This window comes from Erythrolamprus reginae, chromosome 2 (genome assembly GCF_031021105.1).
Source record: "Erythrolamprus reginae isolate rEryReg1 chromosome 2, rEryReg1.hap1, whole genome shotgun sequence".
Lineage (NCBI taxonomy): Eukaryota > Metazoa > Chordata > Lepidosauria > Squamata > Dipsadidae > Erythrolamprus > Erythrolamprus reginae.
In genome coordinates, this window is record NC_091951.1 from 35,560,822 (window position 1) to 35,816,177 (window position 255,356).

The 255,356-nt window shown below is 40.1% G+C and overlaps 8 protein-coding genes and 1 pseudogene across 8 annotated transcripts; all 9 read right to left on the reverse strand.

Annotated features, from left to right (window-relative positions):
• Nucleotides 1–32,777: 32,777 nt before the first annotated feature.
• Nucleotides 32,778–49,554, reverse strand: LOC139159343 (vomeronasal type-2 receptor 26-like). Its single transcript, XM_070736664.1, has 9 exons — nt 49,439–49,554; nt 45,696–45,854; nt 44,302–44,587; nt 42,686–42,821; nt 39,828–40,006; nt 37,239–38,075; nt 36,706–36,933; nt 34,124–34,250; nt 32,778–33,679 (listed from the first exon to the last, which is right to left on the reverse strand). The coding sequence occupies exons 1-9, from the start codon at nt 49,552–49,554 to the stop codon at nt 32,778–32,780; spliced, it is 2,970 nt and encodes a 989-aa protein (XP_070592765.1).
• Nucleotides 49,555–50,596: 1,042 nt separating this feature from the next.
• Nucleotides 50,597–62,555, reverse strand: LOC139159345 (vomeronasal type-2 receptor 26-like). The gene is made up of 6 exons (XM_070736665.1): nt 62,382–62,555; nt 60,105–60,555; nt 59,720–59,850; nt 54,748–54,975; nt 51,916–52,042; nt 50,597–51,558 (listed from the first exon to the last, which is right to left on the reverse strand). Exons 1-6 carry the CDS (start codon nt 62,553–62,555, stop codon nt 50,597–50,599), a joined length of 2,073 nt encoding a protein of 690 aa, XP_070592766.1.
• A 20,063-nt stretch (nt 62,556–82,618) lies between these two features.
• Nucleotides 82,619–94,137, reverse strand: LOC139159346 (vomeronasal type-2 receptor 26-like; annotated as a pseudogene).
• Nucleotides 94,138–99,998: 5,861 nt separating this feature from the next.
• On the reverse strand, nt 99,999–126,990 carry LOC139159347 (vomeronasal type-2 receptor 26-like). Its single transcript, XM_070736666.1, has 5 exons — nt 126,574–126,990; nt 119,046–119,861; nt 102,582–102,809; nt 101,341–101,467; nt 99,999–100,900 (listed from the first exon to the last, which is right to left on the reverse strand). Exons 1-5 carry the CDS (start codon nt 126,988–126,990, stop codon nt 99,999–100,001), a joined length of 2,490 nt encoding a protein of 829 aa, XP_070592767.1.
• Nucleotides 126,991–129,856: 2,866 nt separating this feature from the next.
• Nucleotides 129,857–149,974, reverse strand: LOC139159348 (vomeronasal type-2 receptor 26-like). The gene is made up of 5 exons (XM_070736668.1): nt 149,597–149,974; nt 148,842–149,069; nt 147,746–147,872; nt 145,683–146,586; nt 129,857–130,148 (listed from the first exon to the last, which is right to left on the reverse strand). Exons 1-5 carry the CDS (start codon nt 149,972–149,974, stop codon nt 129,857–129,859), a joined length of 1,929 nt encoding a protein of 642 aa, XP_070592769.1.
• Nucleotides 149,975–161,482: 11,508 nt separating this feature from the next.
• On the reverse strand, nt 161,483–171,508 carry LOC139159349 (vomeronasal type-2 receptor 26-like). The gene is made up of 4 exons (XM_070736669.1): nt 171,351–171,508; nt 169,402–169,687; nt 162,811–162,937; nt 161,483–162,384 (listed from the first exon to the last, which is right to left on the reverse strand). Exons 1-4 carry the CDS (start codon nt 171,506–171,508, stop codon nt 161,483–161,485), a joined length of 1,473 nt encoding a protein of 490 aa, XP_070592770.1.
• An 8,676-nt stretch (nt 171,509–180,184) lies between these two features.
• LOC139159350 (vomeronasal type-2 receptor 26-like) lies at nt 180,185–183,830 on the reverse strand. The gene is made up of 4 exons (XM_070736670.1): nt 183,387–183,830; nt 182,872–183,099; nt 181,521–181,647; nt 180,185–181,086 (listed from the first exon to the last, which is right to left on the reverse strand). The coding sequence occupies exons 1-4, from the start codon at nt 183,828–183,830 to the stop codon at nt 180,185–180,187; spliced, it is 1,701 nt and encodes a 566-aa protein (XP_070592771.1).
• Nucleotides 183,831–200,031: 16,201 nt separating this feature from the next.
• Nucleotides 200,032–221,249, reverse strand: LOC139159351 (vomeronasal type-2 receptor 26-like). The gene is made up of 9 exons (XM_070736671.1): nt 221,237–221,249; nt 220,300–221,100; nt 219,709–219,813; nt 219,517–219,643; nt 211,602–211,887; nt 203,658–204,491; nt 203,150–203,377; nt 201,373–201,499; nt 200,032–200,933 (listed from the first exon to the last, which is right to left on the reverse strand). The coding sequence occupies exons 1-9, from the start codon at nt 221,247–221,249 to the stop codon at nt 200,032–200,034; spliced, it is 3,423 nt and encodes a 1,140-aa protein (XP_070592772.1).
• Nucleotides 221,250–235,072: 13,823 nt separating this feature from the next.
• LOC139159352 (vomeronasal type-2 receptor 26-like) lies at nt 235,073–242,443 on the reverse strand. The gene is made up of 6 exons (XM_070736672.1): nt 242,241–242,443; nt 240,152–240,269; nt 238,354–239,187; nt 237,920–238,147; nt 236,417–236,543; nt 235,073–235,974 (listed from the first exon to the last, which is right to left on the reverse strand). Exons 1-6 carry the CDS (start codon nt 242,441–242,443, stop codon nt 235,073–235,075), a joined length of 2,412 nt encoding a protein of 803 aa, XP_070592773.1.
• Nucleotides 242,444–255,356: the final 12,913 nt, after the last annotated feature.

Sequence of the window (255,356 nt, forward strand, 5' to 3'; positions counted from 1 at the left end):
TCTGTATTAGTTAGACTTTTACGATAAGCGGAGCAATGGTAGCTCCTTAAATCTTCAATGTTGTATGTCTTTGTCTGTCCTTTTTGAAAATAATAAAAATATTTTTTTAAAAAAAAGAAATAAGAAATAAGACTTGATATATGTAAGATGAATTATTATACAACTTATTATATGACCATAAAATCAAGAATTACTGTTAAAAGAATAGCAGAATATGGGAAAGGGCAAGATGACCACAACTGTTATATGACCATATAGCCAAGAATGTACTGTTAAAAGATAGTTTTCAGAGTGACCGTATAAGCAGGATGTTATAAGATTTATTTGTTTGTGGAGAGGGTGTGTTTATGCCATCAGAATAGCAGAATATGGGAAAGATGACCTGACAGTAAATTATAAAAATTAGCTGTCATCAGGGTGAGGAAAGTTTGGGTTCATTCCAAGTTGGAAAGTATCATCTAAGGGAGCCAAAAGTACTGTAAGGGAGCCAGAATGATTATATAAAATATTGTGTAAGTGGGGAGTGGTCAAGGAAGTAATAGGACTGAGTTAAAAAATGGATTTTATAAATATGTGGCATCTGTTTCAAGTTTCAAGTTTTATTGGATTTATATGCCACCCCTCTCCGAAAACTCAGGGCGGCTAACAACAATCATAGACAATATACAATAATAATCCAATACTAAAAGCAAATTAAAACCCCTTAATATAGAAAACCAAACACACATACAAACATACCATGCATACCATTGTAACGGCCTAGGGGGAGAAGAAATCTTAATTCCCCCATGCCTGGCGGCAGAGGTGGGTTTTAAGTAGTTTACGAAAGGCAAGGAGGGTGGGGGCAATTCTAATCTCTAGGGGGAGTTGGTTCCAGAGGGCTGGGGCCACCACAGAGAAGGCTCTTCCCCTGGGTCCCGCCAAGCGACATTGTTTAGTTGACGGGACACGGAGAAGGCCCACTCTGTGAGACCTAACTGGTCGCTGGCATTCGTGCGGCAGAAGGCGGTCCCTGAGGTAATCTGGTCCGGTGCCATGAAGGGCTTTATTGGTCATAACCAACACTTTGAATTGTGTCCAGAAACTGATCGGCAACCAATGCAGACTGCGGAGTGTTGGTGTGACATGGGCATATTTAGAGAAGCCCATGATTGCTCTCACAGCTGCATTCTGCACGATCTGAAGTTTCCGAACACTTTTCAAGGGTAGCCCCATGTAGAGAGCATTACAGTAGTCGAGCCTTGAGGTGATGAGGGCATGAGTAACTGTGAGCAGTGACTCCCGGTCCAAATAGGGTCGCAACTGATGCACCAGGCGAACCTGGGCGAACGCCCCCCCTTGCCACAGCTGAAAGATGTTTCCCTAATGTGAGCTGTGGATCAAGGAGGATGCCCAAGTTGCGGACCCTCTCTGAGGGGGTCAATGATTCTCCCCCTAGGGTAATGGACGGACAGATGGAATTGTCCTTGGGAGGCAAGACCCACAGCCATTCCGTCTTGTCTGGGTTGAGTTTGAGTTTGTTGACACCCATCCAGGCCCCAACACCCTCCAGGCACTGGCACATCACTTCCACTGCTTCGCTGACTGGACATGGGGTAGAGATGTATAACTGGGTATCATCGGCATATTGATGATACCTCACCCCATGCCCTTGGATGATCTCACCCAGCAGTTTCATGTAGATATTAAATAGCAGGGGGGAGAGGACCAACCCCTGAGGTACCCCACAAGGGAGAAACCTAGAGGTCGACCTCTGACCCCCCCCCCACTAACACCGACTGCGACCGGCCAGAGAGGTAGGAGGAAAACCACTGAAGAACAGTACTTCCCACTCCCAACCCCTCCAGCCGGCACAGAAGGATACCATGGCCGATGGTATCGAAAGCCACTGAGAGGTCAAGAAGCACCAGGACAGAGGACAAGCCCCTGTCCCGGGCCCGCCAGAGATCATCCATCAACGCGACCAAAGCAGTTTCCGTGCTGTAGCCGGGGCTGAATCCAGACTGCTGAGGACCTAGATAATCGGCTTCTTCCAAGGACCGCTGGAGTTGGAGTGCCACCACCTTCTCAACAACCTTCCCCATAAAGGGAAGGTTGGAGACTGGACGGTAGTTATTGAGCACGGCTGGGTCCAGGGAAGGCTTCTTGAGGAGGGGCGCACAAGTGCCTCCTCATAAAGGACCCACTCCCCAAGGAGGCATTGACGATCTCCTGGGCCCAGCTCCGTGTCACCTCTCGACTGGCCGAAACCAACCAAGAGGGACACGGATCCAGTAAACAGGTAGCGGAACTCACAGCTCCAATGGCCTTGTCCACTTCATCAGGTGTCACCAAGTCAAACTCCCCCCAGACAGATGGACAAAGACGTTTAGCCCCAGTCATCTCGACTGACTCGTTGTCAGTCGACTCTGTTTTACAGTTGGAGTCGAGGTGTGCTTGGATCCGAGCGATTTTATCAGTGAAAAATGTGTTAAAATCCTCGGCACTACTCTGCAAGGGCTCCCCAACTCCCCCCTTATTAAGAAGGGAGTGGGTTGCCCTAAACAGAGCAGCCAGGCGGGATTCCGCTGATGCAATCAAGGCGGCATGATACGTGCATCTTGCCGTCTTGAGCACCACTTTGTAAGTCTTAATATGAGCTCTTACAAGTGTTCGATCGGATTCGGACTTACTCTTCCTCCATCACTTCTCTAGACGTCTCTTCTGGCGTTTCAACTCCCGGAGCTCCTCGTTGAACCATGGAGCTCTATGGGGTCTAGTGCCATGGAGAGGTCTGTATCTGAAAGTTATTTCTGTAACAAGGATTGTTGATCATATCCTTAGGTCTGCCTTTGGCAAGTATGTAATGAATAAAAGTTTTTTCCTTTATTCTTCTTCTGGACTCCTGTTGTTTTATCACACAATCATACATTACAATGGGGTAAACCATAGCCTAGACTATATGCACTTTTGTTAGCAGGGTGATGCCTGTGCTTTTTAGTATGATGTCAAGATTTGCCATAGCTTTCCACAACAGGAGCAAGCATCTTTTAATTTCTTAGCTGCAGTCCCCATCTGTGTTGATCTTGGAGCCCAGGAAAATATAATCTGTCACTACCTCCATTTCTTCCTCATCTATTTGCCGGGAATTGAGAGGGCCGGATGCCAGGATCTTAGTTTTCTTAATGATGAGTTTCAAGCCAACCTTTGCATTCTCCTTCTCCATCCATAGCAAGTGGCTCTTTGGTTCCTCTTTGCTTTTTGCCATTAGAGTGGTATCATCTGCATATCTGAAGTTATTGATATTACTCCCAGCAATCTTAATTCCAACTTGTGATTCATCTAGCCCCGCCTTTCTCAAAATATGATCTGTATATATATGTTAAATTGGCAGGGCGACACTGAACCAATCAGTGTTTCCGTGTCCAATTCTCACTGTTGCTTCTTGACCCGCACATAGGTTTCTCAAGAGACAACTTAGATGGTCTGGTACTCCCATCTTTTTAAGAACTTGCCACAATTTGTTGTGATCTACATAATCAAAGGCTTTAGCATAGTCAATGAAGGAGAAGTAGATTTTTTTTGGAACTATAGTTCCTCTGCTTCTTGGCATTGCCCTTCCTTGGAATTGGAATGGAAACTGGTCTTTTTCAATCCTGTGGCCACTGATGAGTTTACCAAATTTTCCGGCAAATTGAATGAAGCCCTTTTACTGCAGCGTCTTTTAAGATTTTGAAAAGCTCAACTGGAATACTATCTCCTCCACTAGCTTTGTTGACTTTTTAAGACTCATTTGACTTCATATTCCTTGTTGTCTGGCTCGAGATCAGTTATTTATTTGTTTATTGGACTTATATGCTGCCCCATAATGGCTATAAGGGATGTTAACCCTGTTCTTGTATAGTTCTTCTATGTAATTTTGCCACCTCTTCTTAATCTTTTCTCTCTCTGTTAGATCGCTGCCATTTTGGTCCTTTATCATGCCCATCCTTGCATGAAACATTCTCTTCATATCTCCAATTTTCTTGAAGAGAACTCTGGTCCTCCCTATTTTATTGTTTTCTACTATTTCTTTGCACGGTTCATTTAAGAAGGCATTCTTATCTCTTCTAGCTATTTTCTGGAATTCTGCATTTAATTGGGTATATCTTTCTCTTTCTCTCTTGCCTTCTTGCCGTTCTTTCCTCAGATATTTATAAACCTTCCTCAGACATCCATTTTGCTTTCTTGCATTTCTTTTTCTGTCCATAACTCTTCAGGTACTCTGTCTATCAGACCTAATTCCTTGTATCTATTTGTCACCTCTACTAGTGCTAGCTCTCTGCTCTTCCCCAGTAGCATATTGGACATTCTGACCTGAGGTGCTTTTGCCTTTTGGTATTGGCCACAGGGTTTTCATGGCAAAGATACTGGATTAGGTTATTGGATCCTTTTCTGTGGATCAAGTTTGGTCAGACCTCTCTGCTATGACCTGTCCATCTTGGGTGGCCTTGATGGCATAGCTCATAGCTTCATTAAGTTAGGCAAGCCTCTTTGACCTGACAAGGCAGTTATCTATGAAAGGGTATAAGAATATACACACAAATATACAATGCATATGCATTTGTGTATGTGTGTGTACAGTGGTAGGCTGCAAATGGTTTATCAGTTATCAGTTCTGTGAGAGAGTGCTTTGCGCCTCTGCCCAGCATTAACAATACACCAATTTCAAGCTCTACAGCTTACCTTCTAGGGCAGCCCCAATAAGTAAAACAACCGAGGTGTGGAAATCCACTGTGCCACATGAATTGGCTGAGCTGAAGAACACAGTAATATAGAGCAATATAGGGCAGGAATAGGTAGGTGTGGCCAACCAATCACTGGAACTACCAGTTCATTAGAACTGGTCAAAACTGGCAACAGCCCACCACTTTATGTGCACCCGCATACTTGGTGAATTAAAAATTCTTTCAACACTTCTAATATTTATTCTCTGACTTTCAATTTATTTGGAGAAATATATACATGTGCTGCCTTCTAGGCAAATCAGAACAATTAACAACACAGAATTAATTTTATTTGACTTTATACCTGGGGAATTTTATAGATGCTCAAGACATTAGATATATGATCAAAGAGTTCAGAATCCATCTCTTCAAGAACAGCCAGCAGATTCCTTTGTCTTCCACATCTGTAGTTTGGAACATTTTCTTGTCCTGTAGACATCACATCCAGCATGGCCTCAGATGTCATTCTTGCACTGAAAAAGTTCTCATAGATGTTGTAGCCCAGGGTGATGTTGCGTAAGAGCCTTGAATTTTGGTTGACCTCATGAATAGCCAACAAGTATGGCAGAATGTGGTAGAAGGTGTTCTCACTACAACATAAGAAATTTCATCTTTTTTTTTGCTGTATATCAATGACGTATGTGATCAACTTTGTTCTGTCCAGCCAGATCAATTATCAGGAAATAAAGATCCACTCATGTTGCATACAAAAGTCTCAATAAGCAAAATCTATTGGTAAAACAATTTTTACAGTAAAAATAATGAACCCAAGGAATGTCATGATGGCAGAAGTTCTCCAATTAGCAGAGATAACAGAGTCTGGGACGCTCACCAGCTAGAGTCATAAATCAAGTGTCTCTGATAGTTTAACCACACTTACATCCCAGCCTTCCGCAACCCATACCAAAGGCCAGATCCAAAGTCCATGGAACCAGAAAAGTTCTCTCAGGTCCAGGGCACCGTCTTCCACGATAGAAATATGGCTTGCCACACATCTTCTCCCATCGGCCTGCCCTTTATATACTGACAAGGTGTGGCTAAATGTCCCATAGATCTAATCAACATCTAGAACTCCTTCTTGAGAGATATTCATGTCTGTATCTCATCCTTCTGACCTTCGCATCTAACATGGGGTCTTCAAAGTCCCCATCGTCCTCTGACTTACACTACCATAAATGGGGGTGCTACAGCCTCTGCTGGTTCCTCAGTCCCGAACTCTTTCTCACTCTCAGACTCAGACTCAGGTAACAAGAACACTGGCATGAAATGCCAGTACTCCTACATCTCCACATCCACAAAAATCTGTGACCAGCTGTGTTGGATATGGATCGTTCACAACAGTAATCAATTGTGTTCTTTTTCCTGATGATGTAAAATTATTTGATTCTACAGATAATTCTGTTGTTTTGCACAGTGATCACAACTATCCCTGAATGGTCACCTATTTGGCAGTTCAAATTTCGATTAATAAATGCTCTGTCTTACATATTGGTAAACGCAATCAGAGTTTCAAGTATAAGTTAGATGGCATAGATCTAGCAGATGACCCTCATCTTGTTAAGATCCTAGGTGTACTTTTCTCTGGCAATTTATGCTCCAAAGCTCACTAGCATCATTGGCTAAAAGAACATTAAAGTTGCAAACTTAATATTGTGAAGTTTTTTTTCTGAGCATATAAAACTTACGTTAGATCAATTTTAGAATATTGTTCAACTGTTTGGAATCCCCATCACATATCTGACATCAGTACAATCAAGCAGGTTCAGAAGAAATAGGTTCATGAGAAAAGTTTAGCACTCTTCAGTACAAAATGAAATTCCTCATGCTAATAGGCTCAAAATTCTTGGGTTGGATAACTTAGAACTGCATCATTTGAGGTCAAGCCTATGTATTGCATACAAAATTAAACATAATGTAAACATAATGTTTTATCTGTAAATATTTTTTTCTGTTTTAATCGCAATCATATGCATGGTGATTGACAGTCTACGGAGAGTGGCGGCATACAAATCTAATAAATAAATAAATAAATAAATAAATAAATAAATAAATAAATAAATAAATAAATGTGAACAACCTCTTTAAACTCCATGTAACTCATTCTAAACTTTAGTGTAATCAGATATGATTTGTTAATAGAGTTATCAAAGCAGAATAGGACTTTTCGCTTCCTCCTGTTGGCCGTGCCTGATTGGCCTCCAGACTTCTGCCTCTGACTATTTGGCTCTGCCTTTTCTCTTTCCCTGAAAGGGCCCTGCTCTTCAGCCCAGTTCTTCCATCACACGAGAGTGAGATTTTGGTAATTTTGGTGATTTGGGCAATTTTTTTGCTTCCACACATGTGCTGAAACAAAAAAATCACTGAAAACTCTCTCTCTCTCTCTCTCTCTCTCTCTCTCTCACACACACACACACACACACACACACAAACACACACACACACACACACATGCACACACACACGTCCCCTCTCTCACATATACTTGAGATTTTGCTTCCTGTGCATACATAGAAGTAAAATCTTGCTGGGATGCACATGCGTGCACGCCGGAGACGCAAAGTTGCATGCGAAGTTCAACTTTTACTACCAGTGCAGCATCCTCATCCGTACCAGTAGGAATTCGCTACTGATCCTAGCCCATTCCTTGGGAGAAGATCTGTATCTTCACATGCCTCCAGAATGTTAAGAAGTGATGTTACCAAGTGTATATGGTGTACATAGTAATTATATTATATGGTTTCTTTCTGTTTTACCAATCTGGAGATGATTAACAGCTGGATTCAAGTGTTGGATTAACACTATTACCTATCTGAAAATGGATATCTCTCCAACTAGCTTTCTTTAGACCTAGATATTTGTTGCATAATATGCATGGCTTTAGAGTTATTGTCCTATATTCTAAACTTAACTACAGTTAACGTGATTCCTCTGTAATTAAAGATTAACTTATCACATAAAGTCTCTCCCCTCCTTGAATGTTATCCCTTTTATTTTGTAACCCTTTTATTTAAACCAAAAGGAACAGAAAAGCCACAAAAGTGGCAAAAGTGTTAAAGGGTGGAAAGAAAGAGTGGAGAGAGTAGTAATTATAGAGTAAATGTAAGGAAGGGGAAGAAACAGTGGTGAGAAAATTCATGAGATCTTACTCTGATCTAATCACTTTATTAGGAGTTACTGTTTATTGTTGATAAATAAATAAAATAAATATGAGTAAATAAATTGCTGACTCTCCACAGTCCAATGGTAATCATTTTGAAAGCAGGCAGAATCCATTCCAGCAGGAGCCTTTCCTCTAGAGCAAATTGGGAGAAGCAACAAAGACTGGTGAGGAATAGGGGAAATGAAATCATTCATAGAAAAGACATTGGAGCAGGTAAAATCAATCACCAGAATCATTGGACATGCTAACAATTACCTTTTCAGTTGGTGGGTTGGAGGCTTGGAGAATGAAAATTGGTACAATAGAGCTAAGATTCCAGACATTATTCCAGTAATCCAGTAGTCTCCTGGCTTGTAGTAATGGAACCACTCCTTTTCTTCTATTATCACTTTTAATGGACATTTCATCAGCATACTGGCACAGGGAATTTGAGACAGAAGAAGAAGTAGAAAGAGCTGTATATGCAGCAGCAGCAACATTTGACGTATACAGTATTCTGCAGAAGATCCTTCCAATAATTATTTTTTTCAGGACAGAATTAAATTTCAGAGATCACAGAAGACCACAATTGCAGTGAAGAAAGTCCAGTCTGCTCCCAGATTTGGAAGAGCTGTCTGCAATATCCGACTGCTATAATATTTTCCCAGCTTTACATCAAACTCTGCTTTCATCACAGGAGGCTGTTACAAATTAGATTATCACATGCTGTGTATCCCCTTTGTTGTCACATTGATTGGCAACTAATTGTGGTGGTGAAAATCCCATGAACTTTGTTCAAAGGAGAAGAAATAATCATGATTATTTTAATAATGAGAAGGAGAATTGGGAACGATCATTGCTATAAATGTGTGCCTTTGGAGAAAAGAGTTTTCTTTGACTCAGGAGAATAATCCTAATTTGACAGTGGAGAAAGGAACAATTCAGGGAAGCTTTATTGTTTTAGTGTCCAAACTTATTCTTAGAGATTCTAAAGATTATAATGTGGAAAAACAGTTTAACACTCTTGAACTAGGCAGTAGGCTATTATAATTCCTTCTTATTTTGCCAGTGTGGATGAGGTCATCTTCCTCAATGAATTTTATATATGTTAGAATGGTTAACACCAGATCATGTCATGTTGAACAATTTATCAAAGCCACATGTTAAATGTCTTGTGTCTTTCAAAATGTAGAAGACTATCAGTCTTCATGGTTACAAAGAAGATCTAGTCAAAATTTCCTGGGGAAACAATGCCCATTACTGACATCTTCACAATAGCAACAGCAGATTTATATATCACTTTACAGGGCTTGTTTAGCCCTCTCTAAGTGGTTTACAAAGTCCAAATATTTTCTCCGACAATCTGGGTCCTCATTTTACAGAGCTTGAAAGGATGAAGGCTGAGTCAACCTTGAGCCGATGAGAATCAAACTGTCAAATTGCAGGAACCCGGCAAGCAGCAGAAATAGCCTGCAAAACTGCATTGTAGTCACTGTGCCTCCTCCTCCTCCTGATGTGATGACATTTGCAGTCTCTTACATAAGGTATCTAGTAAGGAACCAAGAGATGATGCTATATGGTGCTATGATACCACAATGCTGAAGGTGAGGGCTAAATAAAATTTAAGGACTTGAGCTAATGCTATGGGATGTACAAGTATGCAATTTTCTGCTAAGTGTACACTTAAGACCTCTCTCCATTGCATCCTCCAAAACCATTTGATGAAGTGTAAATAAATAAATAAATAAATAAATAAATAAATAAATAAATAAATTATATATATATATATATATATATATATAATGTTTTTAGCTGGAATTTTAAAATTAAGGGAGACTAGGATGGTCCCATTTCGGCCTATATATATATATTGCCTGGAAAATCAGTCCAGTGGTAAGTTTCAATTTATTTTTTATTTTATTTTTTTACTATCAGTACTGTGGATATGATTCCTGCAAAGATCTGATTGCCACACTCAGTAATGGCTATATATGACTAATTTTAAATTTAAATGGAATCTATTATAGGGAAACTATATTGGAAAAGAGAATGAATAAAGATTGGGGGATAGGAATGGAAAATATGGGGGGGGTCATTTAGCAAGATGTAAAAGTATTAATTGAGTTGTATATGTAACAATGCTTAATTAATTAAGATATGTTATGATTTTCAAAATTATTTTGGGGGGGGTAAATAATGAAAAATGGAATAGCAGAATAATGAAAGTAGAAAATGGATAATTTGGATGATTAATATTCCTCTTACTGTTAATATTAGGAGATAGGTGGGAAAAATTGAGAAGGAATTTCATAGCTAAAAAGGTTTAATTATAAGATAAGCAAAGATTATGAGAATTATGAATGTGAATGAATTATGGTATAATGGAATAATAGAACTATGAAAATAGAAAATAAGGATGATTATATTGGATTACTTTTATTTTTTAAAGAAAAATTATTAATGATAGTGTGAAATATTGATTTTAGAATTTACAGAATTATAGAATTTAATCAAGATATGTGGATTATAATTTATAAATTATAACTTTTTATAAATTTACAAAAAATATAAACTATCCTGATATAAATAGAGAGGGCATGATGTCTCTACTGGGGTTTCAGTGACTTACATTAGATTAGGGTACGAGGTTTTCACTGGGTTTATTGCCCCACAAAATGTATGTATGTATGTATGTATGTATGTATGTATGTATGTATGTATGTATTTATGTATTTACGTATTTACGTATTTACGTATTTACGTATTTACGTATTTATTTATTTACTTACTTACTTACTTACTTACTTACTTATTTATTTATTTATTTATTTATTTAATTTGTATGCCACCCCTCTCTGAGGACTCAGGGCGGCTCACAGCATATATAAAAAATAGAACAATAATATGAATCCAATTAATGCTACATTAAAAAAAACAACCATTTGAATTCAATTAAAAAAGAAAAACCTATCAACCAATCATTCAAATGGAGTGGATTTATCAATCATTCCACTGAGTTTAGAGTTAGTTTTATAGAATAGGGTATGAGGATTCCACTGGGTTTACAGTGGGTTTTTTTTTAGAATAAGGCTCAATGATTCCACTGGGTTTACAGTGATTTTTTTTAGAATAGGGCACTATGATTCCACTGGGTTTGCAATGATACAACTAGAGTAGGGCATAAGGATTCTGTTGGTTTATTTCCAATAAATGGGGTATGATAATTCAACGGGGTTTACAGTGAAATAATTAGATTAGGGCATGATGATTCCACTGTGTTTACAGATATGAAATAGAATAGGGTTTGAGGATTTTACTGGGTTTTTTTTGAACAATAAAATTGTGTAGGGTATGATGACTATATTGGATTCTATAAGGGATATATGAAAAAAAGGGGGGAAAGGTGATTTTTTTCCCCCATTTTCTTTCCTTTTTTCCTTTTTTTCCTTCTTTCTCTTTTTTCTCTTCCTCTCCTTTTTAATTTTTTTATTTTCAATTTACCTACTAAAAGTAATTATTATTAATTGGTTTATTGGGACATATGTGACAAAGTATTTAAACCCCCCTCCCTCGAATTGATATACACTTGATCACTGTAACAGTTAGATAAAATTTAGGATTTAGTTGATATGTTTGGGAATTTTTGTTTCTTTCTTTTCTTTGTTAAAGGGCAATTACCATAAAAGTAATGATAAGAAATATACATGAAATCAATATTAAGGATATATGGAGAAGATTAAAGAATTACATGATTAGATTTTACTAAAGCCTACATGATTAGATGTTATTAGAAAAGAAGCAGCTTAAAAACTGTATGAGCCAATAATTATATTTTTAAATACATATAAGAAACTTGAGTAACTATTCTTGTCCAGATGTCAAATGTAAAGGAGGCAGCATTGGATGGATTATGAATACTGAATTTTTAAAAATTGTTTATTATTGTGATGTATTTCAAGATTGATGGTATGTAATTTTGCATATGTGATTGGAGTGAATTTTTTAAAAAAATGTTTGCTAGCTAGGAATGGTTATATACATTTCCAAAACAAATGTCTGGCTTCTAGGGCACTTTGTGGGAGAAAAAACTGGCAAATTAATAGCAAAGTAGGTTCCCCAGAACCTGGAAATCTATGACAGTCTGAGAGGTTAAACAGGATCAGACCTGATATGGGCTTGAATAGTATCTTTTCAATGCTCCTTAGCCACCTACCTTCCTGAGTGGAGATTGTTCCTTCCATAGATGGACAACAGTCATTAGCTAAGGTCAACATAATAATGAGATAAGGTCAATATAGGCTATTTGGCTGTTATCTGTTTCATGGTGGCTCTTCTATGTTTCTATGTTTCTTGACCTGAAAACTGTGAGGGACTTTTAATTAAACCAAATAGGTCACCTTCAGCATTCTGCTCTTCTGTAGTGTTTGGATCTCCTTTGATGGATTCTAAATCCCATCAGTACTAGTTCATTTGTGTGCATGACTCTTTCGCACAGAAGCATCCAGGGTAGGTGGGCAAAGACTCCCACTGCCACCACTATTGGATAGTAGAACTGGGTAGTAGCAACCCACCACTGTTCCCGACTTACCTTAGCATCAAAGAGAAATACATGGTGGCTGTGCAGATCTCCATCCTGATCTCTAGCCTGGGATTACTGGTCTGCATCTTTATCCCCACATACTACATAGAAACATAGAAACATAGAAGACTGACGGCAGAAAAAGACCCCATGGTCCATCTAGTCTGCCCTTTTACTATTTCCTGTATTTTATCTTACAATGGATATATGTTTATCCCAGGCATGTTTAAATTCGGTTACTGTGGATTTACCAACCACGTCTGCTGGAAGTTTGTTCCAAGGATCTACTACTCTTTCAGTAAAATAATACTTTCTCATGTTGCCTTTGATCTTTCCCCCAACTAACTTCAGATTGTGTCCCCTTGTTCTTGTGTTCACTTTCCTGTTAAAAACACTTCCCTCCTGAACCCTATTTAACCCTTTAACATATTTAAATGTTTCGATCATGTCCCCCCTTTTCCTTCTGTCTTCCAGACTATACAGATTGAGTTCATTAAGTCTTTCCTGATACGTTTTATACTTCAGACCTTCCACCATTCTTGTAGCCCGTCTTTGGACCCGTTCAATTTTGTCAATATCTTTTTGTAGGTGAGGTCTCCAGAACTGAACACAGTACACAGTACATCATTTTTCTAAGATCTGAATTGAACAATAAGGAGCATCTATTACAAAAGTATGGAGGTTTCTGATTTTAGAAAAAAATATTTTTGTATATCTTAGTTTTATTGCTTACTTGTATTATAACAACAGGGGGAAAAATCACCAGCAAAGGTAATATGTCTGTTTTATGGAGTTTTATGTGATGATTCCAAAAATATGCTTAGTTTGGCTCTATCACATAAAGTTTCTGGTATAGAAGCATTTTTTTATTATGTTATTCCTACCATTTACAATGTATGTGGTTTTTCTATGTTTATTATTTATTTATTTATTTATTATTTAGATTTGTATGCTGCCCCTCTCCGCAGACTCGGGGCGGCTCACAACAAATTGAAAACAATTTACAACAAATCTAAATTACTGTTTAAAAATATTTTTAAAAACCCATTTTCTAAACACACATACATACAAACATACCATTCATAAATTGGATATGCCCGGGGGAGATGTCTCAGTTCCCCCATGCCTGACTCAAAGGTGGGTCTTAAGGAGCTTACAAAAGGCAAGGAGAGTAGGGGCAGTTCTAATCTCCTGGGGGAGTTGGTTCCAGAGGGCCGGGGCCGCCATAGAGAAGGCTCTTCCCCTGGGGCCCGCCAACCGACATTGTTTAGTTGACGGGACCCGGAGAAGGCCCACTCTGTGGGACCTAATCGGTCGCTGGGATTCGTGCGGCAGCAGGTGGTCTCGGAGATATTCTGGTCCAGTGCCATGAAGGGCTTTAAAGGTCATAACCAACACTTTGAATTGTGATCGGAAGTTGATCAGCAACCAATGCAGACTGCGGAGTGTTGGTGAAACATGGGCATACCTAGGTAAGCCCATGACTGCTCTCACAGTTGCATTCTGCACGATCTGAAGTTTCCGAACACTTTTCAAAGGTAGCCCCATGTAGAGAGCATTACAGTAGTCGAACCTCAAGGTGATGAGGGCATGAGTGACTGTGAGCAGTGAGTCCCGGTCCAAATAGGGCTGCAACTGGTGCACCACGCGAACCTGGGCAAATGCCCACCTCGCCACAGCTGAAAGATGGTTCTCTAATGTGAGCTGTGGATCGAGGAGGACACCCAAGTTGCGGACCCTCTCCGAGGGCGTCAATAATTTCCCCCCCCCAGGGTAATGAAAGGACAGATGGAATTGTCCTTGGGAGGCAAAACCCACAGCCACTCCGTCTTATCCGGGTTGAGTATGAGTCTGTTGACACCCATCCAGGCCCCAACAGCCTCCAGACACCGACACATCACTTCCACTGCTTTGTTGACTGGACATGGGGTGGAGATGTAAAGCTGGGTATCATCAGCGCACTGATGATACCTCACCCCATGCCCTTGGATGATCTCACCCAGCAGTTTCATGTAGATATTAAATAGCGGGGGGAGAGGACCAACCCCTGAGGCACCCCACAAGGGAGAGACCTCGGAGTCAACCTCTGGCCCCCCACTAACACCGACTGCGACCGACCGGAGAGGTAGGAGGAGAACCACTGGAGAACAGTGCCTCCCACCCCCAACCCCTCCAGCCGGTGCGGAAGGATACCATGGTCGATGGTATCGAAAGCTGCTGAGAGGTCAAGGAGCACCAGGACAGAGGATAAACCCCTGTCCCGGGCCCGCCTGAGATCATCCATCAACGCGACCAAAGCAGTTTCCGTGCTGTAACCGGGCCTGAAACCCGACTGCTGGGGACCTAGATAATCGGCTTTTTCCAAGGACCGTTGGAGCTGGAGTGCCACCACCTTCTCAACAACCTTCCCCATAAAGGGATGGTTGGAGACTGGCCGGTAGTTATTAAGTACGGCTGGGTCCAGGGAAGACTTCTTGAGGAGGGGGCGCACAAGCGCCTCTTTATAGGATGATGGAAAAGATCCCCTCCCCAAGGAAGCATTGATAATCTCCTGGACCCAGCTCCATGTCACCTCCCTGCTGGCTGAAACCAGCCAGGAGGGACACGGATCCAGTAAACAGGTGGCGGAACTCACAGCTCCAATGGCCTTGTCCACTTCATCAGGTGTCACCAGATCAAACTCTTCCCAGACAGGTGGACAAGTACGGGCCCCAGTCACCTCGACTGACTCGTTGTCAGCCGACTCTGTTTTCCAATTGGAGTCGAGGTCCGCCCGGATCTGAGCGATTTTATCGGCGAAAAACATGTTGAAATCCTCAGCACTACTCTGTAAGGGCTCCCCAACTCCCCCCTGGTTAAGAAGGGAGCGGGTCACCCTAAACAGAGCGGCCGGGTGGGATTCCGCTGATGCAATCAAGGCGGCATGATACGCGCATCTTGCCGCCTTGAGTGCCACTTTGTAAGTCTTAATAAAAGCTCTTACAAGTGTTTGATCAGATTCAGACTTAGTCTTCCTCCATATCTTTGCTCGTCAAACCCAAAAATCATATTGACGACTGCTAACTTTGTTTTGTCAAACTGAAGGGCTTTTCTACAAAGAACAAGCATAAGATTAATTACCCTGAACCTGAATCTGTGATTAGGCCAGTTCCACATGATGATACCTTGCCAGTTCCTGTACGACTATTGTCTGGATTGGATGAAATTGAAGTAGAATATGGAGCTGAAGCTACTATAGAAGACATGGAGACCTCAAGTCACGATGAGTATGTACCTGATGGAGCAGCCGAGCAGCCAGAATGCTTTATTCAACATGAATTAAATGATTTCACCAGAGATCTGCCATTTTCAAAATATAAAACTGAACCTCTTGCATCTAGGTTGAAACAAAAGAATCTTCTTCATGAGGATGTCAAAGTGTGTTATTACCAAAACAGAAATAACGGTGTAACACAATTTTTCACAGTTGATGTACCAATGGCGTACTGTAACAATATGAATGGCCTGTTTGAAGAGCTGAATCAAGAGTATTTTGTTGCAGATTGGTGATTGTTTATTGACTCATCCCACAGCAGTTTGAAAGCAGTGTTGCTTCACAATGAAAATATATAACCATCACTCCCTATTACTCACTCATGCCATCTAAAGGAAAGTTATGAAAATCTGTCACTTATTTTGGATGCTATACAGTAGAAGACTCATTAATAGAACATGAAAGTGATTGGTCCCCTGATGGGAATGCAAGAAGGTTTCACAATATATTGTTTTGGAATATTGGAAGTAATCTTCAGAATTTATCTTATTTGAAACAAATGTATTAAAAAATCATGGTGAACTTAAATAAGTTGTCTGAAACTACTGCAGAGAGTTACTGAGAAATTTTCATAGTGCATGTAAACAAAAATAGATACCAACATAAAGAACCTTAATGTTGTTTTGGCATCAGATGTTCTTTTGTGTTCATGGCAGGTCTCAGGATAATAATGTAGCATTTGGGGATAAAGATGCAGCCCAGTAAACCCAGGCAGGAGGCCAGGATGGAGAAGATTTGCAAAGCCACCATATACTTCCCCTTGGTACTCAGATATGTGGGAACAAAGGAGATCCAAACACTACAAAAAACCAACATGCTGAAGGTGATCAGTTTGGTTTCATTGAAGGCCCCTGGCAGATTTCGAGCCAGAAAGGCCACCAAGAAACAGATGGCAGCCAAAAAACCCATGTAGCTAACAGCAGAGTAGAACATGGTGACAGAGCCTTCATTGCACTGCAGCAGGATATGTTCTGGTTGGGAATGAAAATCAGAATCTGGGAATGGGGGAAAGATTCCCAGCCATATAATGCAGATGCCTACTTGAATACCAGAGCAGGATAAAACAATAGAATTGGCCAGACTCTTCCCCAGCCATTTCTTCATGCTGCTGTCTGGTTTTGTGGCCAGAAATGCCACCACCACCATTACAGTCTTGGCCAGCAAGGAAGACACAGCAACTGAGAAAACAATGCTGAAAATGGTTTGTCGAAGGAGACAGGTCAATTTCACAGGACGACCGATGAATAGAAGGGAGGTCAAGAAAGAAAGCAGGATTGAAACCAGGAGGATGTAAGTGAGTTCACAGTTGTTGGCTTTGACTATGGGAGTGTCTTGGTATTTCATGAAGATTCCGAGAATAAAGGCAGTGGTTAGGGACAAAGCAATGGCAAAGAAAGCCAGGATGAGTCCCAACAATTCTTCATAGGATAAGTACCTTATACTTTTGGAGATGCACTGATCTCGCTTCTTACTGGAATATTGATGATTTGGACACTTTTCACAATGGACAGCATCTGAAAAAAATGTTTGGCATGTATCTGTTTCTGCAGCTGTAGGAGCATAAAAACAGCATCAGAGATCAATTTCTTCATTTTTAAGAAATAATACAATATTTCTGCCCAGAGATATCCATATCACATGGCATTAGTTAAAACAATCAACACTCTTTTAAAGGCTGAAGATGAATGTGATTATCTACTCTCTAAATTTGTCCTCTTTCCCAAAACCAAGCAAGTATGTGTCAACTCAATAGAAAGAAGCAATTTTTCATTATTTATTTTAATGCTCACATCATCATACAAAATTTGATGATAGTGCCCAATCTTTGAAAGGTTTGTGGATGCCTTAAAGAAACGTCATGCTTTTCTTGCTTCTTGATCAAATACCACCAAAATCAATATAGAATAGTGATTGTACCCTGACTTTTTGATGTTTTTGGAGCCACCTACTATACCTTCTTGCCCAGAGAATGTTCCTTCCACACAGAGAGAGCAGTCGTAGCAGCAAACTGGGGCTTCGTCTCTTACAAGCTTGGTATAACCTGATGTTCCCAGCTCTTACTGGCTTGGAAGCTCTTTCATTGTTACTGTCTCAGAATAAAGGTTTTTTTTAAGCCCTTAACCAGGGGAGAAAATAATGTGCTGAAGCTGACCAGACTAAGGATGCTAGCCAGCTGAATACTTGGCAAGCAGATTCTTTTCCCTATTTTGCTCCTCAAAAACTATCTCTATCTCTATCAATCTCCATTGTAGATGCCAAAACAGATTCATTGCCTTATTCTTTTTTCCAAAGAAAAGCAAAAGGCGCTTCTCCTTAAGGCATATATGAGAATACTATAACTTATATATTTTTTCTCCATCTTTGCTTTCTGAGGAAACCTCCAACATCTTGCGTTTTTTATAGTCCCTGTCTTTCTCTCCTATAACTTATCATTGTATCATCATATGCAATTTACTTTTTTAGCTTCCCTCATTTCGCTTCCCACATCCCTCTTTCTAAACTTTTCATATTCTGGATTTTCTTCCAAAGGTGCTTTTTCAAAAGACAACTGATCTTTGTCTTCCCTTGAAGTCATTTTGTTTCTTATTCTAGAAGCTTCTTCCATTCTGACTGAATGGTGAAGTATGGCAGGATTTATATTTCCTACAGTCATCTGGTCATTTTTGAAAGTTGTTGAGGTCACTTGGAATTTATGTGTGCCCTCAAGGACACCTGAATAGTGCAAATGGGTTTGAGACCTTCCTGCAATTGCTAAATCTATATCATGTTTACAATATAGTATATTCAGCAGTTCCAAATCTTTCCAACCTCTACCATTCAGTAGGAAATGAGGAAGCTTCTTGGATGAGAAAGGAAACATCTTCAAGGGTAAACAAAGTCCAGGTACACTTTTGGCACAACCATGACCTGGATGACTGAGAATCTACACAGATATTCTCATTTTATCCTTAGTGAAAACAAGATAATTTGATGAACTATAAATTATGGCAACACATTCCATTTTAATAATGTAGATTGCAAATCCCACATTACAAGGCAGCAGGTTTCAGTGTGTGATATATTATTGTAAAACCTCTAAGGTAAAATGATATCTAATCGATTTATGGAGCCCTCAGTCCTCTTATTTGAAAACTATCTCAATTTGCCTCCATAAGAATTATTTATTATTGTCCGTCAGGAGATGGGTGGCTGATAAATTTGAAATATAAAATAAAGAAATAAATAAATTTCTGAGCAGCAAAATTCCACATATGGAGACAAATAGAAAAGCAAATTCCAAGCAGTCTCAAGTACTTTGTTAAATAAAGTTGGCCATTGGATGGCACTTTGATTGACAAAAATCTTGACTTCTGAGAAGCCTTGTCTTTCTACACTCCTAATTTTCACCCCCGCATATGATTTGTTGCAAACTGTTGTCCAGTGCATGATATCAAAGTCAGCAACAGGAATTCCATTTTCACCCCCGCATATGATTTGTTGCAAACTGTTGTCCAGTGCATGATATCAAAGTCAGCAACAGGAATTCCATTTTCATCAAAAGAAATCCCATCTCTTGAAATATTGTGATGTTGGAAGTTTTTCAGGAACTTACGAAGCTGCATAGAAAAAACATAATTTGAGCCTTTGTTCAATGTTTTTCTTACTATTATTCTGGATTGGAGGTACTCTGAATAATTCAACCTCTTCAAGTCACCACGAGATTGATTCAGCATTTCATGGGAAGCAACTTTCAGTCTTTCTCCTGGAATTTACTGCTCTTTTTCAAATCTTTATCTCACATTCTTGAAGACATGGAATAGATAACATATGGATAGCATACAAATCTAATAAATAATAATAATAATAAAACCATCAGGGGAAGGGGAGAATCAATGCAACCTCAAACAATACAGCTTACCTGCCATGGCCATACAATCTGGGCTGGTTGATGGTCTCCAATCTGAATTTCCTGCTTACTCCGTTGGGAGGAAGAGGCAGCACTGAGGGCCAAGGACACAATTTGAATTATTTATAAAATACTGGAGGAATCCTGAGAGAGGATTCTTGCAATCACATCATGGGGTGGAAATTCCCAGTTCTCTTTTTCCCTGCATTTTTTCCAAACTTTTTTAGATAACACAGGATTTGAATAAAAACATTGGAATGCTTCCTTTCCATACAATAGGATCATACATATACAGTGGAACCCCGACATAAGAGCTGCTCTACTTAAGAGCAACTCGAGATAAGAGCTGGGAGGGGAGAGATATTTTTGTTCTACTTACAAGCCCAAATTCGAGATACAAGCGCCAAGGAGCTGTCTCCTGAAGCCAAACGCTAACTTCCGCGTTCGGAGCGGCGCGCGTGTTTTAAAAGGTTGCAGCCGGCCTGGGGGGTTCGGGGGGGTGCTTGCAGCTTTCTTTCTTGCTCTTTTTCTTTCTCTCTTTTACCTTCCCTTCCTCTATTTCTTCTTTTCTTTCTCCTTCCCACCTTCTTCCCTCCCTCCCTCCCTTCACTCATTCCTCTCTTACTCTCCCCTTTCATAAGTTTCCTTGCTTCCTTCCTCTGTTCCTGTCCCTTCCCCCTTTCTTTCTTTCTTTCTTGCTTTCTTTCTTGCTCTTTTTCTTTCTCTCTTTTACCTTCCCTTCCTCTATTTCTTCTTTTCTTTCTCCTTCCCACCTTCTTCCCTCCCTCCCTCCCTTCACTCATTCCTCTCTTACTCTCCCCTTTCATAAGTTTCCTTGCTTCCTTCCTCTGTTCCTGTCCCTTCCCTCTTTCCTTCCTTCCTTCCCACCCTCCGTCCATTCATTCACCCATTCCTCTCTTGATCGCTTAAAGCCGGTCCCTGCTGCAAAAAGGGTTGGGGACCTCTGTCCTACAGGATTGGGTGGCAGAGAAGTTGAACATATGTAAATTTAAAAGTTTAAGAAAGTTTACAAGTTAAGTGAAAGAAACTTCATTATTCATTTATATGTACATGTACATTTCTTCATTAAAAACATGTCTTTCTGCATAATTTAGACTAACTTTGTGAGTTTTTTGAGGGCTGGAACCAATTAAAATAATTTACATTAATTCCTATGGGGAAAAGTCGTTCGAGATAAGAGCTGCTCGACTTAAGAGCCCAGGTCCGGAACGAATTAAACTCGTATCTCGAGGTACCACTGTATAAGAATTAAAGTCATAATACTGAGTCCTTCTCTTTGTCTGGATCAGGAAGGAAAACAAAGCATATTTATTTTGGAGATCAACCAATTGGTTAAAAATGCTTATACTTAAAGCTGTCAAAGTTGTTGAAATCCACACTCTTCCCACAATGGGTTAATTAGTCATATCAATTATTTGTATTATTACTGCTAATATTCCTAAGGCCTGAGAATCTAGTTGACATACTATAATTTTTATTTGACTCTTGATAAGAGAAATGTACATTTCTTTTTTTCTTGCATGGGAGTTTCTCCAGCATTTGACTTCATATTTGCTTCTGGATCTAAGATAAAAGAGAAGGTATTGGGAGTTTGTGTCAGTTTTGATGCTAAAAGTCATATGGTAAATCTGAGGGCATTCCCCCCGTGAGAGTAGTTTCAAATGATAACTGCATCAATTTTTCTAGTTCCTTTGATGTTCTGTCCTGTTCTCTTATATGCTCCCTTTAAAATCAGGGAGCTCTGAATTGATGGTAATGGGGATAGTCATGAGTGGTCTTCATAGAGCACACCATTCTGTAACATTATAAATCTCAGGAGCCTGTTTGCACTCGCAGAACATTCCGGCCAACACAGGGGCACCTGACACAAGTGATACCATGTTGGCCATGCCCACATTGGTCACGCCTCCCCTGAGATCAAACACAACCTCAATGAAATCAAGTGGCATCCATGCCCTAGTCCATCCCCCTGCTCAAGCAGGAGACCCAATATCTTTTCAGACAAGAGACTGTCTCCATTCTCTTCTTTAAAAAATCCAGTGATGAAGCGTTCACAATGTCTGAAGGAAAGCTGTCCCTATAGTTAATTGACCTCAAAGCCTTAATTCTAGTTTGTTTCCTTCCTTTATTAGTTTTCACCCATTGTTTCTTGTCCTATTATCTGGTGCTTTGGAAAATAAATTTCTTTTATTCAACTTCTATGCTGGTCAATCCCAAAGGACTCGGGGGGGGGGGGCTTACAACAATATAAAATTACAAATACATAAAAAGAAATCAAATATACAGTCTAAAACTATAAAACCGTAATTAAAGCCCATACTTAAACTATACATGCATACCATTCATACAATTTGGCCATGATAGATGCCAATTATGTACACTGAGAGCATATGCACCAAGACAAATTCCTTGTGTGTCCAATCACACTTGGCCAATAAAGGATTCTATATTTGCTGCTAGTCCTGCCAGCAAAGCCAGGTTTTTGTGGCCTTACAGAAGGCCAGTAGGATGGGAACAGTACTGATGTCGGGGGAGAGTTGGTTCCATGGAACGGGGGCGACAACAGAGAAGGACCTCGCCCACGACCCCACCTGCCTGTATTGCTTAGTTGACAAGACCTAGAGAGGCAAAATTTGTGTGCTGTTATTGGTCTCTGGGAGGTATGCGGCAGGAGATGCTCCCTCAAATAGTCTGGCCTTGAGCCATGTAAGGCTTAACCTCCTCCTGTATATGAGTCAAAAAGAGGGCTTTGAAAATTTTTACATACCATGGACATAAATTGTTTCAACTTCTACCCTTAAAACAATGCTATATAGAGCACTGCACACCAGAACAGCTAGATACTAGAACATGTCATCACTCTGCTAAACTAATAATTCCCTCAACATCAACAAACTATTTACGGTACTACTATTGATCTTCTCATTGTTCCAATCACCCATATCCTCCCACTAATAACTGTATGACTGTAACTTTGTTGCTTGTATCCTTATGATTTTTCTTAATTGGTTCCTAAAATGATTTGATTGATTATTTGTACTCAGACTATCATTAAGAGTTGTAACGTATTATTTTTGATGAATGTATCTTTTTCTTTAAGTACACTGTGAGCATAAGTTCCAAGACAAATTCCTTGTGTCAATAAAAAAATTCTATTCCATCCTAATCTAGAATCATCTCTTGGATTGTTGGAAAAGAGTGTTTGCTATCACCATTGCATTATCTTGACAAAATTGTACCAGCCCATGTCCTGCTTCATTTTGTATTAAATGGCAAAACTTACCTGCTATTCATGTTACCTTTTGGCTTCCTACTTTAGCATTCCTATCCCTCATGATGATAAGGAGATCATTGATTATGTTAATTCTAGAAAGCATTGTAAGACTTCATAGTGTCCTATCGACTTTGGCCCTGTCAATTCATTCTTTCTGGCACTACTAGAACTAACTCTCTTCTATTCCCCAGTAGCATATTGGACACCTTCAGACCTGAGGGGCTCATCTTCCAGCATCATATCTTTTTGCCTTTTGTTACTGTCCATGGGGTTTTCATGAAAAGATACTGAAGTGGATCGCCATTTCCTTCTCCAGTAGATCATGTTTTGTCAGATCTCTCTGCTCTGATTGGTCCATTTTGTGTGGCCCTGCTTTCAATAGACTAGTCAAGCCCCTACACCATGACAAGGCAGTGACCCATGAAACGGATCTATGTATATACACTCACATACACAATTCATATGCATATCCATGTGTGTTTGTGTGTGTGTCTGGTGGTGGGCTTCATCAGATTTAACAAGTTCTGTGAACAGGCGTACACACATACTTTATGAATTAAAATTTCTTTCAACTCTTCTAACATTTACACTCTGACTTTCAATTTATTTGGAGAAATATATACAAATGCTGCTTTCTAGTCAAATCAAAACAATTTACAGCACAGAATTGATTTTACTTGACTTTATACCTTTGCAATTTTATAGATGCTCAAGACATTAGATATATGATCAAAGAGTTCAGAATCCATCTCTTCAAGAATCACCAGCAGGTTCTTTTGTCTTCCACATCTGTAGTTTTTGACATTCTCCTGTCCTATAGACAGCACATCCAGCATGGCCTCATATGTCATTCTTGCACTGAAAAAGTTCTCATAATGCTGTACCCCAGGGTGATGTTGGGCAAGAGCCCAGAATTCTGGTTGACTTCATGAACAGCCAACAAAAAGGGCAGAGTGTGGTTGAAGGTGATCTTACTGCAACATAAGGAATTTCATCATCTTTTTTCTCTCTATATCAATGATTTATATGATCAATTAAAAAGCAATTGCATTCTTTTTGCCAATGATGTAAAATTATTCAATTCTACATATAATTCTGTTGTTTTGCAAAGTGATCATGACTGTCTCTGAATGGTCATCTATTTGGCAATTCAAATTTCGATTAATAAATGCTTTGTCTTACATAATGGTAAACGTAGTATAAACTAGATTGCATTGATCTAGTAGACGACCATCACTTTATTAAGGACCTAGACAATTTATGTTCCATGGCTCATTGTGGAATTGCTGTAATAGTTTTAAGAGTTGTAAATATAACTTTACAAAGCTTTTTTCCTGGAAACATTGCATTGCTAATTAGATCTTATAAAACCTATGTTAGATCAATTTTAGAGTATTGTTCAAGTGTTTGGAATCCCCACCATATATCTGACATCAATACAATTGAGCAGGTTCAGGGGTACTTCATGAGAAATGTGTTGCATTCTTCTATAGTCAATAGAAATCCTTATGCTGCTAGGCTCAAAATTCTCCATTTGAATAAATTAGAACTGCATCACTTGAGGTCAGACCTGGTTTTACATATAAAATTATACATACCCTGTTTTTCCGAAAATTAGACATACCCCGAAAGTAAGGCATGTCAGAGGTTTTGCAGAATTTGCTAATATAAGGCACCCCCCAAAAATAAGGCGTAGTCAAGTTTACATATTTACATACGATACGGTGGAAAAACATACGGTACCTTTCAAAGCTGTTCATAGCAGTACTGTAATAATGTGGCGTCCCCTGCTGGCCCCTTCCATCGCTTTGTACCGTCCAGTACATGCAGACACAGTCTGCTGCTGTCTCACCACCATTACAGTTTCCACTACAGTGTGTAGACTGTAGTTCCTCTGGTGGCCGGAAATTGCAATAGTGGGAGTACACTGTTGTACCACATAAGTGCCATCGTTTGTGTGTGGGGGTGCCATACTGACAGCTACTGTACCGTAATCAGTATACCGTACGGTACACTTTCTTTGTGGGTGTCAGCTTTTATACGTGTGAATTTGTCTTATTTGAGAAATATACGGCACCTCCCTAAAATAAGACGTAGCACAACTTTTGGAGCAAAAATTAATATAAGATAGTGTCTTATTTTCAGGGAAACATGGTAAAGTTTTACTTACAAATTTTTCTGTTTCAATTGCAATAATATACATCCAAACCATTGCTTTAAAAGGCATGTAAATTATTCTAAACGTGATTGTGAAAAATATTATTTCTGTAATAGAGTTACCAAATGCTGAAATGCTCTACCTGATTCAGTTGCCTCCACTACAAATTTTCACAGTTTCAATCACAAATTGACTTCCATGGTCGTTATTTCATACTTAAGGGGTCAGTAGAGGGAGCCTGCATGCCCTAAGCAAATTGGGAGAAGCCATAATGATTTGCCTTTCTCAAAGTGAGGAATAGGAGAAACAAAATCATTCCTAGAAAAGATATTGGAGCAGGTAAAATCAATCACCAGAATCCTTGGACGTACTGACAATTACCTTTTCAGTTCGTGGGTTGGAGGCTTGGAGAATGAAAATTGGTACAATACAGATCCATGTCTAGACATTATTCCAGTAATCCAGTAGTCTCCTGGCTTGTAGTAATGGAACCACTCCTTTTTTTCTATTATCACCTTTAATGGACATTTCCTCAACATACTGCACAGGGAATTTGAGACAGAAGCAGAAGTAGAAGCAGAAAGAGCTGTATGTGCAGCAGCAGCAACATTTGACTTATACAGTATTCTGCCGCAGATCCTTCCTATAGTTCTTTTTTCAGCACAAAATTAGATCTTAGAGATCACAGAAGACCACAATTGCAGTGGAGAAAGTTCGGTTTGCCTCAGATCTGGAAGAGCTATCTTCAATTTCAGACTGCAACAGTATTTGCCCACCTTTACCCCAAAACACTAATCCCACCACAGAAGGCTTTTACAAAGCAGATTATCACATGCTGTCTATCCCTTTTGTTTTCACATTGATAGACCACTAATTGTTGTGATAGAAATCCCATAAACCTTTTTCAAAGGAGAATAAATAATAATAATTATTTCAATAATTAGAAGGGAAATTGGGAAGCAACATAGCCATAAAATGTGCCTTTGGAAAAGAGTTTTGTTTGACTCGGGAGAATAATCCTAATTAGAGATTCGAGAAAGAAACAATTCAGGAAAGTTTGATTGTTTTTGGTTTCCAAACTTATTCTTGAGAATGTAAAGATTACAATGTTGAAAAACAGTTCAACACTCTTGAACTAGGCAGTGGGCCATCATAATTCCTCCTTATTTTGCCTGGTGTGGATGAGACCATCTTCCTCAATGAAGGTTAGATACTTCAGAATGGTTAACTCCATTGGAGAAATTTACAACTTTCATTAGTAGGAAGAATCAATTCAATAAAAATGAGTGTCCTACCCAAGCTCCTCTTCCTATTTCAAACAATCCCTATAAATCCAGGCAAAAATTTCTTTAAAGAACTCGATAAAATAGTATTAAATTATATATGGTTAGGTAAAAAATCAAGAATTAAATTAAAGTTACTACAAGATGTGAAAAAGAGGAGGTTTAGGATTATCAAATTTGAAATTATATTATTATGCAACGTCATTAGCATGGATCAAAGAATGGATTATGTTAGAGAATAAACATATATTGACCATAGAAGGTCACGATTTATTATTAGGCTGGCATACCTATCTCTGGTACAAAAGAGATAAAACACATAAATATTTTAAAAATGCTTAAGAAGTTCTCTTATCCAAACATGGAAGAAAATTAAAAAACAACAATATAGCAAGATACCAGAGTGGGTTTCGCCAATAGAACTAACATACCATCCTAGTTTAATCAGACACCAAAATACAATTAGACACAAAGAACAACTAGACCAACAAACAAATATAAAAACAAAAGAAGAAGTAGAACAAAATGGCAAAATTATAGATTGGGGGACATATTTACAATTAAAAGACACATACCAAAAAGATAAAAGGGAATATGGTTTCCAATTGAGGAGAGGCGATTTGGATAGGACACTCCTAAAAGACGATGTGGCAAAATATATAAATATCTGATTCGGTATGAAACAGAAGTGGAAATCGTAAAAGAAAATATGATAAGTTGGGGGGTGAATTTTGGTTACACAATTGAATTAGAAAAATGGGGAAAATATGGATTAATAATTGGCAGATGACAAAATCGACAGCATTCAAGGAAAATCAACTAAAAATGTTTAACAGGTGGCATTTATCACCGGAAAGACTTTAGAAAATGTTTCCAAAAGTTTCACCATTATGCTGGAAGTGCAAAAAAGAAGAAGGCACATTCTACTATCAATGGAGGACCTGCTTACTGGCAAAAAAAACTACTGGAATAAGATAACAGATTGGCTAAAAGAAATAACTAAGGAAGAATTTGAAAAAAACCCCAGAATTATATTTATTAGGCATTTTTAATTAAAAAAATGAAAAAATAAGTAAGATACTTATCCATTCACATACTAACAGCAGCTGGGATAACATATGCCCAGCATTGGAAAACAGATAAAACACCAGAAAAAAGTACAATAATAATAAAAAAATACTATACTGTGCAAAGATGGACAGGATGTCAAAGAAATTAGAGGGAAAAGAAGACTCAGATTACTATAACATATGGGGAAATTTTTACGATTGGTTAAAGAAAAGAACAATGGAGAAATAATTAAAATTCAAGCAAAGCAACTCGTCAAATAAAAGAAATATTCAATGACAAGGGAAAATTCTCTGATCGAACATTCAAAAAAGAAGTGGGGAAACCTTTGAATAAAATAGAATAGAATAGAATTTTATTGGCCAAGTGTGATTGGACACACAAGGAATTTGTTTTGGTGCATATGCTCTCAACGTACATAACATAAAATATACATTTGTCAAGAATCATGTGGTACAACACTTAATGATTGTCATAGGGGTCAAATAAGCAATGAAGAAGCAATATTAATAAAAATCTTAGGATATACGCAACAAGTTATAGTCATACAGTAAACATGGGAGGAAATGGGTGATAGGAATGATGAGAAAAACTAGTAGAATAGAAGTGCAGATTTAGTAGAAAGTCTGACAGTGTTGAGGGAATTATTTGTTTAGTAGAGTAATGGCGTTCGGGAAAAAACTGTTCTTGTGTCTAGTTGTCTTGGTGTGCAGTGCTCTGTAGCGACGTTTTGAGGGTAGGAGTTGAAACAATTTGTGTCCAGGATGTGAGGGGTCAGTAAATATTTTACCCGCCCTCTTTTTGACTCGTGCAGTATACAGGTCCTCAATGGAAGGCAGATTGGCAGCAATTGTTTTTTCTGCAATTCTGATTATCCTCTGAAGTCTGTGTCGGTCCTGTTGGGTTGCAGCACCAAACCAGACAGTTATAGAGGTGCAGATGACAGACTCAATGATTCCTCTATAGAACTGAATCAGCAGCTCCTTGGGCAGTTTGAGCTTCCTGAGCTGGCGCAGAAAGAACATTCTTTGTTGTGCTTTTTTGATGATGTTTTTGATGTTAGGTGACCATTTTAGGTCTTGAGATATGATAGAACCTAGAAATTTGAAGGTCTCTACTGTTGATACTGTGTTGTCTAGTATTGTGAGAGGTGGAAGGGTGGAAGGGTTTCTCTTAAAGTCTACCACCATTTCTACGGTTTTGAGTGTGTTCAGTTCTAGATTGTTCTGGTCACACCACAAGGATAGTTGTTCAACTTCCCGTCTGTATGCAGATTCATCATTGTCTCGAATGAGTCCGATCACTGTTGTATCATCTGCAAACTTCAGTAGTTTAACAGATGGATCGTATGAGATGCAGTCATTAGTGTATAGAGAGAAGAGAAGTGGTGAGAGTACACAGCCTTGGGGGGCACCTGTGCTAATTGTACATATATCTGATGTGATTTTTCCTAGCTTCACCTGCTGCTTCCTGTCTGTTAGGAAGCTTGTGATCCACTTACAAGTGTGTTCAGGTACCGCTAGCTGATTTAGTTTGGTTAAGAGAATGTCCGGTATGATGGTATTGAATGCTGAACTGAAGTCCACAAAGAGGACCCTGGCGTAGGTCATTGGAGATTCAAGATGTTGAAGGATGTAGTGTAGAGCCATATTAACAGCATCATCTGTTGATCTATTTGCTCGGTATGCAAATTGCAGGGGGTCTAACAGTGGATCCGTGATGGCTTTCAAATGGAACATCACTAGCCTTTCAAAGGTTTTCATAACTACAGATGTTAGAGCAACTGGTCTGTAGTCATTCAGTTCCTTGATGGAGGGCTTCTTTGGCACTGGGATGATAGTCGAGCATTTGAAGCAGGAAGGAACATAGCACAACTCTAGTGATTTGTTGAAGATTTGGGTGAAGATGGGGGCCAATTGATCAGCACAGACTTTTAAGCAAGAAGGAGTTATCTTGTCTGGGCCTGGTGCTTTTCCAGGCTTCTGTCTGAGAAATAGATCTTTCACTTCCTTTTCTGTGATCACTAGGGGTTGTAAACACAATGGGATGGGTTCAATTGTAGAAGATTTAGCTGTTGTTGGTGTGTCTGGGATGGAGGTTGTGCACATAAGTGGTTGAGGTTTCTTTTCAAACCTGCAGTAGAACACATTCAGGTCATCTGCCAATTGCTGATCTCCTTCAGCTTGGGAAGGTGGTTTGCTGTAACAGGTGATGTTTTTGAGAGTTTTCCACATGTTTGCTGGTTCATTTGTTGAGAATTGTTGAGAATTTGTTTCCCTAATGTTGCATTTATATGTTTCAGTTTACCTTTTTTTTAATTTCATCATTATTATATGTGATACCTTTTGTATTGTTCCACTTCTTCGTTGTTGTTGTTGTTGTTACTGTGGTTTTTTGTTTTGTACACCTGTTATTTGCTTTATGTCAAAAAAAACAATTAATTCTTTTTTTTAAAAAAAAGAAAAACAGTTCAACACTCTTGAACTAGGCAGTGGGTCATTATAATTCCTCCTTATTTTGTGGATGAGGTCAATTTAGCAGAGTTGATCAGAGCCGAGCAGAGGGAAGACTGGAGAGAGGACTACAGACTACAGACCTGCCTGGTTGCCCAGCAAGAGATTGCCCAGCAAGAGATTGCCCAACAAGACATCCATCTGAAAGTTAGACGCTAGCGGGTGAGAGGAGCTAACATAAGATGGAACAGACAGAGGGCACTCTGACTTCACCCGCCTCCATCAATATCACCCGCTTGACATTTAGAGACAGCTATTGAAATCCCGATGTAGAAGTCCATCAAAAAATCGGGCACTGGCAGATGAGAGCTGATAGTGAGACAGAGAGCAGATGGAGGGCATCTAACAAGAGACAGAGCGGGTAGATAACAGTTTGATGCCACCCTCCCCACATCAACGCCATCTGCCCTGAATTTGGGGGACACCTGCCAAAGTTCTAATGGTGAGGGACATGAGCCAGTAACCCTGGACTCTGCTGTAAGGACCATGAATCCAAAGTTACCTAGCCGATCAGTGGGAGGGGTCGACAGAGGCTCTGCCCAAGGTCACGTGAAAAAGGGGACAACAGTTGACTTGTGGGAGAAGTTGGCAGACATCCCTTTGGAATGGAATATAGTGGGTGAGAGAACTGAGGAGACTTGGCCGAGTTGTTAGGGAGAGCTAACAGTGAGCTTGGGGTCACCTTCCACTACCATAAGGTTATGCACCCTGAAGAACCAGCATCGTTTATAATATTTTTAAACAGATGTGGATTGCACTTGACTGTGACCATGTAAAGCCATCTACCTATCTTTTTTGAGCAAGGTCGTTGAGGTTTGTTAAACATTTCAACATGGCAACGGCCTGCTATGTCTGACTCTCTAATCTTTGTACTCTTAGCACTTTATCTTTTAAATATCATCACTTGAACTTCACCAGCATTGGACTATTATTCACTTTCTACTCTACTACTTTGTCATTCCTCCTTGTTAAGGGACAGAGGATGCCTTTGGTAGAAGAAGGGAAAGGGGCAATATATATAAGTTTTAAGTTAATACCTTTGGGGAATAGTAATTGCATTAATTAACTTATAGGAGTTTTTAACTTAGTTTAATTAAGGATGAAAGGTGTATGAATGAGATGGATGGATAGGGTAGGTGTTAGCATAATATTAAATATATATATTTATTATTGTGTTTTTAAGTAAATCAATTAATTTAAATTTAATAATTAAGGAGACCGGTTTTAACTTAGATAAATGAATATGATTGGAAGCATGAATATTTCAACTGTATGAGATGAGTGAAATGTATAAGATGAATGGAAGGGCCAGTTTACCTGGCGGCCTGAGGGTAGGAGGAGTGGGGGAGCCCATCTCTAGGGTGGTAGAACTTCAGAATATTCCTGTCTTGCTGGGGACAGGCAGATATGGCGGGAGACATGGGGTAGGCCACTCTCAGAGGACTGCTGCTTGAAAGCGGTCCCTTGTTCTGGCCCCATGGCTCGACCCAGAGAAATTGTGAAAAGCTAAATCCAGACCCTGGGCTCAGGCTGTTGCTGCTCAATGCCAGGTCTGCTATAAATAAAGTTCCCCTCATCCAAGATTTACTCCTGGAGGAGGAGGCAGACCTGGTGGGTGTGACTGAGACCTGGCAGGGCCCAGAGGGAGGAGTTCCTCTCTCAGAAATGTGCCAAGCCGGGTTTCAAGTATGGCACTAGCCATGACCCCAGGGAAGGGGGGGAGAATGGCAATTATAGCCAAGAAGACCATAAAGCTGTGTAGGCTAAATCTTCTGTTGCTCGGTGAATCCTCTGGTTTGGTGCAGGAGTTCATGGCCACCATGTCAACCATGGACCTGACCCAAGAAGTTCAGGGCCCGACCCATGAGAGGGGGCACACTCTTGACATGGTTTTGCTCTTAGAGCAGTTCAGTAATGATCTGATACTAAGGGGCTTAGAAATGTTGCCTTTGTCATGGTCCCGATCCTTCCCCGCAGGGAGGCAGAACCAATTAGGAGGTTCCACCCCAGATGCCTGATGGATCCAGAATGCTTTCAAAGGGTGCTTGGGGTTTTACTGGATTCACTTGTACACAGTTCGGCAGAGTTCCTTACTGCAGCCTGGAATAGTGTTTCTCTGTTTCTCTTTCTCTTTCTCTCTTCCATCTATCTTATTTATCTATCTATAAGTATTATTACATTATCTAGCCCAAAGAGATAATTCAAATATATACAGTATTTGAAAGTAAATATTTTTTTAAAAAAAATCACATCAAGCCAGAAAATAAAATATAACACCAACCTATATAGTAAAAACCCCCACACATCATCATTATCCATAATCTTTAATTTAATATCAAAGCATTTCTGAACACCCCTGGTAAACGTTTATCTAGCTCGGTTTCAGAAATTTTATTAATGTCATTGATGATGGTTAAGATTTAACATGAATTCAAATTATGACAATTCAAGGATATGATTAATTCAAATAGTTTGAGTTCTTTTAGAAAGTTTACTATTCCATAATTATAATTCAAAATCCACATATAATGAAAAAAGATAAGCTACAATAGATATTTATTTATTTATTTATTATTTATTTATTTATTTATTTATTAGATTTGTATACCGCCCCTTTCCGTGGACTCGGAGCGGCTCACAACACAATAAAACAATTCATAACAAATCTAATAATATACAATTTAAAATTTAAAATAGTTAAAAAAACCCATTTTTAAGCAGACATAACACATTACTTCAAAGTATGTGATTTTATACCGCATGTAAAGTGTACAAAATAGATATCAACATAAAGAACCTTAATGTTGTTTTGGCATCAGATGTTCTTTTGTGTTCAAGACAGGTCTCAGGATAATAATGTAGCACTTGGGGATAAAGATGCAGCCCAGTAAACCCAGGCCAGAGGCCAGAATGGAGAAGATCTGCACGGCTACCATATATTTCCCCTTGGTACTCAGGTATGAGGGAACAAAGGAGATCCAAACACTACAAAAAACCAACATGCTGAAGGTGATCAGTTTGGCTTCATTAAAGGCCCCTGGCAGATTTCGAGCCACAAATGCTACCAAGAAACAGATGGCAGCCAAAAAACCCATGTAGCCAAGAGCAGAGTAGAACATGGTGACAGAGCCTTCATTGCACTGCAGCAGGATATGTTCTGGTTGGGAATGAAAGTCAGAATCTGGGAATGGGGGAAAGATTCCCAGCCATATCATGCAGATGCCTACTTGAATACCAGAGCAAGATAAAACAATAGAGTTGGCTAGACTTTTCCCCAGCCATTTCCTCATGCTGCTACCTGGTTTTGTGGCCATAAAGGCCACCACCACCATTACTGTCTTAGCCAGCAAGGAAGACACAGCAACTGAGAAAACAATACTGAAAATGGTTTGTCGAAGGAGACAGGTCATTTTCACAGGGTGACCGATGAATAGAAGGGAGGTCAAGAAAGAAAACAGGAGTGAAACCAGGAGGATGTAGGTGAGTTCACAGTTGTTGGCTTTGACTATGGGAGTGTCTTGATATTTCATGAAGATTCCCAGAATAAAAACAGTGGTTAGGGACAAAGCAATGGCAAAGAAAGCCAGGATGAGTCCCAACAATTCTTCATAGGATAAGTACCGTATATTTTTGGAGACACAATGATCTCGCTTCTTATTGGAATATTGATGATTGGGACACTTTTCGCAATGGACAGCATCTGGAAAAAATGGTTAGCATGTATCTGTTTCTGCAGCTGTTAGAGCATAAAAACAGCATCAGAAATCAATTTCTTCACTTTCAAGAAATAATATAATATTTCTTTCCAGGGATATCCATATGACACGGCATTAGTTAAAACAATCAACACTCTTTTAAAGGCTGAAGATGAATGTGATTATCAGCTCTCAAAACTTGTTCTCTTTCCCAAAATCAAGCAAGAAAGTAACAACTCAATATAAAGCAGCAACCTTTAATTATTTATTTTAAAGTTCACATCACCATACAAAATTTGATGATAGTGTACAATTTTTGAAAAATTTAAGGATGCCTCCCAGAAATGTCATATTTTTATTCCTTCTTGATCAAATACCCCCCCCCCCAAAAAAAAGATAATAAACATTGTATCCTGATTTTGTGTTGTTTTTGGAGCCACCTACTCTACCTTCCTGTTTAGAAAATGTTCCTTCCACACACAGAGAACAGTCATAGCAGCAAACTGGGGCTCCCTCTCTCACAAGCTTGACATAACCTGCGGAGCAACTTTCTGTACATCTTGAATAAGGCACCATCTAAGTATAAACATAAAGATTAACAGGGCAAGATATTAATAAGAAGGATTTAATGAAATCAACTTGCATCCAGAAGCTCAAGAACACATTGAGAAAAATGAGTCAAGTAGTAGTGGCATGAACTTTATTTACTCTGCTTTCAAGGAACGAATGAAAGATCATTCCCTGTCTCTATCAATCTCCATTGTAGATCCCAAAACAGATTCATTGCCTTATTTTCTTTTCCAAAGAAAAGTGGTTTCATTGTTCCTCCTTAGGGCATATATGAGAATACTATAACTTATATATTTTTTCTCCTTCTTTGCTTTCTGAGGAAACCTCCAACATCTTGCTTTCTTTAGAGTCCCTTTCTTTCTCTCCTATGATCATTGTATCATCATATGCAAATTACTTTTTTAGCTACACTCATTTCTCTTCCCACATTCTTGGTGATATTTTTCTCTTAAAAAGTGGGCAAAACACTTCATATTCTGGATATTCTTCCAAAGGTGCTTTTTCAAAAGACAACTGATCTTTGTTTTCCCTTGAAGTTGTTTTGCTTCTTCAGTACTGACTGAATGGCAAAGTGTGGAAAGATTTATATTGCTTGAAGTTATCTCGTCATTAGCAGTCTTTCTGAAAGTTGTTGAGGTCACTTGGAATTTATCTGTGCCCTCAGAGTCACCTAAATAGTGCAAATGAATTTGAGACCTTCTTGCAATTTCTAAATCAATATCATATTTACAATACAGTCCTGTTTTGCAGTTCCAAATCTTTCCATCCTCCACAATTCAGTCAGAATTGAAGAAGCTTCTTGGATGAGAAATGAAATATCTTCAAGGGTAAACAAAGTCCAAGTACTTTAGAAAAAACACTTTTGACACAACCATCACCTGGATGATTGAGAATCTCCATAAACATTCTGGATTTTCTCTTACTGAAAACCAGATCATTTGATTAACTATTAATTATGGCAATATATTCCAATTTAACCCTGGTATTCTCCTTGGGTCTAAAAGGACCAGAAATGAAGTTTGAGAACCTGTAAAAAAAATTCCCTGCATGTCTGAAACTTGAAATTCCATGACTTTTTCTCATTTGAGGAGTTCTTTCTAAGGGTGGTGGGGTTTCTTTTGGCGGGTGTGTGTGTATAGCTTTTGCTGGGCAAAAAAAGTTACCAATATTACCCTCCGGGTCCTTTTAGAGCCAGAGTATAAAAGGGTTGGTTGTAGCTACTGGAATGGTCTTTTTGAATACCTTTTTCACTAGTGTACTAATTTGAACATTTCTGAACACAATGATATGAAAATTGAAATGAAAAAATTAATGCTTATTTGTTTATTTTGCTCAGAAAAGCCCACACAAAATGGCCTCCCCCCCCCCACGTCAGTGTGCACTTTTTTCAATTTATAGATAGAATAGCCTGCCAGATCAGAATTTTTGGACCATCTTTGGCATTGGCATACTAATCTGAACATTTCTGAACATAAGGAAATTTTTTTAAAAATGTTTTGAACATTTGGAGTCCTCCGGGTCATATGTGACCCGGAGTAAAGCAAGGTTGGTTCTAGCTACTGGAATGGTTTTTTTGAAAAGCCTGCCCACTAGCTGTGTGCAATTATTTCAATTTATAGATAGATTAGCCTGCAAAATCAATTTTTTTCATTGCATTTTTCATTTGTTTGTGATCAGGGATGTTCAAATTAGGGTACTAGTGAAAAAAGTATTCAAACAAAACAATTCCAGTAGCTAGAACCAACCTTTTAATACTTCGGGTCTAAAAGAACCCGGAGGAGCACAAGTGTACAATCTTTGCGAACATCATTTTTTCTCATTTCAATTTTCATTTCATTATGTTTAGAATGTTCAAATTAGTATGCCAATGCCTAAGATGGTCTAAAAATTCTGATTTGCAGGTTAATTAAGATAAAAATGAACAAAATTGCACAAAAATGGAGGGGTGAGCATTTATGAGCAAAATAAACAAATAAGCATTAATTTTTTTACTTCAATTTTCATATCATTGTGTCCAGAAATGTTCAAATTAGTTTTCCAATGCCAAATATGGTCAAAAAAGTGAGATTTTGCTGCCTACTCGAGATGAAAATGAACAAAATTTCACAAAAATGGGTGTGTATGTCAGGGTTTGATGAGCAAAATAAACAAATATGCATTAATTTTTTCACTTCAATTTTCCTTTCATTGCAAATCCCACAATACAAGGCAGCGGGTTTCAGTGTGTGATATATTATTATAAAACCTCTACGGTAAAATGATATCTCATTGATTAATGAGGTCTTAATTGTTTAATTTGGAAATTATCTCAATTTGCCTCCAAAAGAATTATTTATTATTGTCCGTCAGGAGACGGGTGGCTGATAAATTTGAAATATAAAATAAAGAAAGACATTTCTGAGCAGCAAAATTCCACATATGGAGACAAATAGAAAAGCAAATTCCAAGCAGTCTCAAGTACATTCTTAAATAAAGTTGGCCATTGGATGGCACTTTGATTGACAAAAATCTTGACTTCTGAGGAGCCTTGTCTTTCTACACTCCCAATTTTCACCCCCGCATATGATTTGTTGCAAACTGTTGTCCAATGCATGATATCAAAGTCAGCAACAGGAACTGCATTTTCATCAAAAGAAATCCCATCTCTTGACATATTGTGATGTCGGAGGTTTTTCAGGAACTTATGAAGCTGCATAAAAAACATAGAAAAAACATAATTTGAACCTTTGTTCAAGGTTTTTCTTGCTATTATTCTGGATTGGAGGTACTCTAAATAATTCAACCTCTTCAAATCACCACCAGATTGATTCAGCATTTCATGGGAAGCAGCTTTTAGTCTTTCTCCTGGAATTTACTACTCTTTTTCATATCTTTATCTTACATTCTTGAAGACATGGAATAGATAAAATACAGACAGTATACAAATCTAATAAATAATAATAACACCATCAGATCAAGGGGAGAATCAATGCAACCTCAAACAATACAGCTTACCTGCCATGGCCGTACAATCTGGGCTGGTTGATGGTCTCCAATCTGAATTTCCTGCTTACTCCGTTGGGAGGAAGAGGCAGCACTGAGGACCCAGGCCACAATTTGAATTATTTGGAAAATACTGGAGGAATCCTGAGAGAGGATTCTTGCAATCACATCATGGGGTGGAAATTCCCAGTTCTCTTTTTCCCTGCATTTTTTCCAAACTTTCTTAGATAACACAGGACTTGAATAAGAACATTGGAATGCTTCCTTTCCATACAATAGGATCATAGATACATAAGAATTAAAGTCATAATACTGAGTCCTTCTCTTTGTCTGGATCAGGAAGGAAAACAAAGCATATTTATTTTGGAGATCAACCAACTGGTTAAAAATGCTTATACTTAAAGCTGTCAAAGTTGTTGCAATCCACACTCTTCCCACAATGGGTTTATTAGTCATATCAAACATTTGTATTATTACTGCTAATATTCCTAAGGCGTGAGAATCTAGTTGACATACTATAATTTTTATTTGACTCTTGATAAGAGAAATGAACATTTCTCTTTTTTCTTGCATGAGAGTTTCTCCAGCATTTGACTTTATATTTGCTTCTGGAAAAGTTCCTGAGAGGACAATGCAAATCCCATTTTTAAGGGCAAGAACTTCCAAGCACCTTTTGAATTTTTCTCCTCTTTCATTGTCCTGAGAAAGGAGGCCGATCCACGTCCATTGGAAGTGCAGGAGCAGCTTGATAATTGCTGAGTAAGAAGGTTCTTGGTTTGGAGTCATCTGATATGAAAAAGGGAAATGATGATTTTGCTCAGCCATCTGGTTGATGACACTATAGTTGATCTAAGATAAAAGAGAAGGTATTGGAAGTTTGTGTCAATTTTGATGCTAAAAGTCATGTGGTAAATCTGATGGCCTTCCCCCCTGTGAGAGGTTTCAAATGATAACTGCATGGATTTTTCTAGTTCCTTTGATGTTCTGTCCTATCTCTTATATGCTCCCTTTAAAACCAGGGAGCTCTGAATTGATGGTAATGGTGATAGTCATGGGTGGTCCTCATAGAGCACACTATTCTGTCACATTATAACTCTCAGGAGCCTGTTTGCACTTGCAGAACATTCCGGCTAACACAGGGGCACCTGACACAAATGATATCATGTTGGCCATGCCCACATTGACCACGCCTCCCCTGAGATCAAACACAACCTCATTGAAATCAAGTGGCATCCATGCCCTAGTCCAACCCCCTGCTCAAGCAGGAGACCCAATATCTTTTCAGACAAGAGACTGTCTCCATTCTCTTCTTTAAAAAATCCAGTGATGAAATGCTCACAATGTCTGAAAGAAAGCTGTCCCTATAGTTAATTGACCTCAAAGCCTTAATTCTAGTTTGTTTCCTTCCTTTATTAGTTTTTACCCATTGTTTCTTGTCCTATTATCTGGTGCTTTGGAAAATAAATTTCTTTTATTCAACTTCTATGCTGGTCAATCCCGAAGGACTCGGGGGGGGGGGGGGGCTTACAACAATATAAAATTACAAATACATAAACAGAAATCAAATATACAGTCTAAAACTATAAAACCGTAATTAAAGCCCATACTTAAACTATACATGCATACAATTCATACAATTTGGCCATGATAGATGCCAATTATGTACACTGAGAGCATATGCACCAAGACAAATTGCTTGTGTGTCCAATCACACTTGGCCAATAAAGAATTCTATATTCTTCTATAAAAAATTAATGGCCCCCAGGCCTGCCAGCAAAACCAGGTTTTTATGGCCTTACAAAAGGCCAGTAGGATGGCCTGATGTCGGGGGAGAGTTGGTTCCATAGAACGGGGGCGACAACAGAGAAGGACCTCGCCCACGGCCCCACCCGCCTGTATTGCTTAGTTGACAAGACCTAGAGAGGCGAACTTTGTGTACTGTTATTGATCTCTGGGAGGTATGCGGCAGGAGATGCTCCCTCAAATAATCTGGCCTTGAGCCATGTAAGGCTTAACCTCCTCCACCTTGGCCACACCTCCCCTGAGATCAAACACAACCTCCATGAAAAATCAAGTGATAACCCTGTCTTAGTGCAACCACCTGCTCAAGCAGGAGACACAATATCATTTCAGACAAGTGACGGTCTCCATTTAAAAATCCCTGTGTTGAAGAACCCACAATCTTTGAAGGCAAGTTGTTCCAATAGTTATTGACCTCAAAGCTTTAATTCTAGGTTGCTTCCTTCCTTTATTAGTTTTCACCCATTGTTTCTTATCTTACCATCTACCACCCCGTAATAGATATCAGGGATGTTAAGCCTCTTCTTCTACAGTTCTTCTATGTAATTTTGCCACCTCTTCTTTATCTCTTCTCTCTCTGTTAGGTCCCTGCCATTTTAGTCCTTTATCATGCACATCCTTGCATGAAACATTCTCTTCTTATCTCTAATTTTCTTGAAGAGATTTCTGGTCCCCCCATTCTATTGTTTTCTTCTATTTTTTGCACTCTTTGTTTAAGAATGCATTCTTATCTCTTCTACCCATTCTCTGAAATTCAGCATTCAATTAGGTATATATTTCTCTTTCTTCCTTGCATTTCACTTCCCTTCTTTTCACAGCTATTTGTAAAGCTTCCTCAGACAGCCATTTTGCTTTCTTGCATTTCTTTTTCTTTGGGATGATTTTAGTTTCTTCCTCTTGTACAATATTGTGAACCTCCATCCATAATTCTTCAGGTATTCTATCAATAGGATCTAATTGTTTTCCTCTATGTTTTTGTACTGTTCATTTAAGAAGGCATTCTTATATCTTCTAATTATTCTCTGGATTTCTGCATTCAATTCGGTGTATATTTCTCTTTCTCTTCAGGCTATTATAGCTAACACTAGCTGTAGTTTAACAGTTCAAATCACCATTCTTCCAAGGTGGGTAAAATCAGGACCCAGATTGTTGGGGGCAATATGCTGATTCTGTAAATCATTTAACCCTGCTGTTCTATTCGAAAAAAGTTCCTAATGTTATGTTCCCGGGTCACCCTGACCCGGACCGAAAACTCTTCATTTGCAGTGCTTATGTTTGGTCTTTTTGAAAGCTTTTTTCACCTGGAAACATGTTTGAACATTTCTGCACACAATGGAATGAAAATTGAACTGAAAAAATTAATCCTTATTGGTTTATTTTGCACATAAATGTGCCTCCCCCCCGTTTTTGTGAAAGTTTTTTCAATTTATGGATAGTTTTGCTTGCAAAATCCATTCTATTTTACTAAAGTTGGTGTGGGATTGGTAGCTTGAACATTTCTGCACACAATGATATGAAAATTGAACTGAGAAAATTAATCCTTATTGGTTTATTTTGCACATAAATGTGCCTCCCCCCACGTTTCTGTGACATAGTCTTCACTTTATGGATAGTTTTGCTAGCAGAATACATTCAATTTTGCTAAAGTTGGTGTGGGATTTGTAGCTTGAACATTTCTGAACATAATGATATGAAAATTGAAGTGGAAAAATTGATGCATATTGGTTTATTTTGCATATAAAGTTATTTCAATTTATATAAAATTTATGCTGTTAATTTCAAATTTACATACTTTTTTTTAGTAAAATGGATTTCTTTCATAAAATTAGTTATCTGGCTACAATGTGGTTGATTTTCAAAAGGATATTCCAAATATTTCTAGACAAATATGTATGAACAGTGACAATAATGGCACACAGCAAGGCCGGGGGGGGGGTGTCCCTTTTGTGGCAAAAATAAACCAATAAGAACCATTTTTTTCAGTTCATTTATATTTTTCTTATATTCAGAAATGTTCAATTTAGTATATCAAACCTTTTGGGGGGAAATTCCTTAGGGATTTGTAGCCTTAAAAAATAGAAATTGACACGAAATTCAGAAAGAATGGGGGGAGGGGCTTTTTGATCAAAATAAAAATATAAGTCTCAATTTTTCCAGTTCAATTTTCATATCATTATGTTCATAAATGTTCAAACTAGTTTTCCAGTTGAAAAAGTTTTCAAAAATACCAAATTCAAGTACCTAAAAAAAATCATTTTGGTCCGGGTCTATATGACCCGAACAGACTAAACGTGACTTTTTTTTTGCCCAGAAAAAAAAATTTTTCCCCACCCCCACAAATATTTTTTTGATGATCAGCATTGTTAAATTGAGTAAATGAATGCCTAAGATATTAAAAATATTTTGGATTTGAAGCCTGCGTAAATATAAAGTGAAAATGGTTGCAAGCAGCCGAGGGGGGGAGGGAGGCCTTATTTCTGATGTTAAAAAACCAGTAAGAATCATTTTTTTCAGTTCCTTTATATTTTTCTTATATTCAGAAATGTTCAAGGTACCATTCCCACACCAACTCCAGTAAAATAGACTGCATTTTGCAAGCAAAACTATCCATAAATTGAAAAAACTTTCACAAAAACGGGGGGGAGGCACATTTATGGGCAAAATAAACCAATAAGGATTAATTTTTTCAGTTCAATTTTCATTCCATTGTGTGAAGAAATGTTCAGACTACTTTCCAAGTGAAAAAAGCTTTCAAAAAGACCAAACATAAGCACTGCAAATGAAGAGTTTTCGGTCCGGGTCAGGGTGACCCGGGAACATAACATTAGGGAGGGGTTTTTTTTTCAGCAAGAAAGAAACCTCCCACCCACCCCAAAAAAATTCTCATAGAGAGAACCCCTGAAATGATGAAAAGTCATGAAATTTCAAGTTTCAGATATGCAGGGAAAATTTTTTACAGGGTCTCAAACCTTGATTTCGGGTCTCACAGACCCGAACAGAACAGCAGGGTTTTAAAGAAGACCATAAAAGCACTACGAAGAGGTATATAAGTCTAAATGATGAGCCGAGGTGGCGCAGTGGGTAGAGTGCAGTACTAAAAGCCACTAAAGCTGACTGCAAGATCTGCAGGACAGCAATTCAGATCTCATCATCGGCTCAAGGTTAACTCAGCCTTCCATCTTTCCAAAGTGGGTAAAATGAGGACCCGGATTGTGGGGAAATATGCCGGCTCTGTTAAAAAGTGCTATTGCTAACATGTTGTAAGCCGCCCTGAGTCTAAGGAGAAGGGCGGCATTAAAAAAAAAATCAAATAAATAAATAAATAAAATAATGCTATTGTTATTTCCTCAGCTATTTTTAAAGCTCCCTCAGACTGTCATTTTGCTTTCTTTCATTTATTTTTCTTTGGGATGGTTTTAGTTGTTACCTCTTGCACAATGTTGTGAACTTCCATCCATAATTCCTCAGGTATTCTGTCTATCAGATCTAATTCCTTAAATCCATTTGTCACCTCTACTGCATATTTTCAAGGGGTATGATTTAGTTCCTATTTGACTGGCCTAGTGTTTTTCTCTACTTTCTTCAATTTAAGCCTAAATTTTGCAACAAGAAGCTCATGACCTGAGCCATAGTAAGCTCCTGGCCTTGTTACTACTGACTGTATAGAGCTTCCCCATCTTTGGCTGTAGAGCACATAGTTAATCCAATTTCTCCGTGGCTCATCTGGTGATGTCCATAGGTAGAGTTTCTACATATTTCTAGGTTATACCATATCGAAAGATCTAAAATGGACACCTAACATGAAACATTTCATCAAAAAAGAAGGTTTTTTCTCTGCTAACTCGTAAAGCTCAAACTTCCCAAAAAGCTGATGATACAGTTCTACAGAGGAATTATTGAGTACATCATCTCTATAACTGTCTAGTTTGATTCTGCAACCCAACAAGACAGACACAGACGAACAATTGCTACCAACCTGTCTTCCATTGTGGACCTGTATATGAGTCAAAAAGAGGGCTTTGAAAATTTTTACAGACCATGGACATAAATTGTTTCAACTTCTACCCTCAAAACAATGCTATAGAGCACTGCACACAGAACAGCTAGATACTAGAACAATTTTCCCAAATGCCATCACTCTGCTAAACTAATAATTCCCTCAACATCAACAAACTATTTACTGCACTACTATTGATCTTCTCATTGTTCCAATCACCCATATCCTCCCATTAATAACTGTATGACTGTAACTTTGTTGCTTGTATCCTTATGATTTTCCTTAATTGGTTCCTAAAATGATTTGATTGATTATTTGTACTCGGACTATCATTAAGAGTTATAACTTATGATTTTTGATGAATGTGTCTTTTTCTTTATGTACACTGACAGCATAAGTACCAAGAAAAATTCCTTGTATGTCCAATCACACTTGGCCAATAAAAAAAATATATTCCATCCTAATCTAGTATCATCTCTTGGATTGTTGGAAAAGAGTGTTTGCTATAACCATCGCATTCTCTTGACAAAATTGTACCAGCCCATGTCCTGCTTCATTTTGTATTCAATGGCAAAACTTACCTGCAATTCATGTTATCTTTTGGCTTCCTACTTTAGCACTCCTATCCCTCATGATGATAAGGAGATCATTGATTATGTTAATTCTAGAAAGCATTGTAAGGCTTCATAGTGTCCTATCGGCGATGGCCCTGTCAATTCATTCTTTCTGGCACTGCTAGTACTAACCCTCTTCTATTCCCCAGTGGCATATTGGACACCTTCAGACCTGAAGGGCTCATCTTCCAGCATCATATCTTTTTGCCTTTTGTTACTGTCCATGGGGTTTTCATGAAAAGATACTGAAGTGGATTGCCATTTCCTTCTCCAGTAGATCATGTTTTGTCAGATATCTCTGCTATGATTGGTCCATTTTATGTGGCCCTACAAGCATAGCTCATAGTTTCAATAGACTAGACAAGCCCCTACACCACGACAAGGCAGTGATCCACGAAATGGATCTATGTATATACACTCACATAAACAATTCATATGCATATGCATGTGTGTTCGTGTATGTGTGTCTGGTGGTGGGCTTCATTAGATTTAACAAATTCTGTGAACAGGCATACACACATACTTTATGAATTAAAATTTCTTTCAACTCTTCTAACATTTACACTCTGACTTTCAATTTATTTGGAGAAATATATACAAATGCTGCCTTCTAGTCAAATCAAAACAATTTACAGCACATAATTGATTTTACTTGACTTTATACCTGTGCAATTTTATAGATGCTCAAGACATTAGATATATGATCGAAGAGTTCAGAATCCATCTCTTCAAGAATCACCAGCAGGTTCTTTTGTCTTCCACAACTGTAGTTTGGGACATTCTCCTCTCCTGTAGACAGCATATCCAGCATGGCCTCATATGTCATTCTTGCACTGAAAAAGTTCTCATAGATGCTGTAGCCCAGGGTGATGTTGGGTAAGAGCCCTGAATTCTGGTTGACTTCACGAACAGCCAACAAGAAGGGCAGAGTGTGGTTGAAGGTGATCTTACTGCAACGTAAGGAATTTCATCATCTTTTTTCTCTATATATCAATGATTTATATGATCAATTAAAAAGCAATTGCATTCTTTTTGCCAATGATGTAAAATTATTCAATTCTACATATAATTCTGTTGTTTTGCAAAGTAATCATGACTGTCTCTGACAGTCTATCTATTTGGCAATTCAAATTTCGATTAATAAATGCTTTGTCTTACATAATGGTAAACGTAGTATAAACTAGATGGCATTGATCTAGTAGATGACCATCACTTTGTTAAGGACCTAGGTGTACTTCTCTCTGACAATTTATGTTCCATGGCTCATTGTGGAATTGCTGTAATAGTTTTAAGAGTTGTAAATATAACTTTGGAAAGCTTTTTCCTGGAAACATTGTATTGTTAATTAGATTTTATAAAACCTGTTAGATCAATTTTAGAGTATTGTTCAAGTGTTTGGAATCCCCACCATATATCTGACATCAATACAATTGAGCAGGTTCAGGGGTAATTCATGAGAAATTTTAGAGTATTGTTCAAGTGCTTGGAATCCCCACCATATATCTGACATCAGTACAATTGAGCAGGTTCAGAGGTACTTTGTGAGAAATGTGTTGCATTCTTCTATACTCAATAAAAATCCTTATGCTGCTAGGCTAAAAATTCTCCATTTGAATAAATTAGAACTGCATCACTTGAGGTCAGACCTAGTTTTACATATAAAAGTATACGTAGTAATGTTTTACTTGTAAATCTTTTTGTTTTAATTGCAATAATCTACATGCAAACCATTGCTTTAAAAGGCATGTAAATCATTCTAAACGTGATTGTAAAACATATTATTTCTGTAATAGAGTTACCAAATGCTGGAATGCTCTACCTAATTCAGTTGTCTCAATTACAAATTTCCACAGTTTCAATCACAAATTGACTTCCATGGTCCTTATTTCATACTTAAGGGGTCAGTAGAGGGAGTGTGTGTGCACTAAGCAAATTGGGAGAAGCAATAATGATTTGCCTTTCTCAAAGTGAGGAATAGGAGAAACAAAATCATTCCTAGAAAAGATATTGGAGCAGGTAAAATCAATCACCAGAATCCTTGGACGCGCTGACAATTACCTTTTCAGATCGTGGGTTGGAGGTTTGGAGAATGAAAATTGGTACAATACAGATCCATGTCTAGACATTATTCCAGTAATCCAGTAGTCTCCTGGCTTGTAGTAATGGAACCACTCCTTTTCTTCTATTATCACCTTTAAGGGACATTTCATCAGCATACTGGCACAGGGAATTTGAGACAGAAGCAGAAGTAGAAGCAGAAAGAGCTGTATGTGCAGCAGCGGCAGCAACATTTGACTTATACAGTATTCTGCAGCAGATCTTTCCTATAGTTCTTTTTTCAGCACAAAATTAGATCTTAGAGATCACAGAAGACCACAATTGCAGTGAACAAAATTCAGATGGCCTCAGATCTGGAAGAGCTATCTGCAATTTCAGATTGCAACAGTATTTGCCCATCTTTACCCCAAACACTGATCCCACCACAGAAAGCTTTTACAAAGCAGATTATCACGTGCTGTCTATCCTTTTTTGTTCTCAAATTGATTGACCATTAATTGTTGTGATAGAAATTCCATAAAACTTATTCAAAGGAGAATAAATAATTATGATTATTTTAATAATTAGAAAGGGAATTGGGAACGAGCATAGCCATAAAAGTGTGCCATTGGAAAAGGGTTTTGTTTGACTCAGGAGAATAATCCTAATTTGGGAGTTGAGAAAGAAACAATTCAGGAAAGTTTGATTGTTTTTGGTTTCCAAATTTATTCTTGAGAATCTAAAGATTACAATGTTGAAAAACAGTTCAACAACCTACCCAAGCTCCTCTTCCTTGTTCAAACAATCCGTATAAATCCAGGCAAAAATTTCTTTAAGGAACTCGATAAAATAGTATTATATTATATATGGTTAGGTAAAAAATCGAGAATTAAATTAAAGGTACTACAAGATGTGAAAGAAAGAGGAGGCTTAGGATTACCAAATTTCAAATTATATTATTATGCAACATCATTAGCGTGGATCAAAGAATGGATTATGTTAGAGAATAAACGTATATTGGTCATAGAAGGTCACGGTTTATTATTAGGCTGGCATGCCTATCTCTGATACGAATGAGATAAAACATATAAATATTTTAAAAAGCATATCTTAAGAAATTCTCTTATCCAAACATGGAAGAAAATTAAAAAACAACAATATAGCAAGATACCAGAGTGGGTTTTGCCAATAGAACTAACATACAATCCTAGTTTAATCAGACCCCAAAATACTATTAGATACAAAATACAAAGAACTACTAGACCAACCAACAAATATAAAAACAAAAGAAGAATTAGAACAAAATGGCAAAATTATAGATTGGTGGACATATTTACAATTAAAAGACGCATACCAAAAGATAAAAGGGAATATGGTTTCCAATTGGGGAGAGGCGATTTGGATAGGACACTCCTAAAATACGATGAAAAATTAATTGGCAAAATATATAAATATCTGATTCGGTATGAAAGAGAAGTGGAAATCGTAAAAGAAAATATGATAAGTTGGGGGGTGAATTTTGGTTACACAATTGAATTAGAAAAATTGGGGGAAAATATGGATTGATAATTGGCAGATGACAAAATCGACAGCATTCAAGGAAAATCAGCTACAAATGTTTTACAGGTGGCATTTATCACCGGAAAGACTTTAGAAAATGTTTCCAAAAGTTTCACCATTATGCTGGAAGTGCAAAAAAGAAAAAGACACGTTCTACCATCAATGGTGGACCTGCTTACTGGGAAAAAAAACACTACTGGAATAAGATAACAGATTGGCTAAAAGAAATAACTAAGGAAGAATTTGAAAAAAACCCAGAATTATATTTATTAGGCATTTTTAATAAAAAAATGAAAAAAGAAGTAAGATACTTAGCCATTCACATACTAACAGCAGCTAGGATAACATATGCCCAGCATAGGAAAACAGATAAAACACCAGAAGAAAGTACAATAATAAAAAAAAATACTAGACTGTGCAGACATGGACAGGATGTCAAAAAGATTAGAGGGAAAAGAAGACTCAGATTACTATAACATATGGGGAAATTTTTACGATTGGTTAAAGAAAAGAACAATGGAGAAATAATTAAAATTCAAGCAAAGCAACTCGTCAAATAAATGAAATATTCAATGACAAAGAAGTGGGGAAACCTTTGCTTCCCAAATGTTGTATTTATATGTTTCGGATTTTCTTTTTTTTCTTTTATCATTATTATATATGATACCTATTGTACTGTTCCCCTTCTTTGTTGTTGTTGTTGTTACTGTGGCTTCTTGTTTTGTACACATGTTATTTGCTTTATGTCAAAAAAATAATTAATTTTTTTAAAAAAAAGAAAAACAGGTCAACACTCTTGAACTAGGCAGTGGGTCATTATAATTCTTCCTTATTTTGTGGATGAGGTCAATTTAGCAGAGTTGATCAGAGCCGAGCAGAGGGAAGACTGGAGAGAGGACTACAGACCTGCCTGGTTGCCCAGCAAGAGATTGTCCAACAAGACATCCATCTGAAAGTTAGACGCTAGCGGGTGAGAGGAGCTAACAAAAGACGGAACAGACAGAGGGCACTCTGACTTCACCCGCCCCCATCAATATAACCCACTTGACATTTAGAGACCGCTATTGAAATCCTGATGCAGAAGTCCATCTAAAAATTGGACACTGGCAGGTGAGAGCTGATAGTGAGAGAGAGCAGCTGGAGGGCAGCTAACAAGAGACAGAGCGGGCAGATAACACTTCGATGCCACCCTCTCCACATCAACGCCATCTGCCCTGAATTTGGGTGACATCTGCCAAAGTTCTAATGCTGAGGGACATGAGCCAGTGACCCTGGACTCTGCTGTAAGGACCATGAATCCGAAGTTACCTAGCCGACCAGTGGGAGGGGTCGACAGAGGTGCTGCCCAAGATCACAGGAAAAAGGGGACAACAGTTGACTTGTGGGAGAAGTTTGCAGACGTCCCTTTGGAATGGAATGTAGTGGGTGAGAGAACTGAGGAGACTCGGCCGAGTTGTTAGGGAGAGCTAACAGTGAAGTAATGCTTGGGGTCTCCTTCCACTACCATAAGGTTATGAACCCTGAAGAACCAGCATCGTTTATAACATTTTTAATCAGATGTGGATTGCACTTGACTGTGACTGTGACCATTTAAAGCTATCTAGCTTATATTTTTTGATCAATGTCATTGGGAAACCGAGTCTATGGAGAGGGGCGGCATAGAAATCTAAATAATAATAATAATAATAATAATAATAATAATAATAATAATAATAATAATAATAATAATAATAATAATAATAATAATAATTTCAAGATGGTAACGGCCTGCTATGTCTGACTCTCTAATCTTCGCACTCTTAGCACTTTATTCTTCATCATCACTTGAATTGCATCAGCGTTGGACTATTATGCACTTTCTACTCTAGAACTTTGTCATTCCTCCTTGTTAAAGGACAGAGGATGCCTTTGGTAGGAGAAGGGAGAGGGGCATAGTAATTGGGGAATAGTAATTTTATTAATTAATTTATAGGAATTTTTAACTTAGTTTAATTAAGGATGAAAGGTGTATGAATGAGATGGATGGATAGGGTAGGTGTTAGCATAATATTAAATATATATATATTTATTATTGTATTTTTAAGTAAATCAATTAATTTAAATTTAATAATTAAGGAGACTGGTTTTAACTTAAATAAATGGATATGATTGGAAGCGTGAATGTTTGAACTGTACTTATAAGATGAATGGAAGGGCCAGTTTACCTGGTGGCCTGAGGACAGGAGGAGTGGGGGAGCCCATCTCTAGGGTGGTAGAGGGTCGGAATATTCTGGTCTTGCTGCATAGAGGCAGATATGATAGGAGACATGGGGTAGACCATTCTCGCGGAAAAAGAGGCCACTGCTTGAAAGCAGTCCCTTGTTCTGGGCCCATGGACTCGACCCGGAGAAATGGTGACAAGAAAAATCTGGACCCTGGGCTCAGGCTGTTGCTGTTCAATGCCAAGTCTGCTATAAATAAAGTTCCCCTCATCCAGGATTTACTCCTGGACAAGAAGGCAGACCTGGTGGGTGTGACTGAGACCTGGCTGGGCCCAGAGGGAGGAGTTCCTCTCTCAGAAATGTGCCAAGCCGGGTTTCAGGTATGGCACCAGCCATGACCCCAGGAAAGTGGGGAGAGTGGCAATTATAGCCAAGAAGACCATAAAGCTGTGTAGGCTCAATCTTCTGTCACTCGGTGAATCCTCTGGTTTGGCTTGATTTTAAGGCTCCAATCCTTCCCCACAGGGAGGCAGAAACAATTAGGAGGTTCTGCCCAGATGCTTGATGGATCCAGAACACTTACAAAAGGTGCTTGGGGTTTTACCGGATTCACTTGTACACAGTTCGGCAGAGTTCCTTACTGCAGCCTGGAATACTGTTTCTCTTTCTCTCTTCCATCTATCTTATTTATCTATCTATAAGCATTCTTACATTAACTAGCTAAAAGAGATAATTCAAATATATACAGTATTTGAAAGTAACTATTTTTTTAAAAAATCACAACATCAAGCCAGAAAATAAAATATAACACCAACCTACATTGTAAAAAAACCCCACACATCATCATTAGTCATAATCTTTAATTTAATATAAAAGCATTTCTGAACACCCCTGGTAAAAGTTTATCTAGCTTGGTTTCAGAAATTTTATTAATGTCATTGATGATGGTTAAGATTTAACATGAATTCAAATTATGACAATTAAAGGATATGATTAATTCAAATAGTTTGAGTTCTTTTAGAAACTTTACTATTCCATTATTATAATTCAAAATACACACAGAATGAAAAAAGATATGCTACAACACATAACACATTACTGCAAAGTATGTGATTTTATACTGCATGTAAGGTGTACAAAAAGATACCCACATAAAGAACCTTAATATTGTTTTGGCATCAGATGTTCTTTTGTGTTCAAGGCAGGTGTCAGGATAATAATGTAGCACTTGGGGATAAAGATGCAGCCCACTAAACCCAGGCCAGAGGCCAGAATGGAGAAGATCTGCACGGCTACCATATATTTCCCCTTGGTACTCAGATATGTGGGAACAAAGGAGATCCAAACACTACAAAAAACCAACATGCTGAAGGTGATCAGTTTGGCTTCATTAAAGGCCCCTGGCAGATTTCGAGCCAGAAATGCTACCAAGAAACAGATGGCAGCCAAAAAACCCATGTAGCCAAGAGCAGAGTAGAACATGGTGACAGAGCCTTCATTGCACTGCAGCAGGATATGTTCTGGTTGGGAATGAAAGTCGGAATCTGGAAATGGGGGAAAGATTCCCAGCCATATCATGCAGATGCCAACTTGAATTCCAGAGCAAGATAAAACAATAGAGTTGGCTAGACTTTTCCCCAGCCATTTCCTCATGCTGCTACCTGGTTTTGTGGCCATAAAGGCCACCACCACTATTACAGTCTTAGCCAGCAAGGAAGACACAGCAACTGAGAAAACAATACTGAAAATGGTTTGTCGAAGGAGACAGGTCATTTTCACAGGGTGACCGATGAATAGAAGGGAGGTCAAGAAAGAAAGCAGGAGTGAAACCAGGAGGATGTAGGTGAGTTCACAGTTGTTGGCTTTGACTATGGGAGTGTCTCTATATTTCATGAAGATTCCCAGAATTAAACCAGTGGTTAGGGACAAAGCAATGGCAAAGAAAGCCAGGATGAGTCCCAACAATTCTTCATAGGATAAGTACCGTATATTTTTTGAGACACAGTGATCTCGCTTCTTATTGGAATATTGATGATTGGGACACTTTTCGCAAAGGACAGCATCTGAAAAAAATGGTTGGCATGTATCTGTTTCTGCAGCTATAGGAGCAATCAATTTCTTCACTTTCAAGAAATAATATAATATTTATGCCCATATGACATGGCATTCATGGCATTCATGGCAACACTCTTTTTAAAGGCTGAAGATGAATGTGATTATCAGCTCTCAAAACATGTTCTCTTTCCCAAAATCAAGCAAGAAAGTAACAACTCAATAGAAAGCAGCAATCTTTTATTATTTATTTTAAAGTTCACATCACCATTCAAAATTTGGTGATAGTGTCCAATCTTTGAAAATTTAGGGATGCCTCCTAGACATGTCATATCTTTCTTCCTTCTTGATCAAATACCACCCAAAAAATAAAAGATAATAAACATTGTATCCTGATTTTTTGTTGTTTTTGGAGCCACGTACTGTACCTTCCTGTTTAGAAAATGTTTCTTCCACACACAGAGAACAGTCATAGCAGCAAACTGGGGCTCCCTCTCTCACAAGCTTGACATAACCTGCGGAGCAACTTTCTGTACATCTTGAATAAGGCACCATCTAAGCATAAACATAAAGATTAACAGGGCAAGATGTTAATAAGAAGGATTTAATGAAATCAACTTGCATCCAGAAGCTCAAGAACACATTGAGAAAAATCAGTCAAGGAGTAGTGGCATGAACTTTCTTTACTCTGCTTTCAAGGAACGAATGAAAGATCATTCCCTGTCTCTATCAATCTCCATTGTAGATCCCAAAACAGATTCATTGCCTTATTCTTTTTTCCAAAGAGAAGTGGTTTCATTGTTCCTCCTTAGGGCATATATGAGAATACTATAACTTATATATTTTTTCTCCTTCTTTGCGTTCTGAGGAAACCTCCAACATCTTGCTTTCTTTAGAGTCCCTTTCTTTCTCTCATATGATCATTGTATCATCATATGCAAATTAGTTTTTTAGCTACACTCATTTCTCTTCCCACATTCTTGGTGATATTTTTCTCTTAAAAAGTGGGCTAAACACTTCATATTCTGGATATTCTTCCAAAGGGGCTTTTTCAAAAGACAACTGATCTTTGTTTTCCCTTGAAGTTGTTTTGCTTCTTCAGTACTGACTGAATGGCAAAGTGTGGAAAGATTTATATTGCTTGCAGTTATCTGGTCATTAGCAGTCTTTCTGAAAGTTGTTGAGGTCATTTGGAATTTATCTGTGCCCTCAGAGTCACCTAAATAGTGCAAATGAATTTGAGACCTTCTTGCAATTTCTAAATCTATATCCTACTTACAATACAGTCCTTTTTGCAGTTCCAAATCTTTGCATCCTCCACGATTCAGTCAGAATTGAAGAAGCTTCTTGGATGAGAAATGAAATATCTTCAAGGGTAAACAAAGTCCAAGTACTTTAGAAATAACACTTTTGACACAACCATCGCCTGGATGATTGAGAATCTCCATAAACATTCTGGATTTTCTCTTACTGAAAACAAAATAATTTGATGAACTCTTAATGATGGCAACACATTCCAGTTTAACCCTGGTATTCTCCTCGGGTCTATAAGGACCCGAAATGAAGTTTGAGACCCTGTAAAAAAAATTTCCTGCATGTCTGAAACTTGAAATTCCATGACTTTTTCTCATTTGAGGAGTTCTTTCTAAGGGTGGTGGGGTTTCTTTTTTTGGGGGGGGGTGTATAGTTTTTGCTGGGCAGAAAAAGTTAGCAATATTACCCTTCGGGTCCTTTTAGAGCCGGAGTATAAAAGGGTTGGTTGTAGCTACTGGAATGGTCTTTTTGAATACTTTTTTCACTATTATACTAATTTGAACATTTCTGAACACAATTGAAATGAAAAAATTAATGCTTATTTGTTTATTTTGCTCAGAAAAGCCCCCCCACACACAATTTTTGTGAAATTTTGTTCATTTTAATCTAGATTAAGCTGCAAAATCTTACGTTTTTAAGCATCATTGACATTGAAACACTAATTTGAACATTTCTGAACATAAGGAAATGAAAAAAAAATGTTTTGAATATTTGGAGTCCTCTGGGTTATATGTGACCTGGAGTAAAACAAGGTTGGTTCTAGCTACTGGAATGGTTTTTTTGAAAAGCCTGCCACCTAACTGTGTGCAATTATTTCAATTTATAGATAGATTAGCCTGCAAAATCAATTTTTTTTCATTTCATTTTTCATTTGTTTGTGGTCAGGGATGTTCAAATTAGGGTACTAGTGAAAAAAGTATTCAAACAAAACTATTCCAGTAGCTAGAACCAACCTTTTAATACTTCGGGTCTAAAAGGACCTGGAAGAGCACAAGTGTATAATCTTTGCGAAAATCATTTTTTCTCATTTCAGTTTTCATTTCATTATGTTTAGAATGTTCAAATTAGTATGCCAATGCCAAAGATGATCAAGCTTTTATGAGCAAAATAAACAAATAAGCATCAAATTTTTGTCATTTCAATTTTAATTTCATTATGTTCAGAAATGTTCAAATTAGTATTCCAGTGCCTAAGATGGTCTAAAAATGCTGATTTTGCAGGTTAATTGAGATAAAAAGTAACAAAATTGCACAAAAATGGGGGGATGAGCATTTATGAGGAAAATAAACAAATAAGCATTAATTTTTTCACTTCAATTTCCATATCATTGTGTCCAGAAATGTTCAAATTTGTTTTCCAATACAAAATATGGGGAAAAAAAAAAGGTCAGATTTTGCTGCCTACTCGAGATGAAAATGAACAAAACTTCACAAAATGGGTGTGTATGTCAGGGTTTGATGAACAAAATAAACAAATATGCATTAATTTTTTCACTTCAATTTTCCTTTCATTGTGTTCAGAAATGTTCAAATTAGTATACTAGTGAAAAAAGTATTCAAAAAGAGCATTGCAGTAGCTAGAACCAACCTTTTTATACTCTGGTTCTAAAAGGACCTGGAGGGTAACAAGTGTATAGTAAATGCGAGGAGCGTACCAGGGTTAATAATGTAGATTGCAAATCCCACAATACAAGGCAGCAGGTTTCAATGTGTGATATATTATTATAAAACCTCTATGGTAAAATGATATCTCATCGATTAATGAAGCCTTAATTGTTTAATTTGGAAATTATCTCAATTTGCTTCCATAAGAATTATTTCTTATTGTTTGTCAGGAGAGGGGTGGCTGATAAATTTGAACAATTAAATAAATAAATAAATTTCTGAGCAGCAAAATTCCACATATGGAGACAAATAGAAGAGCAAATTCCAAGTAGTCTCAACTACTTTGTTAAATAAAGTTGGCCATTGGATGGCACTTTGATTGACAGAAATCTTTTCTTCTCGGAAAGTTTGTCTTTCTACGCTCCCAATTTTCACCCCCACATATGATTGGTTCCAAATTGATGTCCAGTGCAAGATATCAAAGTCACCAACAGGAACTCCATTTTCATCAAAAGAAATCCCATCTCTTGAAATATTGTGATGCTGGAAGTTTCTCAGGAACCTATGAAGCTGCATTAAAAAACATAGAAAAAACATTACAATTGGAGCCTTTATTCAATGCTTTTCTTGCTACTATTCTGGACTGGAGATACTCTGAATAATTCAACCTCTTCAAATCACCACTACAGCCTAAAACAGATTGATTCAGCCTTTCATGGGAGGCTTCTTTCAGTTTTTCTCCAAGAATTGGTCATAATATCTAGAGATAATTTGGATCTGGTTGCCATAACTGAGACATGGTTTAAGGATTCTAATGAATGGGAAATAACCATACCAGGATATACAGATGGTCTTTGTGCATACTTCCTAAGAAAACTCTCATCTGCCATAGCTGAACCTCTAAGCATTATCTTCCAAAATTCCTTCATGACCAGCACTCTCCCCAAACTGTGGTCAAAAGCAGTAGTCATCCCCATCTTCAAAAAAGGAGACCCATCACTAGTTGACAACTACAGACCCATATCACTATGCTGTGTACCTTGTAAAATCATGGAATCAATTATAAATCGTTCAATCACTCTCTACTTAGAATCTAACAACCTACTATCAAAAAAACAATTTGGATTCCGTAAGAAACTATCCTGCAACCTACAACTACTCCACTGCAAAAACATCTGGACTACCCACCTTGATCAAGGAAAATTCATCGATGCAATTTATATCGACTTCTGCAAAGCCTTTGACTCAGTGGTTCACGACAAACTTCTCCTAAAACTCAAATCCTACGGCATCTCAGGACTCCTCCACAACTGGATTACCGCATTCTTGTCAAACAGACAACAAGTTGTCAAAATCGGAAGCGCCATTTCCTCCCCTGTCCCTGTCAAAAGCGGCGTTCCCCAAGGCAGCGTACTAGGTCCTACTCTTTTCATCCTATACATCAATGACCTCTGCGATAATATCGTAAGCAACTGTGTACTTTTTGCCGACGATGTGAAACTCTTCAACACCACCGACAACACACTCACTCTTCAAAAAGACCTTGACTTCATTTCAGATTGGTTCAACACCTGGCAACTTCAAATATCAACCAACAAATGCTCTACCCTCCACATCGGCAAAAAGAATCCAAACCACATATATGAACTGAATAAACAAATCCTCACTACCAACCAACACTCAGTAAAAGACCTCGGAATACTCATTTCAAATGACCTAAGTGCTAAAGCCCACTGCAACAATATCGCCAAAAAAGCCTCCAGATTTGTTAACCTGATCCTACGCAGCTTTTGCTCCGGCAATCTCACACTACTCACAAGAGCCTACAAAACCTATGCCAGACCCATTCTCGAATACAGCTCATCTGCCTGGAACCCACACCGCATCTCAGACATCAACACTCTCGAAAACGTCCAAAGATACTTCACCAGAAGAGCCCTCCACTCCTCCACTCGAAACAGAATACCCTACGAAAATAGACTAACCATCCTGGGCCTTGAAAGCCTAGAACTACGGCGTCTAAAACACGATCTAAGTATTGCCCACAAGATCATACGCTGCAACGTCCTTCCGGTCAACGACTACTTCAGCTTCAACAGCAACAACACAAGAGCACACAACAGATTCAAACTTAATATCAATCGCTCCAAACTTGACTGCAAAAAATACGACTTTAACAATCGAGTTGTCGAAGCGTGGAACTCATTACCGGACTCAATAGTGTCAACCCCCAATCCCCTACACTTCTCCATTAAACTCTCCACGATTGACCTCTCCCGATTCCTCAGAGGCCAGTAAGGGGCGTATATAAGTGCACTGATGTGCCTATCGTCCCCTGTCCAATTCTCTTTTCTTACCCCTTTTATCTTATATATTCTCTCCTCTATACATATTCTCTTCCTATCCACTTCCCTTCTTTTTACTTCCTATCTTTATATATATATTCCTAATGTATATTCTCTCTCATATGTATTGTATATTGGACAAAGAATAAATAAATAAATAAATAATAAATAAAAAATACACTGTAGAGGAAGGATAGAATAGAGAGAAGGGGAGGTGGAGTAGCCATTTATGTTAAAGAAAGTCTAAAAACAACACTAATTCAAAATACATGTAAAGATCTGGAGACTCTCTGGATTTGCATGCAAAATAAAGATGGTTCTGTCATTAGAATTGGGGTGATCTATAGGCCTCCAGGGCAATCTGAGGAATATGACAACAAGATGGTGGATGAAATTACCTAAATGGCAGCAAAGGGAGATATTGTGGTTATGGGTGATTTCAACATGCCTGATGTTGACTGGAATATCCCCAGTGCCCTTACATGCAAAAGTAAGAATATAGTAGAGGCCATTACAGGAGCAGCTCTGGCACAGCTGGTTAAGACACCAACTAGAGGGGAGAATATTCTAGATTTAGTTTTTACGAATGGGAATTGGGTTTCAGAGGTCAAGGTGGGAGAAAATTTAGGTTGCAGTGACCATCTATGTTTGTGGTTTGATATAAAAACTGATTGTGAGCAATCCTATACTGCAACCAAAGTATTGGATTTCAGAAAAACAAATTTTAATGCAATAGGGGAATATTTAAATAATGAATTAAAGGGGAGGGATAAAATGGCAGGAGCGAGCACCCAGTGGACTGTATTAAAAAAGGCCATCTTAAAAGCCACAGGACTGTATGTGAGGCAAATAACTAAAGGTAAAAGGAAGAAGAAACCACTATGGTTTAGCAATGATGTCAGGGCTATAGTCAATGAAAAAAGGCTGCCTATAGGAGGTATAAAGAGACTGGAAGTATAGTTGATAGAGAAGTGTATAAAATGAGACAGAAGGAGACGAAACAGATAATATATGCTGCTAAAGCCTCAAAAGAGGAAGAAATTGCCAAATCTGTAAAGAAGGGGGATAAAACCTTCTTCAGATATATTAGTGATAGGAAGAAGAAAAAGTGTAACATCACGAAGCTTAGTACCGGGAATAATACATGCATTGATGGGAATAAGGAGATCGCTGACCATTTCAATAGCTACTTCTGTTCAGTTTTCTCAAAAGACACCTTACAAAATAATACTATAGAGGGATATAGCATTGCTTCCAGCTGTATGGATTCAGCTCCAGTGATCTTAGAAGCCGATGTCTTAGAAGAACTTGAATGATTAAAGATAAATAAGTCAATGGGTCCAGATGGCATCCACCCCAGAGTTCTTAAAGAACTCAGATCTGTCATTGTTACCCCCCTGACTGATTTGTTTAACCAATCCTTGTTAACAGGAGAGGTTGCTGAGGATTGGAGAATGGCCAGTGTTGTGCCTATCCACAAGAAGGGCAGTAGAGAAGAAGCTGGTAACTACAGGCCAGTTAGCTTGACATCAGTTATAGTTAAAATGATGGAGACTCTACTCAAAAAGAGGATAAATCAGCACCTAAAAACAATAACTTATTGGACCCAAATCAGCATGGCTTTACTGAAGGCAAATCATGTCAGACTAAACTCATTGATTTCTTTGACTATGTCACAAAGGTGTTGGATCAAGGTGGTGCCATGGATATTGCCTATCTGGAATTCAGCAAAAACTTTGATACGGTTCCACATAAAGAGCTGATAGATAAATTAGTGAAGATTGGACTTAATCCCTGGATAGCTCAGTGGATTTCAAGCTGGCTGAAGCATAGACATCAGAGAGTTATTGTTAATGGCAAGTATTCAGAGCAGAGACAGGTTATAAGCGGTGTGCCACAAGGGTATGTTCTGGGTCCTATTCTTTTTAATATGTTTGTGAGTGACATAGGGGAAGGTTTGGTAGGGAAGGTTTGTCTATTTGCCGATGACTCTAAAGTGTGCAATAGGGTTGATATTCCTGGAGGGGTCTGTAATATGGTAAATGATTTAGCTTTACTAGATAAATGGCCAAAGCGATGGAAACTGCAGTTTAATGTTTCCAAATGTAAAATAATGCACTTGGGGAAAATGAATCCTCAATCTGAGTATTGCATTGGCAGTTCTGTCTTATCAAAAACTTCAGAAGAGAAGGATTTAGGGGTAGTGATTTCTTACAGTCTCAAAATGGGTGAGCAGTGTGGTCGGGCAGTAGGAAAAGCAAGTAGGATGCTTGGCTGCATAGCTAGAGGTATAACAAGCAGGAAGAGGGAGATTGTGATCTCCTTATATAGAGCTCTGGTGAGACCACATTTGGAATACTGTGTTCAGTTCTGGAGACCTCACCTACAAAAAGATATTGACAAAATTAAACGAGTCCAAAGACGGGCTACAAGAATGGTGGAAGGTCTTAAGCATAAAACGTATCAGGAAAGACTTAATGAATTCAATCTGTATAGTCTGGAGGACAGAAGGAAAAGGGGGTACATGATCGAAACATTTAAATATGTTAAACGGTTAAATAAGGTTCAGGAGGGAAGTGTTTTTAATAGGAAAGTGAACACAAGAACAAGGGGACACAATCTGAAGTTAGTTGGGGGAAAGATCAAAAGCAACGTGAGAAAATATTATTTCACTGAAAGAGTAGTAGATCCTTGGAACAAACTTCCAGCAGACGTGGTTGGTAAATCCACAGTAACTGAATTTAAACATGCCTGGGATAAACATACATCCATTGTAAGATAAAATACAAGAAATAGTGTAAGGGCAGACTAGATGGACCATGAGGTCTTTTTCTGCCAACAGTCTTCTATGTTTCTAATTTACAGCTCTTTTTCATATTTTTATCTCACATTCTTGAAGACATGGAGTAGATATCACCATCACCATTAGGAAAGGGAGAATCAATGCAATCTCAAAGAATACAGCTTACCTGCCATGGCTGTACAATCTGAGGTGGTTGATGTTCTCCAACCTGAATTTTCCGCTTAATCCATTGGGAGGATGAGGCAGCACTGAGGATCCAGGCCACAATTTGAATTATTTGGAAAATACTGGAGGAATCTTGAGAGAGGATTCTTACAATCACATCATGGGGTGGAAATTCCCAGTTCTCTTTTTCCCTGCATTTTTTCCAAACTTTCTTAGATAACACAGGACTTGAATGAGAACATTGGAATGCATCCTTTCCATACAATAGGATCATAGATGCATAAGAATTAAAGTCATAATACTGATTCCTTCTCTTTTTCTGGATCAGGAAGGAAAACAAACATATTTATTTTGAAGATCAACCAACTCATTAAAAATGCTTATACTTGCAGCTGTCAAAGTTGTTGCAATCCACACTCTTCCCACAATGGGTTTATAATTCATATCAATTATTTGTATTATTACTGCTAACATTGCTAAGGCCTGAGAATCTAGTTGGCATACTATAATTGTTATTTGACTATTGATAAGAGAATAGAACATTTTTGTTTTTTCTTGCATGAGAGTTTCTCCAGCATTTGACTTCATATTTTTTTCTGGAACAGTTCCTGAGAGGACAATGCAAATCTCATTTTTTAGGGCAAGAACTTCCAAGCGCCTTTTGAATTTTTCTCCTCTTTCATTGTCCTGAGAAAGGAGACCGATCCACCTCCATTGGAACTGCAGGAGCAGCTTGATAATTGCTGAGTAAGGAGGTTCTTGTTTTGGAGTCATCCGATATGAGAAATGGAAATGATGATTTTGCTTAGCCATCTGGTTAATGACACTGTAGTTGATCTAAGATAAAAGTGAAGGTATTGGTAGTTTGTGTCAGTTTTTATGCTAAAAGTCATGTGGTAAATCTGAGGGCCCTTCCCCCAGTGAGAGAAGTTTCAAATGATAACTGGAGCCCAGGAAACTAAATCTGTTATTACCTCCATTTCCCCCCATATATTTGCCAGGAATTGAGAGGGCAGGATGCCATGATCTCAGTTATTTTAATGATGAATTTCAAGCCAACGTTTGCATTCTCCATTACATCAAGAGGCTCCTTAGTTCCTCGTTGTTTTTTGCTATTAGAGTGGTATCATCTCCATATCTGAAGTTGTTGAAATTTCTCCTGGCAATCTTTATTCCAACTTATGATTCATCTAGCCCCTCCTTTCTCAAAATATGTTCTGCATATACGTTAAATTTGAAGGGTGAGATTATACAGCCTTGCCAAACTCCTTTCCCTAATTCTTCTAATTCTCACTATCAATTCCTGATCCGCATATAGGTTTTTCAAGAGATGATGAAGATGATCTGGTATTCCCATTTTTAAAGAATTTGTCACAATTTGTTGTGATCTACACAATCAAAGGCTTTAGTATAGTCAATGAAACAGAAATAGATGTTTTTCTGAAACTCACTATCTAGTTCTTCTGCCTCTTTCAAATCCTGTTAGCTCTTGGTCCACATAGTGCTAGAGACTAGCTTGCAGGGTTTTGAGCATAACTTTGCTAGCATGTGAAATGAGTGCAATAGTGTGGTAGTTTGATCTTTCTTTGTCATTGGCCTTCCTTGGAATTGGAATGGAAACTGACCTTTTCCAATCCGGTGGCCACTGTTGAGTTTATCATATTTGATAGCAAATTGAGTATAGCACTTTTACTGCATCATCTATTAAGATTTTGAATAGTTCAGATGAATAGTGTCACTTCCACTAGCTTTGTTGACTTCCTAAAGCCCATTTGACTTCATATTTCTATATGTCTGGCAATTTCCACCCCATCATAACTATCAGGGATGTTAAGCCTCTTCCTCTATAGTTCTTCTGTGTAATTTTGCCACCTCTTCTTAATCTCTTCTGTCTGTGTTAGGTCCCTGCCATTTTAGTCCTTTATCATGCCCATCCTTGCATGAAACATTCCCTTCTTATCTCCAATTTTCTTGAAGAGATTTATGGTCCTTCCTTTCTATTGTTCTCTTCTATTTTTTGCACTGTTCATTTAAGAAGGCATTCTTTTTTAAAAAAAATAATTTTTATTAGTTTACAAAAAAAATATATGTACAAAGGGAGGAAGAGTGGATATATCTTATTTGACATCATTATGATAACATATAATCCCAAGTAGAATATGATTATTCTATTCAATTAAACTTTATCCAGTCAGTATACATATCAAAACCAAAACCAGTTATGGATTAATTTTTGTTTAAAAGTACTGTATCTCTGTAATTCATTACCATTTGGTTCTTCTGACTCTTTCTTCCCTCCCCCCCCCAACGAACTGTTAACAGTTCTAAAGGCTTTAGATTAGTAATTGGGCGGCATATGGTTGCCGCGGTTTTGTTTTTATTTTTTTTTATTTTTTTTCCCAGTATATTTTTGATCTACACTTGAGGTAAAGTCATATTGGATTGATCAAGATGTTCATAATAATCCAATGAAACCATTCAGAGTTTTGTATTTTGTCGCTATAAAGGCTTCTCCACTATCCGTTGGCGTATTTTTGATCTACAATTTATGTTGTTTCCTTGTCTTTCTTTTTTAAGAAGGCATTCTTATCTCTTCTAGCAATTCTCTGGAATTGTGCATTCAATTGGGTATATATTTCTCTTTCTCTCTTGTATTTCACTACCCATTTTTCCTCAGCTATTTGTAAAGCTTCCTCAGACAGCCATTTTGCTTTCTTGCATTTTGTTTTCTTTGTGATTGTTTTAGTTGATACCTCTTGTACAATATTGTTAACCTCCATCCATAATCCTTCAGGTATTCTGTCTATCAGATCTAATTCCTTAAATCTGTTTGTCATCTCTGCTGCATATTCTCAAGGGATATGATTTAGTTCATATCTATCTGGCCTAGTGTTTTTCCCTACTTTATTCAATTTAAGCTTAAATTTTGGAATGAGAAGCTCATGGTCTGAGCCACAGTAAGCCCCTTGTTTTGTTTTTACTGACTGTATAGAGCTTCTCCATCTTTGGCTGCAGAGCACAAAGTTAATCCAATTTCTCCGTGGCTCTTCTGATGCTGTCCAATATCTAAAAGGGACACCTAACATGAAAAATTTAATCAAAAAAGCAAAACAAAGAATATTTTTTCTTTGCCAGCTCATAAAGCACAAACTTCCCAAAAAGCTGCTCATACATTTCTGTAGAGGAATTATTGAGTCTGTCATCTGCACCTCTATAACTGTCTTATAGCTATCCACAAGACAGAAACAAACAAACAATTGCTACCAACCTGCCTTCGATTGAGGACCAGATCATTTACTAATTTTTTCAACTTCTACCCTCAAAACAATGCTATAGAGCACAGAACATCTAGATGCTAGAAGAATTTTTCCCAAATGCCATCACTCTGCTGTACTAATAATTTCCTCAATACTGACAAGTTTGAATAAGTTTGAATAAAAAGGGGACTTTGAATAAAAAGAGGAGGAGAAAGGAGGGAAATTGCCATCCTCCAATCAGTTTGAATTTACAGAGGCTGGGGAAAGAGCAACTGCCAGTGGACTATGAGTTTGAATAAGAAGAGGAGGAGAAAGGTAGTGGCCCCCCGCGCTTAATAGTGCGCAAATCATATAACTGAACACTCAACCATACCCAACCAGGATACAGCTCTCCCATCACACTCACACACTCATCTTTCAAAATGCCTACAAACACCCTACAAAAGAACCTAACAAACTACAAGCACAACTTCCCTTATTCTATTCTCCCTCACCCACCTTGCAACCAACCACACGCATGGAAGACAAACTAACCACACACCCAGAAGAAGTACCAACCACACACATAAAAGACAGACCCACTACACAGAAGACTGAGGAAGGAACTGATTCCATGGTGATTTGCAGATTGTGCTCCATGTACACACTTTTGCCCTGAAACCTAAACTTTACATGCAACAAATGTAAATTAATCAAACTACTTGAGGAAAAAATAGAAAACCTAGAGAAAAACCTAAAAACTCTGAAACTGAAACATCAAAACAAGAAAGAACAACAATCTCCCAGCAGAACCAACACCTCAAAGGTGCAAAACAGAATCAACCGTCCAGAGGATGAAAATGGCTGGACACATGTCACCCAAAGAAGGAAATACAAACCAAATACAAAACCACTATCAATTCCAACCCACTCCCTCCAACCCACTGCCTATAAGCAACAAGTACCTAGGATTCCTAACAGAAGAGAATGCACAGAGGATTCCTAACAGAAGAGAAAGACTCACCAGAAAGAAAGCACAATAAAACAGCACCAACTGCCAGCACCGCAACAGAGAAAAAGACCCCACACACCAACCCAATCAAAAGGAAAAGGAGAGTGCTGCTGATTGGTGACTCAATTCTCAGGGGAACTGAACCTATCATCTGCCTCCCTGGAGCCAAAATCTCTGACATAACACAAAACCTTACCAAAATATTAAAGCACACTGACTACTACCCCCTACTGGTGATCCATGTGGGAACAAATGACACAGGGAAAGATATCAATCAAATAATGAAAAACTATGACCTCATGGGCAACATAGTCAAAAAGATAGGTGCACAGGTTGTTTTTTCTTCCATTCGACCCACGAGAGGATGACATCCTGTCAGATAAAATCCCATACAGAAACTACTGGCTAAGGAGATGGTGTCCCCAAAAGAACTTTGGTTTCCTCGAATATGGCCTACAATATCTCCAAGAAGGGCTTCTAGCAAGAGACGAGCTACACCTCACCAGAGCTGGGAAGAACCTCCTAGGAAAACGACTAGTCCATCTTATCAGGAGGGCTTTAAACTAGATCCAAAAGGGGTGGATGACTTGCAAGGTTCCTTTCAACACAAACAAAAGAACAAACAAACAAATAAACAAACAAATAAATAAATAAATAAAATTATTTACTGTTCTGTCTGGGTTCCCCCAGACCTCAACACCAACTGGAAAAAACAGCCAGACACTCTGGTAAAAGCCAAAAGTATTTTATAACTGGAAAAAATAAGCACAGAGGAAAACCTGTTCTTCCCAACAGACAGGATATAATACGGTACAGCAGGGTCCTGATGTCCAGTCAATACAGCAAGCTTCTTGCTGGCACCCCCCCCCCCCCAAGGTTTCAATAGTCAAAGGCACAAACCAGGATTCCAAGACGCCAAAGTTCACAGTCAGGTCCCACGACTCTCAAAGATAAAACTCCACAAGCCAGGAAGGGTGGGTCTGCCTTTTAGCCTTTCCCAAGAGCACCACACCCAAACCCAGCTGTTGCCACTTTAATGCTGAAAGTATTTAGCCAATTGATTCCGTCTCTGAGTAGCTCTTCGTTGTCGCAGATCAATTATGGCTTGTGCACTTTCCTCTAAGGAATCCAGGCTGCTTGCTGGGGAGAGCTCCCCCTGGTGGGACTCTGGCTGTCCTCCCTCTTCTTCAGCCTGGGATTCCTCCTCCTCGTCTGTCTGCACCTCCTGTTCCTCAGCCTCTCCCTCTGAGCTGGAAACCGACAGAAGGTCAGCCGTTCCCGGAGGGGCCTCAGACGGAACCACAACAATTTACTGTTTACTACTATTAATTTTCTCATTGTTCCCACTAATGACTGTATCTGTAACTGTGTTGCTTGTATCCTTACGATTTTTCTTGACTGTTTCCTAAAATGATTTCATTGATTTGTACTTGGACTATCATTAAGTGTTTTACCTCATGATCCTTGATGAATGTATCTTTTCCTTTATGAACACTGAGAGCATAAGTACCAAGACAAATTCCTTGTGTGTCTAATCACACTTGGCCAATAAAAAATTCTATTCTATCCTAATCTAAAATCGTCTCTTGGATTGTTGGAAAAGAGTGTTTGCTATAACCATCGCATTCTCTTGACAAAATTGTACCAGCCGATGTCCTGCTTCATTTTATATTCAATGGCAAAACTTACCTGCTATTCATGTTACCTTTTGGCTTCCTACTTTAGCATTCCTATCCCTCATGATGATAAGGAGATCATTGATTATGTTAATTCTTGAAAGCATTGTAAGGCTTCATAGTATCCTATCAACTTTGGCCCTTTCAATTCATTCTTTCTGGCACTGCTAGTACTAACTCTCTTCTATTCCCCAGTAGCATATTGGACACCTTCAGACCTGGGGGGCTCATCTTCCAGCATCATATCTTTTTGCCTTTTGTTCATGGGGTTTTCATGGCAAAGATACTAGAATGGATCGCCATTTCTTTCTCCAGTAGATCATGTTTTGTCAGATGATTGGTCTATTTTGCTATGATTGGTCGATTTTGTGTGGCCCTGCAAGCATAGCTCATAGTTTCAATAGACTAGGCAGGCCCCTGCACCACGAAAAAGCAGTAATCCATGAAATGTATCTATGTATATACACTCACATACACAATTCACATGCATATGCATGTGTGTTTGTGTGTGTCTGGTGGTGGGCTTCATCAGATTTAACAAGTTCTGTCAACAGGCATACACACATACTTTATGAATTAAGATTTCTTTCAACTCTTCTAACATTTACACTCTGACTTTCAATTTATTTGGAGAAATATATACAAATGCTGCCTTCTAGTCAAATCAAAACAATTTACAGCACTGAATTGATTTTACTTGGCTTTTACTTGGCTTTACCTGTGGAATTTTATAGATACTCAAGACATTAGATATATGATCAAAGAGTTCAGAATCCATCTCTTCAAGAATCGCCAGCAGATTCTTTTGTCTTCCACATCTGTAGTTTGGGACATTCTCCTGTCCTACAGACAGCACATCCAGTATGGCCTCATATGTCATTCTTGCACTGAAAAAGTTCTCATAGATGTTGTATCCCAGGGTGATGTTGGGTAAGAGCCCTGAATTCTGGTTGACTTCATGAACAGCCAGCAAGAAGGGCAGAGTGTGGTTGAAGGTGATCTTACTGCAACATAAGGAATTTCATCATCTTGTTTCCCTCTATATCAATGATTTATATGATCAACTGAAAAGCAATTGCATTCTTTTTGCCAATGATGTAAAAATATTCAATTCAACATATAATTCTGTTGTTTTGCAAAGTGATCATGACTGTCTCTGAATGGTCATCTATCTGGCAATTCAAATTTCAATTAATAAATGCTCTGTGTTACATAATGGTAAACATAGTATAAACTAGATGGCATTGATCTAGTAGATGACCATCACTTTGTTAAGGACCTAGGTGTACTTCTCTCTGACAATTTATGTTCCATGGCTCATTGTGGAATTGCTGTAATAGTTTTAAGAGTTGTAAATATAACTTTGCAAAGCTTTTTCCTGGAAACATTGTATTGCTAATTAGATCCTATAAAACCTATGTTAGATCAATTTTAGAGTATTATTCAAGTGTTTGGAATCCCCACCATATATCTGACATAAGTACAATCAGAGGTACTTCATGAGGAATGTGATGCATTCTTCTATATTCAATAGAAATCCTTATGCTGCTAAGCTCAAAATTCTCAATTTGAATAAATTAGAACTGCATCACTTGAGGTCAGACCTAGTTTTACATATAAAATTATACATAGTAATGTTTTACTTGTAAATTTTTCTGTTTTAATTGCAATAATATACATGCAAACCATTGCTCTAAAAGGCATGTAAATCATTCTAAACGGGGTTTAAAAAAATATTATTTCTGTAATAGAGTTATCAAATGCTGGAATGCTCTACCTGATTCAGTTGCCTCCACTACAAATTTTCACATTTCCAATCACAAATTGACTTCCATGGTCCTTATTTCATACTTAAGGGGTCAGTAGAGGGAGCATGTGTGCACTAAGCAAATTGGGAGAAGCAATAATGATTTCCCTTTCTCAAAGTGCGGAATAGGAGAAACAAAATCATTCCTAGAAAAGATATTGGAGCAGGTAAAATCAATCACCAGAATCCTTGGACGTGCTGACAATTACCTTTTCAGTTCATGGGTTGGAGGCTTGGAGAATGAAAATTGGTACAATAAAGCTCCATGTCACATTTTCTTGTGGGTGATTCGACCGTTAGAGGTGTTGATTTGGGACAGAGCAAGGATGTGGTTAAGGTGCTGAGGTGTCTCCCAGGGGCCACTGCCAGCAGGGACAGGTAATAACGTTGATGTGGTGGTGCATCTTGGCACAAATGATTTGTCCCAGAGAAATGTTAATGTAGTAAAAAGAGATTTTCAATGTCTAAGTGTGGAGCTGGGTAAAATAACTGATTCAGTGACTTTCTCAGAGGTGTTACCGGTTTGTGGCCAAGAGGATAAAACAACGTGTATCAGAGAGTTTAATGTGTGGTTAAGGCAGTGGTGTAAAGCTGAAGGTTTTGGCTATGTAAGTCATGATGTCAGTAGGTGGTCTAATAGGGAGTTGTTTAAGAGGGATGGTTTGCATCCATCATACAGAGGTACCCAGGTGCTCGGTGAGGAATTCAGAACTTTTTTGGACAGGCATTTAAACTAGGTAAAGGGGACAGAGATGTAACTGATGTGGGTGATTTCTGTCCCCGACCAATGAGGATAAAGCAGTTTTTGGAAGCTTATGAAAAGGGAGCTGCAAATAATATAGATGTAGTTGTTGATGATAAGGGGCAAACTAATAACGAAAATAATGTTCTTCGGGTAATGTGCACAAATGCTCGAAGCTTGAGCAACAAGCTCTGTGAATTAATGGCCATAATAACTAGAGATAATTTGGACCTGGTTGCCATAACTGAGACATGGTTTAAGGATTCTAATGAATGGGAAATATCCATACCAGGATATACACTGTATAGGAAGGATAGAATAGAGAGAAGGGGAGGTGGAGTAGCCATTTATATTAAAGAAAGTCTAAAAACAACACTAATTCAAAACACGTGTCAAGATCTAGAGACTCTCTGGATTTGCATGCAAAATAAAGAAGGTTCTGTCATTAGAATTGGGGTGATCTATAGGCCTCCAGGGCAATCCGAGGAATATGACAACAAGATGGTGGATGAAATTACCCAAATGGCAGTAAAGGGAGATATTGTGGTTATGGGTGATTTCAACATGCCTGATGTTGACTGGAATATCCCCAGTGCCCTTACATGCAAAAGTAAGAATATAGTAGAGGCCTTTACAGGAGCAGCTCTGGCACAGCTGGTTAAGACACCAACTAGAGGGGAGAATATTCTAGATTTAGTTTTTACGAATGGGAATTGGGTTTCAGATGTCAAGGTGGGAGAAAATTTAGGTTGCAGTGACCATCTATGTTTGTGGTTTGATGTAAAAACTCATTGTGAGCAATCCTATAATGCAACCAAAGTATTGGATTTCAGAAAAACAAATTTTAATGCAATGGGAGAATATTTAGATAATGAATTAAAGGGGAGGGATAAAATGGCAGGAGCGAGCATCCAGTGGACTGTATTAAAAAAGGCCATCTTAAAAGCCACTGGACTGTATGTAAGACAAATAACTAAAGGTAAAAGGAAGAAGAAACCGCTATGGTTTAGCAATGATGTAAGGGCTATAGTCAATGAAAAAAAGGCTGCCTATAGGAGGTATAAAGATTCTGGAAGTATAGCTGATAGGGAGGTATATAAAATGAGACAGAAGGAGGCGAAACAGATTATATATGCTGCTAAAGCCTCAAAAGAGGAAGAAATTGCCAAATCTGTAAAGAAGGGGGATAAAACCTTCTTCAGATATATTAATGATAAGAAGAAGAAAAACTGCGGCATCACGAAGCTTAGTACCGGGAATAATACATGCATTAATGGGAATAAGGAGATCGCTGACCATTTCAATAGCTACTTCTGTTCAGTTTTCTCAAAAGACACCTTACAAAATAATACTATAGAGGGATATAGCATTGCTTCCAGCTGTACGGATTCAGCTCCAGTGATCTTAGAAGCCGATGTCTTAGAAGAACTTGAACGATTAAAGATAAATAAGGCAATGGGTCCAGATGGCATCCACCCCAGAGTTCTTAAAGAACTCAGATCTGTCATTGCTACCCCCCTGACTGATTTGTTTAAGCAATCCTTGTTAACAGGAGAAGTTCCTGAGGATTGGAGAATGGCCAGTGTTGTGCCTATTCACAAGAAGGGCAGTAGAGAAGAAGCTGGTAACTACAGGCCAGTTAGCTTGACATCAGTTGTAGTTAAAATGATGGAGACTCTACTCAAAAAGAGGATAAATCAGCATATAAAAAACAATAACTTATTAGACCCAAATCAGCATGGCTTTACTGAAGGCAAATCATGTCAGACTAATCTCATTGATTTCTTTGACTATGTCACAAAGGTGTTGGATGAAGGTGGTGCCGTGGATATTGCCTACCTAGACTTCAGCAAAGCCTTTGATACGGTTCCACATAAAGAGCTGATAGATAAATTAGTGAAGATTGGACTTAATCCCTGGATAGTTCAATGGATTTGCAGCTGGCTGAAGCGTAGACATCAGAGAGTTATTGTTAATGGCGAGTATTCTGAGCAGAGTCAGGTTACAAGCGGTGTGCCACAAGGATCTGTTCTGGGTCCTATTCTTTTTAATATATTTGTGAGTGACATAGGGGAAGGTTTGGTAGGGAAGGTTTGCCTATTTGCCGATGACTCTAAAGTGTGCAATAGGGTTGATATTCCTGGAGGCGTCTGTAATATGGTAAATGATTTAGCTTTACTAGATAAATGGTCTAAGCAATGGAAACTGCAGTTTAATGTTTCCAAATGTAAAATAATGCACTTGGGGAAAAGGAATCCTCAATCTGAATATTGTATTGGCAGTTCAGTGTTGGCAAATACTGAAAAAGAAAAGGATTTAGGGGTAGTGATTTCTGACAGTCTCAAAATGGGTGAACAGTGCAGTCAGGCGGTAGGGAAAGCAAGTAGGATGCTTGGCTGCATAGCTAGAGGTATAACAAGCAGGAAGAGGGAGATTATGATCCCACTATATAGAATGCTGGTGAGACCACATTTGGAATACTGTGTTCAGTTCTGGAGACCTCACCTACAAAAAGATATTGACAAAATTGAACGGGTCCAAAGACGGGCTACAAGAATGGTGGAAGGTCTTAAGCATAAAACGTATCAGGAAAGACTTAATGAACTCAATCTGTATAGTCTGGAGGACAGAAGGAAAAGGGGGGACATGATCGAAACATTTAAATATATTAAAGGGTTAAATAAGGTCCAGGAGGGAAGTGTTTTTAATAGGAAAGTGAACACAAGAACAAGGGGACACAATCTGAAGTTAGTTGGGGGAAAGATCAAAAGCAACATGAGAAAATATTATTTTACTGAAAGAGTAGTAGATCCTTGGAACAAACTTCCAGCAGATGTGGTAGATAAATCCACAGTAACTGAATTTAAACATGCCTGGGATAAACATATATCCATCCTAAGATAAAATACAGAAAATAGTATAAGGGCAGACTAGATGGACCATGAGGTCTTTTTCTGCCGTCAGACTTCTATGTTTCTATGTTTCTATGTCTAGACATTATTCCAGTAATCCAGTAGTCTCCTGGCTTGTAGTAATGGAACCACTCCTTTTCTTCTATTATCACCTTTAATGGACATTTCATCAGCACACTGGCACAGGGAATTTGAGACAGAAGCAGAAGTAGAAGCAGAAAGAGCTGTATGTGCAGCAGCAGCAACATTTGACTTATACAGTATTCTGCAGCAGATCCTTCCTATAGTTCTTTTTTCAGCACAAAATTAGATCTTAGAGATCACAGAAGATCACAATTGCAGTGAAGAAAATTCAGATGGCCTCAGATCTGGAAGAGCTATCTGCAATTTCAGACTGCAACAGTATTTGCCCATCTTTACCCCCAAAACACTGAGCTCACCACAGAAGGCTTTTACAAAGCAGATTATCACATGATGTCTATCCCTTTTGTTTTCACATTGATTGACCACTAATTGTTCTGATAGAAATGCCATAAACCTCGTTCAAAGGAGAATAAATAATAATAATAATTTCAATAATTAGAAGGGGAATTGGGAAGGAACATAGCCATAAAATGTGCCTTTGGAAAGAGTTTTGTTTGACTCAGGAGAATAATCCTAATTTGAGAGTTGAGAAAGAAACAATTCAGGAAATTGAGCCATCCTGAGTCTACGGAGAGGGGCAGCATACAAATCTAATAAATAGATAGATAGATAGATAGATAGATAGATAGATAGATAGATAGATAAAAAATTTTTGATTGTTTTTGGTTTCCAAACTTATTCCTGAGAATCTAAAGATTACAATGTTGAAAAACAGTTCAACACTCTTGAACTAGGCAATGGGCCATCATAATTCCTCCTTATTTTGCCTGGTATGGATGAGACCATCTTCCTCAATGAAGGTTAGATACTTCAGAATGGTTAACTCCATTGGAGAAATTTACAAATTTCATTACTAGGAAGAATCAATTCAATAAAAATGAGTGTCCTACCTAAGCTCCTCTTCCTATTTCAAACAATCCCTATAAATCCAGGCAAAATTTTCTTTAAAGAACTTGATAAAATAGCATTAAATTATATATGGTTAGGTAAAAAATCGAGAATTAATTAAAGGTACTACAAGATGTGAAAGAAAGAGGAAGCTTAGGATTACCAAATTTCAAATTATGTTATTATGCAACATTATTAGCGTGGATCAAAGAATGAATTATGTTAGAGAATAAATGTATATTGACCATAGAAGTTCACAATTTATTATTAGGCTGGCATGCCTATCTCTGGTATGAATGAGATAAAACACATACATATTTTAAAAAGCATATCTTAAGAAATTCTCTTATCCAAATATGGAAGAAAATTAAAAATCAATAATATACCAAGATAGCAGAGTGGGTTTCGCCAATAGAACTAACATACCATCCTAGTTTAATCAGACCCCAAAATACAATTAGATACAAAGAACTACTAGACCAACAAACAAATATAAAAACAAAAAAAATTAAAACAAAATGGCAAAATTATAGATTGGTGGACATATTTACAATTAAAAGACAAAAGGGAATAAGGTTTCCAATTGGGGAGAGGCGATTTGGATAGGACACTCCTAAAAGACGATGAAAAATTAATTGGCAAAATATATAAATATCTGATTCAGTACGAAACAGAAGTGGAAATCGTAAAAGGAAATATGATAAGTTGGGGGATGAATTTTGGTTACACAATTGAATTAGAAAAATGGGAAAAATTATGGATTAATAACAGGCAGATGACAAAATTGACAGCATTCAAGGAAAATCAGCTAAAAATGTTTTACAGGTGGCATTTATCACCGGAAAAACTTTAGAAAATGTTTCCAAAAGTTTTACCATTACGCTGGAAGTGCAAAAAGAAAAAGACTCATTCTACCATCAATGGTGGACCTGCTTACTGGCAAAAAAAACCTACTGGAATAAGATAACAGATTGGCTAAAAGAAATAACTAAAGAAGAATTTGAAAAAGAACCAGAATGATATTTATTAGGCATTTTTAATTTAAAAAAATGAAAAAAGAAGTAAGATACTTAGCAATTCACATACTAACAGCACCTAGGATAACATATGCCCAGCATTTGATAACAGATAAAACACCAGAATAAAGTACAATAATAAAAAAAATACTAGACTGTGCAGAGATGGACAGGATGTCAAAAAAATTAGAGGGAAAAGACTCAGATTACTATAACATATGGGGAAATTTTTAAGATTGGTTAAAGAAAAGAACAATGGAGAAATGATTAAAATTCAAGCAAAGCAACTCTTCAAATAAAAGAAATATTCAATGACAAAGAAGTGGGGAAAGCTTTGTTACCCAAATGTTGTATTTATATATTTTGGTTTTTCTTTTTTTTATTTTATCATTATTATTGTACGTGATACCTATTGTATTGTTCCCCTTCTTTGTTGTTGTTGTTGTTGTTACTGTGGTTTCTTGTTTTGTACACATATTATTTGCTTTATGTCAAAAAAATAATTAATTAATTTTTTAAAAAAAAGAAAAACAGTTCAACACTCTTGAACTAGGCAGTGGGTCATTATAATTCCTCCTTATTTTGTGGATGAGGTCAATTTAGCAGAGTTGATCAGAGCCGAGCAGAGGAAAGACTGGAGAGAGGACTACAGACCTGCCTGGTTGCCCAACAAGAGATTGCCCAACAAGACATCCATCTGAAAGTTAGACGCTAGCGGGTGAGAGGAGCTAACAAAAGATGGAACAGACAGAGGGCACTCTAACTTCACCCGCCCCCATCAATATCACCCGCTTGACATTTAGAGACAGCTATTGAAATCCCGATGCGGAAGTCCATCTAAAAATCAGACACTGGCAGGTGAGAGCTAATAGTGAGAGAGAGCGCAGGTGGAGGGCAGCTAACAAGAGATAGAGTGGGTAGATAACAGTTTGATGCCACCCTCCCCACATCAACGCCATCTGCCCTGAATTTGGGTGACACCTGCCAAAGTTCTAATGCTGAGGGACATGAGCCAGTAACTCTGGACTCTGCTGTAAGGACCATGAATCCGAAGTTACCTAGCCGACCAGTGAGAGGGGTCGACAGAGGTGCTGCCCGAGATCACAGGGAAAAGGGGACAACAGTTGACTTGTGGGAGAAGTTTGCAGACGTCCCTTTGGAATGGAATGTAGTGGGTGAGAGAACTGAGAAGATTGGCCGAGTTGTTAGGGAGAGATAACAGTGAAGTAATGCTTGGGGTCTCCTTCCACTACCATAAGGTTATGTACCCTGAAGAACCAGCAACGTTTAGAACATTTTTAAACAGATGTGGATTGCACTTGACTGTGACCATTTAAAGCCATCTAGCTATCTTTTTTGATCAAGGTCATTGGGAAACCGAGTCTAGGGAGAGGGGCGGCATACAAATCTAAATTTAAATAAAAATAAAATAAAAATAAAATAAAAATAAAAATAAAAATAAAAATAAAAAAATAAATAAAAATAAAATAAAAATAAAAATAAAAATAAAAATAAAAATAAAAATAAAAATAAAAATAAAAATAAAAATAAAAATAAAAATAAAAATAAAAATAAAAATAAAAATAAAAATAAAAATAAAAATAAAAATAAAAATAAAAATAAAAATAAAAATAAAAATAAAAATAAAAATAAAAATAAAAATAAAAATAAAAATAAAAATAAAAATAAAAATAAAAATAAAAATAAAAATAAAAATAAAAATAAAAATAAAAATAAAAATAAAAATAAAAATAAAAATAAAAATAAAAATAAAAATAAAAATAAAAATAAAAATAAAAATAAAAATAAAAATAAAAATAAAAATAAAAATAAAAATAAAAATAAAAATAAAAATAAAAATAAAAATAAAAATAAAAATAAAAATAAAAATAAAAATAAAAATAAAAATAAAAATAAAAATAAAAATAAAAATAAAAATAAAAATAAAAATAAAAATAAAAATAAAAATAAAAATAAAAATAAAAATAAAAATAAAAATAAAAATAAAAATAAAAATAAAAATAAAAATAAAAATAAAAATAAAAATAAAAATAAAAATAAAAATAAAAATAAAAATAAAAATAAAAATAAAAATAAAAATAAAAATAAAAATAAAAATAAAAATAAAAATAAAAATAAAAATAAAAATAAAAATAAAAATAAAAATAAAAATAAAAATAAAAATAAAAATAAAAATAAAAATAAAAATAAAAATAAAAATAAAAATAAAAATAAAAATAAAAATAAAAATAAAAATAAAAATAAAAATAAAAATAAAAATAAAAATAAAAATAAAAATAAAAATAAAAATAAAAATAAAAATAAAAATAAAAATAAAAATAAAAATAAAAATAAAAATAAAAATAAAAATAAAAATAAAAATAAAAATAAAAATAAAAATAAAAATAAAAATAAAAATAAAAATAAAAATAAAAATAAAAATAAAAATAAAAATAAAAATAAAAATAAAAATAAAAATAAAAATAAAAATAAAAATAAAAATAAAAATAAAAATAAAAATAAAAATAAAAATAAAAATAAAAATTTCAAGATGGTGACGGGCTGCTATATCTGAATCTCTAATCTTCGCACTCTTAGCACTTTATTCTTTAAATATCATCACTTGAGCTGCACCAGCGTTGGACTATTATGCACTTTCTACTCTAGAACTTTGTCATTCCTCCTTGTTAAAGGACAGAGGATGCCTTTGGTAGGAGAAGGGAGAGGGGCAATATATATAAGTTTTAAGTTAATTACTTTGGGGAATAGTAATTTTATTAATTAATTTATAGGAATTTTTAACTTAGTTTAATTAAGGATGAAAAGTGTATGAATGAGATGGATGGAAAAGGTAGGTGTTAGCATAATATTAAATATATATATTTATTATTGTGTTTTTAAATCAATTAATTTAAATTTAATAATTAAGGAGACTGGTTTTAACTTAAATAAATGGATATGATTGGAAGGGTGAATGTTTGAACTGTATGGGAAGAGTGAAATGTATAAGATGAATGGAAGGGCCAGTTTACCTGGTGGCCTGAGGACAGGAGGAGTGGGGGAACCCATCTCTAGGGTGGTAGATGGTCGGAATATTCTGGTCTTGCTGCAGAGCGGCAGATATGATAGGAGACATGGGGTAGACCGCTTTTTTGGGGGAAAGAGACCATTGCTTGAAAGCAGTCCCTTGTTCTGGGCCCATGGACTCGACCTGGAGAAATGGTGACAAGAAAAATCTGGACCCTGGGCTCAGGCTGTTGCTGCTCAATGCCAGGTCTGCTATAAATAAAGTTCCCGTTATCCAGGATTTACTCCTGGAGGAGGAGGCAGACCTGGTGGGTGTGACTGAGACCTGGCTGGGCCCATAGGGAGGAGTTCCTCTCTCAGAAATGTGCCATGCCGGGTTTCAGGTATGGCGCCAGCCATGACCCCAGGGAAGGGGAGAGAGTGGCAATTATAGCCAAGAAGACCATAAAGCTGTGTAGGCTCAATCTTCTGTCGCTCGGTGAATCCTCTGGTTTGGTGCAGGAGTTCATGGCCACCATGGCAACCATGGACCTGACCCAAGAGGTTCAGGGCCCGACCCATGAGAGGGGGCACACTCTCGATATGGTTTTGCTCTTAGAGAAGTTGAGCAATGATCTGATACTAAGGGGCTTAGAAACATTGCCTTTGTCATGGTCAGATCATTTTCTATTGTGGCTTGATTTTAAGGCTCCAATCCTTCCCCGCATGGAGGCAGAACCAATTATGAGGTTCTGCCCCAGATGCCTGATGGATCCAGAATGGTTTCAAAAGGTGCTTGGGGTTTTACCGGATTCATTTGTACATAGTTCGGCAGAGTTCCTTACTGCAGCCTGGAATACTGTTTCTCTTTCTCTCTTCCATCTATCTTATTTATCTATCTATAAGTATTGTTACATTATCTAGCCAAAAAGAGGTAATTCAAATATATTCTGTATTTGAAAGTAACTATTTTTTAAAAAAATCACAACATCAAGCCAGAAAATAAAATATAACACCAACCTACATTGTAAAAAACCCCACACATCATCATTAGCCATAATGTTTAATTTAATATAAAAGCATTTCTGAACACCCCTGGTAAAAGTTTATCTAGCTTGGTTTCAGAAATTTTATTAATGTCATTGATGATGGTTAAGATTTAACAAGAACTCAAATTATGACAATTCAAGGATATGATTAATTCAAATAGTTTGAGTTCTTTTAGAAATGTTACTATTCCATTATTATAATTCAAAATCCACATAGAATGGAAAAAGATAAGTTACAACACATAACACATTACTTCAAATTATGTGATTTTATTCTGCATGTAAAGTGTACAAAATAGATACCAACATAAAGAACCTTAATGTTGTTTTGGCATCAGATGTTCTTTTGTGTTCAAGGCAGGTCTCAGGATAATATTGTAGCACTTGGGGATAAAGATGCAGCCCACTAAACCCAGGCCAGAGGCCAGAATGGAGAAGATCTGCACGGCTACCATATATTTCCCCTTGGTGCTCAGATATGTGGGAACAAAGGAGATCCAAACACTACAAAAAACCAACATGCTGAAGGTGATCAGTTTGGCTTCATTAAAGGCCCCTGGCAGATTTCGAGCCAGAAATGCTACCAAGAAACAGATGGCAGCCAAAAAACCCATGTAGCCAAGAGCAGAGTAGAACATGGTGACAGAGCCTTCATTGCATTGCAGCAGGGTATGTTCTGGTTGGGAATGAAAGTCAGAATCTGGAAATGGGGGAAAGATTCCCAGCCATATCATGCAGATGCCTACTTGAATACCAGAGCAAGATAAAACAATAGAGTTGGCTAGACTTTTCCCCAGCCATTTCCTCATGCTGCTACCTGGTTTTGTTGCCATAAAGGCCACCACCACCACCATTACAGTCTTAGCCAGCAAGGAAGACACAGCAACTGAGAAAACAATACTGAAAATGGTTTGTCGAAGGAGACAGGTCATTTTCACAGGGTGACCGATGAATAGAAGGGAGGTCAAGAAAGAAAGCAGGAGTGAAACCAGGAGGATGTAGGTGAGTTCACAGTTGTTGGCTTTGACTATGGGAGTGTCTCGATATTTCATGAAGATTCCCAGAATGAAAGCAGTGGTTAGGGACAAAGCAATGGCAAAGAAAGCCAGGATGAGTCCCAACAATTCTTCATAGGATAATTACTGTATATTTTTGGAGACACACTGATCTCGCTTCTTATTGGAATATTGATGATTGGGACATTTTTCACAATGGACAGCATCTGAAAAAAATGGTTGACATGTATCTGTTTCTGCAGTTGTAGGAGCATAAAAACAGCATCAGAAATCAATTTCTTCACTTTCAAGAAATAATATAATATTTCTGACACGGCATTAGTTAAAACAATCAACACTCTTTAAAGGCTGAAGATGAATGTGATTATCAGCTCTCAAAACTTGTTCTCTTTCCCAAAACCAAGCAAGAAAATAACAACTCAATAGAAAGCAGCAATATTTTATTATTTATTTTAAAGTTCACATCACCATACAAAATTTGGTGATAGTGTCCAATCTTTGAAAAATTTAGGGATGCCTCCCAGAAATGTCATATTTTTCTTCCTTCTTGATCAAATACCACCCAAAAAATAAAAGATAATAAACATTGTATCCTGATTTTTATTGTTTTTGGAGCCACCGACTCTACCTTCGTGTTTAGAAAATGTTCCTTCCACACACAGAGAACAGTCATAGCAGCAAACTGGGGCTCCCTCTTTCACAAGCTTGACATAACCTGCGGAGCAACTTTCTGTACATCTTGAATAAGGCACCATCTAAGCATAAACATAAAGATTAACCAGGCAAGATGTGAATAAGAAGGATTTAATGAAATCAACTTGCCTCCAGAAGCTCAAGAATACATTGAGAAAAATGAATCAAGGAGTAGTGGCATGAACTTTATTTACTCTGCTTTCAAGGGACGAATGAAAGATCATTCCCTGTCTCTATCAATCTCCATTGTAGATCCCAAAACAGATTCATTGCCTTATTCTATTTTCCAAAGAAAAGTGGTTTCATTGTTCCTCCTTAGGGCATATATGAGAATACTATAACTTATATATTTTTTCTCCTTCTTTGCTTTCTGAGGAAACCTCCAACATCTGTTTGTTTGTTTGTTTGTTTGTTTGTTTGTTCGTTCATTCATTCATTCATTTATTTATTTATTTATTTATTTATTTATTTATTGGATTTGTATGCTGCCCCTCTCCGCAGACTCAGAGCAGCTAACAACAGTAATAAAAACAGCATGTAAATCCAATACTAAAACAGCTAAAAAAAACCTTATTTGTAAAACTAAACATACATACAAACTAACATACCATGCATAAATTGTAAAGGCCTAGGGGGAAAGAATATTTCAGTTCCCCCATGCCTGACAGCAGAGGTGGATTTTTAGGAGCTTACGAAAGGCGAGGAGGGTGGGGGCAATTCTAATCTCCAGGGGGAGTTGGTTCCAGAGGGCTGGGGCTGCCACAGAGAAGGCTCTTCCTCTGGGCCCCACCAAACGACATTGTTTTGTTGACGGGACCCAGAGAAGGCCCACTCTGTGGGACCTAACCAGTCGCTGGGATTCATGCGGCAGAAGGCGGTCTCATAGGTACCCTGGTCCGGTGCCATGAAGGGCTTTATAGGTGATGACCAACACTTTGAATTGTGACCGGAAATTTATGGGCAACCAATGCAGACTGCAGAGTGTTGGTGTTACATGGGCATTTTTGGGAAAGCCCATGATTGCTCTCGCAGCTGCATTCTGCATGATCTGAAGTTTCCAAACACTTTTCAAAGGTAGCCCCATGTAGAGAGAATTACAGTAGTTGAGCCTTGAGGTGATGAGGGCATGAGTGACTGTGAGCAGTGACTCCCGGTCCAAATAGAGCTGCAACTGGTGCACCAGGTGAACCTGGGCAAACGCCCCCCTCGCCACAGCTGAAAGATGGTTCTCTAATGTGAGCTGTGGATCGAGGAGGACGCCCAAGTTGTGGACCCTCTCCTTGGGGGTCAATAATCCCCCCCCCAGGGTGATGGACGGACAGATGGAATTGTCCTTGGGAGGTAAAACTCACAGCCGCTTCGTCTTATCAGGGTTGAGTTTGAGTCTGTTGACACCCATCCAGGCCCCAACAGCCTCCAGACACCGGCACATCACTTCCACTGCTTCGTTAAAAATAAAAATAAAAATAAAAATAAAAATAAAAATAAAAATAAAAATAAAAATAAAAATAAAAATAAAAATAAAAATAAAAATAAAAATAAAAATAAAAATAAAAATAAAAATAAAAATAAAAATAAAAATAAAAATAAAAATAAAAATAAAAATAAAAATAAAAATAAAAATAAAAATAAAAATAAAAATAAAAATAAAAATAAAAATAAAAATAAAAATAAAAATAAAAATAAAAATAAAAATAAAAATAAAAATAAAAATAAAAATAAAAATAAAAATAAAAATAAAAATAAAAATAAAAATAAAAATAAAAATAAAAATAAAAATAAAAATAAAAATAAAAATAAAAATAAAAATAAAAATAAAAATAAAAATAAAAATAAAAATAAAAATAAAAATAAAAATAAAAATAAAAATAAAAATTTCAAGATGGTGACGGGCTGCTATATCTGAATCTCTAATCTTCGCACTCTTAGCACTTTATTCTTTAAATATCATCACTTGAGCTGCACCAGCGTTGGACTATTATGCACTTTCTACTCTAGAACTTTGTCATTCCTCCTTGTTAAAGGACAGAGGATGCCTTTGGTAGGAGAAGGGAGAGGGGCAATATATATAAGTTTTAAGTTAATTACTTTGGGGAATAGTAATTTTATTAATTAATTTATAGGAATTTTTAACTTAGTTTAATTAAGGATGAAAAGTGTATGAATGAGATGGATGGAAAAGGTAGGTGTTAGCATAATATTAAATATATATATTTATTATTGTGTTTTTAAATCAATTAATTTAAATTTAATAATTAAGGAGACTGGTTTTAACTTAAATAAATGGATATGATTGGAAGGGTGAATGTTTGAACTGTATGGGAAGAGTGAAATGTATAAGATGAATGGAAGGGCCAGTTTACCTGGTGGCCTGAGGACAGGAGGAGTGGGGGAACCCATCTCTAGGGTGGTAGATGGTCGGAATATTCTGGTCTTGCTGCAGAGCGGCAGATATGATAGGAGACATGGGGTAGACCGCTTTTTTGGGGGAAAGAGACCATTGCTTGAAAGCAGTCCCTTGTTCTGGGCCCATGGACTCGACCTGGAGAAATGGTGACAAGAAAAATCTGGACCCTGGGCTCAGGCTGTTGCTGCTCAATGCCAGGTCTGCTATAAATAAAGTTCCCGTTATCCAGGATTTACTCCTGGAGGAGGAGGCAGACCTGGTGGGTGTGACTGAGACCTGGCTGGGCCCATAGGGAGGAGTTCCTCTCTCAGAAATGTGCCATGCCGGGTTTCAGGTATGGCGCCAGCCATGACCCCAGGGAAGGGGAGAGAGTGGCAATTATAGCCAAGAAGACCATAAAGCTGTGTAGGCTCAATCTTCTGTCGCTCGGTGAATCCTCTGGTTTGGTGCAGGAGTTCATGGCCACCATGGCAACCATGGACCTGACCCAAGAGGTTCAGGGCCCGACCCATGAGAGGGGGCACACTCTCGATATGGTTTTGCTCTTAGAGAAGTTGAGCAATGATCTGATACTAAGGGGCTTAGAAACATTGCCTTTGTCATGGTCAGATCATTTTCTATTGTGGCTTGATTTTAAGGCTCCAATCCTTCCCCGCATGGAGGCAGAACCAATTATGAGGTTCTGCCCCAGATGCCTGATGGATCCAGAATGGTTTCAAAAGGTGCTTGGGGTTTTACCGGATTCATTTGTACATAGTTCGGCAGAGTTCCTTACTGCAGCCTGGAATACTGTTTCTCTTTCTCTCTTCCATCTATCTTATTTATCTATCTATAAGTATTGTTACATTATCTAGCCAAAAAGAGGTAATTCAAATATATTCTGTATTTGAAAGTAACTATTTTTTAAAAAAATCACAACATCAAGCCAGAAAATAAAATATAACACCAACCTACATTGTAAAAAACCCCACACATCATCATTAGCCATAATGTTTAATTTAATATAAAAGCATTTCTGAACACCCCTGGTAAAAGTTTATCTAGCTTGGTTTCAGAAATTTTATTAATGTCATTGATGATGGTTAAGATTTAACAAGAACTCAAATTATGACAATTCAAGGATATGATTAATTCAAATAGTTTGAGTTCTTTTAGAAATGTTACTATTCCATTATTATAATTCAAAATCCACATAGAATGGAAAAAGATAAGTTACAACACATAACACATTACTTCAAATTATGTGATTTTATTCTGCATGTAAAGTGTACAAAATAGATACCAACATAAAGAACCTTAATGTTGTTTTGGCATCAGATGTTCTTTTGTGTTCAAGGCAGGTCTCAGGATAATATTGTAGCACTTGGGGATAAAGATGCAGCCCACTAAACCCAGGCCAGAGGCCAGAATGGAGAAGATCTGCACGGCTACCATATATTTCCCCTTGGTGCTCAGATATGTGGGAACAAAGGAGATCCAAACACTACAAAAAACCAACATGCTGAAGGTGATCAGTTTGGCTTCATTAAAGGCCCCTGGCAGATTTCGAGCCAGAAATGCTACCAAGAAACAGATGGCAGCCAAAAAACCCATGTAGCCAAGAGCAGAGTAGAACATGGTGACAGAGCCTTCATTGCATTGCAGCAGGGTATGTTCTGGTTGGGAATGAAAGTCAGAATCTGGAAATGGGGGAAAGATTCCCAGCCATATCATGCAGATGCCTACTTGAATACCAGAGCAAGATAAAACAATAGAGTTGGCTAGACTTTTCCCCAGCCATTTCCTCATGCTGCTACCTGGTTTTGTTGCCATAAAGGCCACCACCACCACCATTACAGTCTTAGCCAGCAAGGAAGACACAGCAACTGAGAAAACAATACTGAAAATGGTTTGTCGAAGGAGACAGGTCATTTTCACAGGGTGACCGATGAATAGAAGGGAGGTCAAGAAAGAAAGCAGGAGTGAAACCAGGAGGATGTAGGTGAGTTCACAGTTGTTGGCTTTGACTATGGGAGTGTCTCGATATTTCATGAAGATTCCCAGAATGAAAGCAGTGGTTAGGGACAAAGCAATGGCAAAGAAAGCCAGGATGAGTCCCAACAATTCTTCATAGGATAATTACTGTATATTTTTGGAGACACACTGATCTCGCTTCTTATTGGAATATTGATGATTGGGACATTTTTCACAATGGACAGCATCTGAAAAAAATGGTTGACATGTATCTGTTTCTGCAGTTGTAGGAGCATAAAAACAGCATCAGAAATCAATTTCTTCACTTTCAAGAAATAATATAATATTTCTGACACGGCATTAGTTAAAACAATCAACACTCTTTAAAGGCTGAAGATGAATGTGATTATCAGCTCTCAAAACTTGTTCTCTTTCCCAAAACCAAGCAAGAAAATAACAACTCAATAGAAAGCAGCAATATTTTATTATTTATTTTAAAGTTCACATCACCATACAAAATTTGGTGATAGTGTCCAATCTTTGAAAAATTTAGGGATGCCTCCCAGAAATGTCATATTTTTCTTCCTTCTTGATCAAATACCACCCAAAAAATAAAAGATAATAAACATTGTATCCTGATTTTTATTGTTTTTGGAGCCACCGACTCTACCTTCGTGTTTAGAAAATGTTCCTTCCACACACAGAGAACAGTCATAGCAGCAAACTGGGGCTCCCTCTTTCACAAGCTTGACATAACCTGCGGAGCAACTTTCTGTACATCTTGAATAAGGCACCATCTAAGCATAAACATAAAGATTAACCAGGCAAGATGTGAATAAGAAGGATTTAATGAAATCAACTTGCCTCCAGAAGCTCAAGAATACATTGAGAAAAATGAATCAAGGAGTAGTGGCATGAACTTTATTTACTCTGCTTTCAAGGGACGAATGAAAGATCATTCCCTGTCTCTATCAATCTCCATTGTAGATCCCAAAACAGATTCATTGCCTTATTCTATTTTCCAAAGAAAAGTGGTTTCATTGTTCCTCCTTAGGGCATATATGAGAATACTATAACTTATATATTTTTTCTCCTTCTTTGCTTTCTGAGGAAACCTCCAACATCTGTTTGTTTGTTTGTTTGTTTGTTTGTTTGTTTGTTTGTTCGTTCATTCATTCATTTATTTATTTATTTATTTATTTATTTATTTATTGGATTTGTATGCTGCCCCTCTCCGCAGACTCAGAGCAGCTAACAACAGTAATAAAAACAGCATGTAAATCCAATACTAAAACAGCTAAAAAAAACCTTATTTGTAAAACTAAACATACATACAAACTAACATACCATGCATAAATTGTAAAGGCCTAGGGGGAAAGAATATTTCAGTTCCCCCATGCCTGACAGCAGAGGTGGATTTTTAGGAGCTTACGAAAGGCGAGGAGGGTGGGGGCAATTCTAATCTCCAGGGGGAGTTGGTTCCAGAGGGCTGGGGCTGCCACAGAGAAGGCTCTTCCTCTGGGCCCCACCAAACGACATTGTTTTGTTGACGGGACCCAGAGAAGGCCCACTCTGTGGGACCTAACCAGTCGCTGGGATTCATGCGGCAGAAGGCGGTCTCATAGGTACCCTGGTCCGGTGCCATGAAGGGCTTTATAGGTGATGACCAACACTTTGAATTGTGACCGGAAATTTATGGGCAACCAATGCAGACTGCAGAGTGTTGGTGTTACATGGGCATTTTTGGGAAAGCCCATGATTGCTCTCGCAGCTGCATTCTGCATGATCTGAAGTTTCCAAACACTTTTCAAAGGTAGCCCCATGTAGAGAGAATTACAGTAGTTGAGCCTTGAGGTGATGAGGGCATGAGTGACTGTGAGCAGTGACTCCCGGTCCAAATAGAGCTGCAACTGGTGCACCAGGTGAACCTGGGCAAACGCCCCCCTCGCCACAGCTGAAAGATGGTTCTCTAATGTGAGCTGTGGATCGAGGAGGACGCCCAAGTTGTGGACCCTCTCCTTGGGGGTCAATAATCCCCCCCCCAGGGTGATGGACGGACAGATGGAATTGTCCTTGGGAGGTAAAACTCACAGCCGCTTCGTCTTATCAGGGTTGAGTTTGAGTCTGTTGACACCCATCCAGGCCCCAACAGCCTCCAGACACCGGCACATCACTTCCACTGCTTCGTTGACTGGATATGGCATGGAGATGTAAAGATAGGTATCAACAGTGTACTGATGATACCTCACCCCATGCCCTTGGATGATCTCACCCAGCGGTTTCATGTAGATATTAAACATCTTGCTTTCTTTAGAGTCCCTTTCTTTCTCTCCTATGATAATTGTATCATCATATGCAAATTACTTTTTCAGCTACACTCATTTCCCTTCCCACATTCTTCGTGACATTTTTCTCTTAAAAAGTGGGCTAAACACTTCATATTCTAAATATTCTTCCAAAGGTGCTTTTTCAAAAGACAACTGATCTTTGTTTTCCCTTGAAGTTGTTTTGCTTCTTCAGTACTGACTGAATGGCAAAGTGTGGAAAGATTTATATTGCTTGCAGTTATCTAGTCATTAGCAGTCTTTCTGAAAGTTGTTGAGGTCATGTGGAATTTATCTGTGCCCTCAGAGTCACCTAAATAGTGCAAATGAATTTGAGACCTTCTTGCAATTTCTAAATCTATATCCTATTTACAATACAGTCCTTTTTGCAGTTCCACATCTTTCTATCCTCCACGATTCAGTCAGAATTGAAGAAGCTTCTTCAATCTAACCCTGGTATTCTCCTCGGGTCTAAAAGGATCCGAAATGAAGTTTGAGACCCTGTAAAAAAATTCCCTGCATATCTGATACTTGAAATTCCATGACTTTTTCTCATTTGAGGGGTTCTTTCCAAGGGTGGTGGGTTTTTTTGGGGGGGGGATGTGTATAGTTTTTGCTGGGCAAAAAAGTTACCAATATCACCCTCCGGGTCCTTTTAGACCTGGAGTATAAAAGGGTTGGTTCTAGCTACTGGAATGGTCTTTTTGAATACTTTTTTCCCAGTAGTATACTAACTTGAACATTTCTGAATACAATGATATGAAAATTGAAATGAAAAAATTTGTTTATTTTGTTCAGAAAAGCACGCACCCACCCATTTTTGTGAAATTTTGTTTATTTTCATCTAAATTAGGCTGCAAAATCTTACGTTTTTAACCATCTTTGGCATTGAAATACTGATTTGAACATTTCTGAACATATTGATATGAAAATTGAAATGAAAAAAGTGATGCTTATTTGTTTATTTTGCTCAAAATTGCCTCCCCCCCCAGTCTGTGTGTACTTTTTTCAATTTATAGATAGAATAGCCTGCCAAATCAGAATTTTTGGACCATCTTTGGCATTGGCATACTAATCTGAATATTTCTGAACATAAGGAAATGAAAAAAAAATGTTTTGAACATTTGGAGTCCTCCCGGTTATATGTGACTCGGAGTAAAAAAGGTTAGTTCTAGCTACTGGAATGTGGGGTTTTTTTAATGCTTTTTTGCTAGTATACTAACCTGAACATTTCTGAACACAATGAAATGAAAATTGAAATGAAAAATTAATGCTTATTTGTTTATTTTGCTGAGAAATGCCTGCCCCCTAGCTGTGTGCAATTATTTCAATTTATAGATAGATTAGCCTGCAAAATCTTTTTTTTTTCCATTTCATTTTTCATTTGTTTGTGATCAGGGATGTTTTAATTAGTGTACTAGTGAAAAAAGTATTCAAACAAAACCATTCCAGTAGCTAGAACCAACCTTTTTATACTTTGGGTCTAAAAGGACCTGGAAGAGCACAAGTGTATAATCTTTGCGAACATCATTTTTTCTCATTTCAGTTTTCATTTCATTATGTTTAGAATGTTCAAATTAGTATGCCAATGCCAAAGATGATCAAGCTTTTATGAGCAAAATAAACAAATAAGCATCAAATTTTTTTCATTTCAATTTTAATTTCATTATGTTCAGAAATGTTCAAATTAGTTTCCCAATACCAAAGATGGTCAAAAAAGTCAGATTTTGCAGCCTAATCTAGATGGAAATGAACAAAATTTCACCAAAATGGGGGGGGGGGTTGATGAGCAAAATAAACAAATAAGATTCGTCTTTTCACTTCAGAAATGTTCAAATTAGTATACTAGTGAAAAAAGTATTCAAAAAGACCATTCCAGTAGCTAGAACCAACCTTTTTATACTCGGGGTCTAAAAGGACCTGGAGGGTAACAAGTGTATAGTAAATGTGAGGAGGTACCAGGGTTAATTATGTAGATTGCAAATCCCACAATACAAGGCAGTAGGTTTCAGTGTGTGATATATTATTATAAAACCTCTATGGTAAAATGATACCTCTGTGAGGAGAGGGGTGGATGATAAATTTGAAAAATTAAATAAATAAATAAATTTCTGAGCAGCAAAATTCCACATATGGAGACAAATAGAAGAGCAAATTCCAAGTAGTCTCAACTACTTTGTTAAATAAAGTTGGCCATTGGATGGCACTTTGATTGGCAGAAATCTTGTCTTCTCGGGAAGTTTGTCTTTCTACGCTCCCAATTTTCACCCCCACATATGACTCATTCCAAATTGATGTCCCCTGCAAGATATCAAAGTCACCAACAGGAACTCCATTTTCATCAAAAGAAATCCCATCTCTTGAAATATTGTGATGTTGGAAGTTCCTCAGGAACCTATGAAGCTGCATTAAAAAACAGAAAAAACATTACAATTGGAGCCTTTATTCAATGCTTTTCTTGCTATTATTCTGGAATGGAGATAATTTGAATAATTCAACCTCTTCAAATTACCACCACAGCCTGAAACAGATTGATTCAGTCTTTCATGGGAGGCTTCTTTCAGTTTTTCTCCAAGAATTTACAGCTCTTTTTCATATCTTTATCTCACATTTTTGAAGACATGGAGTAGATAACACCATCACCATTAGGAAAGGGAGAATCAATGCAATCTCAAAGAATACAGCTTATCTGCCATGGCCGTACAATCTGGGATGGTTGATGGTCTCCAACCTGAATTTTCCGCTTACTCCGTTGGGAGGAAGATGCAGCACTGAGGACCCAGGCCACAATTTGAATTATTTCAAAAATACTGGAGGAATCCTGAGAGAGGATTCTTGCAATCACATCATGGGGTGGAAATTCCCAGTTCTCTTGTTCCCTGCATTTTTTCCAAACTTTCTTAGATGACACAGGACTTGAATAAGAACATTGGAATGCATCCTTTCCATACAATAGGATCATAGATGAGTAAGAATTAAAGTCATAATACTGATCCCTTCTCTTTGACTGGATCAGGAAGGAAAACAAAGCATATTTATTTTGGAGATCAACCAACTGGTTAAAAATGCTTGTACTTGCAGCTGTCAAAGTTGTTGTAATCCACACTCTTCCCACAATGGGTTTATAAGTCATATCAATTATTTGTATTATTACTGCTAACATTCCTAAGGCCAGAGAATCTAGTTGGTATACTATAATTTTTATTTGACACTTGATAAGAGAATAGAACATTTTCGTTTTTTCTTGCATGAGAGTTTCTCCAGCATTTGACTTCATATTTGCTTCTGGAACAGTTCCTGAGAGGACAATGCAAATCTCATTTTTTAGGGCAAGAACTTCCAAGCGCCTTTTGAATTTTTCTCCTCTTTCATTGTCCTGAGAAAGGAGGCCGATCCATGTCCATTGGAACTTCAGGAGCAGCTTGACAATTGCTGAGTAAGGAGGTTCTTGGTTTGGGGTCATCCGATATGAAAAATAAAAACGATGATTTTGCTCAGCCATCTGGTTGATGACACTGTAGTTGATCTAAGATAAAAGTGAATATATTGGTAGTTTGTGTCAGTTTTGATGCTAAAAGTCATGTGGTAAATCTGAGGGCCTTTCCCCCAGTGAGAAAAGTTTCAAATGATAACTGCATGAATTTTGCTAGTTCCTATGATGTTCTGCCCTGTTCTCGTATATGTTCCCTTTAAAATCAGGGAGCTCTGAATTATCTGTGGGTGATGTTCATAGATGGTCCTCATAGAGTAAACCCTTCTGTCACATTGTAACTCTCAGGAGCCCAATTTTGCTGGCAGAACATTCCGGTCACCACAGGGGCCCCTGACAAAAGTGATATCATGCTGTCCATGCCCACATTGGCCACGCCTCCCCTGAGATCAAACACAACATCAATGAAATCAAGTAACACCCCCTGCCCTAGTCCAAACCCCTGCTTAAGCAGGAGGCCCAATATAATTTCAGACAAGTGACTGTCTCCTCTCTCTTCTTTAAAAAATCCAGTGATGAAGCATCCACAATCTCTGAAGGCAAGCTGTTCCAATAGTTCATTGACATCAAAGCCTTAATTCTATGTTGCTTCCTTCCTTTATTAGTTTCCATCCATTGTTTTTTGTCCTACTATCTGGTGCCTTGAAAAATAAATTTGTTTACTTTGACTTCATTGCCACCCAATCCCAAAGAACTCAGGGGGGGGGGGGCTTACAAACATATAAAATTTAAAATACATAAAAAGAAGTCAAATATACAGTCTAAACCAATAGTATAGCAACAGTATTAATGTCAGGGGAGAGTTGGTTCCAGAGAACCGGGGTGGCAACAGGGAAAGCCCTCCCCCACAGCCCCGCCAGCCTGTTTTGCTTAGTCGACAGGACCTAGAAGAGGCCAACTCTGTGTGCCATTATTGGTTTCTGGGAGGTATGCGGCAGGAGATGCTCCCGCAAATAGTCTGGCCTTGAGCCCTCTATGGCTTGACCTCCTCCTCTTTGACCTCCTCCTCTTTGTGAAATTACCTCCTCCTCTTTGTGGCAGCCTCTCAAATACTGGAATACAGCTACACACCAGTGAAATATCTTTTAAAAGTGACAAACATGTTAATTTCTGGGAAAACCATAGCCATATGCACTTTTTAAAGCAGGTTGATGCCTGTGCCACACACCAACCCAATCAAAAGGAAAAGGAGAGTGCTGGTGATTGGTGACTCAATTCTCAGGGGAACTGAACCTACCATCTGCCTTCCTGGAGCCAAAATCTCTGACATAACACAAAACCTTACCAAAATATTAAAGCCCACTGACTACTACCCACTACTGGTGATCCATGTGGGAACAAATGACACAGGGAAAGATGTGAATCAAATAATGAAAGACTATGACCTCCTGGGCAACACAGTCAAAAAGATAGGTGCACAGGTTGTTTTTTCTTCCATTCAACCTATAAAGAGGATGACATCCAGTCAGAGAAAATCTCACACATAAACTACTGGCTAAGGAGATGGTGTCCCCAAAAGAACTTTGGTTTCCTTGAATATGGCCTACAATATCTCCAAGAAGGGCTTCTAGCGAGAGACGAGCTACACCTCACCAGAGCTGGGAAGAACCTCCTAGGAAAATGACTAGCCCATCTTATCAGGAGGGCTTTAAACTAGATCCGAAAGGGGTGGGTGACCAAACTAAGAGACTGTACAATGAACAAAATAAGGAAGGGGAACAAGTCAAGCTTACAAATCAATCAGAGGATAAAAAATGTCTACCCAGAATCAGACACAAACAAATAAAGTGCCTATACACAAATGCAAAAAGCTTGGGGAACAAACAGGATGAACTGGAATTACTAATGCATGAGGGTGAATACGATCTAATTGGAATAACAGAAACCTGGTGGGATGAAACGCATGACTGGAACATGCAGATAAAGGGTTACAATCTCTTCAAGAAAAATAGGTCAAACAAGAAAGGAGGTGGAGTTGCACTATAGCTAAAAGAGCACTACACTGTCACAGAGCTATATCCAACCAAAGAGGATAACCCCTTAAAAAGCATATGGGTTAATATAAAAGAAAGAAGGACAACCTCTTTACAAGCCAACTAACATAAATATGCAATAATCTCCTAATCCACAAATTAGAAAAAGACAGGGTAGACTACAACACATACAGATGGATAAACAGTTGGCTGCCCAACCACACTCAATGAATTGTCCTCAATGACTCCAAATCCACATGGAAAAAGGAAGGCAGTGGGGTACCACAGGGTTATGTCCTGGGCCCTATGCTCTTCAACATTTTCATCAATGACCTAGATGAGGGAATAGAGAGGGAACTAATCAAATTTTCAGATGACACAAAAATGGTGGGGATAGCCAACACCCTAGAGGATAGGCTCAAAACACAGAAAGAGCTAGATAGATTAACGCTGTGTGCCCAAAATAACAAAATGATGTTCAATGTTGAGAAGAGTAAAGTCCTTTACCTAGGTAACAAAAACCTAGACACACATACAGTCTGAGAGGAACCCTACTTAGCAGTAGTGATTGTGAAAGGGATCTCGGAATCTTAGTGGATAATCAATTAAATATGAGTCAGCAATGTGCTGCTTTGGCTAAAAAGGCCAACACAATTGTAAACTGTAGCAACAGGGGGATACACTCCAAGACCAGAGAGGTATTAATACCACTCTATAACGCCCTGGTCAGACCACATCTGGAGTACTGCATTCAATTCTGGTCACCACACTTCAAAAGAGACATAGAAACTCTGGAGAAGGTGCAGAAAAGAGCAACCAAAATGATTAAAGGACTAGAAACCAGGACTTATGAAGAGAGATTGCTGAAACTGGACATGGATAGCCTAGAAAAAAGGAGGGCCATGAGGGCCATGATAGCAGTCTACAGGTACTTGAGGGTTGTCACAGAGAGAGGGTCAAGCTGTTTTCCAGGGCACCAGAGGGCCAGACAAGGAACAACGGTTGGAACGTGACCAAGGAGAGATTCAACCTAGAAATAAGGAAAAACTTCCTGATGGTCAGACTGATCAACCAGTGGAACGGCCTGCCAGCAAAGGTTGTGAACTCCCCAATTTTGGACATTTTCAAGAGGAGATTGACTGTCATTTGGCTGGGGTGCTGTAGGTTTTCCTGCTTAAGCAGGGGGTTGAACTTGATGACCTGCAAAGTCCCTTTCAATACAAACAAACAAGGAAACAAAGAAATAAAGTATGCCCATGTTACTCCAAAACTCCGCAGTCTGCATTGGTTGCCGATCAGTTTCCGGTCACAATTCAAAGTGTTGGTTATGACCTATAAATCCCTTCATGGCACCGGACTAAGATATCTGCGAGACCGCCTTCTGCCGCATGAATCCCAGCGGCCGGTTAGGTCCCACAGAGTTGGTCTTCTCCAGGTCCCGGCGACTAAACAATGTCGTCTGGTGGGACCCAGGTGAAGAGCCTTCTCTGTGGTGGTTCCGACCCTCTGGAATCAACTCCCCCTAGAGATTAGGACTGCCCGCACCCTCCTTGCCTTTTGCAAACTCCTTAAAATCCAACTCTGTCATCAGGCTTGGGGGAACAGAGACATCCCCCCCTTGCCTATGTAGTTTTGTACATGATATGACTGTGTGCATGTATTTTATCTATTGGGGTTTTTTCTTTTTAGACTTTTTAATGTAAAATTGTTATTTTAGGTTTTTGATTATTAGATTTGTTACCATGTATTGTTTTTATCACTGTTGTGAGCTGCTCCGAGTCTACGGAGAGGGGCGGCATACAAATCTAATAAATAATAATAATAATAATAATAATAATAATAATAATAATAATAATAATAATAATAATAATAATAAATAAAATTATTTACTGTTTACTACTATTAATTTTCTCATTGTTCCCACTAATGACTGTATGACTGTAACTTTGTTGCTTGTATCCTTACGATTTTTCTTGACTGTTTCCTAAAATGATTTGATTGATTTGTACTCGGACTATCATTAAGTGTTTTACCTTATGATCCTTGATGAATGTATCTTTTCCTTTATGAACACTGAGAGCATAAGTACCAAGACAAATTCCTTGTGTGTCCAATCACACTTGGCCAATAAAAAATTCTATTCTATCCTAATCTAGAATCATCTCTTGGATTGTTGGAAAAGAGTGTTTGCTATAACCATCGCATTCTCTTGACAAAATTCTACCTGCCCATGTCCTGCTTCATTTTGTATTCCAAGGAAAAACCTAAGGACATCATTAATTATGTTAATTCTAAAAAGCATTGTAAGGTTTCATAGTGTCCTATTGACGTTGGCCATGTCAATTCATTTTTTCCTGGCACTACTAGTACTAACTCTCTTCTCTTCCCCAGTAGCATATTGGACACCTTCAGACCTGAGGGGCTCATCTTCCTGCATCATATCTTTTTGCCTTTTGTTACTGTCCATGGGGTTTTCATGAAAAGATACTGAAGTGGATTGCCATTTCCTTCTCCAGTAGATCACGTTTTGTCAGATCTCTCTGCTATGATGTGTCCATCCTGTGTGGCCCTGCAAGCATAGCTCATAGTTTCAATAGACAAGGCAAGCCCCTGCACCATGACAAGGCAGTGATCCATGAAATGGATCTATGTATATACACTCACATACATAATTCATATGCATATGCATGTGTTTTTGTTTGTGTGTGTGTGTATGGTGGTGGGCTTCATCAGATTTAACAACAAGTTCTGTGAGCAGGCATACAGACATGCTTTATGAGTTAAAATTTCTTTCAACTCTTCTAATATTTACACTCTGACTTTCAATTTATTTGGAGAAGTATATACAAATGCTGCCTTCTAGTCAAATCAAAACAATTTACAGCACAGAATTGATTTTACTTGACTTTATACCTGTGCAATTTTATAGATGCTCAAGACATTAGATATATGATCAAAGAGTTCAGAATCCATCTCTTCAAGAATCACCAGCAGGTTCTTTTGTCTTCCACATCTGTAGTTTGGGACATTCTCCTGTCCTGTAGACAGCACATCCAGCATGGCCTCATATGTCATTCTTGCACTGAAAAAGTTCTCATAGATGTTGTAGCCCAGGGTGATGTTGGGTAAGAGCCCTGAATTCTGGTTGACTTCATGAACAGCCAACAAGAAGGACAGAGTGTGGTTGAAGATGATCTTACTGCAACATAAGGAATTTCATCATCTTTCCCCCCTCTATATCAATGATTTATATCATCAACTTAAAAGCAATTGCATTCTTTTTGCCAATGATGTAAAATTATTCAGTGCTACATATAATTCTGTTGTTTTGCAAAGTGATCATGACTGTCTCTGAATGGTCATCTATTTGGCAGTTCAAATTTCGATTAATAAATGCTCTGTCTTACATAATGTTAAATGTAGTATAAACTAGATGGCATTGATCTAGTAGATGACCATCACTTTGTTAAGGACCTAGGTGTTCTTCTCTCTGACAATTTATGTTCCATGGCTCATTGTGGAATAATTTTAAGAGTTGTATACATAACTTTGCAAAGCTTTTTTCCAGGAAACATTGTATTGCTAATTAGATTTTATAAAAACTATGTTAGATCAATTTTAGAGTATTGTTCAACTGTTTGGAATCCCCACCATATATCTGACATCAGTACAATTGAGACCTAGTTTTACATATAAAATTATACATAGTAATAAACCTGATTGTAATAGAGTTGTCAAATGCTGGAATGCTCTACCTGATTCAGTTGTCTCAATTACAAATTTCCACAGTTTCAGTCACAAATTGACTTCCATGGACCTTACTTCATACTTAAGGGGTCAGTAGAGGGAGTGTGTGTGCACCAAGCAAATTGGGAGAAGCAATAATGATTTGCCTTTCTCAAAGTGAGGAATAGGAGAAACAAAATCATTCCTAGAAAAGATATTGGAAAAGGTAAAACCAATAGAATCCTTGGACGTGCTGACAATGACCTTTTCAGTTTGTGGGTTGGAGGTTTGGAGAATGAAAATTGGTACAATATAGCTCCATGTTTAGACATTATTCCAGTAATCCAGTAGTCTCCTGGCTTGTAGTAATGGAACCACTCCTTTTCTTCTATTATCACCTTTAATGGACATTTCATCAGCATACTGGCACAGGGAATTTGAGACAGAAGCAGAAGTAGAAGCAGAAAGAGCTGTATGTGCAGCAGCAGCAACATTTGACTTATACAGTATTCTGCCGCAGATCCTTCCTATAGTTCTTTTTTCAGCACAAAATTAGATCTCAGAGATCACAGAAGACCACAATTGCAGTGAAGAAAATTCAGATGGCCTCAGATCTGGAAGAGCTATCTGCAATTTCAGACTGCAACAGTATTCACCCATCTTTACCCCAAACATCGATCCCACCACAGAAGGCTTTTACAAAGCAGATTATCACGTGCTATCTATCCTTTTTTGTTCTCAGATTGATTGACTATTAATTGTTGTGATAGAAATTCCATAAACCTTGTTCAAAGGAGAATAAATAATTATGATTATTTTAATAATTAGAAGGGGAATTGGGAACGAGCATAGCCATAAAAGTGTGCCATTGGAAAAGAGTTTTGTTTGACTCAGGAGAATAATCCTAATTTGGGAGTTGAGAAAGAAACAATTCAGGAAAGTTTGATTGTTTTTGGTTTCGAAATTTATTCTTGAGAATCTAAAGATTACAGTGTTGAATAATATACTAGGCAGTGGGCCATTATAATTCCTCCTTATTTTGCCTCTTGTGGATGAGGTCAATTTAGCAGAACTGAGCAGAACTGAGCAGATGGAAGACTGAAGAGAGGACTACAGACTACAGATGATAGCCTGGTTGCCCAGCAAGAGATTGCCCATCAAGAGGTTGTCCAACAAGATATCCATCTGAAAGTTGGATGCTAATGGGTGAGAACGGCTAATGAGAGAGGGAACAGACGGAGGGCACTCTGATGTCACCCGCCCTCATCGATATCACCCACTTGACATTTAGAGACAGCTATTGAAATCCCAATGTGGGAGTCCATCTAAAAATTGGACGCTAGCAGGTGAGAGCTGCTAGCGAGAGAGAGAGCAGGTGGAGGGTGGCTAACAAGAGACAGAGTGGGCAGATAACGCTTTGACGCCCTGCGCCCTGCACTAATGCCGTCTGCCCTGAATTCGAGGGACAGCTGCCAAAGTTTTAACACAGGGACATGAGCCAATAACCCTGGACCCTGCTGTAAGGACCATGAATCTGGAGTGGCCTAGCCAACCAGTGGGAGTGGTCAACAGAGGCGCTACTCGAGGACATGGGAAAAACGGGACAACAGTTGACTTATGGGAGAAGTTGGCAGATGTCCCTTTGGAATGGCTTGTAGTGGGTGAGAGAACTGAGGAGACTCGGCCGAGTTCTTAGGGAGAACTAACAGTGAAGCAATGCTTGGGGTCTCCTTCCACTACCATAAGGTTATGCACCCTGAAGAACCAGCATCGTTTAGAACATTTTTAAACATATGGGGATTGCCCTTGACTGTGACTATGACCATTTAAAGCCATCTAGCTATCTTTTTTCATCAAGATCATTGAGGTTTGTTAACATTTCAACATGGTAATGGCTTGCTATGTCAGACTCTTTAGCTTTGCACTCTTAGCACTTTATTTTTTAAATATCATCAGTTGAACTGCACCAGCGTTGGACTATTATGCACTTTCTACTCTAGTACTTTGTCATTTCTCTGTGAGAGAGGATGCCTTTGGTATCGACCATGGTATCCTTCTGCGCTGGCTGGAGGGGTTGGGAGTGGGAGGCACTGTTCTCCAGTGGTTCTCCTCCTACCTCTTCAGTTGGTCACAGTCGGTGTTAGTGGGGGGTCAGAGGTCAACCTCAAGGTTACTCCCTTTTGGGGTGCCTCAGGGGTCGGTCCTCTCCCCCCTGCTATTCAATATCTACATGAAACCTCTGGGTGAGATCATCCAGGGGCATTGGGTGAGGTATCATCAGTATGCGGATGATACCCAGTTATACATCTCCCCCCCCCCCCATGTCCAGTCAATGAAGCAGTGGAAGCAATGATCCGGTCCCTGGAGGCTGTTGGGGTCTGGATGGGTGTCAACAGACTCAAACTCAACCCGGATAAGACTGAGTGGCTGTGGGTTCTGCCTCCCACGGACAATTCCGTCCATAACCCTGTGGGGGGGAATTATTGACCCCCTCAGAGAGGGTCCGCAACTTGGGTATCCTCCCCGATCCACAGCTCACATTAGAGAAATATGTTTCAGTTGTGACAAGGGGGGCGTTTGCCCAGGTTCGCCTGGTGCACTAGTTGCGGCCCTATCTGGACCGGGACTCACTGCTCACAGTCACTCATGCCCTCATCACCTCGAGGTTCGACTACTGTAATGCTCTCTACATGGGGCTACCTTTGAAGTGTTCGGAAACTTCAGATTGTGCAGAATGCACCTGCAAGAGCAATCATGGGCTTCCCAAGGTATGCCCATGTTACACCAACACTCCGCAGTATGCATTGGTTCCCGATCAATTTCCGGTCACAATTCAAATTGTTGGTTATGACCTATAAAGCCCTTCATGGCATTGGACCAGAATATCTCCGGGACTGCCTTCTGTCGCACAAATCCCAGCAACCAGTTAGGTCCCACAGAGTTGGCCTTCTCCGTGTCCCATCAACTAAACAATGTCGTTTGGCGGGACCCAGGAGAAGAGCCTTCTCTGTGGTGGCTCCGACCCTCTGGAACCAGCTCCCCCAGAGATCAGAACTCCCCCACCCTACTTGCCTTTCGTAAAGTTCTTAAGACCCATCTCTGCCATCAGGCATGGGGGAACTGAGACATCTCCCCCGGGCCTATACAGTTTATACATGGTATGTTTGTGTGTATGCTTGCTTTTAATAATGGGGTTTTTTTTTTTAATTATTAGATTTGTTCTTACATTGTCTTTGTTATTGTTGTGAGCCACCCCAAGTCTACGGAGAGGGGAGGCATACAAATCTAATAAATAAATAAATAAATAAATGAATGAATGAATGAATGAATGAATAAATAAATAAATAAATAAATAAATAAATAAATAAGAGAGAGGGGCAATATATATAAGTTTTAAGTTAATACCTTTGGGGAATAGTAATTGTATTAATTAATACATAGTAGTTTTTAACTTCATTTAATTAAGGAAGAAAGGTGTATGAATGAGATGGATGGATAGGGTAGATGTTAGCATAATATTAAATATATATATATATATTGTATTTTTAAGTAAATCAATTAATTTAAATTTAATAATTAAGGAGACTGGTTTTAACTTAGATAAATGGATATGATTGGAAGCATGAATGTTTGAACTGTATGGGATGAGTGACATGTATAATATGAATGGAAGAGCCAGTTTACCTGGCGGCCTGAGGGTAGGAGGAGTGGGGGAGCCCATCTCTAGGGTGGTAGAACATCAGAATATTCCAGTCTTGCTTGGGAGAGGCAGATATGGTGGGAGACATGGGGTAGGCCACTCTTGGAGGACAGCTGCTTGAAAGTGGTCCCTTGTTCTGGCCCCATTGACTCGACCCAGAGAACTTGTGACGAGCTAAATCCAGACCCTGGGCTCAGGCTGTTGCTGCTCAATGCCAGGTCTGCTATAAATAAAGCTCCCCTCATCCAGGATTTACTCCTGGTGGAGGGGGCATACCTAGTGTGTGTGACTGGGACCTGGCTGGGCCCAGAGGGAGGAGTTCTTCTCTTGGTAATGTGCCCAGCTGGGTTTCAGGTGTGACACCAGCCTTGACCCCGGGGAAGGGGGGGAGGAGTGGCAATTATATCCATGAAGACCATCAAGATACGTAGGCTCACTACCCCTGAGATTGCGGGTTATGAGTCCCTTCTTATGAAGCTGGATCTAGGGGTACAGGTGGACCTTTTGCTCACATACCTGCCTCCCAGTTACGTGTCAACATCCCTGTCTGTGCTACTCGAGGAGGTAGCTGGGCTGGTGGTGGAGTCTCTCAGACTTATCATTTTTGGGGATTTTAATCTGCCGTCACTCGGTGAATCCCCTAGGTTGGTGCAGGAGTTCATGGCCACCATGGCAACCATGGATCTGACCCATGTAGTTCAGAGCCCGACCCATGAAAGGGGGCACACTCTCAACATGGTTTTCCTCTCAGAGCAGTTGAATAATGACCTAATACTAAGGGGCTTAGAAACGTTGCTTTTGTCATGGTCAGATCATTTTCTATTGTGGCTTCATTTTAAGGCTCCAATCCTTCCCCCAGGGAGGTGCAACCAATTAGGAGGTTCCGCCACAGATGCCTGATGGATCCAGAACCCTTTCAAAGGGCGCTTGGAGTTTTGTACACAGTTCAGCAGAGTCCCTTGCTGCAGCCATGAATACTGTTTCTCTTTTTCTCTTCCATCTACCTTATGTATCTATCTATATGTGTTCTTACATTATCTAGCCAGAAGAGATCGTTCAAATATATACAGTATTTGAAAGTAACTCTTTAAAAAAAAATAAAAAAAATCACAATATCAAGCCAGAAAATAAAATATAACACCAACCTACATTGTAAAAAAACCTATATAGTAACAAAAACACACATCATCATTAGCCACAATTTTTAATTTAATATAAAACTATTTCTGAACACCCCTGGTAAAAGTTTATCTAGCCTGGTTTCAGAAATTTTATTAATGTCATTGATGATGGTGGAGATTTAACATCAATTCAAATTTTGACAATTAAAGGATATGATTAATTCAAATAGTTTGAGTTTTTTTTAAAGAAATGTTACTATTCAATTATTATAATTCAAAATCCACATGGAATGAAAGAAGATAAGCTACAACACATTAGACATTACTTCAAAGTATGTGGTTTTATACTGCATGTAAAGTGTATAAAATAGACACCAACATGAAGAACCTTAATGTTGTTTTGGCATCAGATGTTCTTTTGTGTTCATGGCAGGTCTCAGGATAATAATGTAGCACTTGGGGATAAAGATGCAGCCCCCTAATCCCAGGCCAGAGGCCAGAATGGAGAAGATCTGCACAGCTACCATATATTTCCCTTTGGTACTCAGATATGTGGGAACAAAGGAGATCCAAACACTACAAAAAACCAACATGCTGAAGGTGATCAGTTTGGCTTCATTAAAGGCCCCTGGCAGATTTCGAGCAAGAAATGCTACTAAGAAACAGATGGCAGCCAAAAAACCCATGTAGCCAAGAGCAGAGTAGAACATGGTGACAGAGCCTTCATTGCACTGCAGCAGGATATGTTCTGGTTGGGAATGAAAGTCAGAATCTGGAAATGGGGGAAAGATTCCTAGCCATAATATGCAGATGCCTAACTGAATACCAGAACAGGATAAAACAATAGAATTGGCCAGACTTTTCCCCAGCCATTTCCTCAGGCTGCTTCCTGGCTTTGTGGCCAGAAATGCCACCACCACCATTACAGTCTTGGCCAGCAAGGAAGACACAGCAACTGAGAAAACAATGCTGAAAATGGTTTGTCGAAGCAGACAGGTCAATTTCACAGGGCGACCGATGAATAGAAGGGAGGTTAAGAAAGAAAGCAGGATTGAAACCAGGAGGATGTAGGTGAGTTCACAGTTGTTGGCTTTAACAATGGGAGTGTCTCGGTATTTCATGAAGATTCCCAGAATAAAGGCAGCTGTTAGGGACAAAACAATGGCAAAGAAAGCCAGGATGAATCCCAACAATTCTTCATAGGATAAGAAGCTTATATTTTTGGGGACACACTGATTTCGATTCTTATTGGAATACTGATGATTTGGACACTTTTCACAATGGACTGCATCTGAAAAAAAATGGTTAGCATATATCTGTTTTTGCACCTGTAGGAGCATGAAAACTTCATCAGAAATTAATTACTTCATTTTCAAGGAATAATATCATTTTTCTGCCCAGGGATATCCATATGACACAACATTATTTAAAATAATAAACACTCATTTTAAAGGCTAAAGTTGAATGTGATTATCTGCTCTTAAATTTTCTCCTCTTTCCCAAAACCAAGCAAGAAAGTAACAACTCAATAGGAATCAAGAACCTTTGGTTATTTCAATGCTCACATCATCATACAAAATTTGGTGATAGTGCCCAATCATTGAAAATAAATTGTGGATGGCTTCAAGAAATGTTATGTTTTTCTTGTTTGTTGAGCAAATACCCCCCCAAAAAGCAATAGAGAATGATTGTATCCTGATTTTCTTTTGTTTTTGGAGCCACCTACTTTACCTTCTTGCCAAGAGAATGTTCCTTCCACACACAGAGAACAGTCGTAGCAGCAAACTGGGGCTCCCTCTCTCACAAGCTTGGCATAACCTGGGGAACAACTTTCTGTACATCTTGAATAAGGCACCATCTAAACATAAACAGAAAGAATAGTCAGAGCAATATATAAATTTGAAGGATTTACTGAAAGCAACTGGCTTTTGGAAGCTCAGTACCACATTGAGCAAAATGAGTCAAGGAGTACCAGCATGAACTTTAATTATTCTGCTTGCAAGGAGCAAATGAAAGATCATTCTCTTTGTTTATCAGTCTCCATTATAGATCCTGAAACAGACTGAAAGAGTCCCCGTCTTTCTCTCCTATAACTGATCATTGTATCATCATATGCAAATGACTTTTTTAGCTGCCCTCATACCCCTCACCACACTCTTAGTGATATTTTTCACTTATGCAATACAGTAGGCTAAACTCTTTGTACTCTGGATTTTCTCCCAAAGGTGCTTTTCAAAAGATAACTGATCCTTATTTTCCCTTGAATATGTTTTGGTTCTCATTCCAGAAGTTCTTTAATTCTTACTGAATGGAGGAATTTGAGAGGATTTATATTCCTTGCAGTCATCTAGTGGTTAGCAGTCTTTCTGAAAGTTGTTGAGGCCATTTGGAAGTTTATCTGTGTCAGTCACATGAATAGTGCAAATCGGTATGGAACCTTTTTTCAACGGCTGAATTGATATCCTGTTTAGAATACAAACTTTTCAGCAGTTCCAAATCCTTCCATTCTCCACCATTCAGTGTGACCCAAAAAAGCTTCTTGGATGAGAAGTGATATATGTAGAAGTGGAAGCAAAGTCCAGGTGCCTTTTTTAAAAAGGTGACTTAGAATCTACATAGACATTCTGAATTTTTTCATACTGAAAACAAGATAATTTGATGTATTATAAATTATGGAAACAAATTTCCATTTAATAATGTAGATTGCAAATCCCACAATACAATGCAGCAGATTCCAGTGTGTAATATATTATTGTAAAATCTTTACAGTAAAATAATATCTAATAAATCAATGAGACTTTAAGTTCTCTTATTTTGAAGTTATCTCAATTGGCTTCAATTTGTGTGCAGAAAAATTTTCACATAAGGAGATGAATAGAGCAAAATTCAAGGAGCCTCAACTCTGAGTCCTTGGAGAGGGGAGGCATACAAATCCAATAGTAAATAAATAAATAAATAAACAAACAAACTACATTGTTAAATATAGTTGGCCATTGGATGGCACCTTGATTGACAGAAATCTTGACTTCCAAGGAGGCTTGTCTTTCTACACTCCCAATTTTCACCCCTGCATCTGATTTGTTCAACACTGATGTCCACTGCATGATATCAAAGTCACCAACAGGAACTCCATTTTCATCAAAGGAAATCCCATCTCTGGAAATATTATGATGTTGGAGATTTTTCAGGAACTTATGAAGCTGCATAAAAACATAGAAAAAAACATTACTATTTGAGCCTTTATTCAGTGTTTTTCTTGCTACTATTCTGGATTGGAGGTGCTCTGAATAATTAAACCTCTTCAAATCACCACCACAATCTGAATGATATTGATTTAGCCAGGGTTGGAATCCAAAAAAAATAGCAAAGGTTTCTCTGCCTGTTTGTTGGGTGGGTGTGGCCTAGTCAGCCTCCTGTAACCTGATGGGGTGGGGTGTTTTTGCCCTACTCAGGCTCTAGATCAATGATGGCGAACCTACACCATGAGTGCCACAGGTGGCACGTGGAACCATATCTGCTGCCATGTGAGCTGTGTCCTACCTCAGCTCCAATGTGTATGTGTGTGCTGGCCAGATGATTTTTGGCTCACACAGAGACTCTGGGAGGGCATTTGTGGCTTCCAGGGAGCCTCCAGGGGGATGGGAGAGGGCGTTTTTACCCTCCCCTGGCTCCAGGGAAGCCTTTGGAGCCTGGGGAGGGCAAAACACGAGCCTACTGGGCCCACCATAGGTTGGGAAACAGGTCATTTCCAGCCTTCAAAAGTCTTCCAGGGGGCAGGGGAAGCTGTTTTCACCCTCCCCATTATTGGTGTGGGCACTCGTGTATGTCTGATAGTGCACACGCATGCTCTTTTGGCACCCGAGGGAAAAAAGATTAACCATCACTGCTCTAGAGGCGCTCTGGGGGCCAGAAATGGGCCCATTTCCAGCATTTCAGAGCGTCTGGGCGCCCTTGTTTTCCACCCTCCCTGAGTCTCCACACTGACCCTGCACTTATCTGGCATCCAAAGCAGCTGCGTGGAGACTCCTGGAAGAGGCTGGTCGGGATTGGATTGGTAGGAGGGGTGTGGTGGGAGGGGCAGGGTTGGGTGGGGTGCATGGGGTAGTGGCATTTGTGGAGTTTGCTGAACCCCAGAGAATCTTTGCTAGAGAGTCACCCAAACTCATATGAATCTGGAGCAATACATCTGAGACAAGATGAGATGAGACATTTGCAGATACATATTACTATCAATCCAGTGAAGAAGTTAGTGAAGTTTAACTTTGGGCTAGGAATGTAACAAAAATTGCAAAGGAGATGTATAGATGAACCTTTATATCTTGTTGCTACATTAGGAACTTTTAACAGCAATGTAAGAAAAATCTATAGAGTTTAGGCCTAGATATACTATTTACCATGTATCCTTAATAGCGTACTGAACTTTCAAACCTTAGCAGGCCTTGCAAGTAGGGAATTGCAAAAGAGAAGGAAAACAGGTTTATTAGGAAGCAGGAATGATGAAATCCTATGTTCCAAGCCAAGGAACTTTCATAGGAAAGAGGAATAACAACATGATGGATAGTTCTGAAAAAATCTGAAGAAATAGGAAGCAGGGCTAGAAAAACAAGACCATATTTGGAAAAGGAGAATGGAGGGAGGTGATATCATATCAAATACTATAAATATATCATTGTATTTATTCACAAGGTATCACAGTAGCAGCTTGTCTGTACTGTGATCCCGCTTATGCATAACCGGTAAATAGACAAACCAATTGTCTATTGTTTTTTTGTATCAATAAACAGTTTGATTTTCATACAGAGTTCTGTGTCTGTTGGGTTTTTTTCTATCAATTTTGGCAAGCCAGCCAGGAGTCTAGTGACTTTTTCTTTTACAGGCAGAGAAGGGGGGGGATAGGAGGAGGGTTTTTTCCCCTCCTCTATTGGGGAATTTTTTCCCCCTTTTATCCCTTCTCTGTCTGGGGAAAGCCCCATGGATCTAGGTGGTCCCGGAATGAAGTAGAGTATTGGCAGCTGCTGGCACACATTAGGAGGTGGTGAGTATAAGCCATCTGGAGTGAAATGATATGTGTGTGAATGAGGCACTATAGGAATGAACGTATTTCTTTTTTGGGTTCTTTCCTTGTGTCTGTATTACTTTGATGCATCAAAGTGTTGTTTAAGTGTTGCATATGCTGTGCAGGGACCATATGTTGTAAATTACAGAATGGGTTCAAGGCTTACAGCTATGTGTCAAAGGTTTGGGGGAGCGGCAGAGGTTCCTACTGTTCCTTCAATATCCCCTTTGGGAGAATTGTTGGCACAGTGGGATGAGATCTGGTTGTCCCCCTATACCAGGGATTTGGATAAGGTCCTTATGGTAACATATTGTACTAGAGAAGGGCCCAAACTCATATAGATCAAACCTAATTATAAGTGGAATAAATATGGGGATTCTGATCCATATTGGATTACAGCATTAAGAAAAATGCTTGAAGCAAAAGGGCTAATTGATCAAATAAGGTACTTAATCCCCTGGAATTTTGTAGTTTGGGAATAACCATTGGGGATGGTAAGGAAAAGTGTAAAAGTCCTTTATGAAAAGGAAGAAGATAGGAAAGGATGGGACCCTTTAAGATACCCCCTTTGTCCATCACACCCCCCCCCCAGATTATTGACAGGCTGCTGGTTTTGATGTGCAGGCTGGAGTGGCTGGGTATCCTGAAAAGGCAGATTTCAACCCGAGTATCACATTATCCTCTCCTTCTCAGCGGGTCACTAGGTCAAAAGCTAGGGTTCTACCTTTAATACAGGTACCGAGTGGTTTGAATGCTGCAGGTGAGGCCATTATGACCTTTGTCAATGTTCCTTTGATTTCCTCTGATTTTTTTTTTTTTGAAAAATAATTTTTATTAATTTACAAAGAAAATTATATACAAAGGGAGAAAGATACATCTTGATTAACAACATTATGATAACATATACCTGCGGTTATGCTATGGTTACTCCATTCAATTATTTTGATAAACCAATCCATATCATGACCTATTGTGGTTAACGTAGTACATCTCTGTAGTTCGTTATCCTTTGAGTCTTTTGAATCTTCCTCCCAACCCCTTCCCCCCACTGAACTATAATAGTTCTAAAAGGTCTAGATTATTCGTTTGGGCGGCATATGGTTGCCGCGATTTTGTTGTTGTAGTATTTATATCAATATATATTTACAGTTGAGAAGAAATCGTGTTGGATTGATCAAGGTATTCGTAGTAATCCGATATTATCCTTCAGAATTCTAAAAAAATTTTACAGTCATTTCTACGCTGTCCAATAATATTTTAGTATTTTAGTATTTTAATATATCCACATTTTGTAATATTTCCTTATATTTTCCCCCTTTCTTCATTTATTTTTTTAATTTTTACCCAGTTGTAAAAATTTTCCCAATTTTTGTAGAATTTCGAGTCTTCTTTATTTTTGAGTTTTTGAGTAAGCCTGTCCATTTCTGCACAGTCATAGATTTTTTTGATGATTTCTCTTTCAGTTGGTATATTATCTCTTTCCCAGTTTTGTGCTATTGTTATTCTGGTAGCTGTGATTATATGGTGTATTAGGTACATGTCTTCTTTTTTGTTTTTCAAATCAATTATGCTCAGAAGGAATATTTCTGGTGTAAGTTTTAAGGAGATTGTTGTGATTTGTTGTATCCATATTTGGATTTTTTTCCATAGTTTTTTGATAAGGGGGCATGTCCACCATAAATGAAAAAATGTTCCGATTTTGCTATTGCACCTCCAACAGTTTGGTTTTATGGTAGGGTAGATCTTGGCCAGTCTCGTTGGTGATAGATGCCATCTATAAAACATTTTTTGTAGGTTTTCTTTATACGGAACTGATTTAGTAATTTTCAGGTTTCTCCACAATTGTTCCCATTGTTCAATGTAAATGCTATGCCCTATGTTTTTGGCCCAGATAATCATATTTTCTTTTACTAATTCAGTTTCCATAGTGTACCCCATTATATAATCATACATTTTGGTTATAATTTTTTTCGGTTATCCTAATAGTATTTTATCGATTATACTTTCTTTTTCTTGGATCCCTTCTTTCTTTTTATCTCTATTCCATTTCGTCGAAATTTGAGCGTAGGACCACCAGTCAATATCGATATTTTGATTTCGTAGTTGCTATCTGGATTTTATATCTCCTTTCTCGTCTAATATGTGGTTATAATTCAATATTTTTTGTGTTTGAAATAAGTTAGGGTGTCTAAGCGCTTCAAGACTGGAGTACCATTTTGGGATTTTGTAATAATGTTCTTTTTTAGTTTTTAACCACACGTTTATTAAGGAGTCCCTGATCATGTGACATCTGAAGTATACTGGCGTTTTCCCTTTTTCGCTCCATAGGAAACTATGCCATCCTTGGAGAATGTTATGACCTTCCAAGGCCAAAAGTCTTTGATCTTGGAGGGTTATCCATTCTTTTACCCATAAAAGGACCGATGCTTCGTAGTAGACTTGGAAGTTTGGTAGTCCAAATCCGCCTTGTGTTACTCTGTCTTGTAAGGCTTTAAATCTCACCCTTGGTTTTTTCCCCGCCCAGATAAATTTTGAAATGGTTGTATTTATTTTGCTGAAAAAATTTTGGTTTAATTTTATTGGGATCGTCTGGAATAAATATAAAAATTTCAGTAGTATAGACATTTTAATTGTGGCTATCCTCCCAGATAATGAGATGTGAATTTTATTCCACCTAATTAACTGTTGTTCTGTTTTTTTAATGAGGGAATCGTAATTATCTTTTTGTATTGTACCACATCTGTTCGTTAGTGTTATGCCCAGGTATTTAACTTTTTTGACGGTTTGGATTCCTAATAATGTTTCTAATTCATGTTCTTGTTTAGTGTCCATATTTTTAGTTATAATTTTAGTTTTTTGTTTATTGATTTTTAGGCCGGCCACTTCTCCATATCGTTGTATCTCTCTCAGCAGGTGTTCCCCTGCTTCTATTGGATCCTCCAAAATGAATGCTAGGTCATCTGCATAGGCCTGAACTTTAAATTCGTGTTTTTTTGTTCTAAGACCTGTAATTTTCGTGTTGGATCTTATTTGATTAAGAAGTGTTTCTACTGCCAAAATATATAGAAGTGGAGATAAAGGACATCCTTGTCTAACACCTTTTGCAATTTGAAAAGATCTTGTTAATTCCCTATTGAATATAATTTGAGCCAATTGTGTATTGTATATAGTTTGCATCATGTTTATCATTTTTGGGCCGAATTGCATTTTTTAAATTAGTTCAAGAATGAACTCCCATCTTAAATTGTCGAAAGCTTTTTGGGCGTCCAAGAATATTAATGCTAGTTGTTTTTCGGAGTGTGTCTCATAGTATTCTAAAGTATTAAGGATTATTCTTGTATTATTCCTTATGTATCTGCCTGGGAGAAAACCATTTTGATCTTCCTTTATTGTTTAGTTTAAAATTGGTTTAAATCTTTCAGCTATTATTGTCATGAAGATTTTATAATCGACATTGAGGAGGGATATGGGCCGATAGTTTTGTATATGTTTTTCCCCCCCCCCCCGGGTCTTTCGGGATTAGACTTATCAAGGCTTGTGTCCAGGATGTTGGTAGCAAGCCTTTTTCTAATACTTCATTAAATATTATTACTAGGATTTCTAATAAGTAGTCTTTTAATTCTTTATAGAATTCGGCCGGTATCCCATCTGTACCTGGGGTTTTACTATTCTTTTGTTTGGTTATTGCGTATTCCACTTCTAGTTTAGTTATTTCTTTATTTAGTATGGTTTCATCTGATTCTGATATCTTCTGTATTTTCGCTTCCTCAAGATATTTATTTAATTGGGATTGATTTGTTTCTTCCTTTTGATATAAATGAGCATAATATTCAGTTGCTATGTTCTTTTTTCCCCCCAGTGTATGTTGTAGTTCCCCATTTTTATCTTCTAAAGTTTGTATATATCGTTCTTCTTCTTGCTTTTTTAATTTGTAAGCAAGCCATCTGCCTATTTTATTCGCATTTTCAAATTGGTATTGGTTGGTCTTCCTTAATTTTGTGACAATTTCGTCTTGTATTATTAGATTGATATTGTGTTTTATTGCATCTATCTCCTCTCTTATTTTTTCATTTTGGAGATCTTTTTGGGCTTCTAATTCTACGTGTTTTAGTTTGCTCTTGAGTTCGTTTAGTTTCCTATCTTTCTGTTTCTTTTTTTTTTGCTAGATAAGCTATCGTTATGCCTCTCATAAATGCTTTTGTTGTGTCCCAAATATTCTGGATAGTGGTGTCAGTGTTCCAATTGTCTCTTAAAAATAAGTTCTTGTTTGATATGTTTGATATAATCCTGATCTTGAAATAACAGTTGGTTTATGGACCACCGGTGTTGACCTGAGGTCGGTATTTTAATTTTCATCAATATTGGTTGGTGGTCTGTCCAAATATTTGGACCTATTTCAATTTCATAGATTAATTTCCCAAAATTTTGGTCTGTCCAAATCATATCTATTCGGGACCATGACTTTTGTGGTGGTGAGTAAAAGGTATATTCCCGTGCAGATGGGTGTCTTTCTCTCCAGATATCTACCAATCTATATTCCCTTGCTATTTCCTGGAATTCTGATGGTAGTGTTTTCCTGTCTTTCAGTTTTTTCTTTGCAGATTTAAAGTCTTTTTTGGGGTCACTCACTGCATTATAGTCTCCAATGATACAGATGTCCCCTTTTTGTATCTGTGCTAGTTGTTCAGCTAATTTTTGATAGAATTGTTTCTGTTTTGTGTTTGTGGCGTAAATCGCCACTATCGCTATTTCTCTATAACCTATTTTAATTTTTACAATTAGAATTCTGCCATCTTCATCTGAGTAGATTTTTTCCGGTTGGTAAGTGTCCCTAATGTACAAAGCAATCCCTCTCTTTTTTGAATCTGATAAGGCTGTAAATAATTTACCTAGTTTTTTATTTTCTAAAAGTTTACAATCTTGCTTTCTAATGTGTACTTCCTGAAGACATGATATATCTGAATTTTGTTTTAATAATTTTGTCATTATCTGTTTTCTTTTTATCGGAGAATTCAATCCGTTGATGTTTACAGAGATCAACTCAAGTGTCTTTCGCGTCATTTTCCTCCCTCTCCTCTCCGGTTACCTTCCCTTCCTTTATTGACGTTTAGCCGCCGCTCTTGTTGTTACCCTTTGTTCTTTTTGTTGTCCTTCCCTGCCTTGTTCTTCCTCTCCTCTATCCTCCGTCCGTCTCTCCTCCTGTGATAATTCCTCTATGGTTTGACGAATCTCTGTATCTTGCTCTAAATTTTTTTGAATAAAGTAATCTGCTTTCTCGAACGAATCTATTTTAATTTTTTTTCCATTCCATGTTACCAGGAGACCATCCGGAATTAGCCATCGGAATGGGATTCCCCTTCTCAGTAGTTTTGCTGTAAAGAAGTGGAATTCTCTTCTTTTCTCCCTTATTCTTTTCGGAATTTGTTTGAGTATTATAATTTCTTTTTCTTGGTACATGATTTTCCCACTTCTTGTTAATTTGTATATTTCATCCCTAATGGATTTTTTAGTAAATTTTACGTGGACCTCTCTGGGTAATCTGTGGTTCTTAGCATAGTTTGTTTGTATTCTATAAATTTCGTCAATGTGGTCTTTGACCTCCTCTAATTCGATCTGTGTGTTGTCGGTGATCAGCTGGGCTAATTTGTTAAATAGATCTTCGTCTGTATTTTCCGGGATGTTTTGGAAGCGAAGAAAATAAGCTGCTTTCTCCATCTCCAGGATTGCGATTGAATTTCCGAGCTCATTATTGGCCGCAATTAATCTTCTTTCTGATTCAATTCTTCTTTCATCGATTCTTTTTGTGTCTGTTTCAATACTTTGTATCCTCTGCTCATGGTTAATTATGATTTCTTGTATACCTTCGAGTTGATTTTCCAGGCCTTCAATCTTTCCAGACATCTTTTCAAAGTTTTGTTTTGTTTCCTCGTGGTTTTGCCTTATGGTTTCTTGAGTAACTGTAGCTGCCTCTTGGCTGCGAACCATAAACTCTTGAATCAAATTTAACGAGGCCTGAATCGATTGCAAAGAAGTTTTGTCAGTGGTTGCCATTTCTGTATTTGGTTTTGCAGTTTGCATCGTCGGAGTTCCTGGTGTAGCTTTTTTTTGATATTTAGAAAAATTAGTTGTCATACTCCCTAACCAGACAAAGGTAGTTGACAAATTGTCCAAATTATCCAAATTATCCAAAAATAATGACCTTTCCACGTGTTCAATTAGCTCGTAAAGATAGGGATGTTATTTAAGTCACAGTTCAAGAATAGTCTTGTTTGGGAAATTAGAATAGTTAAGTTCGTTCTAACGCAGCTGAATTCTCCAATATTAGTAGAGAGGGAAGTCAAATACAGAATACAGAATTTCTGATTTCTACTCTCTAATTAATTATGTCTATATCTATCACTTAATTGTTCACTTATTGCCAGTTAGTCAATTACAACAGTGTTCGATCAGAATATAAATAGAGTATAGATAGAAATAAAATTTAAATACAGTTTAAGATAAATAGTTAATCATTCATAGACTATACTCTAATATTAATATTAATAATAATTGAGATTGTGTAAGTTAATTAAGTCTTGGTTAACAATTAATAAGAGATAATAAATAGTATAAATATTATAAATATTATAAGTAGTATAAGTCTACCTTAAGTTAATTCAAGCTTAGTCTTAAAAATCCTTGCAACGTTCTATAAGTACTGTTATAAACACTATATGTAATACAGTGAACCCTCGATCATCGCGAGGGTTCCGTTCCAGGACCCCACGCGATGATCGATTTTTAGAGAAGTAGCGGTGCGGAAGTAAAAACACCATCTGCGCGTGCACAGATGGTGTTTTTTGCTTCCACTGCCACCCGCCCTTCGCCCGCCCACCCCGTTGCTCGCGCCTGGGGTGCGCGCGTGCTTGGGGACTCCCTAGCTCTGCTTCCCAGCTGGGGAGCGGAGCTGGGATGTCCCCAAGCGCGCGCGCTTTCCCCAGCAACGCGCGCGCGGTGGGGACTCCCTAGATCCGCTTCCCAGCTGGGGAGCGGAGCTGGGATGTCCCCAAGTGCGCGCGCTTTCCCCAGCAACGCGCGCGCGGTGGGGACTCCCTAGATCCGCTTCCCAGCTGGGGAGCGGAGCTGGGATGTCCCCAAGCGCGCGCGCTTTCCCCAGCAACGCGCGCGGGGTGGGGACTCCCTAGATCCGCTTCCCAGCTGGGGAGCGGAGCTGGGATGTCCCCAAGCACGCGGGCACCGCCCGCCCGCCCACGCTGTTGCTGGGGCCGCTTCCCAGCTGGGGAGCGGAGCTGGGGTGTCCCAGGGAAGCCTCTGGGGGAAGGGGGAAGACCCAGGGAAGCCTCTGCCCGGCGGGGAAACTCCACCATCTACGCATGCGTGGAAGGGCACGCATGCGCAGATGGTGGAGTTTACTTCCGGGTTGAAAACTCGCAAAATAGCCCTTTCGCGATACTTGAGGACGCGAAACTCGAGGGTTCACTGTAATTATTAATTAATCCTTAATAGTATTGTTTAATATCAACTGTCAAATACCAATTAATTTAAGGTTCTTGGTATAACCACTAAGCAAATAATCAATTAATCACAATTAATCACAATTAATCACTTTTGATTGTTAAACCGAGGGAAATCAAGAAAGGGATAAGGTTTCTTAATATTAGTTAGAGGAGGAGGGGAGGAGAGAGAGAGGAAAGAAAGAGATTAAATTAGGGAGAGCACGCGGACATAAGGAAGTATAAAAAAAGAATGTGAAAAGAGAAGGAAAACAGACAGAAATAAATAAAAAAAACGAAAGAAAGAAAGAGTGGGGAAAAAAACCCAAAACTAATAGTTACAATGATTAATATTAATAATAGTAATAATAATAATGTTAATAAGATGCACTAAGAAAATAAATAACTAACATAAGTAACATAAGTGATTATAAATACAACATGTTTCAGTCGGCTCCAAATTTGCAGCGTTGGTTTCAATTAGGCATCAGCAGTTCAGTCAGTAACTTTCACCAGCGCACGAGGTATCTTAAATGTCGACAACGATTCTCCCACTAGGCATACAGAAGAGAGGGACGTCTTCTCTTCTCTCTGTTCTTCTCCTTCTTTCAGACAGCTTAAATTTTACAACCCCCCACAGACCATACCGAAGCAACAAGCTTTTAGCTTTTAGCCCTCCTTCACCCTCTTTCGCCTCTTCTCTGTCGTCTCTGTCGTCTCCCAGCCGAGTTTCTTTAATGGTGGCTGGTTCTCTGAGCTCGCTGGAGGGGAGGAGGGGCAAATAACGCAAGCGGCGGTTGTCTCAGCTCTCAAACCTCTCGCAACTCTCAAAACTCCTCTCGCCGTTCTTGCTTGTCTCTTACTTGTCTCCTTCGAGGTGATAGACGGCTGTAGAGGAATCTTCTCAATCCGGCAGTACTGCATCCCCAATGTTCCAAGCCTCCTGTCTCATTAACCGTTCCCTGATCTCCGCTCCAACTCGTTGCAACACTTGCACACTTTTCCACCACGCCGACCCTGCAACTCCGGCCCTTCTAGGCCCTCTGTCCCGGCCCTTCAATCTATAAACTCTCCAGCCAGCTGCAACCACTTCCGCCCACCATCAGCGACTTACTTTTCCCTCAAACAATAAAGCGCTCTGCTCTCTTCAATCGCCACTTCTTGATTACAGGAGACTATATCATTGCTTTTCCACCTCTAAATCTTCCTGGGTGAGTATTATTAATGTTATTGTAGATATATATATAAAAAGAAGAAGTTTTTCCCCCCCCCCAAACTGCTGCTGCCGCCGCCGCTCTATTTTTTTGCTTCCTTGATGACAGTTTAGCAAGCCAGGCCTTCGGGCTGGGGACAAGACTCCGGCTTTTTTCCTCGCCAAAACACGGGGTTTTCCCACCCGCTAGGGGGGGGAGTTGCGAACCCCCCGATAGCTGGGTGCTTCCCCTAACTGTAACTCTTCCCACCAAGAAGAATTAACACCACTAATTGGTTTTTTAACGGGAAATCTCGAGTACAAACCAGGAGCTTCTGACTTGCACGTCGCTTCAGCCTGGCTCCACCCCTCTGATTTATGTACCTATAAATTGGTTATGCCAAATTTGAATAGTGACCCTATTGGGACAGCAGATTCCTTGAATTTGTTTCTGGAGCCTAATGTGTACACATTTGCGGAATTGCAGTATGTTTTGAGTTATTTATTCACAACAGAGGAAAGGACTCAGATTCGTACTGCTGCCATGAGTTATTGGACAAAATCACAGACAGGAATAATAAATCCGGTGGCTGTAGAAGTCAAATTTCTGTTGGTGGATACTGAGTGGGGTGTGAACACTCAGGAGGGTAGAAGGCAATTAGAAGATTTGAAAAAGATTATAATAGAGGGTGTGCGAACTGCAGTGCCACAAGGGACTAATTTGAAGAGAGCTTTTGACGTGGGTCAGTATAAGAATGAGACTCCTCATGATTTCTTGGATAGGATAAAGAATAGTCTGAATAAATATTCTGGGCTGGCTCCAGGAAGTGCTGAGTATGAGGCTTTACTTAAGATGCAGTTTGTAACAAATTCATGGCCGGATATACAAAAAAAGATTCAGAAATTGGATGATTGGGCAAGTGCAGATATTACAAAATTATTAAAAGCAGCACAAAAGGTTTATGTGAATAGGGAGGAGGCCAAGAGTAGGCAGAAGGCACAATTAATGGCATCAGTTTTGAAGGCTGATAAATCACAGGAGAAGAAAGAGATTGGAAAAGGGAGGTTAAATATAACATCAGGCCTGAGTGGTAGAGTGAGGCCTTGGTGGAGGAGGCCTCTGGGTATAGAAAGTAAACAATGTTTTGCCTGTGGACGGGAAGGTCATTTTGTATGAAATTGCCCTCAGAAGAGTAGAAATCAGAGAAGGAACCAGAGGTTGTACTCTTTAATGGGGGATGATTGACAAACTCAGGGGTTTGAAATAACGTCCCACACTGAACCCTTGATAAATCTTTTAGTGGGACCAGAGGAGGAAGAACATATTTTTTAAATTGATACTGGGGCTGTGAGAACATCACTTTGTGAGGTGCCTAAGGGAATGATAGGGGGCATGGATATTATGAAAATTAGGGGTGTGTGCAGGGTGTTACATTTGAAGTGCCATTGGTAAAACATGTGAGGATAAGGTATGGGAAAAGATTTTATTTTTGGATGTGGTTATAGTTCCGGAAGCTGGGTCAAATTTATTGGGTAGAGATGCCTTATATCTATTGGTTTGTGAAATGACATTTACCAAAAAGACCTATGAGATAAAGGTGTTAACGGTGGACCAGGAAGAGAATATAGACCCACTGGTTTGGGAGGCTGCTGGAAATAGAGGTATATTGCAAATTCCTCCTTTGACAGTAAAACTGAAGGAGGGAGTACAACCAGTACAGGCAAAGCAGTATAAAATTCCTATAGAGGGTATAAGAGGATTGAAACTAGTGATAGAAACTTTGTTACGGGATGGCTTAATTGAACCTGCAATGTCCCAATTTAATTCACCTATTTTACAGGTTCTTAAACCTGATGGTTCCTATTGCCTAGTCGAAGATCTAAGAATGATTAATAGATGAATTGCTAGTCGGCATATTATAGTCCCCAATCCCTATACCCTTTTAAGTCGTATTCTGAATAATCATAAATACTTCAGTGTTGTTGATTTGAAAGATGCATTTTGGACATGTCCATTGGCTGAGGAATTGAGGGATATTTTTACTTTTGAGTGGACAGATCTGGATACACATAGGATGCAACGGTTTAGATGGTGTGTTTTGCCTCAGGGGTTTTCTGAAAGTCCTAATTTATTTGGGCAAATGTTGGAACAAGTATTAGCTAATTTTCAGGTACCTAAGGGATTAAGACTTCTCCAATATGTGGATGATTTATTGCTATCTGGAGAGAAGAAAGGGGATATGGAAAATGGAACAAATGCCTTATTGAATTTTTTAGGCAGGCAGGGTTTGAGAGTGTCCAAGAAAAAATTACAATATGTAGAGCTGGAAGTGAGATATTTAGGTCATATAATTAGTCAGGGTAGTAAGAAGATAAATCCGGAGAGGATAGAAGGTATAATGAGGCAGGCTTTACCGAAGGATAAGAAGGAGGTTCGAAGGTTATTAGGTTTGGTGGGTTATTGCAGGTTATGGTTAGATGGATATGCAGATAAGGTGAAATTTCTGTATGAGAAATTATTGGAGGAGGAACCATGGGAAGTAAGATGGAAAAAGGGTGATGAGGATCGGTTGGAAGAATTAAAGAAAGCATTAATACAAGCACCAGTGCTAAGTCTGCCAGACTTAGAGAAACCATTTCATTTGTTTGTAGCAGTTGAGGATGGGATAGCTAAAGGGGTGTTGGCACAGGTATGGGTCGGGAAAAAGAAGCCCATTGCATTCTTATCGAAATTGATGGATGTGGTGATAAGAGGCTGGCCCAGGTGTATCCAGGCTGTAGCTGCTACTGCCCTGCTAGTGGAAGAAAGTAGGAAACTGACTTTTGGGGGGGGGGCATTGGTGTTGATTAGTCGTCACCAGGTAAGAAATGTTTTGATGCAAAAAGCTCATAGATGGCTCACAAATTCCCATTTATTGCAGTATGAAGTGATTCTATTAACACAAGATAATTTAGTGCTTACTACAGATAAGAATCTTAACCCAGCTGAATTCTTATCTGGAATAAGACAAGAGTGGGATGATATAGAACATGACTATGTGGAAGTGATTGATTTGCAGACAAAAGTATATGCAGATTTGAAAGACAGTGCAATGGAAGGTGGAGTGAATCTATTCATTGATGGATCACCCCACATGGAAGATGGAAAACGGAAGAATGGATATGCTGTAGTGAATGGTGATACAAATGAAGTATTGGAATCTGGGAAACTACCTACAGAATGGTCAGCTCAAACATGTGAGGTATTTACTTTATTTCAAGCTTTAAAATTGTTAAGGAATACAGTGGGAAATGTATATACCGACTCGAAGTATGCATGTGGTATATTGCATACTTTTGGTTGGATTTGGATGGAAAGAGGCTTAATAACGAGCAAAGGAAAAGAATTGAAATGAGTGGAACTTATAAAAGCTGTGTTGCATGAAACTGAAGGCCCTAAACAATTAGCCATAATACATGTTGAGGCCCATAGGAAGGGAACTTCAAAGTTAATACAGGGAAACAAATTAGCTGATGAAGCAGCTAAGAAGGCAGCAAGAGGGGATAGGGAAGTAACAGTAATGGTTCTAATTCTGACTTTGGAGTGGGATGTTACTCCGATATTTACGAAGGATGGGGAGAATGAAATGAAAAAAGATGGGGCAATGGAAATAAATGGGAAATGGTATACAAGTATTGGTTTGCAATTAGTGAACAAACCAGTTATGAGGAATATATTAGAAAGGGTACATGAAGGATCGCATTGGGGAACATAAGCATTGGTAGATTTTATAAAATGTGAATATGTTTGCTGAGGAATATATGTTATCACTATGCAAAATGTGCACAAATGTATACATTGTATAAGAATTAACAGAAAAATAATATGGCAACAGGAGAGGGGAGGTCGAGCTTTAGCTACATGGCCTTTCCAAAGAATTCAATTGGATTATACTGAGCTGCCTCCAGTGGGAACATTAAAATATCTACTTGTAATTATAGATCATTTGACTGGTTGGGTGGAGGCTTTCCCCTGTGCCCAGGCCAATGTGCAAATGACAGTAAAGATACTTTTGGAACAGATAATCCCACATTATGGATTGATAGTGATAGAGGCACACATTTCACGGCCCAGGTAGTGAGACAGGTAATGCAGTACCTGGGCATTACTTGGGAATATCATTTGGCCCATTGCCCAATTTCCTTGGGAAAAGTTGAAAGAAAGAACCAAACAATAAAAACCACATTGAAAAAATTAATGCTGGAGTTAAAATTGCCGTGGACAAAATGTTTGCCTTTAGCACTATTACGTATGCGTACAAGCCCAAGGAAATATGTCGGTATATCTCCATATGAAATGATGTTTGGATTACCTTATATAGGGAGTGTGGGGATGCCTAGAATAGAATTAAAGGATGTGTTTCTAAGACAATATATACAAGGAATGTCGCAGTGTTTTTATCATTTAAGATCCAAAGGATTGTTGGCGCAAACTCCCCCACTTGATTTCCAAGTGCATGATATAAGAAGTGGTGATCGGGTCCTGGTTAAAGCCTTGAAGGAACAAAAACTGCAATCTGTTTGGGAAGGACCTTTTGAAGTTTTGCTTACAACAGAAACAGCAATCCGAACTAAAGAGAGAGGAACAAGTCAGCTGAACCCCTTAACTTGGAGACTAGATCAGTTTGTGATCAAAATTAAGAGTTGAGTATTGCTGGAATATTCTCATGCTTGTTTAATTTTGAAAATTACTTTGTCATCATAGAGCTATTTCTGTCATAAAAGAATCTCAAACTAGCATAGTTTGTTTAATTAAGTTTGGAAGATTTTTCTCTATCCTCTCTCTCACACTCACTGTCAGGGCTTCAAGTAATACTCCCAAAGCAAGCAGTATGAGGCAAGCATGTTCCTCAAATATCAGTTTTATTGGACATACTGTATCATATAGGCATAGGCTGGTGAAAACTGATTCTAAATGTTCCCATGGTTTTCTAGCATTTTTTTTTTGCCTCCTAATGTTTTTCTCCTTTGCACCACTATTGATTTTGGAGCTGACCGATCTACTGGCCTGATCTGGGAGTCTATCATTGGCTTTTACAAGTTACTGTGAAAAACCAGATGATCTTTCCCTTAAAAGTGAGGGAGTTTGTAGTACTGTAACATGGTTGATCACTCACACTATGGGGAAAGGCCCTAAGAACTTCGGTCCTATAAACATTTTGAGTCAGTTTAATATATAGCAAACAGAACTGAGGCAAACAGGATCCTTAAATATCAGTTTTATTCAACATATAGTATAAGCATACGCTGGTTAAAACTGACTAAATGTTCCCACAATTTTCACCTAATTAAAACTAAAAGTTTTCCTCCCCTTTCCAAACAGTCACATAGTCCAATCAAGACAACATCTGGTTACCTGGTAACTTCACCCATCCTCCCTCTTTCCATCGGTGGAAATGTCCTTGGTTCCCAGGAGAAAATATTTTGTTTTGGCTACAGAACCTCAGCTATCTCTATTCCCCCCTCCCTATCCCTCAGTTCCAGTGTGGCAACACTGAAGCATCAAAATGGCCTCAGTCATGACAGCTTTAGGGTTGACACTCACTCTCAAATACCACAAAGTGGGCAACTGCTCTTGGAATATCTCACTCCTTTCTACATATAATATTCAGGAATTGGAAGGGGAGAATAAAGGAACCTCAAAGAAAAGACTTACCTTCCATGGTTGTACAACCTGGGTTTTTCTCTTCTTAATTGGTTGGGAGGAAGAGGCAGCACTAAGAACCCAGGCCACAATTTGAATTATTTGGGAAATACTGGAGAAATCCTGAGACAAAATTCCTGCAATCATATCATGGGGTGGGAATTCCCAGTTCTCTTTTTCTCTGCATTTTTTCCAAACTTTCTTAGATAATACAGGACTTGAATAAGAACATTGGAAAGCTTCCCTTCCATACAATTGGACCATAGATGCATAAGATTTTAAGTCATAATATTGAGTCCTTCTCTTTGTCTGGATGAGGAAAGAAAACAAAGCATATTTATTTTTGAGATCAATCCAGAAGTCAAAAATACCTACACTTACAGTTGTTAAAGTTGTTGCAATCCACACTCTTCCTACAATGGATTTATTAGTCATATCATTCTTCTGTATTATTGCTGCTAACATTCCAGAGGCCTGAAAATCTATTTGGCATACTATAATTTTTATTTGACTCTTGATAAGAGAGAAGAACATTTCATTTTTTTCTTGCATGAGAGTTTCTCCAGCACTTGACTTCATATTTGCTTCTGGGACGGTTCCTGAGAGGACAATGCAAATCCCATTTTTTAGGGCAAGAATTTCAAAGTGTCTTCTGAATTTTTGTCCTTTTTCATTGTTTTGAGAAAGGAGACCGATCCATGTCCATTGGAACTGCTGGAGCAGCTTGACAATTACTGAGTAAGGAGGTTCTTGATTTGGGGTCATCCGATATGAAAAAGGAAAACGATGATTTTGCTCAGCCAAATGGTTGATGATACTATAGTTGATCTAAGATAAAAAAAGAAGGTATTGGTAGTTTGTGCCAGTCTTAATGCTAAAGTCAGGTGGTAAATCTAAGGGTTTTACCACACCGCTGAGAGAAATTTCAAATGATAATTGCATGAATTTTGCTAGTTTCCTTGATGTTCTGCCCTGTAACTTTTATGGTCCCTTTGAAACCGGGGAGCTCTGAATTATCTGTGGGTGATGTTCATGGGTGGTCTTCATAGAGCACATCATTGTAGTCACATTATAACTCCATGTATCACCCATCTACTCAGTCAATTAGTCAATCAAAATAGAGCTGGGAAATCTTCTAGTCCAACCACCTGCTCAAGCAGGAGACCCTAGTCCAGAAGTGTCAAGCTCAAGATAGATAAAGCCTGCAGGTCCACTCTGGAAATAATAAAGGACTGGCCCGAAGGGCCTCTGCCAGTTAAAATGGAGCTAGAGAGGGCAGCACATGGTTCTCCCGAGCTCTGTTTTGACTGGCAGAGGGTTGCAGGAGGCTATACCAGCCGAAAATGGAGCTCAGGAACCTGTTTTGGCTGGCAGAGCATTTGGGCTACCACAGGTGCCCCTGACACAAGTGATGTCATGCTGTCCACACTCACATTGGCCATGCTTCCCCCAAGGTCAAACACAACCCTGATGCGGCCTGCAACAAAATCAAGTGACACCCATGCTGTAGTCCAACACTCTGCTTAAGTAGGAGACAAGTGACTGTCCATTCTCTTCTTAAAAATGAAGTACCCACAGGCAAGCTGTTCCAATGGTTAATTGTCCTCAAAGCCTTAAATATAGGTTGCTTCCTTTGCTTTATTAGTTTCCACCCATTGTTTCTTGCCCTACCATCTGGTGCTTTGGAAAATAAATTGACCTCCTCCTCTTTGTGGCAGCCTCTTAGATACTGGAATACAGCTATACAATTGTGGAATATCTTTTTAAACTGGCAAACATATTAATTTATCATTTTTTATACTGCTTACTTGATCATTTCATATGTTGGGCTTGAAATATTGTTTGCTATATTCCCCCAGCAATTGTTTAATATTGGTATATTATTTCATTGTCTTCATTCATATAATTGTTTTCAAATATTTCTATATAAACTCATTATTGTTGTTGTTGTTAGTTGTGTCCGACCCATCACGACCACATGGACAACATTTCTCTAGGCCTTCCTGTGTTCTACCATTCCCAGAATCTATTTAAGTTCATGCCAACTACTTCTGTGACTCCATCCAACCACCTCACTCTCTGCCGTCCCCTCTTTCTTTTGCCGTCAATCATTCCCAGCATTATGCTCTTCTCCAGTGAGTCCTTCCTTCTCATTAGGTGGCCAAAGTATTTGAGCTTCATCTTAAGAATGAAGGGACCTGGAGAAGGCCGACTCTGTGGGACCTGACCAGACACTGGGATTCACACGTGTGATATTTCTGTATTGATCTGACAACAGTTAGGGTTTTACATTTTTGTATTAGTTAGACTTCTACGACAAGCAGAGCAATGGTAGCTCCTTAAATGTTTAATGTTGTTTGTCTTTGTTTGTCTTTTTGAAAAATAATAAAAATATTTTTTTTAAAAAAGGATCCGGTTTTCTAAAGAGCAGTCAGGGTTGACCTCCTCTAGGACTAACCAATTTGATTGCCTTGTAGTCAAAGGGACTTGCAGAAGTTCAAAGGCCTCAATTATTTGGTGCTCAGCCGTACATTGCAACTGGGAAAACCATAGCCTTCACTATATGTACTTCTGTTAGCATTACATATGCTTTTTAGAATGCTGTCTAGATTTTATTTTTTATAGAATGCTGTCTAGATTTGCCATAGCTTTTCTCCCCAGGTGCAAGTGTCCTTTAATTTCTTGGCTGCAGTCCCCATCTGTGCTGATCTTGGAGCCCAGGAAAATAAAATCTGTCACTACCTCCATTTCTTCCACATATATTTGCCAGGAATTGAAAGGGCCATGATCTTAGTTTTCTTAATGATGCACTTCAAGCCAACGTTTGCACTCTACTCGTTCACCCACATCAAGTGGCTCCTTAGTTCCTATTTGCTTTTTGCCCTTAGAGTGATATCATCTGCATACCTGAGGTTGTTGATATTTCTCCCAACAATCTTTTTTTTTGGAGGGGGGTTTTTATAATTTTTTTAAATTTTACTCCAACATAAAAAACATCGATATACATGAAAACACATATATCATCAATGCCAATATGCTCATAAAATCTTCTTATATAAATGGTTAATAAAACATCCTGAATCTATTTTCATCTCATCCATATTTACTCCATCTGTCTAACATTCAAGCTAATAAGAATAAAAATTATATATAAAAAGAATTAAAATTTTACTTAATGACTAATTTTAATCTAACAAGAAAATTAAAAAAAACCCCTACAGATTATACAAATTTCCTTCATTTTTAATTCTGGCATTCATATTATTAAATATTAAATTCCTTTAAATCTGTGTTACATAATTATCTTATGCTGTCTCCCTTTCTCTTTTTTGTGACCCGGGTTTCTACAATCATATTTCTCATTCTTTTTCATTAGTTTCATAATAATTATTTATTTTATCTATTTTTATTTTGAATCCATTCATAAATTTTTCCCCACATTTAATAAAATTATTTAATTTTCATTGTAAGTCTATTCATTTAAACACAATCCATAATCTTCCTTAATACTTCTCTTTCTGTAGATATTCTATTCAACTTCCAATTTTGTGCATATACAATTCTAGCAGCAGTCAACATATGAACAATTAAATATGTTTCTTCTTTATTGGGTTTTTTCTGGCAAAATACCTAACAAAAATATTTCAGGTTTTAACTTAATATTCTGTTTCAATATCTTTTCAATCCATATTTGAACTTCTGTCAATATTTTTTGGCTTCCGTGCAAATCCACCGTACTTCATTGATTTATTCTTAAACATAGTCTCTCTGATGACATATGCCACCTATAAAACTTCTTATACATATTCTCTTTAAATGCAGTTGACATCATCATTTTATAATTCCTTTCCCAAAATTGCTGACATATATTCATATGTATAGTGTGACCTATATGCCTCATCCATTTTATCATAGTCTCTTTCACTTGTTTGAATTCTATTTCAATGGACAGCAAATAATTATACAATTTTTCATCAACTTTTCATCTTGTCCAAATAAAATGTCATCTAGTTTTGGTTTTTTCCAGCTTAATTCCTTCTGCTTTAATGCCTTTTTCATATTTTGCTTGTAGCTGTATATTCATTCATTCATTTTGTCAAAAAAGTATAGGATTGTAGTTTGTATAAGCATAACATAAGTAGTAAATAATGATAAAAGAAGACAGTAGGACAGGGACAGTAGGCACAATGGTGCACTTATGCACGCCCCTTACATGTTCATGTACCAGTCTATTTTTATATCTTGTATTTTTAATTCAGTTGCTGATTTTAACTTATTTGTCTGCAATATAATATCCCTATATCTCGGAATATTATTCCAATCCATTCTACTTGGGTGTGCCAGAGTCTCTATTGTTGATATCCAGTATTTTGGTATTTTTGAATAATGTTTATTTTCCACCTTTTCCCAAATTGCAAATCATGAATTCCTTATAGTATGTCTCTGAAAGTAGCTATGTATTTTATGTCCTCCATACCAGACAAATCTGTGCCATCCAATTTATAAATCATGCCCTTCTAATGTCAAAAGCCTTTCATTTCAAAGCATAATCAATTCCTTAATCCATGTCATTATTGTTGTTTGGTAATACAGCTCTCAATCAGGAAGTCCAAAATCTCCTCTTATTCTTGCATCTTGTAACATTTTTAAACTAGTCCTTGATCTTTTCTCTTGCCAAATAAATTTTGTCATTATTTTATTAACCTCATTTAAAAAGGTTTTATCAATTTTAATTGGTATCATTGAAAATAGAAACAAGAAACATGGTAATATATTCATTTTAATTAATGCTATTCTGCCCATTAATGAAAATAGAAGAGTCTTCCATTTCCCCAAAAGTTTCTCAATTTGTTTGATATAATTATCTTTCTTAAGTGTTGAACATATTGCTGAAATTTGAATCCCCAAATTTTTACATTATTTGTATATGCAAAAGCTCTATTAGTTCCAATTTTTGCATTTCTGTCATATTCTTTACTGTCATTTTTGTCTTGTCTTTACTCATTTTAAGTCCAGCAAACTCTCCGTAACACTCTAATTGATGTAAAGGTTTTGGTCCTGATATAAGTGGATCCTCCAATATAAAAGCCAAATCATCTGCAAATGCATATAATTTATATTCTTCATTTCTACGTCATATAATCTCCTGATCCACTCTTACATTTCTGTTTAGCATAAGGTGACCAGATTATAACTTCAGTAAAGCAGGAAACCATTGAAGGGGTGGGGGGAAAGATGCCTCCCACCCCTTCAATGGTGTCCCGCTTTAGCGATGGATGGCCCAGAGTGAGCAAAGCATTTCAGGTTGGCTCTGGATGGCTCAGAGCAAATAAAGCATTTTTCAGTCCTCCGTCCATTTCCCCCCCACCGCTATGGTGTCCCAATGGATGGCTTAGAGCGAATAAAGTGTTTCAGGATGGCTCTGGATGGCTCAGAGTGAATACATTAAAGTCTTTCTTTTCTCTGGGCACTGGTGGGAGAAGCTTCCTCCCAGAGCAAATAATGGTTTTTCAGTCATCCGTCTATCCCCCCCAATGGTGTCCTACTTTACTGATGGATGGCTCAGAGTGAATAAAATGTTTCAGGATGACTCTGGATGGCTCAGAGCAAATAAAATCTTTCCTTTCTCTGGTGCCAGTGGGAGGAAGCTTCCTCCCACTGCTTCCCAGAGAAAGGAAACACTATTCACCCTGGGCAGTCCAGAGAAAGGAAAATCAGGACTTTTTAAAAACCTCACTTCATTAGGCTAGGCAAGCCACTCTGCTATGATAAGGCAGTGATCCATGAAGGGGATATTTTATTTTGTTTTATTTATTTATTGGATTTGTATGCCACTCCTCTCCGAGGACTTGGGGCAGCTCACAACATATCAGAAACAATATAACAAATACATCTAAAAATCCAATTAATGTGGCTGAAAAGACTTTAAAAAGCTCTAATATGATTTAAAAACATTCATCAGCATTCACTCAACAAAACAGACTAATACGCTCATTGGTCAAGGGGCTAGGATCTAATGGCCACAAGCCTGGTGGCATAAATAGGTCTTTAAGCTTTTACAGAAGGGTTTTAGGAGGGTGGGGGCAGTGCAAGTTTCTGGGGTGAGCTGATTCCAGAGGGCCAGGCCCACCACAGAAAAGGCTCTTCCCCTAGGCCCTGCCAAATGACATTGTATGGTTGACAGGACCTGGAGAAGGCCGACTCTATGGGACCTGACCAGTCGCTGGGATTTATGCGGCAGAAGGCGGTCTCAGAGGTAATCTGGCCCAATGCCATGTAGGGCTTTATAGGTCATGACCCACACTTTGAATTGTGTCCAGAAACTAATCGGCAACCAATGCAGTCCACGGAATGAAAAATATGGGTATGTCTTGGAAGGCCCATAACTGCTCCTGTGGCTGCATTTTGGATGATTTGAGGTATCCAAACATTCTTCAAAGGTAGCCCCATGTGGAGAGAATTGCAGTAGTTGAACCCCAAGGTGATAAGGGCATTAGTGACCATGAGCAAAGACTGCCTGTCCAGATAGAGCCACAACTGATTCACCAGGTGAACCTGAAAAAATGCCCCTCTCGCCACAGCCAAAATATGATCAGCCAAAATAAAATCAGGAGGATGCCCAAATTGTGAACCCTCTCTGAGGGGTTCAACAATTCCTCCCCTCCCCAGGGTAATGGATGGACAGATGGACATGTCAGTGGGAGACAATACCCATAGCCACTCCGTGTTGTTGGGATTGAGTTTGAGCCTGTTGGCACCCATCCAGACCCTGACAGCCTCCAGACATTACTTCCACTGCTTCACTGAGTGGACATAGGGTGGAGATGTATAGCTGATGTATAGCATACTGATGGTAACTCACACTGTGCCCTTGGATGATCTCATCCAATGGTTTCATGTAGATATTAAACAGCAAAGGGGAGAGGACCAACCCCTGAGGAACTCCACAAGGGAGGTACCTAGGAGTCAACCTCTGATCCCCACTAACACCCCTACCTCTCTGGTCAATCGACTGTGATTGACCAGAGAGGTTGGAGGAGAACTACCATAGGACAGTGCCTCCCACTCCCAACCCCTCCAGTCGGACCAGAAGGATACCATGGTCGATGGTATCAAAAGCCACTGAGAGGTCAAGGAGCACCAGGATAGAGGATAAACCCCAATCCTGGGCCCACCAAAGATCATCCATAAGTGTGACCAAAGCAATTTCCATGCTGTAGCCAGGTCTGAATCTTGACTGTTGAGGGCCTAGATAATCTGCTTCTTCCAAGGACCATTGGAGCTGGAGCAATACCACCTTTTAAACAACCTTACCCATAAAGGGAAGGTTGGAGACCAGACAATAGTTGTTAAATACAGCTGGGTACAGGGAAGGCTTCTTGAGGAGGGAGTGCACAAGTGCCTCCTTGTAGAGAGCTGAGAAGGACCCCTCCCTCAATGAAGCATTGGTAATCTCCTGGACCCAGCTCCGTGTCACCTCCCTTCTGGCCAAAACCAGCCAGGAGTGACATGGGTCCAATAAGCAGGTGGCAGAACTCACAGCTCCAATGGCCTTGTCCACTTCATCAGGTGTCACTAGGTCAAACTCTCTCCAAACAGATAGACTAGGATGAGCTCCTGTCACCTTGACTAACTCATTGTCAGCTGACACTGCATTCCAATTGGAGTCAAGGTCAGTCTGGATCTGAGCGATTTTATTGGCAAAAAGCTTGTTAAAATCCTCAGCACTACCCTGCAAAGGTTCGTCAACTCCTCCCTGGTTAAGGCAGGAGCGAGTCATCCTAAACAGGGCAGCTGGGTGGGATTCCACACATACAATCAGGCTGACATTGTATGCATGTCTTGTTGACCTGATCGCCACTTTGTAAATCTCCACACGAGCTTTTACAAGTGTTTGGTTAGATTCGGATCTCCTTTTCCTCCAATGCTTCTCTAGACATCTCTTCTGACGTTTCATCCTCGGAGTTCCTCAGTGAACCAAGAAGATCTCCAGGGTCTACTACAAAAGAGAGGTCGCAAAGATGCAATTTGGTCTAGAGCCTCTGTCGCAGCCATATTTATTTATTTAATTGTTTGTTTGTTTGTTTGTTTAATTTGACTTCTATGCCGCCCAATCCCAAAGGACCCAGGGCAGCTCACAACAATATAAAATTACAATGACAATAATAATAATAATAATAATAATAATAATAATAATAATAATAACAACAACAATAACAACAACAACAACAACAATAATAATAAATGTATCTAGTGTGATAGTATGTGTGTGACTTTTTGATTTTAAATGTTTAGTTTTTAAGCAATGTTTTAGTTATTATCCTATTAATTGGCCTAGAATGTTTTATCTATTGTATTTTTTATTAAAATGTAAGCCACCCCGAGTCCAAGGAGATGGGCGGCATATAAGCCAAATAAATAAATAAGTAAGTAAGTAAGTAAGTAAGTAAGTAAGTAAGTAAGTAAGTAAGTAAGTAAGTAAGTAAGTAAATAAATACTAATTAAAATTTAAAAAACAATTCAACAACACGTACTGATCATTCATACCAAATTCATATATATGGTAGGTATTCCAGGCTGCAGCAAGAGAGTCTGCCAAACTGTGTACTGTGTACTGCCCTGAGAGGAATGTTGAGAGTGTGCCCCCCTCATGAGTTGGACCCTGAATTACTTGAGGCAGGTCCATGGTTGCCATGGTGGCCATGAACCCCTGCGCCAACCCAGAGGATTTGTCGAGTGATGGCAGGTTAAAATCTCCCAAGACAGTAAGTCTGGGGGGACTCCACCACCAGCTGGGCTACCTCTTTGAGTAGCGCAGGCAGGGCTGTTGACAGGCAGCTAGGAGGCAGGTACATGAGCAACAAGTCCACCTGTACCCCTAGGTCCAACTTCACAAGGAGAGACTCATAACCCGCAATCTCAGGGTCAGCAAGCCTACGCAGACTATGATAGCCACTCTATGCCTAGCTATGATAGCCACTCCACCCCCTCTTCCCTGGGGTCCCAGCTGGTGCCACACCTGAAACCCAGCTGAGCACATTTCCAAGAGAGGAACTCCACCCTCTGGGCCCAGCCAGGTCTCAGTCACACATGCCATGTCAGCCTCTTCCTCCAGGAGTAAATCCTGGATGAGGGGAGCTTTATTTACAGCTGACCTGGCATTAAGTAGCAACAGCCTGAGCCCAGAGCCCGGGTTTTGCTTATCACCAGTACCCCGAGCTGAGTTCACGGGGCCAGAACAAGGGATCACTTTCAAGCATCTCTAATTCCCCACCCCGTGAGCAGCCCACCCCATGTCTCCCGACATATCTGCCTCTCCCCAGCAAGACCAGAATTTTCTGGCCCTCTGCCACCCCAAAGATTGGCTCCCCCAATCCTCCTGACTCCAGTCCACCAGGCAAACTGGCCCTTCCATTTATATCATTCATCTCAAACCATCCTCTCCATTCAGTCATATTCATTCACCCAGTACAAAATTAATCTCCCTTAAGTTAGTTAAAAATAGCAATAAAATAGCAATAAAATACATATTCAATCTACTGAAATACATCCACCCATTCATTCATATGTCATACACCATATATCATAAAATCCTGCCCCAATTAAAACTAGATAAAAACTATCCAAAAAAATAGTATATATCATTAAACTAATCCCCAAACCATCCCCCAATTAAATATGTTAAAAAGTATTGTCCCCACCAGTAGAAAGCCTCTCTCCTTAAACAAGGAGGAGATAATAGCTTTTAAAACGTCTTTATAATGTAGTCTGTAAAAAGAGGAAAGGACTTTCTTGAATGGATACATAGTAGTGTAAGTCTGACATAGATCATAATTTCTTCATTAATTGTTGTTTCAATAGTTTCTGAATTCATTTGAACAGCAAGAGTAAAGAAACTAGAATCATTAACACAGAAATACTCTGAGGTGTTGTTAAAAGTGTGCATGATCAGTGTTTGTTAAAATGGATAATGATGGTCAAACAATGCTCTCCAGTCAACTGCAGCAACAATGATAGCCAGTGCAAATCCGGGGGGAGGGGGGCAGCCTTTCCAGGGTAACATAAAATTTCTCAGGGGTCTTTTTCTTCACAGGCAGCTCTCACCTGCCCTCTCCATTTCTCTCCCTTTGATACAGTTGTAGTTTGGGGTTCCAGTTCGAGCTTTTCTTCTCCTGCTCCAATCTGTTCCATTCCATTCCAGTCCATGTCTTTGGCACTACCCTTCCCACCAGCCATTCTCACTGGCCAGTTCAGTTGTAGCCTGGGGCTCCAGTCTCAAACGCCGAACCTCCGCTGCCAAACCACTACCCGCTGCTCTCACCCGCCGGCGTTGGAGAATATATGTATATACACACACATATACAATGCATATGCATGTGTGTGTGTGTGTTTGTGTGTGGGTTGCAACCAGTATAACAACAGGTTTAGTGAGAAAGTGCTTTGTGCCCATGCGCAGCATTCAAAATACACCAATTTCAAGCTGTACGGCTTACCTTCTAGGGCAGCCCCAGTAAGTAAAACAGCTGAGGCATGGAAGCCCACTGTGCTGCATAAACCAGCTGGGCTGAAAAACATGGAAATATAGGACAGGGTGGGGGGGTGAGTAAGGCCAACTGATCACCAGAACTACCAGTTCACTAGAACCGGTCCAAATGGGCAGCAATCCACCATTTTATGTAAACACACATACTTTGTGAATTAAAATTTCTTTCAGCTCTTCTAATATTTACAATGACTTTCAATTTATTTGGAGAAATATATAAAAATGCTGCCTTCTAGTCAAATCAAAACAATTTACAACACAGAATTAATTTTACTTGACTTTATACCTGTGGAATTTTATAGATGCTCAAGACATTAAATATATGATCAAAGAGTTCAGAATCCATGTCTTCAATAATTGCCAGCAGGTTCTTTTGTCTTCCACATCTGTAGTTTGGGATGTTCTCCTGACCTGTAGACAGCACATCCAGCATAGCCTCATATGTCAGTCTTACACTGAAAAAGTTCTCATAGATGTTGTAGCCCAGGGTGATGTTGGGCAAGAGCCTTGAATTCTGATTGACTTCATGAACAGCCAACAGGAAGGGCAGAACGTAGTAGAAAGTGTTCTCACTGCAACATAAGAAATCTCATCAATTATTTATGTGATCAACTTAAAAGCAATTGTGTTCTTTCTGCCCATCATGTAAAATTATTCAATTCTACACACAATTCTGTTGTTTTGCAAAGTGATCTTGAGTATGTGTCTAAATTGTCATCTATTTGGGAACTTCAAATTTTGATTAATAAATGCTCTGTCTTACATGTTGGTAAACATAGTCAGAATGTCAAATTTAAGCTAGGTGGCACTAATGTAGCAGATGACCCTCACCTTGTTAAGGACCTAGGTGTATTTATCTCTGATGATTTATGCTCCAAAGCTTACTATAACCGCATTGCTAAAAAAGCATTAAGATTTGTAAGAGATTTATTTATTTATTTATTTATTTGGATTTATATGCCGCCCCTCTCCGAGGACTCCGAGATTGTTAAGAGCTAAACTTAATATTGCGAAGCTTTTTTTCTGGAAACATTGTACTACTAATTAGAGCTTATGAAACTTATGCTAGACCAAATTTAGAGTATTGTTCAACTGTTTGGAATCCCCACTATATGTCTGACATCAGTAGAATTGAGCAGGTTCAGAAGTACTTCCTGAGAAAAGTCTTCTATACACAATAGAATTCCTTATGCTAGTAGGCTCAAAATTCTCAATTTGGATAACTTAGAAGTGTGTCACATGCAGTCAGACCTAGATATTGCATACAAAATTATACATAGTAATGTGTACCAACCAGGAACTTGAAAATATACAGTAACAATAAACCTTGGTTCACAGCCAAACTCAAGCAGTTACGTCATTCCAAAGAGGAAGCCTACAGAAAAGGTGATAGAATGCTGTACAATCAGACCAGAAATATATTAACAAGGGAGATCAGAGCAGCAAAAAGGAACTACTCTGAAAAGCTAAAGAATCAATTCTCAACAAATGAACCAGCAAACATGTGGAAAACTCTCAAAAACATCACCTGTTACAGCAAACCACCTTCCCAAGCTGAAGGAGATCAGCAATTGGCAGATGACCTGAATGTGTTCTACTGCAGGTTTGAAAAGAAACCTCAACCACTTATGTGCACAACTTCCATCCCAGACACACCAACAACAGCTAAATCTTCTACAATTGAACCCATCCCATTGTGTTTACAACCCCTAGTGATCACAGAAAAGGAAGTGAAAGATCTATTTCTCAGACAGAAGCCTGGAAAAGCACCAGGCCCAGACAAGATAACTCCTTCTTGCTTAAAAGTCTGTGCTGACCAATTGGCCCCCATCTTCACCCAAATCTTCAACAAATCACTAGAGTTGTGCTATGTTCCTTCCTGCTTCAAACGCTCGACTATCATCCCAGTGCCAAAGAAGCCCTCCATCAAGGAACTGAATGACTACAGACCAGTTGCTCTAACATCTGTAGTTATGAAAACCTTTGAAAGGCTAGTGATGTTCCATTTGAAAGCCATCACGGATCCACTGTTAGACCCCCTGCAATTTGCATACCGAGCAAATAGATCAACAGATGATGCTGTTAATATGGCTCTACACTACATCCTTCAACATCTTGAATCTCCAATGACCTACGCCAGGGTCCTCTTTGTGGACTTCAGTTCAGCATTCAATACCATCGTACCGGACATTCTCTTAACCAAACTAAATCAGCTAGCGGTACCTGAACACACTTGTAAGTGGATCACAAGCTTCCTAACAGACAGGAAGCAGCAGGTGAAGCTAGGAAAAATCACATCAGATATATGTACAATTAGCACAGGTGCCCCCCAAGGCTGTGTACTCTCACCACTTCTCTTCTCTCTATACACTAATGACTGCATCTCATACGATCCATCTGTTAAACTACTGAAGTTTGCAGATGATACAACAGTGATCGGACTCATTCGAGACAATGATGAATCTGCATACAGACGGGAAGTTGAACAACTATCCTTGTGGTGTGACCAGAACAATCTAGAACTGAACACACTCAAAACCGTAGAAATGGTGGTAGACTTTAAGAGAAATCCTTCCACCCTTCCACCTCTCACAATACTAGACAACACAGTATCAACAGTAGAGACCTTCAAATTTCTAGGTTCTATCATATCTCAAGACCTAAAATGGTCACCTAACATCAAAAACATCATAAAAAAAGCACAACAAAGAATGTTCTTTCTGCGCCAGCTCAGGAAGCTCAAACTGCCCAAGGAGCTGCTGATTCAGTTCTATAGAGGAATCATTGAGTCTGTCATCTGCACCTCTATAACTGTCTGGTTTGGTGCTGCAACCCAACAGGACCGACACAGACTTCAGAGGATAATCAGAATTGCAGAAAAAACAATTGCTGCCAATCTGCCTTCCATTGAGGACCTGTATACTGCACAAGTCAAAAAGAGGGCGGGTAAAATATTTACTGACCCCTCACATCCTGGACACAAATTGTTTCAACTCCTACCCTCAAAACGTCGCTACAGAGCACTGCACACCAAGACAACTAGACACAAGAACAGTTTTTTCCCGAACGCCATTACTCTACTAAACAAATAATTCCCTCAACACTGTCAGACTTTCTACTAAATCTGCACTTCTATTCTACTAGTTTTTCTCATCATTCCTATCACCCATTTCCTCCCATGTTGACTGTATGACTATAACTTGTTGCGTATATCCTAAGATTTTTATTAATATTGCTTCTTCATTGCTTATTTGACCCCTATGACAATCATTAAGTGTTGTACCACATGATTCTTGACAAATGTATATTTTATGTTATGTACGTTGAGAGCATATGCACCAAGACAAATTCCTTGTGTGTCCAATCACACTTGGCCAATAAAATTCTATTCTATTCTATTCTATTCTATTTATCTGTAAATGACTTTTGCTGTTTGAATTGCAATAGTATGCACATGAACAACCTCTATGTAAATCGTTCTAAACTTGAGTGTAAAAAGTAATTGTTTCTGTCAAAGTATGGAATGCTCTATCTGATAGTTGTCTCAGCAAATTTTCACAGCTTCACTCATAAATTGACTTCTATAGACCCACTTATGCCACCAGGAGTGGGGGTGTGTGTAACTCTCTTCCGCACTTAGCATCTGAGAGTTGTGTGATCGTGTAGAATTGATTTATTTTTTTATTGGAAATGGGTTTTAATTTAGTTTTCTTTTAATATTGGGTTTGTATTACATTGTATTATTGTTTTTGTTGTGAGCCACTTCGAGTCCTCGGAGAGGGGCGGCATACAAATCTAATAAATAAAAATAATGAAAAAAATACTTCATACTTAAATGGTCAGTAGAGGGAGTGTGCATAAATGCACTGATGTGCCTATCATTTCTGTCATTGTATTTGTATTCTCTTATTCTTGTTCTTGTTTGACAAATTCCAATAAACAAACAAATAAATACATACATAAATAATTTTTTAGTTTGGATTTTCATGAAAGCATATTTACTGTAGCTATATAGTGCAATGCCAAAAAGATAACCAAATACTCCTTATTCAATTACATTATTCAATTTATTTGGACTTTGCAGGTGATAGACATTTTGGAAATTTCTACAAGAAGAGCAGTCCCATTGACACCATTAGGAGCTTCTTGCCAAAAGAAATGTCAGAGGGAGATAGCAAGCTTGTTATATCAGGATCAAAGGAATCCTATCAAAATCACCAGAACTGATTCTGCCTATCATTTTCTACACATTATGACTTGGGAGGGAAAATGAGGTAAATTATTCTTATAGTTCAATAACCAGAGAAGAAAAATAGTAAGAAACTGTCACACCTTCTTTTACTCCCCCCCAAAAAGTGTGGAGGATTCTTATTATTGTAAGTGTTTCAATCTGAATAAACCTTTTCCCGAGTTTGCGGAGAGGGGCGGCATATAAATCCAATAAACCTAAACCTAAACCTTTGCAAAACCAAAGCATGTATTTTATTTACTTACCTATTTGCAAAGCAAATATTTCACTCATATCAGTTCAAATAATCCATAAAATGTAACTAAAATTATACTCTTACCCCCAAGCACCAGATTAGACAAGCTTATTGCTCACCACCCCCATCCTACCCAATGCTTGGGAAAAGATTTATATCTTCACACACCACCAGAATGTTAATAAGGGATGCTATCAAGTATATATTATGTATAAGTATATATACTTCTCTGGAGATGACCAACAGCTGGATTCATATGCTAGATCAGCAAGAGATATTACCTATCTGAGGATGGATATCTCTTCAACAAGACCTTTTTAGCCCTAGACATTTGCTGCAGAATATTCATGGCTTTAGAGTTATTGTCCTAAATTCTAAAGTTAATTACAGTTAATATGATTCCTCTATGACTAAACATTAACTTGTCACATAAAGTCTCTCCCCTCCTTGAATTTCATCCTTTTCATTTTGCATTCTTCTTTTAAAAAACCAAACCAAAAGTAACAGGAAAGGCAGAGTGGTAATTATAGAGTAAATGTAAGGAAGGGGAAGAAACAGTAGGGAGAAAATACAAGAAATCTCACTCTTATCTAAGGTATTCATCCAATCACTTTATTGGGAGTTACTGCTTAACTATTTTAAATAAAATAAATATGAATAAATAAGTTGCTGACTCTCCACAGTCCTAAGGTAATCATTTTGAAATCAGGAAGAACTCCATCCAGCAAGATTCATTGTGGGGCAGTGTTGGCAGTGCCCAGGGTTGCCCAGGGTTGTGGCTGACATTTGTGGAAGAACTTAAAAGGAACTTTGCAAACTCAGTTTTTACAAAATCATCAGGTTCCCCAGCAGCTGTTCCCCTAAAGCAAATTGGGGGAAGCAATAATGACTTGTCTTTCTAAAGAGAAATCATTCCTAGAAAAGATACTGGAGCAGGTAAGATCAATCACCAGAATCTTTGGACGTGCTGACAATTACCTTTTCAGTTGGTGGGTTGGAGGCTTGGAGAATGAAAATTGGTGCAATCGAGCTAAGATTCTAGACATTATTCCAGTAATCCAGTAGTTTCCTGGCTTGTAGTAATGGAACCACTCTTTTTCTTCTATTATCACCTTAAATGGACATTTCATCAGCGTACTGGCACAGGGAATTTGAGACAGAAGCAGAACCAGAAGCAGAAAGAGCTGTATATGCAGCAGCACCAACATTTTACATATAGTTTATTGCAAGAGATCCTTTCTATGGTTCTTTCTTTGGCACCGAGCTAAATCTAAGAGATCACAAAAGACCACAAATACAGTGAAGAAGGCTCCAGATTTGGAAGAGCTATCTGCAATTTCAGATTGCTACAGTATTTTCCCAGCTTTACCCCAAACACTCATCTCATTACAGGAGGCTGTTACAAAATAGATTATCACATGTTATCTATCTCCTTGTTTGTCATATTGATTGGCAACAAATTGTGGTGTTGGAAATTCCATAAAACTTGTTCAAAGGAGAAGAAGTAATTATGATTATTTTAAGATTTAGCAGGGGAATTAGGAATGAGCATTGCCACAAAAGTGTGCCATTGGAGAAAAGGGTTTTATTTGATTCAGGAGAATAATCCTATTTTGAGAGTCAAAAAAGGAACAATTCAGGGAAGTTTGATTGTCTCCAAACTTATTTTTAGAGATTCTAAAGATTATAATGTGGAAAAACAGTTCAACACTTTTGAAATAGGCAGTGGGCCATTATAATTCCTTCTTATTGTGCCCAGTGTGGATGAGGCCATCTTCCTCAATGAAGGTTAAATATGTTAGAATGGTTAACTCCAGATCATGTCATATTGAACAACCTATTGGAGCCTCACGTTAAATGTCTTAAATGTAGAAGACTATCAGTCTTCATGGTTACAAAGAATATCTAGTCAAAATTCCCTGGGGCATTAATCTGAAACAATGGCCCATTACTGAAATCTTCACAATAGCAATAGCAGATTTATATATCACTTCATAGTACTTGTACAGCCCTCTCTAGGTGGTTTACAGAGTCCACATATTTCCTCCAACAATCTGGGTCCTCATTTTACAGACTTTGGAAGGATCAAGGCTGAGTCAACCTTGAGCCGATGAGAATCAAACTGCCAAATTGCAGGCATCAATGAGAATCAAACTGCCAAATTGCAGGCACTCGGCACACAGCAGAAATAGCCTGCAATACTGCATTCTACTGCATTCTGTGCCTCCTCCTCCTCCTGATGTGATGACATTTGCTGCCTTTTACATAACGTATCCAGTAGGGAACCAAGAGATGATGCTATAATACCACAATGCTGAAGGTAAAAGGCTAAATAAAATTTGAGAACTTGCGCCCATGGCTAATGCTATATGATGTACAGGTATGCAATTTTCTGCTAAATGTGCACCTGAGACCTCTCTCCATTGCATCCTCCAAAGCCATTTGATGAAGCGTAAATTAATAAATACATTAGTTATATATATTGCCTGAAAAATCAGTACAGTGGTAGGTTTCTTTTTTTTTATTTTAGTATTGGTAATGTGGATATGATTTCTGCAAAGATCTGGAATGGCTATATACATTTCCACAACAAATGTATGGCTTCTAGGGTACTTTGTGTGTGTGTGTGGGGGAGAAACCTGACAAATTAATAGCAAAGTAGGTCCCACAAAACCTAGAAGTCTATGACAGCCTGGGAGGTTAAACAGGATCGAACCTGATATGGGGCGGCATACAAATCTAATCAATAATAATAATAATAATAATAATAATAATAATAATAATAATAACAACAACAACAACAATAACAACAACAACAACAACAACAATAATAATAATGAGCTTGAATAGCATCTTTTCAATGTCCTTAGCCACCTACCTTCCTAGTCCTTCCATAGATGGACAACAGTCATTAGATAAGGTCAACATAATAATTAGATAAGGTCAATATAGGCTTTTTGGCTGCTATCTGTTTCATGGTGGCTTTCTTCACCTGAAAACTGCCAGGGAATTTTAATGAAATCAAGTGGATCACATTCAGCATGCTGGTCACCTGCAGTGTTTGAATTTCCTTTGTTCCCATCAGTGATGAATTCTAAATCCCATCAGTAATGGTTCATGTGTACATGTGACGCTTCTGCTCATGCACAGAAGCATCCAGGATAGGTGGGTGTAGACTCCCACTGCCACCACTACTGGATAGTAGAACCGGACTGGACCAGTAGCAGTCCACGATTGGTCCCCACTTACCTTAGTATCAAAGGGAAATACATCATGGCTGTGCAGATCTTCATCCTGATCTCTAGCCCGGAATTACTCATCTGCATATTTATCCCCAAATACTGAATCATTATTCTAAGATGTGAATTTAACAATATTTATTTATTTATTTATTTATTATTTGGATTTGTATGCCGCCCCTCTCCGAAGACTCGGGGCGGCTCACAACAAGTGTAAAACAAATCATAAATAATTCAATTAATTAAAATATTTAAAGATTTAAAAAACCCCATATACTAACAGACACACACACAGGCATACCATGTATAAATTAAATGTGCCCAGGGGGAGATGTTTAGTTCCCCCATACCTGACGGCAAAGGTGGGTTTTGAGGAGTTTACGGAAGGCAGGAAGAGTAGGGGCAGTTCTGATCTCCGGGGGGAGTTGGTTCCAGAGAGTCGGTGCCGCCACAGAGAAGGCTCTCCCCCTGGGGCCCGCCAACCGACATTGTTTAGTTGACGGGACTCGGAGGAGGCCCACTCTGTGGGACCTAATCGGTCGCTGGGATTCGTGCGGCAGAAGGCGGTCTCGGAGATATTCTGGTCCGATGCCATGAAGGGCTTTAAAGGTCATAACCAACACTTTGAATTGTGACCGGAAACTGATCGGCAGCCAATGCAAACTGCGGAGTGATGGTGAAACATGGGCATACCTGGGTAAGCCCATGACTGCTCTCGCAGCTGCATTCTGCACGATCTGAAGTTTCCGAACACTTTTCAAAGGTAGCCCCATGTAGAGAGCATTACAGTAGTCGAACCTCGAGGTGATGAGGGCATGAGTGACTGTGAGCAATGAGTCCCGGTCCAGATAGGGCCGCAACTGGTGCACCAGGCGAACCTGGGCAAACGCCCCCCTCGCCACAGCTGAGAGATGGTTTTCTAATGTGAGCTGTGGATCGAGGAGGACGCCCAAGTTGCGGACCCTCTCTGAGGGGGTCAGTAATTCCCCCCCCAGGGTAATGGATGGACAGATGGGATTGTCCTTGGGAGGCAGAACCCACAGCCACTCTGTCTTATCCGGGTTGAGTTTGAGTCTGTTGACACCCATCCAGGCCCCAACAGCCTCCAGGCACCGGCACATCACTTCCACCACTTTGTTGACTGGGCATGGGGTGGAGATGTAAAGCTGGGTATCATCGGCATATTGATGATACCTCACCCCATGTCCTTGGATGATCTCACCCAGCGGTTTCATGTAGATGTTAAATAGCAAGGGGGAGAGGACCGACCCCTGAGGCACTCCACAAGGGAGAGACCTCGGAGCCGACCTCTGACCCCCCACTAACACCGACTGCGACCGGCCAGAGAGGTAGGAGGAGAACCACTGAAGCACAGTGCCTCCCACCCCCAACCCCTCCAACCGGTGCAGAAGGATACCATGGTCGATGGTATCGAAAGCCGCTGAGAGATCGAGGAGCACCAGGACAGAGGATAAACCCCTGTCCCGGGCCCGCCAGAGATCATCCATCAACACGACCAAAGCGGTTTCCGTGCTGTAACCGGGCCTGAAACCCGACTGCTGGGGACCTAGATAATCGGCTTCTTCCAAGGACCGCTGGAGCTGGAGTGCCACCACCTTCTCAACAACCTTCCCCATAAAGGGAAGGTTGGAGACTGGACGATAGTTGTTAAGTATGGCTGGGTCCAGGGAAGGCTTCTTGAGGAGGGGGCGCACAAGCGCTTCTTTATAGAGTGTTGGAAAAACTCCCCTCCCCAAGGAAGCGTTGGTGATCTCCTGGGCCCAGCTCCGTGTCACCTCCCTGCTGGCCGAGACCAACCAGGAGGGACACGGATCCAGTAGACAGGTGGCGGAACTCACAGCTCCAATGACCTTGTCCACTTCATCAGGTGTCACCAGATCAAACTCTTCCCAGACAGGTGGACAAGTACATGCCCCAGTCACCTCGACTGACTCATTGTCAGTCGACTCTGTTTTACAATTGGAGTCGAGGTCGGCCCAGATCTGAGCGACTTTATCAGCGAAAAACGTGTTAAACTCCTCGGCGCTACTCTGCAAGGGCTCCCCAACTCCCTCCTGATTAAGAAGGGAGCGGGTCACCCTAAACAGAGCGGCCGGGCGGGATTCCGCTGATGCAATCAAGGCGGCATGGTACGCGCATCTTGCCGCCTTGAGCGCCACTTTGTAAGTCTTAATAAAAGCTCTTACAAGTGTTCGATCAGATTCAGACCTACTCTTCCTCCATCGCTTCTCTAGACGTCTCTTTTGGCGTTTCAACTCCCGGAGCTCCTCGTTGAACCATGGAGCTCTACGGGGTCTAGCGCCACGGAGAGGTCGCAAAGGCGCAATCCGGTCGAGAGCCTCCGCAGCAGCCGTATTCCAGGCCTCCGCAAGAGACTCCGCCGAACTGTGGATGAGTGCCTCTGGAATAACCCCAAGCGCCGTCTGAAAGCCCTCTGGGTCCATCAGGCGTCTGGGGCGGAACATCTTCATTGGTTCCGCCTCCCTCCCTTCCCCAGGAAGTCAAGCCGTAGTAGAAAATGGTCTGACCATGACAAAGGCAATGCTTCTAAGCCCCTTAGTCTCAGACCATTTCTCAATTGCTCGGAAAGGAATACCATGTCAGGCGCGTGCCCTCCCTCGTGAGTCGGACCCTGTACTACTTGAGTCAGGTCCATGGCTGTCATGGTGGCCATGAACTCCTGTGCCAACCCAGAGGTTTCGCCGAGTGACGGCAGGTTGAAGTCCCCCAGGACAATGAGTCCGGGGAACTCCACCGCCAACCCGGCTACCTCCTCGAGTAGCACAGGCAGGGCTTTTGACACGCAGCTGGGAGGCAGGTACGTGAGAAATAAGCCCACCTGGACCCCTAAGTCCAACTTCAACAAGAGAGACTCGCAACCCGCAATTTCCGGAGCAATGAGTCTACGCAGGCAAAGGCTCTCCCTGGCTATAATAGCCACTCCTCCCCCCCTTCCCTGGGGTCGAGGTTGATGCCATATCCGAAACCCAGCTGGGCAAATTTCAGAGAGAGGAACACCTCCCTCCGGGCCCAGCCAGGTTTTGGTAATACACGCCAGGTCGGCCTCCTCATCCAGGATCAAATCCCGGATGAGGAGAGCTTTATTTACCACCGACCTGGCGTTAAGCAGCAGCAACTTGAGTCCAGGGCCAGAGTTACACTCATCACCAGTACCTAAGATTGGGCTCACAGAGCCAGAACAAGGGACCGTTATTAAGCAACGGTCCCTCGTTCCCCTGGAACGGCTAGCTCTGTGGCCCCCGCCATATCTGCCTCTCCCCAGCAACACAGGGATATTCCGACCCTCTGCCACCCCAGAGATCGGTGCCCCTTCCTCTCCCGTCTCCCGAGCGTCAGGTGGGCCAAATCTATCATTCACACTACTATCAAACCACTCATCCATACCATAACCCCCCCACCCACCCACCAACCCAATTATACCAATCATTCCATTCATACCCACACGTATACTTATCCCAGTCATCCATTACTTAGCACCCCAATTATATTAAAAAACAATTAAATTTATAACAGTATAAAATAACAATTGATAAAAAATTTAAAACACTAAAACATTAAAATTATACTTATATAAATATAGGATAAAAATTATAAATTAGTAAAAATTGATTTTCTTTGATGGTATAAAATCAGATCTTAAAACATTTTATAATCATCAGTAATCAATCAGTCAGTCCAGGTACGATGTTCCTTGGTCTCCATGGTCTAAGGTCTTAGTCTAGTTCAAAGAGTCTTGATGTTAAACCTCCTCTCTTCCTAGCTGTCTTTTTAAAATCAGACCACAAGGGGGCATAGTTCTTCAATCCATCCACAATCCACATAGTTCTTCAATCCATCCACAATCCACAAGGGGGCATAGTTCCTCAGTGGTGATACACACAAATACACACAAATCAGGAATCAAGGTTAATAAGGAGCCTCTATTGTAAAAGAAAGTATGAATGCTTCTGATGTTAGAAAAATATTTTTTGTACTCTCAGTTTTATAGCTTACTTGCATTATAACATAACACTGGTCAACACAAAAATATCATCAGCATAGATAACATGTCTGTTTTATGAAGTTTGATATGCTGATTCCAAAAATATGCTTAGTTTTGCTCTGTCACGTAAAGTTTCTGATATAGAAGCATTTTTGTTATTACATTATTTCTATATTTTCAGTTTATGTAGTTTTTCTATATTCATCCATTCATTCATTCATCTATTTATCTATTTGTCTATCTGTCTATCTGTCTATCTGTCTATCTGTCTTTCTGTCTTTCTGTCTATCTGTCTATCTGTCTATCTGTCTATCTGTCTATCTGTCTATCTGTCTATCTGTCTATCTGTCTATCTGTCTATCTGTCTATCTGTCTATCTGTCTATCTGTCTATCTGTCTATCTGTCTATCTGTCTATCTTTTTATCTATTTATCTATTTATCTATTTATCTATCTATCTATCTATCTATCTATCTATCTATTTATTTATTTATTTATTTATTTATTTATTTATTTATTTATTTATTTATTTATTTATTTATTTATTAGATTTGTATGCCGCCCCTCTCCGTAGACTCGGGGCGGCTCACAACAAAATAAAACAGTTCATGGCAAATCTAATAATTATAATTTAAAATATTTTTTAAAAACCATTTACTAAGCAAACATACATACAAACATACCATGCATAAATTGTATATACCCGGGGAAGATGTCTCAGTTCCCCCATGCCTGACGACAAAGGTGGGTTTTAAGGAGCTTACGAAAGGCAAGGAGAGTAGGGACAATTCTAATCTCTGATGGGAGCTGGTTCCAGAGAGTCGGGGGTGCCACAGAGAAGGCTCTTCCCCTGGGGCCCACCAACCGACATTGTTTAGTTGACGGGATCCGGAGAAGGCCCACTCTGTAGGACCTAATCGGTCACTGGGATTCACGCGGCAGAAGGCGGTCTCGGAGATATTCTGGTCCAATGCCATGAAGGGCTTTAAAGGTCATAACCAACATTTTGAATTGTGACCGGAAATTGATCGGCAACCAATGCAGACTGCGGAGTGTTTGTGAAACATGGGCATACCTTGGGAAGCCCATGACTGCTCTCGCAGCTGCATTCTGCACGATCTGAAATTTACTAACACTTTTCAAAGGTAGCCCCATGTAGAGAGCATTACATTAGTCGAACCTCGAGGTGATGAGGGCATGAGTGACTGTGAGCAGTGAGTCCCGGTCCAGATAGGGCTGCAACTGGTGCACCAGGCGAACCTGGGCAAACGCCCCCCTCGCCACAGCTGAAAGATGGTTCTCTTATTCCCATTCGTTTGTTTGTCAAACCCAAAATCATATTGATGACTACTACTTTTGTTTTGTCAAACTAAAGGGCTTTTCTAAAAAGAACAAACATAAGATTAATTACCCTGAACTAGTATCTGCGATTAGGTCAGTTCCACATGATGATACCTTGCCAGTTCCTGTACCACTATTGTCTGGATTGGATGAAATTGAAGTAGAATATGGAACTGAAGTTACTAGCAAAGACATGGAGACCTCAAGTCAAGATGAGTATGTACCTGATGGAGCAGCCAAGCAGTCAGAATGCTTTACTCAACATGAATTAAATGATTTCATCAGAGACCTGCCATTGTAAAAAATAAAACTGAACTTCTTGCATCTAGGTTGAAACAAAAGAATCTTCTTCATGTGATGTCAAAGTGTGTTATTACCATAACAGTGTAACACAATTTTTCACAGTTCATGGACCAATGGTGTACTGTAACAATGTGAATGGCCGCTTTGAAGAACTGAATCAAGAGTATTTTGTTGCAGATTGGCAATTGTTTATTGACTCATCCCACAGAAGTTTGAAAGCAGCATTGCTTCACAATGGAAATATGAAACCATCACTCCCTATTGCTCACTCATGTTATCTAAAGGAAAGCTATGAAAATCTGTCAGTTTTTTTGGATGCTATACAGTGGAGAGGAGGGAGGGAAGGAAGGAAGGAAGGAAGATAGGAAGGAAGGAAGGAAGATTGGACTGCTTCCCAAAGCTGGCAGTTCCATGGCCAGCCGCTTTGCTTCTTTCCAATCCTCTTTCTCTTTCTCTCTTCTTGGAGGTGGGAGAATCAAGAAAGTGCCTTACTTTCCTGCTGAGGCTCAGAGACCACCCGCCATATCCATCTGTTGGCTTTCCAGGCAGCCACCACTTTCTCCCTGCCCTGCCAAGGCTCCCACAATCCCAGATGCCAGTGGACTCTTGAGGCAGGTGGAGCTCCATAGATGTTCACCCTCATGATTCCTGGCCCATGATGGTCCCAGAGCTAAAGCCAGAAAGGCAAGAGTGGTGGTGGTGGTGGCAACCATGTTTCCTGTCATGTGCCATTCCAGAGCGCAGCCTCTGGGCTGGTAGTGCCCTCGACGAAGGGAAAAAGTGGCACTGCCTGGAGAGCCAGTGGATGGGCATGCCAGGTGGTCTCTGAGCCTTACCAGGAAAGTAAGCCACGTGCCGGCCATGTCCAAAAGCAGACAGGTGAAAACCATGCTCTCAGCTGCATGTGGTTTGCTGCACAGATCCTCAGCTGCAAAGCCTAGCTGGGAAGGTGGAGGGCAGAACCACTGGGAGGACGGGCAGCTCCTAACTCCCACCTTCGCTCTATAGGTCCTCACCACCAACACTTGCTCACAAAGCCCTCATCGCCCCCTTTCATTTGACTCCAGCCCCAAGAGGCTGCAGAAAAATAAGATGTCTCTCTTCTGCAGAAACAGTGGCTCCCTGCCTCTACTCAGGCAGGAGAGCATTTTAAAGTAAAGTGGTGGTGGGAGCTGAGCGAAGGAGGCAGAGCCAAAGGGTCTTGCTTTTCTATCCTGGCTGGGAGCTGGTCTTTCTGCAGTGGGCACTCTTTTGGCCAGAAGAGAGAGAATAGTGGGAAGTGGCTACTTGCACCCCTGCTGGATTGGCTTGGCTCCTCTGGGCTACCTGTGGCATCATTTTAAAATGAATTCCTGCCTGTGCAGAGGGAGGGAGCTAGCAGTGACAGGCACAGCTGAAGGGGCAGTGGGAAAATGAATATCTAGCCTGCTTTCAGAAATCTTATTAATATCATTGATGATGCTTATGATTTAATATGAGTTTAAATTACCCCCGGAGGTGGAGTAACGACGCCGAGACATGTTGTGGATTAAATACGGGTCATTTATTAAATTAACATAAATTTAAATAAATTTAAATACATCAATTTAAATATTTAAATTCAGAACAAACTAAGGACCTGCAGAGGCCAAAACTAACGGGGCGGAAATTCCTACCAGAAAATTCCTTGGCAACATTGGGCAAAAATTCCTTGCTGAACCAGGTGAAGGTAGCCACCTTCATCTGGATCCAAGCCATGCCCCTTCGTCATGTGGGAGGAGTTCACCCTCAAATCCCCGTGGGAAATTGGATCTGGTGATTCCCATGGACATCCTCTCTCCAATCCCCGACATTGCTCCAACCTCTAGTTCCTGGAGAGAGGCGGTCCATCACCCTTTGAAGGATGCCCAAAGGAGCATGCGCAGTTGCTTCTAAATGCCCATTTCCGCCCCTAACCTGCCAAACCCCAATGACAAGAGGGAGGCCTACACTGATATCTAAGGGTGCCGCACCCCCTAACCAATCCAGTCTGCGCCGTCAGTGTGGAATAGGCAAAAAACGGCCGCCCCTAAAGGGGAGGCCGCAAAATATTCCTATTCGGCCCCGAGGCGACCTCCTCAGGACACACTGTTAATAGCGGAGGGTGGCCGGGTGTTCGCTTTCAGGAAAGCCGAGGGCAAGGGGGAGGTCCTGCCTGAATCGCCTTTAAATAGGGCGCCTTGGTACCTCCCCCGACAAGCAGGCAGCGCGCTACCCTGGCGCGCTGCCAAAAGCCAAACTTCCGGGTTCCAGAGGAACCCGGAAGTCTGGAGCTCGAAAGAGCTGCCGGCAGCGTCTCCCCAGCCCCGGAGGTAATTTCGGCCGGCGGTTTTTAAGCCGTCGGCCGGGCATTTGTGACAATTGAAGGATATGATTAATTCAAATAGTCTGAGTTGTTTTAGAAACTTTACTATTCAATTATTATAATTCAAAATCCAAATGGAATTTAAAAAGATAAGCTACAACACATAAAACATTACTTCAAAGTATGTGATTTATAGTGCATGTAAACCGTACAAATATAGACAGCAACATAAAAAACCTTAATGTTGTTAAAAACATAGAAACATAGAAGATTGATGGCAGAAAAAGACCTCATGGTCCATCTAGTCTGCCCTTATACTATTTCTCCTATTTTATCTTAGGATGGATATATGTTTATCCCAGGCATGTTTAAATTCAGTTACGGTAGATTTACCAGCCACGTTGTTTTGGCATTAGATGTTCTTTGGTGTTCATAGAAGGCCTCAGGATAATAATGTAGCACTTGGGGATAAAGATGCAGCCAAGTAAACCCAAGCAGGAGGCCAGGATGGAGAAGATCTGTACAACTACCATGTATTTCCCCTTGGTACTCAGATATGTGGGAACAAAGGAGATCCAAACACTACAAAAAACCAACATGCTGAAGGTGATCAGTTTGGCTTCATTAAAGGCCCCTGGCAGATTTCGAGCCAGAAATGCTACAAAGAAACAGATGGCAGCCAAAAAACCCATGTAGCCAAGAGCAGAGTAGAACATGGTGACAGAGCCTTCATTGCATTGCAGCAGGATATGTTCTGGTTGGGAATGAAAATCAGAATCTGGAAATGGGGGAAAGATTCCCAGCCATATCATGCAGATGCCTACTTGAATACCAGAGCAAGATAAAACAATAGAGTTGGCTAGACTCTTCCCCAGCCATTTCTTCATGCTGCTGCCTGGTTTTGTGGCTAGAAAGGCCACCACCACCATCACAGTCTTGGCCAGCAAGGAAGACACAGCAACTGAGAAAACAATGCTGAAAATGGTTTGTCGAAGGAGACAGGTCATTTTCACGGGACGACCGATGAATAGAAGGGAGGTCAAGAATGAAAACAGGAGAGAAACCAGGAGGATGTAGGTGAGTTCACAGTTGTTGGCTTTGACTATGGGAGTTTCTCTGTATTTAAGGAAGATTTGCAGAATAAAGGCAGTTTTTAAGGACAAAGCAATGGCAACGAAAGCCAGGATGAATCCCAACAATTCTTCATAGGATAAGAAGTTTATACTTTTGGGGACACAGTGATCTCGCTTCTTATTGGAATATTGATGATTGGGACACTTTTCACAATGGACTGCATCTGAAAGAAATGGTTAGCATGTATTTGTTTCTGCAACTGTAGGAGCATAAAAACCACTTCAGAAATCAATTTCTTCATTTTCAAGGAATAATACAATATTTCTGCCCTGGGATATCCATATGACACAGCATTAGTTAAAACACTCAACACTCTTTTTAAAGACTGAAGAATGCAATTATCGGCTCTCAAAACTTATCCTCTTTCCCAAAACCAAGCAAGAAAGTAACAACTCAATAGAAAGCATCCATCTTTCATTATTTATTTTAATGCTCACATCATCATACAAAATTTGGTGATAGTGCCCAATCTTTGAAAAGTTTGTGGATGCCTTAAAAATGTCAAGTTTTTCTTGCTTCTTGATTTTGATCAATACATCAAAAATTAATGGAAAATAATCATTGTATCCTGATTTTTAAAAAAAATAAATTTATTGAATATATACATTAAAAAACAGGATACAGAAAAGCAAAAGGGATATATATAATATACATTCTAACATTTATAATTTACTTATATAGTACACGTAGGTGGGGAGGGAGAAAAGAAGAAAGGTAGGGGGTTGGGGAAGAAGGGAAATAGATATAAGGGGAAGGGGGATAGGAAATTGGAGCAAAAGGGGAGTGGTAAGAAGAGAAGGCCAGCGTTAGAGCTGGGGCTTTCATACTTTGCGGCCTGTGGTTTGAGCACATAGGTGGTGTAAATTTCCCTAAAGTTTTATCCATATGTTTTTGATGTAATTGTTAGTGCCAATACGTATCAGTGGTTTAAGGGTTTGTTTTCTTTGTAGTTTAAAGTTCGTGTCAATCGATGTTTACAGTTTGTCGTTTCAATTTGATGTTATGATTTGTGATGTAGGTTGCTAGTTTTTCAAGTTGTTTTTGTTGGATATTTTTCTTGATGAATAATTTTTAAGTAGTTCCTTTTTTTTAACCAGAGGTACCATTTGTTCCATGCTTTGTAGAAATCTGTCTCATCCTTGTTTTGCAGTTCCATTGTTAGTTTGGACATTTCTGCACATTCCATTGGGTTTTTTTCTTGTTTCCAGAATTGTGCATATAAAATCCTTGCGGCTGTAATAATGTGAATTATAATATATCTGTTTTCTTTACTAAAGTTTTGTCTTATGATTTTTTGTTGTTTTTGGAGCCACCTACTCTACCTTCTTGTTCAGAGAATGTTCCTTCCACACAAGGAGAACAGTCGTAGCAGCAAACTGGGGCTCCCTGTCTCACAAGCTTGGCATAACCTGGGGAGCAATTTTCTGTACATCTTGAATAAGGCACCATCTAAACATAAACAGAAAGATTAGTCAGGGCAATACAGTGTTACCTTTGCCTCTACTTAAGAACCTTTCTTGCCATTCCCCCTGGGTTTATCTCTCTGGCGCAGTGTATGGAAGGCTGCCTCGCGCCGAGTGTATAGGAGGTGCATGCTCCTCCTTGCCACTTCAGAGTCCTTCTTTTTTTATTTTTAAGCCTTAAAGTTTGGGATTTTTTTTTATTCCCCTCACCTCATCTTCTTCCTTTGGCAGCAACTATCCTCCTCTTCTTCCTCCTCCTCCTCCTCCCACCAAAATTCCTAGCTTTTATTTCTTTTGTAATGGGTTTTCACGCATTATTTGCTTTTACATTGATTCCTAGGGAAAAATTGCTTCTACTTAAGAACCTTTCTACTTAAGAACCTGGTGACGGAACATATTAAGTTCTTAAGTAGAGGTACCACTGTATGTGAATTAGAAGGATTTACTGAAATCAACCTGCATCTAGAAGCTCAGGAACACATTGAACAAAATAAGTCAAGGAGTAGTGGATGATTGAGAATCACCACAGATATTCTCATTTTACCTTAGTGAAAACAAGATAATTTGATGAACTATAAATTATGGCAACACATTCCAGTTTAATAATGTAGATTGCAAATCCCATGATACAAGGCAGCAGGTTTCAGTGTATGATACATTATTGTAAAATCTCTAAGGTAAAATGATATCTGATCGATTAATGAGGCCTTAAGTTTTCTTATTTGGAAATTATCTCAATTTGCCTCCATAAGAATTATTTCTTATTGTCTGTCAGGAGAGGGGCAGCTGATAAATTTGAATAAATAAATAAATAAATAAATAAATAAATAAATAAATAAACAAACAAACAAACAAACAAACAAACAAACAAACAAATAAATAAATAAATTTTTGAGCAGCAAAATTCCACACATGAAGACAAATATAAGAGCAAATTCCAAGCAGTCTCAAGTACTTTGTTAAATAAAGTTGGCCATTGGATGGCACTTTGATTGACAGAAATCTTGACTTCTAAGGAGCCTTGTCTTTCTACACTCCCAATTTTCACCCCCACATATGATTTGTTCCAAACTGATGTCCAATGCATGATATCAAAGTCACCAACAGGAATTCCATTTTCATCCAAAGAAATCCCATCTCTGGAAATATTGTGATGTTGGAAGTTCCTCAGGAACCTATGAAGCTCATAAAAAACATAGAAAAAACATTAAAATTTGAGCCTTTATTCAATGTTTTTCTTGCTATTATTCTGGATTGGAGATACTCTAAATAATTCAACCTCTTCAAATCACCACAATAGTCAGAAACAGATTGTTGGGGGAAAGATCAAAAGCAACATGAGAAAATATTATTTTACTGAAAGAGTAGTAGATCCTTGGAACAAACTTCCAGCAGACGTTGTAGACAAATCCACAGTAACTGAATTTAAACATGCCTGGAATAAACATATATCCATCCTAAGATAAAATACAGAAAATAGTATAAGGGCAGACTAGATGGACCAGGAGGTCTTTTTCTGCCGTCAGACTTCTATGTTTCTATGTTTCTATGATTGATTCAGCATTTCATGGGAAGCCTCTTCGAATCTTTCTCCTGGAATTTACAGCTCTTTTTCATATCTTTATCTCACATTCTTGAAGATATGGAATAGATACCACCATCACCATTAGGAAGGGGAGAATCAATGCAACCTAAAAGGATATAGTTTACCTGCCATGGCCATACAACCTGGGGTGGTTGATGGTCTCCAACTTGAATTTTCCTCTTACTCCGTTGAGTGGAAGAGGCAGCACTGAGGACCCATGCCACAATTTCAATTATTTGGAAAATACTGGAGGAATCCTGAGAGAGGATTCTTACAATCACATCATGGGATGGAAATTCCCAGTTCTCTTTTTCCCTGCATTTTTTCCAAACTTTCTTAGATAACACAGGACTTGGATAAGAACATTGGAATGCTTCCTTTCCATACAATAGGATCATAGATGCATAAGAATTAAAGTCATAATACTGATTCCTTCTCTTTGTCTGGATCAGGAAGGAAAACACAGCATATTTATTTTGGAGATCAACCAAGTGGTTAAACATAGTTATACTTTCAGCTGTCAAAGTTGTTGCAAGCCACACTCTTCCCAAAATGGGTTTATTAGTCATATCAATCATTTGAATCATTACTGCTAATATTACTAAGGCCTGATAATCTAGTTGACATACTATAATTTTTATTTGACTCTTGATAAGAGAAAGGAACATTTCTCTATTTTCTTGAATGAGAGTTTCTCCAGCATTTGACTTCATATTTGCCTCTAGAACCGTTCCTGAAAGAACAATGCAAATCCCATTTTTTAGGGTGAGAACTTCCAAACATCTTTTCAATTTTTCTCCTTTTTCATTGTCCTGAGATAGGAGGCCAATCCACGTCCATTGGAAATGCAGGAGCAGCTTGACAATTGCTGAGTAAGGAGGTTCTTGGTTTGGGGTCATCCGATATGAAAAAGGGAAATGGTGGTTTTGCTCAGCCATTTGGTTGATGACACTATAGTTGATCTAAGATAAATGGGAAGGTATTGGGAGTTTGTGTCAGTTTTGATGCTAAAAGTCATAGTTAATTGAATCTCTGAAGGAAAGCTGTTCCAATAGTTAATTGACCTCAAAGCCTTAATTTAGGTTGCTTCCAACCTTTATTAGTTTTCATCCATTGTTTCTTGTCCTACTATCTGGTGCTTTGGAAAATAAATTTCTTTAATTTGACTTCTATGCCGCCCAGTCCTGAAGGACTCGGAAGGCTTACAACAATATTTATTTATTTATTTATTTATTTATTTATTTATTTATTTATTCATTCATTCATTCATTCATTCATTCATTCATTTATTTATTTATTTATTTATTTATTTATTTATTTATTTATTTATTTATTAGATTTGTATGCCGGCCCTCTCCGTAGACTTGGGGCTGCTATATAAAATTACAAACATAAAAAGAAGTCAAATATACAGTCTAAAACTCTAAAACCTTCATTAAAGCCCATACTTAAACTATACATGCATACCATTCATACAATTTGGCAATGATAGATGTCAATTAATGGCTCCCAGGCCTGCTGGCAAAGCCAGGTCTTCGTGGCCTTACAGAAGGTCAGTAGGATGGAAGCAGTACTGATGTCAGGGGAGAGTTGGTTCCATAGAACTGGTGAAGCAAAAGAGAAGGCCCTCCCCCACGGCCCCGCCAACCTGTGTTGCTTAGGCAACAGGACCTAGAGGAGGCCAACTCTGTGTGCTGTTATTGGTCTTTAGGAGGTATGTGGCAGGAGATGCTCCCACATATAGTCTGGCCTTGAGCCATGTAAGGCTTGACCTCCTCCTCTTTGTGAAATTGACCTCCTCCTCTTTGTGGCAGCCTCTCAAATACTTGAATACAGCTATACACCAGTGAAATATCTTTTAAAAGTGACAAACATATTAATTTCTGGGAAAACCATAGCCTTGACTATATGCACATTTGGAAGCAAGGTGATGCCTGTGCTTTTTAGTATGCTGTCTAGATTTGCCATAGCCTTCCTTCCCAGGACCATGCATCTTTAAATTTCTTCTATGATCTTTATTTCTAGTTTGTACTATATCGCAAGATCTAAAATGGACACCAAACAAGAAAAATGTCATCAAAGAAGCACGACAAAGAATGTTCTTTCTCTGCCACTTTGGGCAGCTCAAACTGCCCAAAGAGCTGCTTATACAATTCTACAGAGGAATTATTGAGTCTGTCATCTGCACCTCTATAAATGTCTAGTATGGTTCTGCAAAAGAATAAGACAGACACAAACAAACAATTGCAACCAACCTGCATATTGAGGACCTGTATACTCTATGAGTCAAATAGAGGGCTTTGAAAATATTTACAGACGTTTACAGATACAGTGGTACCTCATCTTACAAACGCCTCGTCTAACGAACTTTTCAAGATACGAACCCGGTGTTTAAGATTTTTTTGCCTCTTCTTCTGAACTATTTTCACCTTACGAACCCAAGCAGCTGCTGCTGGGATGAAGGGATTTCTTCCCCCCCTTTTTTTGAAGAAAGAAAAGGGAGGGGTAGCTTAGATGAGTAAACATTTTGCATGCTTGCAAAAGCACTAAAACTGTGTCTTTTTAAGAAAGAAAAAGGAGGGGCAGCTTGAAACGGTGTCTTTTGAAGAAAGAAAAGGGAAGGGCGCCCCCCTTGCCTTTCTTCCTTCCCACTCACCCTTCAGCCTAGCCTTGCTTCTTCCACCCGCCCCCTTTAGCTGCTCCTCCCTGCCCTCTGTTCGCCTCCCTTCTAAAGTTTGGGATTTTCCTGAAGGATTTGCACGCATTATTTGCTTTTACATTGATTCCTATGGGAAACATTGTTTCATCTTACGAACTTTTCACCTTACGAACCTCCTCCTGGAACCAATTAAGTTTGTATCATGAGGGGCCACTGTATTTCCATGAAAGGGATATATGTATATACACTCACATACACAATTCATATGCATATACATGTGTGTTTGTGTGTGTGTATGATAGTGGGCTTCATCCGATTTAACAACAAGTTCTGTGAGTTGGCATACACACATTCTTTGTGAATTAAAATATATTTCAACTCTTCTAATCTTTACACTCTGACTTTCAATTTATTTGGAGAAATATATACAAATGCTGCCTTCTAGTCAAATCAAAACAATTTACAACACATAATTAATTTTACTTGACTTTATACCTGTGGAATTTTATAGATGCTCAAGATATTAGATATATGATCAAAGAGTTCAGAATCCATCTCTTCAAGAATCACCAGCAGGTTCTTTTGTCTTCCACATCTATAGTTTGGGATATTCTCCTGGCCTGTAGACAGCACATCCAGCATAGCCTCATATGTCAATCTTGCACTGAAAAAGTTCTCAAAGATGTTGTAGCCCAGGGTGATGTTGGGTAAGAGCATTGAATTCTGGTTGACCTCATGAACAGCCAACAAGAAGGGCAGAATGTAGTTCAAGGTGTTCTTACTGCAACATAAAAAATTTCATCATCCTTTTCCCCTCTATATCAATGATTTATATGATCAACTTAAAAGCAATTGCATTTTTTTTTGCCGTTGATGTAAAATTATTCAATTGTACAGATAATTCTGTTCTTTTGCATAGTGATTACGACTATGTGTCTGAGTGGTCATCTATTTGGCAGTTCAAATTTTGATTAATAAATGCTCTGTCTTACATATTGATAAACATAATCAGAATTTCAAGTATAAGCCATTGATCTAGTAGATGACCCTCACTTTGTTAAGGACCTAGGTGTACTTCTCTCTGAAGATTTATGGCTCACTGTAACAGCATTGCTAAAATAGTATTAAGAGTTGTAAACATAATTTTGCAAAGCTTTTTTTTCCTGGAAACATTATGTTGCTAATTAGAGCTTAAAAAACTAGGAGTTAGGAGCTTCTTGCCGAAAGAAATGTCAGATAGAGATAGCAAGCTTGTTATGCCAAATGAAAGCAATCAACCAATGAAACAGCTTGTAATCTGTAATGACAGGATCAAAGGAATCCTATCAAAATCACAAAAACTGATTTTACTTATCATTTTCTCCAATTATGACTTAGAAGTAAAAATTGAGAAAATTATTCTTATAGTTCAATAGCCAGAAAGGGAAAAGTTAGTAAAAATAAAAAGAGGACACATTTTCTTGTGGGTGACTCGACTGTTATAGGTGTTGATTTTGGACAGAGTAAGGATGTGGTAAAGCTGATGAAGTGTCTCCCAAGGGCCACTGCCAGCAGGGACAGGAGGCGGATTACAAATATTGTCAAGGCTGTGAGTGGTGCATCTTGATGTGGTGGTGCATCTTGACACAAATGATTTGTCCCAGAGAAATGTTAATGTAGTAAAGAGATTTCCAATGTCTAAGCATGGAGCTGGGCAGAATAACTGATTCAGTGACTTTCTCAGAGGTGTTACCGGCTTGTGGCCAGGAGGATAAAACAACTTGTATCAGAGAGTTTAATGTGTGGTTAAGGCAGTGGTGTAAAGCTGAAGGTTTTGGCTATGTAAATCATGATGTCAGTAGGTGGTCTAATAGGCAGTTGTTTAAGAAGGATAGTTTGCATCCATCATACAGAGGTATCCAGGTGCTCGGTGAGGAGTTTGAAACATTTTTGGACAGCCATTTAAACTGATGTAGATGATTTCTGTCCCCGACCGATGAGGATAAATCAGTTTCTGGAAGCTTATGAAAAGGGAGCTGTAAATAGAATAGATGTAGTTGTTGATGATAAGGGGCAAACTAATAATGAAAATAATGTTCTTCGGGTAATGTGCACGAATGCTCGAAGCTTGAGCAACAAGCTCTGTGAGTTAATTGCCGTAATATCTAGAGATAATTTGGATCTGGTTGCCATAACTGAGACATGGTTTAAGGATTCTAATGAATGGGAAATATCCATGCCTTCATGGCACTGGACCAGAATATCTCCGAGACCGCCTCCTGCCACACGAATCCCAGCGACCAATTAGGTCCCACAGAGTGGGCCTTCTCTGGGTCCCGTCAACTAAGCAATGTCGGTTGGCGGGCCCCAGGGGAAGAGCCTTCTCTGTGGCGGCACCGGCCCTCTGGAACCAACTCCCCCCGGAGATTAGAACTGCCCCTACTCTTCCTGCCTTCCGTAAACTTCTTAAAACCCACCTTTGCCGTCAGGCATGGGGGAATTGAAACATCCCCCCCCCTGGGCACGTTGAATTTATATATGGTATGCTTGTGTGTGAGTCTGTTAGTTTGTGGGGTTTTTTAAATCTTTAAAATTTTAAATTGTTGATTACTTATGATTTGTCTTTTTACATGTTGTGAGCCGCCCCGAGTCTTCGGAGAGGGGCGGCATACAAATCCAAGTAATAAATAAAATAAATAAATAAATACCAGGATATACATTGTATAGGAAGGATAGACTAGAGAGAAGGGGAGGTGGAGTAGCCATTTATGTTAAGGAAGGTCTAAAAGCAACACTAATTCAAAATACATGTAAAGATCTGGAGACTCTCTGGGTTTGCATGCAAAATAAAGAAGGTTCTGTCATTAGAATTGGAGTGATCAATAGGCCTCCAGGGCAATCTGATGAATATGACAACAAGATGGTGGATGAAATTACCCAAATGGCAGCAAAGGGAGATATTGTGGTTATGGGTGATTTCAACATGCCTGATGTTGACTGGAATATCCCCAGTGTCCTTACATGCAAAAGTAAGAATATAGTAGAGGCCTTTACAGGAGTAGCTCTGGCACAGCTGGTTAAGACACCAACTAGAGGGGAGAATATTCTAGATTTAGTTTTTACGAATGGGAATTGGGTTTCAGAGATTAAGGTGGGAGAAAATTTAGGTTGCAGTGACCATCTATGTTTGTGGTTTGATGTAAACACCGATTGTGAGCAATCCTATACTGCAACCAAAGTATTGGATTTCAGAAAAACAAATTTTAAAGCAATGGGGGAATATTTAAATAATGAATTAAAGGGGAGAGATAAAATGGCAGGAGCGAGCACCCAGTGAACTGTATTAAAAAAGGCCATCTTAAAAGCCACTGGACTGTATGTAAGGCAAATAACTAAAGGTAAAAGGAAGAAGAAACTGCTATGGTTTAGCAATGATGTAAGGGCTATAGTCAATGCAAAAAAGGCTGCCTATAGGAGGTATAAAGAGTCTGGAAGTATAGCTGATAGAGAGGTGTATAAAATGAGACAGAAGGAGGCGAAACAGATAATATATGTTGCTAAAGCCTCAAAAGAGGAAGAAATTGCCAAATCTGTAAAGAAGGGGGATAAAACCTTCTTCAGATATATTAGTGATAGGAAGAAGAAAAACTGCAGCATCACGAAGCTTAGTACCGGGAATAATACATGCATTGATGAGACTAAGGAGATCGCTGGCCATTTCAATAGCTATTTCTGTTCAGTTTTCTCAAAAGACACCTTACAATATAATATTATAGATGGATATAGCATTGCTTCCAGCTGTACGGATTCAGCTCCAGTGATCTTAGAAGTCGATGTCTTAGAAGAACTTGAACGATTAAAGATAAATAAGACAATGGGTCCAGATGGAATCCACCCCAGAGTTCTGAAAGAACTCAGATTTGTCATTGCTACCCCCCTGACTGATTTGTTCAACCAATCCCTGTTAACAGGAGATGTTCCTGAGGATTGGAGAATGGCCAATGTTGTGCCTATCCAGAAGAAGGGCAGCAGAGAACAAGCTGGTAACTACAGGCCAGTTAGTTTGACATCAGTTATAGTTAAAATGATGGAGACTCTACTCAAAAAGAGGATAAATCAGCACCTAAAAAACAATAATTTATTGGACCCAAATCAGCATAGCTTTACTGAAGGCAAATCATGTCAGACTAATCTCATTGATTTCTTTGACTATGTCACAAAGGTGTTGGATGAAGGTGGTGCCGTGGATATTGCTTATCTGGACTTCAGTAAAGCCTTTGATATGGTTCCACATAAAGAGCTGATGGATAATTTAGTGAAGATTGGACTTAATTCCTGGATAGTTCAGTGGATTTGCAGTTGGCTGAAGAGTAGACAACAGAGAGTTATTGTGAATGGTGAGTATTCTGAGCAGAGACAGGTTACAAGCGGAGTGCCACAAGGGTCTGTTCTGGGTCCTATTCTTTTTCATATGTTTATGAGTGACATAGGGGAAGGTTTGGTAGGGAAGGTTTGCCTATTTGCCGATGACTCTAAAGTGTGCAATAGGGTTGATATTCCTGGAGGCGTCTGTAATATGGTAAATTATTTAACTTTACTAGATAAATGGTCAAAGCAATGGAAACTGCAGTTTAATGTTTCCAAATGTAAAATAATGCACTTGGGGAAAAGGAATCCTCAATCTGAGTATTGTATTGGCAGTTCTGTGTTAGCAAAAACTTCAGAAGAGAAGGATTTAGGGGTAGTGATTTCTGACAGTCTCAAAATGTGTGAGCAGTGTGGTCCGGTGGTAGGAAAAGCAAGTAGGATGCTTGGCTGCATAGCTAGAGGTATAACAAGCAGGAAGAGGGAGATTGTGATCCTGCTATATAGAGCGCTGATGAGACCACATTTGGAATACTATATCAGGAAAGACTTAATGAACTCAATCTGTATAGTCTGGAGGACAGAAGGAAAAGGGGGAACATGATCGAAACATTTAAATATGTTAAAGGGTTAAATAAGGTTCAGGAGGGAAGTCTTTTTAATAGGAAAGTGAACACAAGAACAAGGGGACACAATCTGAAGTTAGTTGGGGGAAAGATCAAAAGCAACATGAGAAAATATTATTTTACTGAAAGAGTAGTAGATCCTTGGAACAAACTTCCAGCAGATGTGGTTGGTAAATCCACAGTAACTGAATTTTAAAAACACATATCCATCCTAAAATAAAAATACAGGAAATAGTATAAGGGCAGACTAGATGGATCATGAGGTCTTTTTCTGCCGTCAGTCTTCTATGTTTCTAAGTTACAATGGTAAGAAACTTCCACACCTTCTTTTACTCAAACCAAAGCAGTAATTTGCTAATATAACACTCATATTAACTCTAAAAAATCCATAACATGTCATTAAAATTATACCCTTACTACCCCCAGACACCAGACTGGATTGGCTCATAGCTTGCAACCCACATCCTAGCGCATTGTTTGGTAGAAGATTTGTATTTTCACATGCCTCCAGAATGTTAATAAGGGATGATACAAAGTGTATATTGTGTACATTGTTATTATATTATATGATTTCTTCCTTTTATACCACTCTAGAGATGACTAACAGCTGGATTCAAGTGCTAGATTAGTTAGAGATATCTGAAGATGGATATCTCTTCAACAAGACTTTTTTAGACCTAGATTTTACTGCAGAATATTCATTGCTCTACAGTTATTGTCTTATATTCTACAGTTAATTATGCTTATGTGATCCTCTGTGGCTAAAAATTAATGTGCTACATTTTAAGGTCAAAAAATGCATTTGAGTCACCAGAATGTCAGAATGAGAGCCAAGAAGAAGCTTGGAAAATAAACAGCTTTTATTTATACAAAGAAGAGCTGGGTATATATAGTATGTATAGTGGGTATGTATAGTGATTCCAATAACATATAGGCAACAACCATTCAAGGAAGAAGCCACGCCTGAGAAGAGTGTAGCTAGAAACTTATACACTTATTTAGCCAATCAGAGACAAAGTTTGTTACCCAATATGCACACTGACTTGCCTATGCCTCCCTTATCCATGGAGAATTCTTTGTCCATGCTTTTTGTTATCTTACAGAACCTCAAGTTTTATAAAATCATCAGGTTCCCCAACAGTCATTTCTCTAAAGCAAATTGGGAGAAGCAATAATGACTTGCCTTTCTCAAGGTGAGGAATAGGAGAAATGAAATGAGAAAAGTATAGTCCTTCACCTAGGTAAACAAACAAACAAACCTAGATATGCATACAGACTGGGAGGAACCTCATTTAGCAGTAGTGACTATGAAAGAGATCTTGGAGTCTTGGTGGATAACCAACTAAATATGAGTCAGCAATGTCCAGCAGTGGCTAAAAAAGCCAACACAATCTTAAGCTGCATCAACAGGGGGTTACACTCCAAGACTAAGAAGGTATTAATACCATTCTATAATGCCCTAGCCTGACCTCACCTGGAGTATTGCATTCAGTTCTTGTCACCGCACTTAAAAAGAAAAGATACAGAAAAGATAAGGACACTAGAAATCAAGACATACGAAGAGAGGTTGCAGGAAATGGGAATGGATAGTCTAGTGAAGAGAAGGGCCAGGGGGGACATGATAGCAGTATACAGGTACTTGAGGGGTTGCCACAAAGAGGAGGGGTCAAACTATATTCCAGGGCACCAATGGGCCAGATGAGGAACAATGGATGAAAGCTGACCAAGGAGAGGTTCAACCTGGATATAAGGAAGAACTTCCTGGAAGTCAGAGCAATCAACCAATGGAATAACCTGCCATTGGAGGTTGTGAATGCCTCAACTCTCGACATATTCAAGAGGAGATTGGACTACCATCTGCCTGGGGAGGTGTGCAGTTTCCTGCTTGAACAGGGGTTTGGACTTGATGACCTGCAAGGTCCCTTTCATCTCAATCAATCAATCAATCAATCAATCAATCAATCATGGGAAAGATACTGGAGCAGGTAAAATCAATCACCAGAATCCTTGGACATGCTGACTATTACCTTTTCAGTTCGTGGGTTGGAGGTTTGGAGAATGAAAATTGGTACAATAGAGCTACATTTTTAGCCATTATTCCAGTAATCCAGTAGTCTCCTGGTTTGTAGTAATGGAACCACTCCTTTTCTTCTATTATCACCTTTAATGGACATTTCATCAGTGTACTGGCACAGGGAATTTGAGACAGAAGCAGAAGCAGAAAGAGATGTGTATGCAGCAGCAGCAACATTTGACTTATACAGTATTCTGCAGGAGATCCTTCCTATAGTTCTTTTTTCAGCATAGAATTAGATTTCAGAGATAACAGAAGACCACAATTGCAGTGAAGAAAGTTTAGTTTGCCTCAGATTTGGAAGAACTATCTGCAATTTCAGAGTGCAATTGTATTTGCCAGCTTTACCTCAAACTCTCATCCCACAACTAGAGGCTTTTTCCAAGCCAATTATCACATGCTGTCTATCCCTTTTGTTCTCATATTGATTGACCCCTAATTGTTGTGATAGAAATCCCATAAACCTTGTTCCAAGGAGAATAAATAATCATGACTATTTTAATAATTGAAAGGGGAATTGGGAATGAGCATAGCCATAATGTGTGCCATTTGAGAAAAGTTTTGTTTGACTCAGGAGAATAATCCTAATTTTAGACTTGAGAATGAAACAATTCAGGTAAGTTTGATTGTTTTTGGTTTCCAAACTTATTCTTGAGAATCTAAAGATTACAAAGTAGAAAAACAGTTCAACACTCTTGAACTAGGCAGTGGGACATTATAATTCCTCCTTATTTTCCCTGGTGTGGATGAGGCCATCTTACACAATGGAGGTTAGATATTTCAGAATGATTAACTCCAACTCCATATTTGACAACCTACTGGAGCCTCATGTTAAATGTCTTGTATCTTTCAAAATGTAGAAGACTATCAGCCTTCATGGTTACAAAGAAGATCTAGTCAAAATTCCCTGGGGCATTAATCTGAAATAATGGCCCATTATTGAGTTCTTCATGATAGCAATAGCAATAGCAGAATTATATACCACTTCAAAGGGCTTTTATAGCCATCTCTAAGCAATTTACAGAGTCCAAATATTTCTCAAAAAATCTGGGTCCTCATTTTACTGACATCGAAAGATGAAAGTCTGAGTCAACCTTGAGCCGGTAAGAATCAAACTGCCAATTGCAGGCAGCTGACAAGCAGCAGAAATAGCCTGCAATACTCCTTTCTAACCACTGTGCCTCCTCCGTCTGATGTGCTGTCCGTTACATAATGTATCAAGTAGGCAACCAAGAGATGATGCTATATGGGTACAATGCCACAATGGCTAAAAGTGAAAGGATAAACATAATTTGAGTGAGCCGATGGCCAATTCTATATGATGTACAAGTCTGCATTTTTCTCCTGTGTGCATCTGAGACCTCTCTCCATTGCATCCTCCAAAACCACTTGATGGAGTATAAATTAATAAATAAATTATGTGTGTGTGTGTGTAACATATTTTGTGGATAATGAAAAGTGTGTGTGTGTGTGTGTGTGTATCACATGTTTTCTGGCCTCATCAGCTAGCCATACCCTTACTGGGATTTGTAAGGCAGAAAATGAACCCGAAGGCCACCAGATCGGATCCCTTCAGCTTTGTACCAGGGATGGGCTTGCATGGCTACTGTCAAACTTTCCCACCCTTGCTGGGAGGATGAGCAGCTCCTAACTCCTGCCTTCACTCTAGCCATCCTCACCACCAATACTTGGTCACAAAGCCCTTGTTGCCCCCCTTCTTTTGACTCCAGCCCCGAGAGGCTGCAGACAAATAAGGTGTCTCTCTCTCCTGCAGAAAGTATGGCTCTCTGCCTCCACTCAGGCAGCAGAGCATTTTAAAGTAAAGGGGCAGTGGGAGCTGAGTGAAGGAGGCAGAGCCAAAGCAGATTGCTCTTTTCTCCTGGCTGGGACCCTGTTTTTCTGCAGTGGGCACTCTTTTGGCCAGAAGAGAGAGAGCATATTGCCTCCACAATTCAGGTCCCCACTTTACCCACCTTGCAAGGACTGAAGACTGAGTCAACCTTGAGCTGGCGATGAGATTTGAAGCACTGACCAACAGATCTACAGTCAGCTTCATTGGCTTGCAGTACATCACTCTACCTGCAGTACGACCCCGGCTATGATTTAACATGAATTCAAATGGTGACAATGGAAGGATACGATTAATTTAAACAATTGGAATTGTTTTAGAAACTTTACTATTCAATTATAATTCAAAACACACATGGAGTGAAGAAAGATACATTACAACAGATAAATCATTACTGCAAAGTATGTGATTTTATAGTACATGTAAACCATACAAAAATGGACACCAACATAAAGAACCTTAATGTTGTTTTGGCATTAGATGTTCTTTGGTGTTCATAGCAGGCCTCAGAATAATAATGTAGCACTTGGGAATAAAGATGCAGCCCAGTAAACCAAGGCAGGAGGCCAGGATGGAGAAGATCTGCACGGACACCATGTATTTCCCCTTGGTACTCAGATATGCGGGAACAAAGGAGATCCAAACACTACAAAATACCAACATGCTGAAGGTGATAAATTTGGTTTCATTAAAGGCCCCTGGCAGATTTCGAGCCAGAAATGCCACCAAGAAACATATGGCAGCCAAAAAACCCATGTAGCCAAGAGCAGAGTAGAACATGGTGACAGAGCCTTCGTTACACTGGAGCAGGATATGTTCTGGTTGGGAACGAAAATCAGAATCTGGGAATGGGGGAAAGATTCCCAGCCATATCATGCAGATGCCTACTTGAATACCAGAGCAGGTAAAAACAATAAAGTTGGCCAGACTCTTCCCCAGCCATTTCCTCATGCTGCTGCCTGGTTTTGTAGCCAGAAAGGGCACCACCACCATTACAGTTTTAGCCAGCAGGGAAGACCGAGCAACTGAGAAAACAATACTGAAAATGGTTTGTCGAAGGAGACAGGTCAATTTCACGGGGCGACCGATGAATAGAAGTGAGGTCAAGAATGAAAGCAGGAGTGAAATCAGGAGGATGTAAGTGAGTTCACAGTTGTTGGCTTTGACTATGGGAGTGTCTCTGTATTTAATGAAGATTCCCAGAATAAAGGCAGTTGCTACGGATAAATCAATGGCAAAGAAAACTAGGATGAATCCCAACAATTCTTCATAGGATAAGAAACTTATCCTTTTGGGGACACAGCGATCTCGCTTTTTATTGGAATATTGATGATAGGGACACTTTTCACAATGAACTGCATCTGAAAAAAATTGTTAGCAAATATGTGTTTTTTCAGCTGTAGGAGCATAATATCTGCATCAGAAATCAATTTCTTCATTTTTAAAGAATAATATGATATTTCTGCCCTGAGACATCTATATGACACAGCATAAGTTAAAACAATGAATACACTTTTTAAAGGCTGAAGAGGACTGCACTTATCAGCTCTCTAAACATATCCTCTTTCCCAAAACCAAGCAAGAAATTAACAACTCAATAGAAAGCTGCAATCTTTTAATGCTCACATCATCATACAAAATTTGGTGATAGTGCCCAATCTTTGAAAGGTTTGTGGATGCCTTCAAGTAATGTCATTTTTTTCTTGCTGCTTGATACGGTCAAAAATTAATAGAGAATAAATTTTTTATCCTGATATTTTGTTGGTTTTTGGAGCTACCTAATCTACCTTCCTGTACAGAGAATGTTCCTTCCACACACAGAGAACAGTCGTAGCAGCAAACTGGGGCTCCCTGTCTCACAAGCTTGGCATAACCTGGGGAGCAACTTTCTGTACATCTAGAATAAGGCACCATCTAAACATAAAAAGAAAGATTAATCAGGGCAACATGTGAATTAGAAGGATTTACTGAAATCAACTGTCTTCCAGAAGCTAAGGAACACATTGAGCAAAATGAGTCAAGGAGTAGTGGCATGAACTTTAATTACTCTGCTTGCAAGGAGCAAATGAAAAGTCATTCTCTTTCTCTATCAATCTCCATTATAGATCCCAAAAAAGATTCGTTGCCTTGTTTCTTTTTCCAAAAGAAAGTAGTTCCATTGCAAAAGGTGTTTCTCCGTAGGGCATATTAGAATGCTATAACTTTTTTTTTCTTTAACTTTACTTTATGAAAGAAACCTCCAACATCTTGCTTTCTTTTGAGTCCCTGTCTTTCTCTCCAATAACTGATCATTGTATCATCATATGCAAATTCCTTTTTTAGCTGCCCTCATTTCCCTTCCCAAATCCTTTCATAAATAAATATATATATATATATATATATATATATATATATATATATATATATATATATATATTCTGGATTTTCTTCCAAATTTGCTTTCTCAAAAGACCACTGATCTCCCCCCCCCCCCCCCGAAGATGTTTTGCTTCTTATTCTAGAAGATTCTACTGTTCTGACTGAATGGCAAAATATGCAAGGATTTATATTTGTTGCAGTCATCTGGTCATTAGCAATCTTTCTGAAAGTTGTTAAAGCCACTTGGAATTTATCTGTGCCCTCAGGGTCACCTGAATAGTACAAATGAATTTGAGACCTTCCTGCAATTGCTAAATCTATATCCTGTTTACAATACAGTCTTATTGGCAGTTCCAAATCTTTCCATCCTCCGCCATTCAGTCAGAACTGAGGAAGCTTCTTGGATGAGAAATAAAACATCTTCAAGGGTAAATAAAGTCCAGGTACTTTAGAAAAAATAGTTTTGGCACAACCATGACCTGGAGGACTGAGACTCTCCACAGATATTCTCGTTTTATCCTTAGTGAAAACAAGATAATTTAATTAACTATAAATTACAGCAACACATTCCAGTTTAATAATGTAGACAGCAAATCCCACAGTACAAGGCAGCAGTTTTCAGTGTATGATATAATATTGTAAAACCTTTAAGGTAAAATGATATCTAATCAAATAATGAGGCCTTAAGTTCTTTTTTTGGGGAAATTATCCCAATTTGCCTCCATAAGAATTATTTCTTATTGTCCGTCTGGAGTGGATTGGCTGATAAATTTGAAAAATAAAATAAAGAAAGAAAGAAATTTCTGAGCAGCAAAATTCCACATATGGAGACAAAAAGAAGAGCAAATTGCAAGCAGTCTTAATTACTTTGTTAAATAAAGTTGGCCATTGGATGGCACTTTGATTGACAAATATCTTGACTTCTGAGGAGCCTTGTCTTTCTACACTCCCAATTTTCACCCCCACATATGATTTGTTCCAAACTGTTGTCCAGTGCATGATATCAAAGTCAGAAACAGGAACTCCATTTTCATCAAAAGAAATCCCATCTCTTGAAATATTGTGGTGTTGGAAGTTCCTCAGGAACCTATGAAGCTGCATAAAAAACAGAAAGAAACATTACAATTTGTGCCTTTTGAGTTTTTCTTGCTATTATTCTGGAGTGGAGGTACTCTGAATAATTCAACCTCTTCGAATCACCACTACAGTCTGAAACAACTTTCATGTGAAGCTTTTTCTCAGTCTTTCTCCTGGAATTTACTGCTCTTTTTCATATCTTTATCTCACATTCTTGAAGGCATGGAATAGATAACACCAGCACCATTAGGATGGGGAGAATCAATGCAACCTCAAAGAATACAGATTACCTGCCATGACCGAACAATCTGTAGTGGTTGATGGTCTCCAACCTGACTTTTCCGCTTACTCCGTTGGGAGGAAGAGGCAGCACTGAAGACCCAGGCCACAATTTGAATTATTTCAAAAAAACTGGAGGAATCCTGAGAGAGGATTCTTACAATCACATCATGGGATGGAAATTCCCAGTTCTCTTTTTCCCTGCATTTTTCCCAAACTTTCTTAGATAACACAGGACTTGGATAAGAACATTGGAATGCTTCCTTTCCATACAATAGGATCATAGATGCATAAGAATTAAAGTCATAATACTGATTCCTTCTCTTTGTCTGGATCAGGAAGGAAAACAAAGCATATTTATTTTGGAGATCAACCAAATGGTTAAACATATTTATACTTTCAGCTGTCAAAGTTGTTGCAAGCCAAACTCTTCCCACAATGGGTTCATTAGTCTTATCAAACATTTGTATTATTACTGCTAATATTCCTAAGGCCTGATAATCTAGTTGACATACTATAATTTTTATTTGACTCTTGATAAGAGAAAGGAACATTTCTCTTTTTTCTTGCATAAGAGTGTCTCCGGCATTTGACTTTATATTTGCTTCTGGAACAGTTCCTGAGAGAACAATGCAAATCCCATTTTTTAGGGCAAGAACTTCCAAGCGTCTTTTAAATTTTTCTCCTTTTTCATTGTCCTTAAAAAGTAAGCCGATCCACGTCCATTGGAAATGCAGGAGCAGCTTGACAATTGCTGAGTAAGGAGGTTCTTGGTTTGGGGTCATCCGATATGAAAAAGGGAAATGATGATTTTGCACAGCCATCTGGTTGATGACACTATAGTTGATCTAAGATAAAAGAGAAGGCATTGGGAGTTTTTTTCAGTTTTGGTGCTAAAAGTCATGTGGTAAATTTGAGGACCTTTCCCCCCTGTGAGAGAAGTTCCAAATGATAACTACATGAATTTTGCTAGTTCCTTTGATTTTCTGTCATGTTTTCTTTTATGCTCCCTTTAAAATCAGGGAGCTCTGAATTATCTCTGGGTGATGTTCATGGGTGGTCCTCAATGAAATCAAGTGACATCCCTGCCCTAGTCCAACCCCTTGCTCAAGCAGGAAACCCAAGATCATTTCAGACAAGTGACTGACTCCATTCTCTTCTTTAAAAAACTCAGTGATGAAGCACTCACAATGTCTGAAGGAAAGATGTTTCAATATTTAATTGACCTCAAAGCCTTAATCCTAGATTGCTTCCTTCCTTTATTAGTTTTCATCCATCTGGTGCTTTGGAAAATAAATTAATCTTATCCTCTTGGCAATTACCACCCCATAATAGCTATCAGGTATGTTAAGCCTCTTGTTCTATAGTTCCTCCATGTAATTTTGCCACCTCTTCCTAATCTCTCCTCTGTCTGTTAGGTCCCTGCCATTTTAGTCCTTTATCATGCCCATCCTTGCATGAAACATTTGTTTCTTATCTCCGATTTTCTTGAAGAGATTTCTGGTCCTCTCTATTCTATTGTTTTCTTCTATTTTTTGCACTGTTCATTTAAGAAGGCATTCTTATCTTTTGTAGCCATTCTCTGGAATTCTGCATTCAATTGGGTATATATTTCTCTTTCTCCCTTGCATTTCACTTCCCTTCTTTTCTCAGCTATTTGTAAAGCTTCCATAGACAGCCATTTTGCTTTCTTGCATTTCTTTTTTTTAGGGGGGGGGGTGATTTTAGTTTCTACCTCTTGTACAATATTGTGAACCTCCATCCATAATTCTTCAAGTATTCTGCTCTATCAGATCTAATTATTTTCCTGTATGTTTTTTGCACTGTTCATTTAAGAAGGCATTCTTATCTCTTCTAGCTATTCTCTGGAATTCTGCATTCAACTCAGTGTACATTTCTCTTTCTCTGCAGGCTACTTCAGCAAATGCTAGCTGTAGTTTAACAGTTCAAATCACCATTCTTCCAAGGTGGGTAAAATCAGGCCCCAGATTGTTGGGGGCAATATGCTGATTCTGTAAATTACTTAAAGAAGGCTGTTAAAGGACTATGAAGCAGTATATAAGTCTAAATGATGAGACAAGGTGACGCACTGGGTAGAGTGAGGTTAGAATAAGAAGCAAAGGATGGAAACTAAACAAGGAGAAAAGAGAGCCGGGGTGGTGCAGCAGGTACAGTGCTGTACTGCAGGCCACTGAAGCTGACTGTAGATCTGCAGGTCAGCAGTTCAAATCTCATCACCGGCTCAAGTTTGACTCAGCCTTCCATCTTTCCGAAGTGGGTAAAATGAGGACCCGGATTGTGGGGGCAATATGCCGGCTCTGTTAAAAATGCTATTGCTAACTTGTTGTAAGCTGCTCTGAGTAAAGGACTAGGAAATTTGAGAAACTTTTGCCTTGAAATCCAAACAAACATTTGGAAGTCAAACACTGGAGAGGTCTGAAGACAGAAGCCGGCAAGCTGCACACAGAGAGAGAGACAGGGATAGAAGCGAGCGAGTGAGAGAGCTGAAGACAGAAGCCGGCAAGCTACAGAGAGAGAGAGAGAGAGAGAGAGAGAAACAAGGACAGGAGCAGGCAAGCGAGAGAGCTGAAGACAGAAGCCGGCAAGCTACACAGAGAGAGAGAGAGAGAGCTGGGGACAGAAGCAGGCAAGTTAGAGGGAGAGACAACTGAGGAGGGGAATTTATCTTAAATTGTTTCGGTTCTCAACCAAATCGGTTCTCAGCAACATTTCCAGAACAAATTATGGTCAAAAACCGAGGTACCACTGTAAATGCTATTGCTATTTCCTCAACTATTTGTAAAGCTCCCTCAGACCACCATTTTGCTTTCTTTCTTTGCGATGGTTTCAGTTGTTACCTCTTGTACAATGTTGTAATTCCTCAGGTATTCTGTCTATCAGATCTAATTCCTTAAATCCATTTGTCACATCTACTGCATATTTTCAAGGGATATGATTTAGTTCCTACTTGACTGGCCTAGTGTTTTTCTCTACTTTCTTCAATTTAAGCCTAAATTTTGCAATGAGAAGCTCATGATCTGAGCCATAGTAAGCTCCTGGTCTTGTTACTACTGACTGTATAGAGCTTCCCCATCTTTGGCTGTAGAGCACATAGTTAATCCAATTTCTCTGTGGCTCATCTGGTGAGGTCTATATGTAGAGTTCCTACATATTTCTAGCTTATGCCACATTGCAAGATCTAAAATGGACACCTAACACGAAAAAATTCATCAAAAAAGAAGGTTTTTTCTCTGCCAACTCATAAAGCTCAAAATTCCCAAAAAGTTGCTGATTCAGTTCTACAGAGGAATTATTGAGTCTGTCACCTCTATAACTGTCTCATTCGGTTCTGCAACCCAACAAGACAGACACGGACAAACAATTGCTACCAACCTGTCTTCTGTTGAGGATCTCTATACTGTATGAGTCAAAAAGAGGGCTTTGAAAATATTTACAGATCATTGACATAAATTGTTTCAACTTCTACCCTCAAAACAACACTATAGAGCACTGCACACCAGAACATCTAGATACTAGAACTATTTTCCCCAAATGCCATCACTCTGCTAAACTTATAATTCCCTCAACATCGACAAACTATTTACTGCACTACTATTGATCTTCTCATTGTTCCAATCAGCCATCTCCTCCCACTAATGATTGTATGACTGTAACTTTGTTGCTTGTATCCTTACGATTTTCCTTGATTGGTTCCTAAAATGATTTTATTGATTATTTGTACTTGGATTATCATTAAGTGTTGTACCTTATGATTCTTGATGAATGTATCTTTTCCTTTATGTACACTGAGAGCATAAGTACCAAGACAAATTCCTTGTGTGTCCAATCACACTTGGCCAATAAAAAATTCTATTCTAACCTAATCTAGAATCATATCTTGGATTGTTGGAAAAGAGTGTTTGCAATAACCATTGTATACTCTTGACAAAATTCTACCAGCCCGTGTCCTGCATAATTTTGTATTCCAAGGCAAAACTTGTCTGTTATTCCTGTTATCTTTTGGCTTCCTACTTTAGCATTCCTATCCCTCATGATGAAAGGACATCATTGATTATGTTAATTCTAGAAAGCATTGTAAGGCTTTATACTGTTCTATCGGCTTTGGCCCTGTCAATTAATTCCTTCTGGCACTACTAGTACTAACCCTCTTCTCTTCCCCAGTATCATATTGGACACCTTCAGATCTGAGAGGCTCATTTTCCAGCATCATATCTTTTTGCCTTTTCTTACTCTCCATGGGGTTTTCATGGCAAAGATACTGGAGTGGATCGCCATTTCTTTCTCCAGTAGATCATGTTTTGTCAGATCTCTCTGCTATGATGTGTCCATCTTGTGTGGCCCTGCAAGCATAACTCACAGTTTCAATAGACTAGGCAAGCCCTGTACCATGACAAGGTTGTGATCCATGAAAGGAATATATGTGTTTGTGTGTGTGTGGTGGTGGGCTTCATCAGATTTAACAACAAGTTCTATGAGCAGGCATACACATATGCTTTATGAATTTAAATTTATTTCAACTCTTCTAAACTTTACACTCTGACTTTCAATTTATTTGGAGAAATATATAAAAATGCTGCCTTCTAGTGAAATCAAAACAATTTACAGCACAGAATTGATTTTACTTGGCTTTTACTTGGCTTTACCTGTGGAATTTTATAGATGCTCAAGACATTAGATATATGATTAAAGAGTTCAGAATCCATCTCTTCAAGAATCGCCAGTAGGTTCTTTTGTCTTCCACATCTGTAGTTTGGGACATTCTCCTGTCCTGTAGACAGCACATCCAGTATGGCCTCATATGTCATTCTTGCACTGAAAAAGTTCTCATAGATGTTGTAGCCCAGGGTGATGTTGGGTAAGAGCCCTGAATTCTGGTTGATTTCACGAACAGCCAACAAGAAGGGCAGAGTGTGGTTGAAGGTGATCTTACTGCAACACAAGGAATTTTATCATCTTTTCCCCCTCTATATCAATCATTTATATGATCAACTTAAAAGCAATTGCATTCTTTTTGCCGATGATGTAAAATTATTCAATTCTACATATAATTCTGTTGTTTTGCAAAGTTATCATGACTGTCTCTGAATGGTCATCTATTTGGCAGTTCAAATGTCGATTAATAAATGCTCTGTCTTACATATTGGTAAAGGTAATTAGAATTTCAAGTATAAACTAGATGGCATTGATCTAGTAGATGACCCTCACTTTGTTAAGGACCTAAGTGTACTTCCCTCTGACAATTTATGTTCCATTGGTCACTGTAACAGGATTGGGGCTACCTTTGAAGAATGTTCGAAAACTTCAGATCATGCAGAATGCAGCTGCGAGAGCAATCATGGGCTTCCCCAGGTATGGCCATGTTACACAAACACTTCGCAGTCTGCATTGGTTGCCGATCAGTTTCCGGTCACAATTCAAAGTGTTGGTTATGACCTATGAAGCCCTTCATGGCATCATACCAGAATGTCTCCAAGACCGCCTTCTGCTGCCTGAATCCGAGCGACAGAGTTGGCCTTCTCCGGATCCCGTCGACGAAACAATATCGCCTGGCAGGACCCAGGTGAAGAGCCTTCTCTGTGGTGGCCCCAACCCTCTGGAATCAACTCCCCCAGAGATTAGGATTGCCCCCACCCTCCTTGCCTTTCACAAACTCCTTAAAACCCACCTCTGTCATCAGGCATGGGGAAATTGATTCCCCTGCGTCATTTCTGTTTTATGTATGGTTTGTTTGAAATGTATGATTGTTTTTATATTAAGGGTTTTAAATTGTGTTTAACTATTAGATTTGTGCTGTTTTGCTGTTGTGAGCTGCCCCGAGTCTCCAGAGAGGGGCACCATACAAATCTAATTAATAATAATAATAATAATAATAATAATAATAATAATAATAATATTAATTGCTAAAATAGTTTTAAGAGTTGTACACATAATTTTGCAAAGCTTTTTGCCTGGAAACATTGTTTTGCTAATTAGGTCTTATAAAACATATGTTAGATCAGTTTTAGAGTATTGTTCAAGTGTTTGGAATCCCCACCATATATCTGACATCAGTACAATTGAGCAGATTCAGAAGTACTTCATGAGAAATGTCTTGCACTCTTCAATACTGAATAGAAATCCTTATGCTGCTAGGCTTGAAATTCTCAATTTGAATAAATTAGAACTGCATCGCTTGAGGTCAGACCTAGCTTTACATATAAAATTATACATAGTAATGTTTTATTTGTAAAATATTTCTGTTTTAATTGCAATAATATACATGCAAACCACCACTTTAAAAGCCATGTAAATTATTGTAAACCTGATTGTAAAAAATATATGTAATAGAGTTGTCAAATGGTGGAATATTCTACCTGATTCAGTTGTGTCAACTACAAATTTTCACAGTTTCAATCACAAATTGACTTCCATGGCCCTTATTTTATACTTAAGGGGTCAGTAGATGGAGCGTGCATGCACTAAGCAAATTGGGAGAAGCAATAATGACTTGCCTTTCTCAAGGTGAGGAATAGGAGAAATGAACTCATTCCTAGAAAAGATACTGGAGCAGGTAAAACCAATCACAAGAATCCTTGGACGTGCTGACTATTACCTTTTCAGTTCGTGCGTTGGAGGGTTGGAGAATGAAAATTGGTACAATACAGCTCCATGTCTAGACATTATTCCAGTAATCCAGTAGTCTCCTGGCTTGTAGTAATGGAACCACTCCTTTTCTTCTATTATCACCTTTAATGGACATTTCATCAGCATACTGGCACAGGGAATTTGAGACAGAAGCAGAAGCAAAAGCAGAAAGAGCTGTATATGCAGCAGCAGCAACATTTGACTTATACAGTATTCTGCAGGAGATCCTTCCTATAATCTTTTTTTCATGACAGAATTAAATCTCAGAGATCACAAAAGACCACAATTGCAGTGAAGAAAGTTCAGGTTGCCTCAGATCTGGAAGTGTTATCTGCAATTTCAGACTGCAACAGTATTTGCCCAGCTATAACCCAAATTCTGATCCCACCACAGGAGGCTGTTACAAAGCAGATTATCACATGCTATCTATCCCTTTTGTTCTCACATTTATTGACCACTAATTGTTGTGATAGAAATCCCATAAACTTTGTTCAAAGGAGAATAAATAATTATGATTATTTTAATAATTAGAATGGGAATTGGGAATGAGGATAAAGGTGTGCAGTTGGAGAAGAGTTTTGTTTGACTCAAGAGAATAATGCTAAATTGAGAGTCCACAAAGAAACACTTCAGGAAAGTTTGATTGTTTTTTGTCTCCAAACTTATTCTTGAGAATCTAAACATTATAATGTGGAAAAATAGTTCAACGCTTTTAAACTAGGCACTGGAACATTATAATTATTTCTTATTTTGTCTGGTGTGGATGAGGCCATCTTTCTCAATGGACGTTAGATACTTCAGAATGGTTATTTCAATTCAATTCAATTTATTAGATTTGTATGCTGCCCCTCTCCGAAGACTTGGGGCAGCTCATAACAATGATAAAAACAATATTATAATGGCACAAATCTAATATTAAACATAACTAAAAACCTTATCGTAGTTTAAAAAACCAAACAGCAGATACATACCAAACATAAATTATAAGGAGCCTGGGGGAAATATGTCTCAAATCCCCCATGTCTGGCGGTATAGGTGGGTCTTGAGTAGTTTACGGAAAACGAGGAGGGTGGGAGCAGTTCTAATCTCCGGGGGTAGTTGATTCCAGAGGGCCGGGGCTGCCACAGAGAAGGCTCTTCCTCTGGGGCCCACCAGATGACATTGTTTAGTCAACGGGACCCGGAGAATGCCAACTCCTGTTTACTGGATCCGTGTCCCTCCTGGTTGGTTTCGGCCAGCAGGGAGGTGACACGGAGCTGGGCCCAGGAGATTACCAACGCTTCCTTGGGGAGGGGAGTTTTTCCATCACTCTATAAAGAAGCGCTTGTGCGCCCCCTCCTCAAGAAGCCCTCCCTGGACCCAGCCGTACTTAACAACTATCGTCCAGTCTCCAACCTTCCCTTTATGGGGAAGGTTGTCGAGAAGGTGGTGGCACTCCAGCTCCAGCGGTCCTTGGAAGAAGCCGATTATCTAGGTCCCCAGCAGTCGGGTTTCAGGGCCGGTTACAGCACGGAAACCGCTTTGGTCGCGTTGATGGATGATCTCTGGCGGGCCCGGGACAGGGGTTTATCCTCTGTCCTGGTGCTCCTTGACCTCTCAGCGGCTTTCGATACCATCGACCATGGTATCCTTCTGCACCGGCTGGAGGGGTTGGGAGTGGGAGGCACTGTCCTTCAGTGGTTCTCCTCCTACCTCTCTGGCCAGTCGCAGTCGGTGTTAGTGGGGGGTCAGAGGTCGACTCCTAGGTTTCTCCCTTGTGGGGTGCCTCAGGGGTCGGTCCTCTCCCCCCTACTATTCAACATCTACATGAAACCGCTGGGCGAGATCATCCAAGGACATGGGGTGAGGTATCATCAATATGCGGATGATACCCAGCTTTACATCTCCACCCCATGCCCAGTCAACGAAGCGGTGGAAGTGATGTGCCGGTGCCTGGAGGCTGTTGGGGCCTGGATGGGTGTCAACAGACTCAAGCTCAACCCGGATAAGACGGAGTGGCTGTGGGTTCTGCCTCCCAAGGACAATCCCATCTGTCCGTCCATCACCCTGGGGGGGGAATTATTGACCCCCTCAGAGAGGGTCCGCAACTTGGGCATCCTCCTCGATCCACAGCTCACATTAGAACAACATCTCTCAGCTGTGGCGAGGGGGGCGTTTGCCCAGGTTCGCCTGGTGCACCAGTTGCGGCCCTATCTGGACCGGGACTCATTGCTCACAGTCACTCATGCCCTCATCACCTCGAGGTTCGACTACTGTAATGCTCTCTACATGGGGCTACCTTTGAAAAGTGTTCGGAAACTTCAGATCGTGCAAAATGCAGCTGCGAGAGCAGTCATGGGCCTACCTAGGTATGCCCATGTTTCACCATCACTCCGCAGTCTGCATTGGTTGCCGATCAATTTCCGGTCACAATTCAAAGTGTTGGTTATGACCTTTAAAGCCCTTCATGGCATCGGACCAGAATATCTCCGAGACCGCCTTCTGCCGCACGAATCCCAGCGACCGATTAGGTCCCACAGAGTGGGCCTTCTCCGGGTCCCGTCAACTAAACAATGTCGGTTGGCGGGCCCCAGGGGAAGAGCCTTCTCTGTGGCGGCACCGACTCTCTGGAACCAACTCCCCCCGGAGATTAGAACTGCCCCTACTCTTCCTGCCTTCCGCAAACTCCTTAAAACCCACCTTTGCCGTCAGGCATGGGGGAACTGAAACATCTCCCCCTGGGCACGTTTAATTTATGCATGGTATGTCTGTGTGTGTGACTGTTAGCATATGGGGTTTTTTAAATATTTAAATTTTAAATTTGTCTAATTGCTTATGATTTGTTTTTTACATGTTGTGAGCCGCCCCGAGTCTTCGGAGAGGGGCGGCATAAAAATCTAAGTAATAAATAAATAAATAAAATAAACTCTGTGGGACCTTATCAGTTGCTGGGATTCGTGCAGGAGCAGGCGGTTCCGGAGGTACTCTGGTCCAATGCCATGTAGGGCTTTAAAGGTCATAACCAACACTTTGAATTGAGACCGGAAATTGATCGGCAGCCAATGCAGGCCACGCAGTGTTGTAGATACGTGGGCGAATCTGGGAAGCCCCACGATGGCTCTCACGGCCACGTTCTGCACGATCTGGAGTTTCAGAACACTCTTCAAAGGTAGCCCCATGTAGAGAGCATTGCAGTAATCGAACCTCGAGGTGATGAAGGCATGAGTGACTGTGAGCAATGACTCCCTGTCCAAATAGGGCCACAACTGGTGCACCAAGGAAACCTGGGCAAACGCCCTCCTCGCCACAGCCAAAAGATGATGTTCCAATGTCAGCTGTGGATCAAGGAGGATGCCCAAGTTGCATACCCTCTCTGAAAGGGTCAATAATTCCCCTCCCAGTGTGATAGATGGACAGATGGAATTGTCCTTGGGAGGCAAGACCCACACCCACTCTGTCTTGTTTGGGTTGAGTTTGAGTTCATTGACACCCATCCAGGCCTTAACCACCTCCAGGCACCGGCACATCACTTCCACTGCTTCGTTGACTGGACATGGGGTGGAGATGTACAACTGGGTATCATCCGCATATTGATGATACCTCACCCCTTGCCCTTGGATGATCTCACCCAACGGTTTCATGTAGATATTAAATAGCAGGGGGGAGAGGACCGACCCCTGTGGCACCCCACAAGGGAGAGACCTAGAGATCGACCTCTGACCCCTCACTAACACCGACTGCGACCGACTGGAGAGGTAGGAGGAGAACAACTGGAGAACAGTGCCTCCCACTCCCAGCCCCTCCAGTTGGCACAGAAGGATACCATGGTCAATGGTATCGATAGCCGCTGAGAGGTCAAGAAGCAACAGGACAGAGGACAAGCCTATGTCCCAGTCCCGCCACATTTAACAACTTATTGGAGCCTCATATTAAATGTCTTGTATCTTTCAAAGTGTAGAAGACTATCAGTCCTCGTGGTTACAAAAAAGATCTAGTCCAAATTCCCTGGGATATTAATCTGAAATAAGGGTCTATTATTGAGTTCTTCATGATAGCAATATCAATAGCATACTTATAGACCACTTCAAAGGGCTGTTATAGCCATCTCTAAGCAATTTACAGAGTCCAAATATTTCTCAAAATCTGGGTCCTCATTTTGCTGACCTCGAAGGATGGAACGCTGAGTCAACCTTGAGCTTGTAAGAATCGAACTGCCAATTGCAGGCAGCTGACAAGCAGCAGAAATAGCCTGAAATACTGCATTCCAACCACTGTGCCTCCTCCTCCTGATGTGATAACATTTGCTGTCTCATGCATAAGGTACCAAGTAGGGAACCAAGAGATGATGCTATATGGGTGCAATGCCACAATGGCTAAAAGTGAAGGGATAAACATAATTTGAGGACCTGAGCCCATGGTGAATGCTATATGATGCACAAGTATGTGTTTTTCTCCTAAATGTTCACCTGAGACCTCTCTCCATTGCACCTTCCAATACCACTTGATGTGTAAATTAATAAAAAAAATATGTTTGTGCGTGCGTGTGTGTGTGTGTGTGTGTGTGTGTGTGTAACATATTTTGCTGATAATGAAAAGGATATAAATACAGGACATGAAATTGATTTTGACAGAACTTAATTAATTTCCAAAACAGAACACTACAACAAAAGAATAATCATGGAAGCCATTGAGATAGAAAAACACCTCCACAATATGAACAAGCGTGATGATACCTCCGGCGTACCGGACATCTAGAAACCAGCCCTCATTAACAAACATATCCCAGCCATACAAACTGAAACCAGACCCAGAACAACACAGGACATTACCAGCAATCACCTCCACCAGACCCAAACCCACACCCACCCTACAGACCAAATACAACCATCACCCAGAAGCCAAACTACAACAGTGGCCCCAACTGTTGCAGCCCCCTCTGACATGCACACAAAGCAAACTGACATGTACCTTAAACACATGAACAGACCACAAACTCACAGCCAAACAAAAATTGTTACACCCCAGACACACATTACAAAACAGCTAAGTAGCCCGCAAGCTCCAACTACTCAGGATATCACCCCCAATCCACAAATATCAACTAATCAGCATACATCAATTACATCAATGACCCCAAGTGCTACCCCACTGACTCACCAGGAAGTTTCAACACAGCTTGCAGCTGCTGAGCCAGCACTCCACACCCACCCACCAGTATTTATAGAGGGAAGTCAGGTCAGGTCTCACTGTGTTCGCCCTAGCCCAAGGGCAAAAGCACCAGCATAACCCGATTATGCCAAGACCTTCATATATATGAAACATGTGATACATATATATATAGCAATATATATATATATAGCAAATACATGTGATACACACATACATACATACACACATACACACACCGTATATATTTGAGCATATGTCGAGTTTTTCAGCACCAAAAATGTGCTGAAAAATCCGACCTCAACTTATACTCAAGTCACTGATGGCGCTCGGGCACTGCAACGGCCCGAGCGCTGGCAGCAAGGGTAGACTGGACCCACCAGGGCATGGAACCGTTTTGCCGATGGAGCCAGGTGCCGGAGTTGCTGGGAGTGGAGCAGCCAAGAAAGCACAGGGAAATCTTCTGGCCACAAAGGTTTTTTTCCTCTAAATGTCCAAGGTCATTTAAATGTCCTCTAAATGTCCAAATGTCTAAAGCTCCCCATTCCACTGCCAGCCCACCATGTGACTCTGGAGGGGGGGGAGGCTGAGCGCTCTGCCACAAGATTTAAAGAGAAAGGCGGAGAGAGGGTAAGGCAAGTTTTGGAACATTTTACAACATCTAGCATGCTTTCCCTGTGATGCCCAGCAAGCCACGCCCACAGAACTGGTAGGGAACACTTTTGAATTTCACCCCTGAATTACAACCATTATTTCTTTATCAGATAGGACAATTAAAACTGTAGGGAAACACTGAATTTTCTCATGCACTAATCACAGCAAAGATCTGATTCCCACATTCAGGAATGGCTATATAGATTTCCAAAACAAATGTCTGGCTTCGAGGGCACTTTGTGGGAGAAAAAAACCTGGGAAATTAATAGCAAAGTAGGTCCCCCAAAACATGGAGGTCTATGACAGCCTGGGAGGTTAAACAGGATTGGACCTGATATGGGTTTGAATAGGATCTTTTCAATGCTCATTAGCCACCTACCTTCCTGGATTGAGATTGATGGAAAACAGTCATTAGAAAAAGTCAACATAATAATGAGATAAGGTCAATATAGGCTTTTTTGTTCTGTTTTGTGGTGACTTTCTTTACCCGAAACCTGCCAAAGAATTTCAGTGAAGCCAAGTGGATCACCTACAGCGTGCTGGTCCTCCAATGCCATAAATAATGCAAAGAAAGGGGGGGGGAGAATGAGGACTCCTGATTTTAGAAACAATGTTTTTGTACAGCTCAATTTTATTGGTTACTTGCATTATAACATAATGTCTTGGTGGAATTTTCTATTTAGCTGTTCAAAACAATCTTTGTCTTTCAATGTGGTTTCTGAATAATAATGGTTAGCTACAGGTAGGCTTCTATTAGCAATCACATATACAACAACTATTCAAATTTGGGATTGTGTTTAACAAGTGTTACTCATGACTGGTTGTCAAAGTCAGTGGTCCGCAAACATTCCAACCTTGCAGCCCAGCCTGGTGCAGAATGGGGCATATGAATGGCAGAGGCATGTGCATGCACACAGCTCTATTTATTCATGTGAATGGTGATTGCACTCATGCACGAAGCCACACTCGCATGAGTAGATGATGCTTGAGTGGAGGGTGCTTGTGCTTGCAAATGAAGCTCCATTTGCATAAGCGGAATCACCCTTTGCACATGAGAGTGGAACTTCATCTGCAAACACAAGTGCCCTCTTCTCACATGAGTGAAGCTTCATGTGCTCATGCTTGCTCATCTCTCCCCCAGATCAATAATGGGAATTCCAGTAAGCCCGCATGATTGCAATCTGGTTACAATCAAGTAGTTCTCCGTTATAATGGTTGCAACATCACACAGTGCCATGAAAACTGTTAGAAAGCTTCCTTTCTGGCTTTCCATAAGCAACATCAATAGGGCAGATGGTAGGGAAACTTCCAAGTTAATCTCACAGCATTTACCCCCAAGAAGCTTCACTATGGAATACAAGATCCACAGATATTGTACTCCATAGTGTACACTTGGGATGCAGCATCCCACTACTTGCCCAGTTGCACTTGTGCCTCAATGCAGCACTCCTTCGTCAGCTCACATGCACTCCTATTGTGCCACAGCAATTTGTCCTTTATTCCCATGATCCCACCTCACTCCATAGCACTCACCCATTCACCTACCTGCTTACAAACCACCCAGGACTTATGAGTTTCTACCAGCTTCTTGCAGGAAGTGGCATGTTGCTGTCATTTGAGATCTTTCCTTAATGTCCCACAATCCTCCAAAACAGCAATGAGTATTGCCAAGTTTGCCATCACAGGATACCATACCTGATGCTCACATCACTTAGAGACAGAAAATCTGTCCCAATTGCTATTGTTAAGCAAGAACTATATCTATATTGAGACTGAGGAAGTAATTTTCAGAATTTATCTTATTTGATACAAATAAGAAGCCGCCACTTTCTCCCTGCCTCATCAAGGCACCCACAATCCCAAATGCAAGTGGACTCTTGAAGCAGGTGGAGTTCCATAGGTGATCGCCCTGATGCTTTCTGGCCCATGACAGTCCTGGAGCTAAAGCCAGGAAGAGAAGAGAGGGGTGGTGGCGGCATCAACCATGTCCTTGTCATGTGCCATCCCAGAGCGCGGTGTTTGAGCTGTAAGTGCCCTTGGGGCAGGGAAAAGGTGGCACTGCCTGGGGAGCCAGTGAATGGGCATGCCGGGTGGTCCCTGAACCTCACCAGGAAGGTAAGCTAAGAGGCAGCCACGCCCAGAAGCAAACAGGTGAAAACCATGCTGTCAGCTGCACATGGTTTACAGCATAGCCCCTCAACTGCAAAGTCTGGTTGGGAAGGCAGAGGGCAGAGCAGTGCATGGCTACTGTCAAACCATTCCCACCTCTCGCTGGGAAGATGAGCAGCTCTTAACTCCCGCCTCCACTCTAGCTGTTCACACCACTAAGTCTTGCTCTTATCGCCCCACTACTTTTGACTCCAGCCCCGAGAGGCAGCAGACAAATAAGATGTCTCTATCTTGCAGAAAGAGTGGCTCCCTGCCTCCAGTCAGACAGGAGAGCATTTTAAAGTAAAGGGGTGGTGGTTGTGGAAGCTGAGTGAAGGAGGCAGAGACAAAGGGGCTTGCTTTTCTCTCCTGGCAGAGAGCTGGTCTTTCTTCAGGAGGCACACTTTTGGCCAGAAGAGATAGAGTAAGCGAAAGGTTGCTACATGAACCCCCACGGGACTGGTTTGGCTCCTCTGGGCTGGCTGTGGCAGCATTTTAAAACATGTTCCTGCCTGCACAAAGGCTGTGAACCATTCTTTCTGCAGAAGCAGAGTGAGCGAGGGAAGGAGGTAGCGGTAACAGGCACAACCGAAGGGGCAGCGGGAAAAGTATATCTAGCCTGCTTTCAGAAATTTTATTAATGTCCTTATTTAACATGAATTCAAATGATGACAATGGAAGGATATGATTAATTTAAATAATTGGAATTGTTTTAGAAACTTTACTATTCAATTATAATTCAGAATACACATGGAATGAAGAAAGATACATTACAACAGATAAAACATTACTTCAAAGTATGTGATTTTATAGTGCATGTAAACCGTACAAAAATGGACGCCAACATAAAGAACCTTAATGTTGTTTTGGCATCAGATGTTCTTTTGTGTTCATGGCAGGTCTCAGGATAATAATGTAGCACTTGGGGATAAAGATGCACCCCAGTAAACCAAGGCAGGAGGCCAGGATGGAGAAGATCTGCACGGCTACCATGTATTTCCCCTTGGTGCTCAGATATGTGGGAACAAAGGAGATCCAAACACTACAAAAAACCAACATGCTGAAGGTGATCAGTTTGGTTTCATTAAAGGCCCCTGGCAGATTTCGAGCCAGAAATGCTACCAAGAAACAGATGGCAGCCAAAAAACCCATGTAGCAAAGAGCAGAGTAGAACATGGTGACAGAGCCTTGGTTACACTGGAACAGGATGTGTTCTGGTTGGGAATGAAAGTCAGAATCTGGGAATGGAGGAAAGATTCCCAACCATATCATGCAGATGCCTACTTGAATACCAGAGCAAGATAAAACAATAGAGTTAGCCAGACTCTTCCCCAGCCATTTCCTCATGCTGCTGCCTGGCTTTGTGGCCAGAAAGGCAATGACCACCATTACAGTCTTGGCCAGCAAGGAAGACACAGCAACTGAGAAAACAATACTGAAAATGGTTTGTCGAAGGAGACAGGTCAATTTCACGGGGTGACCAATGAATAGAAGGGAGGTCAAGAATGAAAGCAGGAGTGAAACCAGGAGGATGTAGGTGAGTTCACAGTTGTTGGCTTTGACTATGGGAGTTTCTCTGTATTTAATGAAGATTCCCAGAATAAAGGCAGTGGTTAGGGACAAAGCAATGGCAAAGAAAGCCAGGAAGAATCCCAAGAATTCTTCATAGGATAAGAAGCTTATACTTTTGGGGACACAGAGATCTCTCTTCTTATTGGAATATTGATGATTGGGACACTTTTCACATTGGACTGCATCTGAAAATAATGGTTAACATATATCTGTTTCTGCAGCTGTAGGAGCATAATATCCGCATCAGAAATCATTTTCAAAGAATAATATAATATAGACTGCCTTGGAATATCCATATGACACAGCATAAGTTAAAACAATCAATACACTTTTTAAAGGCTGCAAATGACTGTGATTATCAGCTCTCTAAACTTGTCCTCTTTCCAAAAACCAAGCAAGAAAGTAACAACTCAATAGAAAGCAGCAAACTTTCATTATTTATTTTAATGCTCACATCATCATACAAGATTTGGTGATAGTGCCCAATCTTTGAAAGGTTTGTGGATCCCTTCAAGAAATGTCATGTTTTTCTTGTTTCTTGATCAAATACCATCAAAAATTAATAGAGAATAAATTTTTTATCCTGATATTTTGTTGGTTTTGGAACCACCTACTCTACCTTCCTGTTCAGAGAATGTTCCTTCCACACACTTGGAACAGTCATAGCAGCAAACTGGGGCTCCCTGTCTCACAAGCTTGGCATAACCTGGGGAGCAACTTTCTGTACATCTTGAACACGGCACCTTCTAAACATAAACAGAAAGATTAGTCAGGGCAATATGTGAATTAGAAGGATTTACTGAAATCAACTGCTTTACAGAAGCTAAGGAACACATTGAGCAAAATGAGTCAAGGACTGGTGGCATGAACCTTCATTACTCTGCTTGCAACTGCTTCCTTATCTCCATTATAAATCCCAGAACAGATTCATTCTTATTCTTTTTTCCAAAGGAAAGTGGTTCCATTGCAAGAAGTGTTTCTCCTTAGGGCATATAAGAACGCTGTAAATTAAATTTTGTTTCTTCAACATTACTTTCTGAAAGAAACCTCCAATATCTTGCTTTCTTTAGAGTATCTGTCTTTCTCTCCTATAATTGATCATTGTATCACCCTTCCCAAATCTTTAGTGATATCTTTTTCTTAAAAAGTGCGCTAAACCTTTCATATTCTGGATTTTCTTCCAAAGGTGCTTTTTCAAAAGACAACTGAGTTTCCCCCCCCCCTTGAAAATGTTTTGCTTCTTATTCTAAAAGATTCTTCAATTCTGACTGAATGGCAAAATATGCAACAATTTATATTTCATGCAGTTATCTGGTCATTAGTAGTATTTCTGAAAGTTGTTGAAGTCACTTGGAATTTGTATATACCCTCAGGGTCACCTAAATAATGCAAATGGGTTTGAGACCTTTCTGCAATTGCAAAATTTATATCCTGTATAAAATACAGTCTTTTCAGCAGTTCCAAATCTTTCCATCCTCCACCATTCAGTAAGAACTGAGGAAGCTTCTTGGATGAGAAAGGAAACATCTTCAAGGGTAAATGAAGTTCAGGTATAAAAAAAACACTTTTGGCACAACCAAGACCTGGATGACTGAGAGTCTACACAGATATTCTCATTTTACCCTTAGTGAAAACAAGATAATTTGATGAACTATAAATTATGGCAACACATTCCAGTTTAATAATGTAGATTGCAAATCCTGCAATACAAGGCAGCAGGTTTCAGTGTGTGATATATTCTTGTACAATATCTAAGCTAAAATGATATCTAATTGATTAATGAGACCTTAAGTTCTTTTATTTGAAAATTATCTCAATTTGCCTCCATAAGAATTATTTCTTATTGCCCGTCAGGAGAGGGGTGGCTGATAAATTTGAAATATAAAATAAAGAAATAAATAAATTTCTGAGCAGCAAAATTTCACATATGGAGACAAATAGAAGAGCAAATTCCAAGCAGTCTCAACTACTTTGTTAAATATAGTTGGCCAGTGGATGACACTTTGATTGACCAAAATCTTGACTTCTGAGGAAGCTTGGCTTTCTATGCTCCCAATTTTCACCCCCGCACATGATTTGTTCCAAACTGATGTCCAGTGCATGATATCAAAGTCAGAAACAGGAACTCCATTTTCATCAAAAGAAATCCCATCTCTTGAAATATTGTGATGTTGGAAGTTCCTCAGGAACTTATGAAGCTGCATAAGAGAACATAGAAAAAATATTATAACTTGAGCATTTATTCATTGTTTTTCTGGCTAATATTCTGGGTTGGAGACACTCTGAATAATTCAACCTCTTCAAATCATTACTACAGTCTGAAGCAGATTGAGTCAGCATTTCATGGGAAACATCTTTTAGTCTTTCTCCTGGAATTTACAGCTCTTTTTCATATCTTTATCTCACATTTTGAAGACATGGAATACATAATACTACCACCATTAGGAGGGCAATTATCAATGCAACCTCAAAGAATACAGCTTACCTGCCATGGCCGTACAACCTGGGATGGCTGATGGCCTCCTACTTGAATTTTCCTCTTCCTCCGTTGGGAGGAAGAGGCAGCACTGAGGACCCAGGCCACAATTTGAATTATTTGAAAAATACTGGAAGGATCCTGAGAGAGGATTCTTGTAGTCACATCATGGGGTGGAAATTCCCAGTTCTCTTTTTCCCTGCATTTTTTCCAAACTTTCTTTGATAAAACAGGACTTGAATAAGAACATTGGAATGCTTCCTTTCCATACAATAGGATCATAGATGCATAAGAATTAAAATCATAATACTGATTCCTTCTCTTTGTCTGGGTCAAGAAGGAAAACAAAGCATATTTATTTTGGAGATCAGCAAAGTGGTTAAACATAGTTATACTTTCACCTGTCAAAGTTGTTACAATCCACACTCTTCCTGCAATGGATTTATTAGTCATATCAATTATTTGTATTATTACTGCTAACATTCCTAAGGCCTGAGAATCAAGTTGGCATACTATAATTTTTATTTGACTCTTGATAAGAGAATAGAATATTTTCGTTTTTCCTTGCATGAGAGTTTCTCCAGCACTTGACTTCACATTTGTTTCTGGAACGGCTCCTGAGAGGACAACGCAAATCCCATTTTTTAGGGCGAGAACCTCCAAGTGTCTTTTGAATTTTTCTCCTCTTTCATTGTCCTGAGAAAGGAAGCCGATCCACGTCCATTGGAAGTTAAGGAGCAGCTTGATAATTGCTGAGTAAGGAGGTTCTTGGTTTGGTGTCATCCGATATGAAAAAGGTATACAATGATTTTGCTCAGCCATCTGGCTGATAACACTATAGTTAATCTAAGATAAAAGAGAAGATATTGGTGGTTTGTGTCAGTTTTGATGCTACAGTCATGTGGTAAAACTGAGGGCCTTTCCCCCCTGTGAGAGAAGTTTCAAATGATAACTGCATGAATTTTGCTAGTTCCTTTGATGTTCTGTCCTGTTCTCTTATATGCCCCCTTTAAAATCAGGGAGCTCTGAATTATCTCTGGGCGATGTACATGGATCCTCATAGAGTACACCTTTCTGTCACATTATAACTCCCAGGAGCCCATTTTTGCTGGCAGAACATTCTGGCCACCATAGGGGCCCCTGACACAAGTGATATCATGCTCACCATACCCACATTGGCCATGCCTCCCCTGAGATCAAACACAACCTCAATGAAATCAAGTGACACCCATGTCCTGCTAAAAACCCCTGCTCAAGCAGGAGACCCATTATCATTTCAGACAAGTGACTCCATTCTCTTCTTTAAAAAACCCAGTGATGAAGCACTCACAATCTCTGAAGCTGCCCAAACAGTCAATTAACCTCAAAGCCTTAATTCTAGGTTTCTTCCATCCTTTATCAGTTTTCATCAATTTATCAGTTTTCATCCATTGTTTCTTGTCCTACCATCTTGTGCTTTGGAAAATAAATTTCTTTAATTCGACTTCTATGCTGTCCAATTCTGAAGGACTCAGGGTGGTTTACAACAATATAAAATTACAAATACAATAAAAAGAAACCAAATATATAATCTAAATCTATAAAACCCTAATTAAAGCCCATAGTTAAACCACCCAATCAGTATACACGCATATCATTTATACAATTTGCTATTGATGGATGTCAATTAATGGGCCTCAGGCCTGCTGGCAAAGGCAGGTCTTCATGGCCTTACACAAGGCCAGTTGGACGGGAGCAGTATGGATATCAAGGAGGGGGGAGTTGGTTTCATCAAGGGGGGAGGGGTTCCATAGACCCAGGGCAGCAACAGAAAAGCCTACCCCATGGCCCCACCCATCTCTTTTGCTTTGTTGTCAGGACCTAGAGGAGGCCAACTCTGTGTGCCGTTATTGGTCTCTGGGAGGTATGCATCAGGAGATGCTCCAGCAAATGGTCTGGCCTTGAGCCTTGTAAATTGGTATACTAGTGTATACTATGCTTGATCATAAACAAAGGAAAAATAAATTTAAAAATTAATGTTTATTTATTTATTTATTTTGCCCAGAAAAGCCCCCCCCCCCCCAGCTGTGTGCAATTATGTTCACTTTATATATAGATTAGGCTGCAAGTTCCAAATTACATCCTTGTTTTTAGAATAGATTTCTTGCCTATGACTAATTGTTTGGTTATCATGTTCTTCTTCATATTCCATTTGCATAAAAATCATAGACTGCATCTGTATGTGTGTGATGGTGCCCTGAAACCGACCCTGTTCAAATCTGTACTCAAAGTTCATCCATGCAATCAATATATCACAGTAGTGATATATTGATTCATTGATTGCATGGATGACATGATATGTGAGATATGATCATATGTGATGTGATATGTGATATGATATGTGCAATGGCACATATTACCTTGCTTCATGGCACAGTAATCCAAAATGACTTTACAATATGCACCCTGTTGAAAAATGACATGTAGTACACAGAAAAGTAAGTAAATGATACCCAGACAATTAATTTTATGCAAGAAATCCATTGTACTAAAAACAAGGATGTAATTTGGAACTTGCAGCCTGGTCTACATATAAAGCGAATATAATTGCAAACAGCCTGGGGTGGGTGGGCATTTCTGAGCAAAATAAATAAATAAACATTCATTTTTAATTCCATTTTTCATTTGTTTATCATCAAGCATAATATACTATAGTATACCAATGCAATAGATATTTAAAAAAAAAATTACAGTAGCTAAAATCAACATTTTTTTTTGTCTGGGTCGAATAGACCCGGGAACATAATTGCACAAGGGTGGGGGTGGGTCTTTTCTGAGCAAAATAAATAAATAAACATTAATTTTTAATTTCATTTTTCATTTGTTTATGATCAAGCATAGTATACTATACTATACCAATGCAATAGGTATTTTTAAAAAGTAGTTAAAATCAATATTTTTCTTAATCTGGGTCAAATGGACCGGGAACAGAACAAGTGTATAGAACAAGCAAAAACTAAGCACCCCCCAAAAAATACTAATAGAAAGAAACCCTCAAATGAGACAAAGTCATGCAATTTCCAGATTCAGATATGCAGGAAATTTTTTTTACAGGGTCTCAAACTTCATTTCGGGTCACATACGACTGCAACAGAACAGAAGGGTTATGTGTAAAGTTTGCAATGAGAAGGTCATGATCTGAGCCACAGAAAGCTCCTGGTTTATTTCTACAGACTGTATAGAGCTTCTCCATATTTGACTACAAAGCACATAGTTAATCCAATTTCTCTGTGGCTCACCTGGTGATGTCCATATGTAGAATTTGTACATATTTCTAGGTTCTACCATATTGCAAGATCTAAAATGGACACCTAACATGAAAAATGTCATCAAGGAAGCACAACAAAGAATGATCTTTCTCTGCCACTTTGGGCAGCCCAAACTGCTCAAAGAGCTGCTGATACAGTTCTACAGAGGAATTATTGAGTCTGTCATCTGCACCTTTATAACTGTCTAGTTTGGTTCTGCAACCGAACAAGAAAGACACAAACAATTGCTATCAACATGCCTTCCATTGAGGACCTGTATCATGTATGTGTCAAAAAGGGGGCTTTGAAAATATTTACAAATCACATGATGCACATAAATTGTTTCAACTTCAATCCTCAAAATGATACTATATAGCCCTGCACATCAGAACATCTAGATACTAGAACAATTTTCCCAAATGCCATCACTCTGCTAAACAAATAATTCCCTCAACACTGTCAAACTATTTACTGCACTACTTTTAATCTTCTCATCAATCCCCTCATCTCCTCCCACTAATGACTGTATGACTGTAACTTTGTTGCTTATATCCTTACGATTTTCCTTGACTGGTTCCTAATATGATTTGATTGATTATATTTTTACCCAGACTATCATTAAGTGTTGTACCTTATGATTCTTGATGAATGTATCTTTTCCTTTATGTACACTGACAGCATAAATACCAAGACAAATTCCTTGTTTGTCCAATCAAACTTGGTCAATAAAAATTCTATTCTATTCTAATCTAGAATCATCTCTTGGATTGTTAGAAAAGAGTGTTCGCGATAGCCATCGTATTCTGTTGACAAAATTCTACCAACCCGTGTCCTGCTTCATTTTGTACTCCAAGGTAAAACTTGCCTCTTATTCCTGTTATCTTTAGGCTTCCTACTTTAGGACATCATTTTTGGTGTTAATTCAATAAAGTGTTGTAAGGCTTCGTAGAATTGGTCAGCTCCAGCCTTTTCAGCACCAGTGATTGGGGCACAGACCTGGACTACTGTGATGTTGAATGGTTTGCCTTGGATTCAAATTGAGATCATTCCATCATTTTGGGAATTGTATTCCAGTATTGCTAAACTTTTGTTGACAATGAAGGCCACTCCATTTCTTCTGAGGCATTCTTGCCAACAGAAGTATACATGATGGTCGTCTAAATTAAATTCACCAATTCCTGTCTATTTTAGTTTGCTGATGCCTAAGATGTCAAAGTTTAGTCCTGTCATCTCTTGTTTGATCTAGATGTAGATTTTTAGAGCATTGGACTTCCCTTTCACCACTAGATACATCCACAGCGGAATATCCTATCAGCTTTGGCCATGTCAACTCATTCTTTCTGGCACTACTTGGGTTTTCATAGCAAAGATACTGGAGTGGATTGCCATTTCCTTCTCCAGTGGATCATGTTTTGTCAGATCTCTCTGCTATGATGTGTCCATCTTGTGTGGCCCTTCACAGCATAGCTCATAGTTTCATTAGACTGGGAAAGCCCCTGCACCATGACAAGGAAGTGGTATATGTATACACACACACACATGAACAATCCATATTCATATGCATGTGTGTTTGTGTGTGTATATATGGTGGTGGGTTTCATCAGATTTAACAACAAGTTCTGTGAGTTGGCATTCACACATACTTTGTGAATTAAAATTTCTTTCAGCTCTTCTAATATTTACATTCTGACTTTCAATTTATTTGGAGAAACATATAAAAATCCTGCCTTCTAGTCAAATCAAAACAATTTACAACACAGAAATAAATTTGCTTGACTTTATACCTGTGGAATTTTATAGATGCTCAAGACATTAAATATATGACCAAAGAGTTCAGAATCCATCTCTTCAAGAACAGCCAGCAGATTCCTTTGTCTTCCACATCTGTAGTTTGGGATGTTCTCCTGTCCTGTAGACAGCACATCCAAGATGGCCTCATATGTCATTCTTGCACTGAAAAAGTTCTCATAGATGTTGTAGCCCAAGGTGATGTTGGGTAAGAGCCTTAAATTCTGGTTGACCTCATGAACAGCCAACAAGAAGGGCAGAATGTAGTTCAAGGTGTTCTCACTGCAATATAAGGAGTTTCATCACCTTTCCCCCCTCTATATCAATGATTTATATGATCAACTTAAAAGCAACTGCGTTGCTTTTGCCCATGATGTAAAATTATTCAATTCTACTCCCAAACTAATTTACGCAGATGAAAATGGACAAATACTAATTGTACAAATCATCCTTGGAATAAAAAGATATCCATCGTTGCAATTTATGCCCCATTGATAAATCAATTCATATTTTTTGCAAACCTAAACAAAAAAAAATCTCAGAATTAAATTTGGTAAATATAATAATAATTGGTGACTTTAACACAATTTCGGATAAGAAAAAAAGATAATAAAAGCTCTAATAAAATGAAAACAAGAAAACAATTACTATCTACATTTGAACAACTAACGACCAAATTAGTCTTAAAAGATGTATGGCAATATTTTAACCTGGTGTCAGAAAATATACCTTTTTTTCTTTCCCCCATAAATCCTGGTCACATATAGACATGGATTGGGCTAACTCTGAACTCATCAATGAAACAACCGATATACAAATCCTCCCAAATTCTTGGGCAGTTCATAATCGCATATTGTTGAAATAGAGAGATTCAACTAATATTTTCTCACACCGATGGATTATGAACCAAACAATTTTCAAAGAAGAAGAATTCCAAAAAACACTAAAACATGAATTATGTTGTTTCCTCCAAAACAACAATGACAGTAATACATCCACACAAAATTTATGGGACACAATGAAAGCCTATTTAAAAAAAGATTAAATGCTCTGTCTTACATATTAGTAAACATAATCAGAATGTCAAGTATGAGCTAGATGGCACTGATCTAGTAGACAACCCTCACTTTGTTAAGGACCTAGGTGTACTTCTCTCTGATGTTACATGGCTCACTGTAACAGCATTGCTAAAATAGTATTAAGAATTGTAAACAATAATATTGCAAAGCTTTTTGTTTTTCTGGAAACATTGTATTGCTAATTAGAGTTTATGGAAATTATATTAGATCAATTTTAGAGTATTTTTCAGCTGTTTTGAATCCCCACCATATATCTAAAATCAATATAATTGAGGAAGTTCAAAAGTACTTCATGAGAAATGTCTTGCATTCTTCTGTACTCAATAGAAATCTTTACACTACTAGGCTCGAAATTCTTCATTTGAATAAATTAGAACTCAATTCCTTGAGGTCAGATCTAGTTTTACATACAAAATTATACATAGTAATGTTTTACTTGTATATTTTTCTGTTTTAATTGCAATAATATACATGCAAATTTTGACTGCTTTAAATGCCATGTAAATCATTCTAAACCCGATTGTAAAAAATATTATTTCTGTAATAGAATTGCCAAATGCTGGAATACTCTACTTGATTCAATCGTCACAACTACAAATTTTCACAGTTTCAGTCACAAATTGACTTCCGTGGACCTTACTTCATACTTAAGGGGTCAATAGAGGGAGTGTGCATAAATGCACTAACGTGCCTATCATCCCTGTCATTGTGTTTTTATTCTCTTATTCTTGTTCTCCTTTTTATTTGGCAAATTCCAATAAATAACTAAATAAATCTTTAGTTTGGGTTTTCATGAAAGAATGTCATATTTACTGTAGCTATATAGTGCAATGCCAAAAAGATAATCAGATACTCATTATTCAATTAAATTATTCAATATATTTGGACTTTGCAGGTGATAGACATTTTTGAAATTTCTACAAGAAGAACCGTCCCATTGACACCACTAGGAGCTTCTTCCAAAAGAAAAGTCAGAGAGTGATAGCAAGCTTGTTATGTCAAATGAAAGAGATCAGCCAATGGAACAGCTTCAAATGAAGGTTGTGAGAACTCCAACACTTTCAAAAGGAGATTGGACTGACATTTGTGTGAAATGGTGTGGGGACTTCTGCTTGAGCAGAGGATTGGACTAGATGACTTCCAAGGTCCTTTCCAACTCTCATAATCTGTAATGAAAGGATCAAAGGAATCCTATCAAAATCACAAGAACAGATTTTACCTATCATTTTCTCCAATTATGATTTGGGATTAAAAATTGAGAAAATTATTCTGATAGTTCAATAGCCAGAGAAGGAAAAGTTACAATAGTCGGAAACTTCCACACCTTCTTTTACTCAAAAAAGAAGTGTAAAGGTTTCTTACTATTGTAACTGTTTCAATCTGTTTAAAATAAAGTTTTGTAAAAGCAACACATTTATTTGCTAATATAACACTCATATCAATTCAAAACAATCCAAAAAAATGTCATTAAAATGATACCCTTACTACCCCCGGCACCAGACTAGATGTGGTCATAGCTTACAACCCACATCCTAGCGCATTTTTTGGTAGAAGTTCTGTATTTTCACATGCCTCCAGAATGTTAATAAGGGATGCTACAAAGTGAATATTTTGTACATTGTTATTATGTTATATGATTTCTTCCTGTTATATCACTCTAGAGATGACTAACAGCTGGATTCAAGTGCTAGATTAGTTAGAGATATTAATTATCTGAAGATTGATACCTCTTCAACAACCCTTTTTTAGACCTAGATTTTACTTCAGAATATTCATGGTTTTACAGTTATTGTCTTATATTCTGCAGTTAATTATACTTAATGCAATTCTCTGAGGCGAAACATTAATGTACCACATTGTAAGATAAAAAAAATGCACTTGAGTCACCACAATGCCAGAATAAGAGCCAAGAAGAAGCTTGGAAAATAAAAAGCTTTTATTTGTACAAAGAAGAGCTGGGTATAGTGATTCCAACAACATATAGGCAACAACCATAAAAGGAAGAAGCCACGCTCGAGAAGAGTATAGCTAGGAACTTATACACTTATTTAGCCAATCAGAGACAAAGTTCATTATCCAACATGGGCACTGTCTTGCCCATGCCACCCTTATCCATGGAGAATTCTTTGTCCATGCTTTTTGTTATCTTACAGAGCTTCAGGTTTTACAAAATCATCAGGATCCCCAGCAGCCGTTCCTCTAAAGCAATGGAGAATTCTTTGTCCATGCTTTTTGTTATCTTACAGAGCTTCAGGTTTTACAAAATCATCAGGATCCCCAGCAGCCGTTCCTCTAAAGCAAATTGGGAGAAGCAATAATAACTTGCCTTTCTCAAGGTGAGGAATAGGAGAAACGAAATCATTCCTAGAAAAGATACTGGAGCAGGTAAAATCAATCAACAGAATCCTTGGACGTGCTGACAATTACCTTTTCAGTTCGTGGGTTGGAGGCTTGGAGAATGAAAATTGGTACAATACAGCTACATTTCTAGACATTATTCCAGTAATCCAGTAGTCTCCTGGTTTGTAGTAATGGAACCACTCTTTTTCTTCTATTATCACCTTTAATGGACATTTCATCAGCATACTGGCACAGGGAATTTGAGATAGAAGCAGAAGCAAAAGCAGAAAGCGCTGTGTATGCAGCAGCAGCAACATTTGACTTACGCAATATTCTGCAGGAGATCCTTCCTATAGTTCTTTTTTTAACACAGAATTAGATTTCAGAGATCACAGAAGACCACAATTGCAGTGAAGAAAGTTCACTTTGCCTCAAATTTGGAAGAGCTATCTGCAATTTCAGAGTGCAACAGTATTTGCCCAGCTTTACCCCAAATTCTCATCCCACCAGAGGAGGCTTTTTCAAAGCAGATTATCACATGCTTTCTATCCCTTTTGTTCGCACATTTATTGATCACTAATTGTTGTGATAGCAATCCCATAAACCTTGTTCAAAGGAGAATAAATAATTATGATTATTTTTATAATTAGAAGGAGAATTGGGAATGAGCATAAAGGTGTGCCGTTGGAGAAGAGTTTTGTTTGACTCAAGAGAATAATGCTAATTTGAGAGTTGAGAAAGAAACACTTCAGGAAAGTTAGATTGTTTTTTGTCTCCAAACTTATTCTTGAGAATCTAAACATTATAATGTGGAACACTCTTAAACTAGGCACTGGAACATTATAATTATTTCTTATTTTGTCTGATGTGGATCAGGCCATCTTCCTCAATGGAGGTTAGATAATTCAGAATGGTTAACTCCAACTCCATATTTGACAACTTATTGGAGCCTAATGTTAAATGTCTTCTATCATTCAAAATGTAGAAAACTACCAGTCCTTATGGTTACCAAGATGATCTCGTCAAAATTCCCTGGGACATTAATCTGAAATAATGGCCCATTACTCAGTTCTTCATGATAGCAATAGCAATAGCATACTTATAGACCACTTCAAAGTGCTTTTACAGCCCTCTCTAAGCGGTTTACAGAGTCCGGACTTTTATCCAAAAATCTGGGTCCTCATTTTACTGACCTTGAAGAATGGAAAGCTAAGTCAACCTTGAGCTGGTGAGAATTGAACTGCCAATTGCAGGCAGCTGCCTAACAGCAGAAATAGCCTGCAATACTTCATTCTAACCACTTTGCCTCCTCCTCCTGACGTGATAACATTTGCAGTCTCTTACATAAGGTATCAAGTAGGGAACCAAGAGATGATGCTATATATTGTATATGAGTACAATGCCACAGTGGCTGAAAGTGAAGGGAGAAACAAAATTTGAGGACCTGAGCCCATGGTCAAAGTTTTATGATGTACATGTATGCATTTTTCTGCTAAGTGTGCACCTGAGACCTCTCTCCATTGCATCTTCCAAAACCACTTAATGGAATGTAAATTAAACATAAATTATACACATTTATTATATATATATACTGACTGGAAAATCAGTTCAATGGTGAGATTTGATTTGTTTTACTACCAGTACTATGTGTTTGGCTTGGTGTGTATGGGCAGGGAAGGATACTGTAAAATCTCCATTCCTACCCCAATCCAGGGGAACATTATTGCAAAATCCCTATTTCCTCCTGATCAGTTAGGACTCGAGAGGTAGAGAATAGATGAGGTGGTATTTGCCTTAGCCACATACCTTCCTGGGTAAAGATTGATAGAAAACAGTCTGTTATGTTTGTACTTTTAAATAAAGGTGACCACTGATTGGCTTCAGTTGCGGCCAAGGGAAACCTTGGTGCAAAAGTTTAAAAAAGAGGAACTCACGGCTGTTTTCCCCCCACCAGCACGGTATATAAGGTGCAGCTTTAACCGGTAGTCACTTCCTACCTGCGAGCTGGTCACTTCAACTGTTCCTGAATGCCAATAAAGAGCTGTTAACCTTCCTCAGCCTCCAGCCTCTGATTTAACAGTGGCGACGAGGGGTTCGAGCCTCCGCGTTCCAGAGATGGCTTCAGCAATGCCACATGCATTGCCTTTCTTCAACCCGGACGAAGATACGTGGACAGCTTACATGTCCAAATTCTGCATCTTCCTCCAGGCAAGCAACCTAAATGATGCGTCGGACGACAGAAAATGAGAAATATTCTTACACTACTACGGTCCGGCGATCTACAACTTGGCAACCACACTCGTGGATCAAGAAACGATCAAGAGTGTAGCATGGTCAATGCTTCAAGCAAAGCTCGAGAGCCATTTCAAACCAACGACTCCTGCCCGTATCAGCCGAAACCAATTCTCTCAATTGAAGCAGGCTGATGGGGAATCTATGAACGACTTCGTGACTCGACTGAGAGCCCTCTTGTCCAAATGTAAATACAAGGACCCAGAGGAACAGAAGTACCTCATCGACGAGGAGGCCACCCTACAAGACATCATAAAAGCAGCCAAATCCGCCGAGGTCTCCAAAGCATCTGCCACCGAACTCAAACGCTCAAACCAGACCGTAAACAAGGTAACCGAAAGCAACCCTGCAACCGGAGAAGGCACCACCGAAACGACGCCTGACACAACAGCTGAAGAAGATTACTGCCTCCAAATTTGCCGACAGCCACAATTTAACTCCTCACGATGGCCTTTTCCACCGTGTTTCAGCTGCAACGGTTCCCATGCATGTTCAAGATGTCCTTTCAGAGACGCCCTCTGCCGACGCTGCCATAGGAAAGGCCACATCGCAGACGTCTGCAGAGCATCTTTCCCCGGGGATTTTTCCCAACCCTGGCAATGCCAACCGCAACCATCCACAAACGCCAACACATCCTATAACTGCAGAAACTTCAAACAAACAACTGGTTTCCGCCCAGGATTCTGCAAAGGTAACTCTCCATTCACTATTAACTATAACTCTTCGCCAGCCCTGGGAAAACTGTTTACTTCACTTTTCATAAATAACCATCCCTGTAAAATGGAGATTGATACAGGATCCAGACATATTATAATTCCGTGGCATAAATTTCTTCTGTATATGCCACATGTAAAAAGGGAACAATTGACCCCATGTACTTCCGGGCTGTCAGACTTTCAGGGAAATGCTATTCCTGTGTTGGGTTCTGTAAATGTACCAGTATATTGTGAGGGGTTTAAGGGTTTGTTACCGCTTGTTGTTGTAGAGGGGCCCAAACATACTTTGCTAGGACTAGATTGGTTCTAACCACTAGGCATGGGGGTCACAGGAATCCACTCTATTGCCACCCAAACCTCAGCCCCCATGGAGTTACTAAAGGAATTCCCCGAAGTATTTAAACCAGGATTAGGGAAATACAAGTTCAACCTTGACCCAGCAATGGCCCCAATCCATTTAAAACCCCATAGGGTGCCCCCCCACTTTTGCCAAAAGTTGACCAACAGTTAGATAAATTAATAGCCCAGGGGATTTTAATACCAGTAGACCATGCCAAATGGGAAACCCCAATCATCCTTCCATTGAAGCCAGATGGGTCAGTTAGAACAGAGGTTCCCAACCTTTTTTGCACCAGGGACCGGCTTTAAGCTAGACCAGTTTTCCATGGCCCGGTGGGGGGGGGAGCTAGCTGTCAGCGGCGCCGTAAAAGGGGCGATCAAGAGAGGAATGGGTGAATGAATGGACGGAGGGTGGGAAGGAAGGAAGGAAAGAGGGAAGGGACAGGAACAAAAGAAGGGTGCAAAGGAAGCAAGGAAAGGTGTGAAAGGGGAGAGTAAGAGAGGAAGGAGTGAAAGAAGGGAATGAGGGAGGAAAGAAGGGAGGAAGGAAAAGGAAAGCAAGAAATGGAGGGAGGAAAGGAAGGAAAGAAAGAAAGAAAGAAAGGGGGAAGGGACAGGAATAGAGAAAGGAAGCAAGGAAACTTATGAAAGGGGAGAGTAAGGGAAGAAGGTAGGAAGGAGAAAGAAAAGAAGAAATAGAGGAAGGGAAGTTAAAAGAGAGAAAGAAAAAGAGCAAGAAAGAAAGCAAGAAAGAGAAAGAAAGAAAGGCAACTTCAAAGAAAGGCTCACTGAGCATCTCTCATTCTCTCTCTCTTTCTATCCCTCTTTCTTTCTTTCTCTTCCTTTCTCTCTCTCCTCTTCCTTTATCTCCTCTCTCTCTCCCTCTCTCTTTCTCTCCCCCCTCTCTCCCCCTTTCCCTCTCTCCCTCTCTTGCTATCTCTCCCCCCTCTCCCTCTCTCTTTCTCCCTCTCCCTCTCTTTCTCTCTCTCCCCCTCTCTCTTTCTCTCTCTCTCCCCCTCTTTCTCTCTCTTCTTCTCACTTTCTCTCTCTTGTTTTCTTTCTGTCTCTTTTGCTTTCTCTCTCTCTCACTCTTTCTTGTTTTCTTTCTCACGCTCTTTCTCTCTCTTGTTCTCTCTCTTGCTATCTCTTTCTCTCCCCCCCTTTCTCAGTCTCTCTTTCTCACTTTCTCTCTATCTTGCTGTCTGTTGCTCTCACTCACTCTCGTTCTCTCTCCGTTCTTCTCAGCGATGACGCGCGCACGCCCTGCCCGCCTCACCTTTGCGAGAGCACTTTCGCCCCGGGCTCTCAGCAAGGGGGTTTGCAGGAGAGGCAGGGCCGGCGAAGGTGATATTGAATGTCGGGGGAGAACGGGCGGTTGCACGCGCTCCCTATCCCCCTGCTAGCCCACTCGGAATATTCAAAATAAGAAAAGCCTTCGCCGGCAAAGGTTTTTCTTATTTTGAATATTCCGAGTGGGCTAGCTGCTAGCAGGGAGATAGGGAGCGCGTGCAACCGCCCGTTCTCCCCCGACATTCAATATCACCTTTGCCGGCCTCCGCTGAGGAAAGCCTTTGCCGGCATTTCCTCTTGGCGTCAAGGAGGCGCAGCGGCGGGCGGAGAGAGGGAAGGGGGGGCAGCGGCATCCCTCCTGGCCTTGGCGGGCCGCCCAACCCTCCCCACCTCCTGCAAATGCGGCGGGCGGCGGGGGGAGAGCGAGGAGCCGGTTCCGGCGGGCGCGGGGCTTGGCTGGCTGGCGGGGGGAGCGCCGCTGGTGGTGCGGAAAGGCCGAGGGGGCCCTGGCGCCGCAGACCGGCTGAAAAGCCCCAACGGCCTGGTCCCAGTCCGCGGACCGGCGGTTGGGGACCTCTGAGTTAGAATATGCACTGATTACAAAGCTACAAAATTACAGAGCATTGCAACATAATGCCTATCGAATACCAGTAGTGCAACATTTGTTGCACACGTTAGGAAACGGGTCCATTTTTGCTAAAATCAATTTGGCCCAGGCATACCAACAGTTAACTGTGTCAGAAGAGACAGCGGAAGCCCAGACAATAATAACCCACTGGGGGGCATTCAAATGTACCCGTTTACAATTTGGGGTCGCAATTGCCCCAGGCATTTTTCAAAGCTTAATGGAGCGTTTATTAAATAAAATTCCCAGGGTGGTGCCATACTTCGACGATGTGCTTATTTCTGCTCAATCTGCCCCCCAATTATGGGAAAGAATCCAGGCAGTGTTGAATAAATTTCAGGAAACGGGTCCCTGCATAAAAGCGGACAAATGCTCATGGGCAGTTCCCAGCGTTGAATTCCTAGGTTTCGCTATAGATAAGAACGGCATCCACCCCACAGAAGAGAAGGTTCAGGCCATTAAGAATGCCCCGGTACTGACAAACAAAACAGAACTTCAGGCATTTCTTGGTTTACTGAATTTTTACTCCATATTTCTTAAACAGAAGGCCACGGTAGCAGAACCTCTCCACCAGCTTCTTAAGCAAGGCACAGCCTGGACGTGGGGACACATCGAGCACAACGCTTTTCAAAATATTAAAAAATTATTAACTTCCGACAGTGTCCTTGTTCAATATAACATAACCATGCCTGTAACGTTGACCTGTGATGCTTCCCCCCTTCGGTATAGGAGCGGTCCTCAGCCACACATTCCCAGACGGTATAGATGCCCCAATTGCATTTTATTCTAAAACCCTTTCACCTGCGGAAAGGAATTACTCACAATTAGATAAGGAGGCATTAGCCTTAGTTGCGGGCGTTAAACGCTTCCATGGGTATTTGTTTGGCTGCTCTTTTACATTGATTACAGACCACAAGCCCTTGTTAGGCATTTTAGCAGGAGATAAACAAACCCCTACATTTCTCTCTCCAAGAATGACCCGTTGGATGATCTTTTTAGCCGCTTATAATTATGTACTTAAGCATAGGGGGGGGGGGGAAAGGAAATTGGACACGCAGACGCGTTAAGTAGGTGCCCTCAGGCAGAACTGGTAAATGACCCAGCCTCAGCGTCCAATGTATTGCTGATAGAAATGCAAGAAAACCCATTAATAACAGCAGGGGAAATAGCCAGAGAGACAGAAATAGACCCCGTGTTATCCCAAGTTAAACAATGGGTACTTAAAGGGTGGCCTGGGGAAATTCCAAAAGAGACATGCCAGGTATTTAAGAACAGACAAACTGAATTAAATGTATTAAGAGATTGCATATTGTGGGGTGACAGGGTGGTAATTCCTAAACAGCTACAGAAAAAAGCATTGAAATTGTTACATCATGGTCACCCAGGAATGGTGAAGATGAAAAGCCTGGCCAGGAGCCACCTTTGGTGGCCAGGTTTGGACCAGGACATAGAAACCTGGGTAGCCACATGTCACCCGTGTCAACAAACTCGCCCAGACCCGCCAAAGATTAACCAACAGAGTGGGAGACCCCAAAGGGACCGTGGTCCCTCATACATATAGACTTTGCTGGACCCCTAGCAGGACAATCATTCCTCATTGTAGTCGATGCATATTCTAAATGGCTGGAGGTTGTTTTAATGACCTCAACTACAACAGCAGCTACAATAAAGGCGCTGCGGAGACTTTTCTCAATACATGGACTACCAGATGTGCTTATCTTGGACAACGATCCACAACTAACCTCCAGACAAATGGAGGTCTTTCTGGCCAAAAGGGGGATCCGACATGCATTAATCTCGCCTCATTTTCCGGCCGCTAATGGCCGGGTTGAATGCATGGTGAGATTTACAAAAGAAGCCCTGCACCAAGAAACTGGCAACAGCAGCTGGACGAATTCCTATTAGTCCAACACATCACCCCGTCAGCCAACACAAACAAAAGTCCAGCAGAATTTCTTCTGGGAAGGAAACTCCGTTCCCAGCTGGACAGAATTCACCCAGAGTATTCCAAAAGGAAAGACAAGCCTACAATGGAACCAGAATGGACTTTTAAAACAGGCGACCCAGTCTATGCAAAAAAATTTGACTCAAATCTCCGCTAGAGAGAGGAAACAGTTGAATCCAAAACTGACCCCAAATCATACACGGTTCAACTAGCCAACGGAAAAATCTGGCGGAGACACATAGAACAAATCAGAAAACAACATCCACGTGAGTTAACACAAAGTAACAATGACATTTTTCCCGTAGATCAAATACATGGAAATTACCAAGACCAACCAGACTACTCATTGCTTCCTCTTCAGACATCCAGCGGCGGCTGCATCCAGTCAGACAGGAGAGCATTTTAAAGTAAAGGGGGGGTGGAAGCTGAGTGAAGGAGGCAGAGCCAAAGGGGCTTGCTTTTCTCTCCTGGAAGAGAGCTGGTCTTTCTGCAGCAGGCACACTTTTGGCCAGAACAGATAGAGTAAGCGAAAGGTTGCTACATGAACCCCCACGGGACTGGTTTGGCTCCTCTGGGCTGGCTGTGGCAGCATTTTAAAACATGTTCCTTCCTGCACAAAGGCTGTGAGCCACTCTTTCTGCAGCAGCAGAGTGAGCAAGGGAAGGAGGTAGCGGTAACAGGCACAACCGAAGGAGCAGCGGGAAAAGTATATCTAGCCTGCTTTCAGAAATTTTATTAATGTCATTATTTAACATGAATTCAAATGGTGACAACGGAAGGATATGATTAATTTAAATAATTGGAATTGTTTTAGAAACTTTACTATTCAATTATAATTCAAAATACACATGGAATGAAGAAAGATACATTACAACAGATAAAACATTACTTCAAAGTATGTGACTTTATAGTGCATGCAAACCGTACAAAAATGGAGACCAACATAAAGAATCTTAATGTTGTTTTGGCATCAGATGTTCTTTTCTGTTCATGGCAGGTCTCAGGATAATAATGTAGCACTTGGGGATAAAGATGCACCCCAGTAAACCAAGGCAGGAGGCCAGGATGGAGAAGATCTGCACAGCCACCATGTATTTCCCCTTGGTGCTCAGATATGTGGGAACAAAGGAGATCCAAACACTACAAAAAACCAACATGCTGAAGGTGATCAGTTTGGTTTCATTAAAGGCCCCTGGCAGATTTCGAGCCAGAAATGCTACTAAGAAACAGATGGCAGCCAAAAAACCCATGTAGCCAAGAGCAGAGTAGAAAATGGTGACAGAGCCTTCATTACACTGGAGCAGAATATGTTCTGGTTGGGAATGAAAATCAGAATCTGGGAATGGGGGAAAGATTCCAAGCCACATCATGCAGATGCCTACTTGAATACCAGAGCAAGATAAAACAATAGAGTTGGCCAGACACTTCCCCAGCCATTTCCTCATGCCGCTGCCTGGTTTTGTGGCTAGAAAGGCCACCACCACCATTACAGTCTTAGCCAGCAGGGAAGACACAGCAACTGAGAAAACAATACTGAAAATGGTTTGTCGAAGGAGACAGGTCATTTTCACAGGGCGACCAATGAAAAGAAGGGAAGTCAAGAATGAAAGCAGGAGTGAAACCAGGAGGATGTAGGTGAGTTCACAGTTGTTGGCTTTGACTATGGGAGTTTCTCTGTATTTAATGAAGATTCCCAGAATAAAGGCAGTTGCTACGGATAAATCAATGGCAAAGAAAACTAGGATGAATCCCAACAATTCTTCATAGGATAAGAAACTTATCCTTTTGGGGACACAGCGATCTCGCTTTTTATTGGAATATTGATGATAGGGACACTTTTCACAACGGACTGCATCTGAAACAAATGGTTAGTATATATCTGTTTCTGCAGCTGTAGGAGCATAAAAACCGCATCAGAAATCAATTTCTTCATTTCAGGGAATAATCTAATATTTCTGCCCTGGGATATTAACATGACACAGCATTAATTAAAACAATCAACACACTTTAAAGGCTGAAGATGAATGCAATTATCACCTTTCTAAACTTGTCCCCTTTCCCAAAACCAAGCAAGAAATTGATAACTCAATAGAAATCAGCAATCTTTCATTATTTATTTTAATGCTCACATCATCATAGAAAATTTGATGATAGTGCCCAATCTTTGAAAAGTTTGTGGATGCCTTCAAGAAATGTCATGTTTTTCTTGCTTCTTGATCAAATACCATCAAAAATTAATGGAGAATAATATTTTTATCCTGATATTTTGTTGTTTTTGGAGCCCCCTACTCTACCTTCCTGTTCAGAGAATGTTCCTTCCACACACAGAGAACAGTCGTAGCAGCAAACTGGGGCTCCCTCTCTCACAAGCTTGGCATAACCTGGGGAGCAACTTTCTGTACATCTTGAATAAGGCAACATCTAAACATAAACAGAAATATTAGTCAGGGCAATATATGAATTAGAAGAATTTACTGAAATCAACATAGAAACATAGAAGATTGACGGAAGAAAAAGACCTCATGGTCCATCTATTCTGCCCTTATACTATTTCCTGTATTTTATCTTAGGATGGATATATACTTATCCCAGGCATGTTTAAATTCAGTTACTGTGGATTTACCAACCACGTCTGCTGGGAGTTTGTTCCAAGCATCTACTACTCTTTCAATAAACCATTATTTCCTCGTGTTACTTCTAATCTTTCCCCTAACTAACCTCAGATTGTTCCCCCTTGTTCTTGTGTTCACTTTCCTATTAAAAAATACTTCTCTCCTGAACCTTATTTAAATTGCTTCCAGAAGGTCAGTAACACATTGAGCAAAATGCGTCAAGGCATAGTGGCATGAACTTTAATTACTCTGCTTCTCTTTCTCTATCTCTATCAATCTCCATTGTAGATCCCAAAACAGATTCATTGCCTTATTCTTTATTCCAAAGGAAAGTAGTTCCATTGCTAAAGGTGTTTCTCCTTAGGGCATATATGAGAATGCTACAGGGTGCGTTCCAAAAATAATGCAATTATTATTTTTAAGTAATTTATTGAACAGATTTGCACAAACAAAATTCTTAAAATTCCCTGTATAACTTATTTTTTCCTCCATCTTTGCTTTCTGAGAAAATCTCCAACATCTTGCTTTCTTTAGAGTCCCTGTCTTTCTCTCCTATAACTGATCATTGTAAATTACTTTTTTAGCTGCCCTCATTTCCCTTCCTACATCCTTAGTGATATCTTTTCCTTAAAAAGTGGGCTAAACCTTTTATATTCTGGATTTTCTTCCAAAGGTTCTTTTTCAAAAGACAACTGATCTTTGTTTTCCCTTGAAGTCATTTTGTTTCTTATTCCAGAAGTTTCTTCCGTTGTGACTGAATTTTGAAGTATGCAAGGATTTATATTTCTTGCAGTCATCTGGTCATTAGCAATCTTTTTGAAAGTTGTTGAGCCACTTGGAATTTCTCTGTGCCCTCAGGGTCACCTGAACAGTACATATGGGTTTGAGACCTTCCTGCAATTGCTAAATCTATATCCTACTTACAATACAGTCTTTTCAGCAGTTCCATATCTTTCCATCCTCCACCATTCAGTCAAAACTGAGGAAGCTTCTTGGATGAGAAAAGAAACATCTTCAAGGGTAAACGAAATTCAGGTATAAAAAAAACACTTTTGGCACAACTATGACCTGGATGACTGAGAGTCTACACAGATATTCTCATTTTACCCTTAGTGAAAACAAGGTAATTTGATGAACTATAAATTACAGCAACACATTCCAGTTTAATAATGTAGATTGCAAATCCCACAATACAAGGCAGCAGGTCTCAGTGTGTGATATATTATTGTAAAATATCTAAGGTAAAATGATATCTAATCGATTAATGCGGCCTTAAGTTCTCATATTTGGAAATTATCCCAATTTGCCCCCATAAGAATTATTTCTTACTGTCCCTCAGGAGAGGGGCGGCTCATAAATTTGAGAAATAAAATAAATAAATAAATAAATAAATTTCTGAGCAGTAAAATTCCACATATGGAGACAAATAGAAGAGCAAATTCCAAGCAGTCTCAACTACTTTGTTAAATATAGTTGGCCATTGGATGGCACTTTGATTGACAGAAATCTTGACTTCTGAGGAGTCTTGTCTTTCCACACTCCCAATTTTCACCCCTGCATATGATTTGTTCCAAACTGATGTCCATTGCATGATATCAAAGTCAGCAACAGGAACTCCATTTTTATCAAAAGAAATCCCATCTCTGGAAATATTGTAATGGTGGAAGGTCTTCAGGAACCTGTGAAGCTGCATAATAAACATAGAAAAAACATTAAAATTTGAGCCTTTATTCAATGTTTTTCTTGTTATTATTCTGGATTGAAGGTACTCTGTATAATTCAACCTCTTCAAACAGCATTGATTCAGCATTGATTCAGCATTTCATGGGAAGCTTTTTTCAGTCTTTCTCCTGGAATTTATAGCTCTTTTTTATATCTTTATCTCACATTCTTGAAGATATGGAATAGATAACACCAGCACCATTAGGAAGTGGGGAATCAATGCAACCTCAAAGAATGCAGCTTACCTGCCAGGGCTGTACAACCAGCGGTGCTTGGTCTCCAACTTGAATTTTCCTCTTACTCCGTTGGGAAGAAGAGGCAGCACTGAGGCTCAAGGCCACAATTTGAATTATTTGGAAAATATTGGAGGAATCCTGAGAGAGGATTCTTGCAATCACATCATGGGGTGGAAACTCCCAGTTCTCTTTTTCCCTGCATTTTTTCCAAACTTTCTTAGATAAAACAGGACTTGAATAAGAACATTGGAATGCTTCCTTTCCATACAATAGGATCATAGATGCATAAGAATTAAAATCATAATACTGATTCCTTCTTTTTGTCTGGATCAAGAAGGAAAACAAAGCATATTTATTGTGGAGATCAACAAAGTGGTTAAATATAGTTATACTTTCACCTGTCAAAGTTGTTACAATCCACACCCTTCCCACAATGGATTTATTAGTCATATTAATTTGTTGTAATATTACTGCTAACGCTCCTGAGGCCTGAGAATCTAGTTGGCAAAGTACAATTTTTATTTGACTCTTGATAAGAGAAAGAAACATTTCCCTTTTTTCTTGCATGAGAGTTTCTCCAGCACTTGACTGTATATTTGGTTCTGGAACGGTTCCTGAGAGGACAATGCAAATCCCATTTTTTAGGGCGAGAATATCCAAGTGTCTTTTAAATTTTTCTCCTTTTTCATTGTCCTGAAAAAGGAGGCCAATCCACGTCCATTGGAAATGCAGGAGCAGCTTGACAATTGCTGAGTAAGGAGGTTCTTGGTTTGGTGTCATCCGATATGAAAAAGGGAAATGATGATTTTGCTCAGCCATCTGGTTGATGACACTATAGTTGATCTAAGATAAAAGAGAAGGTATTGGTGGTTTGTGCCAGTTTTGAAGCTAAAAGTCATGTGGTAAATCTGAGGGCATTTCCCCCCCTGTGAGAGAAGTTTCATATGATAACTGCATGAATTTTGTTAGTTTCTTTGATGTCCTGTCCTGTTCTCTTATATGCCCCCTTTAAAACCAGGAAGCTCTGAATTATCGGTGGGTGATGTTCATGGGTGGTCCTCAAAGAGTACACCCTTCTGTCACATTATAATTCTCAGGAGCCCGTTTTCACAGGCAGAACATTCCGGCCACCAGAGGGGCACCTAACACAAATGATATCATGCTGACCATACCCACGTTGGCCACGCCTCCCCTGAGGCCAACCTCAATCTCAATGAAATCAAGTGACACCCATGCCCTAGTCCAACCCCCTGCTTAAGCATGAGACCCAATATCATTTCAGACAAGTGACTCTTTCCATTCTCTTCTTTAAAAAACCCAGTGATAAGGCACCCACAATCTCTGAAGACAATCTGTTCAAAAAGTCAATTGAACTCAAAGCCTTAATTCTAGGTTGCTCCCATCCTTTATCAATTTTCATCCATTGTTTCTTGTCCTACCATCTTGTGCTTTGGAAAATAAGTTTCTTTAATCCGACTTCCATCCTGCCCAATTCCCAAGGACTCAGGGCAGTTTACAACAACATAAAATTACAAATGCAATAAAATTAAATCAAATATACAGTCTAAAACTATAAAACCTTATTTAAAGCCCATACTTAAACTATCCAATCAGTATGCATGCATACCATTTATACAATTTGCTATTGATGGATTTCAATTAATGGGCCTCAGGCCTGCTGGCAAAGGCAGGTCTTTGTGGCCTTACACAAGGCCAGTTGGACGGGAGTTGTACGGACATCAAGGAGGGGGGAGTTAGTTTCATCAAGGAGGGGGGGGGGTGATTCCATAGAGCCGGGGCAGCAACAGAAAAGCCCACCCCTGCGGCCCTTTTCGTGGCCTTACAGAAGGCCAGTAGGGGGAGAGTTGGTTTCATAGAATGGGGGCGACAACAGAGAAGGTCCTTCCCCACAGCCCCACCAGCCTGTTTTGCTTATTCAACAGGACTTAGAGGAGGCCAATTTTGTGTGCCATTATTGCTTTCTGCGAGGTATGCAGCAGGAGATGCTCCCCCAAATAGTCTGGCCTTGAGCCATGTAAGACCCTTAAGGTGTGCTTACAACAATATAAAATTACAAATACATAAGCAGAAGTCAAATATACAGTCCAAAACTATAAAACCCTAATTAAAGCCCATACTTAAACTAGACATACATACCATTCTTACAATTTGGCCATGGTAGATGTCAATTAATGGCCCCCAGGCCTGCCGGCAAAGCCATGTCTTTGTGGCCTTATAGAAGGCCAGTAGGATGGGAATAGTACTGATGTTGGGGGAGAGTTCGTTCCCTAGAACTGGGACAGCAACAGAGAATGCCCTCCCCCATGGCCCGACCAGCCTGTTTTGCTTAGTCGACATGACCTAGAGGAGGCCAACTCTGTGGGCCATTATTGGTCTCTGGGAGGTATGCGGCAGGAGATGTTCCCACAAATAGTCTGGCCTTGAGCCATGTAAGGCTTGACCTCCTCCTCTTTGGGAAATTGACCTCCTCCTCTTTGTGGCAGCCTCACAAATACTGGAATACAGCTATACACTGGTGAAATATCTTTTAAAAGTGACAAACATATTAATTTCTGGGAAAGCCATAGCCTTGACTATATGCACTTTTGGAAGCAGGGTGATGCCTGTGCTTTTTAGTATGCTGTCTAGATTTTTCATAGCTTTCCTTCCCAGGACCAAGTGTCTTTTAATTTATTCCATGATCTTGGAGCCCAGGAAACTAAAATTTATTACTACCTCCATTTCCCCCCATATGTTTGCCAGGAATTGAGAGGGCAGGATTCCATGATCTCAGTTATTTTAATGATGAGTTTCAAGACAAATTTTGCACTCTCCACCTTCACCACATCATGAGGCTCTTTAGTTCCTCTTTTTTTTTTTTGTTGTTGTTGTTGCTTTTGGTATCATCTGCATATCTGAGGTTGTTGAAATTTCTCCCGGCAATCTTTATTCCAACTTATGATTCATCTAGCCCCGCCTTTCTCAAAATATGTTCTGCATATACATTAAATTGGCAGGGTGAGATTATATAGCCTTGCCAAACTCTTTTCTCAATTTGGAACCAATCAGTGGTTCCATGTCCAATTCTCACTATTGCTTCATGATCTCCATATAGATTTCTCAAGAAACGAAGAAGATGGTCTGGTATTACCAACTTTTTAAGAATTTGCCACAATTTGTTGTGATCTACACAATCAAAGGCTTTAGCATAATCAATTAAACTGAAAGAAATATTTTTTCTGGAACTCACTAGCTTTCTCCATGATCCAGAGTATGTTGGCAATTTGGTAGTTTGATCATTCTTTCGCTTTGGCCTTCCTTGGAATTGGAATGGAAACTGACCTTTTCCAATCCTGTGGCTACTATTCAGTTTACCAAATTTGCTAGGAAATTGAGTGTAGCAATTTTACTGCATCGTCTATTAAGATTTTGAATTGCTCAGCTGAATACTAGCACTTCCACTAGCTTTGTTGACTTCCTAAGGCCCATTTGACGTCATATTCCCAGATGTCTGGCAATTACCACCCCGTCATAAATATCCAGCAGACGTGGTTGGTAAATCCACAGTAACTGAATTTAAACATGCCTGGGATAAACATATATCCATTGTAAGATAAAATACAGGAAATAGTATAAGGGCAGACTAGATGGACCATGAGGTCTTTTTCTGCCGTCAGTCTTCTATGTTTCTATGTTTCTATCTGGGATGTTAAGCCTCTTCTTCTATAGTTCTTCTGTATAATTTTGCCACCTCTTCTTAATCTCTTCTGTCTGAGTTAGATCCCTGCCATTTTAGTCCTTTATCATGCCAATCCTTACATGAAACATTCCCTTTTTATCTTCAATTTTCTTGAAGATATCTTCGGTCCTCCGTATTTTGTTTTCTTCTATTTTTTGCACTGTTCATTTAAGAAGGCATTCTTATCTCTTCTAGCTATTCTCTGGAATTCTGCATTCAATTGGGTCTCTGTAAAGCTTCCTCAGACAGCCATTTTGCTTTCTTGCATTTCTTTTTCTTGGGGATGGTTTTAGTTGCCACCTCTTGTAGAATATTGTTAACCTCCATCCATAATTCTTCAGGTATTCTGTCTATCAAATCTAATTCCTTTATTCTATTTTTCACTCTGCTGCATATTCCCAAGGGATATGATTTAGTTCATACCTGACTGGCCTAGTGTTTTTTTCTGCTTTCTTCAATTTATGCCTAAAGTTTGCAATGAGAAAGCCATGATCTGAGACATAGTAAGCTCCTGTCTTATTTCTACTGACTGTATAGAGCTTCTCCATCATTGGCTGCAGAGCACATAGTTAATCCAATTTCTCTGTGGCTCACCTGGTGATGTCCATATGTAGAGTTTGTACATATTTCTAGATTCTACCATATTGCAAGATCTAAAAGGGACACCTAACATGAAAAATGTCATTAAAGAAGCACAACAAAGAATGTTCTTTCTCTGCCAGTTTGGTCAGCTCAAACTGCCGAAAGAGCTGCTGATATAGTTCTACAGAGGAATTATTCTGTCATCTGCACCTCTATAATTGTCAAGTTTGGTTCATTTTGTACTCCAAGGCCAAACTTGCCTGTTAAAATTAAAATCACCAATTACTGTCTATTTCAGTTCGCTGATTCCTAAGATGTCAAAGTTCAGTCTTGTCATCTCTTGTTTGATCTAGTTCTAGATTTTTACAGCACTGGACTTTCCATTTACCACTAGATACATCCACACCGGAATGTCCTATCAGCTTTGGCCCTATCAACTCATTATTTCTGGCACAACTAGGACTAACTCTCTTCTCTTCCCCAGTAGCATATTGGACATCTTCTGACTTGAGGGGCTCATCTTACAGCATCATATCTTTTTGCCTTTTATTACTGTCCATTGGGTTTTCATGGCAAAGATATTGGAGTGGATCGCCATTTCCTTCTCCAGTGGATCACGTTTTGTCAGATCTCTCTGCTTTGACATGTCCATCTTCTGTGGCCCTGCATAGGATAGCTCATAGTTTCATTAGGCTGGGAAATCCCCTGCACCACGATAAGGCAGTGATCCCTCAAAGGCTTATACAGTAGTACCCCTAGATACGAGCATAATTCGTTCCATAAGGGAGCTTGTATCTCGAGGCAACTCGTATCTGGAACAAGTTGTTTTTCCCCTCCGAGATAACCAAAAGCAAGGATTCTTGCGCCACCTAGTGGACGCTTGGCTCGTATGCCGAATTTGAGCTCGAAACTAGAACAGAAATGTCTCTCCCCTCGTGGCTCGTATATTGAAATACTCGCATGTAGAGCAGCTCGTATCTAGAGGTACTACTGTATGTACCTCACACACATGAACAATCCATATTCATATGCATGTGTGTTTGTGTGTGTGTGTATATGGTAGTGTGCTTCATCCAATTTAACAACACGTTCTGTGAGTTGGCATACACATATTCTCCCTGAAGGGGAGGTGACGTAGGGGATGTTACTGGAGGGCTGGTTGGGGGTCGTTAAACCCCTGCCAGGTGAACTGGCCTGGTCTTGTACCAGCGTGGCGCGAAGTTGGCCAGGTTGCAATGCCTGTCAGAAGAACTGACTAATAGAAAAAATCATTACATATTGGATACCGTCTAGCTGTGACATTGACACTTGGAGATATATATGGAGAAGATCTACAAAGTGGAAATTTGAAAGACAATATTAATTTTAATTTTTACAGTATTATTCTAAGAAAGGAAGAAGAAGGGAAAGTACTATTAGAAGAAAGGAACCCGTTAGAGACATGGACATATTATTTGGCAAGAGATCTTACTCATATAAAAACTTTTTTCTATTAAAGTCACTGGATTTATTAACAGACTTATTCATGCAGAAATAATTATGGATTTGAAACTTGTTTGATAATATTAACATCATTAAGGAAAATAGCTCTTTGAAAAGTAATATAATAATATAACTGTTTTCTAATTATGTTAAGATGGGGACTACATGAATTATGATGTGTTCAGACTAGAAAAAAAGTATAATGTTAGAGATAATGTATTTTGGTTTGTAGACTGCATTGTTTGAGGAAAGGGGAATTAATTAATATGAACAAAGATACTTATGTTGCATATGATGTGAATACAATGAGGTCTTTTTTAGGTTTAAAAAATTATTACGGAATTTAAGATGCAGCTAATAGGTTCTCATTAGGTATAATGAGCATGAAATAAGTTCTGAAAATGGAATTAATAATGGAATAAATTTAGATGGATAAGAGGTGAACTGTTTTTTTTTATTTAAAGTATTATGAAATGGTATTAAGATATCCAACTTAAAGATTTAAGAATATATATTTTTTAATTTAGAAGATAAGGAGGATTATGATTGATTTATTTTTTTAAAGATGATACTTACAAAACATAGAGACTATTGATTATATATCGTAGAGAGATTTGCACTATTCCGATTATAATATACAAAAAAAGTGTACTATAATGATGGTAAATTTACAAAAAGTTATAATTTAATTTGGATCAAAGACGGGGAAGCTTTTTTTTAATCTATTGGGATCAATGTAATTAGAATAGGGCATGAGAATTCAGCCGGGTATGCAGCGATAAAATTAGAGTAGGGTATAATGATTTAGCTGGATCTGCAGCGCTATATTTACAACTTGATTCCAGTGGGTTATTGGAGGGTCTTCTCTTTTGCTGTTTAAAATTCTCTTATGCATTAGGGAAGAGAAATTATTTTAGAGGTAATTAGTGATTGAAGAATATAGTAAATTATAGATAATGTAGACCATAAATTTTGAAAGGCGTATTAATTGCTGAAAGGTATAAGTTGAGCTAGGATTAAAGAAAGGGAATTTTCTTTTTTTATCTATTGGGATCAACATTTTAGGCTAAGGCACAGAAATAAAATGAGAATAGGATATGATGATCTTATGAGATATGGATAAGGAAAAAGGTTAGGATGGATGTTTATTTCTCTCTTTTGGTCTTTTTTTAGATTTATAGATACATAGCTTTGAGTGAGTTGGAGGATTTCAGCGGGTTTTTCATTTTGGTTGAATCTTAAGATATTGCGAATTTGTATGGTGTTATATGGAGTTATGTGGGGAGGTTAGTGAGAAGAAGAGGTAAGTTTTCATTTATTTTTTCCTCTTTTTCTTTCTCTTTTGTTCTGCATTCTTCCTTCTTGTTTTTCTTTTTTCTCTGCTACTGTTTCCCTTTTTTACTTCTCTTTTTTCTTTTGTGTAATTTTTTTCCTTTTCTTAATCTCTCTTCTTTTTTTAATCCTTATATTTTTTTTATTTTCATCTCATTTTCAATTTTTATATAAAGGAATTATTAATTAGGTTGTTAATCTGGCTAATTTGGCAATATTATGTGATATCACTTGGTTTATTTTTTCCCCCTTGATTTTGTTACTGTAAGTTTTTTTAGTGTGTTTCTTTTAGGGATTCCTTATTAATAGGCATTAATTTTTTTTTTTTAAAGGTTATTGACTATACATGAAAATTGACATGGAAGAGATTTGGAGAAATTTGAAACATTACAGCCCAATCATCTTGAGGTATTAAAAAATTTGAACAGCTTAAATGGTCTTTAAGCTAATATCATACTTGTATAACATAAGATAATTGAGCAGCTACTTTTTATCCAGATGCCAAAGGTGAAGAGGTAGTATTAGATTGGCATGCCATAATTTGTTAAATTGATATATTGTAAAGCAATTGATTGGTGTTGGTATATTTTTTTATACTGTATTGTGATTGAAGAGAAAAATAAAAAAAAATTTGTCAGCAAATTTAACAAGTTCTGTGAGTTGGTATACACACATACTATGTTAATTAAAATTTATTTCAGTTCTTCTAATATTTACACTCTGACTTTCAATTTATTTGGAGAAATATATACAAATGCTGCCTTCTAGTCAAATCAAAACAATTTACAACACAGAATTAATTTTACTTGACTTTATACCTGTGGAATTTTAAAGATGCTCAAGACATTGGTTATATGATCAAAGAGTTCAGAATCCATCTCTTCAAGAACAGCCAGCAGATTCCTTTGTCTTCCACATCTGTAGTTTGGGATGTTCTCCTGTCTTGTAGACAGCACATCCAACATGGCCTCATATGTCATTCTTGCACTGAAAAAGTTCTCATAGATGTTGTAGCCCAGGGTGATGTTGGGTAAGAGCCTTAAATTCTGGTTGACCTCATGAACAGCCAACAAGAAGGGCAGAATGTAGTTCAAGGTGTTCTCACTGCAATATAAGGAGTTTCATCACCTTTTTTCCCTCTATATCAATGATTTATATGATCAACTTAAAAGCAATTGCGTTCTTTTTGCCCATGATGTAAAATTATTCAATTCTACTCCCAAACTAATTTACGCAGATGAAAATGGACAAATACTAATTGTACAAATCATCCTTGGAATACAAAGATATCCATTGTTGCAATTTATGCCCCATTGACAAATCAATTCATATTTTTTGCAAACCTAAACAAAAAAAATATCAGAATTAAATTTGGTAAATATAATAATAATTGGTGACTTTAACACAATTTCGGATAAGAAAAAAGATAATGAAAGCTCTAATAAAATGAAAACAAGAAAACAATTACTATCTACATTCGAATAACTAACGACCAAATTAGTCTTAAAAGATGTATGGCGATATTTTAACCTGGTGTCAGAAAATATACCTTTTTTTCTTTCCCCCATAAATCCTGGTCATGTATAGACATGGATTGGGCTAACTCTGAACTCATCAATGAAACAACCGACATACAAATCCTCCCAAATTCTTGGGCAGTTCATAATCCCATATTGTTGAAATAGAGAGATTCAACTAATATTTTCTCACACCAATGGATTATGAACCAAACAATTTTCAAAGAAGAAGAATTTCAAAAAACACTAAAACATGAATTATGTTGTTTCCTCCAAATCAACAATGACAGTAACACGTCCACACAAAATTTATGGGACACAATGAAAGCCTATTAAAAAAAAGATTAAATGCTCTGTCTTACATATTGGTAAACATAATCACAATGTCAAGTATGAGCTAGATGGCATTGATCTAGTAGACAACCGTCACTTCTTTAAGGACCTAGGTGTACTTCTCTCTGATGTTACATGGCTCACTGTAACAGCATTGCTAAAATAGTATTAAGAATTGTAAACATAATATTGCAAAGCTTTTTGTTTTTCTGGAAACATTGTATTGCTAATTAGAGATTATGGAAATTATGTTAGATCAATTTTAGAGTATTTTTCAGGTGTTTTGAATCCCCACCATATATCTGACATCAGTATAATTGAGGAAATTCAGAAGTACTTCATGAGAAATGTCTTGCACTCTTCTGTACTCAATAGAAATCTTTACGCCGCTAGGCTTGAAATTCTCCATTTGAATAAATTAGAACTCAATTGCTTGAGGTCAGACCTAGTTTTACATACAAAATTATACATAGTAATGTTTTACTTGTAAATTTTTCTGTTTTAATTGCAATAATATACATGCAAATTTTGACTGCTTTAAATGCCATTTAAATCATTCTAAATCTCACTGTAAAAAATATTATTTCTGTAATAGAGTTGCCAAATGCTGGAATGCATTGACTTCCTTGGACCTAACTTAAGAGGTCAGTAGAGGGAGTGTGCATAAATGCACTAATGTGCCTATCATCCCTGTCATTGTATTTTTATTCTCTTATTCTTGTTCCCCTTTTTATTTGATTAATTCCAATAAATAACTAAATAAAGCTTTAGTTTGGGTTTTCATGAAAGAATGTCATATTTACTGTTGCTTTATAGCTATATAGTGCAATGCCAAAAAAGATAATCAGATACTCATTATTCAATCCAATTATTCAATCCAATTGTTCAATACATTTGGACTTTGCAGGTGATAGACATTTTTGAAATTTCTACAAGAAGAACAGTCCCATTGACACCACTAGGAGCTTCTTGCCAAAAGAAATGTCAGAGAGAGATAGCAAGCTTGCTATATCAAATGAAAGAGATCAACCAATGGAACAGCTTCATACGGAGGTTGTGAGAACTCGAACACTTGAAACTTTCAAAAGGAGATTGGAGTGACATTTGTGTGGAATGGGACTTCTGCTTGAGCGGGGGATAGGACTAGATGACCTACAAGGTCCTTTCCAACTCTCATAATCTTTAATGAAAGGATCAAAGGAATCCTATCAAAATCACAAGAACTGATTTTATCTATAATTTTCTCCAATTATGACTTGGGATTAAAAATTGAGAAAATTATTCTTATAGCTCAATAGCCAGGGAAGGAAATTTACAATAGTCGGAAACTTCCACACCTTCTTTTACTCGAAAAAAGAAGCTTGAAGGTTTCTTACTATTGTAACTGTTTCAATATGTTTAGAATAAACTTTTGTAAAACCAAAGCATTTATTTGCTAATATAACACTCATATCAATTCAAAACAATCCAAAAAATGTCATTAAAATGATACCCTTACTATGCCCTGGCACCAGACTAGATATGCTCTTAGCTTGCAACCCACATCATAGCGCATTGTTTGGTAGAAGTTCTGTATTTTCACATGCCTCCAGAATGTTAATAAGGGATGCTACAAAGTGAATATTTTGTACATTGTTATTATGTTATATGATTTCTTCCTGTTATACCACTCTAGAGATGACTAACAGCTGGATTCAAGTGATGGATTAGCTAGAGATATTAATTATCTGAAGATGGATACCTCTTCAACAAGACTTTTTTAGACCTAGATTTTACTTCAGAATATTCATGGTTTTACAGTTATTGTCTTATGTTCTGCAGTTAATTATACTTAATGAAATTCTCTGAGGCGAAACATTAATGTACCACATTGTAAGATTAAAAAAATGCACTCGAGTCACCACAATGCCAGAATAAGAGCCAAGAAGAAGCTTGGAAAATAAAAAGCTTTTATTTGTACAAAGAAGAGCTGGGTATAGTGATTCCAACAACATATAGGCAACAACCATAAAAGGAAGAAGCCACGCCTGAAAAGAGTACAGCTAGGAACTTATACACTTATTTAGCCAATCAGAGACAAAGTTCGTTACCCAACATGGGCACTGTCTTGCCCATGCCACCCTTATCCATGGAGAATTCATTGTCCATGCTTTTTGTTATCTTACAGAGCTTCAAGTTTTACAAAATCATCAGGTTCCCCAGCAGCCGTTCCTCTAAAGCAATTTGGAAGAAGCAATAATGACTTGCCTTTCTCAAGGTGAGGAATAGGAGAAATGAAATCATTCCTAGAAAAGATACTGGAGCAGGTAAAATCAATCACCAGAATCCTTGGACTTGCTGACAATTACCTTTTCAGTTCGTGGGTTGGAGGCTTGGAGAATGAAAATTGGTACAGTAGAGCTACATTTCTAGACATTATTCCAGTAATCCAGTAGTCTCCTGGTTTATAGTAATGGAACCACTCCTTTTCTTCTATTATCACATCTAATGGACATTTCATCAGCATACTGGCACAGGGAATTTGAGACAGAAGCAGAAGCAAAAGCAGAAAGCTCTGTATATGCAGAAGCAGCAACATTTGACTTACACAATATTCTGCAGGAGATCCTTCCTATAGTTCTTTTTTCAGCACATAATTAGATTTCAGAGATCACAGAAGACCACAATTGCAGTGAAGAAAGTTCACTTTGCATCAGATTTGGAAGAGCTATCTGCAATTTCAGAGTGCAACAGTATTTGCCCAGCTTTACCCCAAATTCTCATCCCACCAGAGGAGACTTTTTCAAAGCAGATTATCACATGCTGTCTATCCCTTTTGTTCACACATCGATTGACCACTAATTGTTGTGATAGAAATCCCATAAACCTTGTTCAAAGGAGAATAAATAATTATGATTATTTTAATAATTAGAAGGGGAATTGGGAATGAGCATAAAGGTGTGCAGTTGGAGAAGAGTTTTGTTTGACCCAAGAGAATAATGCTAATTTGAGAGTCCAGAAAGAAACACTTCAGGAAAGTCAGATTGTTTTTTGTCTCCAAACTTATTGCGGCGCAGGCGGAGTAATAGTCGGACACAAGGTGTGGGTATAACGGGGTCACTTTTATTCAAACAACTTAACTTCTTTAACCGATTAACTTATTTAAACCATTAACCCCACATGACCTGCAGGGTGCATAAATCAAATGGGGGCGGAATTAACTTTTAAGCCAATTCAACAGAGCAACCCTCGGGCGAAAACTCCTTGAAACTGGGTGCGGGTCATGGTAAACTACACCTGCCCCCTGCACCGTTACTACGCCACCCCTGGCGTGTGGGATGGCTTGCTACTGGTCTATGTTAAACTCCAGCAAGCGAGCCACAGGAGCGACCCCCTCCCCGAACCCAAGCCGGTCGAGCCCTGTAATCCGAGAAGGAGCTCGCCCCTCACCTCAGTAGAGGTGCCCCTAAAGGAGATCACCAGTTGCTATTTACTTTATTTTCCGCCCCCTATCGGCCACAGCAGGGGGTGAAATTTTAATTTATTCCCCCTGCTCCCCCCCCTGCACATATATGTGCAGGCACCTCTGCAGGTCTGCTATAAATTTATCGTTCCCCCTGTCGCTCAAGTGTACCCCGTCCTGTCTATACAAGTCTATTAGGGATGCCCTGATGTCTGGATGGTCTATAACTCCACCCCCGGCCTGAATCACCCACTTCTTAACCGCTCTGTTTACCCTCTTCCTGGCCTTATCCACTGCCATAGGGCATCTAGCCTGCCGCCAACTCCTCCTAGGCAGTATGTTGGACCACCACACACACGTATCTGGCCACCGCTCCCAGATCACTTGCAAACCCTCCCAAATGTGCCACAGCAGATCGACACCTGTCATCGCTCCCAGATCGTTCCCACCAACGTGCAAAACCAAACAGCCCGGCACCCCTTGCACCTTCCCACTGTTGAATAACAGGGGAAGAACCTCGCGCCACCGTAGGCCACGACGGCCCAGCCACTGAACAACCGCTCGATCCATCTCCAACTGCGTGCCGGGCGTCGTCTCACGGGCCCTCTTCTCGGCCCAGTACACCATGCTGTGGCCACATATCAGGATTCTACGGCGCCTGTCAAGTATTCGTTCTAGAGAAAGGGAGGAAGCAGAGCAGCATCAGACGTGGCGGCCCGGCAAAACCCCCCGCCCCGCCCCACTCACCTAGGGGCGGATGTACGTCCGGAAGGCCCCAGATCTCCAGCGGCCCACTGTCTTTATATCCAGCCTGCTGAAACCTTCGACTGCTGCCAACGACGCTGCACCTATCCTGAATGAGTGAGTCCCGTAACGTCTGGGGTCCAAGCCCAGCCTTGCCAGCGCCTTGGACGTGACGGCCCAGAATTGGTTCCTGGTAAGGGGTTCGCCGGACACATGACAAAACAAAAAACCCGGCTCTCCACCCCTATGGGCCCAATACGCCACCAGAGCCGCCACCGGGCACACCCTCCGGTTGTTAGCCCGGGAAAGTTGGACCGTCACACCTCGCCCCCTCTGGTCGGTCTTGGACCGTCTAAGCCACAGGGGCACCGAGCTCCTACGCAACTTGATATCCCTTGTGGTGAATGCCTGGCCGGAGCTATCGGCTCGGGAAACTGCAAGAACCTCACTAACCCGAAAAGCCCCGAAGAACAAGGTCACCGCAACCGCGTGGTACAGGGATGCCTCATACTCAGAGCGGCAGAGCCAGCCCCACAGCTCATAAAGCCCCATCAAGTGGGCGAGCTTTAGGGGACGCCTGCTGTCACCCTGGGCCTGACCTTTCTCCCTAATCCAACCCTCCAATGTCTTCCTGATCCTGAAATCCCCTGTGGTGTCTAAAAAGCCCCGTGACTTGGCTACGAAGGCCAAGCCCGCCAGCTTGCCCCTAATCGTCCGGGCAGACAACCCACGGCGATGGTTAAGCGCGCAGAATTCGAGCAGGTGTTCGACCGGGGCAGGCCAAAGCTGATCGTATCTCCTATCATGACGAAAAGCCCAAAATTCCCTACCTGCCCGCTGGTATGATCTCCTGGTGCTGGGGGCTATGGACAAATCCATGGCCTTGCTTACGTCGGCCCTCCAATCAGCCACAGATGCTGTGGGGCTGCTTCCGGGTGCTCCCCGGCCTGTGGGGCAAGCAGCCGGAACCTAGCCAACTGCCCCCTTGACAGTGCATCAGCCACCCCGTTTCTTACCCCTGGAACGTGGTGGGCCCGGAAGAGCATATTATTGGCAAGGCATCTCGCTACCATATGCCGGACCAAACCCATAACCCGTTCATTCCTAGAGGAGAGTGTATTCACTACGTGTACTACCGCCATATTGTCGCACCAGAAGTGGACTGTCTTCCTGGCAAAACTGGTGGCCCACAGCTCGATGGCCACGACAATTGGGAATAGGTCCAAAAACATCAAATCCCTACAGATGGCCTCACCACGCCACTCCTGCGGCCAGTCAGCTCGAAACAATTTGTCCTGCCACACCACACCAAAACCGGTCGTGCCCGCCGCATCGGACTTCACCTGAAAGTCTGCTTTCAGCAGCATATCCTGTCTCCACAATGACACACCGTTGTACCCGTCCAGAAACCCTTGCCACACCACGAGGTCCTCCCTAACGCTCTTCGACAACCTGATCCTGTGGTGCGGCTTCGTCAAGCCGACCGTTGCCCTATACAGTCTAAACATAAAAGCCCTACCTGGCGCTATCACTCGACAAGCAAAATTTAACAGGCCAGCCAGCTCCTGAACCTGCCTAAGAGTCACCTTCTTAGCGGCTCGGGCAACCCTCACCGCATCCTTGAGTCTAGTCAGTTTATCATCGGGTAGCCTACACGTTTGCGCAACGGAGTCCACCTCGATGCCTAAAAATGTCAGTCTGGTCGAAGGCCCCTCGGTTTTTTCGTGAGCCAAAGGTACGCCCAAATCCAAGCATAAATCCTGGAAACCTGTCATACCCCGCTGACAGTCGTCGGAGCCCGCCGGCCCAGCGAAAAGAAAATCATCCAAATAGTGCACGACGGACGGAATGCCTGTACTTTTAACATGTGCCCACTCCAAAAATGAACTAAACTTCTCGAAAAGCGAGCAGGATACTGAACAACCCATTGGCAGGGCCCTATCAACAAAGAACCCGCCATCAAACTGAAAACCTAACAGGTCGAAATCCCCCGGGTGAATAGGCAAAAGCCGAAAGGCCGATTTGATATCACATTTTCCCATCAGCGCCCCCACTCCGCACGCCCGGACCATCGCGACAGCCGTCTCGAATGGTGTGTAGCGCACCGAGCAAAGCTCCTCGGGAATGTGATCGTTCACCGATTCACCAGGGGGGAACGACAGGTGATGTATGAGCCTGAACTCTCCCGCGGCCCTCTTGGGCACCACCCCGAGTGGGGACACCTGCAGGAAGGGCAGGGGGGGGCTCCGCAAAGGGGCCCAAAACCCGGCCCTCGCGCACCTCCCTCATAATTTTGTCCCGCACTACGTGGCCCATACCTGCCACAGACCTCAAATTATCCACCATGCAGGCCCTACGCGGCCCCCCGTATGGGATCCTGAAGCCCGCGGAGAACCCCGCGAGCAGAAAATCAGCACCTTTCTTGGGGCGGTAGCCGGTGAGCCAGTACTGCAACCTGTCCAATCTAACGGGGGTTGGGCCCCTTACCTTGAGCTCCTCCCGGTTGGGGTTTGGCAGGGGCCCCGGCGTCCTTGGAGCCGGCCCCTCCCCTTCCCCTGTAACAAGCGGAGGTCGGGTGCCTGCCATTACACAAGGCGCAGGTGTGGCGAAAACGACAATATGACCTGGAACAGGCCCCCCTGGCGCCGTACTCGTAACAGTACGGCGGGCCTCGAAAGGACGACCCAGCCGCGCTACGCTGGCCGGAGGCCGGGGTCCCCGTACCCACCGCCGGGCGGGGAAGAGTAGCCTCCTTGCCCGTCGTCAAAAGGAAATGACCAGTGGGCGTTCGCCCACTGGCCGGGGTCGACGCTTGCTGCGTAGCCTGAAGCCACAAATCATTATGCCTCATATCCCAAGGCCAGTGTCTATTGTGGGCGGCGAACCTACGGAAGTCCTCGTCATAACGCTTCCAAGCCTCGCCCCCAAACTCCTGATAAGCTCTCAGAACCATGTTCATGTACAAGATGAGCTCATGGGTCTTATGGACGTCATCTTCCACAACCACAGAGTGGTAGGCCAAAAATGCATACGCCCATGACAGAATTCCCTTGTCCATTTTGGTGTCTTTCGGGTCATCCGACCCCTTCTTACCCTCTTTATCCCTATCCTTTTTAGACTTCTCAGGTAGTAAAATCTGAAAAATGTCAACATAAGCGCCACGCCAAATTTTACGCTTGAGGGCCTGGGACATGTGCATACTAAGCGGAGTGTCCGGGAGGCCAGGTGCGAAAGGATTATCGCTGTCAAAAGAGGTGCTGGTGGACCCAGAGGTGGTCGACCCTGAGCTATCCCTTGAGGTATCCCTCTTCCCCTTGTGCCTTCTGGCCAATACCCTTCTACGCCCCCTCCTCCAAACTTGAGCAGCTGTGCGGGAGCGCCAGGTCCTATGAGCCCCGTGTGTTGTGCGTTTAGTAGCCCGTAGCCTGCCGCGAGGCCCCCTTGGGAGGGACCACCGGTGCCTAGGCACAGGGCACTCACCCCAATGAGAAGAGTCGTCGTCTGCGTCCTCGGAGCCGGACACCGTTCTCCTGGCCTTCCTCCGCCTGCTTTTCTGTTTCGCGCGCCGAGTCCCGTGCGCCCTCCGCGGGCTGTCTGCAGACTCTGATGAGCTCCGAGACCCCTCTGCATTGGCAACGCACGTGGCACGGCCCCGCCGGGACCTGCCCCGCTTCCTTGGCCTCTCATCAAGTTTCTCAAGCAAGGAAGACAGTAGATGTGAGGAAACCGAAAGGGAATCCCCCTCCCCCTGCTCCCTCCTGGCATGCCCTGCAGCAGGGGCCTCAACCCCAAACAGCCCCGTTTCTGATCCGCTGAAGGCCACCTCCTCTGCCCCAGTGGCCTCACCTGATCCCCCCAGTGCTTCCACCGGCAGGGCCCGGCCCTGGCGGCGACCCCTCGCCCCTGAGGAGGCTCCCCTACGGCCCACTGCGTGCCCCTGGGGGCTCACTACCCCGCTGGGGCTGCCCTCTTCAACTGGCCTCCTGGCCAGCCTTGCCCCCGGGGCCTCATTCCAGGTACGTTTGGGGGCCCGCTTCCTCCCGGTGCGGCGTGGCTCGATGGGGGGGGGGCCCAGCCCTCTGGTCTGCCCCCCCGTGGCCTGCCGCCGTGCCCCCGAACGACTCCGCCCGCCCCCCGCCATGTATCCCAGGACAAATGCGCCTCCAAACCCTGTGGGGGGTGTCGCCGAAGCGAACTGAGCCTCCAGCCGCCGCTCGCGGCTCTTCTGGCCTCGAAGGCCGAAGGTCCCACGACGATTGGCTGCTCCGCCGGCCTCCGGGCCTGTGACGCAGCAACCTGGGCCGGCAACAGCAGCAGCAGCCTCGCCTCACGATGATCCGGGCGAGACTGCTGCGCCACGAGGCAGCCCCCTTTTATAGGGCTGCCTGGCTCGCCCGGCCAATCGGTGCCCACGCACCGCACCGCGTCATCACGGCACCCCAACGTGGGTGCCGTGGCTCCGCCCCCAACATGGCGGCCTCCTGTTCCGCCAATCGCCGCAAACCCCACCGGCTGGTAAGTCGGCTGTGGGAATTCTTGAGAATCTAAACATTATAATGTGGAACACTCTTAAACTAGGCACTGGAACATTATAATTATTTCTTATTTTGTCTGATGTGGATGAGGCCATCTTCCTCAATGGAGGTTAGATGCTTCAGAATGGTTAACTCCAACTCCATATTTGACAACTTATTGCAGCCTAATGTTAAATGTCTTCTATCATTCAAAATGTAGAAGACTATCAGTCCTCATGGTTACCAAGAAGATCTGGTCAAAATTCCCTGGGACGTTAATCTGAAATAATGGCCCATTACTCACATCTTCATGATAGCAATAGCATACTTATAGTAGACCACTTCAAAGTGCTTTTACAGCCTTCTCTAAGCGGTTTAACCCTGCTGTTCTGTTTAGAAAAAAATCCCTAATCTTATGTTCCCGGGTCTATTTGACCCGGACTGCAAATTGATCATTTTAGGTACTTATATTTGGTCTTTTTGAAAGCCTTTTTCACCTGGAAACAAGTTTGAACATTTCTGCATACAATGGAATGAAAATTGAACTGAAAAAATTAATCCTTATTGGTTTATGTTGCACGTAAATGTGCCCCCCCCGTTTTTGTGAAATGTTTTTCAATTTATGGATAGTTTTGCTTGCAAAATGCATTCTATTTTACTGAAGGTGGTGTGGGATTGGTAGCTTGAACATTTCTGCACACAATGATATGAAAATTGAAATGAAAAAAGTAAATCTTATTGGTTTATTTTGCTGATATAATGCATGCCCCCCGTTTCTGTGAAATAGTCTTCACTTTATGGATAGTTTTGTTATCAAAATGCATTCTGTTTTACTAAAGTTGGTGTGGGATTTGTAGCTTGAACATTTCTGAACATAATGATATGTAAATTGAACTGGAAAAATTGATGCATATTGGTTTATTTTGCACAGAAATTTATTTCAATTTATATAAAAATTATGCTGTTAATTTCAAACTTACATACTTTTTTTTAGTAAAATGGATTTCTTTCATAAAATTAGTTCTCTGGCTACAATGTGGTTGATTTTCAAAAGGATATTCCAAATATTTCTAGCCAAATATGTACAACAAGTGACAATAATGGCACACAGCAAGGCGGGGGGGTGTGTGTGTGGCCCATTTGTGGCAAAAATAAACCAATAAGAACCATTTTTTTCAGTTCATTTATATTTTTCTTATGTTCAGGATTGTTCAATTTAGTATATCAAACCTTTTGGGGGAATATTCCTTAGAGATTTGTAGCCTTAAAAAATATAAATTGACACGAAATTCAGAAAGGATGGGGGGAGGGGCTTTTTGATCAAAATAAAAATATAAGTCTCAATTTTTCCAGTTCAATTTTCATATCATTATGTTCATAAATGTTCAAACTAGTTTTCCAGTTGAAAAAGTTTTCAAAAAGATCAAATTCAAGTACCTAAAAAAATTCTTTTTGGTCCGGTCATATACAAACAGAAACAGACTCGAAGTGATGATTTTTTTTTGCCCAGAAAACAATTAGCCATCACCCCAAAAATATTTTTTTGATGATCAGCATTGTTAAATTGAGTAAATGAATGCCTAAGATTTTAAAGAATATTTCGGATTTGGAGCATAAAAAAATAAAAAGTGAAAATGGTTGCAAGCAGCGGGGGGGGGGGGCTTATTTCTGATTTTAAAAAACCAGTAAGAATCATTTTTTTCAGTCCCTTTATATTTTTCTTATATTCAGAAATGTTCAAGCTACCACTCCCACACCAACTTCAGTAAAATAGAATGCATTTTGCAAGCAAAACTATCCATAAATTGAAAAACATTTCACAAAAACGTGGGGGGGGGCATGGATTATATCAGCAAAATAAACCAATAAGATTTACTTTTTTCATTTCAATTTTCATATCATTGTGTGCAGAAATGTTCAGACTATTTTCCAAGTGAAAAAAGCTTTCAAAAAGACCAAACATAAGCACTGCAAATGAAGAGTTTTCGGTCCGGGTCAGGGTGACCCGGGAACAGAAGATTTGTAACTTTTTTTGCCCAGCAAAAACTAAGCCCCCCACCCCCCAAAAAAAATTCTCATAGAGAGAACCCCTGAAATGATGAACAGTCATGAAATTTCAAGTTTCAGATATGCAGGGAAAATTTTTTACAGGGACTCAAACTTGGCTTCGGGTCACATACGACCCGAACAGAACAGCAGAGTCTGAAAGTGAAGGGAGAAACAAAATTTGAGGACCTGAGCCCATGGTCAAAGTTATATGATGTACATGTATGCATTTTTCTGCTAAGTGTGCACCTGAGACCTCTCTCCATTGCATCTTCCAAAACCACTTAATGTAATGTAAATGAAACATAAATTATACACATTTATTATATATATACTGATTGGAAAATCAGTTCAATGGTGAGATTCGTTTTGTTTTACTACCAGTACTATGGGTGTGGCTTGGTGTGTATTGCCAGGGAAGGATACTGTAAAATCTCCATTCCTACCCCAATCCAGGGGAACATTATCTCAAAATCCCCATTTCCTCCTGATCAGTTGGGACTCGGGAGGTAGAGAATAGATGAGGTGGTATTTGCCTTAGCCACATACCTTCCTGGGTAGAGATTGATAGAAAACAGTCATTAGATAAAGTCAACATAATAATGAGATAAGGTCAATATAGGCTTTTTGGCTGCTATCTGTTTTGTGTTGGCTTTCTTGACTCGAAAACTTCCAGGGACTTTCAATGAAGCCAAGTGGATCACCTAAAGCATGCTGGTCTTCTAATGCAAAAAATAATGCAAAAAGAAAAAAGACAAAGAAAGAATGAGGGCTGTTGATTTTAGAAAAAAATGTTTTTGTACAGCTCAGTTTTATTGGTTAGTTGCATTATAACATAATATGCCTTTGTTCTATGCACAGGCTCCGGTAATTTTCCAAGACTCAAAAACCCACTTCTTGAAACAATATTCTCTTTATTTTTTTTCACACAAGTTTAATATATGAAACTTTTGCAAAGTAAAATGGACAGACAGATGGGATTGTCCTTGGGAGGCAGAACCCACAGCCACTCCGTCTTAACCGGGTTGAGTTTGAGTCTGTTGACACCCATCCAGGCCCCAACAGCCTCCAGGCACCGGCACATCACTTCCACCGCTTCGTTGACTGGGCATGGGGTGGAGATGTAAAGCTGGGTATCATCGGCATATTGATGATACCTCACCCCATGTCCTTGGATGATCTCACCCAGCGTTTTCATGTAGATGTTAAATAGCAAGGGGGAGAGGACCGACCCCTGAGGCACCACACAAGGGAGAGACCTCGGAGCCGACCTCTGACCCCCCACTAACACCGACTGCGACCGGCCAGAGAGGTAGGAGGAGAACCACTGGAGAACAGTGCCTCCCACCTCCAACCCCTCCAACCGGTGCAGAAGGATACCATGGTCGATGGTATCGAAAGCCGCTGAGAGATCGAGGAGCACCAGGACAGAGGATAAACCCCTGTCCCGGGCCCGCCAGAGATCATCCATCAACGCGACCAAAGCGGTTTCCATGCTGTAGCCGGGTCTGAAACCCGACTGTTGGGGGCCTAGATAATCGGCTTCTTCCAAGGACCACTGGAGGGGGAGTGCCACCACCTTCTCGACAACCTTCCCCATAAAGGGAAGGTTGGAGACTGGACGATAGTTGTTAAGTACGGCTGGGTCCAGGGAAGGCTTCTTGAGGAGGGGGCGCACTAGCGCTTCTTTATAGAGTGTTGGAAAGACTCCCCTTCCAAAGGAAGCATTGGTAATCTCCTGGGCCCAGCTCCGTGTCACCTCCCTGCTGGCCGAGACCAACCAGGAGGGACACGGATCCAGTGGACAGGTGGCGGAACTCACAGCTCCAATGGCCTTGTCCACTTCATCAGGTGTCACCAGATCAAACTCTTCCCAGACAGGTGGACAAGTACGTGCCCCAGTCACCTCGACTGACTCGTTGTCAGTCGACTCTGTTTTACAATTGGAGTCGAGGTCGGCCCAGATCTGAGCGACTTTATCAGCGAAAAACGTGTTAAACTCCTCGGCACTGCTCTGCAAGGGCTCCCCAACTCCCCCCTGGTTAAGAAGGGAGCGGGTCACCCTAAACAGAGCAGCCGGGCGGGATTCTGCTGTCCGTACATTACCCTGGGGGGGGGGAATTATTGACCCACTCAGAGAGGGTCCGCAACTTGGGCGTCCTCCTCGATCCACAGCTCACATTAGAAAACCATCTCTCAGCTGTGGCGAGGGGGGCGTTTGCCCAGGTTCGCCTGGTGCACCAGTTGCGGCCCTATCTGGACCGGGACTCATTGCTCACAGTCACTCATGCCCTCATCACCTCGAGGTTCGACTACTGTAATGCTCTCTACATGGGGCTACCTTTGAAAAGTGTTCGGAAACTTCAGATCGTGCAGAATGCAGCTGCGAGAGCAGTCATGGGCTTACCTAGGTATGCCCATGTTTCACCATCACTCCGCAGTCTGCATTGGCTGCCGATCAATTTCCGGTCACAATTCAAAGTGTTAGTTATGACCTTTAAAGGCCTTCATGGCATCGGACCAGAATATCTCCGAGACCGCCTCCTGCCGCACGAATCCCAGCGACCGATTAGGTCCCACAGAGTGGGCCTTCTCCGGGTCCCGTCAATTAAACAATGTTGGTTGGCGGGTCCCAGGGGAAGAGCCTTCTCTGTGGCGGCACCGGCTCTCTGGAACCAACTCCCCCCGGAGATGAGAACTGCCCCTACTCTTCCTTTCTTCCGTAAACTCCTTAAGACCCACCTTTGCCGTCAGGCATGGGGAAATTAAACATCTCCCCTGGGCACGTTTAATTTATACATGGTATGCTTGTGTGTGTGTCTGTTAGTATATGGGTTTTTTAAAATCTTTAAATATTTTAATTAATTGGATTATTATGATTGTTTCACTTGTTGTGAGCCACCCCGAGTCTTCGGAGAGGGGCGGCATACAAATCAAAATAATAAATAAATAATAAATAAATAAATAAATAAAAGTAAATGTCAAGTAGCAAGAAATACAGTTTATCTGGACTTGCAATTCAAACTCTCTGGGAAGTTGCCAACATTCCATTCCTTGGCCAATTCTTAGATTACAAGGCTATAAATCAAGGCTTAAGGTCAAGCTCTTGCACTTCATTATAAACACACCAATGCAGTTTTCAGCTCATTTTGGAAAGGCACAGCTCAGGATATTTACACCGTTGTTCAGGAGCACACTAAAATCTCGGACATTCTTTGTCACAACGTTATCAGACCACACCTACCCCTTCTATTGTATCCTGGAAATGACATAGAAACATAGAAGATTGAGGGCAGAAAAAGACCTCATGGTTCATCTAGTCTGCCCTTAATGCACAGCCGACGGATTAAAACCGCCGGCTGAAATTACCTCCAGGGCTGGGAGATGCTGGCAGCAGCTCTTTCGAGCTCCGGACTTCCGGGTTCCTCTTGGACCCAGAAGTTCGGCTTTTGGCAGCGCGCCAGGGTAGCGCGCTGCCTGCTGGATGGGGGAGGTCATGAATCGCCCTATTTAGGGGCGATTCAGGCAGGACCTCCCCCTTGCCCTCGGCTTCATGGAAAGCGAACAACCCGGCGTTGGTTGTTCGCTCGCTGGATCCTGCACGTGGCGAGGCCTACCGGGTCTCGCCCAGGTCGTGAGTCCGAGGCTGCTGGCCTCGGATTCTTTCATTTCAAACGACGAGGGATTTTTTAGGGGTTTCGGGCTTTCCTTCATTGGGAGGGGTGGGAGTTCGACACCCCCGTGGCGCGACCCCCCCACGTGACCTCACCCCCCCACGCCCCCCAGTTAATTTGGTTTGGCTTGGAGAGTAGGATTGCTTACTCTCCATTGAGGGGGTGGGATAAGAAATTTTTTCGGTGCATGTGGCGGGGCGGACTCGGAGGCCTCGGCCTCTGAGTCGTTCAATTTAATTAGTTTTCAAAGTTGTTGGGTTTTTTGTTTAGTTTCCTTTTTCTGGGATAGGAGGGGAGCTGTTGCACCCCCCCCCCCAATTTAGGCATTTCAGGCGGTTGGTGGTGGGGGACACTGGGCTGGGAGGCCTTGCCTCTCCTCCCCCCCTATTCGGGGGAGGGGTGGCAAGGCCTTGTGGCCTTATGAAGCCATCCCCTTAGGGGGATCAGGCTCTGGATCAGGGTAATGTAGGGCACCTGTGGTTTTCCAGAGGGTGTTTTTTCCGTATTTTGTTTTTGATTAATTGGGTTTTGCCTGGGTTAATCAGGTTTTTTTCCCCTTTCAGGGTCCCCATACCCTCCCATCCAGGGGATGGGGGTTTTTGGGCCTAATTTTTAGGCCTTCTTTTATTTTTTCCATCCTTTTAAATTTTCTTTTTCTGGGCCTCCTGGGTCCCGGGCAATTTTCTGTGGACTCAGGGCCCTCCGCCTCTGAGTTGTTAAATTTAATTAGTTTTTGATGTTTTGGGGGTTTTTTGTTTATTTTCCTTTTCCTAGGAGAGGAGGGGAGCTTTTACACCCCCCCCCATTTAGGCATTTCAGGGGGTTTGGTAAGGGGGGACAAGAGCAGGGGGCATTGCCTCTCCTTCCCCCCCATTCGGGGGGTGAGGGGAGCAAGGCCTTGTGGCCTATAAAGCCATCCCCTTAAAGGGATCAGGCTTTTGATCTGGAGTAAAGCAGGGCCCCTGTGGTTTCCCTTGAGGGTGTTTTTTATGTATTTTGTTTTGATTACTGGGGTTTTGCCTGGGTAATCAGGTTTTTCCTCCTTTTCAGGGTCCCCATGCCCTCCCATCCGGGGGCTGGGGTGTTTTGGGCCTAATTTTTGTGCCTTCTTTTATTTTTTCATCTTTTCAATTTTTCTGTTTTCAGGGCCTACACAGCATGGCCCCCAAGAGGCATGCCTCTTCACAAGGTTCCCAGGGTCCTCGCCCCAGGAGGGCCGGGGTTCCTTCAAGGGGCAAGGGGGGCAAGGGAGGCTGCTTCTGCCCCTGCGTGCTGCCCCCTCCAGACAGCCGGGCTGCCACAGGGGCTGAGCCAATCATATCTGCTCAATCTTTTTCTTCCTCTTAGATCGCCTGGACCACATGGATGCCTGGTGGGAGGCTGTCTCCGGGGCTTGCGGCCGATCCAGGCCCTCGGCGACATTGGGAGCCCCTCCGGGCACCGAGGGAGTACAAGACCCGGCTCCAGAGGGAGCGCCCCGGCACTACTGGATCCCAGGTCGGGGCCGGGACCCCCTTTGGATGGCAGGGGTGAGTCGATTGCCATGCACCCACACCGTTTTCACAGGGGTTCACCCACTGTACACCCCCCGGCAGGGCCGACCGATTTGGGCCCCATTTTGGGGGCCGGCACTTCGACAGTGTGCTCCCAGGTTGGGGTGCTGCTGGCAGGCCCGAGCAGACCAGGCCAAGAAGGTTAAGGTGCCAAGGTGTTTCAGGTCTCGGCTTTACGCCTTCCTCACCTATGCCACCCTAATAATACAAACAGAACCGGGCAGGGCCCCGGCATTATTTAAATATATCGACCTCATTGCCATGGCGTATTTTGAGGTCAAAGGGGATGCCTGGCAGAGGTATGACGAGGCTTTCTGTATTAGGGTGGCTCACGATCTGACCCTGTCCTGGGACCGGGAGGTGCCCAACCTCTGGTTCCAGGCAACGTGGATGAGTCGGACAGGGCAACGGACTGATTGCAGTCATCTGACGGAGGAGGAGGAGCTGGCCGCATCCTGCACAGTCGTGGGGCAGGGTGTTCGAGACACCCAAATCTGTTTTGAGTCTGGTGCAAAGGGCTCATGCGGACGCTCCTCCCGTAAATTCTGGCATGTTTGTGCCAAGTGGGGGGGCTCCCACGCCACACACACACGTTCGCGCCACAACAGGGATGGGAATAACAGGGATAGGAACGAACAGGCCATTATGGCAACCAAAGGGCCCCATCCCGGTAAAGCTTAAAGTTTAGCCAAACTCTTGCGGGGATATTGCCCGCCCGAGCAGGTAGCCGCGATCCTTAGGGGTTTTAGGGAAGGTTTTCGGATTCCTTACCAGGGTCCGGGTAGAGTTTTTCCTTCTTGAGACCTTCGATCAGTGGGGGGAACTGAGGAACTAGCTAGGGCTAACATTCAGAGGAGGTTGTTGAAGGAAGGGCGGTAGCCCCCCCCCACTTTCCTTCCCCCACAGTGCCTAATGCCAAGCTTTAAATGGCAGCATTTGTGGGGCCGTGCTTTTACCTGGGGGTGCCCCTAACGCCAGATGAAACGGAAGGACCATCCTCCAGGACTTCTTTACGGGGTTTCTTTATGACGGCAAGATTTGCTTTTCCAAGCAGACTTGCACTTGCACTCTGACGCCTCGGGTTCCCTTGGCTTCGGGGTGATGCTAGGAGATAGGTGGTACCACTATCACGGCCAGCCGTCTGGGTGGCGGCTGGCATATGTAGGGATTTTACATTTTTGGAATGTTTTCCCCCTAGTGGTAGGATTAGTTAGCGGGCCTGGCGTTCATCGCCAAGGCGCACGGGTTCTCGGACCTTGTAGCGACTTTCGAATGGGAAAGGTGATAGAGGGATGGTCACGGGGACAGCCGCCCTAGCGGCTTTGTCCATAGCGCAGCTGTCGGCCTTCAGCCACACGTGGGCAGGCAGGGTACTTCACTTACGAAGCCTGCCTTTCCCAAGCAACAGCTACAAGCTTTCCCTTGGGGCATTCGAATATGTGAGGTTGTTGCCACCTCCTTTAGGGTAGCTAGCGTGCGCGCGCTCCAGTGGAGCGATGCACATTTTCAAGGAACAGGCATCGGCTGCGGGAGGTCTGCGGCCTTTGCTCTCATGTGAGGCCCCCCCCAATAGGGTCCCCGTTATCGGATGTTTTAATTGTCTGTTTTGTCTTTCAGCCACTTGTGGTTCCCAGCCCGAGGGTGGCTCTTTGGGCCACAGTTTTGTTTCTGGGCCAGGTGTTTTGCTGCGAGGTCTCCATTGGATCGCAGCTTTTCCTGGGCTGGAAGATGGATGTCGCCTGGGGCCGCAGGGCACTGTGCTGGGAGGGGCTCCTCCCCCTGGTTTTGGCTGGTGCTGGTCCGAGAGAGCCCCTGAGTTGTTGGTGTCCACCTTGGGGGCAATGACCTCGGGTTTCTGTTGGCTTGGCGGTGAGCTCCAAGCCCGCAATGACCTTTGGGCCATCACCGCTGTGTGTCCAGACACATGTAGGTGTGGTCTGGGATTCCCCAGATTTGTCTGGCGGAATGCTGTATCCCCTAAAACCGTTAACAAGGCCAGGTTAAGGGTCAACCAGGCCATTGGGAAGGTTGTTAGGGAGTTGGGGGGGTGATAGTGGAGCATCCCTGGATAAAATTTAGAAAGCCCTGGCTCTACCGGGCCGTCGGCGTTCACCTCTCAGATGAGGGGAACGCCATTTCCCTGTCGGACCTGCAGAGGTGCTTCCAGGAAAGTTTTAGGAGGCTGGGTCGGGGTCGGGGGGCCAAGATTGATATCCGACCCCCCTCCATGGCAGGTTATGGGCGGAAATGGGCATTTAGAAGCGACAGCGCATGCTCCTTTGGGCATCCTTCAAAAGGTGATGGACCGCCTCTCTCCAGGAACTAGAGGTTGGAGCAACGTCGGGGATTGGAGAGAGGATGTCCATGGGAATCACCGGATCCAATTTCCCATGGGGATTGGAGGGTGAACTCCTCCCACACACGAAGGGGCGTGGCTTGGATCCAGGTGAAGGTGGTTACCTTCACCTGGTTCAGCAGGAGTTTTTGCCCAATGTTGCCAAGGAATTTTCTGGTAGGAATTTCCGCCCCGTTAGTTTTGGCCTCTGCAGGTCCTTAGTTCGTTCTGAATTTAAATATTTAAATTGACGTATTTAAATTTATTTAAACTTATGTTAATTCAATAAATGACCCATATTTAATCTACAACATGTCTCAGCATCGTTACTCAGCGTCCGGGGGTAAATGCACAGCCAATGGATTAAAACCGCCGGCTGAAATTACCTCCGGGGCTGGGAGACGCTGGCAGCAGCTCTTTCGAGCTCCGGACTTCCGGGTTCCTCTGGAACCCGGAAGTTCGGATTTTGGCAGCGCGCCAGGGTAGCGCGCTGCCTGCTGGATGGGGGAGGTCATGAATTGCCCTATTTAGGGGCGATTCAGGCAGGACCTCCCCCGGGTTCCTCAGGAACCCGGAAGTTCGGATTTGGCAGCGCGCCAGGGTAGCGCGCTGCCTGCTGGACGGGGGAGGTCCTGAGTCACCCTATTTAAGGGCGATTCAGGCAGGACCTCCCCCTTGCCCTCGGCTTCATGGAAAGCGAACACCCGCCCACCCTCCGCTATCAACAGTGTGTCCTGAGGATGTCGCCTCGGGGCCGAATAGGAATTTTTTGCGGCCTCCCCTTTAGAGGCGGCCGTTTTTTCGCCTATTCCACACTGACGCCGTGGATTGGATTGGTTAGGGGGTGCGGCGCACTTAGATATCAGTATAGGCCTCCCTTTGGTCATTGGGGTTGGGCAGGTTAGGGGCGGAAATGGGCATTTAGAAGCGACAGCGCATGCTCCTTTGGGCATCCTTCAAAGGGTGATGGACCGCCTCTCTCCAGGGACTAGAGGTTGGAGCAACGTCGAAGATTGGAGAGAGGATGTCCATGGGAATCACCGGATCCAATTTCCCATGGGGATTGGAGGGTGAACTCCTCCCACACGCGAAGGGGCGTGGCTTGGATCCAGCTGGTTCAGCAGGAGTTTTTGCCCAATGTTGCCAAGGAATTTTCTGGTAGGAATTTCCGCCCCGTTAGTTTTGGCCTCTGCAGGTCCTTAGTTCGTTCTGAATTTAAATATTTAAATTGATGTATTTAAATTTATTTAAATTTATGTTAATTCAATGAATGACCCATATTTAATCCACAACATGTCTCAGCGTCGTTACTCAGCGTCCGGGGGTAATACTATTTCCTCTATTTTATCTTAGGATGGATATATGTTTATCCCAGGCATGTTTAAATTCAGTTACAGTGGATTTATCTAATGTGGATAAATACCTTTTACCTTGGATTGCTTCTCTTCTTCTGGCCATTCTTCTATAATGTGGATCAATGCAAGAGTCATCTCCTGATAAATCTCCCTCATTATAAGACAGAGACCAACATCCTATTGTAACATCAGCCCCCTCTGGCACTCCCAAATCACTGTCCGCTTCCATTTCTTCTGACATGGCTTCCTAACCCAGATATTCTGAGTGACCTGGCCCTCAAGCATGGCCTGAGGAGGACAAGGATCACTCACATCAGCCTGGGTGGTATTTTCTTTTTAGATATTAAAAACAATATTAGAAACATAGAAGATTGATGGCAGAGAAAGACCTCATGGTCCATCTAGTCTGCCCTTATACTTTTTCCTGTATTTTATCTTGGGGTGGATATATGTTTATCCCAGGCATGTTTAAATTCAGTTACTGTTGATTTACCAACCACTTCTGATGGAAGTTTGTTCTAAGGATCTACTCTTCTGATCTTTCCCCCAACTAACCCCCTTGTTCTTGTGTTCATTTTCCTATTAAAAACACTTCCCTCTTGAACCTTATTTATTTATAGTCCTCCAGACCAGTGTTTCCCAACCGGTGTGCCGCGGCACACTGGTGTGCCGCGAGACATGGTCAGGTGTGCCGCGAAGAAAGCAGCTCAGCTTCTGGTCTCGAAACTTTTTGCGAAGAGCAAAAAGTTGTGAGAACGGAAGCTGAGCTTCCTTCTTAGCGCCTTCCAAGTTTTCTGGCAACTGCAGTGCCCCGCCTGGCTGGAGCTTCCCTGGCGGCTGCAGCAGGTGAGCTTTGGAGCCTGGTGGGAGGGTAGCGGCAGTGGAAGGGCGGCGCGCAGCGGGAGGGTGATGGTGGAGGCAGCCGCAGCAGGTAGTAGCCCCCCTCTCTCCCTCTCTCTTTCTCTCAGCAGCCGCAGTGGGTAGTAGCCCTGGGGCAGCGGCAGAGTGGTCAGCTGTGAGGCGGAGCTCCGGAACAGCCATCGGTGCCTCCGTTCCGGAGCTCCGCCTCACAGCTGAAGACCTTGCCGCCGCCCCACGGCTACTACCCGCTGCGGCTGCTGAGAGAAAGAGAGAGGGAAAGAGGGGGTAGAGAAAGAGATAGCAAGAGAGGGAGAGAGAGAAAGAGAGAGGGAGAGAGGGGGAGAGAAAGAGATAGCGGGAGAGGGAGAAAGAGAGAGGGAGAGAGGGGGGAGAGAAAGAGATAGCAAGAGAGGGAGAGAGAGAAAGAGAGAGGGGGGAGAGAAAGAGACAGCAAGAGAGACAGAGAAAGAGAGAGAGAAAGAGACAGCAAGAGGCAGAGAGAGAGACATAGCAAGAGAGGCAGAGAGAGAGAGAGAAAGAGAGACATAGCAAGAGAGGCAGAGAGAGAAAGAGAAAGAAAGAGAGACAAAGCAAGAGAGACAAAGAGAGAGAGAGACATAGCAAGAGAGAAAGAGAAAGAGAGAGAGAAAGAGAGACATAGCAAGAGAGGCAGAGAGAGAGAAAGAGAGACATAGCAAGAGAGACAGAGAGAGATAGCAAGAGAGATAGCAAGAGAGAGAGAGAGACAGAGAAAGAGAGACAGAGAGAGAGAGAGAAAGAGATAGCAAGAGAGACAGAGAAAGAGAGAGAAAGAGAGAGAATGAAAGAGAGATAGCAAGAGAGGCAGAGAGAGCAAGGGAGAGAGAAAGACATAGAGGGAGGGAAGGAGGGAGAGAGAAAGAGAGCAAAAAAGAGAGGAAGAAAAAAAGAAAGAGGGATGGAGAGAAAGAAGGGAAGGAAGGGAGAGAGAGAAAGAGGGAGGGAGAAATAGAGCAAAATGGAGGAAGAGATTTTTTTTTGTCCAAACTTTTCTAAGGATAGTTTGAAATTGACAGCATATGTGGATGCCAATTTCACCTCTGATAATGTGACCAGGAAGTCTATGACTAGTTTAGCTATTCTATTTGGTGGAGCCTTGGTAGGATAGACGTCAATGAGACAGCAACACATTAGTCTGTCTACGATGGAGGCCGAATTTGCTAGTCTGTCACAGTTATGTACAGATTTTGTGGTATATCAGCAGTTGCTGCTAGACTTAGGTATAGAGTGCCATAAACCTATTAGGGTATATGAGGACAGTCAACTTTAAGTATAGCAAAAGGTAGAGCTGTCAAGACAAGATAAAAATACACAGACTTAAAGTATCTGAACATAAGAGAGTGTGTTAAAAATGGAATGATCCAGCTTGAGTACTATAATGTAGCTGACAATTTCACCAAGGCACAAGGAGCTAAACCACATGTTGAGAATTGTACTAGGTACAACCTGAAACAGTAAATGTGGAACTGTATTAAATGTAGACTATATTGTCAACCCCAAGAGGGGAGATTGTTGGTACATGGTATTCACCTGTTTTGCAGTTGCCATGTAGTAAACTACCAATGAAAGTTTATAACTGTAAAGATGTAATATGTCTTTAAGAGCTTTGACTGGTTAAGTATAGCTTGGTTTCAGAAATTTTATTAATGTCATTGATGATGGTTATGATTTAACATGAATTCAAATTGTGACAATCGAAGGATATGATTCATTGAAATAGTTTGAGTAGTTTTAGAAACTTTACTATTAAATTATTATAATTCAAAATCCACATGGAATGAAGAAAGATAAGCTACAACACATAAAACATTACTTCAAAGTATGTGATTTTATACTGCATGTAAAGTGTATAAAATAGACACCAACATAAAGAACCTTAATGTTGTTTTGGCATTAGATGTTCTTTGGTGTTCATGGTGGGTCTCAGGATAATAATGTAGCACTTGGGGATAAAGATGCAGCCCAGTAAACCAAGGCAGGAGGCCAGGATAGAGAAGATCTGCACGGCCACCATGTATTTCCCCTTGGTGCTCAGATATGTGGGAACAAAGGAGATCCAAACACTACAAAAAACCAACATGCTGAAGGTGATCAGTTTGGTTTCATTAAAGGCCCCTGGCAGATTTCGAGCCAGAAATGCTACCAAGAAACAGATGGCAGCCAAAAAAACCATGTAGCCAAGAGCAGAGTAGAAAATGGTGACAGAGCCTTCATTACATTGGAGCAGGATATGTTCTGATTGGGAATGAAAATCAGAATCTGGGAATGGGGGAAAGATTCCAAGCCATATCATGCAGATGCCTACTTGAATACCAGAGCAAGATAAAACAATAGAGTTGGCCAGACTCTTCCCCAGCCATTTCCTCATGCTGCTGCCTGGTTTTGTAGCCAGAAAGGCCACCACCACCATTACAGTCTTAGCCAGCACAGAAGAAACAGCAACTGAGAAAACAATACTGAAAATGGTTTGTCGAAGGAGACAGGTCATTTTCACAGGGCGACCGATGAATAGAAGGGAGGTCAAGAATGAAAGCAGGAGTGAAACCAGGAGGATGTAGGTGAGTTCACAGTTGTTGGCTTTGACTATGGGAGTTTCTCTGTATTTAATGAAGATTCCCAGAATAAAGGCTGTGGTTAGGGATAAAGCAATGGCAAAGAAAGCTAGGATGAATCCCAACAATTCTTCATAGGATAAGAAGTTTATACTTTTGGGGATGCAGCGATCTCGCTTTTTATTCGAATATTGATGATTGGGACACTTTTCACAATGGACTGCATCTGAAAAAAATGGTTAGCATGTATATGTTTCTGCAGCTGTAGGAGCATAAAAAACCACATCAGAAATCAATGTCTTCATTTCAGGGAATAATCTAATATTTCTGCCCTGGGATATCAATATGACACAGCATTAATTAAAACAATCAACACACTTTTAAAAGACTGAAGATGAATGCGATTATCAGCTTTCTAAACTTGTCCCCTTTCCCAAAACCAAGCAAGAAACTGACAACTCAATAGAAATCAGCAATCTTTCATTATTTATTTTAACACTCACATCATCATACAAAATTTGATGATAGTGCCCAAACTTTGAAAGGTTTGTGGATGCCTTCAAGAAATGTCATGTTTTTCTTGCTTCTTGATCAAATACCATCAAAAATTAACGGAGAATAATATTTTTATCCTGATATTTTGTTGTTTTTGGAGCCCCCTACTCTACCTTCCTGTTCAGAGAATGTTCCTTCCACACACAGAGAACAGTCATAGCAGCAAACTGGGGCTCCCTCTCTCACAAGCTTGGCATAACCTGGGGAGCAACTTTCTGTACATCTTGAATAAGGCAACATCTAAACATAAACAGAAATATTAGTCAGGGCAATATATGAATTAAAAGCATTTACTGAAATCAACATAGAAACATAGAAACATCTATTCTGCCCTTATACTACATTATAACACATTGAGCAAAATGAGTCAAGGCATAGTGGCATGAACTTTAATTACTCTGCTTCTCTTTCTCTATCTCTATCAATCTCCATTGTAGATCCCAAAACAGATTCATTGCCTTATTCTTTTTTCCAAAGGAAAGTAGTTCCATTGCAAAAGGTGTTTCTCCTTAGGGCATATAGAAACATAGAAACATAGAAACATAGAAGTCTGACGGCAGAAAAAGACCTCATGGTCCATCTAGTCTGCCCTTATAGTATTTTCTGTATTTTATCTTAGGATGGATATATGTTTATCCCAGGCATGTTTAAATTCAGTTACTGTGGATTTACCAACCACGTCTGCTGGAAGTTTGTTCCAAGGATCTACTACTCTTTCAGTAAAATAATATTTTCTCATGTTGCTTTTGATCTTTCCCCCAACTAACTTCAGATTGTGTCCCCTTGTTCTTGTGTTCACTTTCCTATTCAAAACATTCCCCTCCTGGACCTTATTTAACCCTTTAACATATTTAAATGTTTCGATCATGTCCCCCCTTTTCCTTCTATCATCCAGACTATACAGATTGAGTTCATTAAGTCTTTCCTGATACGGTTTATGCTTAAGACCTTCCACCATTCTTGTAGCACGTCTTTGGACCCGTTCAGTTTTGTCAAGATCTTTTTGTAGGTAAGGTCTCCAGAACTGAACACATATATGAGAATGCTACATGGTGCGTTCCAAAAGTTATGCAATTATTATTTTTAAGTAGTTTATTGAACAGATTTGCAAAAACAAAATTCTTAAAATTCCCTGTATAACTTATTTTTTTTCTCCATCTTTGCTTTTTGAAAAAAACCTCCAGCATCTTGCTTTCTTTAGAGTCCCTGTCTTTCTCTCCTATAACTGATTATTGTATTATCATATGCAAATTACTTTTTTAGAAGCCCTCATTTCACTTCCCACATCCTTAGTGATATCTTTTCCTTAAAAAGTGGGCTAAACCAGTTTAATAATGTAGATTGCAAATCCCGCAATACAAGGCAGCAGGTCTCAGTGTGTGATATATTATTGTAAAATATCTAAGGTAAAATAATATCTAATCGATTAATGATGCCTTAAGTTCTCATATTTGGAAATTATCTCAATTTGCCTCCATAAGAATTATTTCTTACTGTGCGTCAGGAGAGAGGCGGCTCATAAATTTGAAAAATAAAATAAATAAATAAATTTCTGAAGAGCAAAATTCCACATATGGAGACAAATAGAAGAGCAAATTCAAAGCAGTCTCAACTACTTTGCTAAATATAGTTGGCCAGTGGATGGCACTTTGATTGACAGAAATCTTGACTTCTGAGGAGACTTGTCTTTCCACACTCCCAATTTTCACCCCTGCATATGATTTGTTCCAAACTGATGTCCATTGCATGATATCAAAGTCAGCAACTGGAAGTCCATTTTTATCAAAATAAATCCCATCTCTGGAAATATTGTAATGATGGAAGGTCTTCAGGAACCTATGAAGCTGCATAAAAAACATAGAAAAAACATTAAAATTTGAGCCATTAATAGATTGATTCAGCATTTCATGGGAAGCTTCTTTCAGTCTTTCTCCTGGAATTTATAGCTCTTTTCCATATCTTTATCTCACATTCTTGAAGACATGGAATAGATAACACCAGCACCATTAGGAAGGGGAGAATCAATGCAACCTCAAAGAATAAGGCTTACTTGCCAGGGCTGTACAACCAGCTGTGCTTGGTCTCCAACTTGAATTTTCCTCTTACTCCGTTGGGAAGAAGAGGCAGCACTGAGGCCCAAGGCCACAATTTGAATTATTTGGAAAATACTGGAGGAATCCTGAGAGAGGATTCTTGCAATCACATCATGGGGAGGAAATTCCCAATTCTCTTTTCCCCTGCATTTTTTCCAAATTTTCTTAGATAGCACAGGTCTTGAATAAGAACATTGGAATGCTTCCTTTCCATACAATAGGATCATAGATGCATAAGAATTAAAGTCATAACACTGAGTCCTTCTCTTTGTCTGAATAAGGAAGGAAAATAAAGCATATTTATTTTGGAGATCAACCCAGTGGTTAAAAATGCCTACACTTAAAGCTGTCAAAGTTGTTGCAATCCACACCCTTCCCACAATGAATTTATTAGTCATACTAATTTGTTGTAATATTACTGCTAACATTCCTGAGGCTTGAGGATCTAGTTGGCATACTACAATTTTTATTTGACTCTTGATAAGAGAAAGGAACATTTCCCTTTTTTCTTGCATGAGAGTTTTTTCAGCACTTGACTGCATATTTGCTTCTGGAACGGTTCCTGAGAGGACAATGCAAATTCCATTTTTTAGGGCGAGAACTTCCAAGCGTCTTTCAAATTTTTCTCCTTTTTCATTGTCCTGAAAAAGGAGGCCAATCCACATCCATTGAAAATGCAGGAGCAGCTTGACAATTGCTGGGTAAGGTGGTTCTTGGTTTGGAGTCATCCGATATGAAAAAGGGAAATGATGATTTTGCTCAGCTATCTGGTTGATGACACTATAGTTGATCTAAGATAAAAGAGAAGGTATTGGTGGTTTGTGCCAGTTTTGAAGCTAAAAGGCATGTGGTAAATCTGAGGGCATTTCCCCCCTGTGAGAGAAGTTTCATATGATAACTGCATGAATTTTGTTAGTTCCTTTGATGTTCTGTCCTGTTCTCTTATATGCCCCCTTTAAAATCAGGGAGCTCTGAATTATCTGTGGGTGATGTTCATGGGTGGTCCTCATAGAGTACACCCTTCTTTCACATTATGACAGAAGGGAGCCCGTTTTCACAGGCAGAACATTCCGGCCACCACAAGGGCCCCTGACACAAATGATAGCATGCTGACCATACCCACATTGGCCACTCCTCCCCTGAGATCAACCTTAATCTCAATGAAATCAAGTGACACCCATGACCTAGTCCAGTGATGGCGAACCTATGACACGCGTGTCAGCACTGACACGCCTAGCCATTTTCAGTGACACGCGGCCGCCAGAGAAACTTTCAGAGAGAATGTGCCAGTGCACACGCGTGGGCCTTCTTCACCGTCTGTGCCCGCCCGCCAAACGCATGCAACACGAGCAAAAAAAAAAAGCCTCCTCACTCTCACCACCCCCTCCCGTTTCACCTTTGTTGCCGCTTGGAGAAGCCCACGCCTCCTTCGCCTCCCCCCCACCCAGCCCGGGAAGGAAAAAAAAAAAAAGCCGGCAGGACGCAAGCGCAGATTCTTAAAGGGTCCGCGCTGTTGACTTCTGAGCACCCAAAAAAAAAGGGACGTGGATGTGCGAAGAGCGAGAATAGGAAAGTGCAGCGTGGACTCGCTCGCAGGGGTAGCACCCCCTCCTCTCCCCCCTCCCTTCTCCGCGCCCCCTCCTCTCCCCCCTCCCTTCTCCGCGCCCCCTCCTCTCCCCCCTCCCTTCTCCCCCGGTAGTCTCCATTTTCTCAGCGAGCGCCTGTCATTTGTCCTGTAGGGCAGTGTTTCCCAACCGGTATGCCGTGAGGCGGCTCCTGCAAGTGGGAGCTCCAGGGCTGAGGCTTCAGCCCTAGAGCTCCCACTTGCAGAAGCCGCCCCCCCCCGGCTGCCGGCGAAGGAGGCTCGCTCGAGCTTCAGAAAGGAGGCGGATTCAGGCAAAGAGCCTGGCGCAATGGGCGCAGCATTGGAAAGCGAGCGGGCGGCGGGGGCGCTTTGCTTCTGCCTTCCTGAGGCGCTTCTGCCTTCCTGAGGCACTGCGTCCGGTGAGTTTCTGCCTTGCCTTGCCTAAGTAACGCGGCGGGAGAGATGCTAATTCCCATCCCAATCGGTCCGTCTTTTCCCTCAGGAGTGGGTGGGCGTTTTGTCCCTGGCACCACATCAGCAGCATCAGGAGGACAACAGATGACTAATCCCGCCACTTTGGACTGCCACCAGAAAGGCAGCTCCCCCGTTTCCTCCTGGTGGCTGCAGCGACGCTGGCGATCCGTCCGCTCGCCGCTCCGAGCGCTGTGGGAACGCCCACCCCTCTCACAGTCCCGTCCCGGGCTGTCAGTAAAGGGGCTGCCTCCCATCCCCCTGCCAGCTTGCTCAGAACATTCGAACTAAGGAAAACCCTCGCTGGCCTCCACAGAGAAGAAAGAAAGAGAGAGAACGAGAGAGAGAGAGCAACAGAGAGAGAGAGAGAAAGCATGAGAGAGAGAGAAAGAACAAGAGAGAGAGAAAGAAAATGAGAAAAAGAGAAAGAGAGAGAGAGAACAAGAGAGAGAGAGAAAAAATAAGAGAGAACGAGAGAGCAACAGAGAGAGAGAGAGAAAGAAAATAAGAGAGAGAACGAGAGAGAGAGCAACAGAGAAAGAGAGAGAGAGAGAGAGAATGAACAAGAGAGAGAAAGCATGAGAGAGAGAAAGAACAAGAGAGAGAGAGAAAGAAAATAAGAAAAGGAAAGCAAGAGAGAAAAAGAGATAGCAAGAGAGACAGATAGGGAGAGGAAAGGAGAGAGAGAAATGAGAACAAAAAGGGGAGAAAAAAGGAGAAATGATAAAATGATTGAGGCAGAGAATGAGAGGAGAGAGAAACAAAAGAGAGAGAGGTGATTCTTGAAGCATATTGTCAAAAGCACCCAAATAATAAGAACCCCCCCCCAGCCCACACCTGTTTTTGAAAAGAATAAAAGAGAAAAAAACCCCAGCCCTCAATTGGTTTTGGAAATGGTTCGAGTGTGTATACACACACACACATAAGGGGGGGAGAGAGACAGGGATGGAAAAAGAGGAGAAGTGAGAGGGAGAAGGAATGAGGGAAAAAGGGAGGAAGAGAGAGAAATGAGAAACATGAGAGAGAAAAGGGGGAAAGACAGGAGAAATACCCAGAAATGAGACAGTGGTATAAATTTGAGGAGGCATGATTGATGATTGACTGTATTTATAAGGGGATGTTACATAGGATTGTATATATGAGGGGGTTATGTATGTATGTATGTATGTATGTATGTATTTATGTATTTATTTATTTATTTGATTTGTGTCATTTTGGTTGGTGGTGTGCCACAGGTTCGCCATCACTGGAAGAATTCCCCCTCCCCCTCACTTATCTTAGTTCATGGCACCCCACACAAGTTAAATAACAGCAAGACCAACAAAAGAAACCAACTGACAGATTAACAAAGAAGTCACTAAGCAGGTAAGTTAAATAATTATACATATTTGTTATTTAAACTATAAATATCACAAAATTATGTTTTTTTCTCAAGGTGACACACCACCCGAGTTATGCTCAGTTTTTTGGCGAATTTTGACACACCAAGCTGAAAAGGTTGCCCATCACTGACCTAGTCCAACCCCCTGCTTAAGCATGAGACCCAATATCATTTCAGAAAAGTGACTGCTTCCATTCTCTTCTTTAAAAACCAGTGATAAGGCACCCACAATCAGGGCCGCCGATAGGACGGTACTACTGGGACTGGCGTCAGGGGCCCGGCCAAATTGAATAATGGGGGGGGGCCCGGTGCCCGTCAAAAACTCTCCGACCCCGATTGCAATGGGGAAAAGCGTGCCAAGGCGAGTGAAAGGACCAGAGAGGATTGTGTGGGCAAGAGAGACGCACCTTTCGGCCTCCGGAGGTGCTGGGCCGGGAGTTTGGGGGCCCCGTGAACACCGCCTGCCACCCAGAGCCAATGGCTTCTTTTTGGCGTGTGCCGGCTTACTCGCTCGCCTTCTTGCTGCTGGCGTTGGGAGCAGGTAAGCGGCCGGGTGGGAAGGGCAAGGCGCGAGGGGGAGGCAAATGGAGATCCCTGTCCCTCTTTTCATGTATCCGCTCAGTGAGCCTTTCTTTGGAATTGCCTTTCTTTCTTTCTTTCTTTCTTTCTTTCTTTCCTTCTTTCTTTCTTTTTTTCTTTGTTTCCTTCTTTCTTTCCTTCCTTCTTTCCTTCCTTCTTTCTTTCTTTCTCTCTTTCTCTCTTTCTCTCTTTCCTCTTGCTCTTTCATTCTTTTTTCTTTATCTTGCTTTCTTTCCTCTTTCTTTCTCTCCTTCCTTTCCTCCTTCCATTTCTTTCATTCCCCCTCTCTCTTTTTATTTCTCTTTCATTCTCTTTCTTTTTCTTTCTTTCTCTTTCTTTCTTTCTTTTTTGCTCTTTTTCTTTCTGTCTTTTACCTTCCCTTCCTCTATTTCTTTTCTTTCTCCTTCCTACCTTCTTCCCTCCCTCCCTTCCTTCAGTCCTTCCTCTCTTATTCTCCCCTTTCATAAGTTTCCTTGCTTCCTTCCTCTGTTCCTGTCCCTTCCCCCTTTCTTTCTTTCCTTCCCTCCCTCCATTTCTTGCTTTCCTTCTCCTTCCTCCCTTCTTTCCTCCCTCACTCCCTTCTTTCACTCCTTCCTCTCTTCCTCTCCCCTTTCACACCTTTCCTTGCTTTCTTTGCACCCTTCCTCTGTTCCTGTCCCTTCCCTCTTTCCTTCCTTCCTTCCCACCCTCCGTCCATTCATTCACTCATTCCTCTCTTGATCGCCCCTTTTACAATTACTTCCTTCCTTCCGATCTGGGCCCGGGCCGGCAGAGTAGTTTGGTTTTGCACCCATCTCGAGCTCCGTTGGTGCCAACCCGGCCCTCCCCACTTCAGAGAGAGGAGGGGAGAAGGAGAGAGAGAGAGAAAGGGATAGAAAGAAAGGGAGAGGGAGGGGGAGAGAAAGAGAGAGAGAAAGAGAGAGATAAAAAGAGAAAGAGAGAGGGAGGGAGAGAAAGAGATAGAAAGAGACAAAGAGAGAGGGGGAGAGAAAGAGAGAGAGAAAAAGAGAGAAAGGGAGAGAAAAAAGAGAGAAAGAGAGATAAAAAGAGGAAGAGTAAGAGAGAGGGGGAGGGGGAGAAAGAGAGAAAGAGAAAGAAAGAGAGAAGGGGAGAGAGGGAGAGAAAGAGATAGAGAAAGTGAGAGAGGGAGGGAGAGAAAGAGATAGAAAGAGAGAAAAAGAGAGGTTGGGAGAGAGGAAAAAGAGAGAAAGAGATATAAAGAGAAAGAGCGAGAGAAAGGGAGACAAAAAGAGAAAGAGGGAGAGAAAGAGAGAAAAAGAGAAAGAGGGAAAAAGAGAGAGAAAGGGAGAGAAAAAGAGAAAAAGAAAGAGAAAAGGAGAGAGAGAGAGAAAGAGAGATAAAAAGAGAGAGAGAGAGAGAGAAAAGCAGGTGGGGGGCACACCTATTTTGCCAGCCCTCGGATGGGCCATAGGGATCCGGTGTATGTGGAGGGAGAGGTCCCCAGCTTCTGTTCTGCAGAGGGGAAGCCAAAGCCCCCGCATGGGTTATGCAGTGTGCCAGTGTTTGGGGCAAGGTGGGGGGTGGGGGTCTTCCTTAACCCCCATTTCTTTGGCGGGGCTAAGAGGCCTGCCCAGCAGGGCTGATGTGTTGCTGAAGGTCTTGTCGAGGGAGACCAGTGGAGCCCCCCCCCGCTCCCATCCCCAGGGAAGCGGGTTCTGGCATCACTGCCACTGGCTTTGGAAAGAAGCCCCCGGCCTCTTCAGGGGGTGGAGGGAGGGGTCCGTAGCGCAGGGCTGGACAATGGCTGAAGACAGTTGACTGCAGCTTTCAGAATTCCTCAGCCAGGAATATGGAGAAGACAGTTTGAAAATTTAAAAGGGAGGGAAGGAAGGAAGGAAGGAAGGAAGGAGGGAAGGAGGGAGGGAGGAAAAGAAAAAGAAGAGAAAAAAGGAAAGAAAGAGAAAGAAAAAAGAAAGAGAAAGAGGAAGGAAGGAAGGAAGGAAGGGGATGGGGAGGGAGGGAGGAAAGAAGGAAGGAAGGAAAAGAAAAACAAAAAGAGAAAAAAGAAAGAAAAAGGGAAGGAAGGAATGAAGGAAGGAAGGAAGGAAGGAAGAAGGGGGGGGGCAGACACTTAGACTGTATGGGGCCTCAAAATTCCTGATGGCGGCCCTGCCTACAATCTCTGAAGGCAATCTGTTCAAAAATTCAATTGAACTCAAAGCCTTAATTCTAGGTTGCTCCCATCCTTTATCAGTTCTCATCCATTGTTTCTTATCCTACCATCTTGTGCTTTGGAAAATAAGTTTCTTTAATTCGATTTCCATGCTGCCCAATTCCCAAGGACTCAGGACAGTTTACAACAATATAAAATTACAAATACAGTAATACCTCGTCTTATGAACTTAATTGGTGCCAGGAAGAGGTTCGTAAGGTGAAAAGTTTGTAAGACGAAACATTGTAAGATGGGGACTACATGAATTATGATGTGTTCAGACTAGAAAAAAAAGTATAATGTTAGAGAGAATGTATTTCGGTTTGTAGACTGCATTGTTTGAGGAAAGGGGAATTAATTAATATGAACAAAGATACTTATGTTGCATATGATGTGAATACAATGATGTCTTTTTAGGTTTAAAAAATTATTACTCTCTGAGAAAATTTTAAATTTAAATTTTAAACTTAAGGTATAAATTTTGAAACATTGAAATATGGAATTATTGAAATAATGAATAGAGAGATGGGTTATGGGTTTTTTTTTCTTGTTCAGGAAAACTGCTGTTAATGACTATTACAAATATATGTTATATGGAAATATATGGATTTAAATGGAGGAGAGGAGTGGAGTAAAGTAAGCGTTGGGAAGAATATAAGAAAACAATTTTATGGAATTTAAGATGCAGCTAATAGGTTCTCATTAGGTATAACGAGCATGAAATAAGTCCTGAAAATGGAATTAATAATGGAATTAATTTAGATGGATAAGAGGTGAACTGGTTTTTTGATTTAAAGTATTTTGAAATGGTATTAAGATATCCAACTTACAGATTTAAGAATATATATTTTTTAATTTAGAAGATAAGGAGGATTATGATTGATTGATTTTTTAAAAGATGATACTTATATCTTAGAGAGTTTTGCACTATTCAGATTATAATATACAAAAAAAGTGTACTATAATGATGGTGAATTTACAAAAAGTTATAATTTAATTTGGATCTAAGATGGGGAAGCTTTTTTTTATCTATTGGAATCAATGTAATTAGAATGGGGCATGAGAATTCTGCTGGGTATGCAGCGATAAAATTAGAGTAGGGTATAATGATTTAGCTGGATATGCAGCGCTATATTTACAACTTGATTCCAGTGGGTTATTGGAGGGTCTTCTCTTTTGCTGTTTAAAATTCTTTTATGCATTAAGGAAGAGAAATTATTTTAGAGGTAATTAGTGATTGAAGAATATAGTAAATTGTAGATAATGTAGACCATAAATTTTGAAAGGCGTATTAATTGCTGAAAGGTATAAGTTGAGCTAGGATTAAAGAAAGGGAATTTTCTTTTTTTATTTATTGGGATCAACATTTTAGGCTAAGGCATGATGATTCCGCTGGGCATGCAGCGATAAAATTTAGATTACACCATGAAGATTCAGCTGGGTATGCAGCATTATACTTAGAAGTTGACTTCAGTGGGTTACTAAGGGATTTTTTTTCTTTCTTCCGCTCTCCTTTTAAAATAAAAAAAATTAGGCCTGGATACTTTTATTGTATTTACACTGATATGTGATTAGAGAAGGTATTACTATTCTGTTGGTATTGCATTAATATAACTAGTAGTGGGGTATGAAGAGCTTGTTGAGTACACAGAAATAAAATGAGAATAGGATATGATGATCTTATGAGATATGGATAAGGGAAAAGGTTAGGATGGATGTTTATTTCTCTTGGTCTTTTTTTAGATTTATAGAAACATAGCTTTGAGTGAATTGGAGGATTTCAGCGGGTTTTTCTTTTTGGTTGAATCTTAAGATATTGCAAATTTGTATGGTGTTATATGAAGTTATGTGGGGAGGTTAGTGAGAAGAAGAGGAAAGTTTTCTTTTATTTCTTCCTCTTTTTCTTTCTTTTTTGTTCTGCATTCTTCCTCCTTTTTTTCTTTTTTCTCTGCTACTGCTTTCCTTTTTTACTTCTCTTTTTTCTTTTGTGTAATTTTTTTCCTTTTCTTACTCTCTCTTCTTTTTTTAATCCTTATATTTTTTTATTTTCATCTCCTTTTTAATTTTTATATAAAGGAATTATTAATTAGGTTTTTAATCTGGCTAATTTGGCAATATTATGTTATATCACTTGGTTTATTTCCCCCCCCTTGATTTTGTTACTGTAAGTTTTTTTAGTGTGTTTCTTTTAGGGATTCCTTATTAATAGGCATTAATTTTTTTTAAAGGTTATTGACTATACGTGAAAATTGACATGGAAGAGATTTAGAGAAATTTGAAATAGTACAGCCCAATCATCTTGAGGTATTAAAAATTTGAACAGCTTAAAAGGTCTTTAAGGTAATATCATACTTGTATAACATAGGACAATTGAGAAGCTACATTTTATCCAGATGTCAAAGGTGAAGAGGTAGCATTGGATTGGCATACCATAATTTGTTAAATTGATATATTATAAAGCAATTGGATGGTGTTGGTATATTTTTTATACTGTATTATGATTGGAGAGAAAAAAAAAAAAATTTGCCAGCAAATTTAACAAGTTCTGTGAGTTGGTATACACACATACTTTGTTAATTAAAATTTCTTTCAGTTCTTCTAATATTTATACCCTGACTTTCAATTTATTTGGAGAAATATATACAAATGCTGCCTTCTAGTCAAATCAAAACAATTTACAACACAGAATTAATTTTACTTGACTTTATACCTGTGGAATTTTAAAGATGCTCAAGACATTGGTTATATGATCAAAGAGTTCAGAATCCATCTCTTCAAGAACAGCCAGCAGATTCCTTTGTCTTCCACATCTGTAGTTTGGGATGTTCTCCTGTCCTGTAGACAGCACATCCAACATGGCCTCATATGTCATTCTTGCACTGAAAAAGTTCTCATAGATGTTGTAGCCCAGGGTGATGTTGGGTAAGAGCCTTAAATTCTGGTTGACCTCATGAACAGCCAACAAGAAGGGCAGAATGTAGTTCAAGGTGTTCTCACTGCAATATAAGGAGTTTCATCACCTTTTTTCCCTCTATATCAATGATTTATATGATCAACTTAAAAGCAATTGCGTTCTTTTTGCCCATGATGTAAAATTATTCAATTCTACTCCCAAACTAATTTACGCAGATGAAAATGGACAAATACTAATTGTACAAATCATCCTTGGAATACAAAGATATCCATTGTTGCAATTTATGCCCCATTGATAAATCAATTCATATTTTTTGCAAACCTAAACAAAAAAAATATCAGAATTAAATTTGGTAAATATAATAATAATTGGTGACTTTAACACAATTTTGGATAAGAAAAAAGATAATGAAAGCTCTAATAAAATGAAAACAAGAAAACAATTACTATCTACATTGAACAACTAACGACCAAATTAGTCTTAAAAGATGTATGGCGATATTTTAACCTGGTGTAAGAAAATATACCTTTTTTTCTTTCCCCCATAAATCCTGGTCACATATAGACATGGATTGGGCTAACTCTGAACTCATCAATGAAACAACCGATATACAAATCGTCCCAAATTCTTGGGCAGTTCATAATCCCATATTGTTGAAATAGAGAGATTCAACTAATATTTTCTCACACCAATGGATTGTGAACCAAACAATTTTCAAAGAAGAAGAATTCCAAAAAACACTAAAACCTGAATTATGTTGTTTCCTCCAAATCAACAATGACAGTAACACATCCACACAAAATTTATGGGACACAATGAAAGCCTATTAAAAAAAAGATTAAATGCTCTGTCTTACATATTGGTAAACATAATCTCAATGTCAAGTATGAGCTAGATGGCATTGATCTAGTAGACAACCCTCACTTTGTTAAGGACCTAGGTGTACTTCTCTCTGATGTTACATGGCTCACTGTAACAGCATTGCTAAAATAGTATTAAGAATTGTAAACATAATATTGCAAAGCTTTTTGTTTTTTTGGAAACATTGTATTGCTAATTAGAGCTTATGGAAATTATGTTAGATCAATTTTAGGGTATTTTTCAGGTGTTTGGACTCCCCACCATATATCTGAAATCAATATAATTGAGGAAGTTCAGAAGTACTTTATGAGAAATGTCTTGCACTCTTCTGTACTCAATAGAAATCTTTACACTACTAGGCTTGAAATTCTCCATTTGAATAAATTAGAACTCAACTGCTTGAAGTCAGACCTAGTTTTGCATACAAAATTATACATAGTAATGTTTTACTTGTAAATTTTTCTGTTTTAATTGCAATAATATTCATGCAAACGACTGCTTTAAATGCCATTTAAATCGTTCTAAATGTGATTGTAAAAAATATTATTTCTGTAATAGAGTTGCCAAATGCTGGTATGCTCTACCTGATTCAGTTGTCTCAATGACAAATTTTCACAGTTTCAGTCACAAATTGACTTCCGTGGACCTTACTTAAGAGGTCAGTAGGGGGAGCGTGCATAAATGCACTAATGTGCCTATCATCCCTGTCATTGTATTTTTATTCTCTTATTCATGTTCCCCTTTTTATTTGACTAATTCCAATAAATAACTAAATAAATCTTTAGTTTGGGTTTTCATGAAAGAATGTCATATTTACTGCAGCTTTATAGCTACATAGTGCAATGCCAAAAAGATAATCAGATAATCATTATTCAATTAAATTATTCAATATATTTGGACTTTGCAGGTGGTAGACATTTTTGAAATTTCTACAAGAAGAACAGTCCCATTGACACCACTAGGAGCTTCTTGCCAAAAGAAATGTCAGAGAGAGATAGCAAGTTTGTTATATCAAATGAAAGAGATCAACCAATGGAACAGCTTCATACGGAGGTTGTGAGAACTCGAACACTTGAAACTTTCAAAAGGAGATTGGACTGACATTTGTGTGAAATGGGACTTCTGCTTGAGCAGGGGATAGGACTAGATGACCTACAATTTCCTTTCCAACTCTCATAATCTGTAATGATAGGATCAAAGGAATCCTATCAAAATCACAAGAACTGATTTTATCTATCATTTTCTCCAATTATGACTTGGGATTAAAAATTGAGAAAATTATTCTTATAGCTCAATAGCCAGGGAAGGAAATTTACAAGAGTCGGAAACTTTCACACCTTCTTTTACTCAAAAAAAAGAAGCTTGAAGGTTTCTTACTATTGTAACTGTTTCAATCTGTTTAGAATAAACTTTTGTAAAACCAAAGCATTTATTTGCTAATATAACACTCATATCAATTCAAAACAATCCAAAAAATGTCATTAAAATGATACCCTTACCAGTGTTCTCTCTAATTTTTTTTTGGGGTGGGCGGAAAAGTATAGTGTCTGAGCGGCAGTCCCTTCGGGACTGGGCGGCACAGAAATAATAATAAAATTTCCCTCTCGGCTTCTGGGCAGGTTTAGAAAACTCTGAGTTGATGATGATTTTTAAGTGAGCGATTGCTCACTGCTCAGCTTAGAGGGAACTATGACCCTTACTACGCCCTGGCACCAGACTAGATATGGTCATAGCTTGCAACCCACATCCTAGCGCATTGTTTGGTAGAAAATCTGTATTTTCAAATGCCTCCAGAATGTTAATAAGGGATGCTACCAAGTGTATATCTTGTATATTGTTATTATATTATATGATTTCTTCCTGTTATTCCACTCTAGAGATGACTAACAGCTGGATTCAAGTGTTAGATTAGCTAGAGATATTACTTATCTGAAGATGGATATGTCGTCAAGAAGACATTTTTAGACCTAGATTTTACTGCAGAATATTCATGGTTCTACAGTTATTGTCTTATATTCTACAGTTAATTATACTTAATGTGATCCTCTGTGTCAAAACATTAATGTATCACATTGTAAGGTCAAAAAATGCATTTGAGTCATCAGAATGCCAGAATGAGAGCCAAAAGAAGCTTGGAAAATAAACAGCTTTTATTTATTTATTTATTAGATTTGTATGTCGCCCATCTCCACAGACTCGGGGTGGCTCACAGCAGTGATAAAACAATGTACCATAACAAATCTAATATTGAAGTCTAAAATAAAAAGCTTTATTTACATTAAAAAGCTAAAAAAACCCCATTATATAAAAAGTATACATACAAACATACCATACATAAAACTACATAGGCAAGGGGAGATGTCTCATATCCCCCATGCCTGATGGCAGACGTGGGTTTTAAGAGGTTTACGAGAGGCAAGGAGGGTGGGGGCAGTCCTAATCTCTGGGGGGAGCTGGTTCCAGAGGGTTGGGGCTGCCACAGAGAAGGCTCTTCCTCTGGGTCCCGCCAGCCAACATTGTTTAGTCGATGGGACCTGGAGAAGGCCAACTCTGTGGGACCTAACTGGTCACTGGGATTCGTGCTGCAGAAGGCAGTCTCACAGATATTCTGGTCCGTTGCCATGAAGGGCTTTAAAGGTCATAACCAACACTTTGAATTGTGACTGGAAACTGATCAGAAACCAATGCAGACTGCAGAGTGTTGGTGTAATATGGGCATACCTAGGAAAGCCCATGATTGCTCTCGCAGCTGCATTCTGCACAATCTGAAGTTTTCTAACACTCTTCAAATGTAGCTCCATGTAGAGAGCATTACAGTAGTTGAGTGTTGAGGTGCTGAGGCCATTAGTGACTGTGAGCAGTGACTCCCGGTCCAAATAGGGCCGCAACTGGTGCACCAGGTGAACCTGGTCAAATGCCCCCCTCGCCACAGATGAAAGATGTTTCTCTAATATGAGCTGTTGATTGAGGAGGATGCCCAAGTTGCGGACTCTCTCTGAGGGGGTTAATGATTCCCCCCCCCAGGGTGATGGACGGACAGATAGAATTGTCCTTGGGAGGCAAAACCCACAGCCACTCTGTCTTATCAGGGTTGAGTTTGATTCTGTTGACACCCATCCAGGCCCTAACAGCCTCCAGACACTGGCACATCACTTCCACTGCTTCGTTGACTGGACATCGGATGGAGATGTACAGCTGGGTATCATCGGCATACTGATGATAACTCACCCCATGCACTTGGATGATCTCACCCATTTGCACAAAGAAGAGCTGGGTATAGTGATTCCAACAACATATAGGCAACAACCATGCAAGGAAGAAGCCACGCCTGAGAAGAGTGTAGCTAGGAACTTACACACTCATTTAGCCAATCAGAGACAAAGTTTGTTACCCAACATGGGCACTGTCTTGCCCATGCCTCCCTTAACCATGGAGAATGCTTTATCCATGCTTTTTATTATCTTACAGAGCCTCAAGTTTTACAAAAAGATCAGGTTCCCCAGCAGCCGTTCCTCTAAAGCAAATTGTGAGAAGCAATAATAAATTGCCTTTCTCAAGGTGAAGAATAGGAGAAACAAAATCATTCCTAGAAAAGACACTGGAGCAGGTAAAATCAATCACCAGAATCCTTGGACGTACTGACAATTACCTTTTAAGTTCGTGGGTTGGAGGCTTGGAGAATGAAAATTGGTACAATAGAGCTACATTTCTAGACATTATTCCAGTAATCCAGTAGTCTCCTGGTTTGTAGTAATGGAACCACTCTTTTTCTTCTATTATCACCTTTAATGGACATTTCATCAGCATACTGGCACAGGGAATTTGAGACAGAAGCAGAAGTAGAAGCAGAAAAAGCTGTGTAAGCAGCAGCAGCAACATTTGACTTATGCAATATTCTGCAGAAGATCCTTCCTATAGTTCTTTTTTCAGCACAGAATTAGATTTCAGAGATCACAGACAGAAGACCACAATTGCAGTGAAGAAAGTTCAGTTTGCCTCAGATTTGGAAGAGCTATCTGTAATTTCAGAGTACAACAGTATTTGCCCAGCTTTACCCCAAACACTGATCCCACCCGAGGAGGCTTTTTCAAAGCAGATTATCACATGCTATCTATCCCTTTTGTTCTCACATCGATTGACCACTAATTGTTGTGATAGAAATGCCATAAACCTTGTTCAATGGAGAATAAATAATTATGATTATTTTAATAATTAGAAGGGGAATTGGGAATGCACATAAAAGTGTGCCATTGGAAAAGAGTTTTGTTTCACACAGGAGAATAATGCTAATTTGAGAATCGAGAAAGAAACACTTCAGGAAAGTTAGATTGTTTTTTGTCTCCAAACTTATTCTTGAAAATTTAAAGATTATAAAGTGGAAAAACAGTTCAACACTCTTAAACTAGGCACTGGAACATTATAATTATTTCTTATTTTGTCTGGTGTTGATGAGGCTATCTTTTATTATTTATTATTATTATTATTATTTATTATTATTATTATTATTATTATTATTATTTATTAGATTTGTATGCCGCCCCTCTTTGCAGACTTGGGGCGGCTCACAGCAATGATAAAACAATATGCAATAACAAATCTAATATTAAGAGTCTAAAATGACAGTTTAACATTAAAAGCCTAAAATCCCCATTATTTAAAAAGCATACACACAAACATATCATACATAAAACTACAGAGGCAAGGGGAGATATCTTAGTTCCCCCATGCCTGACGGCAGAGGTGGGTTTTAAGAAGTTTATGAAAGGCAAGCCACCACAGAGAAGGCTCTTCTCCTGGGTCTTACCAGCTGACATTGTTTAGTCGACAGGACCTGGAGAAGGCCAACTCTGTGGGACCTGACCGGCCACTGGGATTCGTGCGGCAGAAGGCAGTCTCACAGATATCTTTCTCAATGAAAGTTAGATGTTTCCGAATGGTTAACTACAACTCCATATTTGACAACTTATTGGAGCCTCCTGTTAAATGTCTTCTGTCATTCAAAATGTAGAAGACTATCAGTCCTCATGGTTACAAAGAATATCTGGTCAAAATTCCTGGGATGTTAATCTGAAATAATGGCTCATTGCTGAGTTCTTCTTGATAGTAATAGCAATAGCATACTTATATACCATTTCAAAGTGCTTTTACAGCCCACTCTAAGCGGTTTACAGAGTCCACATATTTCCCCAAAAATCTGGGTCCTCATTTTACTGACCGTGAAGGATGGAAAGCTGAGTCAACCTTGAGCTGGTGAGAATTGAACTGCCAATTGCAGGCAGCCGTCTAACAGCAGAAATAGCCTGCAATACTTCATTCTAACCACTTTGCCTCCTCCTCCTGATGTGACAGCATTTGCTGTCTCTTACATAAGGTATCAAGTAAGGAACCAAGAGATGATGCTATATATGGTATATGAGTACAATGCCACAATGGCTTAAAGTGAAGGGCTAAACAGAATGTGAGGATCTGAGCCCACAGTCAATGTCATATAGAATAGAATAGAATAGAATAGAATAGAATAGAATTTTATAGGCCAAGTGTGATTGGACACACAAGGAATTTGTCTTGGTGCATATGCTTTCAGCGTACATAAAAGAAAAGGATACATTTGTAAAGAATCATGTGGTACAACACTTAATGATTGTCATAGGGGTCAAATAAGCAATGAAGAAACACTCAATATTAATAAAAATCTTAGGATACAAACAACAAGTTACAGTCATACAGTCCTAAGTGGGAGGAAAAGAATGATAGGAATGATGAGAAAAAACCCTAGTAGAAATAGAAGTGCAGATTTAGTAAAAAAAAAAGTATGACAGTGCTGAGGGAATTATTTGTTTAGTAGAGTGATGGCGTTCGGGGAAAAACTGTTCTTATGTCTAGTTGTCTTGGTGTGCAGTGCTCTGTAGCAATGTTTTGAGGGTAGGAGTTGAAACAGTTTGTGTCCAGCATGTGAGGGGTCAGTAAATATTTTCACCACCCTCTTTTTGACCCATGCAGTATACAGGTTGGCAGCAATTGTTTTTTCTGCAGTTCTGATTATCCTCTGAAGTCTGTGTCGGTCTTGTTGGGTTGCAGAACCAAACCAGACAGTTATAGAGGTGCAGATGACGGGCAATGATTCCTCTGTAGAACTGTATCAGCAGCTTATACATGATGTACCTGTATGCATTTTTCTGCTAAGTGTGCACGTGAGACCTCTCTCCGTTGCATCTTCCAAAACCACTTAATGGAATGTAAATAAGTAAATAAATTATATACATTTATTATATATATACTGATTGGAAAATCAGTTCAATGGTGGGATTCAATTTGTTTTACTACCAGTACTATGGGTGTGGCTTGGTGGGTATGGCCGGGGATGGATACTGTAAAATCTCCATTCCTACCCCAACCCAGGGGAATATTATTGCAAAATCCCCATTTCCTCCTGATCAGTTGGGACTCGGGTTTGTGGTGGAATTTGCCTTAGCCTCATACCTTCCTGGGTAGAAACTGATAGAAAACAGTCATTAGATATGGTCAGCATAATAATGAGATAAGGTCAATATAGGCTTTTTGGCTGCTATCTGTTTCGTGGCGGCTTTCTTGACATGAAAACTGCCAAAAAATTTCAGTGAAGCCAAGTGGATCACCTACAGCATGCTGGTCTTCTAATGCAAAAAATAATGCAAAAAGAAAAAAGAAAAAAAGAATGAGGACTCTTGATTTTAGAAAAAAAATGTTTTTGTACAGTTCAGTTTTATTGGTTAGTTGCATTATAACATAATATGCCTTTGTTCTATGCACGGACCCCAGTAATTTTCCAAGACTCCAAAACCTACTTCTTGAAACAATATTCTCTTTATTTGTTTTCACACAAGTTTTATATATGAAACATTTGCAAAGTAAATGTCATGTAGCAAGAAATACAGTTTAACTCGACTTGAAAACTCAAACTCTCTGGGAAGTGTGCCAACATTCCATTCCTCAGCCAATTCTTAGATTACAAGGCTA

Excerpts from the sequence above, each read along its gene's own strand:
- LOC139159343 (XM_070736664.1), bottom strand. The coding sequence starts at position 49,554 with ATGGTCTACCCCATGTCTCCTATCATATCTGCCTCTATGCAGCAAGAC. Across the intron at positions 40,007-42,685 it reads AGATGGGGAAGCTCTATACA|TACAAAAACATAGAGGAAAA; the intron begins GTCAGTAGTAAC and ends TTAAATGAACAG. Across the intron at positions 34,251-36,705 it reads GGCCAACTTTATTTAAGAAT|ATGGTGCCTTATTCAAGATG; the intron begins GTACTTGAGACT and ends GTTTATACTTAG.
- LOC139159345 (XM_070736665.1), bottom strand. The coding sequence starts at position 62,555 with ATGACAAACAGATTTAAGGAATTAGATCTGATAGACAGAATACCTGAA. Across the intron at positions 60,556-62,381 it reads AAATAGCTGAGGAAAAATGG|ATCAACTACAGTGTCATTAA; the intron begins GTAGTGAAATAC and ends CTTTTATCTTAG. Across the intron at positions 51,559-51,915 it reads AACATTTTCTAAACAGGAAG|TGAAGAAATTGATTGCTCCT; the intron begins GTACAGTACGTG and ends ATTTCTTGAAAG.
- LOC139159347 (XM_070736666.1), bottom strand. The coding sequence starts at position 126,990 with ATGAAACGTCAGAAGAGATGTCTAGAGAAGCATTGGAGGAAAAGGAGA. Across the intron at positions 102,810-119,045 it reads AGGTTGTACAACCATGGAAG|CTTCATAAGTTCCTGAAAAA; the intron begins GTAAGTCTTTTC and ends GTTTTTATGCAG. Across the intron at positions 100,901-101,340 it reads AACATTCTCTTGGCAAGAAG|ATGCAGTCCATTGTGAAAAG; the intron begins GTAAAGTAGGTG and ends ATTTTTTTTCAG.
- LOC139159348 (XM_070736668.1), bottom strand. The coding sequence starts at position 149,974 with ATGTTTAACCACTTGGTTGATCTCCAAAATAAATATGCTGTGTTTTCC. Across the intron at positions 146,587-147,745 it reads AACATTCTCTGAACAAGAAG|ATGCAGTCCATTGTGAAAAG; the intron begins GTAGAGTAGGTG and ends CATTTCTTTCAG. Across the intron at positions 130,149-145,682 it reads ATGCCAAAACAACGTGGCTG|TGAGAACACTTTCTACTACG; the intron begins GTAAATCTACCG and ends CTTATGTTGCAG.
- LOC139159349 (XM_070736669.1), bottom strand. The coding sequence starts at position 171,508 with ATGCTGATGAAATGTCCATTAAAGGTGATAATAGAAGAAAAGGAGTGG. Across the intron at positions 169,688-171,350 it reads CCAACGCACGAACTGAAAAG|TAAGATCACCTTCAACCACA; the intron begins GTAATAGTCAGC and ends CTTGTGTTGCAG. Across the intron at positions 162,938-169,401 it reads GCATCTATAAAATTCCACAG|ATGGTGCCTTATTCTAGATG; the intron begins GTAAAGCCAAGT and ends TTTTATGTTTAG.
- LOC139159350 (XM_070736670.1), bottom strand. The coding sequence starts at position 183,830 with ATGACTAATAAATCCATTGCAGGAAGAGTGTGGATTGTAACAACTTTG. Across the intron at positions 183,100-183,386 it reads AGGTTGTACGGCCATGGCAG|CTTCATAAGTTCCTGAGGAA; the intron begins GTAAGCTGTATT and ends TCTCTTATGCAG. Across the intron at positions 181,087-181,520 it reads AACATTCTCTGAACAGGAAG|ATGCAGTCCAATGTGAAAAG; the intron begins GTAGAGTAGGTG and ends CATTATTTTCAG.
- LOC139159351 (XM_070736671.1), bottom strand. Across the intron at positions 219,644-219,708 it reads GCGTTATGACGAGGACTTCC|GCTACGCAGCAAGCGTCGAC; the intron begins GTAGGTTCGCCG and ends TTGTGGCTTCAG. Across the intron at positions 201,500-203,149 it reads GGCCAACTATATTTAACAAA|ATGTTGCCTTATTCAAGATG; the intron begins GTAGTTGAGACT and ends GTTTATGTTTAG.
- LOC139159352 (XM_070736672.1), bottom strand. The coding sequence starts at position 242,443 with ATGAAAAGAGGGACAGGGATCTCCATTTGCCTCCCCCTCGCGCCTTGC. Across the intron at positions 239,188-240,151 it reads AGCCGCCTCACGGCATACCG|ATCAACTATAGTGTCATCAA; the intron begins GTTGGGAAACAC and ends CTTTTATCTTAG. Across the intron at positions 236,544-237,919 it reads GGCCAACTATATTTAGCAAA|ATGTTGCCTTATTCAAGATG; the intron begins GTAGTTGAGACT and ends GTTTATGTTTAG.